Raw genomic sequence first — 250,441 nt, 5'->3', positions numbered from 1 at the left:
AAGGAGGGAGGAACTGAGGGACCGAGGGAACAGGGAGGGGGGAGGAGGGCAGAGAGAGAGCAAAGAAGAGGTGGAGACAGATTTAAAAGCAGACGGATGGGGGGGGGGGGGGGGGGCAAATCCATCAGAGAGATAACATTTAGAAGAATAAGTGTTTCCTCAATAGATGGCTGTTCAGCGGGCCAACAGGGAGCCCTACTTTTGCAGTCTTAACACACACACATATAGTCAAATATGATCTGTGTCTGTAGGATAAGAGCATCAGCCATACCAAGCCTTAATACACCTCCCACTGAGAGCCTGAGCTGACAGGGCAGAGGCAGGAGAGTCTGTCTGTTTGCCATCCTGTCTACCTGCCAGCCTACCTCTGTGTGAGTGTGCATGTGAGTGTGCATGTGAGTGTGCATGTGAGTGTGTGCAAGTGTGTCTGGAGTGTCTGGAGTGTCAGGTATCTGACAGGACTTCACTTGGAAGCAGGCTACGGTCCCAGATGCTCAACAAACCATCAATCCCGCACAGACACACACACACACAAACGTTGATTTACCTAGGTTATCGAGAAGTCGGAGCAAATTTACAAATTAGCCATTTCATCAATAAAATACGCACATTTTCAGCAACTACACTGCCCATTTCTCGTCACATTTGAATTCAGATGCTGATTTACATGTACTGTTTAGCTGAAATATGAATTGTAAAAACTTACAGCAATTGCGGTCAAAGGAGTCTGTTTGTCCTGTTTATCAAAGCAACCCCGCCCCCGCCCCTGACGCAAGCGGTTCTTAATACTGACCAATCACAGCCAAGGGGGTATCCGTAACTATTTGAAAATTCAGGAGGTGCACGTCGAGCTCTCCGGGGCTCTATGAGGGCGTTCCCCGTAGAGGAGGGCGTTCCCATGTGTACGTTTTTTGGAAAACGGAGAAGCATATATCGGCCTTTAGCTGAACAGCCCTGACACCAGTACCTGGGCACAGCCTCCTCTCTCTCCACCTTCACCCCACTTCCATCCTTCTGCCTCTTTCTCTCTGCCTCCCACCCTCTGCTTCCCTTGCTCCACCTCTCTCTCCACTTCTCTTTCTCCAAGCCTCCCTCCCTTTTGCCTCGTTCCATCTCCAGGGTGACCTTTGAGAAAGAGGCCCCCTGCAGCGAGATTAAAAGGTTTCCCCTGTCTGACGGTGCCCACTCACTGAGCAGAGGCAACTTTTTCCTCACACCTATACAAATACACTGTATCTCTCTCACTTACACACATACACACACTATTTCACCCCCCACACACACACACACATACAGACACACACACATACACACAGCTCCTGCTGAGTGGCACTGTGGCGTTAACACAACAGCACAGCGGTCTTCTGTCCACACACAGCCCAGGAACCCCCCCCCGCTCTCCCCCCAGTCTCAACCAGCCTTTGTATTTGTATGTTGTGCGTTGTCATAGCACACAGCCTTCAGAAACAACTCTACTGTACCACAAAGTCTACCTCCATTCTGCCAGCAGGACACCAGGCCTGTCTATATACTGGAGAATATGTGTGTGTGAGCATGAGAGACAAGGATAACAAGCCAGCCAGCCAGCCAGTCAGCCTGCCAGAGAAGTGCCATTCCAGAGCAAAGCAGTGGCAGCTTTGACATGGACTGACATAGATGTCTACAGATCAACTAGTCCACACAGATAAGATTAACTAGTTTACTAAGACCAGCTTCACTAGTCCAGTTTGAGCCGCTTCACTAGACCACTTAGAGCCATGGGCCTCATTAGCTCTAACAACCACACAGACGCAAAGCAGCACTTCGTCAAAATGAGATCTACTGATTGGCAGCTTCAGAAGGTGTACATACTGGCAGCTTGGACCCGAGCTTTTCGGCTGACCACCAGCCCGAAGGAGTTCTGCGCCATGCACTCGTAGTCCCCCTCATCCGACGAGCCGTCCGACTTGGTCTTCTGGAAGTAGCCAATCAGCAGCGAGCCATTGGCAAAGGTGGTGTGACGCTGGTCCTCTTGGGCCAATAAAAGGCCGCTCCGCCTCCACTGCGTGGTGATTGGTGGGAAGCCGTCCACCTGACAGTGCAGCATGAGGGGCTGACGCTGCACGGCGATGATGTCACTGGGCTCCAGGGTGAAGGAGAGCTCCGCCTCACACGTCACACCTGGAAACACACACAACTTGTTAGATCTGTACAGTCATTCCAAACAGGGGAAACAAACACCTGTGTTGGAAAGGATGCTAGCAGGCACAACACGTGAAATGATGACCTCAGTGTAGCTCTGATGCAGTAGTGTCTATTTTTAAACTCTCCCGACATCCCTCTTTCCGTGCTACTCTTTCTCCCCATTTCCCTCTCTTTTCCTCTTCCTCCCTCTCTTTTTCTCCCTGCCACTCTACCTCACCCTCTCCTTACCTCTCGTCCCGACACTATGGGATCTGGCTAGAGCGTTGGGTAGGTGGTGTGGGTATGTGGATGTGCTACTGTATGTATACAGTATGTATTAGTATATTCATGTGTGGATGTCTATGTGTTAGTATATGTATGTGGAAGTGTGGAAGTGTGCATGTGTGTGTGGGGGGAACTTGAAAGAGTACCAGGGTTCAGGCCTGAGGACCTCCAGCATCAGGAGTCCTCCTTTTTAGGTGCCCACAAGGAATGCAATGACATGCTGCTCATCCCAGAAGATCACATAACAAACACGAGGGGAAATAGCCTGTCTCTCTCTCTCCCCCCACTCTTTCTTGCTCTCCCTCCCTCGCATGTTCCCTGTTTCTCAATATCTTGCCGCCCATCCCCCTTTCCCCTCTTTCGTTTTCTCTGAGGTAGGGAGAGCTGCCACAGAATCAGAGAGACATCAGTGCTGCCGCCTGTGAAAAACAAGGGGCAGGAGGAGGTGGGGACTGAACTATTTAACCCTTCCACTACAGCACTGGTGCCTCTCCCAGACTTGTGGTGCTAGAGTGTTGTGGGGCATGGCTCTATCTTCTTCTTCTATCTTTTCTCCTTTATCCATTTTCCTCTGTCTCTCCTCTCCTTAAGATGGCCTGGACCCTCAGAGGGGAGAGGAGTGTGTGTCTGTTGGGGGGGGGGGGTTATCATGCCTCATATCTCCAGGCAGTCACTGGCCTGTGATTGATGCTACCAGGCCTCAGAGACAGATAACAGTTGAGTTGTGAGCAAGCCTCCTGGCCTGGGGCTCAATCAAAAAGCTGAAGCATCGGAATCAAGTCAATAATTATTGAGAAAATAAATGTCCTATTGATAGGGTTTAGCTAGATTGAGTCATTCATAGAAACATTAAGTATGATGGGTCTTTGGAGTTTAAAGAGTAAAGCATGTGGTGAGATCTGAATGATGTCTGATTGGTTAATTAGGGTTGTCAAAGGGAGCCTGATAGGCCGGAAGGCATAAAGTTGCCCTTTAACGCCCACCTGCAGGTCTGGTGACAGGTAGGAACCTCCTGGTCTCAATCAGCAGAGAGGGAGACAAAGAAAGAGACATAGAGAGAGAGAGAGCGAGCGAGAAAGAGTGCGAGCAAGCGAGCGAGAGAGAGAGAGAGAGCGAGAGAGAGAGAGAGAGAGAGAGAGAGAGAGAGAGAGAGAGAGAGAGAGAGACTATTCTCTCCTGCCCTTGCCTAAACCCCTGCCTCATTTCCCCATTTTCTACACTACAGCACACATGTTTATGTTTCTATATAGCAGCTTCAAGTACATTTTTAATCCATGTTCTTCCAAAGGAACCATATGAGCACACACACACAATTTTGCTATATTGGTTTCATTAAGGTTACTTGTTCCTACCACCCCCTTCCACCTGACCAACACAATCATCCAACACCCTGGGATAAACAATCTGGACACCACCTCCATTGACGTCACATGGCAAAAGGCAGCCTGGTGGTAGGGGTGGGGAGCTTACATTGTCAACACATTGTCATCTCCCCTTCTAGTGATATCTTAGTAGAAGTAGTAGTATTTGTTTGTACTGTTTAGTTTTTGTCTTCAATATGTGACCTACTTGAAATGGCAGATAAATCATGCCAGATCTCAATCAAATGCCATTATGATAACTGCTGTTATCAAATTAAGGTGTTAGATAATTCCCCAAACACAGATCAAACAAAAATAAGTGCATCGTTTTATATTAAATTGTTTCTTTCTCAAATCAAATCCATACGAGTATAGACAATCTATATTGTGACGTTGCCCTGAACTACCCTCGGAGCATCCTCCGTGCCCGCCTGTCCCCCGCGGTTTGGCCGTGGGGCCTCGCATTCAGGAACCAGAGCTGTCCATCACATTGAACAAAGGACCGCGGAACATTTGAAAGGGAGGAGAAAGACAGCCTTGACATTTAATATGGACAAATATGCTCCTTAGAAGGCAATAACCGTTGTCTTTTTATCCATTTTGCGAGTCGTAACCCCTGTCATTCCAACCATTCACAGAGCTCAAGACAACGCCGATCTCAGCTTCAATCTGGGACTGATGACAGATCCCATTTAAAGCATCACAAACCAACATTTCACATTGATATATAAAGCCCTTATTACTTGCAGCATCTTCTGAATGGCTTTCAGTAATAGCCTACATTCCTAGATCACATTTCAATTTGGACTGCAAAGTGTAGGCTAAAACAATAAACAGAAGAGGCTTATGAAATGCCAAGCTGGTCAGGTATTCACATGTAGGTATACCACCTACATGTGAATACACCTAATATTTGGGCCTGCAGGAATGTGTTCATCGTTGATATAGTAACCTAGTGTAAGTGTAGTGCAATAATCTGTTGTTTCACCATATCCCCATTCGGTCACATACAACTACACGGCAAACAAGGCCGGCGTAACCATTGACCGTAATGATATAGAAAATACGTGAGCACGTGGCTACTGTAAAATGTTAAATTGGTAGGATACTATGGGCACACACAGGGTCCGCATTGTATCAATCTCTGCTCTCAACAAACGCCGTGAGAGGTAGGCAATCAAAGCGGACCTCAAACCGAATGAACACTTTCACACCTTGATCGGTACAATTTATTTTTTACGATTTATAAAATATTATCTGGAAATAGTAGCCTAACCTACAATTCAACAGACCCGCCACCAGAGAGACATGCGAGTTTGCTAAACTGGGACATAGGTTATAGGCTGTAGCAATTTTTGGGGACAGGAGAATGTGAGTCAAGTAGCTGTCCGAGGTTGACTGTGCGTCTATTTCAGCTATTTCTGCAGCAGCAATAGGGAACGGCAAAATGCGAGTCCGGTTCTCTACTCCACTAACACGGTGTTTCCAATATCAGCAAAATACAAAGGGGTAATATTAAACACTTACCGATAAAAGCGTTAAGAAGTATCCCCAAAAAGCATTGAACAAGGCAACGCCTTCTGGTCGCCATTGAATCACTTTGTTTATATTCCGATAGGCTACTTGAAGAATGCAGCTTGGGGCAAAAAGAGAGGAAAAGGGCAGACATCCAACTAACTCCAGATCCTCATCGTAGTTAGGCTACAATTGGTGGCTCTCTGAGGTCGAACATGCTTGCGCCATTTTGCACATCTATCAGGAATCTGTCAGCATCTCGCGCTCTCCTCTACTCCGCTGTATCCCAAAGCCGCTGCCTCTCTCTCCTTTAACTCACCCTCCCTCACACAGCTATTCACCGTTCTATCGTTTGACGTAAACTCCCTCCCCTCCTCCCCCATCGACACTGGCTGCTGCGGAGACAAAAGACACAGGACCACTGCGCTCAAAGATGCGAGGTATGATGGAGACTGGAGTCAAAGAGAAAATTACACGTTCTATTTCAGTGTCAGTGCGTCCATGTTTATATGATTACATTCAATTTGACAGGTCTGTATCATTTAACTTTGGAATGTATTAAAACCCCAAATAGATTAAGAAGTTTACAAAGGGAAAACAGTGTGACAATTAAATAAAAAATAAATAGGCCCTATTTGTCAACTAGTCGCAATTCCAGGTCTCATAAGGTCGGCCCTATACATCCATAGTCTGCCTGGCCTCATGGCCCACATAACCCGGCCTCACCAGGCACAAATCCCTATACTTTCCTGGACTTTGGTCTACATTCAGACACACGCTGCTATACTGCTGGTCCTTTCCTCGGCCTGCCTGGCAGAGTGGCACAACACGGAGGACATCTGACGGTGGACTGGGAACACTGCATTGTTATACTACAGTAGGGCCTATATGGCATGCAGAAGACCCTACACGTAAAACATGTTGTATAGGCTATTTGAGGCTAAAAAAATAACTATAGCCTATTAGCCTACTATTACTAAAGAAAGATGAAGAACTAAACAAAGCAGAGCATGTACAGATAGCGGAGTGGGGGTGTGATGTGCAGCTTTGTACCAATGTTTGGTTTGGTTTGACCTCCCCCTGGCGGTGATGTGTTTGAACAACTCGGATGCACCTGACCTTAATATAGGCCATAGGGTATGTAAGGCGAGTGTTTAAACTGGATTGTGCAATGGCACTAGTTTTAGAGTAAAATGCCCAATATCTCAGTGGCACATACTGTATGGACGTTTTTTCCTGCCTTAATACAAATGATAAATTACATGCTCATTTCAACATTTCATGTTTGATTTGAGCACTTAATTATCATTTGAATTATGGCAGGAAAAAACTTCCCTACAGTAGCCTATGTGCCACTGAGATATTAGGGCATTTTACTCTAAAACTCCTTATTACTGGACTAGGAAATTGCCATAAAACACTACACTTTTTTAGCCTTTTGATGTGTAGGATTGCTTTGAGTGTATGTGGTAGTGAATGCGTGGCGTAATGAAGATTTTGTGATTGGTGATTAAGCGGACTGAACTAGTTAGTGCATGCGTGGCGTAACGAAGATTTTGTGATTGGTGATTAAGCGGACTGAACTAATTTCTATGGCTATGCAGATCAATACTACTTGCTCTCATGTGCTCTCGCAACCCAGTATATCTTACCTCTCATGTTATCACCCTTTCTACCTCACCTGATGAACGGAAGGAGGCGACATACTAGTAACCAATTAGATTCGACTTTAGGATTAGGCGCGGCGTAACCAAGACTACAATAAGAAAAACAAATGGAGAAGCATACGAAGTTGGTGATAGCTAGCTAACGTTATCCAAATAAATGCATAATTCCACACGCCGTACCTAGGAACACATTACGTGATCAATAAGGATTTTGACAACGCAGATAATATGGTAGGCTAAACCCGCGAAGATAATGTTTGTCTCGATAAATGTTAGTCTACCAATGTTAGCTCGCCGTCTCAAACACAATACCTACCTAGTCTAGCCAGTTAGGCTACTGTAGCTAGCACCACGGTACTCGTACGGTTAGAGTTAGTGGCAGGCTGTGCACTCACGCAGTAGCTAGCTAATGAAACACCAGCGCGGCTACTGTACCAATACTCAATTCAAAAACTGGATTATATGATAAAGGATGAATCACTTTAGTATATAATAAAAATCATCATGTTTTTTTGCAACATTTGCTTTTACTAGGCTTCAATGAGCCAGCGTCGCAATATGACGCACAGCCAGCAGCAAAGGATGCTGACAGAGCTTCGACGGCAGGAGGATCAACGAGAACAGCAGACCAAACTCATTACTAAAGAAAGACAGATTCAAGCCAACCTTATGACTGAGGATAGACTTGAGAAGAAGAGGTACCTGCGCAAGGTGCAAGATGAGCTCCATGAAACACAAATTGAAGATGCTCTTCTTAAGGTATGAATGCAACTTGCAAATGTGACCTTAGTCCAACAAGTGTGGACACCTGTTACAGCTCCAAACGTGATCTCTGCCTCACTCTCACAGGCCGAGGAAGATAGAATATACAAGCAAAAGCAACTCGAACAAGAAGAGAGACTGGCACAGGAGCTGAGTCGCATCAATCATGAAAAGTGTAGAGATGAGAAGATGAGGCAGTACATCAAAGAGAACAGGTAGTTGCTACTGTCAGTATTTTAGACAATTCTCATGTAAGTCAAGACAATGTCCTCACCAAGTAAGGCTGGGTTTTCTTCTCTACATTTCCAGTGTTGAGCTCCGTGAGCTGGAGGTAAAGCTCAAGTCTGCCTACCTGAACAGGGAGAGGGCAGCACAGATAGCTGAGAAGGAGGCTATGAGATATGAGACAATGGTGAGTGGAGTCGGGTCGAGTCGGGATGGGGTGTAGCCTAACTTTGTTTGTGTGTTGTCATCTATTGTTTCTCTTTCTGACACCAGCGCCAGGAAGCAGACACAGCCCATAAGATGAAGAGTGAGCACGAGCGAGCGTCTGTAGAGCAGGACAAGCAGGATCAGCAGCGGTACAATGAGTTGGTCCGCTACCAGCAGGAGCTGGAGCAGCAGCTGGAGGAAAAGGAGCGTCAGAGACAGCAGTCCTATCAAGAGTTCCTCAAGGAGAAGCTCATGGTGGATGAAATCGTCAGGAAGATCTACGAGGAGGATAGAATGTGAGTAGGCTCCCTGTCCCTCATCCTCCCTCTTCCTCCCCTCCCTCTCCCTCATCCTCCCCCTCCCTCATCCTCCCTCTTCCTCCCCCTCCCTCATCCTCCCTCTCCCTCTTCCTCCCTCATCCTCCCCCTCCCTCATCCTCCCTCTCCCTGTCTCTCATGCACACGCCTCTCGCCGAAGCAGACTCATGCTGGTTTATCCTTGATCTTGCAGGGAGATGCAGCTAAGGCTGGAGAAGATGACGGCCACCCAGAGGTACATAGAGGAGTTCAAGAAACAGCAGGCTGAATGGAAACGCATGGAGCGGGAGAAGATGGAGGCAGAGAACAGACGCATCATGGAGTTTGCAAGTTATCAGCAGAGGAAGGAAGAGAACAGGATGGCCAATGTGCAAGAACGAGAGATGGCCAAACAGCACCTACACCAGATGGTAGCTAAGCAACTCCTCTATGTCCGTCCTGTCAGCAGGAGCTGTGTTTTTGTTTGAACTGCAAGATTGATGCGTCTTTCCTCTCTGCAGCTCACTGAGAAGATAGAGAGGGAGAGGCTGCAGCGCGAGGAGATGGAGCGTGTCCGGGAAGAGCTCTGCATGGAGGAGCAGGCTGAGGCTGCAAGACAGAAAGAGATTGTAAGCTAGTGTATCTTCTGTCTATCCTCTGTCATCGGTTCACCATATGTCTACAACACTGGCCAACTGGAGTTTGTGGAACCTGTTTTCTGAAGTAAGACCATATTACTGCTTGATCGTGGTTAAACAGGAGGAGATGGAGAAGAGGATCAGACAGAGGCTGGAGATTCAGCAGACCTGCCAGCAGCAGATGGCTTTCAAGGAGCTGCGTAGGCAGGCGGAGAAGGAGGAGGAGGAGGCCTTCCGACAGATGATGATGGCCAAGTTTGCTGAAGATGACCGCATAGAGCAGATGAACGCCCAGAAACGGCGCATGAAACAGTTGGAGCACAAGCGTGCTGTAGAGAAGCTCATGGAGGACAGGAGGAAACAGTACCTGGCTGACAAGGTACATGTTCAAGGGCCTTATTATACAGTGCTCTGCTGAGCAGCAAAATACTAAGTTAAATGTGAATGCAATTCACAGGAACGCGAGGCTGAGGAGAGAGCCATCGACCAGCAGAGGGAAGACTTTCGCAGGCAGATCATTGAGGAGGAGAGACAGAAGCTGCTCAAACTCCATGCAACTAAACTGCTGGGTTATCTTCCTAAGGTAAGTACTGGAATACTTCTTAGTTTACAGTATTTTATTTGTTTTACCTTTAAACTTGACACAGCACAACTTTTGTGAACAACAGTATTGTCATCAATTCTAGGGGATATTCCGTGAAGATGACTTGGAACACTTCGATGAAGACTTCAAGAGCAACTTCAAAAAACGTCAGGTTGACATCTTCTCTGAAGAAGGCTGGGGAGAAGATGAATGAAGTCTTTATTTACCACTAGATGGCAGTGTTAAGTCTTGCTGAGTTTTTAGTAGAAAGGGGGTAGAGGTATTGAATTAATGGAGTGATTAGCTGCTTACCACAACATCCTAGTCTTATTTCACAGACACACAATACCCATTGAATACAGGTCTTCTGTCAATAAAAATGATTAGTTTATTTCTGTAACAAAATTATTTTTATTACATTAATAATGCAACTACTTTGGAAAATATGAACATTTTAAAGGCATAATTAAAATAAAATGAAAAACTTTTAAAACAGTATACAAATTCTGTTTTTCAATGGTGACCCTCCATGTGAAGCCCTGCATTGACAGATGGGCAGGCCACAGTATGCCAGTGGTTTAGCTGGAGATGAGACCCAATGTAGACATAGGTCTGGGTTTTCAGAATCTTTTAGGAGTCATTATTTCCCCCAGTCCAGAGCTTTCATAAACTCCTCTTCTGTAAACGACAACATCTTGGCAGCTTCAAAATGCATCTGATTAGAGGGATGTGAATAGGAGGGATGAGGAAAACGTTAATAGGGCAACTGGTATTAGCAGGACAATTACCCACTACTGAATGTGGTACCGTATCTTACCTTCTGCCTTTTAAGGATATCTATCAGTTTGAGTTGTTTCTTAAAACCCACAATTAATTCAGCTTTTTGCTTTTCCAGCCTCTTGTTCTCTGATTGTAGGACTTCCATCTTTTGATGCTCCTGGGTTACATTATCCTAATGTGTTAGGATTACATAAATATAGCAGATGCGTTTGTTACTGACAACCTGTAGAATGTGGAATCTGAATGCGTACACTCTTTAAGCTGGTCTTGGCTGTGGATCTATGTGGCGATGGTCGATATACCTTGCTCTGTTGCTTGATCTTATTCAGCTGGGTCTTGGACCTCTCCAGCTCCTCCAAGGCCCTGTTCAGACGCACCTCCACAGCACTGTGGTTGCTCGCTGCCTGTGTCTGGGCTCTCTTCAAGCCCTCCGTTTCCTAAGATACACAATAACAACGCAAGCAAAGAGATTTGGACTGCTTTAGATGTTCAGTGATTTACTGGAGCACCATCATTGTTATTAGCCCTGGGGGATTAACAATGGTGCTTGTATAGAATAAGACAACACCATGTGTACTGACCAACCCGTCACCAGTCCTGCCTGTTGGACAGCCATGTGTTGGTGTTATGATCGCTAACACAGTGAGTCATGTTATACAACCATGGTTCACCCTTGCCTGGTCACAGCAAGGGCAGCGTTGCCGGGGGATTTCTCTGAATTCCAAAGATATCTGTCACCGGATCTGTGTGCTATTGGCAGCCCGAGGAGAGGGTCACTTTCCATAGCCAGGCTAAAGCTTTTAATGAGCCTATGCCTGGCATTCCCCTTCGAAGGCTTGGTTTCAACCTTTATTAACCACCATGTCTGTGCTATAAACCCCACTCAGAAATGAGACATCAACACATTATCTCTGTATATGCTGTATGTGTACTCAATGAGTACTACTCATCAGTGACTAGTGATCTGAGGAGCCATGGTGATCACTCACCTTCTGCAGAACTGCAAGCTGCTGCTTTAGTCCTTCACACTTCCTGCCAGACTCCTCAGCTACAGCTCTGTGCTTTTCTATCTGGCTCTGCTGAATGTTAGTGGTCTTCTGTAATCTCATTCGATCCTCCTCCAGCTCCTTGACTTTGGAGCTCAGACTGCTATTTTCATCATCCTTTATAAACCGATAAATAGATTTAATTATTATTTTTTTTTTACTTCAGACTTTTTTAATTTAAATAATTGGTCAATGTGCAACAGGAAAGACATATCTCCTTACCTTCTTGTTACATTCATTTGATAATTGATTTAGCTCTTCCTGCATCACCCGAAGTTTTGCCTTCAGAAACCGTATTTGAGAATCTAGAATACCAAATGTAGTCATGTTTATTGCCATTATTGCCAAGCAACAAATAAGCATTGGCTTACTAATGACCAATTAGTTAATTAAATTGAATTAATTATCCATTGACCTGATCCCATCTCTTCTCCAACACTTGGCATGACATCATCTGCGACATTATCATGAGTGTCACCATCATCCAGCTTCCCCTCAATATTCTGGATGGTTTTAGCCAAGGAGAAATCCACAAAATCCTCTAGAACGGCTACATCATCAGCCACATATGCCTTTGTAGTTCTGACACATAACAAGGAAACAAAGTCAAGCTATATAACAGGAGCAACCTGTCCTTGTTCTTAAACATCTTCTATTACCTTATATCGTATTAGTGTAAATACAGTGGCAGGATTACAGCTGTAATCCACATTGATTCTTACTGTGTCTTTCTTTGGTTTCCGGGGGAGTGTCTTTTTGGAACCAAAGTTTTGGAACCAATCTTTCTTTTTGTCACCACCTATGCAAAGTGAATGTTTAATGGATGATAACAGCACAGAATACGGTTCATATGCTCTTGGAATTGGGTGGCAGACCAGCACTGTGTTTAGAATATAAACTTGGATGGATGAAATTGGCTGCTGCATATGACGATACCTTTGCACTGGGCTGCTTCAGAGCTGGTTCCAGCAGGTTCATACTCCTTAACACAAATCAATAAAAGTTGTATATTGTTCTTACTCCAGACAGTTTATTAATATTAAATATGTAGTCCTCACCTGATATCCTCATTTTCATTCTCAAGGTCAACATCCAGGTGGGAAAACGGAGGTTTGGACAGGACTTCATGTTGCTCCCTCTAAATGTGATAAGGCCCAGAAGTTTAAAGACCAACAATGTGTGAGAGGAAATGTTTAGTTTAATAATGTGAGTAAATTGTGCAGGAAAACGTACCATAACCTGTTCCGCTTGTCTCACAAGATCAGCCGTTTTCGCCTCCAGCTCAGCGTTCAAACGCCTACGATTGGTAGAAACAATTACCATTGAATGTTTACATCTACCTGGTAACTTTATATATGTAACTTGACAATCAAATGGACAAATTGCCTTACTTGTATTCCTCCTCTTTAGCTAGAAGGTCCATAGCAGGTGGTTTCCTGGATGAAAGTTCAGTGGCAGGACGTCTTATAGTCGTAGACATTTGGGAGTGGGACTTTTCTGCACCACTTGACAGCGGTCTTTTGACATTCTTGGTCTAGAAAAACCCAGACAGACAGCATCTATAAATATATGTATCGGACAAGGTAACGACCTTTTAAACCAGTAGCGATATTGAAAGAAGACAGTCAAATTGCACTGGATGTTATCTAACGTTTAGTTTGTAATCTAAACCAATCAGCTAAGCATGCAGCTAAGAAAGCAGCTAAGCTAAGCAGCTACAGTACTGTTGCGTAGCTAGTTTGAGTGGAGCTGATCCACTTTAAAGGTTAGTTATCAGTGCGTGGTTCGTTTCTGCCGCTACAAATTGAATTTTAGCTCCACAGCGTCAGCTACAATGGCCAGGCAGTATGAAAGGAAAGTAATTACAGCTAGTTCCGTACCTGCATTGCCATCGCTGCTAAAGGAAGTTAGCGTCCAATGTTGCATAGCAACGACTGTGTGTGAGAGGGGGGGTTGGTGTTTTTCTGCACTCTGGTCATGCTGCCAGGGACGGAAGTGGCACTCCTACTAATAATTTAAGACCATGCAAACTTGGCAAAGGTGTGAATTCACCATATTATATTCCGAATAATTTCTAGATACATTGTTAATGTTTGACTGTGACTCGACCCCCGTAAAAACTGTGGTTGACGTCTACGCTACTACTACTACTGCACACATTGCGCTTGCGCAGTACCGTCCTTGCCTGTCAGCAGCAGAGCAACAACAGTGTGCAGCATCACCACCAGTACTAGGGCTCGCGCACGCACAGACGGATCTCGAGGCTGCGACGGAATCCTGCTTGAAGCGTACATTTTCTACTCATCTGTTTTATATTTACATGCATTTGATTTTCTCTATGCATATGCTCGGAATTTAACCGTTGGACCATGTTTTGTTGTCGCCGTTACTCTTATCGGAACTGAGGCTAATTATCTAGCGAGCACATCGAACGGAGTGACTCCGTAATGCTCCACAGTAAGGACAGAACTGGTTTCCTGAGGTCTATGTTGGGGCCTGCTTGTTGAGATCCTCCTCCTCCACCCATCCTGAACCTCACCGTGATGGCAGAGGATCAACAACAACCTGGTCCTTACCGAATAGGCACCTTACCACCACTGGTCCCTGGTCTGCAGGGCACTGAGGCGAGTGCACTGCAGCTCAAAATAAAGAACTCCATCTGGTAAGCAGCTAATGGTGGCTAGTTACCATCTTCATTTCATTAGCTAGCCGGCTAGCTAGCTACTTTACTTGCAACTGCAACGCCTCCTGCATTGATGTAGCTAGCTGGATAGACATTTAATAAGCCAGCTCTCAGCTCGCCTCCCCCAACCCCTTATCATATCCAGCGATGTTGAACTTGTCAACAATTTGCGTCAGCGACAAGTTCTCATTCTAAGAATCGTGGTTACATTTAAATTATTAGAAATATTTTCATTTGCAGTACAGTACCCTAGCTAACTGTCGATATTGTGGGCCCATTCGGTGTATTTCGATAACTTGTAGACCCCAAATAAATGTCCATGTGGCTAACTAGTTTGCCGTGTCCCAAATATTCTCATTACATCTGACCGGCGGGTGGGCAGCATAAGGTTACTTCAACTGTGCCTAAGCTCGAGTGATAGGCGATACTAGTGATGTACATTTGAGAGTTGCAAGCACAGTAAGTAAACGCTGCCATGAAACGATCTGTCCTTGGCTAGCAGTTTTGGACAACCCCTCTGGAAAGTTAGGATTAGGCTACTATGTAGTAGAGGCTGAGACTGAGTAACTGGTATCAGTTCAACTGTCACATTTAGCACCATAATTGAGTGCTAAATGTATTGTTTGTGTATTCTTATCTTAAATAGCCACAGAAATTCACACAATAAAGATATAGCTATTTTTATTGTATTAGTATAACACCAGAAAATATCGTCTGAACCTATTATTTGTGTTGAATAATGTCGAGTAAAGCTTCAAGTGTATTTTGGACTGTGAAGCTGGGATACACTTGTCGAACACTTGGCCTTCAAGCGCCCTATAGATATAAAGTTTTCTTCATTCATCCTCAGATGTTCTCTCTGTAGACCAGTAGAGGGGGTTATCAGAGTAAAACACAGATGAACAGGATGCCAAGACAAGAACCATGTCACACACTTGTCAGTGGAAATTTTTTAATTGACTTCTATCCTAAAGAATGACACCTGGAATAAAATGTTTAATCGTTTCTTAGATTGTGTTATACCAAGTGAATATGGTTGTTCCCTCTTCATTGATGTGGGGTTACGTGTTTAACATACATTATTGTGTTTGCGTAGTTTTGTTCCAAAGCAGTGTAATACAAAAGAATAGAGCTTTAGAATGCAGCCTTGTCAGTGATCCACTATGGTCCAGTATGCTTTAGTGAAACATGGTAAGTGAAGGAGGCAGGCTGTAGAGATACAGTGTAATTAAAACAGTAGGGGAAGTGGAACAAAATAGGAAGCCGGGGGTAAAATCACAACACAATGAGAAGGATAGTCTTCAAAGAGAATAGGAAAGGAGCTTCACCACTGGCAAACATCACATAGGATTCAGGGGGACCAAACATCACATAGGATTCAGGGGAACCAAATGCAAAAAACGACTTTCTGCTTTCTTTGCCACCATCGGCTAAGAATTTAGGCAGCAGATTCTAGGTTTGTTTGTAGTAGGAGGTTTACACAGCTCTCCATGCAGTGTGAACTGTCAGCATAGTAGAGCTGGGTGTCTACTGGCGCCGGGATGAGGCGGGCTGGGGTCAACCCACTCCCCTGATGAATTCTTCAGAATAGCTCCACTGTGTCGCCCCAGAGTCCAACTACTGTCTGTCCTCGCTGGGGTGTAGAGGCTAATTGCAGGCAATCCTCTTTCTGCCTGAGGCAGCCATGTTGAGGGAGGCGGGCAGACAGCAGCCAGGCTTGTCGTCCCTGGCAGCCACGAGGGTTGTTTACGTTCTGGAGGAGGGGATGGGGAGGGGTGGAGGGGGAGGGGGAGTAGGCGGGGTCTGGCTCATCTGCTGTCTTTGGGATTGAGGGCTTCTTCAGAAAATGGTACAGTAAGTTTATTTAAATGAAAAGAAGTATAATTGTTCCCCCTATTCTTATTATTCTTTAAATTATATATTATGTAAGCTTTTTAAAAAGATCTTGGTAATATGTAAAATGTTTGTTGAGATTTGGGCATTTTTTGAATGAGAATGATAATAAGAAAGAAATAGGTGTAGAATGTGCTGTTAGTAAATAAAGATAGGAATATGAGACCTGAGGATGTTATCTTCCATGAACTGATTGTTTAGGCTGAATGAGGTCAGGCCAGGCAGGGTGAGTGGGTTCATTCTGGAGCTGATCTCCTGCTGCCACAGGCCAGCCTCACACACACACACAAGCTCTCCCTCAGCAGGTCCTGGGCTCCAGACCTACAGGCCTGGATGCCTCAGGGCCACAGAGGCTCATATCTTGCTGTCATACACCAGTTATCAAATCTCAGCGAGGCAGCTGTTGGTGTTACTAGCAGTGTGGTATGTCGCTCCATGTGAAAGGTCTGGAGTCTTGTTTTGCCAAGAAGGGAGTCATGTCTGCGCTCACTGAATCAAAGTGTGGCCATTCTGAATGTGGAGCAGTGAGCACTTGGAAGGTAGAGATCTATGTTAAGCATCTTCTCTTCATACAACAGTGGCTTAGCTAGCAGAACTCTCTCTGTCCAACCTTACCTAGTAACAGCTTAATAAGCTCTCATCAGCACAGAAAATCTTTACGTCACCTGGTAACAGTCAATTACAGCTATCTCCCCCTGGTACCTACTAATAACAGACCTGATTCTGACTTAGCCAGAGTCACCTAGCTACAGTCTAACCTGCCCTGTCTCCTAACACTCAAGGCCTTCCTGAGGCCTTGAGTGTTCAGGAGGTAAACAACCGTGCCTTCACCCGGTGCTCAAGTCCTTATGTCTCTCCCTATGATTCATTGTAGTTTGCGATGCTCTCTCCCCATCCCTCCCTCCCTCCCTTTCTGTTGTCACACACATGTACAGACACACGCATATAAAATTGCAGGCCTGTAGAATCACACCATGAGCCTGCCCTCTTCTCGCATGACATTTCTGAAGGCTATGGAGTTGTGGAAATAGGTGTGAAGGAGAAGTTACGTGTTGTTTTAGTGTGGGGGAAGGGGGGTAAGGTGGTGGTGTGGAGGCTGGGTGTGAGGAGGAAGAGGAGTGTGAATTATTACCCAAGTATCTCTGACAGGGATCTGGGTAATATGTGTACAATATGTCAAGTGTAGGGCTGTGCCGTGGGACACAACGTGCTTCACCGCTCTTTCTTTGACGAAAGGTCAAGTGAGATCTTAGTGTTCCCCTTTTTGGGGTTATATACTGGTTCATACATTTACATTTAGTCATTTAGCAGACGCTCTTATCCAGAGCGACTTACACTAAGTACAGGGACATTCCCCCGAGGCAAGTAGGGTGAAGTGCCTTGCCCAAGGACACAATGTCAGTTGGCATGACCAGGAATCGAACTGGCAACCTTCAGATTACTAGCCCGACTCCCTCACCGCTCAGCCATTTGACTCCCATACTGGATCCTTCAGCTCCCTCTCTGGCCCCTAGCCCTGCTGGGGGGCTGATATTAATAGTTCTGTCAGACAGGACGTGTGTGTGTTTGTGCCTGACAGCATGTGTTCCTGGGATATATTGGTGAAGCGGATGGGAGCTCGTCGCGTGCTCAGAATTCCTCACATGTATTAATATGTATGTTCCATGCATGTGGCTCTCCCATTGCTCTTGATCGTCATTCTAATATTGTGTCTGTTTTCCTTTATTTTCAGTAAATCTGTACAATCAAAGGTGGATAACATTTTGGTGAGTATTCTGTGGATGAAATGGTGCTCCCAGTTCTTGTTTGGTGTTCCTGTGTTCTGCAGTGTTCTAGCAAGTGTTCTATGTTTAGGTGGTAGGCCTAGCCCATGTCCACTGTCACAGTAGAAAGTATGTTCTATAGCTTATCTACTAGAGTCAGACTGTCAACCAGTCAGTCAGCCCATTAGTTTGCCAGCCATTGAATTAGTCCAGCCAATCAGTCAGTCATTCAACCAGCCAATCAGTCAGTCATTCAACTAGTCAATCAGTCAGTCAGCCAGTCAGATGCTAACCCATGCTTTCCAGACAGCAGTGCTGTGTTGCAATCCCATTTGCCACCTTGCATCAGATACTGCAATTAAACTTTAATGTCTTCAGTTGTATTCCATAACGATCCCTTATATTCATTTAGATTCAAGAAAACGTTCGTTTTTATTTGCCTCTGAAGGATGTCTAGGGGAGAAACAGGAGCCTGAGTGGTGTCTCCTGGTAGGCAGTGCTTCCAGCTCTGTGTTCCTCCCAGTCCCCTGTTGTCTCAGTGCCTCCAGCTCTGTGTTCCTCCCAGTCCCCTGTTGTCTCAGTGCTCTCTGGATCACATCAATAATAAATGCTGTGTTGATATTCTGCTTTAGTTTCCTGCCTCAACACAGTGTCCTACAGTGATGACAGAATGTTCTCTTGGGAAGCCCCGCTTCTTCATTTCTGGTGTGAATTCTGCCTGGAGTAATGTGTGTGTGTGTATAGTTGTGAGTAGTACGTGTGTGTAATCGTAAGTAGGGTTTGTGTCTGTGTGTGCGCAGTATAGAGTTGAGGGAGGCGCAGGCAGGTTAGGTTGGGCGGGGACTATGTTAAGTGTCCCTGCCTGAGGTCAAGCTGCAGGTATCTGGAGGAGGTCAGGCTGCAGGTATCTGGAGGTCAGGCTGCAGGTATCTGGAGGAGGTCAGGCTGCAGGTATCTGGAGGAGGTCAGGCTGCAGGTATCTGGAGGAGGTCAGGCTGCAGGTATCTGGAGGAGGTCAGGCTGCAGGTATCTGGAGGAGGTCAGGCTGCAGGTATCTGGAGGAGGTCAGGCTGCAGGTATCTGGAGGAGGTCAGGCTGCAGGTATCTGGAGGAGGTCAGGCTGCAGGTATCTGGAGGTCAGGCTGCAGGAACTGTATCTGGAAGAACTCCAGGGAGGATGAGGTCATACACATTGAACAGCTCTGCTGGTGTTTTCCCAGTTAATACTCTGTTATGATGCTCTTGGTGCCCAGACACACACAGACAGGAACATCTCCTCCCCTATATGTGTTCGCTGGCTGTATAAAGAACAGGCACCACCATGGCTGGGGCACATTCTAATTTACCTTCTCCCCCCCCCCCCCCCCCCCTCCTTGCTGATGCTGCTCAGTGGCTGATAACTTTAGCCATTGGTGAGCTGCTGTTCCCCTAGCAACAAAGAGGCGAATAGAAAAGATGGAGGGGACGTGTCTATTCTTAGAAACCAATAGCTGGTGGGTGGGGAGCTGGTGTGTGTGTGTGTGTGTATGTATGTGGGCGTGCGTGTGTGTACTCCTTGGTGCATGGTCCTGAGTCCCCCTGCCTGTCCACTCTGAGGGGCGTGTGTTGGCAGCGGGAGGCGGGGCTTCACCATGCTGGGTGTCGAACACGCTGGGCGGGAAGACGGAAGAGCTCACCCAGTCCAGCAGCACCTCAGTCAGAACCCCCCTGCCTCAGGAAGGGCGACCATACCTGGTCTGTATGGCCAGGACACCCTCTTTAACACATCCCAGGTGACCAGGTTCTCTCAGGCCTGGTACAGGCTAGTGACCGAGGCCTCTCTGGTCTGATACAACAGACATGGTGAAAACAAGAGCTTGTTTACGCTCTGCTGAGCCAGACCCGGATTAGTGCTCCCTGGGATTACTGCTACCTCAGAGGACCTCCTCTCTGGGGGGCGGGGGTAGTATACCTCCCCATGATCACGCTGGCTATCCTTACTACTATCACTGTTTTCACTGTCACTGGATAGTATTACTACTGCTCTCACTGCTGGTTTCATTATCGCTGGATAGTAGTGTCACAGCTGGGTAGTATCCCTGCTGGTGTCATAGCTGATATCACTCAGTGGTGTTGCAGTGCCCTCCAAATGCAGCACTGCATTCTGGGATGTGTGTGTGGATGCTGGATGTCTTCTAGGATCAGCTTAACTGGACCTGGGAGGTAGCTGGGTGGTAGCTGGCTCAGGTGTCAGTGAGAAGCTGGCTCAGGACCTCAGCGGCCTGTGGATCTGATACAGCCATCAGCCCTACACACACCCTCTTTTTTTCTCTCACACACACATTCTCTCTTACTTACACACAAGTTTTCCCCCCACGCCACCCTCACAATAGAAACATTGTGATCTCATTAAGAGATTTCCTCGCTGGGTTTGTTACTGCTGCAGGGATGAGGACCCCCTGTGGGGCTCTATGCACACACACACGCGAGCACATACACACATTTTAAAAGCTTTTTACACGCCCAGTGAACCAAGGGGGTTATGACTGCGGTTTTAATTTGACAACTAGCCCAGTGTATCGGTGACCTGGGACGGTGGGACTTGATGGTGGCCTGTCTTTGCAGCCTGTAGTCGAATGTGTTCTGTGTGTTCGTCTGCAGGTTCCTCTCTGCAGAAGGCAAAGGTAGGGGCATAGGAGGGGTCTGGAATCTCCAGGTCTCTTAGTGTGGACATGAGTCAGTTGGTGTGGCTTCTTTAACTCTTGTTTGTCTTTTACCTACAGCAAGATGTGGAAAAGTTTACAGACATCGAGAAACTCTACCTCTACCTTAAGTTGCCTTCTGGGCCCAGCAGTTGCACTGAGAAGAGGTGAGGAGTGTTTCAGTTCAATACCTGAGTTTGTGTACATAATTGGAATTGTTGGTCACATGACTGTAAACACACAAAATGTCTCAAGTTACACCCTATGTTTTCACAGCAAGAAGTCACAAACACACACACACACTCCCTATCTCTCTTACTTTCTCTCGCCTCTCTTACATTCACTGATAGTAGATCATGACAATATCATACCTTGTTAATAACGTAATTATCCATAATTCCTACTTGTTCTCCACCACCTCTACTCCCACCACCTCAACACCCCAACCCACCACCTCTACACGTGGCTGCAGGACTGAGAGAGGGTCTACCAGTCCTGGAGCTCTACCATGGTACATGAATTCTGCCTTCAGACACACACAAAGGGGGCTGGGGTGGGGTGGCTTAATAAAAAGGCACAGAACGTAGAAAGAAGGAAAAATCAGATATTCTACCCAGGACCCTTGGTGCCAGGGTTCCCGCTTGGTGCCAGGGTTCCCCCTTGGTGCCAGGGTTCCCCCTTGGTGCCAGGGTTCCCCCTTGGTGCCAGGGTTCCCCCTTGGTGCCAGGGTTCCCCCTTGGTGCCAGGGTTCCCCCTTGGTGCCAGGGTTCCCCCTTGGTGCCAGGGTTCCCCCTTGGTGCCAGGGTTCCCCCTTGGTGCCAGGGTTACCCCTTGGTGCCAGGGTTCCCCCTTGGTGCCAGGGTTCCCCCTTGGTGCCAGGGTTCCCCCTCAGTGCCAGGGTTCCCCCTTGGTGCCTGGTATCCAGGCTGGTTCTGAGCAGGCCTTCCCTCTACGCTCAGTGGGCAGTTGAACTCTAGTTTGAACTCTCAAACTAGAGTTACTAGTCAGTGATCTCCTCTGTTCTCCTCCGCTCAGCGACCAGAGCTCCATGTCCTCAAGCCGCACACAGCAGACGCACGCCTTCAACTGGATCAAGGGCCAGCTGGAGGAACACCCGGAGACCTCGCTGCCCAAACAGGAAGTCTACGACGAATACAAGTGGGTGTCTCACTGTGTGTGTGTGTGTGTGTGTGTGTGAGAGAGAGAGAGAGAGAGAGAGAGAGAGAGAGAGAGAGAGTGAGAGAGAGAGAGAGTGATGTGTACAGTATGTATGCATGTCCAAGCAGGACGTGTATGTTAGGTGTCACTGGGAGGATGGGGAGGTTACACTCTACACACATGGGTCATCATTACTTCTGAATGTGTAAAGCTGCATTGTATGTGGTTCACATTGAGCGATTAAGGAACTCGTTCTGATCCCTTGTACTGGATAACTGTACTGGGGGAGTGTTTTACTGCAGGTGTCCAATGTACTACTGACTGGAAGTAGTGTCTGTTGCCCCAGACTAGAACCCCGGGGGTACTGATGAACTGATGATGCGGCTGGGTCCTATTTTAGAGTCCTAGAATACCAGGCGGTTGGGTTTCATGGAGAGAGGAAATAGAACTGTTTGGTATTTCAACTGTGCTCTGCTTCAGGGCGATCACCTGGAGTCCTTTCAGATGTCGTTTTGTTACACATAAATGTGCTTTGGACATTTCTTGATGTGAAATAAATGCTGCAAATGTAGTTCATGTAATTTAATGTAAATTGTCAATACAATTTTACCTTATGTCTTCAGCCAACAACAAAGAGGTTATGTATGTATATGTTGTATTTAAGTAACTGTGAGCCAGACCATGGTTATTAATAGTGGTCTAAAGCTTGGGAAAAGTTGTCCCCCATGTGTTGGTAAGATTGGAATGGAAAGTGTGTGTGTGTCATTGAGCTGCTATGTGTTCTGTTGTATAAGAGTTAAGACACTCTGTTCTGAGACCTTCTCTGAGGTGACATTTACGTTAGAGTTTGGTTTGAAACTAATTCTGTTTCTTCTGACGGATATTTCAAATGTCTTCTATTAACAACAAGTGTATGTATGTCTTTTCAGGAGCTATTGTGACAATCTCAACTACCATCCACTGAGTGCGGCAGACTTTGGAAAGATCATGAAAAACGTCTTTCCAAACATGAAAGCTCGGCGACTGGGCATGAGAGGCAAATCTAAATATCCTTTAATCATTGGCTGTTACTGTCAGTCCTGTCTGGATCATGGCCCTGTCTGCTACACCAACATCTGTTGTCTCTGTTCACGAAGCTGCTAAATATAGAGCTAAACTTAAATCAAATAAAGTCTCCTCTCTCAGAGTGCTGGAGAGGAGGACTCAGTTACCATGTACCACCATGACCTTCAAGAAATATCTCTGACTCTCCTTTTCCATGAGGTCAAACCTCCAAATGGACCACAGAAATCTGACATTACTGGGCCACGGTGAAGGGTGAGGTCAGGGTTGTCCACATAGGCTGGCTGCTAGAGTAGTTTCAAACATTACTTTCCATGCAAATCAATCTCTGTTCTTAACTTGTGGTCTTGCTGAAATACATTGTTTGTTTGTGATGGTTGTGAGGGCAACTGATACCCAATATCTAGCCCCCAAGTAAATAAACCCCCCTCAAGTTGTTCACACCACCAGCCCCTTTCGCGGTCCAGTTGGTGAAGTGGCTGCACGCTAGCGCGTGTGTAGAGGGACTGGCTGGGTCATCGACTGCTTTGGCGGGACCTCCGGGGGTCAAGCTCTTGGCTGTTCGATAGTGTGACCCTCCTGAGTGTGTGGGAGAGCACCTGCTGCTCCCCTCACACGCAGCCCTCTCTGCATTCACTTTCATACACACCTCTAGTAGGCCGCCGTTAAGGCCGGGTGGGGAGGGGTCAGAGGGAGAGGGAATGTCCCTCGGGTTGGGGGTGTGTGTGAGTGATAGCTGATCCCTGACTCCAGTATGATGTCCAAGTATACATGCTAGTTTGACCTTAACCCCGCCCCCCTTCTACGTACTGCTATAGTGGACTGAGAAAGAAGGCCTTCGTACACATGCCATCTCTCCCTAACCTGGAGATCCACCAGACAGGAGATGGGGTAAGTTCTCTCACAACATCCTCATCTCTGTCTCTCTCAAGATAACACCATGAAAGTAGGATACCCACTGAAACTCAGTTCACTGCACTGTATATATTTCAATAGTACTAGTTTAGGCCCTAACTATGTGTTTGTGTGTGCGTACGTGTACGTGTGTGTGTGTGTGGCACCACAGTGTGAGGTGCTGGAGGCGTCAGGCCAACTGTGCGGGCCGGAGGAGGAGGTGAGGTCAGCAGCCTGTGGCCTGGTGTGTGAGTGGGCCCAGAAGGTTCTGAGTCGCCAGTTTGATGCTGTGGAAGACTTGGCACGCTTCCTGCTCAACAGCCACTACATTGGAACCAAGTCTGTGGCGGCACTCACCGTCATGACTAGCACGCCCACAGGTATGAGAGGAGCCCATTGTCCCACAGTTAGACATGCCCACAGGTGTGGGAGAAACCTATTGGCTGGTAATTCTGCACGCCCATTGGGTACGGCAGGAGCTTATTGGCTCACAATTACCCTTACAGTACAAGAGGATCTACTTGTTCCAGAGTGTTGTTTGTACTTCTCACAGAGGTCAGCATGCCTGTTCAGACTGGGGAGCCTGGTAGTGATGTACTCTGACATAACAGTAACAAACTGTTAATGTTCAGTAGCTCGACCATGTGATAGTAGCCTTTTTTCTACTCTAATTTTCACTGTGGTAGCCAGTGGAATGGCTCCATCTGGTGTCCATATTCAGTAAATCCTCCAACTCTGGAGTTTCCTTCGTTAATGTGTTCTCTGTGCGTTTTGTTTTTGTGTGTTCAGGGGTGAAGACGCCCCTGCCGACCTCAGCCTTCGTCCCCATGGCGGAGGCCCACCCCTTCCAGCCACAGGTGAAGACGCTGCCCTCGCCTTCCCCCTCCATCCACGCCAAGCAGCAGCTGCAGCGCAAGCTCCAGAAGAAGCAGCAGGAGCAGAAGCTCACCTCCCCCCTGCTTGTGGACACGCACGGGGGCACAGCGGCCTCCACCTCCCTCCCCTGCGGAAGCCCCGCCCTCCTCTCCCCCCAACCCACCATAGGGATTGTGGTCGCCGCAGTCCCCAGCCCCATCACGGTTAGCATGCGGAATTGGCCCATTATAGAATAATACAGTTTGTAACTTTCCTCATGCATCATGCGTTATAGCTGTGTGTGTGTCTGTGTGTGTGCAGGTACAGAGGAGCCGGCAGCTGATGTCTCCCAGTCCAGTGGGCTCCACAGAAGGGAAGGTTCTACCAGTCAACTTCCAGGTGGTGACCCAGCCGGTGCAGTCTATCCGGCAGAGCCCCAAGCCTAGCCAGAACTTCTCTGCCAGCCCTGTGGGCGACCGTTCCGCACGCCAACGCTACGCCCAGATTCTGCCCAAGCCTTGCTCCACCAGCGCCCTGGCCCTGCGCTCCCCCCCCACCCTGGTCTTCACCAACAGCCCCATCCAGACCGTGGTGCCCACAACCCACGTCAGCTCTGTCAATGTGGTAAAGATCTCCCTGGCGCCCAGCAGCAGCACCCCCACCCTCAGCAGCTCCACCCTGCGGCCAGCCTCTGCCGGCCTGGCTAGCCCCGGGGGCTCTGCTGGCCCCCTCCTGGCCCCTGTAGCCAGGCAAGGCAGGGCCCCCACCACCCCCACCATGGAGGTTAAGATGGAGGCTGAGGCCTGTGACACTCAGGAAACAGTGCCAGTCCAGAGGATGGTGCCCCGGGCTGCCAGTCTGCCTGCCCTCCAGACTAGAGGCTGCCTGGGCTTAGAGGCCGGGGCTGGACTGGGGCTGGGGTGCACGCCCCCCTCAGGCTCCCACAGCACTGTGGCAGCTCCAGCTGGCAGCAATAACAACACTAGTAACAACAGCACTTTGTATCTGACAACCTCCAACCAGACCAGTAGTTATGCTGGGTCACCAGTGGGTGACTCATTGTCCTCCAGAGAAGGCTTCCAGGCCCTAAGGAGTCCCAGAAAACGCCCCGGCATGGGCCCAGAGCCCTACCCCTCGCCCGTCAAGAGGGTGTTCGTCTCCCAGCAGGCACTAGGAGGCGGCAACGGTCCGAGGCAGGGGATTGGTGCTGCAGTGAAGAAGCTCCCCAGGTCTGGCGCCCCTCTCCGGCCAGAGAGTGCTCCAGCCACCGCCATCAGCAAGGTGACTGTGAAGCTCAACTCCAGCACCCCCACCAGGATCCTGGCTCTCTCTGACCCTCCCATCCGACGCTGCGGCTTCCAGACCGTCCGTCCACAGCGCGCCCTGCTGGGAGGAGCCACCCCCATTACCATGGACACCAGCAACATGGGGGCCAGTGGCGCCCAACAGCAGCAGCCCCTGCCTGCCCCCCCCGCCTGTAACCAGCTCCAGAAGATCTCCTCCATGGGAGGGATGGGGAACTCCCTGTGGTCCGGGGGAACTCAGCTGGAGGTGGGGCAGCAGCAGCAGGCCTTTCCCCAGCAGATGGAACCAGCAGACCAGACGGAGACCCCGGTCCTGGAGCCTCTGCTGGTTCAGAAACAGGACTGCGGGCCGACGCCCATGCAGACGGACATGGACTACTTTTTCACCGACGACGACATGACGCAGGACAGCATTGTGGAGGAGCTGGTTCAGATGGAGGAGCAGATGAAGCTCAACGGCAGCCTGGCTTACTGTGCTGATGTCGATCTGCCAGGCCAACAGGGGGCAATGCAGGGAGGAACCATGTCCTCCAACCAGACCGTGACTCCATACTACCACTCTACACACAGCAGCACCACACCTATACACACCCCGACCCCTAACCCCACCCCCACCTCTGAGATGCTGGGGGGGCAAGGCCTGACCAGGGAGAGCCCCTGCTCCCGTGTAGCCCCCAGTACCCCCGTGGACAGCGCCTTGGGCAGCAGCCGGCACACCCCTATCGGCACTCCCCACTCCAGCTGCAGCAGCGTGCCTCCCAGCCCCGTGGAGTGCAGAAATCCCTTTGCCTTCACGCCCATCAGCTCCAGCATCACAGGTTACCATGATGGCAGCATGGTGTCCAGTAGCCCGGTCAAGCCCATGCAGCGGCCCACAGCCACCCATCCTGACAAGGCCCGGCTGGAGTGGATGAGCAACGGCTACAACACGAGCGGAGCGGCGTCTGGAAGTGGCATCAGCATCCTGCCCAGCTACCAGGACCTGGTAGACGACCATTTCCGGAAGCCCCACGCTTTCGCTATCCCAGGACAGAGCTACCAGCCCCAGAGCAGGCACCATGATGGGCACATGGGCCGGCTCACGCCCATCTCTCCGCTGCAGCAGACCTCCATTCCCGCCAAGCAGGAGGGCTTTGCGGTACCCGCTCCTCTGGACAACAAGGCCGCCCCGTCCGCCGTGGGTGCCGCCTTCCGCTGCCGCAGTGTGAGCCCTGCCGTCCGCCAGCGCAACCTCAGCGGGAGCACGGCGGCGCTCCAGAACATCCCCCGGACGCTGGCGTCCCCCTTCAGCTCCCCCATCACCCCCGAGGTGCTGAGCGTCCTGGCGGGCAGCCAGGCGGAAGCGTGCTCCAGCAGCGTGGCTCAGAGGAGCCAATCAGTGCCATTGAATGTGATGATGCAGACTGAGGTGCTGCCCATGCAGGCCAACAGCCAGAAGATCACCAGCGTTCTCCTGAGCAAGATGGACGGGGATGGGGACGACGCAGTGCGAGGGCTCGGCATCAACAACATGCCCTCCAACTACACTGCCCGCATGAACCTCAGCCAGATCCTGGAGACCACGCCCAGCTTTCCCAGTAATGCCAACCATCACACACTGGCCACACCTGGCAGCAATGCATACGAGTTCCAGAAGCCAGGCTACCTCATGAGGAAGGAGCAGATGATTCTGTCTACCGTTGACAGCCACTCACAATCAGCTCCTGGAGAGCAACGGCTACACCAGCACCAGCCACAACAGCAACTTCAACAACAGAACCAGCCACAACAGCAACTTCAACAACAGAACCAGCCACAACACCAACTTCAACAACAGAACCAGCCACAACAGCAACTTCAACAACAGAACCAGCCACAACAGCAACTTCAACAACAGAACCAGCAACAAAAGCAACTTCAACAACAGAACCAGCCACAAAATCAGCTTCAACAACAACACCTTCAGCAACAGCTCCAGCCACAACAGCAACTTCAACAACTTCAACAACAGCACCAGCAACAACAGCTTCAACAACTACAACAACAGCTTCAACAACAACTACAACATCAACAGCAAAATAGTCAGCCCATGCTACCAGCAAACAACACACTGCAAAACCAGCAACAACAACAGCAGCAGCTGCAACAACAACTCCAACATCAACGGCAGCAGCTGGACTTTAGTACCACAGTCAAAGAGCTACTGGCCTCTGACAGCCTTCCTACTGGTTCTGATCTGGCGGGCCAGGCCTCAGAACCTTCCACAGGGTCACCAGGTTTCCCTGGCGACATGCGTCTGACCTCGGAGCTGTCCAGCAGCATCAATGACTTGAACGCCCTGGACACCAATTTGCTGTTTGACCCCTCCGGCCAGCAGGGGGCGTACGGAGACTCCACCCCTGAGGAGCTGCTGAACGATCCTCTGTTCCAGCAGATCTGCAACGAGACTGCAAACTCCAGTGGATTTGATTGGTTGGAAAGCAAAGACCAGCCCACTGTAGGATTGATGGGTTAGGTGAGGTCAGGGTTCTCTTGTATTTTTAGTGGGCTGGGTTTTTATTGTTTATAACGTTTTTTTTTTTACCTGTCTTTGTAATTTTTTACGTTGTACAGCAGGTGCAACGCTCTGGGTACGGTGACTGTCCAATTGAAGTGCCCAGCTTTAGCAGAGATGGTCTGTCTTTAATGATGCAGGTTATGTACCCCCTCCCACATCGCCACCCATTACTGTACAGAGCCTTTAAATCAAAGGGGGGAAGGGTTTACTTTTAATAAGATGGACGGATGATATCACTGCAAGATATATCTGTTTAGATGGCTCTGTAGCAGCTAACCCAATCCTTTCATTCCATGATTCTATTAGCGGAATGATGTCATAATAATGTAATAAGCATATAATAGTAGCCTATAGCTTGTTTTTCCCCCCTCCCCTTTAGATCTTTTATTTTCAGCAATGCACTGACTGCATTGATTTGGATAATGAAAGGTTGTAATTTTACCGTTGGAAAGAATGCATCAACTCGTTGAGAACGGGTGATTGATTACAGGTGCACTAGTGAAGATCAGAGTGTGAATAAGGCATAAAACCCAGGGAGAACGACAGGTAATCCCAGCAGGTGCTTCTAGAACATCCTAATGTTCTGGAATTCTAACCTTCAGAGCCTTATATTCATACCAAAGAAAAACAAGTCAATCATTGAGATGTAGAAATCCAACCAATAGAATCTTTAAATTACAATCACTGTCTCAAGGTTGAGTTACTTTCTGTAAGATGTGAGCTGAAACCTTGTTGGCTGTATATAATTTTCCTTCAATAAGAAAAAATATGAAGAAATAGTTAACTGACTGACAGTTAACTGATAACTTTGTAGCACTGGAAGATATGCTGAGAATCCCACTACTGGTCTGGTTAATGTAACCTGTGTAGCAGGACAATGTCTGGGCTTATTTGGTTCACTGTTACATGAGTGTTCCTCTCCTTACAAAGCCCCCATTTGTAAATATGAAAGCTCAACATTAAGAACTAAAATACACTGTATGGACCTTTTATAAACTGATACTGTGCACCCTCACTAACACTATATATATATATATATATATATATATATATAGGTGACTTTGAGTCAGGAGCCAGCAGACGTATGTGTTGCAGCTGGCACCACAACTTGTATAGATAAGGCTGTGTGTGTGTTTTCATTTGTTTCTCTGATCTTTTTTGTTTGTTTGCTTCCTGAGATTTATAGGGCCCTCCTAATTCAGAGGAGACATACCTTGAGTGAGAACATAGCATGGTATTTGAAAATGACATACATAACCAGGTTGCATATCTTCCTCTGACAGGTGTAAACAGGAAGTCTCAGAGGACACAATGATTTCATGGTTCATATTACAGTCCACTCAAAAGGTTCATCTTATTGCACTAAACTCCCCGTGAACCTGAGCACCTCTGATGGGACAGAGGTATTGATGGAGACCCACAAAATATTTTAAGATCTGAAATAGAAAAGATAAATAATTTAAAGTCAATCAGAAATATGACAAAGTAAATTGTCTTCTTATGTAGCAATGTACATGAATCTCAATGAGATGACTTATCTACTGTATTCTCCTATATGAGAATATAAAACTATCTAGTTATCTAAAGGAGTAAAAAGGACAAATATTATCAAAAGAATCATTCAGTGTTGATCAATGTGTGCATGCATGTTTAATTCTATTGTATAGAGTATTGTAACCACTGTAAACAAGGACTGGTCCTGTCATACAGAAAGTTTGAACTTTTTACATGAGTTTCTTGCATTGTTTGATGTTTACTAACTCATAAATCATTTTTTTTTCTTTATGTTCAGTTTATGGGTCCGTTCAGTTTTAAACTTTTGGTGTTTTTACTTTATCTGTGATTTAGAAAAAGAAAAAAAAAACTCTTGCATTTGTATTTTTAAGAAACCCTTAAAAATAAGCACTGATGTTTGTACCTAAAAGGAAACGGCATTAAGCAGTGACCCCCTGACCCGGTAGAGACACCCTTCATCCTACACTTCATCTGTTACAACTATCCTCCGTCGTGTTGTTGTCCAAGTACAGTGCTCAGCAAACCGTACAGTCGTTTGATAACGTTGCCATAGCATTTCAGCCAATGTTATCCTCTTTCTTTTTTTATTGGGGGTGCTCAATGATGTTGAGATTTTTTAAGTGGTTTAAAAAACCAATAAACTTTTTTTAAAGTACATAAAGAACCTTGATTTCAGTCTGTTTATTACCAGGGAATGTATGATTTTGGGTGCGGTGATCAGTCAGTAATTTGATAACAGGCTGACTGGTGGAGCTCAGAGAAACGATGCGCATGTGGCCTCGCTCACACCATCTGTTCCTCGGTAAGACTGTTTTGAAGCCTATGCTGATTTTAGTTGGTCAGATGAGGAATGATAAGAACCTGAACCTTGAGATTAAGAAAACTGAATAGCAAAATGTTTTTTGCAGGATTTCGCACCCTCCGCCGGTCCACCAAAAACAAGACCGGATTTCATTGACTAATTGCACATTTCCCAAATGGTCATAAATTGTAGTGACATAAACACATGGTTTTAGAGAATAATATAAGGGCATCGTGTATGGAGGTCTCTTAAAGTAAATAACTTTACATGATAAATTGATTTCTGTACCTTTTCAAATTACACATCTATGTGTCATTTGCAAATGACACATAGCAAATCTATCCCTGTAGAACCAGCTCTACTCGGCTTTAGTCAGGGGACTTCCTGCGACCGTCTCCTGTCAATGCTATGTCAAACTACGTGAGTAGGAGGCGTGGCAGGGTGGCAAGGGAGGAGGAGGAGATGGGTGATAATAACAAGACGTATCTCGACCAGTGTTCTGACAGTAGTTACTGTATCTAACAAACGGAGAGACATCTCTCAATATCTGCAGTGCTGTCACCTGGACCTTTTCCTAAACATTCACTGGGTGGCTGGAATACATCCATCCGCGAGAGAAGAGGACACTGCTCGCTAGTTAGCCAGCTCGCTAAGCATGGCCGCACTCACTCCCGAGGTCCGAGGACTTGAGACAGATGAGGTAAATGTAGATTTATGTGTCTGGATTCTTTGATATCAAAGTTGTTTGATAAGAAATCAAACCAAGTAATAGGTAAAACTGTGTTCTGGTAGTCAAATGAGTGCCCTAATAGCTTGATGGCACATTAGCCAGCTACCAATTTTTGAAATTATAGCTAAAAGTGGTACATCGTTTTGAATGCCTGGCCAACTATGTTCCGCCGATGCACTTTTGGCATTCACGCACTGGTAAGTCGACATGTTGAAAATGGACGTTACGAATATTGCTAGTACACTCATAAATACGTTATCTGGATTTACATCGAAAGGGGCTGAATGAACTTGACTTTAAGAACATTTTAGTTACTGGTTTACCCGTACACGTGACGTTCCTTCACTAAGTGAAATTCAAATGAAACAAGGAGTTTTTTAGAGATGTATGTGAAGGGTTTGGGCATTTTCCCAATCATCTCCAGGAGTTGGATACATGCAACAGACAACATCACACACATGTAGATAAAATGAATAAGATATAGTCAAATAACTGTAAAATTAATTAATACTGCCGGGTTTCCAATAAAACAAGTGTACTCATAAGGGGTGTATGCGACTGTGGCGTAATGGAGTTGGGGTACGTGTTGGCGTGTAGTCGAGGGCAGCAAGAAGGGGCACGTGCTGCACAAAGCTTTAGAACCCCCTCTCTGATAAAGTCCGTCCGAGGTCTCAAGGACTCAGGAGGAGCTACCATTGGCAGTAGACTAATGATAAGGCAATTCTTCATCTGGCTCTATTGTGAGTTATTGCGAAATAGTATAGAGCACTGTGTATGACTAATATTTTCTGTAAAGCATGAGCAAGCACGTGGTACCTGAGATGTCAAACACCAGGATGATACAATGTAGTTTCCTGGCAGTGATTCGCTGTGTTTATGTGCTGTCTGAAAGATCAGTGAGTGAGTTACAAACGAGATGTGAACGTCTTGGAGTTACCGAGTTGGGACGTTAGAAACGAATAAACACTGTACGCACAATTACATTAGTTGTTTCAGTTCAGTAAAATAAAAAAGTTAATTGTTTTACTCAGTACTAAAAGTATAATACATTTTCATGCTACGAACGATCAAATCTAATTCGTTATTGATAAATCTGGATACATCGAGTTCCACATTCCGGTGCACATGATACACCAAACGACTTCTCAAACTCTGGACGGGGCGGTCCGACTGTGCAGTATAATTTACAGTAATGGCAATTCGATAGATGTTAACCCACTGCCAATGAATCGTTACATCAACAGTTACTTGAATCTGTCAGTTGGAGTAACTGATGTTCCCATGAGACTTTAAATTATTATGATGTCATTACAGGTGGAATCAAGGATTCTCAGAGTTAAAGTCATCGCTGGAATCGGGCTAGCTAAGAAGGATATCCTTGGGGCCAGGTCAGTCATAGAAATAAAGTGTAACCTAACTGCCCTCATACAAGCAAACTTGTCATGATTTTTTTAATAACATTTTAACTTTTAAATTTGAATGTGAAGATTCAATTAAGCCTTGTATCTCAAGGTGCTGTTTCCTCTCAAAACACAGTCAAGAGTTCAATAGGCTGTCAGTGGGTCCAAAGTGTTTGTTTAAACAGGACACTTTACATCCAGCTCAGGCCGTGATTTGTTGCTGGTTGGTAAGTCTGATGTGTAAACACAGTGGGCCTGCCGGTGTGCATCCAAGCTGCGTACCAACCTGCAGGTAGAAACATGAGCTGCTTTGTGTAACTATGCTTCCTTATCAGCGAGGCTCACTCTAGAGGAAGTCTAAAATGTCTTTCAACTGAGACCTACACAACATTACTCTCATGTTAGCTTCAGAGATAGGGTTAAGGAAACTCATGGCACAAACCCAGCTTACTGCCAGTACTAACAGGCTGTCAGGAAACTGATTTGCCTGCACAAATGGAGAGCTGTCAATCTTCAAAAGATATCCATAAGTGACACCTGTAGATGGTGCTAGAGGTAGTGGTTGGTCTCTCTGTCCCTGCTACACGGGAAGAACCTTGGGGCTCCTTCCTGAATCCGCCTGCACTATATCCTGTCCAGATCAGCTCTCAGTAATGGGTGCTACCCAGCCCCTGGCCCACAGAGCTTGTTTGTTGTTTATTGACACAACTAGACTACTTTAGGGTGTGGCGGCTGGCCCTCGTCTTCACCGTAAGGTACAGTGCCGTCTAGGATGTCTTGGGTACATAGGAATTTAGTGTCCACAGAGGACCCTAACCCGAGTCACATTATATTGTTTTTATATTTTATATTATTTTATAGAAAATTGTATTTATTTAGTGAATTAAAGATGCTGTAAAGTGGCAACTTATGTTTTATTTTATTGTATATTTTATTTAATTGTAATTCCACTTAGTACTGCTAGTTTATGTACCCTTAGTATAGATAGTCCACATATAAAAAATTTTAGGTCCCTATATGTTTATTGTATGCACCTTCCTGCCAAAGCAAATTCCTTGTCTGTGCAAACTTTCATGGCGAATAAATCCCATTCTGATTCTGATTCTGAAAAATTGAAAATGAGTTTTAAGTTCATCACACCACAGAAGAATGTGTTGTTAACTACCCATCCAATTTTGAACACTGACAAGTATGTTTAATTAGGCTTTGAAATCGTGAGAAAATCAGCAGTCTTCTCTGCTTGAGACTGGGGGGGCGTGTCGCTCCGCCCCCTCAAATTTATTGATTTTAGCAACAGCAGCAACAACTAGCTAAATCAATTGCAGATATCAGAACAGACCTACCTGCAGTCTCTGAGTGTTTTATGTGTTAATTACTTTGTCTTTGCATTGTACCAGCTGAGTAACAGAATGCAACCATCTGTGATCTGACGTAGATAGGTCGGATTTTGGCTCCGCCTATACAAAACCTGAGCTGAAAACGGAAGAGACGGTCTAACTCCACATTTCAGTGCAACACCGTTTTCGCACATGCTTTCAGGAACTAATTTCACACGTATATAATGTACTGAAAAGCAAATCATGGAATTTGCTTTACAGCATCTTTAAATTATTTTTCCTATTCATTCATGTTTATATTAGGCTGACAATGTGAAGCTTGTTGGTGATTATTTAACATGACATTCTTTTTAACAATTGAATATCTACTGCATTTTCTTTTACCACAGTGATCCATATACAAGAATATCTTTGTATGACCCTGTCAATGGAGAACTAACCAGCCTCCAGACAAAAACTATCAAGAAGGTAAGTAGCCAAGTTGCTGAGTATGTGTTGGTAGAGGATCTAATGTTCTCTGAAATTGCAGAGTTATGTATTTTTGTTAGCCTGTAAGGCAGCAACCCTGCTCCATCTAACACCTGTTATTCTGCACCTGTTCCTCCTCCTTCCATGAAGACACTGGACCCAAAGTGGAATGAGGAATTCTACTTCAGAGTAAGTGAATTATGCTACCAGGCAAACATATTGATGTGTATATGTGTGTGTTAAACAGGCAAGGGCAGCACATGGAAACCTAGTCTTTAGCATCTGGTCACCTGTCTCTCTCCCCTCTGGAGTTGTCCCCTCACCCCTCCACATTTCTGAATGGACTTTTAGTGGCAGGTTCCTCTTCGGTAGTGAGATCTCTTTGACAGGTGGAAGCTGAGATCCAGACCAACAACATTCCAACTGTTTTTCTTACAAAGCATTACAGAGTAAGCACACCTAGCTCACAGTGTAAACTGTGTGGCGTCTTGGTTCAGTGTGTTTGCTTGCCTGTTCAGGATTGGTCTTGCCTGTTCAGGATTGGTCTTGCCTGTTCAGGGCTGGTCTTGGTTCGGCGTGTCTGCTTGCTTGTGCAGGGCTGGTCTTTCCTGTGCAGGGCTGGTCTTTCCTGTGCAGGGCTGGTCTTGGTTCGGTGTGTCTGCTTGCCTGTGCAGAGCTGGTCTTTCCTGTGCAGGGCTGGTCTTTCCTGTGCAGGGCTGGTCTTTCCTGTGCAGGGCTGGTCTTGGTTCGGTGTGTCTGCTTGTTTGTGCAGGGCTGGTCTTTCCTGTGCAGGGCTGGTCTTTCCTGTGCAGGGCTGGTCTTGGTTCGGTGTGTCTGCTTGCCTGTGCAGAGCTGGTCTTTCCTGTGCAGGGCTGGTCTTTCCTGTGCAGGGCTGGTCTTTCCTGTGCAGGGCTGGTCTTTCCTGTGCAGGGCTGGTCTTGGTTTGGCGTGTCTGCTTGCCTGTGCAGGGCTGGTCTTTCCTGTGCAGGGCTGGTCTTTCCTGTGCAGGGCTGGTCTTTCCTGTGCAGGGCTAGCTTGAGGTGAACAGGATCAGAGGGGCTGAGACCAGATTGTGTTTGCTACTTCATTGTCAACAGAAATGCAGGCTTAATATGTAGGGTCAGGTAATTTTGTTGATGAAGGACACATTAGTACTATATAATGGGGCTATCCTTGCTTTTCACTGTCGCTGGATTTCTGGTGTAAGGATAGTGAGTCACAGTCTATTTGTACCCCTGAAGCCTGTGGGCTATAGGACTCCCTCCAGGTTGACTCCTGGCGCTGGAGGCAGGCTTCACCCCCACTCAGAAGCGTCTCATGTTTTACACCTCATGGGCGCTACCTTCTAGCATGGCTAAAATCTGGTTGTGACTCAACGCTCAGACACCACCCTTATGTACTGTAGGGGCTGCTTGAAATGTTCTGCCAATGCAAATATATATATATCTAGGAGCATGTATTCACTGTTCTATAAAAGAGTGAAAGAGCTGTCTGTAACTGACAGAATGTCTAATGATTCACCTAACCTTTGTCTCTTCTAACCTTGGTGGAGACTTAGTGAGTCATTGTTAGCCACACTGTTAACATGGTTAGAAAGAGCAGGGTTGTTGTATAAACACATACAAAGATAACTACTGTATTACTAAAATGGAATTATCAGGTCATTCAATGTGGCCTACTTTCCAAGGACATGGACACAAAGCCAACAGCCTTTGTAACTACAAAAGTGTCCAACAGAAGTGCACATTTTCTCAGGTGTGCTGTATGGATGGCATGTTATGCAGATGTTTTGATCAGTTTGATGTTGTATTCTTTGTTCCAGGTTCATCCCAGGAAGCATCGTCTGCTGCTGGAAGTGTTTGATGAGAACCGCCTGGTAGGTAGATTCTGGTGGAGGTGAAACTGCTTCCACAAGGACATATTCGCATATATTCTCTTCAATATTTGTGTATTAGCAGTAGACTGATATTGACAGTGGCCCAGGTGTGTGAAGGAAACTGAACCAATTTCCAATGGGCTTTTGTCACTGCAGGGATGGTTGTATGTGAAGTGGTTATAGAGTATATAATAAGAAAGCCAACAGTGATTAGGTGTAGCTGGGTTGTTTGTACTGGGCTAAACCTTTGGGGTTTAGCCCAGCACTGCCCCAAATAAACCTGGCCTGCTTGAATTGAAGGTTGCCTCTTTAAAAAATATCTAGGAAATGTAATACACTCTTCTCTAAAGAGTTAAACTGTCTTGATCTCATAAAAAATCTGTAGTGTTACCGGGTCAGCTATTTAATTTTGTTAAGTGCTTATGTGCCCGGGGACACCTGACTAATGGGGGTAATGGTTAACCAGAAGTCCACATAATAGACTCTAACAGGAGATTAGTTAGTGGTTTAAGATATTGAGATAAGGTAGCATAACACCAGGCCTGAGTGTGGATGTTAGCAGATGGCAGCATGCATTATGTAGTCTACATACACTGACATGGGGTAGTGTGTGAAGGGGTGGCATACCCCTGCCAGTGTTCCTATAGAATATCCTCCCTTTCTCCCGCGGTGATGGTGGACATGTTGGAGCAGGCCCAGACCCATCAGGCCAGGGTCTCCAGATGGTGTGGGTCTAACGAGACAGAGCTCAGGCCTGCTGCTGACTGGAGCGATGTCGCTGTCTCTGACACCAGACACCGTGGAAGGGCTCGCTTTGAATTCCCAACACCAAGATTAGGCCTAATCCTTGACGGGGAGGGACTCTACATGCTAGGGAAAATCAAACAACTTTGGAATGGTCTGAGATTCACTTAATGGCAGAATGCCACCAGACCACATATAGACTAATGTGTTTGTGTCTAGTGCAGACCTGTGTCTAGGTGCAGTTTAAGGGTTGCGGTGCGGGCGGGAGGGAGGGATTCATACTATATGGTGAGGTGGGAATAGTGTCACGCGGTGCCAGGGGTTGTGACGTGGGAGGGGTCCCTGCGTCACACGCTCTCTGCTGGTGAGTCATCTCCTCATCTGGACTCCCTTAATACCATCACACTATGTCATTGACCTGCCGGCCAGCATGGCTACAACCCCCCAGAATAGCTCTGAACTCACATAATAGTCCTGTGACGGGTGTGTGGCAGATCTACTCAGCTTTTGGTTGTTACATTGAGAGTCCGATTACAGGTGATGTAGCTGACCAATGTGTGTGTTCCCTGAGCAGAGTCTCGACTTGAGCCTCACGTAGCTACTGTATGTTGAGGTGTGTTACCAAGGCTGGATGAACAGGAATGATTTTAATATGTCGAGTGGGGGATCTTCACCACAGTAGTACGTCTCCTTTTCTTCCTCTGTTCATTATGAAACAGGGCCGTCATCCTAAAGCCCTTGTGGCTTTATCTGGGGTTCAGAGGGATGCTGCAGAGCTCAGGCACACCGTTTTATGAGCTAGCTGACTTCTGCAGTTATCATAACCAGCAGAAGTAGCTTCCCTGTAAATTGGACCAGGCCGTGGTGTTTTCCCAAAATGGCTACTACAAGGATACCCTATCCTTTAAGGTTGATGTAGAATTATGTTAAAACTCATTCCTCTTGATTTCCTGTAACTCTATACCGGTGGGTAAAAATATTTGAGGGACGCGGTACAGGCAAGGAAACACTATCCGCCCGGCAGCATCGAGAAGGCAGAGTCTTGAGTGAGTGGTCTGAGAGGCAGTCCCTCTACTGAGCTGGTACATTGCTGGGCTCTTTAATCCTGTCAGAGGGTGACCAGGAGCTGGGCCAGGGCTGTGGTAGACTCTGTGAGGATAGACGGCAGAAGACACAGATTCCGTGAGGCTGGGGCCGAGCCTGGGGTTGAGGCTTGGCTGAATTGTTTCAGTGAGTTCTACCCCTTAAAGTGCCAGTGCTGCTCTGTGTGGATCAAGTGTGGATCTAACTCCTTAAAGAAGTGGACCACAGTGGTTGTTTCAGGCTGAGGCTGAGAAGAGTTCTTTTGACCTGCCTTGACTAATAGCCTTCCAGCAGCAGAGGAATGCAGCTTGTCACAAGAGCTATTTTGGCTATGTGCTGCCGCTAATGCTGGTAATCACGGAACAGGACTGAGCAGTTGCTTCACTGTACTTTCTCAGCCGTGAGGCCCTGCCATGCAGTGCCCCTCGGCTCGGGTGGGATTAGAGAGCTAAACGGATGGCACGCCAGCTCCGTTTGCATTTTGCGTCGAGGAGAAGTAACACAGACCCTCTGTCAGAGAGCCTGAGCAGCCATGGTGAGGAGAGTGGCGAGACTGGCCGCGGCCACACTGAAAGCCCAGCCCACAGCTCCCTCCACATGAAGGTGACTCCTGGACAGTTGGCTCTGCCCCCGCTGTCGCCAGAGGACGCTAATCTGCAGCGCTACTCCTCCGTGTTCATACCCAAGGTTAACCCTGCCGGAGGCAGCAGGAAGAGCACCCTGCAGATCTCTCTGCAGCCCTGCGCCAAGCTCCACGGCGAGCAGGAGGGGGGAGTGGAGGATGGGGAGGCTGGGGGCAGTGAGGGGGGGGCAGGGAGCGGGTCTGACGGGGGCTCCAGTAGTAGCAGCAGCACGGCCAGCGACGCCGGGTACTGCAGCAGCAGCAGTATTTTTGAGCCGGAGCTCCCAGAGACGCGGCGGGTGGCCCAGGACAGGAGCCTCCCGCGTAGGAAGGCCCGGGTGCCACTGAGGCGTTGCTCCTCGCTGGTCATCTTCCCCCGGAGCCCCTGCAGCACGCCACCAGCCTCCCCCGTCAGCCCGGTGGCTCTCCCTGCCCTCCCACTGGCCAGGGGCTGCTTCCAGACCTCCCACCAACTCCAGCTGTCCGCCAGCGAATCCTCCACAGACGACGACACGGTCACCTCCAAGGGATCCATCGCTACGGCACTCAACGGCCTGCGACTGTCCAAGAACAGTTGTCCATCATCCGAGTTCAGGGATGCTAGGCCCGTGGTGCATTTCAATGTTCCTTTTTTGGATGAACTGAGATACAATATGGAGGACGGCAGAACTCCTGACAGGTCAGCTACTTTAGACAGGCCGCCAGGTCGCCACTCCAGTGTGCTGTTGCACTTTGCCCACCAGAGGCCTGTAGTGTTGTCTGGGAAGGGTGTGCTTGCTAGGGCTGCGGTCAGTGTGGAGCATCCTGAGAGTCCACAGCAGGAGGGGGAGAACTCTCACAGGCACATCAGGCTGTTCCGCAGCACGTCCGCTAGCCTGCCCCCCTCTGCTAAACTGTCTGAAAGGAGCCACCACCCTGCCTGCCAGACCGGCAATGGACAGGAAATGCCAGGGCAAGTCGCTGGTCATCGTGCTTTACAGAGGAGCTTTTCCCTGGAAGTCCCCTACCCCAATACCGGAATCTCATGTCACGTTTCCAACCCCAAGCTGGCCAGCTCACAGGCTGGCTCTCCACATGTTCACATACGAGTGTCTCACGGCTCTGGGGCCAGGGTCTCTGGCTCTGTTACTGATGTAAACACTAATCAGAGAAGGGATCATGTTCATATGAATCCTGGACTCAACACCAGGGTGAGTCTTTTTTTGGTTGTTTTGTGTTTTCAATTTAGCAAGGTGGTTGTCAAGTGATAATAATGACATGATAGATAATACTTAGTAGAATGGGAGTATACATTAGAACTTGGCATGTTGTTTATGGTGTTACCTGTGACAGTGCAAGACTGTGACTGTTTTGTTGTGACATCAAAACACATCAAATGTGACATTACTCAGAAACGCTTTGAAGTGTCAGGTGAAAGTGAATGCAGTGAAGGGGTGTAATGAGTGGTTCTTAGAAAAAAAAGAACGTGTATTGTTTGTTTATTGTACATAGAAACTGCCAAGTTTCCATGTAGCAGTTTTACCTTTGACAACGTCCCCTCCTTGATATGGGTCTTAAGAGGATCCCATAGCTAGCTGTGTAGGCTAGTGCTAGCCAACATGTTAGTCTATATGTAGCTAGCTATGTTAGCATACATGCAGCTAGCTGTGTTAGCTTAGCATAGCGTACGTGTTTATGTCTCTAAATCTGTTAACTTTTAGGACTACTTGTTGTACAAGCAAGCAGAGGTTAAACTTAGCTGCTGAGCATCTACAGCAGTCTTACAAATAACATGCTCTATGTGAAAAAACATTGTGAGGCATTTGGTTGCATCATAGTAAGCCAGGCTAGATCCTGGAACAGTAGAGAGAAAACAGGATTCATTGGATAGCCTACCTAGTGTATTTGTGTGTGTGGGTGCGTGTGTGTGTGTGCGCGTCTACATGCATGCTTTGGTTTAGTGGGGTTCTCCATTTTTATTATTCTGTTAACGCTTTGAGTAATCAGTTTAAGTATTTACCCCAGGCTAATTTTAGTTTTGGAAAGGCAGCCGGAGCCCCCCACCCCCACACCCCTCTCTATAAATAAAGCACTTCCAAAATATTCCCCCTGACTCCAGATAGTCTGGTGGCTGAAGCACTGCTGTGGGCAGGGGACTCAGATTTACCAACGTGACACCAGAGCACAGCCCAGTCATCTCAACCATCTTGGGTGGCTGTAGGGAGGGGAGGGGGGGGGCATGTTATGCAGGCTTTGGACAGGCTGAGCCTTTTGCAGTAAAAGAGTGCTGTGTTCCCTTCACTGTGGGTGCCCCTGCTAGGCCATGTTTGCAAAGCATCAGGTGTCAGGTCCTCTCTCTTCCACCCTCCTCCCCCTCTTCCTCTCTGCATTTAGCAGCTTGTCAGGAAAGACCTGCGCTAGCAATTAGCCAAAGCCGTACCAGCTAAACTCTATATGCTCATTAAGGACAGAAGACCTCCCAGCTGCATAGCTCCTGCTCCAGTCTAGCAGCTCATATAAACCCCTACTAGATAATCTACAGTGCTGATTCATCATGTCTTTTTTGAGAGAAACAATTGACCTAGAGGTCAGGTGAAAATAATATTTGGATATTTAAATTGGACCCGTGTGTGGAACCCGTCAAGCTGTGATTGTGACACTTTGTTATCTGACCTTCTCTATGTAGTGTTGTTGCAGGCTCGACAGTAAGACAAGTTGAGAGCAGTGCAGTGGTGTTTGGCTGGCCCTGTTGGGTTTAATGCTGTGGAGGTGGTCTGTTGGCAAACACAAAGACACACACACGGAGACATAAACACAAACACACACCACTAGAGAAAAACAACGCTTATCTTTCCCTGCACAGGTCATTAAATCCTGGCTGTTGAACTAGCAGGCCAAGGCCGTGGTCTCTCTCCCCTCACTCTCTTTATTGGCTGCTAGTTGTTGAGAGTCTCTGCTGGGTTACTGCTACCTACTAGATGTGTTATTTGCTGACCATCAGCAGGACCTTGGCTTGCAGCCTGTGTTTTAAGGAGACAGGCCTGACTGGACGCTCTAAGGAGAACGGACCATGGACCCACAGCTCTACTTTAGTACATTTGTTTGGAGTTTTTATTTTATTTTTTGCCTGTTTTTCCTGACCATGTGATGTGTTGAACAATAATGGCATCACAGAGACCTCAGTGACGTAGGATGACCTTCATTTGGGGTTGTTCCTTAGTAACGGGAGTCAGGTGGCTGAGCGGTGAGGGAATCAGGCTAGTAATCCCAAGGTTGCCAGTTCGATTCCGGGTCATGCCAACTGACGTTGTGTCCTTGGGCAAGGCACTTCACCCTACTTGCCTCGGGGGAATGTCCCTGTACTTACTGTAAGTCGCTCTGGATAAGAGCGTCTGCTAAATGACTAAATGTAAAATGTAATGTAAATGTAACACAGTGCAGAGGAGCCCCAGACTGTGCATGTGTGGTCAGAGAGAGACTGGCCTGCCTGGTTTAGCCCAGGGATCTACGGGCTAAATGATCTGTTGCATTGTTACGACCTGTTGAGATTACAATAGTTTAGAATGTTGAGGTTTATGGTTTGACAAGTCGTTTTTAAGTAGGGCTTTAAAGGTGAGGTCATGGCTTGTATTATCTGTGAGATATTAAGTATAGGGTTCTGTGAGGCAAGTCAGTACCACAGTACCACAGTAGAGGTGACCATTCATGGAGCAAAGGTATATCTAGACCAGTCATGTGATGTAGCCTCTTGACATGAGTCATCCTTTAAGCTCTGTGTGGGTGTGTGTGTGCGCATGTGTGTGGGTGTGTACCTGTGTGTGAGCCTATACCGTACATAACAACCACACCCTTTCAAAAGAGATTGCCTGTAAATGTCTGTGTCCCTTTCTCTGGCAGACACGCGATGACTTTCTGGGTCAGGTGGACGTCCCGTTACAACACATCTCGGTGAGAGCAGGACTCCGTCTCCTCCAGAACACCTTCACCGTCCACTGTGTTTACGTCCCTGAGTCTCGGCTAACTCACATTCCATCACCTCATTAGTGTTGATGTACTGTCGTTTATAACCGTTGCGTTTTACCTTGACCCAACCATGACCTCATGTAAACATTGAAACCCTCATTACTAAGTGTCTCTGTTTCCCTTATGGAAAAAGAGCCGTCTTGTTTGTGCTACTCATTCCACACGGTACACAGACCCCTCCACCACAAGTCAAAGTGCTATGGTACATGTAGTATAGTGCTACTCCACATGGAAACAGACTATGTAGAGTAAAGCCTGCATAGTAATTCTACTCTTACCATTTTTAAAGTGCTAAGCTTTTTTGTTTTGTTTTGTTTCAGACAGAAAATCCTAACATTGAAAGGCCATTCACATTCAAGGATTTTCTACTTCACCCAAGAAGGTTAGCATCCTCTCATCGTTCTCCCTTCTGTTTTCAGCTCCACATACTCATATTAGCATTTGAAAAAAATGTATAATTTAGTTTGTTTTTATTACATTTTGTTTGATTTAAACTGAGATATGTTTAAAGCATATATAAAGATCTCACTGTTTGAGTTCATTGTTGACTTTGTGTTCGTTGTGCAGCCACAAGTCCAGGGTCAAAGGTCAGCTGCGTCTGAAAATGACCTACCTGCCTAAAACTCCTGCCTCAGAGGAGGAAGCTGCAGACCAGACAGATGACACTGATGTAAGACCCCATGGATAAACAAATCATCTAATTCATGTATTATGAATGCATTAATGAATTAAACATTGTAGCTAAATGGATAAAGCCACCGGCAGCTTGAGAAGTTTTAAAAACACAATAACCACAGCTCCAGGGTGTGACAGCTGAGCCTCTCAGCCCCAGTGTGTCACTGCCCTCAGCCCAGAGGGCCTGATGTCACCAGCCCTGGAGACTGACTGGCTGACTGCTTGCTCCCCTGGTATTCATAGAACCAGTCATCATTCTTCAAATGGATGCTAGTGTTGGCTAGTTTGATAAAAAAACTGTCTATATTAGTCCCTCCACGAGCCTGGCAAGGTGAGAGTCCAGACCACTTTGGGAGATCGGAGGGCAGGGAGCACCCGGGGGACACCCTGCTCTCACCCGGGGGACACCCGGCTCTCACCCGGGGGACACCCTGCTCTCACCCGGGGGACACCCGGCTCTCACCCGGGGGACACCCTGCTCTCACCCGGGGGACACCCGGCTCTCAGAGAAACTGCAAATCTTTTCGACTTGAGAAGACATTGGCTGCTGGAGAAGGATCGAGTGACATCAGTTTTTGTGTTTCAGCCCGGGTGGGAGTTCCTGGAGGGGCAAGACATGTCGGGTCCCAGACACAACCACCTGCTGCCTGCACTGCCCCCTGGCTGGGAGGAGAGGCAGGACAACCTGGGCAGAACCTACTACGTCAACCATGACACCAGGACCACGCAGTGGCACAGGCCAATCATACAGTAAGGCTGATCACTAGAAACTCTTCACTGTCCAAATGGATTGTAAACTTGTGGTCTCTTGTGGTAGTACTCTCAAGACTAACTGTGTGTGTGTGTGTGTGTATTCCCGCTGTGCAGAGACAGTGAGGAGGAAGCGGAGCAGAGACAGACCATCCACATGGAGGCCCAGCATGCCTTCACAGCACGCAGGCAGATCTCCGACCACGAGGAAGCCATGGAAAGACACGAGTCTCCTGAGGTAACACTTCCTGTCCTTGACCACTTTCTCTTAATGACATCTTCCTCTCCACGACTACTTCCTGTCCATGATCACATCCTGTCCACAACCCTTTCCTGTCAAAAATCACTGTCTGTAAAAGGCAACTTCATGTTAGTAGCCGCCATCTGTACACAGCAACTGCTCTGTAGTTGTACGAAGCTGTAGGTCAGTATGTGTTTTATTGATCCCGGCTGCATGCTGGTCAAAAACGTGGCTTTTGCGTGTCCAGTCTCTGAGTATAGCTAGCTGTCACCATCAAATCACTCTATAACTCATCATCTTTATTCAGGCTACCAAGAGATGCCTATAGTTATGACTGTACAATGTTTGTCTGTTTGATAGAGATCATACCTGAATTTGATTCTTATTTGTAAATTGAATCCTGACCCAAGCCAGAGGTTTACTGAGGCCTCGGTGTGATTGGATGGAGAAACGCTTACTGAATGTGTTGTTCAGAACCGCGTGTTGTATTCCTGAGGCGCGTGTTTTGGTGTTTTTGAACGCTGTGTTTTTGAACGCTGTGTTGTGGTGTTTTTGAGCAATTTGTTGTTGTGCCTGTGCTCTCCTCCAGAGCTGGGAGATTATAACAGATGATGACTCCACGCTGTACAGTAGCAGTGGTCTCAGCCAGCGCTCCCCCCCACCACCCCACTCCCCCATGGGGTTCCACTTCCCCCCCCCACCTCACTCCCCCATGGGGTTCCACTCCCCCCCACCACCCCACTCTCCCCTGGAGTTCCACTCTTTCTGCGAGGAGCTGAGTCACCTGCAGGCCACTGGAGCCACGCCCGGAGACAGACGCACCTCCCTCACGGTGAATAATACACTTTCTTTACGTCCTCCCGTTACCGCGGCCCCTGTTGCCACGTCTCCCGTTACCACGTCTCCCGTTACCACGACTCTCGTTACCACGACTCTCGTCAAAATCTCGTACCATAGCTCCTGTTACCATGACTCCCATTACCAGTCTGACTGGCTTGAGCAGGTTTCTTGACCAGACAGGGACACAACACTGTAGTAGAGACGCCCTCTGGCTGTGGTAATGTGTGACCACTGTGCTCTCACTTCAGCACTATATGTTCCTGACTAGACATGGAGAGACTGCGACTGTGTTGGGAGGATACAATGTTAACTTGGGTTAGCTCAGACAAGGTTCTCATGGCTGTGTTGGTGTTTTCCTCCCCAGGCTGGTCACTCTAGCCACTCAGGCCCCTCCAGCCGCAGAGGAAGTGTCCAAACCCTGACTGTGGAAGAGCATCCTGTCCAGCCTGTGGTGTGTACTACACAGCCTGCCCACCACTGCTCTGTGTGTGTGTGTGTGTGTGTGTGTGTGTGCACTCCAAGCTTCTTTGCTGTTATTGGCTCTGTTGCTGACTGAGTTGTGTTCCAGATGCTGCCCACCTCCCAGGGCCTGCCGCCAGGCTGGGAGGAGAAGCAGGACAGTAAGGGACGCCTCTACTACGTCAACCACAACAGCAGAATCACCTCCTGGACACGACCACTCATACAGGTTGGCTGTAGATTATATCCATCTCTCTCTCTCCCCCTATGTCGCTCGCTCGCTCTTTTTTCACCTCCCTCTCTCTCAACTCCTCTCCCTCTGTTGTGTAGATCACTTCGGAAGGAGCAGGGGGCCACAATACCCTGTCCGTGAGCCCCACGGTATACCAGCCCCCGATGCTGTCTCCAGAGGCCTCCCCCCAGCACTCCCCCAACCCACAGCCCAAGCAGGAGTACGGTTTGATGCCCGCAGGCTGGGAGGTCCGCAGCGCCCCCAACGGACGACCCTTCTTCATCGACCACAACACCAAGACCACCTCCTGGGTGAGTCTCGTACCTGACCCTCTACTCTGGTCTGGAGAGCCAACCCTTGGAATTCAAACTGGTTTGTGTGACTCACTTCCTGTATTTTGCCCTGAGCAGGAAGAACCCAGGTTGAAGATTCCTGTGCACATGAGGAAGAGACCGTCGCTCGATCCCACTGACCTTGGGCCCATGCCGGTGAGTCCTCCAATGACATCATGCCTGTCTCTATGTTGTGAGTTAACAGGAAGTGATGTTTGTGCTGGTGTGGGGAGGAAACAGGAAGTAATCTTTGTGTTGTGTGTCCGCTGTCCAAGCCTGGGTGGGAGGAGAGGGTCCACAGTGATGGCAGGATATTCTACATCGATCATAGTAAGTAGAAATCCAAGTAGAAAGTAGAGATCGACAAAACCACCACCAGTTTCCCAACCCCTCTTCAACAGTGACAGAACCTCTCTCTGCCCTCCTCCTTACTGTGCTTGTCCAGACACTAAGAACACCCAGTGGGACGATCCTCGTCTGCAGAACTCTGCCATCACCGGGCCAGTGAGTACAGATCGTATCCAGCTGGAGTCAGGTTCTCCAGGACGTCTATATCGATGCATAATTTAGCAAATGATCAAATATCCATCATTGATTTCTGGTCTTGTGACCATGTCTGTGTATTCTAGGCTGTGCCGTACTCCAGAGACTACAAACAGAAGTATGATTACTTCCGAAAGAAGCTGAAGAAACCGGTAAGTACCCCCCCCCCCCCCCCCCCCCCCAGATTCATATAGGGTTGCTGAGCAAGAGCAGGAGGGGGTAGTATTTCTCTATCAGATCTCTGTGCTCGAGGCTGTTCCCCTGGTTGTGTGAGTGGGTCAGTGTCTCCTGACCCAGCCTCTCTCTCCTTCAGGCCGACATCCCCAACCGCTTTGAGATGAAGCTCCGCCGCAGCGCTGTGCTGGAGGACTCGTACCGACGCATCCTGTCTGTCAAGAGGGCGGACTTCCTGAAGGCGCGGCTGTGGGTGGAGTTTGAAGGGGAGAAGGGCCTGGACTACGGGGGCGTGGCCAGAGAGTGGTTCTTCCTCATCTCCAAGGAGATGTTCAACCCTTATTATGGGCTTTTTGAGTATTCTGCCACGTGAGTCTCTCTTATGCCAGTGTTTGTTTGAATAGTACTGTTTGACAGGGTCACCATGGCGATGACCAGTGGTGATTTCGATTAGAGAGATCTAAGACCAGAGCTGGTGGATAATGTTCTGTCCTCCTCTCCTCCTCCCCCCATCTCCCTGCAGGGATAACTATACTCTGCAGATAAACCCCAACTCAGGCCTGTGTAATGAGGATCACCTGTCTTACTTCAAGTTTATAGGCCGAGTGGCCGGCATGGCAGTCTACCACGGGAAGCTGCTGGACGGTAAGGCTTCTCGACCCCCCCCTGACCAGTAACCAAACCTGACTTGTGGGACTTCCATCCCAATGCTTTTCCTGTGTGTATTCTTTCTCCTCCAGCCTTTTTCATCAGGCCCTTCTACAAGATGACACTGCAGAAACCTATCACCCTGCACGACATGGAGTCTGTGGTGAGATGCCGGCACGCTGCAACATCGTACACATGAAGCTGTAACGGGTTGCCATGCGACAGGTCACGATGTGTTTGGGGGGGGGGGGGTCACCATGGTGATAGTATGTGCTGTGTTGCGTTTCAGGACAGTGAGTACTTCAACTCCCTGAAGTGGATCCTGGAGAACGACCCGTCAGACCTGGACCTGAGATTCGCCATCGACGAAGAGCTGTTCGGCCAGGTGACACATTCCTCTCCTCCTGTTCTTCTCTGCTTCCTTTAGCCAAGGTGGAGGTGATGTTCTCTGAAGTGCTAATGTCCTCGTTTCGCATTTCCTCTCACCTGTCATCTCTCCTTTCCTCCCTTCCTGCAGACACATCAGCACGAGCTGAAACCGGGCGGGGCAGAGATCATTGTCACCGACGACAACAAAAAGGAGTACATCCAGTAAGCACCGTCGCCCTCTGGTGACAGAGAGGGGAATAGGATGTCAAAGTGTTCCACTAGTGTCCTGTTGGGGGCGCTGTGGGTGGTGTCTGCCGTTGACCTGTAGGTGACATGGTGTTTTGTGCTCTCCAGTCTCGTTATGCAGTGGAGGTTTGTGAACCGAATTCTGAGACAGATGACAGCCTTCAAGGAGGTAAACACCATCATGGTTAATGATGTGTTGTTTTTTGTAGTTTGGTCATAACTGTGATTCAACACATCGTTCGCTCTCTCTGTCTCCAGGGATTCTATGAGCTGATACCTCAGGATCTCATCAAGATATTTGATGAGAATGAGCTTGAGGTGGGTGTCACTCCTCAACATCACTTACTGCATAGTGGTCCACCAACCTCTATCCAGTAGGGGGACAGATTGTCTAACTTTCTGCTCTCTCTGTCTCTCTCCTCCCCTCCTCTCTTTTGTCTGTCCCTCTCTTGTAGTTGTTGATGTGTGGACTAGGGGATGTGGACGTGAACGACTGGCGAGAGAACACCAAATACAAGAATGGCTACTGCCCTAACCAGCCAGTCATCCAGTGGTTCTGGAAGGTGAGCTTCTTGCTCTTGCTCTTCTAGATACATTTTTTTGGTATGTTCGGATGTTCAAGAATGTGGTGCTCTGCTGTTCCTCAGACGGTCCTGCTGATGGATGCTGAGAAGAGAATACGCCTGTTGCAGTTTGTGACTGGGACCTCCAGGGTCCCGATGAACGGCTTTGCAGAGCTCTACGGTGAGGTGTTCGTGCTGGGTGACGTTGTGCGTTCTTATCAGTGTTGTGCATGAACGCGTTCATTGAACACGTTCATTTTTAGGAGAACGATGAACTGAACGCAACTTAATAATAAATAATGATTTTGAACGGTGAACACATTCATATTATTTGAGGTCTAGCTAAAACGTTACGGAATGTTTTCCTTCTCCAGAGGAGAGACGCTGTCTAAATCGAATGCTTGCACCGTGTCGTTGCTCAGTGCCCGTAAAATGTTCGCCATTTAGCCTAACCTAAACCAACTAATTCAACTTTGCACTACGTTACCCATGATTCATCGCACACACGTAGACCAAACAAGCAACGTATTCCAAGACAACAGCTCTCCGTCTCATAAAAATGGCAAGTGAAAGCAGAGACGCAGACTCAGCGATTACAGCTGATCTGATGCACCTTATTATTTTTTGTGGGAATTTTACACACAGTAAACACACACCTTAAAACTATGAAATGAACTGAACTATGAACGTGAACGATTCATATTTACTTGTATGAACTGAACTTTGAACTAGTTCATGAGAGGTATGAACATGCACAACACTGGTTCTCATCTTGTGCCGACTTTGTGTTTTCAGGGTCCAATGGACCACAGCACTTTACCATTGAGCAGTGGGGAACCAGAGACAAGCTGCCTCGAGCCCACACATGGTGAGTCCCCCCCCCTCACACTGTCAGAAGGATTCTTCACCTTAAACTCAACAGTCGGGTGGTGTTTCTCTGTCTCAACAGTAGACTTGTCTCCTGACCCCTCTGTTCTTCTTCAGCTTCAACCGCCTTGACCTGCCTCCCTATGAGTCGTTTGAGGAGTTGAGAGAGAAGCTGCACATCGCCATAGAGAACGCCCAGGGCTTTGATGGAGTGGACTAAGATAGGGCCCCTAGTGAGGCCCAGGAGTGGGCGAGGACAGACAAGTGGCGGCGCAGCAGAGACTGACACTGACGGCAGAAAGTCCATGATGGATCTCTCTGGCTTAGGACCAGACTCCACTAGCCTATACTAGACTAGACCTGGGCCCAGACCTGGCCAAGACCAGACCTATCGAGCCTTAGAAAGGGAGAATATCACAGAGCCATGTCACCATGGAGACCAGAGGAAGACGAGGGAAAATCACTTCCTGCTGTTTGACTAACTATCACAGTTTAAATATGTATTTATGTACAGTATACTTAACCAGTTAATCAAACTCATTATAGCTATATATACCCTTGACTCCATCCATGATCAATATGTTGTCCAAAGTATTGTAAGGTTAAGTATACGGGGGGTGTTGGTTAGTGTATGAGCCATTGAAGGAACCTCCTGGGAATGTTACTGGACACGTTGCTCGGCGCTCTTCCCCTAAGCACGTCTACATATCACACTGTTCTCTATCCTGATAAACACAAGAAATGATTGCTTCTGCTGTTCTACTAAAGAGCTCTGTTTGTAAGAGCTCTTCAACTTTATAATTGTTCTATTAAACATTATATATAAAGAACTGTCATATATACGTACTGACAGTTCTCCACTGAGGGCTGTACATTTGTTGCCTGAGATGATTTCTTGAAAGGGACTGACGTGATTGCTTGCTCTATCCCATAATCTCATTTTATGAAAGCAAAAGCATACGTTTACACTATCTGGTATGTTTACAGATTATTGATAAAGGAATATGTTTTAGTCTGTTTCTTTTTTTCTTGAACTACATTTTATACCTTTGCTTTAATAAAATAAAGCACCTTGTTGAAATAGCTATACAAGTCTTACAGTGTATTGGTCTTTGCCAAAATATCACCTATCTGCTTCAATAAGCATCATTTTATGGTTATCCTATGCTTTTAAGTGCACATTTTACTTGAGTATGTTTACATGTAAACATTGCTGAAAATAAGCACATTATTTTGCTGGTGATTTATACTGTTGAATTATGATGCCTTCATTTGTAATGTGTTTCTGCTCATCTTTTACAATGCTCTTATCCTTGAATGGAAATATTGGTAATTGTATAATTTTATGTCATTCTGAATAGTTTCAACATAGATACTTAATTTATTGTTTAATATCAAATATGTCAGATGTAATTCTGACAGATGTAAGTGCATTTTATATCAATAATGGAAATTATTCAATAAAGGTTCAGAACTTTGTTTAAAAGAGCTGTATGTTTTGATGCCTTGCTGAAGTAAATGGCAGAATATTTCGAAAAATAAATTCACTGCAATTCAAGCTGTAACCTGTTGTGATTGATTTTTTAACTGTCACATTTTTTCTTCTTGGCAACTTCATGCTCAGCTCTGCTGTAATACAGTGTCTCCACAGGGGTGTGCTGATGCCCGTGTTGGGTCATCACATTGATTAGTTTGCAAAAGTGCAGATATCATATAGACATAGTGTTTCCTCATAGCAGTCACCCAGCAGCTCCTTGCTGCACAGTCTATTATCATTGGTTGGTACCAGCTAAAGCCCAGCTCTGTAGCTGAAGCTGTGTTGATGTGATTGATTACTGAGATACTTTCTCACCAGTCATGGTGGTGAGGGAGGCCAGGAGTATTGGCTCTGCACTGCTATATATCTGCAACCTTCTAATCTGTTGTTGGGTATCAACAAAAGTCTGTGAAAGGAAGACCATCTATTGTGGCAGGGTCCATTCACATGATTCAGCTAAACAGCCTTAGTCCTGCAGAGCACTGACTGAGAGGTCAGAGGTCAAAGTTCACCTCCCTTTTAGGCCTGTGCACTCGACTCAACGAAGGTCAGAGTGGGAGGGGTTTGTCATGAGCAGGATGGCAAAGGCTTCGTCCAGTATCGATCTGGCCCCCTGCCTGACCTCTCAAACACCCCCACACCGTCACTCTGGTTCCAAACACGGCCATATTGGCAGATGCCCAAACCCAATTCCTAATCAAAAACCCTCAAGACACCCCACCCCTGCTTGTGTGAGGGGTCAGCAAAGAAGAATCTAGATGTTAACTTTCCCATGTTATGTAAGAGCATTGCTTGTGACAACAGCAATAAGGACCATACTAAATGACTGCTATCAAATAGTTATTAATGCATTAAGTATTTAGCAGGTTTGTATACAATCACCAAGCATACTGCAGGTCAATAGACCAGATTAACATTAACATTGACTTGTGTGGAAGAGTTGGGGTTATGACTTAATATTTCAGAGTTGTGTGAAGGAGGATGTCATTGTGTTTTGGTGTCTGTGAGGGTCAGGCTTATGACTCACAAACCTCACCAAATGTATGTTTCAGTGTGTGTGATAGTGTGAGGTTCAGGGTTGTGATTGTGTGTTTCAGCATGTGTGAAAGTGAGGTCTACAGCTGGCCGAGGCGCTGGTGTGGAGAAGGAGGGGTCTGGGAGGGGGGAGATGGTAACACTCAGCACAATAAGAGATGAACGCTGGATCAATATCTGCCTCCACCCGGCAGCTGTCCGCTCCCATCAATGAGGCCTTTCTACAGGAGAATGTGTTTCATTTCCATGAAGCTTCTCCATCTGCAGTGACCACTTTCCCAGCAGCAGGCCTGTGTGATGTGGACTCACTGTCACAGCTTCAAATATATTGCAATGTATTCCCTGTTTGATCAATACACCCACAGTCAAACATTGGAAACTGTCATCAGCACGGGTTTCTCCTCGCCATGGGGACAGCATGTGGGTGACTGTTCTCAGACGAGGTCACACCGCCCTGCCTGCATTCTAGAGACTGAGAACACTCTCTTCTCCTTGAGGGACATTAAAAATAAATGTGAGGTTTAAATACTGAATGGCCACTGATAGGCTGACAGTCCAAAACACTTTTAAAATGTTTATTCAGCCTCTGTGTGCATTATGGTGTGTTGTTTCCATTCCCTCTCTGCCAGACCCCAGATCTCCACAGGGCTGTGTTGAGCATGAGCGCTGACTGGATAAACTTACAACTAAACTCTTTCTATGAGACAATTCTAAATAGCTGACTAAGGGGGGGGGGGGGGGGGGGGGGGGGTCCATGTCAGACAGTTTAGTGCAGTTCTTCTCAACTCTGTTCTGTTCTTTAGTCCCCCTGCGCTACTCTTCTCAGCATCTTATCAGAGCTGGCAAACAGCCATGTCATTGAGAGCCATTAAAGATGCATGGTGGAAAGACAATACAGCCACACAGCTGGTCAGGCGAACTTCTACTGACTGGACCTCTGCCTGAATGTGTCACAACTACAGCACAGGTTTGATGTCTATACAATGAAGAGCATAAGTCTGTTTTGATCATACATGTTTCAGTGGGCTGATAGAGGAAGAGTCCATTCAAGCACACCTAACAACAAGAGGTTCTCCCTGGATGGATGGATCTGTAAATGGATGAGAATGATGGTACAAATCTGTATGATATCTGTCGTTTCATCCATAGTTTGATATTCACAATGTTATTGTTTTTTTGGTTTTGCTTTCAGTAGTGGCATTAAACCATAGAACTATGAAATGTGATGCCCTCTGTGACACTGCTTGTAAAAAAAAGTGCTAAATACAAATTTATTATTTGATTTAATTTAAAGTAACTAGTACATGTTTAACTATCAATAACTGACACTAACATCAGTGGGGGTAGGCTTACAATGGATGTGAATGTTTTATGTCTTCTGAAATCCACTGTACACCATAACCAATTGCAGAGTCACATAAAAGTAATGGGATGAGTAAGGCTTCATTGATTATGTCCAGTTGGCGGATGAACTCTCTCTAGATTGTCCCTTACTCAACCGGAGCACGCACCAATGGGTGGGGGCATGTCCATCTACGCAGGGGGAAAGTAATCCCTACCCCGATCAGGAGCGCAGTCAGTCGTAACCAGCATTAGCACGTAGTTAAACTGGAGGAAGGAACTAAAAGAGTTAGTATGCGAGAACGATTTGAATAAATGGAGTCTTTAAAAGGAAATTATATCAGCGTTTGCTGTTTTTTGCTATTTTTCTTCCAATCTCAGGTAAGGGGAAAAAGCGCTGAATGAATGTGTGTAATATAGAGTTGGTTTAAAAGCAAATTGGGGGGAAAGCACTGACATCACTGCCCATGCTGCCCAACCCCACACTGGGGTTAAAAACACACTGAACAGCTAAATGAAGATCTAGAGTAGTCGAAAATAAGTCAATTGTGTAGTCCAACTATTGTGTAGTCAACTATTTTCTAGTTTGGAGTTGTGATTAATGGCAAGAAGATGCTGTTGATGGAATTGCATGTTATGTTTGTGAGGAAGCCTTTTTAGGTAGTCTATTGACAAGGTAGTCTATTGACCTGTGATAAGGTGTCATTTATCACCTGAACTACACCAACAGACTACACAAAAACAACTTTATTTGCCTGTCGTGGATTTAATAGAAAACATTTAAGTGCGTCTGTTTCAGTATCATATTAACAAAATTGTTCACTGCAACCGATTGACTGGTCCTCTGAGCGCAACACACACACAAACACGTGGATTGCGAAATAATGTGTAGCCTATGGTGATCAGTGAAGTGATCGTTTTAATTCAAACGTAATTTCTAACGTTTTTTATGTCCATAAGTATCCATTTTTCTGAATAGATCATGGAGTGACAGTAATGTATCTTTTTAGTAGACTTACTTTTTCTAATTGTACGCTGCCTAATTGTATCTATTTTAGGAGCATAGAATGTGTCGTCCGAAGTGATAGATCTTAATGTGTTATTGCACATCATTTGCACATTGTTTGCTCTATAAACGCAGTATAGTGTTCCTCTTGTGTTTAACATCCATTTAGTGCTGCATCACAGAATTCCGAGAACATGTGCAACAACAGTGTTGCAATGCAAGATGCTAATGTTATATTTGCATGACAAAGGCAAGATCAAAGAGTCTTTGCTTGCAGTGTGAATCTCAGCAGGTCTCAGAATTACAGGATTTAGTTTAACATGAAACCATTAGCTGCCGTCAGTGTCACCAATACATGCACTTAACAGTGAGAAAGCCTGAGGGAACGAGTGCATAGATGAAAACATAGAGACCATGTGCTGGTTGGTTCTTGTGCTTGGTCTCTGGCTCTAGTCCCACCAGTTAGTCTTATAAATACACATCACATCTTCCTCTGCATGGAGCTGCATGTATTGATATATGGCACCTTTAGTGAAGATCCTGTCACTGTAAGGGAAGCAACTAGAAGCTAAAAACTGTATGGATGTCATGCTGGGAGCTATAAACCCCCTTCTGACAGGATGGACACATGGGGTGTCCTCAGACAGACAGGCTGTGTTAACGAAAAAGGCGCAGAGTTGAAGGGGCACCGCAGATATGATACAAAACCTAGACCCTCAACTGTAGGGAAAGGCACAGTTACGAATTACACCTAGTTAAACCTAGACTTAGTTAAACCTAGTTGGACCTAGTTAGGGTTATGTACATGGGTACACCTAGTTAGGACTAGGCAGGCCTATTTGGAATTAGTTAGACCGAGTTAGGCTGAATCAGGACTAGTTAGGCTGACATCTATCTGCTCGATCTCTCCTGCTTCACACACTGACTCCCTTCCCTCCCTGGTTGCAGGTGTTTTGTGCTTTAGTGAGCTGTTTTTTATCAAGGAGCCCCATGATGCCACGGTGATGAGGAAGGACGCCGTGGTGCTGGACTGTCAGGCTCACGGAGAAGCGCCCATCGGCGTCCGGTGGCTCAAAAACGGAGGAAAGGTTCCAGAGAGCGAGCGTGTCTACTTCCTCTCCAATGGCTCTCTCTACATATCAGAGGTGGAGAGCAGGCGAGGGGACCGGTCAGATGAGGGGCTGTATCAGTGTCTCGCTCAGAACAAGTATGGAGCCATCCTGAGCCAGAAGGCTCGACTGACAATCGCAAGTAAGTACAACAGCAGGGTGGCAGGATGGGCCCTGAGGAGAGGAGAGGGGAACTGATTGGGGAACTCCTCTTGTTTGTCTGGTGTGAGAATGCAATGCCAATAACTGACATGGACAAATGTCACCTTTAGAGTAAACATGTGTACACACACCCATGATGACTGATGACAGATCAGTCTGGTATTAATGGAATAGACAGTCCCAGTCAAGAAATATCCAACTACATTACAGCATTTCCTGACTGACTCTCAGATCTCAGACCGACTATGGGTCCAGGTTCCCGGTTAGTTGTTTGAGGCTGCCGTCAGGGAGGGATAGAGACCTCCCACTCTCACAGCTGCAGAGACCTTCCAGTCAGACACAGGTTCTACCCTGCTCTCTGGAGTCTAATCTTGGGGCGCTCCAGTGGCTCACCAAGTTAAGTGCATGTACCATGTAGGCTAAGGGTGCAGTGGGCCGGGTTAAAATCCAGCCTGGGTTATGTGTTTCATGCCCTCCCCCCCTCTCTCTCCCTTGGTGCCCCCAAAGACACCACCCTGGCCAGGCCAGCCAACAGCAGAGGAGTGAAAGCCACTGGAGTGGTGCTAGGAGTTGGGGAAAGGGGAGGTCAGGGAAAGCAGAGTAATCTTTTTCTGAGGAGAATATGTGTATTGGTGTGCAAATGAGGGAGCTGCAGGTCTGAAAGGTCAGGATGCATCCAGGACCTGGCTGCCCCCTCAACTGAGGAGCAGATGACTGCTATTCTCTGGCCCGGCCTTTCATGTCGTTTGCTCCGTGATCACTGGGAATTGTTCTTTTGGAATGCTTTCTTTTCCAGCGGTGTGTGTATGAGCGGGGCAGGGGGAGTGCTGTGAAGCAGGGGGGTGGGGAATTATACTGGGTGTCATAACCCCCCCAGGCCATGTTTCTTGCTGTGCTACTTTCTACACAAAGAATCCCCCCCCCCCCCCCCCCCCCCCCCCCCCCAAGGAAACCTGAGCCTTTACGTCCGCTGTCCTCCACTCATCCAGGAATATTGTTATTATTGAACTGTTGGTGGAGAGGTTAGGTCCTGGAGTAGCATAGTTGGGATAATGGGTAAGAATGGTGGGAGCTGTTTGGGTCGAAGGAGATGATTTCCCATGTGACGTGATCATGACAATGTTATTACTGAGCACCGACACATGTTGAGAAACAAAAATGTGTGTTTTCTGGTCGAGTTCCAAGAGATGAAGACCTCCAAGTAAACACTTTAGAATGTGTTGACAGAAGTGTTTCTGGCCAGAAACATTGATCTAAAAAGTAAAAAATAAATAAATAATAGTAGTTACCATCAGAACAACTGAGAACAATCCAGTACAACTGCACATTGTATGGAGATATACCACACTGACTTGTAATGGCAATAAAACACAGTTAATGAGCCTTGAGTTGCATAGTGGCACACTGAGGTCCATGAAAACACCAATTGGCTTAAAGACACTAAAACCAGGCTGCCACTAAAACCAGGCTGTCTGCAGTCAAAAAGCTCCTACCAGCCTGTTTTTGCACTTAGACTGTACTGCTTTTTTTGTACACGCGTACATTTTTACTGGCTGCTGTGTGAGTCCAGATTTCTTAATGGAGTGGGTTTGTGGTTTTCTGTTATGAAGCAAGGTGGAGGGAAAGACTGCCAGAGTTTACAGGCTTGTTTTAAAGAGACACTTAGACCTGCTTAACACTCTATCTGGAAGCTAATAAAGTTAGCACATATCTGAGAAATGCTCTGTGGAAGAAACAAAGGGGGTAGCGGGGGTTGTGGAGAATCACGAACACACACACACACAAATGTGAATTGCCATTCCCTCATACTTCTGCCTCCTCCCTGCTCTACTACTCCAGAGAATTAATGAAAGGCTTTTCACTCTGTCCCTCTTTGTCCACTTGCCCCCAACTGCCCCCCTAAAGAAAAGGGCTTCATTCTGGGGCATTTGTTTGTCCAGAGATCAGTGGGCTGGACAGCTGGGCCTATTCACTGAAGGAAGGCTAATTATGAGGATGGTAGAAGTCAGTGAAGGAGTTTTGTTACTGAAGCCTTACTGAGTTTAGTTTCGTTACTGTTTTGATTAGTTAGTTTAGTCTGTTAGTTGGTTGAGTTCCAGAGAGGCAGTTGTGAGTGTGAGCCCTCGCTCTAACGTTCATCCTGCAGAATCTGCTAAGCCGTTTCAGAGGCTGTGTTTGTGTTAGTGTTCCCTGGTGAGTTTTATCACACCCCAGATCCCATAGAGGAAGCCCTCCTGGTAGAGAGCGTGGATTCATCTGAGAGAGCCACAGACTGAGAGACAGCTCTTCTGTGGCCCAGGCAGAGATCCATGTACTGGATCCTTCAGGGGGAGATTGAAGATGCAGCATGTGGAGGACCTTTTGTCCCATGTGCCCCTTTCAACACCAGATACACTAGACTGGTTTGTTATTTTGTGTTAGATATGTGGCTGTCCCTTCATGTCCTCCATGGCCTTGTTAGTTAGGATCCCTTCAGGAGTTCCTGTTAGCCGGTCGATACAGTTTAACATTGTGTATGCAGGTACTGTGTCCTTAGTTTATTCCTGCTGGTATACTTGCCAGAGCTATGATGAATAGCTTATAGAGGCTGGCTCCTTATCTGTAGAAGTTACCATGGTGATGATGGGACTTTTTAATTGATATGAGAAGGCTGTGATGTTGTTCAACACCAGTCTGACTGGCCGACAGATATGAGACTAGTTTTCCTGACATGCCAAGAGATACTTTCAAACCATGATGGGATGAAGACTGAATCACAGTAGAGCAGCTAAACGACCATTTCCCAGCACACATAGCGGCTGTTTGACCTCCAGCTCTCCCATTATATGGCCATAGACACAGTGTTTATTTTGGTTGCTAAGGAATGTCTGTGGTGGCAGAGGCTTTGCGGAGCTCTGGTGAGGGACAGACTCCTGGGGCTCTGACAGGATTCACTCTTATTTCCTCCTGCTCCCCACATTAAGGGTTGCCATGGCATCCTAGGTCAGTGGCTCTATAGGTCAAAGGTTACTCTAGATTGCTCAGTAGATGGACGGCACTCAGGACCTAAATCTTCTCTGCAATCACGCTGGACATTCCTCTCTGTTGCTGTCCCCATCTCTGAGGGGCACTACCACTGTCCAGTCTTCTCACAGCACACAGGACGTGTGTATTTGTGTGTGTGTGTGTGTCTGTATGTTTTTCCCAGAGTGTTCAGGCTGTATAGTGCTTCAACTGATCCAATGAGGAGCTGCTCCTAAAGGGGGCATTTAACAGGAGATTGTTGCTCTCCAGTAACTGACCTGTTCAACTCTGCTGCTCTGATGAGATTAGAGACAATGAGAGTCCTGTATCTGGAGGGGAGGCGATGTTGAACGATTGGTGAACTTTGCAGCTAGATAAGAGATGGAAGGAGGGGAGGGAAGACTGTCCCCCACTAACCTTAACCCCCCCACACACACCAACATCCCCACCCCCCCACCAACACCCTGAACTAAGAGGCCATGCTGTTCATGAAAAATTCTTTTTTAGGCCTGGTACAAAGTATGTACCCTCCTTGGGTCTGGTTAGTGACTACTGGGCTGTCCTGATCTGTCCTGGTCCTGTGTTGAACCTGCCCCTCACCCACTCTCCCATCCCCCCAGCCCTTCCTTCTAGCCAGTGATTGATTTGTGGGTCTTTTCAACAGTGCATTCTTCCCTGGGGTTGTCAGGAAGAGCTTTCTTTTTTTCCTCAGTATTTATGAAAAGGGACAAACTAACATTGTGGGGTCAACACACATTGTGAATAGCTCATCACTCAACAGTATCTCAATTTCTATTATGTTCCAAGAATTCAGTTACAAATAGACACCTACAAATAGCACAATACAACAGCAATAGATGGATTTGATTTGTCACCAAACTTCTATTGTTGCTGCTAGTGAGTGAGGCTTTCAGGAGAGAGGGACTAAGCAGAGATATTCCTGTGACATGGTGAGAAATACCAAGACCTCGTCCCACTGTCACACATTCCAGCTACAGAGTACAGTCCTCTGGGAAGGACCACATCTGGTTGCTCAACTTATCCTAGAAAGTTGTTCCTGGTTTTTCTAAACCTCTCTCTCTTCCTCTCTCTCTTCCCAGCTAGAGGTGGAGATATAGGTTGAGTCAGAGCTGTTTGGAGGCAGCCTCCACAGGGGGGAACTACCCCTCCCCCATTTTGACCACTTCCTGTTGCTACAAAATTCTAGAATTATCTCCTGGGTTGTCAGTAACCCTCAGTGAATATAAATTCAGCCCAAAACACATTGAATCCACCAAATACAAACATGCATTGTAAGTTTATTTTCTTTATTGTTATTATTTACAGTGTTATTATTGCTTGTGTTGCTGAATTACTCATGCTTGGCCATGCTCAGTAGCTTTGCTCTCTATTACCATAACAATACCCCCACACCCAACAAGCATGAAATATCTCTTCTAAGGAATGACCACGGTGGGATGGCCGAGTGACCAGGGTGTAGGGACTGGGAGGTACCAGGGTGTGTGGGGGCCAGTAGGGACCAGGGTGTGGGGGGCAGTAGGGACCAGGGGAGGGGGGTGCAGGGTGGGATTAAGCTGGCCCCTGAGGTTTCTAAGGGAACCTTTGTCCAGGCTTGACCTGTCAGCTGACCTGCTGCTTACAGAGCTGCTGGAGAGAGAGATCGGGGTTTGGGGGTTATGCTGTGGAGTTGGGGGTTGGTAGCAGCAGGACTTACGATGGTCAGTCTCTGCTGTACCTTTTAGGGTGGATTTAATGAAACCTCAAGTTTCATATCAGTCACCGTATCATCAGGCAGTGACTGCCTTTCTGCATTAGTGGGAGAGTGTGATGTGTTGTGTTGTGTGTGTGTGTGTGTGAGAGAGAGAGAGAGAGAGAGAGAGAGAGAGAGAGAGAGAGAGAGAGAGAGAGAGAGAGAGAGAGAGAGAGAGAGAGAGAGAGAGAGAGAGAGAGAGAGAGAGAGAGGAGAAATAAATGTATAAGACTTAGATATTTTGTGGCTGTAAAAAGTCTGACAGGCTCCTCCCTGTGTTGGGGATGTGAGGCTCAGATTGGTTGTTATCTGCGAGCCAGGCAGTCAGCGCAGGGGGGGCCTTGCTGGACATTGGCTAGAGGAGCCGTATGTTGACCAGAATCTGTGGGGTCAAGGGCCAGAGGTTAGGGTCGGAGGTGGGGTCGCTGGTGTGGGCAGATGGTCAGATAGTCTCTGGGATCAGGAAGTATCCCCCCTACAAGAACCAAGCTGGCCCAACAGCCTGGATAACAATACCATCAACTACCAATGATACTCCAACACTGCCACTGAGATGGGGGGTGAGAGCAGTGACCTCCCCAGTGAAGGGACATGTCAGAGGGATACTTCGGCTGGTAACTGGACACTCAGAACCCTGGGGGTGGTTAGAGCGGTGAGGGGGAGAGGGGGGTCACTGCTGGCCTTGCAGAGAACACATTAGTGGTGTTAGCAGTCACCTGGGGGGAGATGGAAGGCAGATAGAGGGACAGGGGAGATAGAGAGGGAGAGACAGAAAGATGGAGGTGAAGATCAGAAAGAGAGAGCTTTTTCCGCAAAGATCTCATCTGCTTGAACATTTCATTGAGAAGTATTAGAGTGGCATCATCATTACTTAAGTCACATGTTCTCAGACATGGAGACTGGTAGAGTTGCTGATCCTGGTCAGAAAACCCTTGCAGGTATATCCCGTACACTGACATTTCTCTATAATCAATAAACTGCCTCCATTTGTCAATCTAGAATCATTTACACAGGAAGGTAGAGACACAGGGAGGAAGGGAGAGGGAGCGAGGCAGGAGGAGAGGCTGGAGGCTCGTCTTGTGGCCTGGCCCGCCGGGTGTCAGTAGTGTTGTGCAACACTGAGGAATGTGTTTGATGTTGATTGGAGGTTCCACATTTTCAGCATGGAAGCATGTTGGTGATTCTGAGCACTGCTGAAGACACCAGAATTACAGTGAGGGAAGGGTAGTATGTTTGTGATTGTGTGTGTGTGCGCTCTCTGCACTGCGCCTATCACACAAAAGGCATGGCAGCTCACTAAAGAAAGTAATTGAATTAAATACATCTTACATCAAAGTGATTTTGGGTTGTGTAGGATAACCTCGTGAGAACCCGACTCACAGATTTGAATGTAGCTAGCAGTGAGAGGGTAGTAGAAACGTCTGGAAGATGCTCAGCTGAATGTTACGACAGGTTTCCCAGGGAGCGAAATCAGTTGAAGACATCAGGTGAGAGTGCAGCAATAGAGTACAGTGTTACAGGCTGATGGTTCAGGCTGGTTGTTCTGGCCTGAGAGAGACCAGGCTACTCTGGTAACTCTGGAACAGCTGCCCAATCAGAAACCATGAACCTTGACCCCAGCCTGAATCCCCTGGCTTTATATCTCAGCTCTGTAATCTGTCCTCCTTCCCCCTTTCCTTCCTTCTCTCTCCTCTCCTCTCCCCTGACGACGCCCCCCCCCCCCCCCTTTACTGCGTGACCTGTTTCTCTCAGTAAGGAATGCAGAGAGTTTGTTCCTGAGATAAGGCTTGAGGGGGGGTGAAGCCTAGGGTGGGTGGCAGTCTCTCTGGGTAAACACTGAGTTGGGGATCCCATTGTTGGACTGGCTCAGGCAAGCCAACCTGAAGAGATGGAGTGAGGGAGAGAGGGAGGAGAATAGGTCGAAAGACAGATAGAGGGAGTCCAAGAGAACCTCTCTCTGTTTGCACCTCTCTCTGTTTGGGGTGGGGGGGGGTCACCTTTCTCTGTTTGTTTACTGACGGTTTAAGTGCTCCTCTGCATAGCTGTAGGAGCATTACTGAGGTGGACAGAGTTGTTGTAGCAGTGCAGTATGTTTTCCCCTGATCCATACTGATGTCTGAGGGTTCAGGGTAGGAGCAGCGCTGGGCTCTGGGAGGGGGGTGGTCATGTTGGGTTCTCAGGCCTGGGGGGTGTCTCAGGGGATATGTAAAGATTTGGTTCATCTCAGTCCTTCCTGAAGTGTGATTTATACCGAACTTTATGAAGAGCAGCATTGATCACTTAGAACAAACACATGACCTGAGGCGATGTGTCGGATGAGAGGTGGGGGCTTAGTGACCTTCCGGTATGCTACTCTCTTGAGTTGAAAAGATTCAAAACATTTAAGAGAACATTTCTTTAAGATATCTAGCCTTTGAGTTATTTGCTGTTTGATTGTTAATGCTGGGTGCGTTTAGAGAGGGCAGACATGTAATATTGAACTGGTTTAGCTGTGGACCTGGGGGTGGCAGACACCCAATCATCCTCAGGGAAACCCACAAGCTGCTAGACCAACCGAGTTTTCATTCAGGATGAGATTTGTTCTGGAGAGGCAGCAGTGAATATTGATAAGATATCTTTGGCTGCTCGACACCATGGCTTATTTCCATAAATGCCATTGATTGGAGCTTGAACTGGATAGCCTCAGATACAGGGGATCAGAATGAGTGATAGAAATACATTCAACCTCAACCTTTCCTGATCTGAGATCATGTGGACATTAGTGCCTGTGATAGACACTGTATACTCAGTGTTAATGTAGGATACAAGTGAAACAGGATTTCACATTGTTGTGATTGCGATTATCTACGATCTCTGTTATACATGAACTGCATGTTCAAAGAGATGTGCCGTCGCCCAGCATGTTTATTACCTGTCCTAATACTATTGTATTCATTTAGCCGACGCTGTTAACCAAAGCAACATAGAGTACAGGGGGGTTTGCACCTTTAGATCCACAGTCAAGTGCTCTAACCACTGAGCCATACCTTGCAGCTTGTAAATGACAGTGTGTTGTTTTGTCCTCCAGGTATCTCCCCCTTCAGCATCCAGCCCTCCCCCATTCTGGTGACAGAGGGCTCTGTTGCCCGCTTCACCTGCCTGGTGTCTGGAAGCCCCCCCCCAATCATCACCTGGGAGTTTAACCGGGTCACATTACCTCTGGCAACGGAAAGGTATGCTTCCTGGTGGTGTGGCACGCTGTGCCAGGTTCAGCTCAGGACTGTTTAGAAGACTGATCAGGAAGTGCATCACAGTCTGCGTTGATGACCGATGACCTCCATGTCTTCTTCTCCAGAATCACAGCGTTGCCGGGGGGCGTGCTGCAGATCCACAGCGTTCAGAGGGCGGACGCTGGGAGCTACCGCTGCGTGGCCACTAACATTGCCAACCGGAGGCGGAGCTCCGAGGCGACGTTGACTGTCACTCCTGGTGAGTGGGGGGAGGAGCCTCAGAGTCAGACCGAGATGTGGGATTAGAACTATCAGGTGTGACACAGTCCAGGAGGGTTGGTGAGTGACAGACCTCTTTTGCCCCCAGCTCCTGGCCCCCGCCTGCCCCAGCGCCCTCGCATCATCGCGGGCCCCCAGAACGCCAGTGTGGCCCTGCACCAGAGTGCAGTCCTGGAGTGCCTGGCCACGGGACACCCCCGGCCCCTGGTGTCGTGGAGCCGGGCCGATGGCAGGCCCATGGACGTGTTCAACACCAAGGTCCTGGGTAACGGAAACCTGATCATCTCTGACATGAAGCCGCAGCATGGAGGCGTGTACATCTGCCGGGCCACCACGCCAAGAACCCGCAACTACACCGTCGCCGCCGCCAACATCACTGTGCTAGGTACACACACACACTGGCTAGTGTCTCTGAAATATGGAAATTACCTCCATTGAAGGTTTACACCAGACAGGCTCTTTATTATAGAGTCTAACCTCCTATATGCTGTTCTCTCTCTCTTTCTCTCTCCCCCTCTCTCCCTTCCTCCCTCCCCAGCCCCCCCCTCTCTGGTGGAGTGGCCTGAGAGCCTGACCCGGCCTCGTGCTGGCACCGCCCGCTTCGTGTGCCAGGCTCACGGCATTCCCGTGCCCCAGATCACCTGGCTGAAGAATGGAGAGATGGTCCATTCCAACGGACGCATCAAGATGTATAACAGGTCCGAGCTCACCAAACACACACACACAAACACACAGCAGACCACACAACACATCTCTCTCTTTCTCATTACCTCTCAAGTTCCACCCAGACTCTTGTTTAATAGGTTATATTTGTTGACTGGAAACTCTCTTTCCATGAAACATTAATTAGCTTGTCCCTGCAGTAGAAAGGAAGTTGAATAATTTAGCAGTGAGGCTAATGGTGTTTTAGTTGATTTCCCTCTAATTTCCTTTGTCTGCTCGTTCAGCAGGGCAGGGTAACAGTTTCACTTAAAAAAGAATAATAAAGTCAAACGACAGGCTGAGCATCGGTGAGTGTCTAACGAAGCATGTGTGTGTACGTGTGTGTGTGTGCTTATGTGTGTGTATGGTGTGTGTGCGTCCCACAGCAAACTGGTGATTAACCAGATCATCCCAGAGGATGATGCCATCTACCAGTGCCAGGCAGAAAGTGAACAGGGTTCAGTTCTGACCATGGCCCGGCTCATTGTGGTGATGTCAGAGGACCGGCCCAGCGCGCCACGTGCCATACAGGCCGACACCGTGTCTAGCTCAGCCATCCTGCTGGCCTGGGAGAGGCCGCTCTACAACGCTGACAAAGTCATCGCCTACTCTGTCCACTACATGAAGGCAGAGGGTGAGACTCACTGGCAGACATACCATCATAACCTACCTAGGCTTATCTCTCTCTCTCTCTCTTTCTCTCTCTCTCTCTCTCTTTCTCTCTCTCTCTCTCTCTCTCTCTCTCTCTCTCACTCTCTCTCTCAGTTCAGTTCAAAGGGCTTTATTGGCATGAAACCAACAATTGTTCATATTGCCAAAGCAACGGTAGAATTACAGAAATATTTAGAAATATCTCTCTCTCTCTCTCTCGGCCTCTGTTTGCCTCTCTCTCTTCCACCCTCTCTTTCTCTCTGCCACCCCAAGATGCTTCCACTTCCTGATGGCCCCCTACTCAGAGATTGGCCATCTGTTGTTGGGCAAAGGTCAAGGAACTCCTGGCATTTTACAACAGCAGCTTTCACTGTACAGACAGGCCAGGGTCTTCCCCAGAGTAGCAAGGTCCTTCTCCTGGCCAGATCCAGGACAGACAGCAGACATCCTGGCTAATGGTCCTGCAGTGCTGCTTCACTCTCTTCAGCCTCTATGGGAACATTGAAATTAAAGTCAACAAGAGTCACATTCAAGCAATGAAACAATTCAGCCAAACATTTCAAAGACAGTCTATTCAGAATCAGTTGTTTGTGTCAGACCGGGGAATTCCATTGTGGAGGTAGAATATTCCAGCCCAGGCACCAATGGAAACACCTGCCTAACTGTGTATGGATGAAGAAGTAAAAGAAAACTTGCATTCAGTTTTCCTTGAATAACTGGTGTCTGCTTGGGATTCAGTTCACTTGATGTAGTGACACATTGTGTCTGAGAGAATGGCAATGAGACTGACAGGAGTGGTGGAGTCTGGCTTTCTGCAGCGGAGATGTGAGGAGCTGCTAATGAATGGATGTTGGAGTGGGATAAGGCCTCAGAGCAGCCTCCAGGAGGCCGGAGGGCCGGGGAGCGGGGCTGGGAGGAAGGCTTTGTGTTTCAGGGAGGTTTCCAGGCCCATTGAGCCACAGGGACAAGGCCACGTCTGTTTACTCTCAAGGATCTTGTTTACTAGGTCAGGAATCAGTCAGACCATTCTGTACTGTATTCTGCGCTACAAGTGAGGCTTTTGTGTGACCTTCCTAATCTGAGTTCATTAAACAGCTCTGAAGACCAGTCAGAGATGTGGGAAAGTCTAATGGAGGAATTTGTCCCAGCCGTGAGGATGAAATTGTGAACTAGAGGAGGGGGTCATACTTTTGATTGAGTGGACACCTCTAGTGTGTGTAGAGTTCCTCATGCTGAGCTGTAAGGGCCGGAGGTGTGCAGGTGCTCTAGGGCGCTGGGAGGAACAGGAAGTGCTTCTGCAGCAAAACAGTGAATCTATCTTAAGCCTTTGGTGTCGGTAGCATTGAAATCCTATTATCTATAGCTATTTAATCCATCATCTTCTTCTTCATCATCCTGTTTTCCAACCAGGCTTGAACAACGAGGAATATCAGATCGTCATTGGGAACGACACGACCCGCTACATTATTGATGACCTGGAGCCGGCGAGGAACTACACGTTCTACATTGTGGCGTACATGCCCATGGGAGCCAGCCGCATGTCGGACCATGTGTTCCAGCACACCCTGGAAGATGGTGAGTCAGCATGCTACCTATTCTTTCTGCCCGCCTGCCTGTCTGTCTGTCTGTCTACATGCGATGTGATCTACACAAGCACAAAAAAAAGATTGTGTGTACGTGTATGCTATGTGTTTGTTGGTGTTATGTGTGTTGTCATATGCAACCCTGGATTGATTTTAAATTCCAGTCGAGCCTCAATTGCCCTTGGTCTTGGCCTCTGGGTTGCAGGCTGCCATGCTGGTTCAGTTATGGATGATATTAGGCTGCTGTTCATGCTGGGCCAGTCGGGGGTTAGGGGTCAACCCTGAGACGTTGTTCCTCGTGGCTCGGAGGGAGTCTAATAAGGCAGGATTAGTAGAGAGGCCTCAGCAGGTTAGACATTAGTCTGGCCCTTCCTAACCTGTTGCCCTTCCTAACCTAGCCCCACCTGTGGACATTAAACAGCCTCATTAAAAATTAATGTAGTGTTCATCCATGGCCAATGACTGTTCTCAGCACTCCACAAAGCATTAGTTTAAATAGCAGTGTACTGTTTAAACCAAGAGTACAAGGCAGCACAGTGTCATGCCGGACCTTCAATGTGACTGCTGTGGTTAACTGGTCCTGTCTTTTCCCAGTACCTCTAACTGGTTCAGTTTCTTCTCAGTACCTCTAACTTGTTCTGTTTCTTCTCAGTACCTCTAACTGGTTCAGTTTCTTCTCAGTACCTCTAAATTGTTCTGTTTCTTCTCAGTACCTCTAACTGGTTCAGTTTCTTCTCAGTACCTCTAACTTGTTCTGTTTCTTCTCAGTACCTCTAAATTGTTCTGTTTCTTCTCAGTACCTCTAACTTGTTCTGTTTCTTCTCAGTACCTCTAACTGGTTCAGTTTCTTCTCAGTACCTCTAACTGGTTCTGTTTCTTCTCAGTACCTCTACGCGCCCCAGAGCTCAGCTTGAAAAGCCAAAGCCCCTCAGACATCCAGGTGTCATGGCAACCCCTCTCAGCCAAGCTGAGTCGCGGTCATGTGTCCGCCTACCGCCTGTCCTACCGGACTAGCAGCGAGCAGGTGGTGACGGCGCTGGAGCTGAACGGGCAGCAGACCCAGCATCTCCTGGAGGGGCTGCAGCCGGACACCATCTACCTTCTCCGCATCGCCTCCGCCACCGCCGTGGGCTGGGGGGAGGAGTCCGCCTGGACGTCACACCGCACACCCAAGGCCTCCGGCGCTAAAGGTGAGGAGAGACAGAGAAGAGGGGTGGAGCTGGAGATCTCCTTTCCAGAGGGAGAGACCCATGAGAAGAGCTGGCTCTCATAATCTTGTGAAGGCTTAGGGTTTGTTACTCTGTGACCTTTAACCTGCACTGTCAGTAACATTGGAATGGCTTCAGTCATGGGTCATAAAGAGGGGGAGGCGGGCCTCGGTGGGGGGGGGGGGGGTGGGCAGGCCTCAGAGGGAAAGGAAGACTCTTCTATAGGTCCGAATATTTTCCTCCTTTATAATCCTGCTGTGCCCAGCATGGCCCCTCATTCCATGAGGTGGGTAGGTGGGGGGGTTTATGGGCTATGGTTAATCATTTGGTTAATTTACAGTTGGACAATTTAGGTTTCAATTACTATAAGATGGTGGTTTAATTTGACATATTTATAGATAGTGGGGGTTAGAATTATGAGAACAGATTAGCCTTTTGAACATGCTGTGTGGCCTGTTTCTAGGCCAGGATCAGCCCATCATGAGAGCATTTAAGCATGGGTAATGTGTGTTATTTTTTATTTTTTATCATGAAGGGATCTGAATAAAATAAAATCATATTTAACCCCAACCACCCCCTCCCCCCAGTCCCCCTGGCCCCAGAGCTGCGGTTGGAGCCGGTTAACTGCACCACCATCATAGTGCGCTGGCAACTGGCACCAGGTAACGCTGCCAGCGTCCAGGGCTACCGGCTGTTCTACCACGAGGAGAGCCAGGCAGAGAGCGCCCCGACCCTGCTGCCCGCCCTGATGACCAGGCACACCATCGGAGGACTGGGTGAGTCTCACCCGCCTAAGTCAGCCCTGGCTCTTCTGTGGTCTGTCTACTCCCCCCCCCCCCCCCCACTGTGGTAGAGAAAGGAGAGGAGGGGAGAGAGGAGGGCAAATAAGGGGAGTCCTGACCCCCTACTGACCATCTGTGGCCATAGAAGGTCAGCCAGGTGGTCAGCAGCTGACTTTCAAATCAGGGAGTTCAGGATGAGAGGGGGGTTGGGGGGATTTGAAGTACAGTATGTGACCCCTACGCTTGTTGTTTCAAGGGTAGTAAAAGTCATATCTTCGAAGCTCCACGTCTTCGACACCAGTTCTCATGTAGTTTGTGAACAAAAGTGTGAGAGAGTAAACACACATACTTTGTCTTTGGATGGGGAAAAGGCTTAGTAGCTAAATGTAGGAGCTTGATAGAATGACTTGGCGGAGATAAGAAGATTAATGTGAATATGTGTCAGTCAGACTCAATCTGTGATCTCGTCCTTCATAGAGTAGAGGGCTACAAACCTCCCGGGCACACAGACTGGGGATGGTTTCTCCTGAGATGAGTGGCCTCCACGGACCCTACTAGCACAGAGGAGGGACAGCCTGTAAGCCAGGAGATGATTTACAACCTGGTTTATGACTGCTATGAGCAGAGCTGTTGGAGGAGCAGAGACATCAAAGCCTCTCATTGTGTTAGGCTCTAGGGCCACAAAGACTCTTTATAAGCCAAGAGTCAGAATCAGCCCCCACCTTGGTGACTATTCCCCCTGCCTCTCCAATGAGCTCTCTGGGAGGGGACGGGGGTTGGGGGACCATAAACACAGGAGATCAGCATGATTTGAATGTCTATTTAGTGAATTATTATAATGTGTAGGGCTGTAATTTAAAGTTTCTATGGCAGCCTGGCCTTAGGTCAGATGAGGGGTGGAGGAGAGGAGCTCGACTTCCTCCCTCCTGTTCTATGTGGAGAGGATGGTTAGAACATGTCTGAGAGAGCTGCTTTCAGACTAGCAGGGTTTAGGAGAACCATGTGTGTCCCAGCTCCCTGGGCTGCCCATGCCGTATGCCAGCTCTAACTAAACAGCCCATTCTTTAAAAGGTACAAATTCACAATCCTGTCAAGAAAACCCCATTACAGTAGGTTGGACATTGAGTTGGTGTGACTTTCTTGAGTTATAAACCTGTGAAGACAGACATGTTCTGATTTGTCTATTGAACGATGTCTTAAGACCATTGGCCTGATTGACAGTGTTGCAGAGTGGGGAATGTGAGTGTCTGCAGCACTCTGTGAATGACACACTGTTGAAACACCGGGCTCTTACCAGCTGTGTTGATATTTCTCATGGCAGAGGAGGGTAACATACCTGTCATACCTGTTGGCACACAGTACAGTATATCCTGGCTGGGGCCCCTTATGACATGGAAGACCTTTGCTAGGGGCACTGAGGGCCCTGTAGACCCTGGCTTAGGGCGCAGGAGACCTGCCTATCTGCAGGTCACTGGTGTGAAAGTTAACAGATAAGTTGTGTCTGCCTCTTTTGTGTGTATATGTGTGTGTGTAAGAGATATACGCTAAGTCTACCCCTGTGATATATACTGCGGTGAGGGTCAGAGTGGGACTTGACATTTATGGCCCTGCCCAAGCTGGGCCAGTGGTGGGGGGGCCTGAGCTGGGGGGGAATTCTCAGGGCAGAACAAAGCCTGAGGCTTGTAGGATCTGCACACTGGCTGTAAAAATCAGGTGACCACAAACAGCTCAAGAATGTCTCCCTTAAATACAAACTGGCATGATAATTTATGGGGGTGAAGGTAGGGTGGTGGGGGGTATGGTCTTGCTAGACTCATCCAATGAGAAAGACGGGAAAATAAACCTGCTTCATTTTGGTTTATGTTAAGATATGTCAGGCTGATAGACTGAGTGAATGGTGTTTATTATATCCTCAAAGCAGTGGAGAAAATAGCTGCAGTCATATTCAGCTGAACAGTAGTAACTATTCAGTTCCCTGCTACCAACCGATCACAAGCCTTGAATCCACACAAGGTGATTCTAGTCCATTACTAAGTGGCAGCTGAATCATATTTGATCTCAGGGTATAGTTCAATGGCGGGCTAATACACATATGAGAAAGGTAGCCTTTGTAAAGGGTGTTACTGTGCAGGATTGTGTGACTCAGCACCTAGGTCCCTGGTACACACACCTTATATCTTTCCACAGATCTCTGCCAGGATAAATCCTAGATTCATCAGACACTGCTAACATTGGAAGGCTGGTTTAGTCAAAACTGCATGGTTTTATATGTTAATACATTTATATGTATATTATTATTTACATATCTTTTTTACAGAAATTATCAAATGCCACAATTCTTGTTACATGAAGGTAGAGTTCCATGATGGGGAGAGTCTCCTAGTGAGGAAGTGAATGAAAGCTCACATGAGGAACTGCCCTGTGTCCTCAGGGCTCCTTCCTGTTTGTCCTCTCCTATTAACAAGCTTTTTATTTTTGGCTCGGGTGTTTTCCCTTTTTCTCAGCTTCTCACTGCGGCTCTCCCTCCCCCGACCCTCTCGCTCTCCCTCCCCCGACCCTCTCGCTCTCCCTCCCCCGACCCTCTCGCTCTCCCTCCCCCGACCCTCTCGCTCTCCCTCCCCCGACCCTCTCGCTCTACCTCCCCCGACCCTCTCGCTCTACCTCCCCTGACCCTCCCCCTCATAGCCCCTCCCCTGGCAGGATTTCGCTTGCCCAGATTTGAGGTCAGAGGTTGTGGCCCAGATGTCACCCCCCTCTGCAATGGTTACGGCAGGTCTATTGTGCTTTTGGGCTGGGGGTGGGGGTGACCTGACCACTGTTTTGTAGATATGGACTTTGTGATGGACAAAGGCCTGGACACTGACCTGAACTGGACCTGCCAGTCTGTCTGTGGACTCTATATGGCAGCTGGAGGATGGGGTGCTTGAGGGGGGGAGGTAGAAGGGAGACTGGATAAGGGTTTCTCACTGTAGGACACGAATCATGAAGGAGCTACTCTAATGTCAACCATCACTGGTCTGTTGGTGTTGACATCATGTTACTAAAAAAAAGACAATTACAAGAAACAGACAGTTGTTGAGTTGAGCGTTCGTCAGTGTTCCTTGCCTATTTGAGAATGTCCCTGAGAGGCCTCCATCTCTCCTCCACTACCAGCATAGTTTGTATTTATTTGTGATCTTATCTTGGATAGATCACACATGCAGTTGATCGTCAGTCAGTTCTCTGTCAGCCTCTTTTGAGGTGGAGGGCCAGAGGGGGGAGGGAGGAGCCTGGGGGAAGAAAGAGGCTGATCTTGTATTGCAGAGCTGTGACACGGATTTCTTTCAAAGTGTTATCTCTGCCTGACCTATCCCACCCACCCCCCATTCCCCCAGACTGGTGTGACCGCCCGCTCCATGATTACATTCAGCCCCATAGTCAGGAAGAACAAGTCCACACAGTCGATACTATGACATGCTCTTCCTTAGTGAAAGAAGTCATGCAACTTCTTCTGCAATCCACTCTATATTAGTGTGTTTGAGCACTACCTAGTGGAGTGGTTGGATACTACACTCTGACCCCTGAAGTGGTTGTGTGGATGAAGCACTCTCATGTTACCTGGAATTTTAGGTTGAATAGGACTGACCACAGATAGTCCTGTGTGGGAGGCTCCCCTCATACTGCTGGTGCCAGGCTGATGAATGTGGGAGGTTCTGTATTGAGGCCTCGCTGCTCTGAGTGGCACCAGGACAAGGCTCCAGCATTCAGCATCTGTCCTCCTCTCCCAGCTCACCCCCACATACACAGCAGCCCTCTCTGACCTCCCCCCTCCCAGCCCCAGGGTCAAGCTACTCCCCCCCCCCCCTAGTGGCCAGAGAGTCTGGTGGACAGTTGAATCCCCCCAGGTGGACAGACAGAGTCTTAGAGAGAGGGAATGAGTGGCTGCTCATGGTAATGTGAGGTTAAACATGACAAAATCTTCTTTGTGCTGTTCTTCTGTCTGATGTAGACCCAAGGAAGAAGTACCACGTGAAGCTCCTGGCATACAGCTTCATGGGAGACGGTTACCAGGCCGACCAGACTATCAGCACACCCGGATGCGTCTGTAAGATCATCCGCCTGTAGCACAACCCCTATACCACAACCTGTGCCAGCCACCTCTGACTGTAACACTGTTGTCCCTGTGTCCCCCAGCTGTGCGTGATCGCCTGGTGCCCCCCCCACCCCCACCCCACCACGTGTACGCCCGGGCCAACAGCTCCTCGGCGGTGCTGCTCCACTGGGGACGCCCCGCCTTTACCTCGGGCCAGACCGTCAACTACACGGTCCGCTGCAACCCCGTGGGTCTGCAGAACGCCTCCCTGGTGCTCTACCTGCTGACGTATGTGGCCCTCACACCCAGAAACATTCACACACTCATACACAAACACATGTACACACTCTCATATTCACACTTCTAAATAAAATGATCTTTACAACAAATGTAAAAAAATGATCATTAACTCATGTTCCACCCTCCCACACGTACACACACACCACAGTGGTGAGCAGAGCCTGCTGGTGGTGGACCTGGAGCCCAACACCAAGTACGAGTTTGCTGTGCGTCTGCACCTGGAGCAGCTGGCCAGCCCCTGGAGCCCAGTGGTCTACCAGAGCACCCTGCCTGATGGTGAGCATCACACACCACACCTAGTACTCCTAAGAAACGGGAGTAAATAACCCTAACCTGGAAGAAACAGGCCCAGACACACTGACTCACATTAAAATAAGCTGCTTTTGTGTTGTGTGCTTTTGTCCAGGATCCTGATTCGGTAGTTTCACTTTCTGTTCCCTAAAGCTCACCAGACATTTATCTTTACTGTCTCTGGTTTTTGTCATTGTGTTTTTCAATCCAGCTGAAAAGTATATTCTTACCAGTAGCAATACTCTCCCTCTCTTCCCACTCCTCTCCTCTCCTGTCCTCTATCTCCACAGCTCCCACACTGCCCCCCTCCAGTGTTAAAGTGACTCTAATAGAGGAAGACACAGCCCTGGTGTCATGGAAGCTTCCAGATGAGCGCAACGTAGCCGTGACACGCTACACCATCCTGTATGCCTCCAGACAGGCTTGGCTGGCAGGGGAGTGGCAGGTGCTGCAAAGAGAAGGTGAGAAATAGAGTGAGAGGAGTGTCTTTGCAAAGGCGAGAGAAAGAGAGTGTGTGTTTTTGTGTGTGTGATAGAGAGAGGGTGAGAAATAGAGAGAGAAGGAGTGGACTGGAGGAGATGCATGGGCCCCACAACACCAGACCCTGCTCCCACACCCTACAGCCCATTGGAAATCAATACCCCATTTCATCCTCCAATCCATTTGGCTTAATGTCGTTTATTCATTATGACCCCTGGTTAGAGCTACTGCTGATGTCTGGTCAAAACCTTTAATGAAGAACTTCATAGTTTTAAAGAAGGTGTTTAATCTCTTTATATACATTTATGTCCTGTCTGTTATACTGGTCATGAACATGACTTTAGAGGCATGAAAACACACTGGGGTCTCTTATGTTCACCACCACGATTGAGACCATTGAGCCCTTAAAAGGCCTTGGACCTCCTAGATAGCAGGCAGGAGTATGTTGCTCTACCCAGTTCCTGGTGTAGAGCTCTGCTTCTGGGAAGCATGGCTGTAATGGAAACCAGATGACTTCAGGAAATGTGAGGCATCTGATCTTTCCTGCAGACCCACTGCTGGGTGAGGAGGTCAGAAGCTACCCCACCCTCTGCTCCGTAGATTAGCCTGCTGGTCCAGACGGTGACTGCTAGGTGACGAGCTAGAGGCTGGGGGTCTGCAGCTAGGAGCTGGGGGTCTGCAGCTAGGAGCTGGGGGTCTGGAGCTAGAGGCTGGGGGTCTGCAGCTAGGAGCTGGGGGTCTGGAGCTAGGGGCTGTGGGGGTGCTGGAGCTAGGAGCTGGGGGTCTGGAGCTAGGGGCTGTGGGGGTGCTGGAGCTAGGGGCTGTGGGGATGGGGGATTTTGGAGCAGAGAGCCATTGATCTTTGACCCTCCCCCCACTCTCCCCTGACAGGATGATCACAAATAGCCCCTCATGTCCCAGGTTGTTGTGTATTTTTCCAGTGGGTTGTAAACCCCAGGCCTCCGAGGGTCAGTTGCATCATGTGGCGCCAAGGCGAAAAAAAAGAGAAAGAGTCAGGGGTGACTTAGTTCCTAGAGTACCACACATGATTTATGAAGGGCCAAATGTGAATATCTATTTTTAGAATGTATGAGAGTACTGACAGTGCAGCTCTACAACATGCTGTCACCCAAGCTTCAAATGGGTTTATTTACCCTGTGAGATATGTGGTTGCCAGGGAGCATCACCATGGCACTGCTGGAGAAACTGCAGCCTGGCAACGTGTACTTGGTGAAGGTGTCTGCGTCTAATGACATGGGGGATGGGCCCTTCTCCCATGCTGTGGAGCTGGCGGTGCAGCCAGAAGGCTCCGCCCGTGGACACGGCCCACACCACTCGCATGGCTCCTCTCACGCTACAGGTCAGTACCGAGCGCCCCGCTACAGTCCACAGCACACAGGCGTTGGTATGGATACACTGAGGAAGGTTGATCCGTATATAGGAGGCAGAATCGACATGTATCATGAGTATTGACTGAGCTGCGACACTAGCATGCTGACAGAGGATGTGTCTCCCTCAGTGTTCTCTGATGGCTTCTACCACCTGGACCAGACCTCCATGACAGGCATCATCGTGGGCGTCTGCATTGCTCTCACCTGCATCATCATCTGTGCCTTCATCATCCTCTGTAGAGGACAAACCAGGTAGCCATTTTGTTCAGATCGGCAATGTCATTGATGACTCACCTGCAGACTCTCCTCTGCTGTATATGACATTCTAGTTGTTTCACATGTATATGAGTATGGCACAATAGTTGATTTATTATGGCAGTTAACTACTATTATCATAGTAGTTCAATAGATGACATCAGAGTTGTTCTTTCTCAGTAAATCCTCAGGTTCTAAGACCATCAGGGAGGCCTCCGGCTCCACCCCCTCTGTGGCCGCTCCCACTTGCTCTGCCCCCTCCGAAATACAGGCTGAGAGTGATATCGCCGTGTCCATAATGACAACAGAGCACTTTATTGATGCCAAGGTGATAAAAACATGCTCCTTCATGCACAAGTCTGTACGACCGGATCAATCTGGTTTTACTTGTATGGCAGCAACTGGGTGGAGCAGCACACAGTCTCTGACTCAAACCCTCTGTCTGCAGGGAGGAACCAACCTCATCATCAACAGCCTGGGCCCCGTCCTGCCCAGCCTGGAGAAGAAGAAGACATGGTTCTCCTTCACCAAGGAGAAAAACACCAAAGTCCAGGTAAGATTGGTTGACTCATGACTCCCAATGAGCTGCCCCCCTCAGAGATTCAAGACTGAGTGAGATTTCCGAAACAACCAATCGTAACATTTACTTAGTTGGGAAGAAGCGGTGCTGATATGTTGTCTTCCTCAGGGTCCGAGGTTGAGCAATGTGTCCTACCAGCCAGGAAGCATGGTGCTTTGCTACGAGGATGAGTCCCCCTCCTGCTCCCATCAACCCACCTCCCTGCAGGGCTTGTTCGGGCCCCGGGGGGACACTGAAGGTTCCTCCAACAGTGAAGGCAGCCACGAGACTGGCGACTCTGGGCGCTACTCACACGATGAGACAGAGATGACCCTGCTATCGTCTGGACACAACAGCCGCCCGGCTTCTCTGAGAGAAGAGGACCAAGGAGGGTTGGACTGCAGCCCTGCCCAGGAGAGTGAGGGTGAGCTGGGTGAGCAGGAGAGCAAAGACACCCTGGAGAAGAGAAGACACCACTACCAGGCCACAGACAGCTATGCCCAGCCTGCACTTCCTCTCCAGCTGTGTGTGTGATCTTTTAAACCTTCCTTCTCCCCTCCCCTCCCACCCCACAGCTCTGTTCTAAAGGACTATGAGCTGGAATCCAGAGCTCCATAAGATCAGTGGTAGAACCGGGTCAAGACTGGGCCACGGGAAACTTCATCCACTGCCTTCTTCTAATGAATGTGTTGCTATTTTACTCTTGTCTGTTTGTGTATTAGAAAGAAAACTCTCACCACCATGAATGTTTAAAAAGATTGTAAAAAATTAGAAATGTGACTGTCACATTTCTGGCATTATTTAATAGAGTTTATCACTGGAGCAGAGAAGAGAGTGAGCCCTTCCTCTGCTGAATATCTACCTCAGTTTACCACTTGGTAAACTCCAACTTTATATTTAATAGCAGCTTATTCCTCAGTTATGTATTGGATATATTCTCTTACGTAACAACCCTGATACTTCTTGATAGCAATAATTGTTATTGTTTTTGCTCAGTAAGATTCGTCCCATTTCCGTCTCCTTGTTTGTCCTGATGTAGGGATTGTAAGGGTACCAATCCAGGTTCAGCGCTCTCAGGAAGCTCTGGTCTTAATTATCACAGGTGAAGCTCTGGTCTTTCTCAGGTTCCTCTGCCTGATCAGAGACACTTACACAATTATACCTCAGAAACTTAATGACGAGCCAGTATTCTGATGCGGTGTCAGTTATTCCTAGTAATAATGGTTTAACAAGGATAGTGAATGTTTGCTTTGTGTTTTACACGTTGATGTACAGTTGCCCTTGCAATTCCTGTTTTATACTACCTCATTATTTTGTTGTCATTTTTTTCCTAAACTCAGGGAACAAGGTTTGGTACATTTGAAAAGCCATGTATTGTTTGATGTTACATGGCTGACAAGACAGGGTATCTTTTTCAGGCTGACCTGCTCACTGTAGAGTCTGGTTGCTATGGATGTAGTGAATGTTTCTCTAGAGTGTTGTGTCAGTTACGGTCCAAAGCCTGGTGATGCCCTCCTCACAAGTGGATACATTTGTATTAATTTGGAATGATGTGTCTGTGCTATGGCAGGCTGTCTGCTGTTGGTTGATTTAATCCTGTAGTTACTTTGGGACAGAGCATACCAAACTTGCTTGTATTGGCTTTATCATTACAGCAAACCTTTATCAATGGCCTTAGTGTGGACGGAGCCCCTTCCATTTCAGAGGCTAGTCTGGCCAATCAGTGGGAGAGCTCCTTGGCGCATGAGAGGAGTGTGATGAATGAGTGTTTAGCATCATAAGCGTGAAGTCAGTGAGATGGAAGTGAAGAATGGAATGAACACCAGAAAAACCTTTTTACCTCCTGAGAATTCTATATTTTTGTGGACTGATATGTACCACTGATTACACATTCTAGTTACTTTTCTTCTTGAAGTAGATGATGCTTTACCGTAGAGTAGCAAAATAAGTTTAGCACTTGTCTGTCAGATTAGTTTTGTTATGTCGATCCCAGCCATTATGCAGCGGTGACTCGTGCTATCATCCAAAGAGTTGTTTTGCTTCCTCAGTTTTTCTTAGATCTCTCAGTTGGTGTCTGGGACGAGGGACAGTGAGGTCCTGTCCTAGCAGACCAGCTGAGGAGCTGCTTCCTAAACAAAGCCTTGCACATTTGTGCCACTTTCTGTGACTACACTAGAGATGCAGGTTGTCTCAGAAATGGCCCCCTGGATTTGGGGGGCTTCATGATTTAAGTGACAATTAATATTAATCAATTCCATGCTCACAAATCAGTTCAGTCCTGTGGGTGGTTTTCTTCCAAGATCTTTACTGATGCATTCAGGTGTATGTACATTGTAGGTGAAAATGATATGCAGAGATATATAAATATTTAATCCTGATTCTCACCAAACGTTGCATCAGTATTTTCAATCAGAGGACTACAAGCCTATAGGACAAGACGACACGGCATGATGAGCGACACAATCAGTTTCACTTTGTTTTGAAAAGCAAACAATATAAACCAAAGAATATGAGGTCATCGTTGCATATTGGAGATCAGTCTAAATGCTAAATCTTTGCATGATATTTTGTCAATTTTCAAAGGTTCGAAAAAGCTTTATCTCATTTTGTGTTGTATTACTGCCTAATAATTGTGTGTCTGATAGACTGCTAAACAAGATGAGTGGTGCATTGTTAGTGCTCGTAAATATTCATTTGTTATCGAATCAAAACCTGACAGATTTTTCTACATAATTTTGTACCTTCTCTCACTGGAGGAGAGATATATATTATTATCATTATTGAATTCCAGTCACATGAGAAAGTACTAACTGAATTTTGATTTTACCTAGATGCCTAAACTGTAAATGTCGGATAAGAATGTGAAATACACTTTGAATTGTTGTAGATGAACATAAACCTGAAAAACTGTGTTAAAATTGTCAAAGTTCATATTGTATATGGAATAATTTAGTTGTTTTTGCTTTCTTATTTGCAAGTATTATTGCCCTGCATTGTGACTACACCCGGGAACTGCAACACAAGTCTCCTATGACAACAAGCTGGAATATACCTCATTGTGATAGCTGACTGTTGTTTTATATAGGCTCAGTAATGTTGGCCTTGGCTGAATGTTTAAGAAAGGAGGGATATGTTCTACAGGCCCATCTGTCTGGTGATTGGTACTCCAGCCTGTTGTAGCTGAGATGGAGGCAGTCCCCTGGGTTGTAGGGAGTCAGAATTCCACATGACAGGTTCTGGATGCAGAACCTGCAGAACCCTACTGTGTTTCTTTACGTTTCAAGAGTTGTTTTCTCCTGTGTTGTGTTCCTTGATGAACATATGTATTCAAAGGGACGGGCTCAGTGTTGACATGTGCACTGAGTCCAGCCCTCTAGCCCACCTGGGTTCTCTAAGGCAGCCTGACTTCAGCTGCAGTAGGGTGGGGTGCGGAGGGTCATTTACAATTAACTCAGGGAACCCAACGCTGCTCCAACCTTTATCTGAAGACAGGCATATGCCTGGAAGATTGAATGTACCTTATGTAATTATTTTTCCTGTAATGTTTTGTTATTTTTTTTCTCAGTTTGCTCTTTGTCTTTTATCACAATGATCTACAGCTACAACAATATTCATGCCAAAAAATGTTATACTTGTCCAATTGAAGTTTAAAATAATTCTAAAATAGTGAATAATCATTAAAGTGGTTGATTACAAGTTTAAATAAAAATGAAAATGTCCTGCAGGATGATGATTAATGTGTCTGTTAAGTCATCAACATTGGTCCATAAATGTCTGCATGTTCATCAGGGTATGTTCAACATGCAGGACATGTTCTTCACTAACAATGATTCCTTTGAGGCCTTATCCTGTCCAACTCAGCCCAGCTGTATCGCCCATTATTACAGTTAATCCATCTGGCGATTCTGCACTAGCAGAGGTGAATACATGTTCATGAGTGGGAAAGGTCATTATATTGATTTCACACTCAGAGCATGGGACAACAGGTTTTATGATGATCAATCGTCACTACATAAAGGCTTGCTGTGTGGAAAAAATATTCCCATAAAGAACCAGTTATAGCCTATACACACATTAATTTTACGTGACACGTGACCAACCTGTAGTTATTATCATCAAAAGTAAATTAGTGCATATTAAAACACAGTAAATATGACCACCTCTGTGACCCTACACGTGAACAATGAAAAAAGATTAGTTTAGCGTAAGCGTGACATCACACACTGACTTCCTCTTCAAGCTGGAGTTATTAGCTTCTGCCCCCTACAGTCGCTGTGTTATATCAGCGTTTCATCATCACACCGTCTCCACGGCACATCTGACACCGCCGTGGCGCAGACACACTCACATGCCAACATGGAGGGGTATCTTTCCTGCCACATTAAGGTTACGTTTGGGGGGAAATAAGAACAACCAAGTATACCGCTTCGGCACTCACAACTCGTGATCAAATGATTCGCATATAGCCGCTGTTTTCACTATTCACCGCGTGACACACCGCATCTCAAAGTTGAATTTATCCGCTCCTCCCAAACTTTGCCAGCTATTGCAGCTTTCCTCGTCACACGGATAGCCGTGATTGCTGTTGGGGGGAAAGAGCGGTGGACTACTGTCACCTTTTAGAGTATTAAAGCGACATCATATCTTGACATTTTTGCTCGTTTAAGTCATGTATGGATTTCGGTAATGTCAACAGAACAGGATAAAGATACATTCTCAATCAAAAGGCACCGAGGTAACGTCCGATTTCAGCATTTTCACTGCCCGTGCGTGGTGTGTTGCAGCCTGTCTGTAGGGGCATGATACGCCACTCTTAAGTCTCGACCATAATTACGAATATGAAGGAGCAGGTCGGCCTCAAGGCCTTTGAAGTACTGAATGAAACAAATGTGTTGTCAATTTTAGCGTTCTAAACGCGATCGACAGTGTTCTGTGGTTTTTTGTTTTCCTTAGAGAAGTGTCTTTCGACAAACTTTCTCTCTGTCAGAATCTGTTTGCATTAGAACTGCCACGAACTTTTACAGTCAGCTGACATTTTTATTGATCGATTGTTGTCAGCTAATAGAAGTCAGTGATGCCAATGTGCTTGCAATCAAACAGGCTATGTTTGATTGTTACATGAACAACTCTTTATTAGACAAGACGTACATATCTTGTATTGAAGAAGCACAATATGATACCCAGTAGCAATATCATTATTTTGTATAAGCCTGAACACACCTCAACAGCCGCCTTCATACTGATTGTCTGATTATATAGTAGGCTATACCACTGCCACTACACTGAGCGTTATGAAACACATTATAGGCTACTTTTGCAAACTTTATTCATTTAACTGACGCTTGTATCCAAAGTTTAAGGATTTGGACTATTTGTACAAATGGTGTGTACAGAAATTACAGCTGATGAATGATCAGAAGTGCATAGGCTAGTTCTACAGAATTTTGGTGGTCAGAGTCAAGATATGGTCAGTTTTTACTAGCCACAGTGCAAACTAACCATAGCTCAGCTGTCTGCCACCATAAAAACAAAAACAAATAATGAATAGGCTTGGCCTCCAGTGCTCAATCTCAGTTGCTAAAATATAATACAACAATGGCATCTGGATTACACCTTGTATGGTGAACAAAAAGGATAATATTACACATGATCTGCAATTATCATAATTGTAGTTTTACGATAAGATTTGCATATTCGGATGTTAAACTTGATTGCACATGTTCTTCCAGGTGGAGATGGTGGACTTGAAGGGTTAGGAGGGCCAAGTGTGCTGCTCGGGAGTCCAGACAAGAAAAAATGCAAGTCTCAGGTACAGTGAGAATACACACATGCAGAACAACAATCTGGGGTCTTGGCTAAGTGAAGAATGAACCACATCATACCAGAGGAAAAATTTATTTATCTTATTATCTGTATTGCATCAGTGCACCTAGCTAATACATTCTCTGTATATCAGCAGACTCCCTCCTTCTCCACTCTGACTGAGTATGCTCCGCCCCCAAACCCCAGCACAGACCACTTAGTGGCAGCCAATCCTTTTGATGACAGCTACTCTCCTTCCTTCAAGCCTCTGTCAGTGGGGAACCCATATTTCAGCCCCTCACAGTACCCTGGCCTGGGGAGCTATGGCCCCCCCAGGACGGCCCCTGTCATGTCTGGAAGGATGGTGTCTCCTTACAACGGGCCGTACCCAGTGCGGAGCCAGCTGCACCCGTTCCTCCAGAACCAAGCAGGCTTCAGTCGTCCTCCAGGATTCACTTATGGGCACCAGGAAAATCCTACTTTCAGAAACCAGTCTCTGTTCAGCATCAAGTACAACAACATGTCTCTTCCACCCAATCATCTTGCGCGACCAGGCCTGGGAGACACCATAAACCAAGTGCCTCTGCATTATGTGGTCCACACTCCTCCTCCAGAACATATGGGTCCCAGTTCGGGCCCTGAGACCCATCCCAGTAGGAATCCTCCACCCAGAACCAACGCAGATTCCTGTCAGGGCCTCACACACCAGGAGAACAGCTTCTCTCTGTCCAACACCACCAAACCTAAATCAGAAATGGGGGATGCGTCCAGCAGAAAGACATCCCAGAACACATCTCCACGGAAACCCATCCAAGTCTCAGAGGAGGTAAGTTGCAGGGACAGCGAACTCAGGTCCAGGAACAGAGGCTCTGCAGCTGGTCAGGAAGTCAAAGGTCAGAAGCTCAATGGCATCGCCCAGGCAGGTAACCCTGGAAACCCCAGTGACCTTGGTAACAATGCCCTGAAGAAGTCTCCTCAGACAGGCCAGACCATGGAGCAATCCCAGCTAGAGAAGAACATAGCTGGCTGTGGTGGTGGTGGAAGAGGAATGAGAGGTGATGGAGGCGAGGGAGCAGGTAGTGGGAATGGAAGTGGAGGAAGAGCCAAACATAAGACTGGAATGCATCCCAACAGATCTAGCCTCTCATCAGCAGAACCTGTGTATCCGTGTGGAATCTGCTTGATTGAAGTAAATGATGACCAGGAAGCAATCATGTGTGAAGCCTTATGCCAGAAATGGTTCCACAGGGTTTGCACTGGGATGACTGAGACAGCCTACAACCTGCTGACAGCTGAAGCCTGGGCTGTGTGGGGCTGCGACTCCTGCATGAAGGACAAGGGCGCTCTGCTCCTCAGAACCAAGGAGCACACAGTGCCAGTCAGTACTGAGGGGTAGTGCTGCAGGTTTCTGACAGTACTGGGGGGTGGGGCTGTAGATGGACTAGGATTTTTACTCTTTGACTTGGCTTCTGTTATACATATGTTGTTGGAGATATTGAATATCTACTTCGTTTTTCTTTCGGCATTTTATATTATTTTGGAAGACGTAGCAATATTGTCCCATGCTTCGGCAAATGCGCAAGCTTGATATTTTTCGCTACTGTAATCTTTATTCCCTTTAATTAGGGGGGTTTATGTCATGCTTCTATGTCATTGTTTTACTCTTCTTTTAAGTATTGCAAACTGAAGTATTACAAACTTGTGATCCCTTACAATATTTTAGTCTTCCCCAGTAATGAAAAGGTCCATCTAAGCTCGCTGAAAATGTCATTTCAGAATAACAACTGTAAACTGTATTAAACCTGACATTGTCTTTAAAATGTATATCTGAGGTACTTTTATCCTTGCACCTGTAACTTTATTCGTTGACTAGAAATGTTGGATTACGGCATAACTGCTGTTATTGAATGTATTTGGGGCCTTGATGAAGTTATTATCCAGATACAGTTTATTCAAATGAATATGCATAAAGAGTATATTTTTAACAAAGGTTTTTACATGATGTGCACTTTGCTTCATATTTCATTCTTTATTGTGTGAACAAGTTTATTTTTCAATTATTTCAGATTGTTGGACCTATATTCCCTTATTGGAAATACATGATTGATGCTGAAATGACAAGTGTTTTGTATGCAAGTCAATTAATTTAGAAATTGTTTTAAAATCAAGTTTATTTTTTGTTAGTCCTACCCACTTTTTGAGGTCAATGGAAATATTGGTAGGCCTATTTGTCAAGTACAGCTCATGGTTATTTTTTTCTGTGTCTAACTACTGTTAGTATACCACAAATTGTAATTTGGTGAATTGTTGATCAAATAAATGTTCCTAAATTGGAATTGGGGTATAAACATAAATTGCATCAATGAGCTACATGTTTCTAATTATTTCAAGTTATTTCAGATTGAGTCAGTTTGTATCGAGGCCATCCTAGAATGTCCCATTGTGAAATTAACTTCTCAATACGTTTTCAAATATGTATATTATATTATATATATAAAAAATGTAACGACTCGTGCTCTAAGTAGAGCATATTAGATTTCATTACTTTAGTTGTACATAAACATAGTTAAGTCAACTTTAGCGCCAAAACTATCCCATAGCAACCGACTTTGTGTTGTAGTTACTAAACACACCGTTCTGTCTGCCTGCCAGTGGTCCTGTAATCAGAGCTATATTGCTACCAAGCTAATGTTTACTTATTAAAAATGCCTTTAGTCGTCAAAGACCACACATGGACACAGACAGAATCGATGGTTTACATAAATGTACCACTAAAAGGAGTGAAGGCTGGGAAAGTAGACATATTTTCCACTGACGAATACCTAAAGGTAAGGTTGGTAAGTCATAGCCAGCTAGCTGTAGTGCTAACTTCTGGAAGTAACTGGCTGATAAATAAATTACCTGTATTTGCAGGTGCATTTCCCCCCGTTTCTGTTCGAAGCCTTCCTCTTTGAGCCTATAAATGACGACAAAAGCTCAGCAAAAATTGGAAATGGAGTTGCAGTTTTCACATTGCAGAAGAAAACTGAGAGATTGTGGGAGAACCTCATCAGGGAAAATAGTAAGCAATTCGAAAAAAAAAATAGCAAAAAAAAAAAATGACTAAATGTACATTCAGCAAAATCCAAACATTTACTGGCAATTATTATGATTATAGGCTACTATTTCTCCACATAGCACACAATGTCTGAGCATGTATGTTTTTTCTGTGTGTGTGTCTTTGTGCCAGATGACAAACATAAATTAAAGGAGATCAGGGAAAGGGCACAGTTGAAAGTTCAAGAAAAACTGGCTTCTGATTCCAAAGCGAGGGCGATAAAAACACAAGAGGAAAGAAAGTATGCTTTGGAGACCATGATGAGGGTGGGTCATTTACATCGCTTCTTCTATCAATTATTCTGTTATAGCATTTAGTGACTTTATCCAGAAGAGCATGTTGTTTGATACTTTTTTATTCAGCTTGAGGAAGAGGAAAGGGCTGGGATCCAGAAGATGAAAGATGATGAACGTGAGAAGGCCACAGCAGAGCTAGAAGCATGGAAACAGAAACACAAGCAAAAAGCTGTGGAGGACACCAGTTTAAAACTTTTAAGAGCAAACAAAACAGAAATCAAAGAAATTAACAGACAGACCACTGCAGGAAAGGTACAGGTCAAGAAAGGTAAATTAAACTTTCCAATGGTATCATCACATCATACCATCAGCAGACAATGTTTTTGTGAGATCATGTTCACATGTTCTCTCATATAGATCGGAAAGACACTTATCAAACAAACAAGAAATTTGAAATGGATCTACCTGCCCCAAGAACCACAGGCAACATCAAAATCACCTTCACCCCTCGAGTATTCCCTACCGCTCTGAGGGAATCAAGAGTTCCAGAAGAGGAACAGGTACAATAAATTTTACAATAGATTCTATTTTCAAATGTGTTTCATTGGAATTTGGCCAACAGGACAGTTTTTCCCATGTTGTTGTATCTATTGAAATGTGTGTTTTGAGAGTAGTGGCTACAGAAGCAGGCTGAGGCCAGGCGGGCGCTCAGCGCCGACCTGGCAGAGATGAGGGATCTGACGGACGAGGAGAAGAAGCCTGACTGGCTTAAGGAGAAAGGAGAGTAAGTAGTGTACTCTGCTAACAAAGCACATTTTTAAATCTTCAACACCTTTTTCTTAACATAGAAAAATGCTCTTTGTTTTCTAGCAAATTATTTGCTACTGGAAACTACCAGGCTGCGGTCAACGCCTACAACCTCGCCATCCAGCTAAACCCCCGGATCCCTGCCTTGTTCTCCAATCGTGCTGCTTGTCACCTGAAGATAAGAAACCTGCACAAAGCAATTGAGGATTCATCTCGGGTCAATACTTATATATTGTACATCTTCCAAATTGAGTGTACTAAATATAATTTAAAAAACATTTCATACTGTAAATTATTATTTGTATTATTTAGTACATATTCTGGTTATATTAAGACACATTTTCCTAGAAACATTGTGTGATGCATCCCCTCCACACTCACTCTGCAGGCTCTTGATCTGCTGACACCCCCAGTGGAGGACAACGCAGCCGCCAGGCTGAAGGCCCACGTCAGAAGGGGCACAGCCTTCTGTGAACTGGAGCTGTATGCAGAAGGTCTGTTCCATAATATCCTGTCTCCTGAATACTGCATTCTCCTTTTAAACTCATAGCATTGGCTTTAGACATCACTGAACACAAACACATGATGGCAAAATAGACTGAATTCATAAATAGCCTAACACTTTACTGACCTCTATTGGTGAAAGTAAAAAGAAAGATGTCAGAAAATGTAGCAGCCCATTTGAACTGCTTCCCATCTTATTTTCTCTTCAACTCCTCATGCAGGTCTTCTGGATTACCAGGCTGCTTTGAAGATCCACCCTAACAATGAAGCTCTTTTAGCAGATACACATAAGATCAGACAGGTTATTCAAGGTACTGCCCTCCACACTGAGTAGAGAAATCCACATATCTGCATTTTTGTAAATCCACAGACATGTGCGTATTGTTGGAAATGTTAATTGTATTTTTATCTAGATACAATTTGAAATATGTATTGTGGTGTAATAAACTTATAATACAATGCAATTATTATTATTATTTTCAGTTATATAGTATTAAGAGAAAATACAGCACAAATAAGATGGTCTGCTTTTACTTTTTAATACTATGCCACCAAGTATTATTCATGGGTGAAAAGTCACACGTCTTAATAACATCACTACAACAGTAACATATCAGATAGTGTTCTGCAAATGAAGGCAGTCACACTCGGCTTCTGTCCAAACTTGTATTGAAGGAGTTGTCCCGGTAGGTGCCACATTTACCAAGTTCCCTTGAGAATCTCTGAGACATAGGATGGTAGGTGCAGGGTGATGTTTCAAACGTCGGAGGAATTACACCATAATCATTCGAAGTGGTCTTGTAAAGGGGGCTTTGAGGTTTTGCCCATGGCACGCTAGGCGTTTCTGTTTTCCCTGGGGTCATCATACACGAGAAGACGGGGTTTCCTGGATTTGCGGGTGCCAGGTTTGGTTGCTGTTGTCCATTGGAGGCTGACATCTCTCCGGCTGATGCAGTTCCCCTGAAATACAAAGTCGTCGTCAATACTTCCTAATTAATATTAAAGTGAATTAATTCCCCACACATTATTTGTAATATTGCTGACAGACAATATGTTTAATATCTACCTTGCTAGATGTTACACTGGGATATGAGAACCTAGGAAAGAAGTTACACTAGACAGACTTGATCTTTGTTTTGGTTACCTTAGCGACCGTCATAGTAACGAATTTGGTGCCCTAAAAGCCAGTTGTTCAGAGCCATTGAAAAAGCGTTGCTCTGGTGTTGTTGTGTTATGTTATGTTGTGTTTTACATGATGTACATGTATTGCAATACCTAGAATAAATGTAATCGATCGTCATCGATTTCAAGACATGTTCTACTTTTCTATAAGTAACTAGTCTACTTGCCCTTTTAGTTTTCCATTAGGCACCCCTGGTACCTGTAGCAGAAAACTTTTTTTTTTGTATAACCTCCGTCGATGGTCCAAGAAAGAGCCAGAGATTAAAAAAAATAATCTTTATTTCAGTTTAAACGTCATGATTTCGCGTACGCGTAAGGAAGGGGGAACAGGGCAGGGAAACTGAATTCTTCGGAACACCGGAAGTCAAAACTCGCGCCTCCCGTAGTGGTGTGGTTTGTTGTTGTTGTTACTAGCTAGTTACAAGCCACGGAAGGAGGGCGGCTCTTTAACTACAGTATCAAACAGTAGCTTACTTTAGTGATTCATAATTTCTGACTTGGAAATCGAAGAGCATATCTGGTAATTATATTAACGAACAGAAGATGCCGTTAGTTTCGAAGTGAATAATTATTTAGACTTGCCAGGCAGGAGTCTATTTAACAATCGTGTGGAGCCATCTTTTGCTATATATTAGCATGTCCTTTTTTGATCGAGTGTAGAGTATTTTATCTTGGCTAACTGGCTGGCTGACATCATGTCACAATCGTTTTTCTATTACAGTATGGTAGATGCATGACAACAGCCGGGCAAAGACGGTCTGTTTAGTAACGCTGTGATCGAGAACATCATCGTTCTGTCTCTGCATCCAGGGAGAGAGTGTATGTCGGTCGTAACGGTACACAGCCTTCAAGATTTTAAGCGAGGGTGTAGGCCTGTTTTTGCGATATTGCAAACTGTCAAGTGGAATCTTGAGAGATGTCTCCAGCTTAGAACATATGGTGGTCTCAATTTTAACCAGAACACATACACAGTACGGTCCATGTAAATTATCCCGACATAGAATGGGTCAGCATTACATTTCCAAGTGAACACTTGAGATGGGTCTACTGAAAAGTACTGTTGACTGTCTTATCTCAGATCTTATAAAACATTAACAGATCCATTTGGTAATGATAAATTGTGAATTCAAATGTTAGTGTCATGCTCATTTGTAAACTGTTTCAGAAAAACAAAGCTCCTTTGCACCCTGCTGGCAGGAGGATGTCGGAGAGCTCCAGTGATACCGAGTCCTCCTGTGGTTGGACTATCATTAGTAATGAGGTGAGACGTTGTTTGGTACCTACCAGTCTTTTATTGAGTCTCCATCACCCTGTGTGGCACTATTAGGATCCTATACCCAGACCTATGAATGTTCAAAATTGACTCACAGACATAATAACAATACAGACATCTAAAGTAGTTAGAAACTGTCCAGATACAGAGTTAAAGGCTGTGTTTTGTTTACAAGGGTTCAGATATAGAGACCCTGGGAACAGAGAATGGTCTGGAATGCGTGGCGGATCTCCCAGAATGCATTGCAGTGCAACAGGACCAGCATGCTTCTTTCTCTGGTAGGAGGGAGGACCACAAGCCCCATTATAGCTGTAGGGTGCTGTCCACAGAATAAGTTATATAAATGTTGAAATAACAACATTTTGTGTGTGTTTTCTTACTCAAATAACAACAATGCAATATTATGGTGTTTTGCATTGGGCCTTCATATTAAAATTTCAAATCTTTCAGAATTACAATGTTAAAAAGTTTTCCATGTTTTTCAGCCGAAGGATCTGACAATAGACCTGAGTCATCACATGATGCCACCCTGAAGGAAGAAATCTTAGATGAGACTCTGAGTGCCTCTGAGGTTAGAGGAGAAAACAACAAATACATTTCACTTGTTGCTTGTGTCTGAATCCCCATGCTGCCATTTTACCACTGTCCCTATGCCAACCATCTGGACCATATCTCCGGCAGGTTGCGGGTGAGGTGGCGGGGGATGAGCATGTGACCCTGTGCTCCTCCAGCGACCACTCAGACATCGTGACTCTTGGGGACATGAGGGAGGCAGAACTGGGCCCCTGGGAGGAGCAGGCTGAGTTGGAGGAGGAAAAGGAGGCCACTGGCGGGGAAGACTCTTACCTGGGGACCTCCTCCAGCAGCCAGTACACCTTCAGCACAGCAGAGACTGGTAAGGCAGCCCTACACAGCCCAGCACGTACACCACCTCAGCACAAAGAATAAAACAAACATCAACCACTTCCTCTTTCCCCTCCCTGCTCCTAAAGCAGTCCTGGTGCTCAGCTCCTGGAAGCTTCCACAAACTCTCTGGGACTTTGGCTGCCATCTGAAAGGCCAGCTGTCTGGCAGCCGCTCCCTCTCAGGTCGTCTCATCCAGAGTGATAGTGTGAATATGATAGCGTGCTTGCCTTGCTCGATACAGCGCAGGCCGAACCCAGATAAGCTGCTTTCAGTTGAGGATGTAAACAAGTTTGGCCTCTTTTGCAAGCGTCTGTTAATATGTAGAACAAAATGCTTGTGTGGTATTTCAGCTTGCTGCGTGTGGTGTGTGTGTGTCTTTAACAGCTTGTAATCCTCTAGAAGCTAGTCTCTGGTTTGTCCTGCTAGTGGAGGAACAACCAGAGGCCTCCTTACTGTAGATGACAGAGGCAGCTAGTTTAGAGATCCCTTTCTCCTGGATGTACCCTGTTTATTAGCTTTGTTTGGGTGTCTGTCAGGCTGTGGATGTTGTGGGCCCAGCCCTGGGGTCTTGGTGTGTCCCTGTAGCCCAAACTAAACCTGATACTCAGGACTTGTTTACTTCTCTCAATTTGTTGCTTCTATTACAAAACAGATTTCTTAATCAGATTTTTCAATCAGTCTCATTTGATTTAAGATAATGAGCAGATTGAAATAGATTTAAAAACTGACGAGGAAAAAGGAGCTTGGAACCCCCTATGTTTGTGTTCAAGTTTAACACTTTTGGCAAAGTGTAAGCACAATTTAAACTGTTAGCATCACTGAACATGATAAACCTTTTAACAACAGATATTTAATTCTAAGGGTTTTGTTTGCAAACCAGGAAAACATGTTGAACCTGCTTTGGCAATGTTTTTTGCACATAGACTGATTGTTTACACACACACACACACAGTTTTACTACTTATAAAGAACTAATAAATCTGGGTATTTGTGTGCAGTGTTTCCAGTAGAGCAGCCTACAGCAGGAGCCTCCAGCAGCAGTGAGGACGAGGCTGTGGATCAGGTGACCCCCCTGGTGAGGAGGCGCAGGGTGAGGAGGAGCACCACCAGCTCCACAGCTGAGCCAGAGGAGGAGCAGGAGTCGGGCCACAGTGAGAGAGAGGAGGTTCCTGAGGTGCACCAAGAGGAGCTGCAGGAGCCACTGGTTACTCCTCCTGCTCCGGGTCATGTCAGCGGCACCCTCAACAAGTGCATCCTGTTGGCTCTGGTCATCGCCATCAGTATGGGCTTCGGACACTTCTATGGTGAGGTGCTGGTGGGGGAAATAAAATGTCAATCAGGATATTTTATTATTGTTTTGACCTCTTTCTGTTGATCTAATCTGCTGATTGTGTTCCCCAGGCCAGTTTGAAGGTACTGTATGCACAGACAGACGGTATTTGTCAACCTGTTTGGCCAGTTTACTTCTGTGTTTTGAATAGCATGACCTGTGTGGTGATAGAAATTTGGGCATGTGCTACCGCTGCCATGGTGTTGAATGTTTAGTACATACTCTAGGTATAGAGGGATGAAAGAAAATGTGAATTGACCCCACCCCTATTAGAGTGTATATGAGTGGACAAACACCATACTGTGTCCAGACTGTGGTTTTCGTATCTTTGTGGTTTGTGTTTGCGTGTCACTACTTTCACACCACAATATCGGGAGTTCCAAACATGTATCCCTAAAATTCTGGAAACTTATCCCGGGAATTCTGGAATCAGAGGGGCCTTTCCCCAATCTCCCAAAGTATGCTCAGTTATACCATGTTGGTGAGTCATACAAGGTTGATGAGTCATACCAGGTTGTGTTGAAATGTGTAAAGTGAAGGTGAAACTAATTGGGTCTGCATGGGCAGTCATATGGGAACCCACACGACATACATACTCATCCCACTACTGCACATGTGTCCTGTACTGTATATGTGCTATAATGATGGACAGATCTTAGATCCATCCTAACTGAAAGTTTTGAATGTCCCAACTAGGCACGGTGCAGACTCAGGAGAGGCAGAAGATAGTGGAGAAGATCAGGGGGGGGGATCTTGGCGATCCCAGAGATCTGCCTCCTCAGTGTTCCAGAGGACAGCCAACTGTCATCAAGGTCTGTGAGGAGCTCTTTCATGACTCAACAACACTGACTAACACTCTCTACTCTCTGGGGATATAACTTCTATTATTTATTTTGCCTATTTTCCTTTCTTGGTTTTGGTGAACTTTGTTTCAGCTGTAGCATGGTCCTCCTGTGTTTTGACTGAACTCTGAATACTGACATCAGTCCTCCATGAAATGCCATTATAAATTATGGAGCTTCTGTTTGATCTGTGTCTGTATATCAAACATGCAGCAAAGATGAAAAACGTCTTTCACTCTTCCTTTTTTCCGTAAAAATTAAATCATGATTTGATCAAGAATATGCTGGTGCAGGTAATGAGGTGCACTGTTGTTCAACCTAGGAGTCAGCTTGAAACTAAACCACAACCACCGGGTCAGGTTTACTTTAATGACAACCAGGAAATGGTGAGGTGTTTTGTGGCCGCGTGTCAGCTGACGTCTGCAGGCCTGGCAGGTCAAAGCTTCATGCTAAGGTGTCAGGGATTGTCTCACGTTGGTGCTGCTGTTTCCACACGTTTAGGAAGTGGTTGAGAATCTGAGAGGACACCTACAGAAGGACACGGTGCAGAGCCTCACACACATTATGGATGAAATTACTAAAGAGAACCAGGAGCTAAGATTGAAACAGGCCCAGCTACAGGTAACATGCACACCCATCCCTGCCGCTCTCCTTAAGGTGATCAGATGAGGCTGGACTAAACATTTAAATAGTCAGACGCTGCAACAAAATTCACCATCAGATGATTTGTGTTTGTTTGTATTTATTTAATAGATCTTGTGTGTCATCTAAGGTCTTGACCGATGACTGATAGAAACACTTTTGTTTTTGTTGCATCTCACCTTATCTCAAGGTGCGTCAGCCACTCGAGGAATCTGTTCAAAGCCACCCAGTCGATAATGCTTGCCCCGACCATCTCTTTCCCCTCCCACCACCCCTTCTAGGCCCAGAAAGATGAGCTGGCATTGCAGCTGAAGCAGACTGCAATGGAAAGGACTAAGACTGAGTCCCAGCAGAAGCACCTGGCGGTGGAGAACCAGCTGCTGAAAAGCTCTCTGGAGCGAGAAGAGGAGTCCCTGTCCGCCCTGCAGGAGGAGCTGAGGAGCCTGCGCTCACAGATCCGGGGCCTGGAGGAGCGGGGTGCTGGGGCCGACTCCATCCTGTCTGAGAACCAGCGCCTGAAAGAGCACCTGGAGGAAGAGAGGCAGCGTGTGCTTAGCGTGCTGGGCCAGAGGGAGACCCTGATGGCCGAAGCTCACACCCTGAGGAAAGAGCTAGACAAGGAGCGGCGTGTGACGGAGCAGCTGAGGGCGGAGCTGGACCTGCTGAGCAGTGCTGCGGCAGGGGTGGGGGGGGACCCGGAGACAGAGGAGCTGCAGGCCCGTCTGGCAGAACTGGAGAAGAAGCTGAGCTTTGAGCAGCAGCGCTCAGACCTGTGGGAGAGGCTGTATGTAGAGACCAAAGATGACAAGGCCACAGGGGACAAGCAGGCCAAGGTGAAGAAGCCCAAAGAAGGCGTGATTGGGAAGGTGAAGGAGACGTTTGATGCGGTGAAGAACTCCACCAAGGAGTTTGTGCACCATCACAAAGAGCAGATAAAGAAAGCCAAAGAGGCCGTGAAGGAGAACCTGAGGAAGTTTTCTGATTCTGTCAAATCGACCTTCCGCCACTTCAAGGACTCGGCCACGCGCATCATGGACAAAACCCAGCGGCCTCATGACAGGAGGTTTCACGAGAGGAAGGATGCGAGGACAGAGAAGCAGCAGCAGGATCAGCAGCAGGAGCAGCACAAGCGCTCAGAGGGAGATTCCTGGCAGCACCGGGCCCACAAGCCTCTGCATAGTCACCCTCGTAAATCTACAGAGGACTCCTTCCAGGCCAACCGTAACACCCGCAAGTTTGGGGGCAAGGTCCAGGAGGAGCCTGACCAGGAGAACCAGAGAAGTGGGCCCAAAGGCTGTTCTGGAGTTTTTGACTGTGCCTACCAGGAGTCCATGAGCCTCTTCAACAAAGCCATGGACCCCATCAGAGCAGACGAGTTCAACCAGCTCCTCCACAGCTACCTCCAGCAGGAGGTTGACCACTTCCACCACTGGACGGAGCTGGAGAGCTTCATCAATAACTACTTTCACAACGGTGTGTTCATCCACGACCAGATGTTGTTCACTGACTTTGTGAGTGGTGTGGAGGACTACCTGGAAGACATGCAGGAGTACCACGGCCATGACGATGACACCTTCGAAGATCTGGATGAGTACATCTACAAGCACTTCTTTGGAGATACCTACTCACAGCGCTATGGGCCCAGGTGAGCTGCTGTTCTGACCCCAGGTCATGTGTGTTATATGTGCTGTGTTTGTAGTAGTGCAGTGAGGTGAAAAAAGTTTCTGTTTCTGAGCAGCAGGCCCTTTGAGGGGCCGGACCCACCCACGAAGGAGCAGCACAGGTCCAATCAGCAGCAGCGTAAGCAGCAGAGGTCCCGCCCCCGGCCACAGAGAGACAGGAAGTGGAGCAGAAGTGGACAGAACACAGACAGACACATGACTGATGTCAAAATTGAGCTGGGTCCCATGCCTTTTGATCCAAAATATTGAGAAGAACCTTAATTAGCTATTGATTAGTTTTTTAAATAATGGCTTAACCTGATACTGTTGTTGCAAATTCTACTCTGGATGCATTTGATGAAAAGCCTTTCTTTTTCTTTTATTGTGATTTTGCACAATGTTACTGCAGCTGGCTGTCCCTAGCTTCCTGTGCTGTGTAAAGCTATACTTACTAGGCTAGAAGCAGTAGTGATGTATCTGAACGCACAAAGAATTGCTGCATTGATTTCTAATTAAATTATTGTCTAAATATTTATAACTAGAGCAATTACATGGGAATACAGACAAATCTGTAGAGGGAAAAAACAAAAAACCTACTGTTGAGAATCTTCTTGAGAGATCTCTTTTAACAGTGAATAGCCTCTAAGAATGTGTTTAATGGTTTAACATTTTCATTGTCTAAATGATCTGCTGGAACAACATACATTGATTTAAAGCCTTTAAAAAATGACTCGCATTGCTGAGAAATCTTATGTCCTTGATAATAGTAATGATATTTGAAGCAGTAAAGCTTGTAAGGCAGTGAAACTACTGAGAGTTCTGCTTTGTTCGTGGTGTTTTGAATGATACAACATTCTAGTCCACCATAGCTAATGTTTGTCATGTTACCCTCGGTTATCTGCCTCTGATTTGTGGTGAGACGAAGTGCAGGTGTGTTATTGTTGGCTTTCCACGTAAAACGTTTGGTAGTTGAATTGTTCTGTAACATTCCAACTGTGTTTGAATGCAACGTATTACCTTTCATTTATAGATGTGCCGTTGAAAGAAATGCAGCTCCCAAATAAAATAAAAAATAAGAAGTTGACAAAGTTGACTCGTATTTTTATGGTCATGGAAAAATGGAGGTTGGATCAGGACTAGTCTGAACTGACCAATTCTAGGCTAGCCAGAGCACCAGTACCTAACAGTGCATTTTCTCATAATACTAGGGTTAGCATTAGCATGGTAACATGCTACACCAGTAGACTAATGACAAAAGCGCCATTCATTCATTATCATTTAAAAAAAATAATTTATTAACGATTTAGTACAGTGTTCACTACAATGTTAGATGGAGAGAAGGCAACATTAAAGCATTTTATGAGTCATTATTTCAGCACATTTAGCACCATCATGTGACTTTACATCTCAGTGCCTCTCATACACGAGGATGCCTCCTCCAACACGGCCCTCAGGCATGTGAGTGTGGAAGATCTCAGCGCTTCTGATGTATTTATTTCCTTTGAGGAATACAGAAATCTCCTGAAACACAAGCGGGAGAGAGTGAATAGAAGAATGTCTCTGTCGAAATACAAGACAGTGATGAGAGTTAGAGTTGGATAGGGTTTGATGAATCATTTGGCATGCAAGTTAAGCAAATGTAAGGGACTTTTTGTGGCTCGGAATTGTGTCCACAAATAAGTCTTATCTAACCTTCTCCAAAACATCAAAGAGCACCAGGTGGGTAGGCAGCGAGGACTTGTATGGAAAAGAGTCTCTCAGCCAAAGGAGAGGGTCGTCAAAGAAGTGCTCTGCCTCATCTACATAGCTGCTATTTCCATGCAGGTCTGGAGGACACTCCAGAAAACGCATCCTCATTGGACAGTGAACATGACTACAAACAGAGAGCATGTTCATCAGTGCAGGTTCTTATTAGTAGAGTCTGGATGTCACTCATGTTGTGGCCAATCCGATAGGGCCAATAGTACTGACAGAAACGTAAGCTGCATATGGTAGCTACCTGTAGAAAGGAGTTGAGTGGCAGGGCATGAGGAAGTAGATATCCGGTTGAATGGAGCCTGCAGACTGGCTGTTGTGACACAGGGTCTGAAGATGGCCCATTACATCCAGGGTTCCTCTCTGGTGAACCAGACCAGTGTACAGAGCAGGAACCAGGTTTGACACCAGTAGGACACAAGCTACCTTTTTCCTCCAGGCTTTCAGACTGGCCAATGAAATACCTGCAACAGAAATGGACTATAACACACTTTAAGTTTCTGGATCTGAGTGTGAAAATGACTGAATCTCTGACTGAAGCACTCACCACAGAACACCATGCACAGTGGTACAACAGGATAGATGAATCTGAATTCCTTGTGAGCGAGCAAACTGGAAAGTAAGACAAATATATTATATATCACACATTTATATATATATGTTTTTATATAAACTCTTTATTATATTAATATAATTTTCAACATCACTGCAGAAAAACACCAACCTGTAAACCGCTACTGTCCAGATCACAGTTACCAACAGTATCCTGTACTTCTTTGGGGCCAGCATACATCCATGGAGGAAGAGAGGCAGATGGGGTCCGATGACAGCCACAAAGCCCTGGCTGAGATACCAGTGCCAGGGGTGGGAGCCATAGAACTCTGCCACATTGTGCAAGATGTTAAACTTCAAGAAGTTGTACTGCACCAGGGTAGTCTGTGGGAAGAAGGTGTTGAAGGCAGCAGTAAGGAATGAAATGCATTGTGGAAGGAGTGAATAACACCAAACAGGATATTACACAGATCCATACCTTTCCATAGAACATACAGTCAATCAAGGTTGATACACCAAGAGTCAAAGCCCTGTAAACAAGGAAGAGAATCCTCTAGTAACTGAGGCATGACATCGATGCAGCTGACGGCACAGAGAGAGAGAAAGAGCACTGACCCTATGGGCAGGCAGTGGTGAGTGACAAGTCTTAGCTTGTTGTTCTCTCTCCAGAAGTGCTGCAGGAGAAGAGGAAGCCACACAATCAAGGCTGTCGGACGAACAATGACTGCCATGGCAACCAGAGTCAAATATTTGGTGCTGAAAAAACAAAAACACCATAAGCAGAAATACAGAGCACGTCGTCTTTCAGTCATCCGGGTCTATGTGAGATATGTGTATAGGTTCTCTAGTATGTGGTACCTGCTGTGTGTTTTAGTGCCTGGCAGAGGGTAGTAGCACAGTGCCAGAGCAGTGAGGGTGGTCTCCATGGTGTTGGTCAAGGTCCTGGTGCAGCAATACCACGTGAACCAGGATGACAGTTGGCAGAACAGCTGTGGAGTGTGGACAGAGCAAGAGACACAAACACCATCTGTAGTCTCAGTTCTTAGAATGAGATTACAGAAAAAAAGATACATCACACACTGAGATGTTCTTCTTTACCGTCCATCTAGCAGTGTCTGAAGGCTCAAGTGTTCGAATGAGAGAGTAGAGCTTGATGTCACCCAGGGCAGCCAGGAGGGCTTGGAGAACTCTTGGTGCCCATACCTACACAGTCCACAACACACATTTTAGTGCATTCCAACACATTTTGTCTCACCTGTAGATTCTGAGGTATTTCCATGAACCATGACTAACCAAGAGTTGAACTGAGTCACAGTTTGTGAAGTGAAGGATCTTGTAAATTACTGCAAAGATCAGAGGGTAAGAGAATCCTCGTAATCCTTCCTTCCATTCCCAGGTTAAGTAGCCATAAGTGAGTCTATTAAGGACAGTTTCATGTACTAGAGAGGTTTTGGAAAAGATTCATGTTATGGTACACATTGTGTTCTGTGATAAAAGGATATTTGTAAACCATGCGATGGGAGACTTCAAGGGACTGCCAGTATTCGTCAGGTACGAAGCTGGTCTGGACCAGGAAGCAGTTTATCAGACGGAAAGTCACAGAGAACACAGAGACACTGACCCCAAACACACCTGTAGAGTTCAACAACTGGTTTATAGCAGAGGAGATTCTATCAGATCACTACCTTTGTAATACATTTGTGATGCTTTATTGACACTCTTGTTTCTAATTGCTTATCTCTTACTACTGACACATAATAACGATAACGCATTTTATAGTGTGCTACCTTGCTAGCTCAGCTACTCAGTAATAAAAGGCTCAACTGTCCATGCTGGCATGCACAAAATAGCATAGCTAGTCTACCTTTGTCAAAAGGACATGTATCTTCTTTACTGTAAAGCTGAGATTTTCTTTTCCGTAGTTTAATGGGCTCCGAAAATGTCTTGTTCCCTGTGTTTAGGCGCGCACGAATCATGTCCATTACTTCCATGCACCTTGTGATCGAAAGTTACGTTGTAATGGCATGATATTACAATGTAATCTGAGGAACAGCCTCGGAACAGCACCTCTGAACACGAGTTCCGTGTTTAGGTCTGTGGGTGACGTAGATTGTGCGTGGTCAAATAAATGCAGTCAGTTTGAAAAATACGTTAACTCTATAATTTGTATAAGTCTATTGTCTGTCATAAAAATCTGAGTTGTATATATGGATTTTAGAATCCATTTTTTTTGCTCAATAGTAAATATGGGCACCTATTTTGATGTTAGAGGTTTCAGAAGAAAACTCTGTTTGTCCCTTGCCGCTCGTTGTAGTTGGCCCATGTTTGCCCTTTAAGCTAGCTACTAGCATCTAGTCAAGTTGTTGCTTTCAGAGCCAGAGGCATGAGATTGAGGTGAGTTTACCGAGGTAGGTTATGTAGTAATGCTTACTAACATGCAAAAAGTATTAACGCAGACGTGTGTAGATGTCACTAAGAAATGCAAGCTCCTCGGGATACTGTACATCTTGGTTCTAATCTATCTTCAAGAAATACTGCTGGGGTCTTCAACCCCTCGTCAGGGCCCACTGTCCGGATATTTTCCTGCTCCAACACACTTGATTCAAATGAATTGGTTGTTTAGTTGGAGCAGTGAAACATCTAAAACATATTAGGACTGTGGGCCCTGAGGACCATGGGTTGAAGACCACTGAACTAGATTGCTAGTACTTTCCTGTGGTAATTTGTGGTGACAAAAAAATTTAGCTGTTTGGTTATTTATTCTGTTTTTGATATGATATTGTGTGTAAATTGTGATATTGTGTTTCTATTGCTTTTGCTGTTGTAGGCCTACAAACAGTTGGCACTCTGGGGACAAATAAAGATCTACACCTTCAACTTTAGTTGCATTAGCTGGTAGGTTAGAAAAACAAAATATGTTTAACATTGTAATGAAAGTCCTTTGTTGACACCTCTCACCCTCCAGATTAAGCGTCCATGTACCTAGGGTTGGACCTGATGTGGACTCAACATTTATAATTCCTTTTTTTTAATCCTCTACAGGGTCAACAAAGCTATACTAGGTGCTGTGTCTTGCTCCAGCGAAGCCATGATAGGGCACAGGGTACCCTTCACATCAATTGCCTTCGCTACAGTGCTAGGAGTTGGTGGTGGTGTCTACATATACAAGCCATATTTTGAGTCGCAGATGAAGAACCAGGGACCTGGAAAACACAAGCAGGAGGTACCAAATACTCTGAATCAACCAGAAGCCAGTATGAGCATCCCAGAGAATCACACCCCTGTAAAAATGCCTGAGAGTCCCAGCTCGGCAATGACCACAGGAACTGTGTCCGAGAGCCTGGCACAACCTGTTTCAAAAGAATAAAATGTGTTGATTAATCGTTTTGTCATTTGCAACATGATTGTGTCGTCATATATAAATGTTAAATAAAATGCCTTATTTCATTTTATGCTCAATACCAATGTCTGGGTCTGATTGTCGAAGATCTGTCTTTGCTAAGTAGCCTATATGCAAAGTTAGGATTTAGGGTAAAATAATGGGTTTTATGGGACTGTCAGTAGATATCATTCTAAATATAATACTATGAGTCCATAGGGGACGCTGTTGCTCCGTTGGCATGATAGCTTATGGAGGATTTGTGGTTAAGATTCGGCAGGTGCCCCGCACTGTAGGTTATGAAGGCTGTAAAGTGCTATAAACTTATGAGTTTATACCATGTCTGCACTTAATATAAGATAGTTGACCTGTGGCATCAGTTGATCATAAATAGCCTACGTTTGTTTTATGCGTTTTAGGCCTTTCTATATAGCCTATAACACCTAACCTCCCTTGACAATGCCAAAAGGCAGATTTTCCTTTATGAACTCCGACTGACTAGTTTAAGTTGGTGCTGGGCTGGTACGAGAAGGAGGGGCTCTCTAGTTTAGTAGTAGTAGCTAACGGAAGTGATGGTGCACTGTAGAGAGTGTATGTGCAACAAATGGAGCAACAGCAAAGTACTGTAAAGTTTAACTCAGTTTAATTCGAACATTAGAGAAATCAGACTGATTCAACGCGCTTTTACAAGCGCTTTTGTCAAGAAAGTAACGCACAAGAGCTGGTAAGTGAATTGAAAATACGTTGACTTGTCTGTAGAAGTGCTAATTTGGGGCAATTGTTCAAGCGGGAGACAAATCCGAAACTTTTACTACTAAACAAAACGGCTAAGTTTATTGTTAAGTTACTGAAAAGTTTCACAGGTCTGCTCCGCATGGATTTTGAGACACGTGTCTTATCCACGTAGCATTTTCCTACTCAGTAATTTTGCATTTGTGTGTAACCTTATCATAACCGCCTCTACTAACAGCGTTGACAGAATCCTATTTAAGATGAAAAAAGTATCATCAACATCTTCCAACTATCGCAAAGGATTTGTTTACTTTGTAAGACTAGTCGGGAACTTTGGTAAACTGCTTTGAATAGCCAACGTTAAGACGTCTGCTGTGCTGGCTTGGCACTGCCTAAATGGTTTACATTTTACAATTCAAGAAGTTGTTGTGACGTCAGTAGGTCAGAATGCAGCACCTCCTTGGGCCCAACCTGAAGGGTTGGTTGCCTCACGAATCGTATTGACCCTTTCTTGTCCTTTTTTGAAAAATTACGGCACGTCAGTATGTACCCTCCACCGTCATTTTTCCCCCTCACTTGGGTGGTTTGAAAAATGACAGCCTAACATTTTTTAAGCCAGCATGGGGGATAAAATGGTCTAATGATAAATAACTTGGTGTCTGTTAATCCCACCACTTTTAGAACCCACTATCCGAGAGCAGAGCCAACCAACAGGGAGATGCTCAGTATAAAGATTTAGTATTCTATATTTGGTCACATGACCATCCAGGTGACTACATGAGGACCAGCTGAAGGGTGTTACATGAGGATGTTTGAAATCAGGGTTGTCTCTCCAGGGTAAAGGGGGGGGGGGGGGGGGGGGCTGGCTCAGTCTGAGAGAGTAATCAAGATTACCTCAAAAAGGGTCTGTGCTTAACTGAAACACTTTTCTTTATAGTTTGGGTCTGAAACACTACTGTTACAGATTCCCTAAAGGGAGATGGAGGATGTCTCCAGACGATGCTGACAGTTCTGCAGACAAGTTTGGATCTGGTTCTGTACCTATGTGAATGACGAAAGAGTTGGGTTGGTCTCATGATGTTTTGGTGACGTTTTCCTATGAAATCAATGTTTGTCAGTTTAACTTGGGACTTCTGGACTATTTTGGCTGCAGTCTGTTTTGTGAACTTATGCTTACAACTTCAGCGGTCTTCTGCTACGCTGACTGACTGACTGCACCATGTTGCTTAATCTGTTACCATCATTGCTGTGTAGGCTTCCTCTCAAAGCTGTGATAAGACTTGAGTCTGAACATGTGACTCAATTCAACTGGTTAGAAAAACAGTTCATTATTAAAATTCCTATGTCTTAGAGGACCATGTCACACCTACCAAGACCACTAGTGAAATCAGTCCCTCATCTGATCATTAAGTCTCATAGTAGAACATGTAATTCATGTTGTTTTCTATTTATACACCCTACAGAGTGTAGCCTAGATGTTGAGATGGGCAGCTTGATGGTCAGCCAATAGCCTGTGTCTCAACACGATTAGCATCTTCTACAATGTGCTTCTGCATGAACTGGCTAAATTAATCTGCCTCATACTGGAGCGACCTGTGCCGCCTCAGTGATCCCAGCCTATCCTGAGAGCGGGGCCGGCAGGAGCAGCTAGCCCCAGGGCCCTCTTCTCTGGGGAAGGCCTCCATGAACATGGCCCTGTTTGCCAGATGGTGTACACACTTAAAGCACTTGGGAGCAACCTCATTGTGCACAGAGACTGAGGGATTTGAGAGGGACCATCGCGTTTGCTGTCATTGTCTGTCACGTGTGAATCAGTGACTCTCACAGTCTACTGTCTTTTTAGCTTAATAAAATAAATAGAATAGTGTGTGCAGACGCATCAGGCATGGGTGAGTCACCAGGTCTGAACTCTTTGTCCCACCAATGAACCACAGGACTAGGATGGTCCCTGGGAGGACTGAGAGGGAGCTGCTTCGGTCGATGCTGCTTCAGTGTGGCTCCAGAGCTGCTTCAGTGTGGCTCCAGAGCTGCTTCAGTGTGGCTCCAGAGCTGCTTCAGTGTGGCTCCAGAGCTGCTTCAGTGTGGCTCCAGAGCTGCTTCAGTGTGGCTCCAGAGCTGCTTCAGTGTGGCTCCAGAGCTGCTTCAGTGTGGCTCCAGAGCTGCTTCAGTGTGGCTCCAGAGCTGCTTCAGTGTGGCTCCAGAGCTGCTTCAGTGTGGCTCCAGAGCTGCTTCAGTGTGGCTCCAGAGCTGCTTCAGTGTGGCTCCAGAGCTGCTTCAGTGTGGCTCCAGAGCTGCTTCAGTGTGGCTCCAGAGCTGCTTCAGTGTGGCTCCAGAGCTGCTTCAGTGTGGCTCCAGAGCTGCTTCAGTGTGGCTCCAGAGCTGCTTCAGTGTGGCTCCAGAGCTGCTTCAGTGTGGCTCCAGAGCTGCTACAGATCATAAGCAGCTTATGGGCCAGGATGAGGGGTTTAGAGCTGGTGAGGGTGTAGGAATGTGTAGTGTGTCTGAAGGCCTTTTCACGCCAGTCATATGATGTATTCAATGTTCTAACAGCAGGAGCCACTCAAAAAAACATTAGCTCTCAAATATATTTGAGCTTTTTTGCTTCAAGGGGTGTTTCAAGGGGTGTTTCAGTAGGATTTTATTGTAACGTTTATTGATTAGGTTAATGCAACACCAGATTATAAAGTATTACTGAAGTATAGATTTCTTTTATTCACCTAATTATGTCTGCTCATTAAGTGCTTTAGTGTGTTCACCCAAACCAACCAGGAAGCAGGTGAGAGTTCACCCCAGACCAGATTACAGATTCCTGGGACCTCCCTTTAGTTCCAGTACTACTATAGTGAATACATGTAGTTGGGTAGCTGTGTTTTGTAGTTGTGGTATGTGTGTACTTATTTTTTTCAGTTTCCTGTTTCTGTGTCAGCATAGTTGATGGGGTACCATGACAACAGACCAGTTCTCACACCATCCTCTGCTAGGTCTGCTACAATCAGCAGTTCTGAGTTTTGACTAACTAAATCTCTATCTGCCATAATATTATACCTGCTACAGGTCAGGACCAGACGCTCACCATGTCTGATGGGGACTACGATTACCTCATCAAATTCCTGGCACTTGGGGACTCTGGTGTGGGGAAAACCAGTTTCCTATACCAATACACAGATGGAAAGTTCAATTCCAAATTCATCACTACAGTGGGCATTGATTTCAGAGAAAAAAGAGTGGTGAGTAGATTGACAGCTCATGCCTACAGCCGACAAAGTCCTTTACCAGCCAAAGATGGACATCCCAGATATGTTTTTCAGAAACACTCATTCACTTTTATTTTCTGGGTGTAGACAGGAGGTGTCTTATTCTGGCTTAGTGTCTGCTGTCAGGACTGATCCTGTGAGAGCTGTGTTAGTATATGCCTCCCTCTGAAGCAGCCGTCACCTGAATTATTTACAGGATCTTTTATCTGCTTGCTGTTAGCGTGCTGCTCTGTTAGTGTGCAGCTGTTAGTGTGCTGCTCAGTTAATGTGCTGCTTTGTTAGCATGCTGCTCTGTGAGACCAAGAGTTGTCAAAGGGAACTAAATCCAGTTGATGAAACATGTGGGATGTGGGCTTTTTAAAGTATTGGAAACCCGGTTTGAATGTTGGTTAATTTTGAGCATAGGTCAAATTTCAAAATAATCCTAACAAATAATACAACTGAAGTGACCAAGTCTGCAAAGTGAAGCTATGGTTAGGGGTGTGGCAGCTCTGTTCTGCAGAGGAATCTGAGAGGAAGGTGATTCATGTTCCTGAACTGTAGCTCCCTCCTGTAGAGTAAACACTTCACACCATATAGACAAACATCAGGGTGGTTTGTGGAATTGACTCATGTCCTGCATATCATAAGAATGATCATACAACATTAACCATGAAAGTATTTAATAAGTTTAATATTTGATTTGCAAATTGTGTTGTAGGTTTGTGGAACACTAGAGCCACTTTAACTTAAGACATCTACCTGAGTTGTGTTTAACCAGTGTGGTCTGTCTGTCTCCCAAGATGTACAAGTCTAGCGGTCCTGACGGCACGTCAGCTAGGGGACAGAGGATCCATGTGCAGCTGTGGGATACGGCAGGGCAGGAGAGGTGGGATGAACAGTCTGGTCTAGCTTTCACACTAACTACTTAACAGAGGGTCTTGCTCCTTTGTCTCCTTCAACTCCTCATCCAGCTCATCCTTTTCTGTGCTAATTACTCCTGTCTGTCTTCCTCTCATTTCAGCCTGACAAAATTAAAGCTTTGAAAAATAAATAACAAAATGTTAAGTACATGAAATGACAAGTTGGGAGCTGAGAGAATGTCCATTCTACTACTCAATGTCCAGGCCTTGGAGTATTGCTTGGGTTGGCAGCTTTCAAAGGTCTGTTTCACTAACACTGAAAGCAGCTTCTCACAAGGTGTTCTGTGTGGTGTCAGGTTTCGGAGTTTAACCACGGCTTTCTTCAGAGATGCCATGGGCTTCCTCCTCCTGTTTGACCTCACCAGCGAACAGAGTTTCCTAAATGTCAGAAACTGGATGAGTAAGTTCTCTGTTTTCATAGGAATCTGCTTTCAGAATCACCCTTTCACAGCAGGGCGATCTGCCTGTCTACAAACTAGCCAAGCTCTGTTGTGGTTGAGGAAAAAGTTATCTTGAGATCAGGCTACTCTTATCATGACTGGTGTATTGTGTTTTGTAGGCCAGCTGCAGATGCATGCATACTGCGAGAGCCCAGACATCGTCCTGTGTGGCAACAAGAGTGATCTTGGAGAGCAGAGGGCTGTGAGGGAGGACGAGGCCCGCGAACTGGCAGAGAAGTATGGGTAAGGGTCAGTCTTCCAGCACTCGGCCCACTCTGGAACATTTGTCAAGAAGGCAGTGGCTGCTGCATGTTGACTCTTCAGGGAATCTTATACAATACTGAAAGGTTGGGCTAGGTCACTCCTCCTTGAAAGGCAAATATTTGCGCAGTCATGTAAAGTATCCTGCTCCACACAATCAGGAAATCCTAAGGATTAGAGATGAACCTGGGGACTGTCCCTGATGCCTTGACTGAAGACTACATGTCACATGTCGACTTGAGCCCATACTCTGGCTTAGCAGCCTCATCCTCAGCATCAGTCGTGTTGTTCTTCTTAAAAGTAATTGTCTTGCTATTTGGTCTGTTGTATTACAGTAATGGAATACTTCCTCTGTCTCTGGAATGTTTCTCGCTCACGTACTGGATGGATCATACCTGTCAGATTAAATTACAGATCTTATTTTATTTATTTTAAACTCCTGACACCAGGAAGCATTTAAGAAGGTCATATGCTCTTTCTCCTGCAGGATCCCGTACTTTGAGACCAGTGCAGCCAACGGACAGAATGTCGGCCAGGCTGTAGACGTTCTGCTGGACCTGATCATGAAGAGAATGGAGCGCTGTGTGGACAAGTCGTGGATCCCTGACGGTACCGTGAGGACCAACGGAACCAGCAACCCAGACCTGGCAGAGAGCGCAGAGAAGGGCAAATGTGCATGTTAGGGTCTAGACTAAGGTCTAGACTAGGGTCTATACACATATGAGGTCTTTGTCCATAAGTTATAAAAAGTATGACTTTAAAAGGCATGATGTACTAAGAGATGATGTCATACGAATGTTGATGGGCCACTGACCATGCCCCAAACCACTGGTCACACCCCCTGAACCACTGCATTATCACTGTCGGTTCAGTCAGTTATGTGCCTTTTGAATGTTTTAATTTGAAATTGTTACTATTCATATTATTATAATGTGCATTTTTAGATTATTAAACATTTAGTGTACTTGCAAATCATTCTTTTCTTAGCTCCAGTAAGAAGCTACTCAAAAATTTTTTCTATAAAACACTGGCCTGTTTGGGGGAAAAGCTACCACCATTGCTATATTTTACTTGTCACAGTGCACTTCCTTTTATTCTAGTTTATACTGTGTGTGAATGAGTTGGTGGATTCACTGCATGTATGGCCTGCTCCACAGTAACATCTAATTAGCTGAGTAGTTTGGTCTCTCTTACTATATGTGTCACAGTATTGGAATCTAGGGGTATATTAGAATCTTTAAAATTCCAGTCTGCTGGTTGAAGTTTGCTTTCTGTTATATCTGATCATACAATGTGCCTCTAATCTTCTGTATTAACTCATACACTGTATACTTACCAAACACTCTTTATGCCAAATATGCAAATAATATTCAGAAATTAAATGTATTTTTATTTATTAAAAGTAAGTTTTGCACAAAGCTTTCTAGTACTTTTACCACAGAATTTGTTTTCTTTCAATCGGTTACACAACACTCCGAAATGAATTTCGTTTTAGAATTGTTTCCTTTATTTACAGTAGGGGGCAGGATATAGCAAGATTTACAAACGGGTGGATTTACAACAGAAGAAAATAACACGTTTACGGAAATGCACTTACGTAATTTCCTTTTGTTGATCCACACCCTCGTGCTCTCAGAAATTGTATTTCTTTACTGATGGGCATGAACTAACCTAACTATTCAACAATGCGAATTGAAAAATGTTATTTTTGTTCGGGACCGGTGTATCCCGGACACGGAACAATGTTTGTACGGAACGACTGCAAGGTATGTATGGAGATTGTACGTCATGTTTGGCTAGCAAGCTAGCCATCTACTAGCTTTTAAATAGCGAGCTAGCAGTAGTACACGTTAACGATAACGTTGGGACGGAGCTCTTAAATTAAGACCCGAAAGATTACTTTTAATATCTTGTGCTTACGAGTGAATCAATTTAACTCAAATATGTTATATGCTACTCTAACGACTTCAAATAACGGAGAAAACTCAACGAATAAAGTGTTATATTCTAATGTCTGAGCAAGGTGAAATTGTTTATATCCTTGTACACAATCCTAATTATGTTGTTCGGGACTTTAGGGGCTGCTTACGTTTGGGTTGTCAACTGACCCAGAGTTTTTAGATCTTGCAGATCTGTCACGTTGTATAGTTAGAGACGTCAGTGTTGTCAGAGACAACAGTACTGTAGCTAACTACACCCAACATGAGATGGGCCGGGTCCGCCATAACTTACCCCAAGTTAATGTTCTGCTACCAAGTAATCTGAATATCAATCTTGGTTCCTCTTAACGGGTCCTCTCCTTTTTGACTAGAATTTCAGATTTTGTAAATCAAAGTGCCTCAAAAACTTCAAGAAGAAGCGCAACCCCAGAAAGACCAGATGGACCAAGGCTTTCAGAAAAGCGTCTGGCAAAGAGTTAACTGTGGTAAGTAAGATACAATAAAGTTGATTGAAATAGTTTCAGGAAAAACATTGCGTAAATCATTAGTCTGTACTGTGTCTCTCTTCATCTTAGGATAACTGTCTGGAATTCGAGAAGCGCAGAAATGTGGCAGTCAAATACCAGAGGGCTTTGTGGAGCAAGACTGGTAACTGTTTTCCCAGGCTCTTAACACTGAACTTATGTCACAGTGAAACATGTCTGTGAGGCCATGTCCTCATGATAGCCATGGCGTCCTACTTCTGCCGAGTGTATCAGTTCCATATGGTTCAATATGGGCCAATTGATGGCAAATGCACCTATTAATGTCTTGAATCACTTAAACCAATAACATTCTTGTTTCCTGCGTTTCAGTGGAGGCCATGAAGGTGGTTGAGGGAATCAAGCAGAAACGACAGGCGCGGTTCATCTTAAACAGGTGAGCTTCGCTCTCCTCTTAATCCAACACTGGTGTTCAGGGGGAGGGTGACATGTTCTCATCTTCCTCTCTCTTTCTCATTCCCGTCTTCTTTGTTTCTCATCCCCCTCTCACTCTCAGATTGCGGAAGGGCAAGCAGCTGGAAAAGGAGGAGGCAATACAAGAAGTAAAGAAGAACATTCACTTGATCAAAGCTCCTCATGCAGGTAAATTGTTAATGTGGAAGAGATGTCCATGAATCATCAATTTACTACATAAATGATACGACATATGATGTGCATATATGGGCTATTTGCAAATGTGTATTCTTTTTTTGTAGGAAAAGCCAAGATTATGGAGGAAAAGATGGTGCAGAAGTTACAAGAAGATGTGGAAATGGATGATTGATTGGACACGGGTAAAATTGGTTCTCTTAACAGTTCTCTGCTGAATCGTTGAGACTCGGATGACTCTTTTGGAGACTAACTTCAGAAAACACTCTAAACATGTTAAGATCCCCAGACTTCTTGTCAAACAGTGCCCAATCCTGTAGGAATATGGAAGACTCCAGGAATGACTATAACGTGACCCACGGAAGCCATGGTATTAAGTACTTTCCAAACCATGCAACTAAATAAAATGATGTATGTTGTCAAATGCTGTATTTGATTAAATCTTGTCCTACAAAATCAGTGGTCCTGGTCCAGTTGTTATTCACTAACTTAAAATGTCATGAGAAATGCTGTGATAAGGATAGTGTTGTAGTCTGTTTTGACTGTTGATGGGTATACAACTGTTGTAGAGCACTTGACTGCCAAACAAATGGTGTTAGATTTAAATCCTTCACAGTATTTTGCTTTGGATAAAAGTGAAACTTATGAAATGCTCATTTTAACTAATTTCAAAATGTGAAATTACATTGTTCTCTTTTGACCTTGGTTGAGACGGTTTTACGTTGACGGTACCCGAAGCCATTTATGCGCACAATCGCGCAACCTAACGTTCGTTGAAACATCCGTTCAAACACGGAAGTGACACGTTTCTATTGATTTGGGATCTAAAAATGGCTGAGAACAGTCCCATAGCGTTGAAAAGATGTGATTCGGCCTGTGTATCCACAGTAAACATGGATGCTATCTCAGCTCTGACAGAACTAGAGGACCTAGAAAGGGTCTACCAACAGCTCTGCGCGCAGGAGGTGAGACTTTGCGTCGCCTCCATTTTGTATGGACAGAAGATGTGTGAAGTCCATAGCTAGCATTGCTAACTGTTCAGAGCATCCATTTACTGCAATGCCTTACATAAGTGCTTAATATTTAGTTTGAACTACGAAACAAAACTTAAAAAATACTGCAAAGTTAACAGGATGAAACAGATGTGCCTGAATGTGTGTTCTAACAGAACGAGGTGGCGACGGAGCTAGATAAACTGGTGGAGCAGGAAGGCAGCATTAACAATAAGATGTTGGGGCTGCAGAGGATGGGGTGAGTGTGTGTGAATGAGTGTGACCTGCTGTCATGATAGTACACCCGGTGCTGTGTTTGACCCGCCTCTCTGGATCCCTCAGACCGAACTTGCAGCTGATTGGAGGAGATGCCAGCCAACTGGCTGGGATGATCACCTTCACCTGCAGCCTGGCGGAAAACGTCAGCAGTAAAGTTAGACAGCTTGACCTGGCAAAGGTATCTATCCACACGAACACACGCAGGGTACACAGGGTACTCGCACATTGTTCACGACTGCATTTGTGCTTTATGTGCAGACACGGCTGTACAAGGTTATCCAGCGGGCCGACGACATTCTGGACCTGAAGTTCTGCACCGATGGCGTGCAGACAGCACTTCGCAACGAGGATTATGAACAGGCTGCTGCCCACATCCACCGTTACCTTTCTCTTGATCAATCAGTCATTGAGCTCAGTCGGCAGGGACAAGAGAGTAAGGCAGCTCACACACCACACAGGTCCTTATAAGGATACACTTCCTGTTAATAGCGGGAAACCAAGTTTTGCAACAATTTGCATCTATGAACAACACTGCCAACACAACACACTACTCCCAGTCATAGCTGATGGTGTGTTTGTGCTCAGGCAGTGCCGTGGACGCCAGCCTGGCCATGTTGCAGGAGGCTGAACAGCGCCTCAAAGTCCTGGTTGCCGAGCGACTTGATGAGGCTGTTGCCGCAGGTGACCTGGCACAGGTGGAAAGGTTCTTCAAGATCTTCCCTTTACTGGGGCTCCATGAACAGGGTCTGGCTCGCTTTGGACAGTACCTTTGCAGCCAGGTGGGCATGTGTGTGTGGGCATGTGTGTGTGTGCACGTCTCCATTTTACACGTCTCTTTGTCATTCACACACGCTCATGTGAACCTTTGGGACCATCCACAGCTGGCGTCTAAGGCAGAAGAGAACCTGCTGCTGGCCCTGGGCGGAGACCTGGGGCAGAGGAGAGCTGCTCTGGTGTTTGCTGACACTCTGACTCTGCTGCTGGAGGGTGAGACTGCATGCCTACCTGTCTGTCTGCCTTCTTGCCTGTCTGCCTGTTTGTATGGGGAACAGGAAATGAGCTGTCTGTTAACCGGGTGTTGGTGTGTTTAGGCATCGCCCGTGTTGTGGAAACCCACCAGCCCATAGTGGAGACGTACTATGGTCCCGGCCACCTGTACACCCTTATCACACATCTGCAGGATGAGTGTGACCGGCAGGCTAAGAACATTGTGGACAAGTTCATTCAGCAAAGGAACTACCACAATAAGGTACTGGAGATGAGTGGTGATCTCAGTGAGGTATTGGTGCTTCTATCATGCAGAGGTTGCTGATGTTACTGCTCTGTGCTCATGCTCAGTGGAATGTTTCTTGTCCAGTTTCAGATTGTCCAGAGCAGCATGATGAAGGGTGGTGCCACGGAGAAGATAGAACCCAGGTCTGTTTGCCTGCCTGTCTGTTTGCCTGACTGCCTGTCTGTCTGCTTGTCTGCCTGCCTGTCTGCTTCTCTGTTTGCCTGCATGCCTGTCTGCTTGTCTGTTTGCCTGCCTGTCTGTTTGCCTACTTGTTTGTCTGCCTATTTGTTAATATGTGTGTGTGTGTGTGCAGGGAGCTGGACCCAGTGCTGATGGAGGTGACTTTGATGAATGCCAGAGCAGAGCTGTACTTGCGTTTCCTGCGTCGTCGTATGATGGCGGACTTTGAGGTCGGGGACGCCACATCAACCCCAACCATCACACAGGGTAAAGTCAAATAATACCATTATACCCACATGTAATACACTATCTCCACAGTGTTGACTGTGCTGTGTGTGTTTGTTCAGAGCACCAGCAGAGTGTGGAGAAGCTGCTGAAACACTGTGTCCTGAGTCGCACCATGCAGGAGCTGATAGGCTACTACATCCCCATGGAGGAATATTACATGAGAGAGACGGTCAATAAGGTACCACCACACCTTTGCATCTTAAACCCAACCAGATACCACCCTGCCCTCATGATGAGTCACAATCCGCCATCGTTTCATCGTGAATTACACTTCTCAGGGGTCACAGGACACCTGACATGTCACAGGATTGTCAAGCAGGGTATCATATTGTCCCCCCCATTCCGCCCAGGCCGTTGCTATGGATACATATGAGAAGGGTCAGCTGACATCCAGCATGGTGGATGACTGTTTCTACATTGTGAAAAAGTGCATCAGCAGAGCTCTGTCCAGCTCCAGCATCGACTGTCTTTGTGCCATGATCAACCATGCCACGTCCACACTGGAGGGGGACTTCAGGTACGTCCATGCTCATCTCACCTGAGTGCTGGAGTCCTAATAAAGGAGTCAAATAACAGCCCCTCTCCCCTGTATCCCCCCCCACCAGGGAGGTGCTGTATACCAAGCTGCGCCAGGGCTTCCCTGCCACCACCCTGCAGGACATCCAGCGTGGGGTGAGCAGTGCGGTCAGCCTGGTGCACAGCAGCCTACAGCAGGGCAAGTTCAACACCATGAGCATAGAGAGCGCAGAGGTCGCTAAGGCCGCCTTCCTGGTAAGACTCTCACGTACACAGAACACGCACGCGCCAACACACACTTACTTTCTATTGAGATACCCCTTTCCAGATAGAATGAGTCTTTCTCTACGTCTCTCTCAGGTCACTCTGAATAACGTGGAGGTGTGCAGTGAGAACATCAGTACCCTGAAGAGGAACCTTGAGGTGAGCTCACGTCCTCCCTGCTCTCAGGGAACGAGAAGCTGCTTGTCTCGTACTAGATGTTAATTTCAGTAGTGTTGTTTTGGATGGCTGACGGCTCATTTCTGTCTTCCTCTGTCCCTCTCATCCTGTCTGACTGGCAGAGTGACTGTTCGAAGCTGTTCACCCAGGGGGCGGGGTCAGGGGAGCAGGCCAAGATTGACAGCTGCCTGTCGGACCTTGTCAATACTTCCAGCAAGTTCAAGGATCTTTTACAGGTTGGAGAAAGACACACACATGTGCATAAACACCCACAGTAACTTTAAGTGTTGTAACTGTGCTGTATCCTTAGGAGGGTCTGACCGAGCTCAACTCCACGGCCATCAAGCCCCAGGTCAAACCCTGGATCAGCAGCTTCCTGTCAATCTCCCACAACATAGAGGAGGTACGAACAGAAGACTCACACACACACACACACACAGACACAGCCCTGCTGAGCACATTGTGACTGGTGTTTGTGTGCAGGAGGAGTTCAGTGAGTATGAGGCCAATGACCCCTGGGTGCAGCAGCTCATCATTAACCTGGAGACACTCATGGCTGAGTTCAAGGTAACCATAGTAACAGACCAAACAGCACCAGCACCACTCAGGACCAGGTGTGGATGAACCGAAGTTTACCCCCCAGTCCCTCTCCCCCCCAGGTCGGTCTGTCTTCAGTCATCTACGATACTCTGACCAGCCTGATGACCAGCCTGGTCTCCATGGAAATGGAGAAGACCCTCCTCAAGTGCACCTTCAGCAGGGTGAGTTTCAGCTCGCGGCCACCAGGTGGCGCCCTGCACAGCCCGCTCCGCTGACGTCAGCCGCACACGTGACGTACAGAGCAGGCTCCCATGCTTTATTTATCAGGCCAGCCGAGTGGAGGAGCTGCTGGAGATGGAGAGTGTTTTTCCTCTCTAGCCGCATCTGTCTCCTGTGAGCAGAGCGTTCACCAGGACTCCGAGCTGCTCACCACTCTCAACAACATCCACACCCTTATCCTCTTTAAGGGTTTTATGTGGGCAAGGGTGCACATTTTTTAGCAGTTTAAAAATAACACGATATAAATAATCAATCATCTCTTCCCCTCCCCCGCATCCTCTCCCATCACATTCCCCCAAATCCTCTCCACCCCTCCCCCATCCTAAACCCCACCCTTCGTTCTCCTCTCTCCTTTTTCCTCGTCCACCCCGGGGTTTTCTGAAGCCATGTCTCCATCTTGTGTCTGTGCAGCTGGGCGGTCTGCAGTTTGACAGGGAGCTGCGTTCTCTGGTGGCCTACCTCACCACCATCACCACCTGGACCATCAGAGACAAGTTTGCTCGCCTCACACAAATGGCTACAATCCTGAACTTGGAGAGGGTATATACACACACACATGCAAACATACATACATACATACATACATACTTGCATACAAAGATGTGCATGCCTCGCCCCAGATGTAGATGTATATGACACACAATGCACCATGTCTGCAGGCATGTTACTAGGATGTGTTTGTGTGTAAATAACAGATCCAAGAGTACAATCATTTAATATCGGGTATCATGTTGTGTGTGTGTGTGGGGGGGGTTGTAGGTAACAGAGATTCTGGACTACTGGGGTCCTAACTCGGGTCCTCTGACGTGGCGTCTGACACCGGCCGAGGTGCGGCAGGTTCTGGCACTCCGTATTGACTTCCGCAGCGAGGACATCAAGAGGCTTCGTCTGTAACACCGCCTTGGAGATGTGTTTGTGAGCTGGTTCCCAGGGAGGGGACTCTCCCTGCTACCATAGCAACCCTGCTCTCCCTCCTGGTGTCCCATCTGTAGAAGGGACCAACACCTGGGTCTGTGCTCTTCTTTGCCTCCTGTATGGGGCCTGGTGCAGGCCCGGGCCAGGGGCCTCTTGGTGTTGCTATAGCAACTGTGGGTATTGGTTATCAAGGAGGGTGAGGAATTTCCAGATGGAGGAGGAAGTGTCTGCTGTGACCCCTAGCCCCCGCTGTGACCCCTGACCCCCGCTGTGACCCCCAGCTGACTGCATGGCCTATTCAGGAGGCAGTCTGATATTAAAGGTTGTGGGGTTGTGCTGTTAGCGTACAAGCTAAGATCCTTTATAAGAGTGTGAAGATCATAGTAATAAATGTTGACTATTTAATAAAGATCCAGCTGTTGTTTCATATTGAGCTGTGATGTGGTGATGCTGCAGTACTGTCTGTGACACCATCCCACAATGAACATCATATCCATTAAAGTAACAGAAGCAGGTCAGAGAGCTGATCCAGTTCCGGGCTGGGAGATGAGACAGCTTTAACCTAATAGAGAGCTGCTGAACAGTGATGATCGGTCCTGTATACCTACTGACCCAGACTGGAGGTGACAGACATCCTTGTCTACTAATGGATGAAGGCTGAATCAGTTAACATGATGAACTTTTAACTCCTTCGTAGTTGTAGTTGTGCCTGGGTAAAAGGCGCGGTGCTTCTATTAAATCAATGTTCCTTTTATGATGCGACTTTGTCTACCTGTTTGGTCTTGGTTGGCGTCCAGGGAGTTCCATCATCTGTGTGGCAGCAGGTGTGGCGCTCCGTAAACACGGCTCCAGAAATGCTCTGGAGGGACGCTCTGGAGAGCATCAGGTGGGACAGGGAGGCCAGGACTCCCTGTGTGGAAACTGTCTAGTCAGCCCGGAGCTGGAAGAAGCCAAACCACGACTCCAAAACTGGAGTCCTTCAAAACCTACAAGATCACTTTGATCACAGTGAAATAAAGTCAGCCTGGAGACAAGGAATAGTTAGGAAAAGTGTGGCTTTAATGTAAACACAACATTCGATTGGCTCAGCACAAACATTCCACATGAGAGCAACCAATAAACTACGGAGGAGATAAGGGGTGCAGCACAAAAACATTCACAGTAAAAAACAGAAATGTGGTATAATCATAATCATATATATATACAGTACGGTGTTTAAGGTGAACATGGAACAAGTCAGAAATGAGGGGTGATATGTGATAGAGGAATGAAGTAGGTAAAGAGGGAGTAGAGAACTAGAGGGGAATGGAGGGAGTAAAGAGTGATAGAGGGAGGAAGGATGCTTCTAGGTGCACAGGTGAATAAATGGATAGCTGTACTTTTCCTCTGTGAAGAGAGAATGTGACCGTGTCAGTGGTCAGGAGGGGGGGGGGGGGGGTGTTCCATTTCTAATGCCACTCTTCTCTCCACACCGCGCTCAGCATCTGGTAAGAGCCAGACAGGGGGAGCGTATGAGGGGAGCAGGATTTGGGTTAGGAAGCAAGGTAGCAGGGTGGGGAAACAGGGTAGCATGGTTAGAGATAGGTAGCAGAGTTTGGGGAGAGCGGCTTGTGGCCCTGACTGACACAGGAAGTGGTTGGGGAGAGCGGCTTGTGGCCCTGACTGACACAGGAAGTGGTTGTCCCCCAGTCCGACAGGACAGGAAATAAATATGTGGCACGGGACTCTGGGAAGGACGGAGAAGCATGGAGCGCATGAGGCTGAAATCAATCAATAAAAATTTGATGATAATAAAATGTATCATGTGTTTCTTCTATTACATTATTGTAAAAGGTTGTCAGATAGATAGTGATAGCCATCTATTGTTTATGTGCCCGCCCCCTTAGCTGTCAGTCTCAGAAGGTTGGCGCTGATATGACACTATTCACACTTCCTATTGGCTGACGGGCATTTCATTACACCAATGGAGGCCAATGGAGAGAGCTGGCCATACAAGAACCCCTCCCCCTAGAGTGGTGAAGTAGAGGGGAGAGACGAACAAAGCTGACAGGAAGTGCCCAGCACTGAGCACCCCTGGGGGAGTCCAGGGAAGGGGGGGGAGTTCTATCTAGGACAGCCTAACCACCAGCCCCTACCAGCTTTACACCCCCCCACCCCCACCCCCACCCCACAACATCACCACCACCTACGTTACAACATCACCTCGGCAACCGGAGCAGGGTGAGCTGTGTTTCCCATGCTGCAGCCAGAAGTGTTGCAGAGACTGTCCCAGTGTCGTGTCAGGTGTTAGGAGAGCACACGTACTGGACTCCAGACACAACACATCTGGCTGAGTTGGGCCAGAGCAACACAGCCCTCCATGCTGATAGCTTAATACAATCAACAACAGAACAGGAAACACATTCAGCAGGAAACACATGTTGAAAACAAAGAAACAGAAGAAGAATGGTGTCTAGAATGGGAACAGAAACAGAGGGTCATGGTAGTGTGGTGTCAGGCGGCAGCTCTTTGGGTCCGTCTGGACGTGTAGATTTACATATTTATGCCTTTTTAATATCATCAAAATTATCATCAAACACCTCATACTCTCCATTGCAACCCCTGTCTGGGCCAGGCCTCAGTATAAGCCACACCCCCTCAGGTTGTTGGCGATGATGATGTCGGTGACGGCGTCAAACACTACTTGAATATTCCCCGTGTCTGTGGCGCAGGTCAGGTGACAGTAGATCTCCTTATTGGGTGAGCGATTCTTACTCTCAAACTGGACCTGGATGTAAGCAGTCGCGTCATCATACGAGTTAGCACCTGCAGAGGAGGGGAGGGGGAGGGGAGGGGAGGGAGAGGAAGGGAGGGTGTGAAAGGTTTGCTTCCATCACGCACGTTGTGTGAGCAGTGTGTGACGGAGGTGTGGGAGGTTCCGTCACCTGTGTATTCAGGGAAACAGATACTCAAGGGGGACTTCTTGATCTTCTCAGCAAATAAATCCTTCTTGTTGAGGAAGAGGATGATGGAGGTGTCGATGAAGAACTTGTTGTTACAGATGGAGTCAAAGAGCATCAGAGACTCATGCATGCGGTTCTGTCGAAAGAGGGCACGTGCAAAATAATGAGTCTGTGGATTTGAGATTCTTTGAATTGCGTGTGAGTGTGTATGTGTGTGTGTGAAAGGGTGTGTGTGTATTTGTAGAGTGTGTCATTGCTACTCACAGTGGTCTCATCCTCGTGCAGCACCTGGTCATACCCACTGAGCGCCACACAGAAGATGATGGCCGTCACATCCTCAAAACAGTGGATCCACTTCTTACGCTCAGACCTCTGGCCTCCCACGTCAAACAGCCTGTCCCAGCAAGGAGAGCAGGTCACACATGCAACACGCGTCACATGCTAACGGTTCACACTACGCCTGTATGACTTTCCTCAGTTGCATTTTCTGAACATATATGTGTGGCTTTCTTCAAAGCGTGTGCAGTAGCTGACCTGAAGTGGAGGTTCTTGAAGGTGAAGTGGGTCTCTACAATGCCGGTGGTCTTGACTCGAGTTCTGAGGATATCCTGCTCTGTGGGCTGATAGTCTGGCGCACCAATACGATCTAGACTGTCCAGGTAGCTGAGCAGGAGCGGGGAGGGGGAAGAGGAGGACACAAAGGGGGAGGGGAGGAAGGAAAGAAGGGAGGAGAGGAAAGGAGATTAAAGAACAGAGATTCTGATTTCTTCGCATTGTAGGAATGTGTTACAGACTGTGTAATAGTTGTGGTCTATGACTGCTGGCATATACCTATTTATAAACAAAATGGGAACTCAGGTTTAGCGATGTATCTATTTAGGTATTCCAGTTGCTAGTGGTAACTCACTACTGGGCGGAGTCATTGAGCTGGTACTCGCGGGCACGGTTGAAGCACTCCTGGGTCCCGGCGTCGCTCCACACACGCTTCATAGCCGTCAGCAGCTCTGCGGAGTAGGGCTCTGTGTCCTCCATACGACTCACCACATCACACACCAGCTTAGCATCCGCCTGGAGACACACACACACACACACAAGCCCGCACGCATGCATGCACACACACATACAAACACACAATACAGTATGTGGAGCGTGAATGACAAGGGGGAGTGAATGGTTACGTTCCTGGATAAAGCTCGGGTAGCTGGAGGCGCACAGTGAAGTCACAGTCCTCTTTAAAGTGCACTTGGATGAGGGGGGGGGGTGGTAATAACCACCCCTCCACTGCCACACACACACACAGAATCTGCACCCACCTTCCTGTCCTTGTCTCCAAACTCGATACCCAAGGAATCCATGGCTCTCAGGATGGCAGCCAAGCTCTGGATGGTGTTGCTATACACAACAGGCTTATACTGCTTCACATCATCCCCAGAGAAACCATCCTCATGGATAATCCTGCAAACACACACACATCAGAACAGGCACACAGATATGACGATGTGCACTCACACACACAGGCACAGTTGCATTCACACCTCAGTGGAAACAGTGAATATTCAAGCAGATGCTTCAGCATGTCTGTCTCAACTCACCCTGAGAGCCAAACAGCGATTCTCATCCCTCCCAAAACATACCACAGTGGCTGCCCCCATCTCCCTCTCTCTCTCTCTCTCTCTCTCTCCCTCTCTCTCTCTCTCTCTCTCTCTCTCTCTCTCTCTCTCTCTCACAAACACACACACACGGTTGCGCAAACACACCACGCAGGCAGAGCAGCAACCATCGATAGCCACTCTAGTCCACATCTGTAATAACAGAGTGAGGTGCCTTTCTTAATGACATTGATGTGGAATGCTTTGGAATCAGATTACAAATCCATTATAATGGCTACCAGCACCATGAGATACAGGCGCACTTCTGGACCCGTCAGCAACACGGAGGCCTTCCACACGTCCACTCTGATTAATAATACAGAGTTCTACCATCGTCTACTAAAATGTAAAATACATAAACTAAACACACATCCTGACAGAACCTTCCAATATGCAACAAGACAATCCAGAGACTGGATATTAACATTTCAAACAGCTGAACCCACGCACACACACACACACACACACACAGACACACAAGCTGTGTGGAAAGTCACTAAGTGCAGCTTCAGGTCGAGTCTTCCTGCTCGTCCCTATCCAAGCATTACATAAGCAACATAACCATATGGGTCTGGCAACACAACAAGCCACTGAGCAGCTCACTGGCGACCACCTAGAGAAACATCCCTAGAGAATCTGACCAGAATACCGAAATGGAGGGAGGATGGAGGAAGAGAGGGAGGATGGAAGGAGGGAGAGAGGAGCAGCAGGATATGTGTACTGTGTTAAAGGAAAGAGGAGCAGGATGCGTGAAGAGGGAGAAGAGGAAAAGTGTGGATTGCCAAAAGGATGCTTGAATGCATATCTATTTCGGTTTGAAATATAGAATATCCCGTCGGCGGAAGGGACGCGGATTGTGGTGATATTTAAGAAAAAAAAATCTATTAATGTAGCTGTGTATAAAATAGAACAGTGATTTAGATGAGTGATTTAGATTAGAAATAGAAAGGTTTAAATGAGGTTTTAGATTCCATATTTTCTGCGTAAATCCGCTTTTGTAGGCAAAGTACTCAGAGCGATATCAGGCACTTAAAGCCATTAAGATTAAAGCAGAGGTATTCGCTAATGGAGCTGTAGTGACCTCACAAATACACACATACACATACGCATAAACAGACACACACATACACACAACACCCACGTATCCCAGATATCCTTGGGGGGAAAAAACTGACTGCATTTCAGCACCGTCTGAGTGAACAGCACCCCTGCGGCCCAAGTACTGACGGCCTGCACCGCCTTGATTACCGTCTACAGGAGGTGCTCGAGTCACACCGGCAGAGGTAGGCTACGGCCTCTGGAAACATGGCGGAGCTTTAGCGGCTCAGACTCAATATGGACACAGGAGGCGCAATCTCAGGCCTCGCCGCAAACGAATACGCTTAAATCAAAGAGAAGGACACTTACTTCATCTGTTTGACGATCGTGCTTTTGCCCGATTCTCCTCCTCCTGTAAGGAACAGAGTGCAGAGTGAGAGGCTGCTATCAGCACCACGGAGAGCACCACCGCCCCGGCCCGGCGCTTTCAGATCCATCCATTACCACCGAACCGTTCAGAACGGCCATTCCCGTTATAAAACGGTGTCTTACCCAGCAGCAGCAGTTTGACGTCCTTGGCAGCCGTGACTCCATCCTCTTTCAGATTTTTCTCGATGGCTTTGCTCCTGTCAAGGGCTGCGCGCTCCTCGGCGCTAAGTGTACATCCCATGGCTCGAGCCGAATGAACAATCCCTTCTTCTCCTGTTCCGCCCTGTCCCTCGCGACTCAATCACGGTGTATCTCTCTCGCTCGCTTGCACGGTCGGCTACTGCATGAGGCCCAGATTGAGGGCAAATAGAACCGGGGTCCGAAAAGGTTTTTTTTTCTCCGTGTCTCTGTAGCTCTCGCTCCGTCCCTCTAGGAGCGGGGGGTGGGGTCGTTGTGCTCGAGCCTCGGGGCTGGGGGTCTCTATAGGGCGGCGCTGATGACAGCGAGCGCGAGCGATCTCATCGTTCAATCTCTTCACAATAGCTGAGCGAGGAAGGCGGAGGGTGCGCGAGACTCACCTAGCGCAGACAGATCTCGCTGACGTCAGAGTCCAGGCAGAAGCAGTAAAATCACGTCCACGAGAGAGCGCGTTCAGTCTTAGACATTAACGTTGCTCTCGTGGAATGATCTATTTCGTATAATTCATAGTCTGGAACGAGGCAAAGAATTCTCGCCTCGTCAGTGTTCTTATTAATAGGTGACCTGTAATTCTGTTTTACCAAAACCAACAAAAAAATGGACGTTATGTATGATTTAATATTGTACAAAATGCGTGTATTGCTACAATAAAATCCCTAATTTTATAATCCAGCAATGTGTAAATGTGTGTCTTAGGTGTATTGTATGTAGTGTGTGCTTCTATGTAAAAGTACATACTATAGGTTACTGTGTGTGTGCATAGTGTGTGTGTATACAAATGTGTGCATTCGCCTGTGTGTGTGTGCATTAAAAGCTTCTAATCCGTGCATCACATCTGGATTGACAGGCAAGTGTGGAGGGGGAGGACTCCCCTCTAAAGCAGCTCTGACACTACCAAGGGACAGATAAACCTACAATCAGTAGAGGCCTCCACAACCTTGGCCTGCTCAGGCTGCAGCCTTGATCACATGAACCTTGAACCCTCACACTTATGCAATGGGACATATGCCAGTCTACATGCAGAAAGGGCCCTATATGAGCAGCACTGAATGACTCAGTTTGTGTGTTCATGTATGAGACAGAAAGTGAGTACTAGAAAGAGATTACTACCTCGTCAGTATGCTGGACCTTGTGTGGATATGAATTAGGTAATGCGTTCATTTCCCAAAATGGACTTTTACCTTCACTTCAATTACGGTAATGCATTCACAACGACACAAATATTAATCTGATTGCCGTTTTACAAATCCAACCCTTTATTTTGATTTGTTTGAACATGTCCCACATCCTGCACATAGCATTACTAAATGTACAATGGCAATGACATTGTGGTGACTGGTTCCTGATAGAGGGATTACATTCTGATCAGAGCAGAACTGGGCTGAGGTGTGTGTGTGTGTGGGGGGGGGGTCAGAAAACTGCTCCACAGGTACTTTATGAACAACCTCCCACACTCAGGACTAGTTTAGTCAAAAGAAGGATTGTTAAAAAAAAGAAAACAAAGTCAGAATGACATAGAAATATGCACAATTATAAAAGAAAAAAACGGTCTCACAAGCAAATACATGTCTGCACACATACACCAACACATACCACTTCATGTACAGTTAACACCTACAATATACGGACAGTAACCTATGTACCAGAGACCATGGAGATATACTGTATGAGTCAACTGTTCATCCTAGCCTCCTACACACACACACACACACACATACCCACAATAAGACAGCGTGTCAGAGAGTTCCATCTCATGGCTGGTTTTCCAGCATGTTTTCTGCCAGGCTGGTGAGTTTGCAGTCCTCCAGAGCTCTGACCAGCCTGCCCAGCCTGGCAGCCCGCCCCTCCGCCTGCATGAAGCGGCTAAGCAGCTGGTAGGCCTGCTCGTAGAGCCCCTCTCTCTCGTACTCGTACGCCAGGTTGTCTATGGCCGGACCCTTCAGTGCACGGCAGGTTTTCCCCAGGGCCCGGCCCACATGCTTCCACTGGCGGCCCACCCCGCTGGAGAAACACTGCAGGTCCGCGGGCGTCAGCATGCGGTCCTCTGATAGGCCGAGACATAGGGGGAGGGACTATTAGAGACATTTGGGGCCAGTGTGGGGTAAATAGGGTCTATGTCAGGTATTCAAGCCCTGTAAGAGGGTAGGTGGGGTATGTGTGAGCTAGGGAAGGACATCACAATCTACCCTGAAATCTTCCTAACTGGGTTTGGGCCGCATGGAATGTACTCACCAAAGGCCCTCTTCTGAAACAGAAAGCAATTGCTGGGCACTGGAGACACTTCCTGTGTGACAGGTCGCTGAGGGTTGTGGCCTAGGGCCTGGTTCTGCAACTGCTGCTCCAATGCTGTGACCTCATCATCCCGCAGCCGCTCTGGCTGAGGAGACATGGCATTGTCATTCAGTAACCAGTGGTGTAGTCAGTGGGTGTACAGGCTATCCATGGAAACAAAGTACAGAGTAGCTAGTCTCTGGGCCAGGGGAGGCATTGGAACAGTGAGGCGTACCTGTGCTTGGTGGATGTGCTGCAGACAGAGCTCCAGGGAGGGGCAGTTGTCCAGGGTGTGCGTGCCGGCCCTCAGCTCTGTCTCTGCCTCGAGCTCCAAGGGGCTGGTAAGCAGACGGCAGGAGTGCTGGGCGAGGGACTGCCGCACAGCGCCTGAGCTGTAGCTCTCCAGGAATCGCCGGCACACGGTGGCGTCCACAAACTTCACCTCCACGCCCAGCCGGGGGTCGGCATCGTGCAGCTTCAGGATCTCGTACCCCACCAGACCCCCCACCGAGTCTGGTCACAGGCCAGCACAGGAAGGCCAATCAGACCACAGAAACAGTATTACAGTATTACATGAACAGGACTACCACACATACCAATCTTGATGAACAACACAGGTACACAGGTCGCCATGTCAACACTCCCTTGGCTCAGAGATCGGGGGCCTTACCTGTCAGGGTGAGCTTGATGACCTTGAAGACGCTGAATTTGCCATGTGGGTCTTTGTAGAGGGAGAGCAGGTTCACAGAGGGACACAGCGACTGCAGGAACAGGACAGCACAGCCTGTCCATGGGACATCTTTCACACTGTGCATATCCATACTCTGGAACACGCACACAATAAGGGGGTCAGATGGCTGCCGGTTCGATTCCTGGCCGTGCAAAAATTACGTTGTGTCCGTGGGCAAGGCACTTCACCCTACTTGCCTCGGGGGAATGTCTCTGTACTTACTGTAAGTCGCTCTGGATAAGAACTTCTGCTAAATGACTAAATGTAAATGTTAACAATAACAACAACAACAAACACTATATTTAAGGTCTAATGCTCCTTGATGTGCATGTCTCTTCCTCCATCTCCTCGTCCTGACTCCCTGTCCACCTCTCCCTCTGACTTGTTTATTCTCTACATTCATGATCGGGAATTATTTTGTCTGAACTCAGTGTCCCTGTCATAAGCTCCTGTCTGAACGTTCAGTCTATACAACAAGTGACACATGAGGAGACTTCCAGGGTTATGAATCAATCCAAGCAGAAAGCAAAACAGCTGAGTCTGTGTGTTGGTGACCAGTGAAGACAGGAGATTATCTATCCTCAAACTCACAACTAACAATTTACACTGGCTTTCCATGGATCAGAGATCCATCTCTCCTACCTTGAAATTACGTAAATATGGAGTCAGGTGGCTGAGCGGTGAGGGAGTCGGACTAGTAATCCGAAGGTTGCCAGTTCGATTCCCATGCCAACTGACGTTGTGTCCTTGGGCAAGGCACTTCACCCTACTTGCCTCGGAGGAATGTCCCTGTACTTACTGTAAGTCGCTCTGGATAAGAGCGTCTGCTAAATGACTAAATGTAAATATGACTTTAATCCCCCAATCTGTACAGTACCACTCTAACCTCAACTTCATCCACATGCTCTGGGGATTCTAGTGCACATGCACACCAAACAAAGAGAGGTTGTGTTGAGGGTAAACCAAGTGTGGCACCATGTGCTAGATTTACGGACAAATCTTAAAAGACCATCTCATCTGGATTACACCTATATCCTCGTTTTAGGATTCCAACTCACAAGTCAGCCTATGACCATCTACCATAATTCATACTCCAGGTCTTATAGTGTGTGATGGGAAGCTTAGTTCAACCAACAGATGCACCATAGATGCACAGATTAGTGTAACAACTGTAGATTAAAAACGACATGTTGTCTATCATTGACTACGTATGTGTATTGAGCTATACCAGTCTGTCTGTATATCAGGCTGTCAAGGGTTAACTACGTAATATCTTCCTAGAAAGTCAAGTCTGGGCCAATTGTAGATAGGCCTATAGACCTTGATGTAAAAAATGAATAAAATAAAAACTGTAAAATAATACTGACACTTCCAGTTGTTACAGTTAATAACTGCATACAAGTGTAAATCTGACCCTATATATTTTTAAATCTGAAATATGGTCTACAGTTCAAGATACTCGGAAAAGAAATCGCATCATAGCGCGCCGCCAGTGGGTCACATGACGAGTGAAATTCCATAAGATTCTCGTAGAGGCATGTGTTGTTTATGCCATTACAGATAAAACGATACACTTTATGTCCACAACACACAACACAAATTTCCTTCGTTATTTGTCAGTAGGTGTTGGGCACATTTAAATAGGCGTAATTAAAAAAAGCATTCATTGTCGAGTCAAACTACTAAAGCCATTAACGTTAGCTGTTTAAAATTCGACAAAGTATGAAGAGTCAAGGGAAATGAAACGGAACCTAACTTCTTTCATTATTGACAACAAACGTTACGATTTACTTCGTTATTTGCTTCTTTACAAGCTGTGAGTCGTTATTTCAGTTTTGCTGTCTCTGCTTACACACTTCAACATTGTTTCATTGTCATAATCTTACCTTAAACATGGAACAAGTTAGTTCTGGGCGGCTAAGCGTCCTACCCAGCAGAGCACACCCATAGATACAATAATTTCTTAGAAGGCTATTGGCCAAAGGGAAACTTTTGAGTACTGTGATTGGTGAATTCAGATACAGCTTTACAATTGGCTGAAGTAAGGATCTTTACGGGAAGGAAGTAGTTCAGTTATTGTTAAACGCCCGTGGTTTGTCTTGTGAAGCGCTATGGTGTTTAGCGGAATACTACTTAAAAGGATAGTGTTACGACACTGGTAGCTTACTAAAAAGAAAAACGACTGAATATCATGGGACTTTTCGATGTTGACAGAAAAATTCTGAACCTAATATTCAACAGTCAAATCATCATATTCCCACCCCCGCTTCACCAACTCTTAAACTCAAAATTGAAACACCGTACATGACAACAATTCTAGATGTGAACTGCCTCACAATCGACCACAGGAAAAGGAAATGGCCTAATTACTGAACAGAATCTTCCTGAAAAGATTAAGGCCTGTGAAGTAAAAGTGTCCCTTGAAAAGGGTAGAAGGTCTGTGTGTCAAAAGTATTACATCAGGATTATAACATGAACATAAATATTAGTTGCTGTGGCTCTTACAAATATTCACTCTTTCACACAAATAATCAACAAAAATGGACACCAGACATTTCTCTGCTGTAGCCCTAAGCAGACCAAAACCAAGTTACCATGGTAACAGGGTATCCCTGCCTGTTCTTTGTAATGTAGAACTATCTGACATCATAGGGGCCCACAGACTGACCGTTTACACACTGATTTATTAGAAACAATACTTGAGACATACTCATTCATAATAGACAAAGGCAAAGTCGTAGAAGCCTTTTGAGCTTTCATGGGCAGCTAGCCGGCTGGAGCTGCTCTCATTAATATGTTTGACAAATTTGAGTGTTTCCTTGTCTCTGTAGACGAGCGCCAGGGAGTTGTCTTCTGGATACACTGTCAGGAGCTGAGGAGCGGAGGACACCATGTGACAAGTCACAACCATGACAACCATGAACATCTTAATAATCAGCTGCCATCTGCACATAGCCCCCCACTCTCCAGGGATCGCTGGAGGCCTGCTACTTTACAGAGAAGCCACTAACACACGTAGGATCAGTAATTTTACAAGATAAGAAAGAAGTAAGGAGGGGTTGCATTTTTTAGGCCTCAGCTGAATCTCACCTCCTCATCCTCCTCGTTGGCCACATAGGAGGTAAAGCCTCCACACTGGGCCTGCCAGTCTGGGAGAGAGAAACATGTCAAGGTCACGTTGGCTTGGTATCAACTGTTTTTGAGGAAAGTTTGTATGTGCATGTGTCCCTGACCTGAACATCCCAGAGGCAGCAGCAGGTCCAGTGCGTATTCTGCTGATGCAGCATCAGCATCGTTCAGTAGAGTGAAGTCTCCATGAGACCAGCGACGCAGCTCCCCAGAACACACAGGCACGCTCTGCACTGGGGGGCGGTGGATACAGGGGTGATCATGCTGCTCACAGACATACAACCATGATGGTCCACACACATACAAACACAAACCTTTGACTTTTATATTCTCGTCTGCTGTTGGTCTATCTCCAGATGAGCCTGTGGCACCTCTATTCCTCATGGCCGCCTCATCTTCTTGGTTCTCCTCCTCCTCCTCTTCCTCCTCCTTCTCCTCCTCACTGTCTTCATCACTGGGGCTCAGGTAGTGCAGTCTCAGGCCAGTGAAGTTGGACAGCAGTAGGAAGAAGGCCTCAGAGCAGAAGAGCTCCCAGCATGCACTCACACACGGAGGCAGGGAGTCTAACAAGGCCACTTCATAGCACCTGTACACATATAAATGCCTCACTGTCATTTAAAACCAGCACTACCATTTGGTTATTACAATATTTGTCTCTCAGTCTCACCTTTTATTGGGTGGACCCCGCTTGCTCCACTGGACCTGGGCCAACTGTAATGCTTCACTCACCTCCCTAAACTTCTCCTCCTGCAGAGAAAATTAGTGTCAGGCCTCTCTGGTCTCACCTAACAGGAGCTAGACACAGGTGTGAGGTTTGGGCAGGGAATATAAAGGCTGTACCTTGAGGAAGTTTTTGAGCTGGATCTCTGAGCTGTCCTCAAATTCTTCCTGAACTTGAGACTGATAAACACAGTCTAGATAGAGAGGGTTCAACCACTCCAGCAAAAGAGTCTCCTACAAATACACACACACACATGCATACACGCACACACACACAGTTAAATAACTAAGAGAATAACATTAATTTGCACAAAAAATGTAATAATAATAGTAATAATTACAACATAACCGACTACAGTCACAATAACAACCATTCTTCTCGTGCACACACTCCTACATACACACACTCACACATTCCTACATACACACACTCACACACTTCTACATACACACTCTTACATCTCTGGGGAGATGGGGGCTCCTGGGGATTGGTGGCTCCATGTAACGAGGTGGGCGCTCCAGAGATGGGCCATGGAACCAGCCACTCAGAGACAGGCGACACTTATCCTCCGACAACACCTCTGAAACCTGCACACACACACACACACATGCCATTACTGTCTAGGACGCACACTGTTCCAGTCAAGAACACAGCAGAAAACCGAGAAAAGAAGGATAGAGGCTGTGGTGAGCTTGTTACCTGGTGGAAGGAGACGGGCGAAACCTCAAACAGAACTAGAGTGTTCCAGCAAGGCACCAGAGACTTCACTATACTCTGGGGCTGAAACATACCTAACAATAAAACACACCATGTAACCTTTCAGACGCACATACACATATCAGGAAATTCCACATTCTGGCACTCTTACTGCAGCTCTCTCTGTCAGGAAATTGATGCTCACTATCAGTGCTGTACAGATCCAGCGTGCCTCCATCACTGCTCTCCCAGGGGGGCACCAGGTACAGGATAAAGGCCACACGTCTGCCCTCCAACTCATCATCATGACACAGTAGAACATCTACAGACAAAGGAACCAGCACACAGAGAATAAAGGATTGAGAGACAGCAGGTGTTACAGACATCCTTTTTAAGACTTTCCAGAGCTATGCCCGTGAACACTATGGTAACCCTAACACTGGCAGACATCATTCTAATACTTCCTGACCAAGGTGAGAGGAACAGGAAGTAGTGGACCTGTATACTGGTACTTGGCACAAGAGATATCCACTGTCGTCTCCAGCTCCACCTCCAACACCTCTCCAAGCCAGGCTCGGAACCGTCCAAATAGTGCTGCCCTGTCAAAACAAACAGTATATGTAATACACATATCCAAACATTTGAATATTAACAGATAATATGATATCATATGGGGTTATTAAAGGCACTCTCTCCGCTGTTACAGATTTACCTGAGGCCAGTGATGTGAGGCTCTTTTCTCTTTTTCAGGTCATCTGACTGTAAAGGGAATTGGGAAAACCAACTTGTTACCACTCTGGAGAAAATGGCCTGCTAAAAGCTACGTGTGATCCTATACCTGTCTGAATTTGTACAGGTCGTTGGACTTCTCGTGAAAATTGAGGTCTAGTAGTTCTCTATGCAGGTTCTCTGTGAAGGCCTCGCTTTGAAGGAAGTTGCGTATGGTGCAGTGAGGGAAAGGCTCGCAGGTCAGCTCCAGCCCGCCTGCGCGAAGACACGGCGGAGAAGACAGTTGATTTATTTACAACCACTTTATTCACTGTTCATAAGGACCATTAAGCACACTGGCAGTATAATACATTTATTAAGAAGAAAGGTGTGAATGAGACGAGTATGCCGAGACGACACTACACTGTCTCACTGAGATGTAGTTCAATAGAATAGGCTATTTCAACAACAACTAATCTACAACAGATACCTAGTTTGGGGGATAATTAATAATTGGCTGTATAGCCAGCAAGCGTTTCATTGTGTGCGCAAGATAGCTATGGAAACCATGTGATTGATGCTGTATAACACATGTACCTAGCCAGCTAAAAAGCTTGGCGATCTAGCAAGCTAACTGCAGACTAACCATGGCTGTACTGTGCTCGCTGTGCCCAAGCTTCCTTCACCGCCTTCTTCACTTCCTCGTTGTCAATAATGGAGGAAAGTTCTGCTGTCTCCTCTCTTTTCTTTTTCTTCTTTCTTTCCTCTGAGTTGTTGCTGTCATTTTGGTGTCGCTTAGAATTCATCTTAGCCTAACAGTGTAGGTCGCAGACATATTGCGTCATAAATACGCAGCTGACTTCAGCGCTCACTTCTGTAGCACTGTTGTAATGTAAAAATTGAAGTTGTTATACATCAAGTCGGCGTTTTATTTAATGCGTCTTTTGACAAAGAAAAATTTGTTCCAGAAGGTTGTTCGGTTCCACATTTTTTCATGTGGGGATGTTTTACAATTACCTGTTCCATTGCCGAAGACTGAATATAAATAAGTCTTCACTGTAAAATACCTTTTTCAAATGCATTTGATACTGCAGTGTTGAGCCATCAGTGAGTAAGCCTACTGTCAACGCACCACCATTCAACAAACCCCACACTTGTGACATTTATTTTAAAAATGAACTTTTCCTTGAAAGGACCGCTTTATTAAAAATGCAAGACATCATCACAGGTTAAAACATAACATGAAACTCAATGCTGACGTTTTTTTATGTATTTAATCAAATATTTCTCTTCTGAGAGAGTGTAAAATCAGACCCTCTGGGATAAACATTAATCAGACAAAATTTGCTGGAATTTTCAGCTCTACACAAAACAAAAGGTCATCAAATAGTACTTTCATCCATCCACCATTAACTACCCCTGCAGGTTGTTCAGGAACGGCGAGAATTCAGAGGTCAGCTGCAGTAAATCCCGACCAGTTCTGCTTCCCATCAACCCATCCCCCGTGCCCAGATACGGCTGCACTCACAGAGACAGCCCAGACCCTCCTCTTCTAGTTGTAAATAAAGTTGAACCTAAGAAAGTACAAAACTCATCAGTTATTTGTAAGATAGGACAATTTATCTGAATTAACGCAATCTCTAGTGTGCTTGCACACACACACACACATGTGACGGGTATGTAACAGCTGTAGCCACGCTCCGTCACGACAAGGCTCGTTCGCCACTCACTGGGCTCGAACGCACAACCTCCGACTTGCCAAGCGTGACCACTACTAACTACGCCAAAGAAAAGCTAGCTCTTTGTTGGCGCGGGTGGCCTGTTACATACCCGAGGAGCGAGTTTCACGGTTCTAGAACATACCTGCTCAGTAGCTGTGGTAGGCTGGATATGATTGGTCCATAGCCAGGGGCGTTGTCATAGAGCTCAAACAGGGGAGCAGCCACTAGCTTGTAATTCTTGGGGACAGCAAACAGGGCTAAAGAACAGAATAAAAGCAGCAAGTCAACTCAAGACCTTCCAGTCATGAGCAACAGCAGTCTACTAGACTCAAGACAAGAACATTGCTCTATGGTATATAACAATGAATACATTATTATTATTAGGTATGCCTCCACATATGAATGTGGATAACCTTGCTGTAGCCTACACAATGTGTTACAGCTTTCTGTGAAGTGGCCCTTACCTTTTTCCTGCAGCTGCACCAGAAACAGTTTCTTATGCTCCTTCGGTTTGGTAATGTGGGCTGGAATGTAGGGATACTGTAGTACAGAGTAAAATACATCAGTAACACAAAACATAACCAATAACAGAGACAAACCCTAATCATCATCATTAACACGTAACTAGAATGCACCAGAAACAGCAGTATAGTTCTCCTTCCTGACATGGCTCAGAGTGGGGGTCTGCATACCTGAGGTGGCTCAAAGTTGGGACGCCACCAGTTGCCGATACAGTCATCGATCACCCAATCCTGCTTCACTCCATCCTGGCGGCCCAGGATCTGACACACACACACAGAGAAAACAATAACCATGATAAACCATAACCTTACCAGATCCTTAAAACAAGGAGAAAGGGCCCCTAGACATATGGGTACCTCTGTCATGAGGCGTTTCAGCCCCTCTACTTCATCCTCCCCTGGGCTTAACTCTCCACCAGGCCTGTAGATAGAGAAACGTGTAGCTAAGCAACAGAGAAGCACATCATGCAACAACAGAGTTCATTTAGCCAGTACTGCGTAATTGTGGACATTACTCACAGTTTGAAGAACGTTGTTCCCAGCTGCAGGAGCAGCACATGCGGTAGCCGGTGTTCGTGGACAATAAGCACACCCTCCACCGTCCTTCGCATCCCCATCTTGTCGAACTCCTCCCGCATCCTCTGGAAGCGTGCGGCCACCGAGCTATCCTTCTCATACAGAGGCTCCTTGGTACCAAATGTGTAGTTGGTGAGGGGGTATCTACGAGAACCCAGGAGTAAGCACATTATACAAGGTTTCCAATTGGTGCTAGCTTGCTAGCTTACAAGCTAATGCTGTTACAAACAAACATAACTTTGGAAAAACAAAAACCACAACAGGACTTTGCCTTCCTACTTACAGATTTATAGTTCGTTCCAGAGTGAGTGGTTTTGCAGGCGCGCTCATGTATTTGTTACCAAATTGAACTGACCCACCACGGGGCCAACCGGTGGACGAACGGTTGGGAGGCACGACAGACATGACTCCAAAGCAACTAAGCACAATTCACCTGTAGATTACCCTCTGGTAACAATGAAAACGGAATAATTATTAGATATAATAACAAAGAAAATGGAAGGGAACATGCACAAATCGCCTCCTCGCTCCCTTTTTTCCCTTTTCCGTGCAATTGAAATGTCAATCATTATTGCATTAGCGCCACCTACCGTTCTGGAGAGTAACGTATGTACTGCACCCTCGAATAGGTGGTTTCATTGCATATATCGTAAAACTTTTCATGCCTCGCATACAAATGACCGAGAAGTCGATAGCAGTTAGGGTTATTTGGTTAATAATCTCCATTTCATAGGAACAGCAAGCAGTAACCACACTGTATATTCAAAGCAGCATAGCTCACAATCACAGAAGGTCTTTGTTTTTGGCCTACAGTGTATATACTCATCATCTCCAACAATAAACACAACCAGGATATGAATCGTGCTCAGTGTATCTCACACAGCCCAGCGTGTCAGAGCTGGTATATCTTGGCTGTTGTGTCGCTCAGTTATTCCGATTAGAGTAATCCTGAGGATGGAGCCAGACTTGCTAATGGAAACGCAGTATCCGTACTGGCACATCTCCCGCATTGCGCCAAGCGTCATCATGGCCTTCTGCTTCCTACTGGGCATCCCTGGAAACCTGGCAGTGGTGGTGGTGGTGGTAAGAAATCTGGAGCGTGGGAACTTTACTCTGCGTCTGATGCTGAACTTGGCTTTGTGTGACCTGCTGGTCTTGCTCTGCCTGCCTCTTGTCATCTATAACCTGCAGAAGAACTGGGACCTGGGCCCCGAACTCTGCAAGACACTCTTCCTCCTACTACATGGTGGTCTGAACGCCAGCGTGCTGACCATCACCCTACTGAGCGTGCAGCGCTACATCCATGTACTTTACCCTCAGAACTGGGCACGGCTGGGTCGCCTTGGGGAGGAGGCCCTGCTGTTATTCTTGTGGGGGCTTGCAGGACTCATAGCCTTCCCCTCCATCTTTGTGCGAGAAATCAAATCCCCCAGCCACCTCGGTTCCTGCTCCTCAGAATACCCAAGCAAGGCTGTGGAGATGAGCGTGCTGCTGCTCCAGACCGTGGTGGGCTTCCTGATGCCCTGCTGCATCCTGGGAACCTCCTACTTCTTCCTCCATCGCAGGGTGAGTCTGGCCTCCCAGTTTCGACAGCAGCGCCTCACCAAGCTAGTCAGCAGCATCATGGTGTCCTTCTTCTCCTGCTGGGCTCCTCTGCACCTGTTCAACTTGCTGGCGGCGGTCAATGTGGTCTTGAAGAACAAGGAGTTGGAACGGGTGTGTGGGATTGCCTGGGACTTCCTCATCGCCTGCTCCACATTCAACAGCTGCCTGAATCCTTTCCTCTATGCCTTTGCTTCCTCTGGCTTCCGCAGGGACCATCCTCAGCCCACCAGCACATAGCAGCTGTCTGACTGTCATTGATTTTGTTCACAGGGGCAGCTACAAACATAGTGTCTGATGCTGAATTGACCTTTCGCTCAAAATAAAAATATTTCAATAGAAATTATGGTATGGAGGGAATTATGTCCACATATGAGTTGTTTGAAATTAAAATAAAAAATAACTGTCATATTAAAACTTTAATGTGCATAAACTGCTTTTTTCATAGAAACAAAAGGTTGAGTAAACACAACATAGAATGTAGCAGCCTGAGAGTAGGAGAACTGTAACTAGCTGATGAAGGCTCAGTTCACTGCTGTGTAGCCTTGGCAACGTCTGTCTGCTTGGCAGGAAGAAGGTACTTGACCGCCCAGTCTAACAAGCTGTCTGGAACTCTAGAAAACAAACCAACACACATACAGATCTTAGCAACAATTATATACATATTCACTCTTTTTCTTTAGCAAGCACACAGATACTCACAAAAATGTTCCCACTTACTTAAGTTGGTAGAGATCCTGGCGGAGCTTATCTGATGGCTGGTAGGAGTACAAGAACAAAGTGCCATCACTGTGAACCTGAGATGGGATAAAGGGATATTATTTTGGTCATTCCATCAACTGGACTATGAATGTACATTCCTGCCGCCCATCAGCCTTACGTTAGTGTGTCTATCCTCTGGTCCTGCTGATGGCTTACAGCCAGGCCCCTCCCCCCTGCTTCTGGGAACCAATAGAGACTCAAACAGCCAGGAGGGTGGGCTGAGGACCTGCTGCTCCGCCTCTTCCTCCAGAAGAGCAGCTGAGAGGAGCTCATTCGTGTTCTTCCTGTGCCTCCTTTTTACCCACCCCACTCCTTCCTGCTCAAATGGATGGGGCTGGAGTGGAGGGTCGGGGGCTTGGATGCAGGGAGAGTGGCAAGAGGGGGCTAGGTTGTATGAGGGGCAAGGTCTCTGGTATGGAGGAAGTGAACGATCCTCTGATTTCTGGCTGACCCCTGACTTCTGGGAGGGCACCTGGGTGCTGGTTGCCATGGGGACGGGTGCTGGCGGGGCCAAAGGGGGTTCAAGCAGAGACAGACTCTCCTCTAGGGGCTCTGAGGTCATAGATACTGAGAAAGAACCAATGAGAGTTAGGTTACATATCAAGCTTTCTGCATCACAACTACATTTTTCTATTCTACTTTGGTTGTGTGTGTGTGTTTTGAAGAGGTTTAGGAACATACAATCAGATGAGGAGGAGGTTCTGAGCATCTCTTCAGCAGGAGCAAACATGTCCCACGGGTTGTCCCTGATGTCTTTCCGTACGGCTTGAGCCCCCTCCCCTCCAAGACACTCACTAGAATGAGTGGTCCCATGGACAGGAAGTGTAATCTCAGGACCAGGAAGTATGATCTCATAACCTGGAAGTGTGACCTCATGGCCAGAGTCTATTCTCTCAAGAAGGGCTGGCATGTCTGCCAGCCTGTTACACTGATTTGTGATTGGTTGAACAGTCTCTCCATGCCGGGAAGCATTCAAGTCAACGTCTTCAGAAGGCGGGACTAGTCCACTCTGGGTACAACTGCCGTCATCTGAGAACAACACACATAGGCACAAAAAACAAGCAGGTGCAGGTGTGAGTGTGTATAGTGTACATTTGTTCTAGTGTGTGTTCTAAATTGGGAGTGAGCAGGTGTTACCTGAGTGATGCAGCTCCTGTGGGATGAGAAGATGTGAAACTGGGACACAGAACACTTCTTCCCCCTGCAACACACACTTGCTCAGCACACACATATATACATGCAAATATATAATATATGCAAACATACGTTTTTTTATAGTTTAGTAACAACCACAAAGGTATGGGCATACAAGGTACCACCTAAGTAAGGGCAGTAATACAGAAATATGTCAATATGTCCCCTGAGTCCTCTACTCCTGTTTGGTCAGCTCAGGTGTATTTTATAATAGCTCCCCCAGCCACGTGAATGAGCTAAGAGAGTAATCCCAGGCTGTTACTCTAGCACACTAGTGGTGTAGCTCCAGACCCACCTGGTATGTCAGCCTGTCTGCAGCCCAGCCAGAGGGGCTGGACCGCGCCTTCAGCAGCTGCCCCACCTCCTGTAGGAGCTGCTCCCTACGCTCGTCCTTCCACTCCCCCAGCAGCTCCGACAGGCTGAACACTGGACACATGACAGACATGTTACTGGACACGGGACAGACATGTTACTGGACATGGGACAGACATGGTACTGGACACGGGACAGACATGTTACTGGACACGGGACAGACATGTTATTGGACATGGGACAGACATGTTACTGGACATGGGACAGACATGGTACTGGACATGGGACAGACATGTTACTAGACACGGGACAGACATGTTACTGGACACGGGACAGACATGTTACTGGACACGGGACAGACATGTTACTGGACACGGGACAGACATGTTACTGGACACGGGACAGACATGTTACTGGACATGGGACAGACATGTTACTGGACACGGGACAGACATGTTACTGGACATGGGACAGACATGGTACTGGACACGGGACAGACATGTTACTGGACATGGGACAGACATGTTACTGGACACGGGACAGACATCAACACATATATATTGAATCTCTGAAGAGTCTTGTACCATTCTGGGTGTGGACAGAATCCTGGTTAGAGAGGGACCTAAGGAGGAAGGAAATACAGCATCATTACAATCTATCAATGCTCTGACACATCAGCAAGCGTAGCGAGAAAGCCCCAGACACCCCCGTCATAGCAGGGGAGGGGGGCACTTACCTCCAGGTGTCATAAATCTGCTGTTGGACCGAGGGGAGTGTTGTGCTGAAACCAGAGTCAAGAGAGCTTCTGTGTTAGCTGGGTATAAATAATGCATCAGTGTGGTGTGTTTGTGTCCAACATTCCCTCACCAACAGGGGGGACTGTCTTTAGGAGCTCCATACGCTGTAGTGATCAGTTCATCAATCCACAGGAAGAATCTGCACTTTGTCTGAGTTAAGGAAACATAACAATAACATGTTATTATTGACTCCTATTTTACAATTCTTTCTCTATACGTTAAAATATTAGCATACCTTTACATGGGCCATATGGAACTGCAGACTGTATGACACTACACAAACCGTGCAGTTAGAGAGACTGGATAAACACTCCCTCTCCTCCTGCCTGCCAAGGAACATGGAGAGAAACTCACTGCACACATAATGTCACACTGTATTGATGGCAGTACTGTCTCAAATCTGGATGGGAACGGTTAAAGAAAGCTGATGCACTCAGGAAGGCTGTGTCCACATTTCACTCATGCTCCTCCATGTTGCCCTCTGCAGGGGGACTCACTCCTGCAGCGTGTCCCATGCCTGCTGCCTGAGCAGGGCAGGAATCTGCACAACGCCATCAGAGAGGAACAGCACCATGGTCGGCCCGGCAACATCCTGGGCCTGGGACTCGGTCATCTGGCCCACCTTCCCACAGGATTAGACATGAGGCTCTTCTTATTAGACTGTATAACAACAGCACAGGCAACCAATATGAGTAAATATTTGTTGATGATTGTCGATTGTTAACATTACCCCAACAACATGTGCCCACAGTCGTCCATTCTCCTTGGTGCCATAGTTTAGGATGGTCTGCTCTATCCAGGGTGCAAGCTGCGCTCTCCTGCCACGCGACATGGCCACACCTCTGCACCTGCAAAAACAGTGGGTAAATGTATTCAGTTAATCTCTAGATTACACAAGATCAGGGACATTGGTTTGTTTTCATATGTGGGTGGGACAGATTTTTTGGGAGAGGATGCGTCCGTTAAATATCTGTGTTTGTATGTGTGTCTGGGGGATTTTATGGGGACTGATTTGCCGTTTTCAAAAAGTGTGTGAGACTTGATCAGATTAACAAAACATTACAGGTATTTTCATCGGATTGCTTTGAAAGCAGAATAACCCCAGAGAGCAATATAATACACAGAGTCGCTACAACTCTATATTTGGACAGGACAGCAATTGTTGTATGTAATCATAGTATATTATCAAATGACTCAAAGTATCTGTTTCGAAAATTGCCGTTTAGTAAGATAGCTAGTAAAACAGCTAGTAAGACAGGAGACCGCTAGCTAGATCTCTAATCAAAATATGAGACTGACTGATACTTTAAAAACTTACCACCTGTAGATAATTATTATAATGTGTAGAAACGGTGAGATAGTAGCCTATGTGGGGTTTGGAGAACTGTACAAACACACAGTATTTAAGGAATAGTAAAGACAGCGTAATGTTTGGTTTATACTTCCGCGGGTTTATCGGGGAGGTGTTCCTTTGTTTTCATTCCGTTGGGCAACCCTTATATATATGGTTCCCACTGCAGTCACATTGCAGAGATAATACATATCGTCACTAGACTGTTATTGTGTTATTTTCAGTGAAGTCTAGACTTCAATAGATCGGCATACATATATTCAAAATTAGCAAAATCAGCAAGTATGCTGAGACCATGTTCTACATCGTTTTTTGACATCGATACAAGTACACTCACAGTCCGCTTGAACAGACTGACAATAGACAGCCGCCAGAGGTCGTCTTTTCATTTGAGTGAAACGCAAAGGTAGGATGATATTGAGAACTCAATCTCCTGTGCAATGTTACTGTCTTCCCTAATTAACTTTGGCTTAGGTCCTTCCCCAGACATTAGGCGCAGCAGAGACAGGAAGCAGACAACAAATGACAGATTCAGTATTCCATTTAATAATCATAAGTAAACTTGTATATGTCTCATAACCATCTATTGTAAACATATTTCACCACAGTAGTTGTCTTACATAATCATACGTGCAATGCAAAGATAGAACATACGTACAAAAAAGACACTGTGCTGGGTCAGTCCATTAATGTTACTTAGAGGGGGTCTCAGTTCTTTGGTCCGCTGATCCACCCTCTGATGTGCTGCTGTGATGTGGTCCCTGTACTCAATTCCATAGACTCCCCCTCCCTCCTTGTACTGTGGTATCTCCTGCCCCTGTCACAGTAGTTGGTCCCATCATTTTCTGCTGCTCATTGAATTCGGTTACCTCTAAAGTCTTTCCTACCTGTTTATCTCTATTCTCCTCCTGGGTTTTTACTCCCACTTTTAGCTGGTTCTCTTCTATTTCCTGCCCCTGCCTAATGGTACCATCTACTCTTTTCAGGTCCTCCTCTTTCCTTACTTCTATCCTTCCAATGCTGTCATCCACTGACTTATTCACTTTTACTTTCTCTGTGTCCTTCTTGTCATCTTCATCCATCTGGCTTCCATCGCTTCGGTTCTTTTCAGGCTTCTCTTCTGTTGGAGAGGAGTGGAAAGATGTATTCCATGTCCTTGTTGTCACACACACACACACACACACACCAAGAAGATTTTTGTTGGTGTTATCGCATGGACTCGCCTAAGCCCTCACTCATGGATATCTTCATGGCAGGCTGTGAACCTGGTTCCTCCTCACATAGAGGGCTGGCTGAGGAGAGGCTGGTTGGGGAGGGGTCGGCTGGGGAGGGGTCGGCTGCCACAAGAGGGTCTGGGCTGCTGGAGACACTGGTAGGAGTGGGCGGAGGGGTTGTTGAGACAGGCAAAGTGGCGGTAGTGATAACAGCAGAGTTGGTGGTGGTTTTGAAGGAGTTAGTAGTGTGAATAGCATCAGAGAGGGTTGGAGTAGTCAGATTAGTTAGGGTGGAAGTAGAAAGATGACTTGAGAAGTTGCTAGAAGCTGAGATGAAGGAGTTTAGGACATTAGTGGCAGAATCAGAAACAACAGCTGATTGTGTAGAGGTGGAGGGGAGTATTATGTTGGGGGTGTTGGAGGGGAGAGGGACAACAGAGCCAGGGAGACTGGGTGTGGGGCTGGAAGCACCATCAGTGTTAATGGTAGGGCTGGTAGTGTTGGTTATTGATGTGTCAGGAACAGGGTCAGGTTTAGTGGGTACAGGAACTGCATTAGTAGAGGAGAGTTTAGGGGAGGAGTTTGTGGGGTCTGAAGTTGTTTCGGTGAGAGAGGCACTGATACTGCCAGTAGGAGCAATATCAGTAAGGTCAGGGGAGTAGGAGAGACATGTTACTGCAAAAGAAAAAGTGGATCTGCTTGTGTCAGGGAAAGAGTGGGCAGTGGGGGTCATGGATGTGGACCCACGTGTGGTGGTGGGGCCCGGATTAGGTAGGTCAGGGGTGGGGGTGACAGAGTCAGTCTGGTCTGGGGAGGAGTAATAAATCTGATCTGGGGTGGAGGAGTTTGGCTGGTCGGGGGTGAAGGTGATAGAGTTAGTCTTGTCTGAGGAGGAGCAGTTAGTCTGGTTGGGAGTGGGGGTGGTGGAGTTAGTCTCATCAGGGGTGGGGGTGATGGTGTTAGTTTCATCTGGGGAGGAAGAGTTAGGCTGGTCGGGGGTGGGGGTGATGGAGTTAGTCTGGTCAGGGGAGGAGGAGTTAGTCTGGTTGGGGGTGGGGGTGATGGAGTTAGTCTGGTCAGGGCTTGGGGTGATGGAGTTAGTCTGGTCTGGGGAGGAGGAGTTAGTTTGGTTGGGGGTGGGGGTGATGGAGTTAGTCTGGTCAGGGCTTGGGGTGATGGAGTTAGTCTGGTCTGGGGAGGAGGAGTTAGTCTGGTTGGGGGTGGGGGGGATGGAGTTAGTCTGGTCTGGGGAGGAGGAGTTAGTCTGGTTGGGGGTGGGGGTGATAGAGGTAGTCTGGTCAGGGGTGGGGGTGATGGAGTTAGTCTCATCAGGGGTGGGGGAGATGGTGTTAGTTTCATCTGGGGAAGAAGAATTAGGCTGGTCAAGGGTGGGGGTGACGGAGTTAGTCTGGTCGAGAATGGGGGTGAAAGAGTTAGTCTGGTCAGAGGTCGGGCAGGGGGTGGGAGATCCAGTAGTGATGGGAGCAGCAGTGCTGTTAGAGATGGAAGGGTCACATGACGATGTGGGAGAGATGGTTTCAAAGTGGGTGGCAGTAGCTGCGTGGGGGCTGGGTGCAGGGGGAGACGTCTCTCCCTCCTGTATCTGAGTCAGCTCATTCTCAGGGGTGTTGCGCCCGCTGGTGTGGGCAGGGCCTGAGCCAGACTTAATGAGGGGCTTTGGAGGCAGAGCTGGTTTTCCTGCAGCCTCGTGGGCTGATGCACTGAGTCTGATCGGCCGTCTTGTGTCTGGAAAGAGAGTGAGAAAGTTCAAGTAACTAACATGAAAAGATGTGTGTGTGCGTGTTTATGCACGCACGTATGTGTGTGTGGCCTTGTTACCTGAGGAGGTGGACATGGTCCGAGGTTTCATGAAAGCTGATGTTGGATCAGGTTTGTTGTCGATGATGGTGCCCTCAGATTCTGCCTTCTTCATCTCCCCCTCCTGACTCTGTTTAACCATCCCATAGATTTAGTCCTCTTCTCCTCCCCCACAAGCATGTCAATTCACCAGCACTCATACATGTGTACACGCCCACAACCACATACCTGCGTCTCTTCTGGTGGGCCTTTGGACACACCAATGCGTTGCAGCATGAGATGCAGCTTCTGTTCAAAGCTGTGCTGGCCCTCGCTGGAGTGTTTCTGAAACAGACAATGAGAAACAGTCCCGGTGGTCAGAGGTAAAAGGTGAACAGACAGCAGGGGTCACCCTCACCTTCCCATGTGTGGTGTTCTTGGCTCCCCCAGCACTGGTTGCTGTGGAGCCGGACAGCAGAATGAGAGACTGGGTCTTCCCCTCCCTCATCACCCGGCGGGGTTGAGCCTCCCCCCGCAGAGGGGTGGGGCCAGAGGACTCCGTCGCCACGGCAACTGTTTCTCCAATGACAGCGACATCACTTTCCTTCTCTTTCTCCCGCTCCTTGTCTTTGTCGTGTTCCTTCAGTTTGTCCTTCTCAGCCCTTGCAGCATCCCTGAGGGGCCGAATAAGATCTGCGATGGATGTTTTTTTTGTCCGCCCCTCATGACTCGTTTCTGACTTTAAGCCGCGCCTTTTTCTCAGGGTAAAGAACTCGCCCAGCTTCTTCCTGAGGGTCCTGGAGGGGGCGGGGCAGGGGGCAGCACTGGCTGGAGCCACCTCTGGCTCAACCACTTCTTCATCCTGCTGTTTTCTGAGGAGCAGAGCAGCACACAGGTGGCGTCTGGTTAAACAGACAAAGCCCTGAGCTACGTACTCATTAGCAGTCAGCATCTATACCAAGCTTTATCGCGAGGACGTTAGTGAGGTGCATTGAGTGTCAACATGTCTATGTTGTGATTAGATACTCACAGGGTGTCGGCAGGGAGGAGTCTCTTTGTGAAAAACTCCTCAACTCCCTCGTCCACCCTACCATTCAGCTCTGGAGCCTCATTCTCACTGTCTACAACTGGGTCCTGTAAACACACGCGCACACACACACACATTGGATGTTTGTTAACAGGTGCTACTGCTCCAGTGGAAAGCTGATTGGTCATGATGTGTGGCTGATAGGAGCTGCTAGTACTAGCAGCTTCCTCCTCAGCACCAGCCTCTATTACATCATGTTCTCACCTCACCGAGGCAAACGCCCCTCACACCACTCTCTTGTATTTACTCCCACATGAGAAATGTTCAGGTTATTTGATCCTTGTATTTAAATCAACAGTGTGTTTCAAACAGTCATATCCAAGAGCAATTGATTGACTCAGAACATCATTATGGTGTGATGATGTCATGTGCTGTCGCTGGGCGGGATAGAGGAGAGCAGATGGAGTTTCAGTCTCCACCTGAGACAGCCGCTTGGTCCAGCTCAGCGGAGCTCACAATGGATATGCTCAGGGCTGATACAATAGCTGTGTTCACACACACACACACACACACACACACACACACACACACACACACACACACACACACACACACACACACACACAGGCACTCTCAGTCACGCACACACACACCCCCGATGGAGAAAAAGCCACCAGCACGTTTGAGCAACATAAAGCACTGGCACACACACACACACTCAATCCACCTACACATAAAAAAACATTAATCCAGCCATTTTACACACTAGCAGCTGTTTGCTGTTGTGATAGGATTGGGTTATTCATGCATATCTTCTCCTTCCATCCCTCCCTTCCCCCTGCCTCTCCCCCTCTTTCATAATGCCTCCTCACACACCACCCCCTCTTCTCTCCCCCTCCCCCCATACCTGTGTCCTGCTGGGCCGGTGGTGCTGGTTCTGTCGGTGTGGTCGTGGTCGACTGCGGGTGTAATGCCTCAGCACCGGCCCGCCCAATGGCAGCTCCATAAGGGGAGACACGGCACTCCGTTGCCGTGGCTCTGTTGCCGAGGCACCGTTGCTAAGAGCACCAGCAGCAGTATCTAATGCCGCTGCTGAGGTGGGCGGGGCCAGGGTGGCTAGACTGACAGATGCAATAGGGGGCCTTGCCCACCCCTCCTCTCTGAGCCAGTGAGAAGGAGACATTGAGTGGAAGGAGAAGGACAGTGAAGCACAGACCTGGAGATGTCCACAGCCATGTCAGATTTGAGGCACTCTAAATTGCACAAAAACCATGCCTGATAAACATAAATAATTAATTTTGTATGCGGATGAGATTTTTTTAAATGCAGACATTTTTCTTCTTTGTCTCCATGTAGGAATGAACCAGGCTAGATTTGGCTTTAACCCCCATTGTTACTGACATTCCCCTCCACTAGTAGGCTCCTCTGTGTTACATGTCTAGATGCATTTCAACATAACAAACCCAAGGTAAAACTCTGGCATGACATTAAAAATCAAGAGAAAAATAGGTTGATCTTTTTATTGGCTGTACAGTCATACATTCTCCTGCCCCTCCCAAAACCCATCAACTCATGACCCCGACCCGACCCCCCCCCCCATATCATGGTATAAAACAATAATAAAAGCATCAACCCAAAAAAAACAAATTAATTCTAAAAGCAATAACAAGAGAAGAATATTTTGTTTCATTTTAAAACAGCATAATATTTTGTAAAAGCAGGATATTCCAGAGTGATCCCACCCACCCCTCTAACATAGCGAGAGCACATGATTACATACTGAGATGGGAGTGGGGGGAGAAGCAGAGAGAAGATAAAACATGTTCAACAGCGGAATGAGCCCTGGTCTTCTATGACATCATCAGTATCTCGGCGGTCCCCACCCCTCAGCGCGCACAAGTTAAGAAACAGACATCTAAAATCTTTAAAAAAATAGAACGGACTGAAAATGTATTTCATTTCCCAGGCATGATCATCAACATCAGGGGGCTTTCAGCTTACAACATGGTTGAGTGTGTGGTGTTGGGTTTCAGGGTGTGTGTGTGTGTGGGGGGGCTGCCTGTCTGTAAGTTCTGAGCATGGTTCTACATGTATGCAAGAAGACAGAAGAGAGAAGTGGTCAGTGTGAGCGCTAGCCTGGACAGGCCTCCTGACCAGCCTGTCCATCACCGGTCCATCATACTCAGGATCATCTCAGGAGTGAGATCCCCGTTGGGCGGAGCATCTGTAACAGACAGCTGGACTTCCTGAGCTGGCTCCTCCCCCTGGACCTCCTCTACCTGGATAGCCACTACCCCTTCAGTAGACTCCGCCTCCTCCGTCCCAGTCTCCTCCTGCAGCTTGTCCGACTGCTCCGCTCCCAGCTCCTTTTTCACTATGATGTCCTCCGCCGGGTCTGCCACGTTCTCCTCCACACAGATGACGGCTGCTGCGAGCCACAAAATGGCACACAGTCTGTGAGCGTGCCAATAGAACACTTCTATGGCCTAACTGACACAAGCCACCCCCCCTCCCCGCTCAAAGTAACATATCTAACCAATTGGTCTACATAAACCAACCATGGCCTCCCCGCACGTGTGAACTTACGTGGGGCAGGTTTGGCTTTGGGAGGGCGTCCCCGTTTCCTCTTGGCTGGGGGCCCCACGGGGGCCGGGACGGGGACCACAGGTGGGGCCTGCTCCACCTCCATCTCAGCCAGAAGCTCCTCCTCATCCATGTCATCCAGCTCAGGCTCTACAGGTTGATGGGATCACAGATCTAAACTCGGAGCACCACTCACAGATGCACGTGTGCCAAGTCATCAGCTGATTGGTTCTCACCAGTGTCGTCATCGTCATCCCTCCTGCTGCGCATCTTCCTCTTCCTCCCCCGCCGGCCCCTCTTGGGAGGAGTCCCGTTCTCGTCAGACACATCCTGGCCATTACAGGTCTCAGCGTGACGCAGCATCGTGTTCTGTGGGGTGGAGCACGGACATCAGAGCACTGAGGCCAGGACTTCGCCCATCTCCACCATGGTCAGGTCAAGTAGAAATACAAGGGAGTCATCCACGTACCCTGCGAGTGAATGTCTTGGCACACTTGCTGCAGACGAAGGCGGTGGGGATGAAGTTGGGGTCGTGGTAGCGTTTGAAGTGCATGTCCAGCAGCTGCTTCTGTCTGAAGGTCTTCTCACACTGGCTGCAGGCGTACGGCTTCTCACCCGTGTGGGTGCGTCTGTGCATGATCATGTGACGCTCCTGCAGGGTCAAACAGATCAAATACTCAGTGAACATGTCCCACAACCAGATGGGCAGCCATGCCCCTCACACCCCCTCCACACACACACACACACACACACCTGTCTGCAGCAGTAGTCACACTGTTCACACTTGAAGCGTTTCTCATTTTTGTGAGACTTCTGGTGCTGGATGAGGGCGTAGCGCTCGTGGAACGTAGCGTCACAGTAGCGACACTTCCTGCCTTGTTCAATGAACGAATGCTGCTTCCTCAGATGCACACCTGCAGCATACACACACAAAACCAAACTGATTAACCGATGCTCACAGACACATTCTTCCCACCGCATCTGGATGGGTGGGGTGGAAAAGCCTGCATGTCTCACCCAGGTCACTCTTGCGGGCGATGACAGTGTCACAGTGTGGGCAGTGAAACTTGGCCACGTTCTCTGTGTGTTTCTGCAGGATGTGCATCTTCATGGTGCCACTCTGGGTGAAGCGGGCATGGCAGATGTAGCACTCATAGGGCTTCTCACCTGGAGGGAGGGGGTTAGTGTGTAAAATAAGAAAATGTCCATCTCTGGGGGGCATTTGTGTGCTCATGCTACTCTGCGTGTGTGTATGTGCGTGTGAGACCAACCCGAGTGTGTCCTCATGTGCCGTTTGAGCTTGTACGTGTCTCTGCTAGCATAGCTGCACAGGCTGCACTGGAAGGGTCTCTCTCCTGTGTGAGAACGGATGTGCCTCTTCAGCTTACTGACCTGGACAACACACACCGTTAGAACTTCCGGCAGGTTCCAGGAACACAAATGGGACAATCTGTCAGGTCTCCTCAGAGACCCAGGTGTGTGTACCCACCTCCACACTGGCGTAGTCACACATGGAGCACTTGAAAGGCTTCTCATGGGTGTGTTTGTAGCGGCGATGACGCACCAGCTCTCCGCTGGTCACAAACGCCATGTCACAGTCTTGGCATTTATGAGGACGGGTGCCTGAGAAGGACAGTTAGTTAGTGCTGAGTTTTCACGTGTCATAGCTTCAATCAGGACCAGCATTGGAAAGAAAGCTCTTCTGCAAGGGGTGACCAGACAAGATGGCTGGCGAGCCACAATCATGGGTGCTTGTGTACCTGTGTGTGTGTTGAGGTGGTTCCTGAGCAGCGTCACTGTCCTGAACGCACGCCCACACAGGTGACACTTGTGTGGCCTCTCGTCCGTGTGGCTCTTCATGTGGCGGTCCAGGTTGGAGCGACGAGGGCAGGTGTAGCTGCACAGCTCGCACTGGAACGTCTTCTTCACCCCTGGAGAAACATGCACCGAGGGGTTAGCACAGCAGCAAGCTTCAACTATCACAGGGCGACTAGGCCAACAGTAGGATGTATCTAAGCACATGTAAACACACCCTTCTTCTTGATCTTGGTGGGTTTGGGGGGCTTCATGTTGCCCACCACCTTCTCAGCATTGACCTCCGACAGCAGGCCCTCCTGCTGCTCCTCTTCAAAGTCGTACACAGATACGTCCATGTCACGTTCACCCTCTCCGTAGCGCAGACGGCTCTTCTTGCCCTTCTTCCCTTTCCGGAGGCCGCCAGTAGGGGGCTGGTAGTCTGGGTCTTTGGCCCAGGCAGAGTCCTCCTGCTGGGGCTCGGCTGGCTCCTCCCCCTCCCCCTCCCCCTGGAGCTCCTCAGCAGCCTGGAGCTCCTCCTGCTCCACTGTCTCCACCTCCCCATTGGCTCCAACCTTCACCACCTAGAACACACGGAGGGTCATGCTTGAGGGGGCTCACATTCACCTAACAGAAACAGAGCTACCCCGTTACTGCGTGATGTACTGCGTGTGGCACAGCATCTCTGACCTGGAAGCCCTCGGGGAGGGGGAGAGTGTGGCAGATCATAGGCTCTGCCTCCTTGCTGCTAGCCTGGGCGTCCACAAAGCTAGCTTGAAGCTCCTCCACGGTTGCCGAGGTGACGGGCACCTGCACCAGCTGCAGCTGTCCGAGGCCCAGCGCCGCACCCGCCTGCTCCTCCATGTTTACCACCTGCAGCCATGGCAATAACATTGTTCAACAGCCCCGTTCAACCCTGCTTAAGCCATGGTTCAGCCCAACCCCTGACCCACACGTGATACTGACCTGTAGTGTGATGATCTGGCCATCCTCACCCCCGGTGACTGTCACCGTACCACCCCCCTCCAGGACCTCTGTCTTCATCTGCAGCAGGGTGGGGTCAAGAGCATCCATCACCATCATCTCCATGTTACCCCCCACCTCCTCCTGGGCAACCCCCTCTATCAGCTCTGCCCCGCCTGCCTCAGAAAGATCCTTATCGGCCTCCCCAAGTAGGGCCTGGGTGGTTTCCATGGAAACAACCTCACCCTCCATGGATGCCACCTGTGAGAAACAGAATAGTTAATCCCCACATCTAGAGGAGGTGTGTAGTTGTAGAGGGATGACCCAGCAGGTCAGCAAAACTCATCCAGCCCCCTACCCACATCATTAGTGTGGAACAGCATCTACTGCCACCCCAACTCTAACCCTGCACGAAACCCAGTTTTGTGTTTGTAACGTTACCTTGTGGTTTATAGAGGGAGCTCTTACCCACAACACAAGTTCTATTATGAGCAGTGTGTGTGTGTGGGCGCTAGGGTGTCAGCAACGAAGCTACGACTTGCATTTGCCACAAGACTCAATATTTTGTGAAAGCTGCGGCTCGGAATGAACTAGCATTTTAACGCAAGATTCGCTGGGGCTCCACTTCAACATGACTCCGAAACCTCCTTCCGTGTTTAGCCTACTCTTGGGAGCCATTGTGAAACGTTAGTTACCAAGCCAACTTAGACACTGAGTAGGTAGAGTTTATTATGTTTTCAGATAATTTTGCCACATTGAATATAGATAGCCTACATGTACGGATTGTTCAAACTGAAAGTACGTCTGTAGAAACTAAATTAGGTAGCATAACAATTTAACACTTAGAAATGCAATTTTAGACGAGGGTTTACATTATTTCTTGTCTTTTCAAATCACGCCTTTTAACATCTGGAAAAGTTATAGTTGCAGTTGATATAATGTATCGAGTGAGATTGTACAATGTATCGAGACTGAACTCGAAATGTTGCGCTTTCTTTCTAGAACCCGGAGACGCGGTTTCTCATCTCAAAAGAGGAAACAAAGGGCACGAGAAGATGGACGCCTGGCCTAAACAATTCCCCGAAACATTCGGCCATTATTATTGCCATCCATAGCGAAATAACTAGTAATATCCGTCCTAAAATACTATAAAATTGTAAATAATCTCCAACTTCTGGGTTATACGTTTTAGTGAATTTTCAATAACGATAGAGGGAGACAAACACCCCCCGCCAGTCGCCTGGACGCGAGCCCCACCGTGACACCTAGAGGCCGACGATAGCTCCTACAAAAATGCCCCCCTTCTCAAGGGAAATTCGTCATTTTACCTGCTTTGCAGTTCTTGTTTTCCCGTTAAATTAGGGGGAGAGCTCGGTGCTTGAATGGTCTTCTTCTGCCGACGGTATGGAAGCGTGCCCTTGCGCAGCGTCGCTAATAATCCTCTCCCGCTTTGGGAGAGTTGGCCTTTCACAAAATGGTGGCCCAGAGTAGACAACCGTGCATGCGCATGCAGGGGCCTGACGGGAGCAGAGGGAGGGGGATCACGGCAGTTGTGAGGTTTGGCTGTCTGCGCGCCACTTTTGAATTTAAGCGCTTGTGGGCGTGGTGTCTCTACTGAACAGCTGTTCTGTAGCCTACGACAAATGTCTTTCTGCACATATCTTGCGTCACCATTTTAAAAATATTAAATACGGGAACATTTTTGTGTATAGAACATATACTATATTCACGATGGTAATATTTCCGATTATAATGATTTAATATTCATTAAACTGGAACCTCCCTTCCCAACTATACGAGCGCACGCACGCACGCACGCACTTCCTGTTGTTCCGTGACAAAAGTTGTCTGCTGTGAGTGCTGTCGGCCATGGTCTCATGTCAGCCTTAAATTGTGTTAATAATGTGCAAGGTGCAATCATGTTATGCTACATATTCCCCACAGATACACATTGCATCTTGTGTGAATTTTTGCAGCAAACGTGTTGTATCGTTTCTATTACTGAATGGTAGACTACGCTACACTTATTCTATCTCTTCGTGTTCGGTTATTTTATCCAGTATGTTCTTGTCTTGTTTTTAATAGAAATGATATACATAACAAGTTAATCAATATGGTTTTATAATCAAAACTGAACATATGAGAACAGGAAGCATGACATAGGCCAACATTTCGTAATATGAAACAGTATATAGCTATTTTATGATTGATAATCTGTTAGTCAATCCGAAAATAAACACTGTATGAAAACTCTTGAGAGCTCACAATTCTCTCTGGTTGTCTTAAAAAGTTCATTTCATTCATGTATTTAATGATATACTGTACAATCTTTCTATATCATCAGTCCAGGCACTTTCTGAAGAGTTTCTGTAGATAGACTTAAGTCTGGTTCCACTGTTGGGTTTGTGTGTAAATGTTTGTGTACATAAATGCATGTGTGTGTGCGCATGTGTATGTTTTAACTTTGGATCAGGATTGTCAGCCGCAGGTGGGGGATGAAAGGCCATGTATCAGATTTAGCACGATCTCCACCTGCATGATAGATATCGCTTGTCTGAGCTGGTAGTGGAATGACCTGGATGTGACCAGTGGTGTGAACCGCTTGAGGGTGGGTGGATGGGCTCTGAAATCTCTATGGTTGCAGGACAGTGGTGGCAAGATGGGTGGAAGTAGACGGTTGTGTCTCTTCGTCACAGGACGCCTCCTCACCTGCTAGGGGCACAAACAGATGTTAGCTAACCGTTTGTTGTAAGTGATTATAACCTCACTGTCTGCGTAGTGCTCCAGCCCGCTCACCAAGCTTTGTCAGGTGCTCCTCCTCATTTTCTTCCTGCATTTTCTCCTCCTGCTCCTTCTCCTCTTCCTGTGCCCTCTCCTCTTTCTCTTCCTCCTCCACCACCTCTCCAGTCTTTTGTTGACATTCCTCCCCTGGTTCTTGCTCCAGCTCCTCCTCAACCTCCTTTTCATCATCTCTGTCCTTATGGTTCACCTCCTTCCCCTCCTCCTCCTCGTGACCCTTCTCTTCCCTCTGGTCTTCTTCCTTTTGCTCCTCCTGGATGGAGGCCTTCAGGTGCTCTGTGTAGTCTACCTGTAGTGAAGGTACCAAACAGCTGTTATCGTCACCTTAAAAGGCAGGCCTGTCAGAGCTCAATGACCTCACTTCCATGGCGATGGTCGTTACCTGTGTTGGGGAACTACAGTCATCCTCTATAGGTGAACAGTCACAGTTCCGAAATCCCTCAGGGGCCTCCATGAAGATCTCCAGCTCCTCCACACCATCACAGTCTGATATTCTAGGTGGATGGGGGGTAAACAGTGGTATTTAACACGCCTCAGCATGACACTATCAGAACAACAGCGATGCTGCTGTAATGCAGCAGAGATATATATAATTATGTGATACAAACAAAGGGGGATTTCAGGAAGTCATCATACTACTTTATTCCTTGTTACTCACACTTACTCTTACATTTGTTGGTCTGCATACACATGCCTTTTCACCTCCCCAACACTGGGTGGCAGTATAAGTTCACACTAGAGAAACAAGCCCTAATTACCTATTCTTTTATCTGAATTTATATGATCCCCTACCCCCAACTAGTCGGGAGTCAGATGGCTGAGCGGTGAGGGAGTCGGGATAGTAATCTGAAGGTTACCGGTTCGATTCCTGGCTGTGCCAAATGACGTTGTGTCCTTGGGCAAGGCACTTCACCCTACTTGCCTCGGGGGAATGTCCCTGTACTTACTGTAAGTCGCTCTGGATAAGAGCGTCTGCTAAATGGCTAAATGTAAATGTAAACTAAACTGTGCACAGGGGGGTGACGTCTTGCGATGAAAGGATGAGAAGGAAAATGACCTCTCAGAATAGTCTTCTCTCTGCTCTGCTTCCTGGTCCTGGCCCCTTTCCTCCTCCTCTTCATCATCCATGTCAGAGCAGTTGAGGAAGTCAAAACTTTCCAGGGCTGTCTCAACCTCCTGACTGAAACTGGAGGAGCGACTGTGAGAACGACCCTGAGGAGAAAACAGCAGTGAATACATCCTGAATACAGAACTATCACTGTAAACAACAGAACACACACACAAGCACACTTACTGTCAGTATCTCTTCTGGTTGCCTTAATTCCTTTCCCAGTTCTTGTGACTGAATTGATTGGTGGTCCTCTTTGGAAGATAGCCCTTCCCTTAGCTCCACTGTCACTGCACTGTTGCTGGTCCCAGCTTTAACATCAACTTCGACTTTGGCTGCAGCCTCTAATCCAGCTGCAGCATCTATTGCAATCTGTATTGCTGAGGCAGGGACCAGATCACCTAGGGCCCCGCACTCAGACAAGTTCAAGGCTTCAGGCTTCTGGACAAAACAGGATACCTCAGGATGTGTTTGACCTGCTGTTTCTCTGGTTATGGATGAGCTAGATGTTTGAGCTAATGCCCTTTCAGTCAACGTAGAGTGTTTTCCAGTCTCATTGATGTTGCAGAGAGACCGAGAACACTGTAAAATTCCGTTTGGCACTGCCCACTTCCCTGAGTCCACCTCTCCAGACCCTTCCGCGCTGTCACACTCCTCGTCCTCCTGATTGGAGGAGAGTGAAGGGTTGGAGGAGCTTGATTGGCGAGGGGTGAAGGAGATTTGTATGGTTGGTGTGGTCTGAAGAGTGTGGGAAGCCATCATCCTGTGGGCTTGATGACCCATGGCGGGGCTGGACGAGTCGTCCGAGGATTCTGAGGAGTTGGACCAGACGGTTCCGTTCTCCAGCTCTCCCTGTCTCTTCAGCAATGACTACAGAGGAGAACACAGTAACCATGGAGACAGGAAGAGGAGGGAAGAAAGGGGGCAGTGCGCATGTGAAACTAGGTGTTTGGAAGTGTAATAATCAACATCCAGTAAATATTGAATCAAAAATTTAAAGTGACAGGTATAAGGATCTTATTCTGCTTCGCTGCTTGGACATGAGACCATCCGACTGAAATGAAGGAGCTATTCCTGCTAGAGGTATTCATTTCATCAGCGTCTGTAACTAAGGAGGACAAAACCTTGTTTACTAGACTCCAGCTTCACCGTCATAAAACTACAAACTAAACAGAACTCCATCTCTCCTACTGACACAACAACCCATCTCTAATACAGACACAACCCTCTATAAATACCCAAACCAGTTTATTGTACCAGACAGCCACACTTGTACTCCTACACACCAACTGTTTGTGTCTGAATTTGAGGGTGGTTCTGGTGAGGTCACAGAGAGGTGGCGAGAGACGGTCAGTCCACTTGTTCCGACGGAACATTTCCATCAGTGAAGAGTGCTGCCCCGCCCTGCTCTGCGGACAGCTCTTCAACGCGTTGTGGAAGAGGAGGGTGAAATTGGAAAACTACTCAACCACTAACAAACAGCTACACGGGCCACAGCTATGCTCATACACACTGTTGTTCACACTGCCACTCACCCTCTCACATGCATCCTCACACACACCTCTCTGATCGCCGCACACATCTCTCCTACCGTTAAATGCTCCACACACACCTCTTCCCACACGGTCACACACATCACTGCTAGCTCTACAGAAACAGCAGCCGGGGAGCAGCTGAAACAGAACAAGCCAGTCAAATCACACCAATCACAGTGGGAAGTAGTAATCGACAACAAACAGTTCAACCAGATCATTTGATTCAGTATCCAACTGCTTCTGAAGCCAGTAGGAACCCCCTAAAATAAACCTGAGGGGAGGAGGGGCGGGCAAGATTGGTCAGCAACAGAGCAGGCATTGGATAATCTACCGACATATGACTCACATAAAACACCTGCTCCCGCATTGATGGTGTGTCTGGAGGGCTCTGATTGGATAGGAAGCGCTTGGAGACAGTGCTAGCGGAGGAGGTCTGGTCATCTTTGTCGAAAGGGCTGAGCGAGTGAGAGAGAAACAGAGAGAGAGTCTTCAAATCAACTGTTTGTGCTTTATCAACCAAAGAGGGTATAGAGAGAGTCGAGGAATGATGGAGGGAGAACAGGGAGACGAGCAGGACAAAGGGATTATAGAAGGAGGACAGGTTAGTTACCTCCAGGTGACCTCCAAGTTCAACTTGACTGTTCCCAGGTTGTTGATATCCACGGCAACTGTCTGTGGCAAAGGACAGAACAGCTCCAGGGTCTCGCAGGACACGCTTCCCACCACCACGTGGTTAGCTAAGCTCTTCAGCTCGGTCACCTTAACAACCACAACAGGTCAATCACAGTCAGACTGATTGACATGGGAGGAGATGCACAGATTCTTACCGGCACTGTTGTTGTCTGGTGTGTGTCTATATCAGTTTCTTGATGCCCCAGCAGTGCCTGCTGTCTGTGTTAGGTTGTTTAGAGTGGGCTTTCACCTTGATTGACAACATCTCCGTGACGAGGGGCAGGAAAACATATTCCTCACTGTCCCACACCTGTCGGCTGCCGACTTCCACACGGCCCCGCAGACGCCATCGTTGGCGGCCAAAACGCATCAGAACCTGTAAAGATGCACACCATCAAAACTTGCAAGAGAAAGCTGTGTGTGTGTGTGTGTGTGGTGTTCTCACCTCATACTGGTCTCCCGCACACAAACGTGCAAAACCAGCCAAACCTGCAACACAAGAGGACAGTTACACACAGAATCGCAACACAGGGACTAACCATAACCCTGTGTTAGAGACTGAAGGACTCCAATCCCAGTCCTCCAGACTGGACTAGAAGCAGATGACTTACCCTTCATCTTGATATTAAATTCTCCCATCTGGCCTTCCAGCTCACACTCCAAAGAACACATGTGCTGCAGATAGAAAGAGAGAGTGAGAGATGAGAAAGTTTATGAATTTATCTCTCTTCCCACCCCTACCTCAGTGTACACGCCCCCCATGTCCCTCCACCTCAGTGTACTCCCGGTAGCCTCTAGTAGCTTCACTCAGACTCTCGCGGGCCTCCTTGCTATTGCTGGCAGAGTTGAAGGCAGCCACCATCTTACTGGCTCCGTCACGGAGCCTTCGCTGCAGGCAGTACGCATCGTACAGCTCCTCCACCTGAAACACAGCAACGATTACTGGGACTGACCAGTTCATATGGACAATACTGTGTCCAGACTGGGACTGCCAGACTAGGAGGAGCCAGGCATGGACTTTCAGAATGGGAGGAGTCAGACTGGGGCTGTCAGAATGGGAGGAGTCAGACTGGCGCTGTCAGAATGGGAGGAGTCAGACTGGGGCTGTCAGAATGGGAGGAGTCAGACTGGAAGGAGTAGAGGGGACATGACTTCGTACCTTGCTGAGATGGAACTCCAAGCGGCGCATGAATCTCTCTATGGCTTTAACTTGCTGCAACACAAACACAGAACTATTAATACTGCGTTCAGCATGATGTTTAAAACTGGGTTCTTCAATATGTTTGATAATAGGTTTTTCATTTTTAAGAGTCAAACATGACCTTGGTGTGAGACTCACCTTGTCTAGCTCATACAGGAAGCCCTGAAAGAATAGAGGGGAGAGGAAAGGTAACTGATAACATCACATGGAAGTTGTGTCCCATTGAAATGCATTCACAATATGGAGGTGTGTAGATGTGTATGTGTGTGTATGATGTGTATATGATGTGTATGTGGGGGTGTATGATATGTATGTGTGTGTGTGTGTGTGATGTGTATGTGTATGATGTGTATGTGGGGGTGTGTGATGTGTGCTCTCACCAGCCGTCCGTTCCGCTTGCTTTCTCTGATCTGCTGACCTAGACTGTCCAGTTCCAGCTGGTGCACCTGCAAGTAAGACCTGCAACAGAGCACCAACACATCACTTCCTGTTTTCATGACGATGGACATTTCCTGTTGGTTTTGCTACAGCTGACCCTTCAACCACAACAACTCTGAAGAGAACGCTGCAGTTTTAACATGAGAGGGTATATGTGAGCCTGGGTATGTGTGTATGCGTATCATGTGTTTGTGTGTGATTGTGCCTGTGTGTTTGTGTGTGTGTGTGCTTGTGCCTGTGTGTTTGTGTGTGCTTGTGACTGTGTGTGTGTGTGTGCGTGTGTGTGCTTGTGCCTGTGTGTGTGTGTGTGTTTGTTCTTACTGCAGGCCTCTCCGTAAGGCTGCATACACCTCGTCCAGCCTCTCAGGCTGAGGTGATTTTGGAGGCGGGTTCTTGGTGGACCCTGTAAACATCCTGCTTCCTGTGGAGGCTTGTCTTCTCAGACCATAGAGTGCTGCACAGAGGAGGGAAACCCATAGCACAATGAGTCACTACTACACTAGAATCACTACTTTCCACCCTGCACCTGAGTGTCCTGGTCCACTAGCACGGCATGAGGGCTGGTCAGTGAGTTGTTGGTGAGAAAGGGAAGAGGAGGAGGAGGGCTGGTGATGTCACATCTCACAGGAACATGTGTGTGTACTCACCTGTAGTGCTGAATAATGGCTTTGACTTAGGGGGAGAGGGGGGGGGGGGGCCGCAGAGGTAGTTCAACACATTTCAACCTCCTAGAACCAGAGTAGAAGAGGAGGTCATTAGACGGGACACATCTCTTTCACTTCCTCCACACTCCTCCCCCTCTTGTACTCCCCGGCTTACTTCCCTCTTCTCAGATCAGAGTACAGTTGGATGAGCCCTAACCAAAGAGATATGGAGGGAGAGCAGACAATTGCTTGAGACTGAGGACAAAGACAGTGGCGCCTACCCCTCCACCTTTGTAAGGCTGATGTGTTGTGATCAGAGTAGCAAGTCAAATGTGTGAGCAAGCCACAACAATCGGACGAGAGTAAATGAACACAGCCTTCCACACTAAACCCCACCCACACCCCAACCATGAATGCAGGAAGTCTCATGGCAGACTACACAGGAAATTCTACTGTGGAGTTTGGTCCAGGAATATAAAACCATCTGTGCGTGTGTGTGTGTGTGTGTGTGTGTGTGTATAAATGTGTGTGTGTGTGTGTGGGGAATGCATATGTGTGCACATGTAAAAGGGTAATTCTTTCCCCAATACAGACTTGTCCATGCCTTATAAAGCCTGTGTGTTTTCAGTGTTTTCAAAACGAAGCCAGAGAATCCAGCGAGACAAACACAACCAGAAAAGCTTCCTGAAGGAGGACTCCACCCAGGAGGCCATGCAGGAGCACTGTGTTCTCCATGGCCAGGGTCCTACTAATATAAGATGAGGACCTGGATCAGAGGTTAAACCAAAACACAGGCCAGACAGGGTTTTACCCATATTCTGTGTATGGGTTGAAGGCTTCACTGACCAAATAACAACACAGCAGGGAGACCAGTCCTTTCAAACTATGCGGCTGGGAGCCTGAAAGACTGTGTGGCTGAGAGGCTGGGAAACTGGTCACCATATAGTCCAGGCGTCCAGTTAACGATGTAATCCTGAAGGACCCTGAAGATTATTCTGAGGTCGTCAAGGTGAAATGATGATAGGGTGAGAGTTGTGTTTATGGTGCTAGCACGCAAGTCGACCAACTGTATCCTGTGTAAGCCTATGTATCCTGGACTCTGTATGTACCCTATGTGTGTATCCTGTGCATGTACCCAGTGTACATTGTGTATGTACCCTGTCCCTTTCATCCTGAGGTGCTGTGTGGCTAATGGGATCATTAGCTATATTAATCCTCTCAGCAGGCCGCTACAACACAAAGAGCAGATTGTGAGCATTACCATAGCGCAGTTCCCACACACTCAGCAGGCTAGCGCGTGAGGAGCAGGACATACACAGACATGTACACACACAACTCATAGTGTCAGATTCCCAATATAATGTCATAACCATCAAATTAAACATCATAGCTATGGACATGTCTTGCCTAAAAGCAACTATCTTGGCAACCGGACAAGATGTACGATATGTATTAATTAAATGAAATCATGTGCAATATCTCATCTGGATAAGAAGGGTCCTGAGACTGCCTCTGTGTCTCTCCTGTCTTCTTGTAAAGCCCATTCAATGCACTTTCCTGCAGAAGGCATTGGTAAAGAAAAACCTTAGAACAGATTGACAGACACCCACTGGTGTGAATCTGTGAAAGCATATTGGATTAGAGATTATGGGATTTGCCAGCAGTCAAAGACGGACAACTACGTAGAACAACTCAATCTGAGACTGGCCCAAACAGCACAAACTGTACTAACTGTCAAAACCAAACAGACTCTTCTATCATTCTAAAATGTATGTTTAAGAGTGTGGTCGTTTTAAAATTGACTGGAAAGACTGGTGGGCCTAGTTGGATAGAATGGGAGACCACTGCATGACAGTGCGCCCAAACTAGGATCAAAACACTCCTCCCGTAGTCTACATGACTACAGACTGTAATCTCAGGGGAGGGGGGGCACAATTGCACACAAAAACAACTATACCTTAAAGTTTATATAAGGGACTTCTTCTATAGGCTACTAGATACAAATAGCCTATACATTCTGAAGTAGCCTCCAAAAACGATGTGAACTATTAAAGAGCAACACAGAAACGATTAACTAGTTGCAGTCATTGGGTGTCATGGATTACATAGCAGACATTGATGCTTGTATAATTCAATCACTCAAGTAGTTAAACAACGTAGCCTATCCAACAACTAAAAAGGAAACGATTTTTACCGTTATGCGGGCTTCATGGCTAAAATCCGATGATTCCTTCGCCACTACTCTTCTCGAAACCTCAAATCTAATGTCCCGACGCTTTAGAGATTAAAAAGTATACTATTTCACCCTGGGCGATGTTCTTTTATCTTGACACGGATTCCAAACTCTTTTTTTCTAATGTCACACTGTCGCTCTTTCTCCTTCTCTTCCTCGGCTCCAGCTGCCTCTCCTCGCGACGCCAATGGACAAAAACCCTCCCCAAGAAAAGGGAAAAGGGGAGTGCCAGTCGGGTTAAAACGGAAAAGATTGTCTCCTGTTGCATTTATCCCGTTATTTGCAAGAGGGGACGTGAACAGGCGTTTTTCATAAACATCGATGACGTCTCAGAAGCCATCCACAATGTTATGTTCTGGATATAAACAAGAGTACCTTGCGGCCCTTAATAACTCCAGTGTTAAACTCTAGAATCAAGAAAGTAATCTCTCTCTCTTCGGGGTTGGCTTGAGGGTGGAGCGGTGGGTGAAACTGTGTAATAATGTTGGAACATGTACACATGGATGAGCCATATTGTTAGTCCCTTGTCCGCCTCACGTCGGCATTGGGGGAGTTATGTAAGTGTTGTGAGTGGTGTTGGCGAGGGGTCTCTATGTGTGAGCGGTTATAGTTCTCTCCACTAAAATATTCATCATGATTCTGATTAATACGTCCCCCAGAGCATAAAGCAGGATGGCAAAGTTTCTTTGCTGTGCTGTTTCCATGACAACCCAGCATGAGGCCTCTTAGTTCTAAATATAGAACTGTTTCACTGTTTTCTATCCCTTCTCAAGCAATCTCGGCTTCAACGTGCTCCTGTTTCAAGACCACAAACTGTGATCTCATTCTAACTTTTTAAAGATCACAAGCAAGAGAGGGAACCTCCAGTGAACAAGGACATACAGTACACCACTGAATGGAGAAAGAGCTACACAATAACTTTCCAAATGCAGGGCTGCCAGTGGACACAATGCTGCACTACTCCAACTCATCTAACTCAAATCCAGTGGTTCTGATAGTCTAGGTGTGGGTCTGTCTAATCAGTAAAACCACACACACAAAGTTGTGTTAATGAATAAGTCTACTCCCATAAACCACTCTGGCAGGGAGGGACCCAGCCCACGAGAGAGGGGTGTGTGGTGGGGAGCTCAGTGACCCTCCCAGGATCCCACAGCTGGGCCTCGGCGCTCCTCTGGAGGGTAGGGGGGACCTGCCAGCTCCATCCCTCCCAAGCAGCATACGTCAGGCCAGGGGTGTTTATTGTATTGAAACTTCTGGTTCAGTGACAACTAGCAGGTAGAAGATGCTCCACCAGGGCCTTAAGAATGAATCAGTACTGCTGTTAAGATCCTCTATAAGTAATCAGTAACAGTTCAGAGCCTCTATCCATCCCAAACGTAATCAGTTTCCCCAAGAAAACCACAGAAACAAACCATCTTTTCATTAAAACCTTTTTAATGGCATGGAATAAAATGTCCATTATTTCAAGCAACCAAGCTGATTGATACAGAACAGTGTTTTGGGAACATTCGGGCCACCACAGCACCCTCTATTGCATTAAAACATTACTTTCCACACACATTTCCAAAAATCACATTAATGGTTAAAAACAGATGATAAAAAATCCATAGTGTGTCTTCTAAAGAAGTATCAGGTTGTTATGGTGGCGTTCATCTAGAAAACGAACACACAAAAACATTATGGCCGTGGGCACAGTCGCGTCACAGTACAGTGTGATCCAGTGTTTTGTTCTCACCTGTAAGTGGAGAGGCTGCTGCATCCCCCCACCATGCAGCTGCAGGGCTGCTGTGAGCCCCCCCTTTAGAGCCTGGTAGTCTGGCTGGGCTTCATACTGAAGACCCATTACCTCTGACAGGTAGGCCTCCACAGCTCCTGTTCACACATACAGCATGTATACATTCTGACTTCACAATGAAAGCACAATCATCAAGTTTTATGAGCTGGAATAGTGAACTGACTGGAGGCAGTCTTCTTTCCGTAGCAGTGTCTGATCAGGCCTGGGATGTCCTCTGTCCACCTAATGGCCCCAGGGTCACACAGAGGGTTAGGGTCCCAGCGTCAATATGATAAACCTGTATAAATGAAGGTTCCACTGAGCATATCACTAATAATGTGTCACCTCTGCTTCTCTGTGGCCACACTGGAGGGTGTGTTTAGGAGGGAGCTCCAGGGCAGCGCCCCGGTGAGCCAGTGCAGCATGCAGTAGCCCAGAGCCTGGAGGTCACTGCGGCGGGACGGGCCTTCACATGGAATAACACACTTTAAAAAAAGACTCAAAATAAGGGTTTGCTCTCTGAGTATGTTATTGTGTTAGCTTAGCTCCTAACCTGCTCCTTTGTGGGAGTCAAGGCTTATAAACTCCAGGGCGCCCTCATGTGGTGTTCTACTGCCTTCCCGGTACTCCACATGTCGACCACCTGGACAGTACCTGAAAGCATGGCCGTACCCTGCGAGATACACCTAAACACACAAACACGTCTCAAGCATATCATCCTTTCAGATAATAAACATACCTGCAGTACTATACCTCTAATACTCCACCTCACTAACCTGTGTGTGTCCTGCTGGCTGGATGAAGATGTTTTCTGCCTGAACGTCTCCGTGGACATACTCGTTCTCATGGATGAACTCCAACACGTCCAGCTGGCAGACGAAGCAGACCGGGGTTAGAACATGGCTTCTGATACCAGAATAGAGAGGTAAGGACTAACATTTTCATTAACACTAACATAATCATTAAGCACTGGCATTTTCAATGCCAGTGCTTCTACATTTGATAAATGTCTACAGTGCCCACTTGGTTTGACAATTATTTATGTTAATTGACTCGACTCTGTATGTGTATGGATGCTATGCTGTAATGTCTTACGCTGCCCACAGCAAGGGGCTAATGCTAACCAGAGCCACAGCAGACTATCCAAAGTGAAAACGTCTTTCTTCGTCTCCACTACCAGGCAGGCACACTCATGCTGAAGTGTCCTTTCAGAGCTCCTCTCCAATGAGAGGGCTCCAGTACTCACTATTCTACAGGCCAGCTGCAGCACTGCTGTCTCAGACAGGAGCCCCCCCTGTTCCTTCAGGACAACCTGGAGCGTCTGGCCCATGCTGGGGACAATCAGAAACCTACGAGGAAACACAGCACCATCAAACACACATGCATACAGACCCTTTGGATATACACAGGTCCCCTACATTAGACAAACTCATACACACACCTGTAGATTTCTGCATGTAGCCCAAAACCCACACAGGACGGAATCCCAAGGAAGTCCATCTTAGTGCGCTTCATCCATTTGTCCACTGGGGGGAGACATAACATCATTAGTGAAGTAACCTCAGGAAAACAGACCTAACCTCTTCAAAGCACATGTCCTGAGCCTCACCAGATGTGGGTTTTGCAGCCCTCTGAAGGAAGTTCTGCTCATTAAAGATCCTCCCATCTTTAGGCCCCTGTGTAGTAAAGACATAAGTGAAGCAACAATGCTGACACACACAGACCAAGCTGCACCTTGCACTCACCAGACCTGGCTGCACTCTATAGTCAGCTCTGTACTCACCAGTTTGAGGACATGTCTGCAGTCACCACGGTTGATCCCTGGCCCAGTCTGCTGGACTGGAGACATGGAGAACACATGGAGAAGAGACGAGTCATCAGCAGATCTACAAACCCATGTACACAAACACCCTGACCCTTGAACTTCCAAGAACCATAACCCCTGCTATTACCAGAACTTTCCTAATACTAGTACTATTTGACCTCTGACCTGCGTAGATCAGCTCTGGCTCATTCTGACCCAACAGCTTCGCCAGCCGCCACTTCCTGCCTGTTGTGTCACTCAGTTCCTCCCCTTCCTGCAGAGGCTCCACAACACACGTCCGCTTGGCCTTCTTCGTTTTCCCCTTGACTGTGATCACACACACACGTCAGGTCATACACGTATGGGTCAGGTGGGGCTTTGAGCCATGTGGTGGTTGGTGGTAGCTGGGCTCACCAGCAGCAGGGGACCTGAGCGTGGGGGAGGAGACAGTTGGAGGATCCTCTCTGGTGGGGTTCAGTGGCGGGGTGACCGCTCGCCGCTTCCTTAGGGTCAACACAGGCTTGGGGCTCTGATCTGTCAATAGGACACACAACACTTTCTGTTTACTAGAATGAACTTAAGAAGCCAGTTAGAGAAGGCAGCTTAAGCTGGTTGTCATCCTGTTGAGACCACTATAGTGTGTGGTTGCTGTGCTGCTTTAACCCAAGCCCAGCACTCTAGCATAGGTTAATGGTATTAGGTTCGAAGCACTGGATTAGATGGGTGAACATCCCTCTTCCTTTACCTGTTTGCCTGGGAGATGCTATGCGAGGGGGCGTGTCCACAACACTGGCGGCATCTTCTACTTGGCCTGGGGGAGTGGACTTACGGGTGCGACGTAGGGCTTGGCGTGTGGACACTGGGCTAGGAGCAGAGTAAACCAGACCTGCGGACATTCCAGAAAAAAACGATAACACTCAAAAACCCAGATCCTGTGTAACCTCACTCTGAACCCATCAACCAATAGTCCAATGAACCCAGCTTGATGTGACCCCCTCCTGCCTGCAGCAAATAGCCCTACCTTCTCCAAACGTACAGTATTGCTCTGAGGTAGCAGGTGGGTTGATGCTGGCTGTAGCCGTGAAACCGCTGACGGTGATTTGAGAAACCCCAGAGGTGGCAGCTTCCACGGGGGGGTCCACAAGAGCTGGGAGCTTCTCCCCGCACGAAGGGCAGAATCTGAAGCCAGGCTGCAGCTTAGAGCCACACTGAGGACAGAAATGAAGGAGCATTCTACAAACAAAAAAAACATTGAGGTTATTCAATCGAATTTCAAGTCCAGTGCCTCTATGGAAGGATAGTTAGCAACTAAAGGTTATTTCCAAGTGGAATTAAAGGCTATGGGCTAAAGCTAGTTTCAATATAGGTAATATTGGTATCTCCGTACTGATAAATCTGAGAAAGACAGCTAGCTAACATTTGCTCTACCATGGCATGAATAAGCGAGCTAGTTACTACTTTGCTAGTTCAATTGCAGTCTTCTATTCAGTTTAAGGCAACAAGGTCATGGAGACATAAGTTCTTCATAATTTTATAATATTTCTACCGGAAAGCAGACCTGGAGATGTCGGAATAAAGGAAAGTTTCTGAACCCCAGGACAAAATGAGATTTAGTCACGTGACAAAAACATTTTCTAAGGGGAGCCAAAAGGCTGAAACTTAACGTAACACGCCAACGCATTAATAGTTTGGAGTTGAGGGATGTCAGACATACATGATAGGTCACATTTAATGAACTATTAATGAACATGTTTCGTAATACTTTTCTTCTCATAGTCTTCTCACACAGAAATAGATGGTACACATGTAAAACATATTTATTTGGATTTTTTATTGTCTGTATTTGCATTTTATCTTACTGTGTGTTTGCATTTTATTTGCTCTCATACTCATCTTCTAAACCACAGAAGTCACGTATTGTACTATCCACAGACCCACGAGCAGTGAAACCAACAGCATAACAGAACCCTCAGCAGCATTCTGGACCACATAATTTTGAGATCATGGGGATATGTTGGATTCTAGTTTTTCTCCTCGATTTATGTTTCATTATCAAGCGCTCAGGTAGGACACTTAAGGAAATCAAACAATTAACATTTGCAACAAAACCTTCCTCCATACACAAAGCAGGTTCAAATGTTGACTACATTCCATAACTTGTTAAACAAACACCCGGGGCCTGTTCCATTAAGAAAGATTATAATTCTGCTTCATGGAACAGGCTCTGATCACTCCCGAACCCCGACATGTATGGAGTTATGCACATGTAACAACAGAACTTCTGAAGTGTATAATGTGCTAATGTGTGGAGTAATGACTTGGATCTAGTATAATGATGGAATTGTTCAACTTCCATTTTTTATGTTGTATCCCTATTGATGCATGTTATGTTCAGCTAATGATAATCACTAATCCGTTTCAGCAACCGACTCTGGAGCAGGGAATCACTCTGATAATTGGATCCAAGGTTTTAAAAAAAAATTCTCTATGACATTTCCTGGGGGTTTGCCTTAATGGTTTAGGTTGGTTTAGGTGCACTTCAATGGGTGTATGTGAAGCTCTCTCTGACATTGCTGGGCTATACAAATACATTTGATTTGTTTTGATTAACTGCTCTAAAAATACAGGTGCTTTCTGTTTATTCTAAGGTTTAGCATCTATCCCATCTGTCTCTCTGCTATACTCAGACTCAAAAGTGTCAATGCAATCTTCCCCCTGACCTTAACAAAAACTGTTCCAAATGATTGTGTGTAGGATATTTCTGATTCCCTAGTATAATCTTTTGTTTATTTTCTAGTGAAGGAACGTGACTACTGTTTGTGGTCTGAAAATAATAATACGATTATGCAAGAATCATGCATCAATAACCATTCCCAGAAATGGAAGAAGACAAACAAAGATTTCTCAAATTTGTATATGGAGTTATGCAAATGTTACAATATACAAAAAGAACCTTCTCCATGCTATAACTGCATTAAAGAAACAGGTGAGGTTCAGTATTCTGCTTTCTGTTTATTCTAACTTTTAGATTGAATTAATAGCATCTATCCTATTGGTTTCTGCAGATGAGTGTGGATGCTGCCACAAACAGGCCATGATCACATGTGAAAGAGAATGTCCCGAAAAGCGGAGTGAGCTGTGTGGATATTTGAATTTCACAAGTTTTGACATTTACAATTCTGAATGTGTTCACGATATTGGTACGTCTATGACCATTTGAGTAGAATCATTCTAGTATTGTTCATAATGTTAATAGAAAACCTTAAATCCTTAAAACCTTTTACCCTAATAACATTTGTGTTCATTTCAGCGAATGAGAAATGCGAGTGGTATGATGGAATAACATGCAACTGGATGATTAAGAATAACAACTGGATCAAGACAGGCCCATATTGTGGAACTCCCTACCGTCCCTGTAAATGTAAAGAGATTAACGATACAACTACAATTGCATATGAGTGCAGTACAGAAGGTACTAGTCAGATGTAGTTTTATTATTCAGTAAATACATTTGTAATTTGTAAAACCATAGTGTTATTGGCCCAAGTTCCCTCTAAAACAGCAACATAGAAACTATAAAGAATTTTTTTTCACAGATGGTTTTAAAAACGTCTTTAACATCTAATTTCCAGGGATCCCAGAATCTTGTCCAGATACTTCTACTAAAGCCCCACTAACATCTTCCTCCACCCTCCTTCCTACCTCCACCATTACTTCCTCCACCCCTTTCACCTCCACATATACCTTCACCACCCCTACCACCGTCACCACCCCAACGACCGTCACCACCCCTACCACCGTCACCACCCCAACGACCGTCACCACCCCTACCACCGTCAGCACCCCAACGACCGTCACCACCCCAACGACCGTCACCACCCCAACCACCGTCACCACCCCAATGACCGTCACCACCCCAACCACCGTCATCACCCCTACCACCCCTATCACCCTAACCAACCTGACCACCCCTACCACCCCTACCACCCCTACCACCCCTACCACCCTCACCAACCTGACCACCCCTACCACCCTCACCACCCCTACCACCCTCACCAACCTGACCACCCCTACCACCCTCACCACCCCTACCACCCTCACCAAACTCACCTTCTCTACCACCCTCACCACCCCTACCACTACCATCTCTGCTACCACCTCTTCTGGGATCCCATCCTCATCCTCTGCCACAGAGGAGTATGGTGCCACCCTCACTGTGGAGCGCACAATAAAAAATTTCACCGGAATTCAACTCTATGCTTCTGCAACCAAGGTAAAAATACAACATGGCTATGACCAATGTCGGCATATTGCTGACTTACCACCACTCAACCACCATTCAAAAACAACATGGCCGAAGAACAAACAAGCACCACTGCTGCAGAATAACACCAGCTCTCAGCTCCTGTCTTACTGCCATATTAAATCACTAAACTGTTGTACACCTCTTCCTAAACCCATAATCAATATTTAATCATAGTACTTATAGTATGTGTTATCAACTGTCCACAGATATCATTCTTCAGATTAGAGCCGGAAGCTGACCTGCAGGTGAACCTGCCTACTGACCTCTTCTCAAGGCTGGACCCAACACTGGCCCACAACAATGTGACCTTCACCTTCACTGTGAACAACACTCCACCTGCCAGTCAGGTGAGTTCACACACACCCACAAACTAAACACATATACTTAAACACACATGAAGCATGTACAGACATACTAAAACATTTTCACTCATATTAAACACACCCTGTTTCTATCTCTTTCTCTAGACTACAGAGGGACGTTTCTACAATATCATCTTTGGTGTTGAGGTTGTGAACATTACCATGTCTAACCTGTCCACATCATTCAACATCAGCTTCAAACAGACCAATGACCAAATGGTACCTATTGGCCAAATCGGCAGTCAGCATCAACTTGTTGACATTCATTTACATTTAGTCATTTAGCAGACGCTCTTATCCAGAGCGACTTACAGTAAGTACAGGGACATTCCCCCGAGGCAAGTAGGGTGAAGTGCCTTGCCCAAGGACACAACGTCATTTTGCACAGCCAGGAATCGAACCGGTAACCTTCAGATTACTAGCCCGACACCCTAACCATTCAGCCACCTGACTCCCCTGAATCTTCATAAGATTTATAAATTTACTAATCTTTATGCTGTGGTGATCTTCCTCAGGGGAATGCAACATGTGTTTACCTGAACCAGACAGGTAAAAATATCTACATACATGACAATCTGTGAATGTACATTATGTTTAAATACATATATTAAAGTGTCTGAGTCCCTCATATAGGGAGCTGGGTTCCTGATGGCTGCCAGACCCTGACCCTCCCAGAACACGTTGTCTGTAGCTGTAACCACTTCTCCCTTTTCACCCTCATGGTATGTTGTCCTTTTCCTCTATTCCTGTGAACTATATTTACATGTTTAGGACTGGATATGTTTAGGACATTTGCATGGGAGGCATATGAAAGTCCTTTATGACAGACATATTTTTCATCTTGGTGCCATGACATTTTATTGCACTTTTATATTTCCATTTTAACATGTTCAAACACTTGACTAAAGGTGATGTCTAGATGGTAACACATTGTGAATGACGGCTGATGTTCCTGGCTCAGATCCCTGGTCTTGGCCCGAGTAAAGAGCACGCTCAGATCCTCAGAACGCTCAGCATAGTGGGAGGAGCCATCTCTGCCTTCTTCTGTGCCCTTACATTACTGACACACTGTCTGCAGCATGCGTGAGTCACCTGTGAATGAAAACCCCATTTATCTTTCCTAGACCACTTCAGATTTGCCCTAGTGGTTGGTTGTGTGGGTTCATAAACAGAAGGTTCAAGCCCCTCATTTAGAGTTTCTCTCCTTGGCTCTCAGGAGCCAGGTGACTGACAAAGCCATGGTGATCCACCTCCAGCTGGTGGGCTCTCTGCTGCTGCTCAACCTGCTGCTGCTGGCCAGCATGTCCCTTGCCTGGGAGGACTCACTGCTGTGCAAAGTGCTGGGTGGCCTGCTGCACTACGCCCTGCTCACCTGCTTCTCCTGGATGGGCCTGGAGGCCCTGCACCTGTACCGCCTCCTGGTGCAGGTCTACAACATCTACACCGAGCACTACCTGCTGAAGATCAGCCTGCTGGGCTGGGGTACCCCTGCTTTTTATTCATTTATCCTGCTGTTAATTCATTCAGTGAAGCACCTTGACATTCGTTGACAATTCAAAGTATGCTGTATAAGTTAAATCCATGAACATCATAATGATTCAATACTAAAAGTTATGCAATGTTGTCAAAGCCCCTCCCATCCCCTCTCCCAGGGCTGTCAGGAGTGGTGGTGACGGTTGTAGCAGGGATCTGGACCCCATATGGCCTGAAAGACGGCATGTGAGTTTACTGAAGACGTGGAGTATCACGCACATGAATGTCAGAAGTCAAGACACTATTTGGATTCAATGTATGTCTGTCTCTCCCTCACAGGTGCTGGATGACAGCTGATGTTGTGCAGTACTGCTCAGTCCTGGCCTATCTCATTGTGGTCTTACTTTTCAACGGAGGAATGTTCATCTTCATCATGAGCACCATGTGTAGGATGCGATCTGGGATATCCCCCTTGCAGAGGACGAGGAACAACAGGGCCGTCTGCAGCGTCCTGGGCCTCACCTGCATCCTGGGCCTCACCTGGGGCCTGGGCTTCTTCTCCATTGGCTACACCAACTATGTCATCCTCTATACCTTCACCATCCTCAACTCACTGCAAGGTAACGATCCCATCCCTCAAACAGTATCACACCACTTAGCAGTTAAATCTTTTGAATTTGAGAAATTAAATGATAAAAGAGCAGTTTATGGAGTATCGATCCAATGAACTTAAATACTAAGTGATTTCATATACAAAACCAACATGTTAAGCCTGGAATATTATTGGTGCTACTTACATTGAATTGCACTATAAAGATGCACAATCACAAGGTGATGGAACAGCCCTGTGTAAGTGTGAGAAATTGCCACTGGTTCTAAACAAGATCAGGTCATGTGATGTTCTTTCAGAAGAAACCTTGTTTCATAATGAAAACTGTTATTTTCCGTGTAATTTTCTGTTGCCTGCAGGCTTCTTTCTGTTTCTGTGGATTTGCATCAAAAGACGGAGAGAGGGAAAGGACCACAGAAAGTCTGTTGTAACAAGCCAGAGAACGCTCACAACATCAGAGCCTCAAGTAAATAACTGAGTCCTCCTACAGGTTGTGTTGTCACCTAAATATGTTTAAGCCAGTTAGGTGCTCTGAGAGTTCTTTAGTAACAGACAGCTCAGTGCCACTTGTGTTCTAATTTTGGCAATGGCTGGAACAAGATAGCTTGAACATAATTGGCTGGAAAATTTGGGGCGCTCCAAATATATTTTATTGACGTCACTTATTGTACTTTGTTTTGTTTTCGAACTGATTTAGCAGTTAAATGATCAATCAACGGATTGTGTAAAGCAATCAAATACTTTCTCTCCTACAGAGTCCTTTGAATCAGCATTTTGTAGTAAATGTTTTATGTCATTATGATCTCTTGATTGTTGCACTGTCCTATCATTTGAATTATATGTAATGTAATTGTAGTTGGGATTGTTGTTGCACTGTGCCTGATAAAATTACAGTTCCATGGCCCTTACCACTGAAATACTGTTCACTTCTAATCCTTGATTATCTACAGTACTATTGGTTATTTGTATGTCACTTTGTATAAAAGCATCTGCTAAATGAATATAATGCAATATAAAAATGTGAATCTACAATGGTAAGAAAGCTAAAACAGGACTTCTGTAAAAACTGATGATAGCCATAGTATGCATTATAAGTACGACAATCGAATGAGCTGAAACAAATGAAAATAAAATATATCAGGTGCCATTGTTTAAAACAGATGAGCATTGGTGGAACTTCAAATGTTAAACAGTGACAGATTTGACTGAATAAGTAATAAAGTCCCATTTTCACAGCCATTTGTTTATTGTAAAGGGGAATGAATGGGCAAAACTCACAGGTACAGACCCTCCTTAACTGTAAAAAAGTAAAAAAATCTTTTTACATCTTGAGAACTGCGACATAGGCTTACACCCCCTCTTCCTCCCTTTGAAATAAAGGGATGAGGGGTTCTAAATCCAGACTTCATAACATGGGAGAATGTGGACATGGCAGCCAGGGTTCAGGTCACTGTTGACAATCTGAGGGTTCACATCCCCCTAACCATGAGTCTCCTTGGCCATCACCGCTCCCTGTTCCTGGAACAGCCCTGTGGGTTGCTCCTCCAGCTGGCCCCGTCCCACCCCAACCTCCCTCCGTAGACGCTCCAGGTCCTCCCTCTCCTCTCGTAGCCTCTCCCGTTCCACCCGCACCTCTGCTCTCTCCCTCTGCGCCTCCTCCCTCTCTCTCCTCAGGGCGCGGGCCTCCTGCTCCTGAGCTCGTCTCAGAGCCTCCAGCTCCTCCTTCTCGGAGGCGGCCTCCCTGGTGTTGGCTCGTCTCAGAGCGTCCAGGAGTTCCCTCTGCTGCTCCAGTGCCCGCGCCTCCTGCTGCTGCGCCTTCCTCAGAGCTTCCGTCAGCTCGCGCTCACGCTCCAACACACGCACCTCGCCATCAAACATGTCTGGTGGTTGTTTCAATGTGTTAACACTGAGTCATAACTATTCAACAATACAGTCATCACCTGACAGACACCAAACTCACCTTGATATTTCTCTGACACTCTCATCTTCCCGAAGGGCCTGGCTTGGCCCTCTTTGACAGGGGTGCTGAAGGCACCTTTAGAGAGGCGTTTCTTGCTGTGACTTTCCATGCGCGCATGGGCGTCTGGGTGCTTCTTGGACAAGTGGCGATGCAGATTGCTGGTGCTGCTATGGTGCTGAATCTTCTCCAAGCATATTAAACACAGAGCTCGCTTCTGGTCCTCCAGGCGCTCATAGTGAGTCCATATTGAACTCCACTTCCGTGTCGATGGACTGGGACCACTCCCCACATGGCTCTGGGTGTCTGCAGTTACAGCCTCACTTTGGCCCTCCACTGCTTGGTGCTCCGCCGCCTTCAGGATTCCATTGATGGCGTTCGTTATGTCAGCTTCATTCACCGTGGTGATCTGTACTGGGTGGTCCTCCTCCAGTGCTACCTCCACTACAAGAAACATTGACAAATCGTTTAGAATCCGTTTAGAACCCACTACAGTTCTAGTAACATACTACTGGGGATGGTCTTCTCAAACCCAAACATATCACTGCAACAGCCTGGGCCTAGGCTTAATATTACATGGATTTTAATGGCATGGAATAAAATGTTATTTCAAGCAACCAAGCTGATTGATACAGAACAGTGTTTTGGGAACATTCGGGCCACCACAGCACCCTCTATTAAATTAAAACATTACTTTCCACAAACATTTTCAAAAAGCACATTAATGGTTAAAAACAGATGATCAAAAATCCATAGTGTGTCTTCTTAAGAAGTATCAGGTTGTTATGGTGGCGTTCTTCTAGAAAACGAACACACACAAAAACATTATGGCCGTGGGCACAGTCGCATCACAGTAAAGTGTGATCCAGTGTTTTGTTCTCACCTGTAAGTGGAGAGGCTGCTGCATCCCCCCACCATGCAGCTGCAGGGCTGCTGTGAGCCCCCCCTTTAGAGCCTGGTAGTCTGGCTGGGCTTCATACTGAAGACCCATTACCTCTGACAGGTAGGCCTCCACAGCTCTTGTTCACACATACAGCATGTATACATTCTGACTTCACAATGAAAGCACAATCATCAAGTTTTATGAGCTGGAATAGTGAACTGACTGGAGGCAGTCTTCTTTCCGTAGCAGTGTCTGATCAGGCCTGGGATGTCCTCTGTCCACCTAATGGCCCCAGGGTCACACAGAGGGTTAGGGTCCCAGCGTCAATATGATAAACCTGTATAAATGAAGGCGGGACGGGCCTTCACATGGAATAACACACTTTAAAAAAAGACTCAGAATAAGGAATTGTGTTAGCTTAGCTCCTAACCTGCTCCTTTGTGGGAGTCCAGGCTTATAAACTCCAGGGCGCCCTCATGTGGTGTTCTACTGCCTTCCCGGTACTCCACATGTCGACCACCTGGACAGTACCTGAAAGCATGGCCGTACCCTGCGAGATACACCTAAACACACAAACACGTCTCAAGCATATCATCCTTTCAGATAATAAACATACCTGCAGTACTATACCTCTAATACTCCACCTCACTAACCTGTGTGTGTCCTGCTGGCTGGATGAAGATGTTTTCTGCCTGAACGTCTCCGTGGACATACTCGTTCTCATGGATGAACTCCAACACGTCCAGCTGGCAGACGAGGCAGACCGGGGTTAGAACATGGCTTCTGATACCAGAATAGAGAGCTAAGCACTAACATTTTCATTGACACTTGGTTTCAACACTGCCGGTGCTTCTACATTTTATGAATGTCTACAGTGCCCACTTGGTTTGACAAGTATTTATGTTAATTTATTAGACTCTGTATGTGTATGGATGCTATACTGTAATGTCCTACGCTGTCCACAGCTAGGGGCTAATGCTAACCAGAGCCACAGCAGACTATCCAAAGTGAAAACGTCTTTCTTCGTCTCCACTACCAGGCAGGCACACTCATGCTGAAGTGTCCTTTCAGAGCTCCTCTCCAATGAGAGGGCTCCAGTACTCACTATTCTACAGGCCAGCTGCAGCACTGCTGTCTCAGACAGGAGCCCCCCCTGTTCCTTCAGGACAACCTGGAGCGTCTGGCCCATGCTGGGGACAATCAGAAACCTACGAGGAAACACAGCACCATCAAACACACATGCATACCCTTTGGATATACACAGGTCCCCTACATTAGACAAACTCATACACACACCTGTAGATTTCTGCATGTAGCCCAAAACCCACACAGGACAGAATCCCAGGAAGTCCATCTTAGTGCGCTTCATCCATTTGTCCACTGGGGGAGACATAACATCATTAGTGAAGTAACCTCAGGAAAACAGACCTAACCTCTTCAAAGCACATGTCCTGAGCCTCACCAGATGTGGGTTTTGCAGCCCTCTGAAGGAAGTTCTGCCCATCTTTAGGCCCCTGTGTAGTAAAGACATAGGTGAAGCAACAATGCTGACACACACAGACCAAGCTGCACCTTGCACTCACCAGACCTGGCTGCACTCTATAGTCAGCTCTGCACTCACCAGTTTGAGGACATGTCTGCAGTCACCACAGTCGATCCCTGGCCCAGTCTGCTGGACTGGAGACATGGAGAACACATGGAGAAGAGACTAGTCATCAGCAGATCTACAAACCCATGAACACAAACACCCTGACCCTTGAACTTCCAAGTACCATAACCCCTGCTATTACCAGAACTTTCCTAATACTAGTACTATTTGACCTCTGACCTGCGTAGATCAGCTCTGGCTCATTCTGACCCAACAGCTTCGCCAGCCGCCACTTCCTGCCTGTTGTGTCACTCAGTTCCTCCCCTTCCTGCAGAGGCTCCACAACACACGTCCGCTTGGCCTTCTTAGTTTTCCCCTTGACTGTGATCACACACACACACACACGTCAGGTCATACACATATGGGTAAGGTGGGGCTTTGAGCCATGTGGTGGTTGGTGGTAGCTGGGCTCACCAGCAGCAGGGGACCTGAGCGTGGGGGAGGAGACAGTTGGAGGATCCTCTCTGGTGGGGTTCAGTGGCGGGGTGACCGCTCGCCGCTTCCTTAGGGTCAACACAGGCTTGGGGCTCTGATCTGTCAATAGGACACACAACACTTTCTGTTCACTAGAATGAACTTAAGAAGCCAGTTGGAGAAGGCAGCTTAAGCTGGTTGTCATCCTGTTGAGACCACTATAGTGTGTGGTTGCTGTGCTGCTTAAACCCAAGCCCAGCACTCTAGCATAGGTTAATGCTATTATGTTAGGAGCACTGGATTAGACAGGTGAACATCCCTCTTCCCCCCTTTACCTGTTTGCCTGGGAGATGCTATGCGAGGGGGCGTGTCCACAACACTGGCGGCATCTTCTACTTGGCCTGGGGGAGTGGACTTACGGGTGCGACATAGGGCTTGGCATGTGGACACTGGGCTAGGAGCAGAGTAAACCAGACCTGCGGACATTCCAGAAAAAAACGATAACACTCAAAAACCCAGATCCTGTGTAACCTCACTCTGAACCCATCAACCAATAGTCCAATGAACCCAGCTTAATGTGACCCCCTCCTGCCTGCAGAAAATAGCCCTACCTTCTCCAAACGCACGAAGGATGGTTAGCAACTAAAGGTTATTTCCAAGTGGAGTTAAAGGCTATTGGCTAAAGCTAGTGGGGGGGGCGGGGCAAAACTCGAGACTATTATCATCTCAATGATAGTAGCTCACGAGCCTGCGCCTCATTCATAATTGTAAATAGCGGGACAAGTTATCCCTTACTTCGCAGCGTGAGAAATGGTTGAAATGCGTGAGAAATACAAGGTCTTGCGTGAGAGTGGGAGAAATGCCCTGCACATAGATGTTACATATGTAAAACATATTTATTTTGATTTTTTCTTGTCTGTATTTGCATTTTGATGTTTGCATCTTATTTGCTCTCATACTCATTTTCTGAACCACAGAAGTCATTTATTGTACTATCCACAGACCTACGAGCAGTGAAACCAACAGCATAACAGAACCCTCAGCAGCATTCTGGACCACAGCAGTTTGAGATCATGGGGATATGTTGGATTCTAGTTTTTCTCCTGAATTTATGTTTGATTATCAAGCGCACAGGTAGGACACTTAAGGAAATCAAGCAATTAACATTTGCACCAAAACCTTCTTCATTCAAATTCCTCGTTCAAATGTTCACTACATTCCATAACTTGTTATACAAACACCCGGGGCCTGTTCTGTAAAGCAAGATTATAATTTTGCTTTATTGAACAGGCTCCCGACATGTATGGGGTTATGCACATGTAACAACAGAGTTTCTGAAGTGTACAATGGGCTCACTCGGAGTAATGACTTGGATGTCTAGTATAATGATGGAATTTTCCAACTTTAATTTGCTGTTTTTTATGTTGTATCCCTATTGATGCATGGTTATGTTCAGCTAATGATAATCACTACTCTGTTTCAGCGACCAACTCTGTAGCAGGTAATCCCTCAACGCTTTGCATCTCTCAAGATTTCTTCTATTTTTTCTCTATGAGATTTCCTGGGGGTTTAGGGTGGTTTAGGTGCACTTCAATGGGTGTATGTGAAGCTCTCTGTGACATTGCTGGGCTATACACATAAATTTGATTTGTTTTGATTAACTGCTCTAAAAAATACAAGTGAAGCTCAGTATTCTGCTTTCTGTTTATTCTAAGGTTTAGCATCTATCCCATCTGTCTCTTCAGGATGCTGCTATACAGTTGTGGCCATAAGTTTTGGCAATGACAAATGTTGTGTTTTGCAAAGTTTGCTGGTCCAGTATTTGAGGAAAATGTTTTCACATGTTTCTATGGAATACTGGAATCACAATCAGGCACATTTCATATTTTTTAACGCTTTTTTGGGGCAAAAATGTTATGCAAATAGTCCCCTCTTTTACAACAGTCAATCTGCTCTTAAATCAGTCCAATCAGAATGATAGAGTGATTTCACCTGGCTAGAACTAGTTCACACTTTCCCCTGTGCTGATGATATGACTTACTGAAATTATGTTAGCAGTAATTTTATGCCAAGCCTGAGTAAGCTTTGCAAACACAAAATGTATGTCGCTCCCAATACTTCTGTACTCAGACTCAGATAAAGTGTCAATGCAATCTTCCCCCTGACCTTAACAAAAACTGTTCCAAATTATTGTGTGTAGGATAATCCTTATTCCCTCGTAAAATATTTAGTTTATTTTCTAGCCAATACAAGCGACTACTGTTTGTGGTATGTACATGGTTCGCACCAAATTGTGGAAACCCCCCCCACACAGGAATGGAAGATGACACCGAAAAAATGCTTGAATTGTTATATGGAGTTATGCAAATGTAACATGATGAAAGGTCATTCTCCATGGTATAACTGCACTAAAGAAACAAGTGAGGTTCAGTATTGTGCTTTCTGATTATTCTAACATTTAGATTTAATAGCATCTATCCTATTGGTTTCTGCAGATGAGTGTGGATGCTGCCATAAACAGACCATGATCACATGTGAAAGAGAATGTCCCAAAAAGCTGAGTGAGCTGTGTGGATATTTGAATTTCACAAGTTTTGACATTTACAGTTCTGAATGTGTTCACAATATTGGTACGTCTATGACCATTTGAGTAGAATCATTTTAGTATTGTTCCAAATGTTCACCCCTACCACCTTCACCACCCCTAATACCTCTACCACACCTACCACTACCATCTCTGCTACCACCTCTTCTGGGATCCCATCCTCATCCTCTGCCACAGAAAAGTATGGCCCCACCCTCACTGTGGAGCACAAGATAAAAGATTACACCGGAATGAAACTCCATGTTTCTGCAACCACGGTAACAGTACAACATGGCTATGAACAATGTCGGCATATTGCTGAGTAAGCACCACTCAACCACCATTCAAAAACAACATGGCTGAACAACAAACAAGCAACACTGCTGCAGAATAACACCAGCTCTCAGCTCCTGTCTCACTGCCATATTAAATCACTAGACTGTTATACACCTCTTCCTAAACCCATAATCAATATTGAATCATAGTACTTGTCTTTACACAATACATGAGGCTGTTTATGTGTTTTTGTGTTATCTTACTGTCCAACTGTCCGTGGCGTCAGATGGCTGAGCGGTTAGAGAATCGGGCTATTAATCAGAAGGCCGTGCCAAATGACGTTGTGTCCTTGGGCAAGGCACTTCACCCTACTTGCCTCGGGGGGAATGTCGCTGTACTTACTGTAAGTCGATAAGAGTATCTGCTAAATGAATAAATCTGTAAATGCCCACAGATATCAGGGAGCAGCTTAGAGCAGGAAGCTGACCTGCAGGTGGACCTGCCTGCTGACCTCTTCTCAAAGCTGGACCCAACACTGACCAACAACACTGTGACCTTCACCTTCACTGTGAACAACACTCCACCTGCCAGTCAGGTGAGTTCACACACACACAAACTAAACACATACACTTTCACACACATGAAGCACGTACAGACATACTAAAACATTTTCACTCATATTAAACCCATATAAAAACACACACTGTCCCTATCTCTTTCTGTAGACTACAAAGGGACGTCTCTACAAAATCATCTTTGGTGTTGAGGTTGTGAACATTACCATGTCTAACCTGTCCACACCATTCAACATCAGCTTCAAATACACCTATGACCAAAAGGTACCTATTGGCCACATCGGCAGTTGGCATCATAAGATTTCTGAGTTTACTAACCTTTATGCTGTGGTGATCTTAGGGGAATGCAACATGTGTTTACCTGAACCAAACAGGTAAACATATCTACATACATGACAATGTGTGAATGTACATTATGTTTAAATACATATATTAAAGTGTCTGAGTCCCTCATATAGGGAGCTGGGTTCCTGATGGCTGCCAGACCCTGACCCTCCCAGAACACGTTGTCTGTAGCTGTAACCACTTCTCCCTCTTCACCCTCATGGTATGTTGTCCTTTTCATCTATTCCTGGGAACTATATTTGCATGTTTAGGACTGGATCTGTTTAGGACATTTGCATGGGAATCATCTGAAAGTCCTTTATGACAGACATGTTATTCATCTTGGTGCCATGACATTTTATTGCAAATTTGTGTTTTCATTTTGATGTGTTCAAACACTTGACTAAAGGTGATGTCTAGATGGTAACACATTGTCAATGACAGCTGATGTTCCAGGCTCAGATCCCTGGTCTTGTCCCGAGTAAAGAGCACGATCAGATCCTCAGAATGCTCAGCATAGTGGGAGGAGCCATCTCTGCCTTCTTCTGTGCCCTTACATTAGTGACACACTGTCTGCAGCATGCGTGAGTCACCTGTGAATGAAGACCCCATTTATCTTTCCTAGACCACAAAGACACACGGTTCATAAACAGAAGGTTCAAACCCCTCATCTAGAGTTTCTCTCCTTGGCTCTCAGGAGCCAGGCGACTGACAAAGCCATGGTGATCCACCTCCAGCTGGTGGGCTCTCTGCTGCTGCTCAACCTGCTGCTGCTGGCCAGCATGTCCCTTGCCTGGGAGGACTCACTGCTGTGCAAAGTGCTGGGTGGCCTGCTGCACTACGCCCTGCTCACCTGCTTCTCCTGGATGGGCCTGGAGGCCCTGCACCTGTACCGCCTCCAGGTGCGGGTCTTCAACATCTACACCGAGCACTACCTGCTGAAGATCAGCCTGCTGGGCTGGGGTACCCCTGCTTTTTATTCATTTATCCTGCTGTTAATTCATTCAGATTAGCACCTTGACATTCAGTGACAATTCAAAGTATACTGTATAAGTTAAATCCATGAACATCCTAATGATTCAACTATAGAAGTTATGCAATAATAGCAAAGCCCCTCCCATCCCCTCTCCCAGGGCTGTCAGGAGTGGTGGTGACCGTTGTAGCAGGGATCTGGACCCCATATGGCCTGAAAGACGGCATGTGAGTTTACTGAAGATGTGGAGTATCACATACATGAATGTCAGAAGTCAAGACACTATTTGGATTCAATGTATGTCTGTCTCTCCCTCACAGGTGCTGGATGACAGCTGATGTTGTGCAGTACTGCTCAGTCCTGGCCTATCTCATTGTGGTCTTACTTTTCAACGGAGGAATGTTCATCTTCACCATGACCACCATGTGTAGGATGCGATCTGGAATATCCCCCTTGCAGAGGACGAGGAACAACGGGGCCTTCTGCAGCGTCCTGGGCCTCACCTGCATCCTGGGCCTCACCTGGGGCCTGGGCTTCTTCTCTATTGGCTACATCAACTATGTCATCCTCTATACCTTCACCATCCTCAACTCACTGCAAGGTAACAATCCCATCACTCAAACAGTATTACACCACTTATCAGATAAATCTTTTGAATTTGAAAAATCTAATTATAAAAGAGCAGTTTATGGAGTATCGATCCAATGAACCTAATAATAATAATAATAAGACTTTATTTATGTAGCACATTTCATACAAGGATTGCAGCTCAAGGTGCTTTACATAAAATCAATAAAAACAATAATACAAGTGATAAAAGTAATAAAAATAAAAATAAATATAAATACAAGCCGCAGTCTTTGCGGGAATCCAAAACACACAAGCCGCAGTCTTTGCGATATCTCGAGCCACAGTCTTTGCGGTATCTCGAGCCACAGTCTTTGCGGTATCTCAAGCCACAGTCTTTGTGGTTTCCCAATATAAATAAAAATGTAACTCAACAAAATAGAAGCCGCAGTATATGAAATACTAAGTGATTTCATATACAAAACCAACATGTTAAGCCTGGAATATTATTGGTGCTAGTTACATTGAATTACACTATAAAGATGCAAAATGACAAGGTGATGTAACAGCCCTGTGTACTTGTGAGAAATTGCCACTGGTTCTAAACAAGATCAGGTTGTTTGATGATGTCACTTGTTCTTTTAGAAGAAACCTTGTTTCATAATGAAAACTGTTATCTTCCGTGTCATTTCCTGTTGCCTGTAGGCTTCTTTCTGTTTCTGTGGATTTGCATCAAAAGACAGAGAGAGGCAAAGGACCACAGAAAGTCTGTTGTAACAAGCCAGGGAACGCTCACAACATCAGAGCCTCAAGTAAATAACTGAGGCCTCCTACAGGTTGTGTTGAAAACTACAATTCAAAGCACAATTAAAGGTACAATAGGTAAGATTTATTTCAGTGTTGTCACCTAAACATGTATAAGCCAGTTATGCGCTCTGAGAGTTATTTAGCAACAGACAGCTCAGTGCCACTTATGTAATTTCTCATTTTGGCGCAACAACATAGCTTGAACATAATTGGCTGGAAAATATGGGGCGCTCTCCTACAGAGTCCTTCTTTTAATCAGCATTTTTTTGTAAATGTTTTATGTCAGTATGATCTCTTGATTGTCGCACTGTCCTATCATTTGAATTATATGTAATGTAATTGTAGTTGGGATTGTTGTTGCACGGTGCCTGATAAAAATAGACCGTTCCATGGCCCTTTGAAATACTGTTCACTTTGAATCCTTGATTATCTACAGTACTATTTGCTACTATTTGTTATTTGTATGTCACTTTGTATAAAAGCATCTGCTAAATGAATACAATGCAATATAAAAATGTGAATCTACAATGGTAGAAAGCTAAAACAGGACTCCTGTTGAAACTGATGATAGCCATAGTATGCATTATAAGTATGACAATCGAAGAAGCTGAAACAAATGAAAATAAAATATATCATGTGCCATTGTTTAAAACAGATGAGCATTGGTGGAACTTCCAATGTTAAACAGTGACAGATTTGACTGAATAAGTAATAAAGTCTCATTTTCACAGCCATTTTTTTTATTGTCAGGGGGAATGAATGGGCAAAACTCACAGGTACAGACCCTCCTTAACTTAAAAAAGTTAATATTTTTACATCTGCGACATAGGCTTCCACCCCCTGTTCCTCCCTTTGAAATAAAGGGATGAGGGGTTCTAAATCCAGACATCATAACATGGGAGAATGTGGACATGGCAGCCAGGGTTCAGGTCACTGTTGACAATCTGAGGGTTCACATCCCCCTAACCATGAGTCTCCTTGGCCATCACCGCTCCCTGTTCCACTGCTTGGTGCTCCGCCGCCTTCAGGATTCCGTTGATGGCGTTCGTTATGTCAGCTTCATTCACCGTGGTGATCTGTACTGGGTGGTCCTCCTCCAGCGCTACCTCCACTACAATAAACATTGACAAGTCGTTTAGAATCTGTTTAGAACCCACTACAGTTCTAGTAACATACTACTGGGGATGGTCTTCTCAACCCTAAACATATCACTGCAACACTCTGGGCCTAGTTTTAATATTACATGGATTTTAATGGCATGGAATAAAATGTCTATTATTTCAAGCAACCAAGCTGATTGATACAGAACAGTGTTTTGGGAACATTCGGGCCACCACAGCACCCTCTATTGCATTAAAACATTACTTTCCACACACATTTCCAAAAAGCACATTAATGGTTAAAAACAGATGATCAAAAATCCATAGTGTGTCTTCTTAAGAAGTATCAGGTTGTTATGGTGGCGTTCTTCTAGAAAACTAACACACACAAAAACATTATGGCCGTGGGCACAGTCGCATCACAGTAAAGTGTGATCCAGTGTTTTGTTCTCACCTGTAAGTGGAGAGGCTGCTGCATCCCCCCACCATGCAGCTGCAGGGCTGCTGTGAGCCCCCCCTTTAGAGCCTGGTAGTCTGGCTGGGCTTCATACTGAAGACCCATTACCTCTGACAGGTAGGCCTCCACAGCTCCTGTTCACACATACAGCATGTATACATTCTGACATTTATGAGCTGGAATAGTGAACTGACTGGAGGCAGTCTTCTTTCCGTAGCAGTGTCTGATCAGGCCTGGGATGTCCTCTGTCCACCTAATGGCCCCAGGGTCACACAGAGGGTTAGGGTCCCAGCGTCAATATGATAAACCTGTATAAATGAAGGCGGGACGGGCCTTCACATGGAATAACACACTTTACAAAAAGACTCAGAATAAGGGTTTGCTCTCTGAGTATGTTATTGTGTTAGCTTAGCTACTAACCTGCTCCTTTGTGGGAGTCCAGGCTTATAAACTCCAGGGCGCCCTCATGTGGTGTTCTACTGCCTTCCCGGTACTCCACATGTCGACCACCTGGACAGTACCTGAAAGCATGGCCGTACCCTGCGAGATACACCTAAACACACAAACACGTCTCAAGCATATCATCCTTTCAGATAATAAACATACCTGCAGTACTATACCTCTAATACTCCACCTCACTAACATGTGTTTGTCCTGCTGGCTGGATGAAGATGTTTTCTGCCTGAACGTCTCCGTGGACATACTCGTTCTCATGGATGAACTCCAACACGTCCAGCTGGCAGACGAGGCAGACCGGGGTTAGAACATGGCTTCTGATACCAGAGTAGAGAGGTAAGGACTAACATTTTCATTAACTTTTGGTTTCAACACTGCCGGTGCTTCTACATTTTATGAATGTCAACAGTGCCCACTTGGTTTGACAAGTATTTATGTTAATTGACTCGACTCTGTATGTGTTTGGATGCTATGCTGTAATGTCCTACGCTGTCCACAGCAAGGGGCTAATGCTAACCAGAGCCACAGCAGACTATCCAAAGTGAAAACATCTTTCTTCGTCTCCACTACCAGGCAGGCACACTCATGCTGAAGTGTCCTTTCAGAGCTCCTCTCCAATGAGAGGGCTCCAATACTCACTATTCTACAGGCCAGCTGCAGCACTGCTGTCTCAGACAGGAGCTCCCCCCTGTTCCTTCAGGACAACCTGGAGCGTCTGGCCCATGCTGGGGACAATCAGAAACCTACGAGGAAACACAGCACCATCAAACACACATGCATACAGACCCTTTGGATATACACAGGTCCCCTACATTAGACAAACTCGTACACACACACCTGTAGATTTCTGCATGTAGCCCAAAACCCACACAGGACGGAATCCCAGGAAGTCCATCTTAGTGCGCTTCATCCATTTGTCCACTGGGGGAGACATAACATCATTAGTGAAGTAACCTCAGGAAAACAGACCTAACCTCTTCAAAGCACATGTCCTGAGCCTCACCAGATGTGGGCTTTACAGCTCTCTGAAGGAAGTTCTGCCCATCTTTAGGCCCCTGTGTAGTAAAGACATAGATGAAGCAACAAAGCTGACACACACAGACCAAGCTGCACCTTGCACTCACCAGACCTGGCTGCACTCTATAGTCAGCTCTGTACTCACCAGTTTGAGGACATGTCTGCAGTCACCACAGTCGATCCCTGGCCCAGTCTGCTGGACTGGAGACATGGAGAACACATGGAGAAGAGACTAGTCATCAGCAGATCTTCAAACCCATGAACACAAACACCCTGACCCTTGAACTTCCAAGTACCATAACCCCTGCTATTACCAGAACTTTCCTAATACTAGTACTATTTGACCTCTGACCTGCGTAGATCAGCTCTGGCTCATTCTGACCCAACAGCTTTGCCAGCCGCCACTTCCTGCCTGTTGTGTCACTCAGTTCCTCCCCTTCCTGCAAAGGCTCCACAACACACGTCCGCTTGGCCTTCTTCGTTTTCCCCTTGACTGTGATCACACACACACGTCAGGTCATACACATATGGGTAAGGTGGGGCTTTGAGCCATGTGGTGGTTGGTGGTAGCTGGGCTCACCAGCAGCAGGGGACCTGAGCGTGGGGGAGGAGACAGTTGGAGGATCCTCTCTGGTGGGGTTCAGTGGCGGGGTGACAGCTCGCCGCTTCCTTAGGGTCAACACAGGCTTGGGGCTCTGATCTGTCAATAGGACACACAACACTTTCTGTTCACTAGAATGAACTTAAGAAGCCAGTTGGAGAAGGCAGCTTAAGCTGGTTGTCATCCTGTTGAGACCACTATAGTGTGTGGTTGCTGTGCTGCTTAAACCCAAGCCCAGCACTCTAGCATAGGTTAATGCTATTATGTTAGGAGCACTGGATTAGACAGGTGAACATCCCTCTTCCCCCCTTTACCTGTTTGCCTGGGAGATGCTATGCGAGGGGGCGTGTCCACAACACTGGCGGCATCTTCTACTTGGCCTGGGGGAGTGGACTTACCGGTGCGACGTAGGGCTTGGCGTGTGGACACTGGGCTAGGAGCAGAGTAAACCAGACCTGCGGACATTCCAGAGAAAAACGATAACACTCAAAAACCCAGATCCTGTGTAACCTCACTCTGAACCCATCAACCAATAGTCCAATGAACCCAGCTTAATGTGACCCCCTCCTGCCTGCAGCAAATAGCCCTACCTTCTCCAAACGTACAGTATTGCTCTGAGGTAGCAGGTGGGTTGATGCTGGCTGTAGCCGTGAAACCGCTGACGGTGATTTGAGAAACCCCAGAGGTGGCAGCTTCCACGGGGGGGTCCACAAGAGCTGGGAGCTTCTCCCCGCACGAAGGGCAGAATCTGAAGCCAGGCTGCAGCTTAGAGCCACACTGAGGACAGAAATGAAGGAGCATTCTACAAACAAAAAAAACATTGAGGTTATTCAATCGAATTTCAAGTCCAGTGCCTCTATGGAAGGATAGTTAGCAACTAAAGGTTATTTCCGAGTGGAGTTAAAGGCTATGGGCTAAAGCTAGTGGGGGGGGGGGGGGGGGCATAACTCTTTATAACTCGAGACTACTATCATCTCAATGATAATAGCTCACGAGCCTGCGCCTCATCCATAATTGTAAATAGCGGGACAAGTTATCCCTTATTTCGCAGCGTGAGAAATGCCCTGCACACAGATGTTACATATGTAAAACATATTTATTTATATTTTTTCTTGTCTGTATTTGCATTTTTATGTTTGCATCTCATTTGCTCTCATACTCATCTTCTAAACTACAGAAGTCATGTATTGTACTATCCACAGACCCACGAGCAGTGAAACCAACAGCATGACAGAACCCTCAGCAGCATTCTGGACCACAGCAGTTTGAGATCATGGGGACATTTTGGATTCTAGTTTTTCTACTCAATTTTTTAATGTTTAATTTATGTTTGATTATCAAGTGCTCAGGTAGGACACTTAAGGAAATCAAACTATTAACATTTGCAACAAAACCTTATTAAACAAAGCATGTTCAAATGTTCACTACATTGCATAACTTGTTATACAAACACCCGGGGCCTGTTCCATAAAGCAAGATTATAATTTTGCTTCATGGAACAGGCTCTGATCACTCCCGAGCCCCGACATGTATGGAGTTATGCACATGTAACAACAGAACTTCTGAAGTGTATAATGTGATAACTCTGAGTAATGACTTGGATCTCTGGTATGATTATGGAATTTTTCAACTTCCATTTGCTATTTTTTATTTTGTATCCCTATTGATGCATGTTATGTTCAGCTAATGATAATCACTACTCTATGTCAGCAACCAACTCTAGAGCAGGGAATCACTCAGATAATTGCATCCAAGGTTTTTTAAATTTTTTCTCTATGAAATTTCCTGGGGGTTTTCCTTGGTGGTTTAGGTTGGTTTAGGTGCGCTTCAATGGGTGTATGTGAAGCTGTCTGTGACATTGCTGGGCTATACAAATACATTTGATTTGATTAACTGCTCTAAAAATACAAGTAAAGCTCAGTATTCTGCTTTCTGTTTATTCTGAGGTTTAGCATCTAGCCCATCTTTCTATCGAGGATGCTGCTACATTCAAACTCAGATAACGTGTCAATGGAATCTTGCCCCTAACCTTAATCAGTGTGGATGCTTAGTTTACAGACGGGTAAACGGAGACTGTTATGATTGTACAAATAATTGTATGTTTATTATTATTTGAAGTAGTATCATTTTATTATTATTCGTCATGTTTATAGAAAACCTTTTATCCTTAAATCTTTTACCTTAACATTTATGTTCATTTCAGGTAAAGATAAATGCGAGTGGTATGATGGGCAGACAACCAACTGCATGATCAAGCGAACAGACTGTTCAAAATGGATTAAGGCAGGCCAATGTTGTGCAGATGAATACAAGCCCTGTAAATGTCAAAAATCCAACAATCCTGCATGTAACTGCAATCAAACCTGCAGAATACAAGGTACAGTCAGTTGTAGTTTTATTATTTAACCAATACAATAATCAAAACATCACAACACATTCAGTATCAAGTTCCAAAATCCCTTTAAACCAACCAAATAGAATGTTGTAAACAGGATTCATAAAAAAAAAATAGAGAAATGTTATTTCACAGATGGATGGTGTTGAAAGCTTCATAACATGTCGTTTTCAGATACCACCGGATGTCCACCTACTGCTCTCGCTCACCTATTTCCCATCACCTGCAACCTTTACACTTGTACCCTCTGTACCACCCCTACCACTTTCACCCCCTCTACCAGGCCTACCATCCCTACCACTTTCACCCCCTCTACCAGGCCTACCACCCCTACCACTTTCACCCCCTCTACCAGGCCTACCATCCCTACCACTTTCACCCCCTCTACCAGGCCTACCATCCCTACCACTTTCACGCCCCTTACCACTACCATCTCAGCCACCATCTCCTCTAGAATCCCGTACTCATTCTCTGCCACAGGGAAGTATGGCGCCACCCTCACTGTGGAGCGCAAGATAAAAGATTACACCGGAATGAAACTCCATGTTTCTGCAACCATGGTAACACTACAAGATGGCTATGAATAATGAAGGCATATTGCTGAGTTAGCACCACTTAACCACCATTCAAAAACAACATGACTGAACAAAAAAAAAGCACCACTGCTGCAGTATAACACCAGCTCTCAGCTCCTGTCTTACTGCCATATTAAATCACTAAACTGTTGTACACCTCTTCCTAAACCCATAATCAACATTGAATCATAGTACTTGTATTTACACGATACATGATGCTGTTTAATATATGTGTTATCAACTGTCCACAGATATCATTGAACAGCTTAGAGCAGGAAGCTTACCTGCAGGTGGACCTGCCTGCTGACCTCTTCTCAAGGCTGGACCCAATACTGGCCCACAACAATGTGACCTTCACCTTCACTGTGAACAACACTCCACCTGCCAGTCAGGTGAGTTCACACACACACAAACTGAACACATATACTTTCACACACATGAAGCACAAACAGACATACTAAAACATTTTCACTCATATTAAACACATAAAAACACACACTGTCCCTATCTCTTTCTCTAGACTACAGAGGGACGTCTCTACAATATCATCTTTGGTGTTGAGGTTGAGAACATTACCATGTCTAACCTGTCCACACCATTCAACATGAGCTTCAAACACACCTATGAGCAAAAGGTACCTATTGGCCACATCGGCAGTCGGCATCAGTTGTTGGCATTCATAAGATTTCTGAGCTTACTAATCTTTATGCCGTGGTGATCTTCCTCAGGGGAATGCAACATGTGTTTACCTGAACCAGACAGGTAAACATATCTACATACATGACAATGTGTGAATGTACATTATGTTTAAATACATATATTAAAGTGTCTGAGTCCCTCATATAGGGAGCTGGGTTCCTGATGGCTGCCAGACCCTGACCCTCCCAGAACACGTTGTCTGTAGCTGTAACCACTTCTCCCTTTTTACCCTCATGGTATGTTGTCCTTTTCCTCTGTTCCTGGGAACTACATTTGCATGTTTAGGACTGGATCTGTTAAGGACATTTGCATGGGAAACATCTGAAAGTCCTTTATGACAGACATATTATTAGTCTATAGCTATTATTAGTTATAGTACACATTTTATTTTAATGTGTTCAAACACTTGACTAAAGGTGATGTCTAGATGGTAACACATTGTGAATGACGGCTGATGTTCCTGGCTCAGATCCCTGGTCTTGTCCCGAGTAAAGAGCACGCTCAGATCCTCAGAACGCTCAGCATAGTGGGAGGAGCCATCTCTGCCTTCTTCTGTGCCCTTACATTACTGACACACTGTCTGCAGCATGCGTGAGTCACCTGTGAATGAAGACTCCATTTATCTTTCCTAGACCACAAAGGATTTCAATGTTGCCCTAGTGGTTGGATGTGTGGGTTCATTTACAGAAAGTTCAGACCCCTCATCTAGAGTTTCTCTCCTTGGCTCTCAGGAGCCAGGCGACTGACAAAGCCATGGTGATCCACCTCCAGCTGGTGGGCTCTCTGCTGCTGCTCAACCTGCTGCTGCTGGCCAGCATGTCCCTTGCCTGGGAGGACTCACTGCTGTGCAAAGTGCTGGGTGGCCTGCTGCACTACGCCCTGCTCACCTGCTTCTCCTGGATGGGCCTGGAGGCCCTGCACCTGTACCGCCTCCTGGTGCAGGTCTACAACACCTACACCGAGCACTACCTGCTGAAGATCAGCCTGCTGGGCTGGGGTACCCCTGCTTTTTATTCATTTATCCTGCTGTTAATTCATTCAGTGAAGCACCTTGACATTCAGTGACAATTCAAAGTATACTGTATAAGTTAAATCCATGAACATCATAATGATTAAACTATAAAAGTTATGCAATGTTGTCAAACCCCCTCCCATCCCCTCTCCCAGGGCTGTCAGGAGTGGTGGTGACCGTTGTAGCAGGGATCTGGACCCCATATGGCCTGAAAGACGGCATGTGAGTTTACTGAAGATGTGGAGTATCACATACATGAATGTCAGAAGTCAAGACACTATTTGGATTCAATGTATGTCTGTCTCTCCCTCACAGGTGCTGGATGACAGCTGATGTTGTGCAGTACTGCTCAGTCCTGGCCTATCTCATTGTGGTCTTACTTTTCAACGGAGGAATGTTCATCTTCATCTTGAGCACCATGTGTAGGATGCGATCTGGGATATCCCCCTTGCAGAGGATGAGGAACAACAGGGCCGTCTGCAGCGTCCTGGGCCTCACCTGCATCCTGGGCCTCACCTGGGGCCTGGGCTTCTTCTCCATTGGTTACACCAACTATGTCATCCTCTATACCTTCACCATCCTCAACTCACTGCAAGGTAACGATCCCATCCCTCAAACAGTAATACACCACTTATCAGTTAAATCTTTTGAATTTGAGAAATTGAATTATAAAAGAGCAGTTTAGGGAGTATCAATCCGATGAACTCAAATACTAAGTTATTAGTAGTAATTACTAGTTACATTGAATTGCACTTTAAATCACAAGGTGACGGAACACCCCTGTGTAAGTGTGAGAAATTGCCTGGTTGCCTGGTGCTTGGTTCTAAACAAGATCAGGTTGTGTGATGATGGCACTTGTCATTTCAGAAGAAACCTTGTTTCATAATGCACTTTTGTAAAGCTCTCTCTTGGAAGTCGCTTTGGATAAAAGCGTCTACTAAATGAAAAAATGTAAATATATAATGCAAAACTGTTATTTTCCGTGTAATTTTCTGTTGCCTGCAGGCTTCTTTCTGTTTCTGTGGATTTGCATCAAAAGACGGAGAGAGGGAAAGGAGCACAGAAAGTCTGTTGTAACAAGCCAGAAAACGCTCACAACATCAGAGCCTCAAGTAAATAACTGAGGCCTCCTACAACCAGTTAGGTGCTCTGAGAGTTCTTTAGCAACAGACAGCTCAGTGCCTCTTGTGGAATTTCTAATGTTGGCAATGGCTGGAACAAGATAGCTTGAACATAATTGGCTGGAAAATATGGGGCGCTCCAAATATTTTTTTACGTTATTTATTGTACCTTTAAAGAAACTAGTTTTGTTTTTGAACTGATTTAGCAGTTAAATGAGCAATCAACGGATTGTGTAAAGAGTCCTTCTTTTAATCAGCATTTGGTAGTTTTATGTCAGTATGATGTTCTTGATTGTCGCACTGTCCTATCATTTGAATTCTATGTAATGTAATTGTAGTTGGGATTGTTGTTGCACTGTGCCTGATAAAAATAGACCGTTCCATGGCCCTTACCACTGAAATACTGTTCACTTCGAATCCTTGATTATCTACAGTACTATTGGTTATTTGTATGTCACTTTGTATAAAAGCATCTGTTAAATGAATACAATGCAATATAAAAATGTGAATCTACAATGGTAAGAAAGCTAAAACAGGAATTCTGTAGAAACTGATAGCCATAGTATGCATTATAAGTATGACAATTGAAGAAGCTGAAACAAATGAAAATAAAATATATCAGGTGCCATTGTTTAAAACAGATTAGCATCGGTGGAACGTCAAATGTTAAAGTGACAGATTTGACTGAATAAGTAATTAAGTCCCATTTTCACAGCCATTTGTTTATTGTAAGGGGGAATGAATGGGCAAAACTCACAGGTACAGACCCTCCTTAACTTAAACAAGAACATACTACCGGCTTATATATACTGTAAAAAAGTTACAAAATATTTTTACATCTTGAGAACTGCGACATAGGCTTACACCCCCTCTTCCTTCCTTTGAAATAAAGGGATGAGGGGTTCTAAATCCAGACTTCATAACATGGGAGAATGTGGACATGGCAGCCAGGGTTCAGGTCACTGTTGACAATCTGAGGGTTCACATCCCCCTAACCATGAGTCTCCTTGGCCATCACCGCTCCCTGTTCCTGGAACAGCCCTGTGGGTTGCTCCTCCAGCTGGCCCCGTCCCACCCCAACCTCCCTCCGTAGACGCTCCAGCTCCTCCCTCTCCTCTTGTAGCCTCTCCCGTTCCACCAGCACCTCTGCTCTCTCCCTCTGCGCCTCCTCCCTCTCTCTCCTCAGGGCGCGGGCCTCCTGCTCCTGAGCTCGTCTCAGAGCCTCCAGCTCCTCCTTCTCGGAGGCGGCCTCCCTGGTGTTGGCTCGTCTCAGAGCGTCCAGGAGTTCCCTCTGCTGCTCCAGTGCCCGCGCCTCCTGCTGCTGCGCCTTCCTCAGAGCTTCCGTCAGCTCGCGCTCACGCTCCAACACACGCACCTCGCCATCAAACATGTCTGGTGGTTGTTTCAATGTGTTAACACTGAGTCATAACTATTCAACAATACAGTCATCACCTGACAGACACCAAACTCACCTTGATATTTCTCTGACACTCTCATCTTCCCGAAGGGCCTGGCTTGGCCCTCTTTGACAGGGGTGCTGAAGGCACCTTTAGAGAGTCGTTTCTTGCTGTGACTTTCCATGCGCGCATGGGCGTCTGGGTGCTTCTTGGACAAGTGGCGATGCAGATTGCTGGTGCTGCTATGGTGCTGAATCTTCTCCAAGCATATTAAACACAGAGCTCGCTTCTGGTCCTCCAGGCGCTCATAGTGAGTCCATATTGAACTCCACTTCCATGTCGATGGACTGGGACCACTCCCCACATGGCTCTGGGTGTCTGCAGTTACAGCCTCACTTTGGCCCTCCACTGCTTGGTGCTCCGCCGCCTTCAGGATTCCATTGATGGCGTTCGTTATGTCAGCTTCATTCACCGTGGTGATCTGTACTGGGTGGTCCTCCTCCAGCGCTACCTCCACTACAAGAAACATTGACATGTCGTTTAGAATCCGTTTAGAACCCACTTCAGTTCTAGTAACATACTACTGGGGATGGTCTTCTCAAACCCAAACATATCACTGCAACACCCTGGGCCTAGGTTTAATATTACATGGATTTTAATGGCATGGAATAAAATGTTATTTCAAGCAACCAAGCTGATTGATACAGAACAGTGTTTTGGGAACATTCGGGCCACCCCAGCACCCTCTATTAAATTAAAACATTACTTTCCACAAACATTTTCAAAAAGCACATTAATGGTTAAAAACAGATGATCAAAAATCCATAGTGTGTCTTCTAAAGAAGTATCAGGTTGTTATGGTGGCGTTCTTCTAGAAAACGAACACACACAAAAACATTATGGCCGTGGGCACAGTCGCGTCACAGTACAGTGTGATCCAGTGTTTTGTTCTCACCTGTAAGTGGAGAGGCTGCTGCATCCCCCCACCATGCAGCTGCAGGGCTGCTGTGAGCCCCCCCTTTAGAGCCTGGTAGTCTGGCTGGGCTTCATACTGAAGACCCATTACCTCTGACAGGTAGGCCTCCACAGCTCCTGTTCACACATACAGCATGTATACATTCTGACATTTATGAGCTGGAATAGTGAACTGACTGGAGGCAGTCTTCTTTCCGTAGCAGTGTCTGATCAGGCCTGGGATGTCCTCTGTCCACCTAATGTCCCCAGGGTCACACAGAGGGTTAGGGTCCCAGCGTCAATATGATAAACCTGTATAAATGAAGGCGGGACGGGCCTTCACATGGAATAACACACTTTACAAAAAGACTCAGAATAAGGGTTTGCTCTCTGAGTATGTTATTGTGTTAGCTTAGCTACTAACCTGCTCCTTTGTGGGAGTCCAGGCTTATAAACTCCAGGGCGCCCTCATGTGGTGTTCTACTGCCTTCCCGGTACTCCACATGTCGACCACCTGGACAGTACCTGAAAGCATGGGGAGTCAGGTGGCTGAGCGGTGAGGGAGTCGGACTAGTAATCCGAAGGTTGCCAGTTCGATTCCTGGTCATGCCAACTGACGTTGTGTCCTTGGGCAAGGCACTTCACCCTGCTTGCCTCGGGGGAATGTCCCTGTACTTACTGTAAGTCGCTCTGGATAAGAGCGTCTGCTAAATGACTAAATGTAAATGTAAATGTACCCTGCGAGATACACCTAAACACACAAACACGTCTCAAGCATATCATCCTTTCAGATAATAAACATACCTGCAGTACTAAACCTCTAATACTCCACCTCACTAACCTGTGTGTGTCCTGCTGGCTGGATGAAGATGTTTTCTGCCTGAACGTCTCCGTGGACATACTCGTTCTCATGGATGAACTCCAACACGTCCAGCTGGCAGACGAAGCAGACCGGGGTTAGAACATGGCTTCTGATACCAGAATAGAGAGGTAAGGACTAACATTTTCATTCACTTTTGGTTTCAACGCTGGTGCTTCTACATTTTATGAATGTCAACAGTGCCCACTTGGTTTGACAAGTATTTATGTTAATTGACTCGACTCTGTATGTGTATGGATGCTATACTGTAATGTCCTACGCTGTCCACAGCAAGGGGCTAATGCTAACCAGAGCCACAGCAGACTATCCAAAGTGAGTAGAAAAAAAGTATTTCTTCATCTACTGTACACTACCAGGCAGGCACACTCATGCTGAAGTGTCCTTTCAGAGCTCCTCTCCAATGAGAGGGCTCCAGTACTCACTATTCTACAGGCCAGCTGCAGCACTGCTGTCTCAGACAGGAGCCCCCCCTGTTCCTTCAGGACAACCTGGAGCGTCTGGCCCATGCTGGGGACAATCAGAAACCTACGAGGAAACACAGCACAATCAAACACATATGCATACAGACCCTTTGGATATACACAGGTCCCCTACATTAGACAAACTCATACACACACCTGTAGATTTCTGCATGTAGCCCAAAACCCACACAGGACGGAATCCCAAGGAAGTCCATCTTAGTGCGCTTCATCCATTTGTCCACTGTGGGGAGACATAACATCATTAGTGAAGTAACCTCAGGAAAACAGACCTAACCTCTTCAAAGCACATGTCCTGAGCCTCACCAGATGTGGGTTTTGCAGCCCTCTGAAGGAAGTTCTGCTCATTAAAGATCCTCCCATCTTTAAGCCCCTGTGTAGTAAAGACATAAGTGAAGCAACAATGCTGACACACACAGACCAAGCTGCACCTTGCACTCACCAGACCTGGCTGCACTCTATAGTCAGCTCTGTACTCACCAGTTTGAGGACATGTCTGCAGTCACCACAGTCGATCCCTGGCCCGGTCTGCTGGACTGGAGACATGGAGAACACATGGAGAAGAGACTAGTCATCAGCAGATCTACAAACACATGTACACAAACACCCTGACCCTTGAACTTCCAAGAACCATAACCCCTGCTATTACCAGAACTTTCCTAATACTAGTACTATTTGACCTCTGACCTGCGTAGATCAGCTCTGGCTCATTCTGACCCAACAGCTTCACCAGCCGCCACTTCCTGCCTGTTGTGTCACTCAGTTCCTCCCCTTTCTGCAAAGGCTCCACAACACACGTCCACTTGGCCTTCTTCGTTTTCCCCTTGACTGTGATCACACACACACGTCAGGTCATACACGTATGGGTAAGGTGGGGCTTTGAGCCATGTGGTGGTTGGTGGTAGCTGGGCTCACCAGCAGCAGGGGACCTGAGCGTGGGGGAGGAGACAGTTGGAGGATCCTCTCTGGTGGGGTTCAGTGGCGGGGTGACCGCTCGCCGCTTCCTTAGGGTCAACACAGGCTTGGGGCTCTGATCTGTCAATAGGACACACAACACTTTCTGTTCACTAGAATGAACTTAAGAAGCCGGTTGGAGAAGGCAGCTTAAGCTGGTTGTCATCCTGTTGAGACCACTATAGTGTGTGGTTGCTGTGCTGCTTAAACCCAAGCCCAGCACTCTAGCATAGGTTAATGCTATTAGGTTAGAAGCACTGGATTAGATGGGTGAACATCCCTCTTCCTTTACCTGTTTGCCTGGGAGATGCTATGCGAGGGGGCGTGTCCACAACACTGGCGGCATCTTCTACTTGGCCTGGGGTAGTGGACTTACGGGTGCGACGTAGGGCTTGGCGTGTGGACACTGGGCTAGGAGCAGAGTAAACCAGACCTGCGGACATTCCAGAAAAAAACGATAACACTCAAAAACCCAGATCCTGTGTAACCTCACTCTGAACCCATCAACCAATAGTCCAATGAACCCAGCTTAATGTGAACCCCTCCTGCCTGCAGCAATGAACTATTAATTAACATGTTTCCTACTATCTTTCTTCTCATATTCTTCTCACACAGAAATAGATGTACACATGTAAAACATATTTGTATAGCATCTTTCTTGTCAGTATTTGCATTTTTACCTAACTGTGTGTTTGCATCTTATTTGCTCTCATACTCATCTTCTAAACCACAGAAGTCATGTATTTTGCTATCCACAGACCTACGAGTAGTGAAACCAACAGCATGACAGAACCCTCAGCAGCATTCTGGACCACAGAAGTTTGAGATCATGGGGAGATTTTGGATTCTAGTTTTTCTCCTGAACTTTTGTTTGATTATTAAGCTCTCAGGTAGGACACTAAATACTAGAGAGGGTACAATTTCTGGGGAAATTGTAGGGCGTGCTTGCTTGCGTCGGTTGCACAGGGGTCCGTTTTTGAATGACATTTTTACAACTGATATTTCTGTATATTTTATATAAAGATGCATAGGGCCTACTTATTATTTATAGAGATTACATAGATTTTGCTGCTCAGTTACAACTCAAAACACGAGTAAAGTGTAGAATGAAATATGATGTCTTGTCATTTCCCCTGCAAGAGGCAGCCTCATAGCTGAATCAAAACGAATACATTTGGCAGACCGGTCTAAAAATTGACCTAATTTTTGATTTAAACGTCCTTTTAAGTTTTCTCTTCTCGTGATTTTTTTCCGGCATTTAGCCTACTCATATTGCATTCATTCCTTAATAAAGAACCCCCTTTGAAGATTATTCTACGACGTTACTGTACCGGCAGTAGAAGATGGAATCGCGATTCAAACAGTGCCATCTGCTAACTGAAAATATGCCCCCAAAAACATAAATAAGCTTGACATTTATTTAGTGGAAAATCGCTAATTCATAAAAAGCTCACTGGTAGCGATCATTGTCAGTAACAACGCAAAATGCGATATAGCCCTGTGTGGAGAAGCTGCCCCGGTAAATTGTACTACTACGGTACAGTACTAGACTACTGCTGTGTTCGTCTTAGTAGCGATTGCGTTGGTTGAATTGGATTTAACGTTCCGTTGTACGGTTTAGGCTCAAATTAATTATTTTCATGAACAGATTGACAAAGATTAGGCTGTGGCAATGAAGTTCAGGTTAGTAGTTAGATAGACTTTTGATTTAAGTAAGGGGAGTGCCGAACATGTTCTGTTGCCGTTTGACTTCCTACAGCTGTGTAGATGTTTTTGTACTGTAGTGTCTCGGGTAGGCTACAGCGTTGCAGTGAGCAACACTGGTTTGAAACCACAGGTAATGATAATTTCACCCACAAATCGTTTACTTGTAATGTAATGTCATAATAAATCCTACAACGAAAATGTATTTGTGAGGAATGTTTATTTTAACGATTGAAAACAGATGCATCATAGACCACTGTAGTATGTGTTGCCCGGGCAACAGAGGCTAATGTCATGATGCTAATACTTCAGTGAAATAGTAGACTACCGTTTCCGAAAGTAGATGTGGGCCTACTTCCTTAATAATATAAGCTAATATTGTACATTACATTTCACAATTGTGTTTCACATCACAAAGTAAAATGAGTAAATAGTTATCATCACCCTGGCCTCTTTGCTTGTGGCGCTTCTGCAGCTGCCTTGCAGTAAAGCTATAGTTAGCCTAGCTATCACCCAAGTTAATAGATGCGAAACGAATGTTCTGCTACAGGTAGTCACGCGTGTTTTCGTGACGTTAGTGACGTAGGGACGTTAGTAACGTCAGTGACTGTGGCTAGCAAATTAGCCACCGTTAGCTTCACTTTTCGCCACAAAAACTTAACTTGAGCCTAAACCATGCAACGGAACGTAAATAATAATACAAGCAACTCAATCGCTACCAAGACGAAACTTTTGACACCTAGGTTGTCTATGTAGGCCAAATATTGACGAAGATTTAGGGGGGCAAAAATAAATAATAATAATAAATATATATGTGAGAGAACAAAGGTTGTGCCCTTGCCGAAGGCAAAGCACACCCAAATATCATACAGTTAACATATGCACCAAACCTTCCTCCATGCACAAAGCATATTCAGATGTTAACTACATTCCTTAAACTTGTTATACAACGAGTTAAGCTAAACCTCTCAACTCATATTTTTTAATATATGAAGTTGTACAGTGTGAAGAACAATTCGTTTTCCTTCAACCATAATTAAGGGTTATTTGAATGGAATAAATGAAATATATGTTAAGTGTTAAACATATTGGAAATATAAAGTAAACGGTTCCAAATTATTATGTGTACGATATTCCTTATTCCCTAATAAAATATTTTGTTTATTTTCTAGGGGAAAGTAGTGACTACTGTTTGTGGTCTGGAAATATTATGAAAGGACAAACAAACGGATGGATAAAACACAAAAAATGCTCAAATTGTTATATGAAATTATGCACATGTAACAAGACAGATAAAGATAAACGGCATACCTGCACTCAATTAACAGGTGAGGTTCAGTGTTCTGCTTTCTGTTCATTTTATGGTTTAGATTTAATAGCATCTGGTATCGGTTTCTGCAGATACGTGTGGATGCTGCCACGAACAGACTCGGATCACATGTAAAAGAGAATGTCCCGAGAAGGTGAAAGAGCTTTGTGGGTATTTGAATTTCCCAAGTTTTCAACAGTTAAACATTTTCTGTCCACATGTGAATAAAGGTATGTCTATGTCAATTTGAGTAGAATCATTTTAGTATTGTTCATTATGTTCATACAAAACCTTAAAACCTTTTACCCTAATAACATTTGCGTTAATTTCAATAAAAGAAAAATGCGAGTGGTTTGATGGGACAACATGCAACTGGATGATAAAGCATACAAACTGGATCAAGACAGGCCCATATTGTGGAACTCAATACCTGCCCTGCGGATGTAAAGAGATGGAGAATACAACTACTGCTGCACTCACTATTGCATATGAGTGCAGCAGTATAAACGGTACTAGTCAGATGTAGTTGTTATTCAGTAAAAACATTTGTAATTTTTAAAACCATAGTGTTAATGGCCCAAGTTCCCTTTAAAACAGCAACATAGGATGTTGTAAATCAGGATGAAAAATAAACAATAGAGAAATGTTATTCCAGAGGTAGATGGTTTTTAAAACTTCTTTAACATTTCATTTCCAGGGACCCCATGTCCAGAATCTTCTACTAAAGCCCCACTAACATCTTCCACCACCCCTTTCACCTCCACATGTACCTTCACCACCCCTACCACCGTCACCACCCCTACCACCTTCACTACCCCTAACACCCCTAACACCCCTACCACCTTCACTACCCCTAACACCCCTAACACCCCTACCACCTTCACTACCCCTAACACCCCTACCACCTTCACTACCCCTAACACCCCTACCACCTTCACCACCCCTACCACCGTCACCACCCCTACCACCTTCACTACCCCTAACACCCCTAACACCCCTACCACCTTCACCACCCCTACCACCTTCACCACCCCTAGCACTGTCACCACCCCTACCACCTTCACTACCCCTAACACCCCTACCACCTTCACCACCCCTACCACCTTCACCACCCCTAACACCCCTACCACCTTCACTACCCCTAACACCCCTAACACCCCTACCACCTTCACCACCCCTACCACCTTCACCACCCCTAGCACCGTCACCACCCCTACCACCTTCACTACCCCTAACACCCCTACCACCTTCACCACCCCTACCACCTTCACCACCCCTAACACCCCTACCACCTTCACTACCCCTAACACCCCTAACACCCCTACCACCTTCACCACCCCTACCACCGTCACCACCCCTACCACCTTCACTACCCCTAACACCCCTAACACCCCTACCACCTTCACTACCCCTAACACCCCTACCACCTTCACTACCCCTAACACCCCTAACACCCCTACCACCGTCACCACCCCTACCACCTTCACTACCCCTAACACCCCTAACACCCCTACCACCTTCACTACCCCTAACACCCCTACCACCTTCACTACCCCTAACACCCCCAACACCCCTACCACCTTCACCACCCCTACCACCTTCACTACCCCTAACACCCCTAACACCCCTACCACCTTCACCACCCCTACCACCTTCACCACCCCTACCACCTTCACTACCCCTAACACCCCCAACACCCCTACCACCTTCACCACCCCTACCACCTTCACTACCCCTAACACCCCTAACACCCCTAACACCCCCAACACCCCTACCACCTTCACCACCCCTACCACCTTCACCACCCCTACCACTGTCACCACCCCTACCACCTTCACTACCCCTAACACCCCTACCACCTTCACTACCCCTAACACCCCTACCACCTTCACCACCCCTACCACCTTCACCACCCCTACCACCTTCACCACCCCTACCACCGTCACCACCCCTACCACCTTCACTACCCCTACCACCTTCACTACCCCTACCACCTTCACCACCCCTAACACCCCTACCACCTTCACTACCCCTAACACCCCCAACACCCCTACCACCTTCACCACCCCTACCACCTTCACTACCCCTAACACCCCTAACACCCCTACCACCTTCACTACCCCTAACACCCCTACCACCTTCACCACCCCTACCACCTTCACCACCCCTACCACCTTCACTACCCCTAACACCCCTAACACCCCTACCACCTTCACCACCCCTACCACCTTCACCACCCCTACCACTGTCACCACCCCTACCACCTTCACTACCCCTAACACCCCTACCACCTTCACTACCCCTAACACCCCTACCACCTTCACCACCCCTACCACCTTCACTACCCCTACCACCTTCACTACCCCTACCACCTTCACTACCCCTACCACCTTCACTACCCCTAACACCCCTAACACCCCTAACACCCCTACCACCTTCACTACCCCTAACACTCCTACCACCTTCACCACCCCTACCACCTTCACTACCCCTAACACCCCTAACACCCCTACCACCTTCACCACCCCTAACACCCCTACCACCTTCACCACCCCTAACACCCCTACCACCTTCACCACCCCTACCACCTTCACTACCCCTAACACCCCTAACACCCCTACCACCTTCACTATCCCTAACACCCCTAACACCCCTACCACCTTCACCACCCCTACCACCTTCACTACCCCTAACACCCCTACCACCTTCACTACCCCTAACACCCCTAACAGCCCTACCACCTTCACTACCCCTAACACCCCTAACACCCCTACCACCGTCACCACCCCTACCACCGTCACCACCCCTACCACCTTCACTACCCCTAACACCCCTAACACCCCTACCACCTTCACCACCCCTACCACCGTCACCACCCCTACCACCTTCACTACCCCTAACACCCCTAACACCCCTACCACCTTCACCACCCCTACCACCTTCACTACCCATAACACCCCTACCACCTTCACTACCCCTAACACCCCTAACACCCCTAACACCCCTACCACCTTCACCACCCCTACCACCTTCACTACCTCTAACACCCCTACCACCTTCACCACCCCTACCACCTTCACTACCCCTACCACCTTCACCACCCCTACCACCTTCACTACCTCTAACACCCCTAACACCCCTACCACCTTCACCACCCCTACCACCTTCACCACCCCTACCACCTTCACCACCCCTACCACCTTCACTACCCCTAACACCCCTAACACCCCTACCACCTTCACTACCCCTAACACCCCTACCACCTTCACTACCCCTACCACCTTCACCACCCCTACCACCTTCACTACCCCTACCACCTTCACTACCCCTAACACCCCTAACACCCCTACCACCGTCACCACCCCTACCACCGTCACCACCCCTACCACCTTCACTACCCCTAACACCCCTACCACCTTCACTACCCCTAACACCCCTAACACCCCTACCACCGTCACCACCCCTACCACCTTCACCACCCCTACCACCGTCACCACCCCTACCACCGTCACCACCCCTACCACCGTCACCACCCCTACCACCTTCACCACCCCTAACACCCCTACCACCTTCACCACCCCTACCACCTTCACCACCCCTACCACCTTCACTACCCCTAACACCCCTACCACCTTCACCACCCCTACCACCTTCACCACCCCTACCACCTTCACCACCCCTACCACCTTCACTACCCCTAACACCCCTACCACCTTCACCACCCCTACCACCTTCACCACCCCTACCACCGTCACCACCCCTACCACCTTCACCACCCCTACCACCGTCACCACCCCTACCACCGTCACCACCCCTACCACCGTCACCACCCCTACCACCTTCACCACCCCTAACACCCCTACCACCTTCACCACCCCTACCACCTTCACCACCCCTACCACCTTCACCACCCCTAACACCCCTACCACCGTCACCACCCCTACCACCTTCACCACCCCTAACACCCCTACCACCTTCACCACCCCTACCACCTTCACCACCCCTACCACCTTCACTACCCCTAACACCCCTACCACCTTCACCACCCCTACCACCTTCACCACCCCTAACACCCCTACCACCTTCACTACCCCTAACACCCCTACCACCTTCACCACCCCTAACACCCCTACCACCTTCACCACCCCTACCACTACCATCTCTGCTACCACCTCTTCTGGGATCCCATCCTCATCCTCTGCCACAGAGTATGGTGCCACCCTCACTGTGGAGCACAAGATAAAAGATTACACCAGAATGAAACTCTATGTTTCTGCAACCACGGTAACACTACAACATGGCTATGAACAATGTCGGCATATTGCTGAGTTAGCACCACTCAACCACCATTCAAAAACAACATGGCTGAACAACAAACAAGCATCACTGCTGCAAAATAACACCAGCTCTCCGCTCCTGTCTTACTGCCATATTAAATCACTAGACTGTTAAACACCTCTTCCTAAACCCACTTAGTACTTGTATTTACACGATACATGATGCTGTTTAATATATGTGTTATCAACTGTCCACAGATATCATTGAGCAGCTTAGAGCAGGAAGCTGACCTGCAGGTGGACCTGCCTACTGACCTCTTCTCAAAGCTGGACCCAACACTGGCCCACAACAATGTGACCTTCACCTTCACTGTGAACAACACTCCACCTGCCAGTCAGGTGAGTTCACACACACCCACAAACTAAACACATATACTTTCACACACATGAAGCACGTACAGACATACTAAAACATTTTCACTCATATTAAACACACATAAAAACACACACTGTCCCTATCTCTTTCTCTAGACTACAGAGGGACGTCTCTACAATATCACCTTTGGTGTTGAGGTTGTGAACATTACCATGTCTAACCTGTCCACACCATTCAACATCAGCTTCAAATACACCTATGACCAAAAGGTACCTATTGGCCACATCGGCAGTCGGCATCATAAGATTTCTGAGTTTACTAATCTTTATGCCGTGGTGATCTTCCTCAGGGGAATGCAACATGTGTTTACCTGAACCAGACAGGTAAACATATCTACATACATGACAATGTGTGAATGTACATTATGTTAAAATACATATATTAAAGTGTCTGAGTCCCTCATATAGGGAGCTGGGTTCCTGATGGCTGCCAGACCCTGACCCTCCCAGAACACGTTGTCTGTAGCTGTAACCACTTCTCCCTTTTCACCCTCATGGTATGTTGTCCTTTTCCTCTGTTCCTGTGAACTATATTTGCATGTTTAGGACTGGATATGTTTAGGACATTTGCATAGGAATCATCTGAAAGTCCTTTATGACAGACATGTTATTCATCTTGGTGCCATGACATTTTATTGAACTTTTGTGTTTTAACACTTTAACGTGTTCAAACACTTGACTAAAGGTGATGTCTAGACGGTTACACATTGTGAATGACGGCTGATGTTCCTGGCTCAGATCCCTGGTCTTGTCCCGAGTAAAGAGCACGCTCAGATCCTCAGAGAGCTCAGCATAGTGGGAGGAGCCATCTCTGCCTTCTTCTGTGCCCTTACATTACTGACACACTGTCTGCAGCATGCGTGAGTCACCTGTGAATAAAGACGCTATTTATCTTTCCTAGACCACTTCAATTTTGCCCTAGTGGTTGGTTGTGTGGGTTCATAAACAGAAGGTTCAAACCCCTCATTTAGAGTTTCTCTCCTTGGCTCTCAGGACCCAGGCGACTGACAAAGCCATGGTGATCCACCTCCAGCTGGTGGGCTCTCTGCTGCTGCTCAACCTGCTGCTGCTGGCCAGCATGTCCCTTGCCTGGGAGAACTCACTGCTGTGCAAGGTGCTGGGTGGCCTGCTGCACTACGCCCTGCTCACCTGCTTCTCCTGGATGGGCCTGGAGGCCCTGCACCTGTACCGCCTCCTGGTGCAGGTCTACAACACCTACACCGAGCACTACCTGCTGAAGATCAGCCTGCTGGGCTGGGGTACCCCTGCTTTTTATTCATTTATCCTGCTGTTAATTCATTCAGATTAGCACCTTGACATTCAGTGACAATGCAAAGTATACTGTATAAGTTAAATCCATGAACATCATAATAATTAAACTATAAAAGTTATGCAATGTTGTCAAACCCCCTCCCATCCCCTCTCCCAGGGCTGTCAGGAGTGGTGGTGACTGTTGTAGCAGGGATCTGGACCCCATATGGCCTGAAAGACGGCATGTGAGTTTACTGAAGATGTGGAGTATCACGTACATGAATGTCAGAAGTCAAGACACTATTTGGATTCAATGTATGTCTGTCTCTCCCTCACAGGTGCTGGATGACAGCTGATGTTGTGCAGTACTGCTCAGTCCTGGCCTATCTCATTGTGGTCTTACTTTTCAACGGAGGAATGTTCATTTTCACCATGACCACCATGTGTAGGATGCGATCTGGGATATCCCCCTTGCAGAAGACGAGGAACAACAGGGCCGTCTGCAGCGTCCTGGGCCTCACCTGCATCCTGGGCCTCACCTGGGGCCTGGGCTTCTTCTCCATTGGCTACACCAACTATGTCATCCTCTATACCTTCACCATCCTCAACTCACTGCAAGGTAACGATCCCATCCCTCAAACAGTAATACACCACTTAGCAGTTAAATCTTTTGAATTTGAGAAATTGAATTATAAAAGAGCAGTTTAGGGAGTATCAATCCGATTAACTTAAATACTAAGTTAGTAGTAATTACTAGTTACATTGAATTGCACTTTAAATCACAAGGTGAAGGAACACCCCTGTGTAGGTGTGAGAAATTGCCTGGTCTAAACAAGATCAGGTTGTGTGATGATGTCACTTGTCATTTCAGAAGAAACCTTGTTTCATAATGCACTTTTGTAAAGTTCTCTCTTGGAAGTCGCTTTGGATAAAAGCGTCTACTAAATGAAAAAATGTAAATGTAAATATATAATGCAAAACTGTTATTTTCCGTGTAATTTTCTGTTGCCTGCAGGCTTCTTTCTGTTTCTGTGGATTTGCATCAAAAGACGGAGAGAGGGAAAGGAGCACAGAAAGTCTGTTGTAACAAGCCAGAGAACGCTCACAACATCAGAGCCTCAAGTAAATAACTGAGGCCTCCTACAAGTTGTGTTGAAAACTACAATTCAGAGCACAATTAAAGGTACAATAGGAAAGATTTATTTCAGAAAAAAAAGTGTTGTCACCTAAATATGTTTAAGCCAGTTAGGTGCTCTGAGAGTTCTTTAGCAACAGACAGCTCGGTGCCTCTTGTGGAATTTCTAATTTTGGCAATGGCTGGAACAAGATAGCTTGAACATAATTGGCTGGAAAATATGGGGCGCTCCAAATATTTTTTTACGTTATTTATTGTACCTTTAAAGAAACTAGTTTTGTTTTTTAACTGATTTAGCAGTTAAATGAGCAATCAACGGATTGTGTAAAGCAATCAAATACTTTCTCTCCTACAGAGTCCTTCTTTTAATCAGCATTTGGTAGTTTTATGTCATTATGATCTCTTGTTATTGTTGCACTGTCCTATCATTTGAATTCTATGTAATGTAATTGTAGTTGGGATTGTTGTTGCACGGTGCCTGATAAAAATAGATCGTTCCATGGCCCTTTGAAATACTGTTCACTTTGAATCCTTGATTATCTACAGTAATATTTGCTACTATTTGTTATTTGTATGTCACTTTGTATAAAAGCATCTGCTAAATGAATACAATGCAATATAAAAATGTGAATCTACAATGGTAAGAAAGCTAAAACAGGAATTCTGTAGAAACTGATGATAGCCATAGTATGCATTATAAGTATGACAATCGAAGAAGCTGAAACAAATGAAAATAAAATATATCAGGTGCCATTGTTTAAAACAGATTAGCATTGGTGGAATGTCAAATGTTAAACAGTGACAGATTTGACTGAATAAGTAATAAAGTCCCATTTTCACAGCCATTTGTTTATTGTAAGGGGGAATGAATGGGCAAAACTCACAGGTACAGACCCTCCTTAACTTAAACAAGAACATACTACCGGCTTATATATACACTGTAAAAAAGTTACAAAATATTTTTACATCTTGAGAACTGCGACATAGGCTTCCACCCCCTCTTCCTTCCTTTGAAATAAAGGGATGAGGGGTTCTAAATCCAGACTTCATAACATGGGAGAATGTGGACATGGCAGCCAGGGTTCAGGTCACTGTTGACAATCTGAGGGTTCACATCCCCCTAACCATGAGTCTCCTTGGCCATCACCGCTCCCTGTTCCTGGAACAGCCCTGTGGGTTGCTCCTCCAGCTGGCCCCGTCCCACCCCAACCTCCCTCCGTAGACGCTCCAGCTCCTCCCTCTCCTCTCGTAGCCTCTCCCGTTCCACCAGCACCTCTGCTCTCTCCCTCTGCGCCTCCTCCCTCTCTCTCCTCAGGGCGCGGGCCTCCTGCTCCTGAGCTCGTCTCAGAGCCTCCAGCTCCTCCTTCTCGGAGGCGGCCTCCCTGGTGTTGGCTCGTCTCAGAGCGTCCAGGAGTTCCCTCTGCTGCTCCAGTGCCCGCGCCTCCTGCTGCTGCGCCTTCCTCAGAGCTTCCGTCAGCTCGCGCTCACGCTCCAACACACGCACCTCGCCATCAAACATGTCTGGTGGTTTTTTCAATGGAGTTAACACTATGAGTCATAATTTTTCAACAATACAGTCATCACCTGACAGACATGGACCCACCAAACTCACCTTGATATTTCTCTGACACTCTCATCTTCCCCATGGGCCTGGCTTGGCCTTCTTTGACAGGGGTGCTGTATGCACCTTTAGAGAGGCGTTTCTTGCTGTGACTTTCCATGCGTGCATGGGCGTCTGGGTGCTTCTTGGACAAGTGGCGATGCAGATTGCTGGTGCTGCTATGGTGCTGAATCTTCTCTAAGCATATTAAACACAGAGCTCGCTTCTGGTCCTCCAGGCGCTCATAGTGAGTCCATATTGAACTCCACTTCCGTGTCGATGGACTGGGACCACTCCCCACATGGCTCTGGGTGTCTGCAGTTACAACCTCACTTTGGCCCTCCACTGCTTGGTGCTCCGCCGCCTTCAGGATTCCATTGATGGCGTTCGTTATGTCAGCTTCATTCACCGTGGTGATCTGTACTGGGTGGTCCTCCTCCAGCGCTACCTCCACTACAAGAAACATTGACATGTCGTTTAGAATCCGTTTAGAACCCACTACAGTTCTAGTAACATACTACTGGGGATGGTCTTCTCAAACCCCAAACATATCACTGCAACACCCTGGGCCTAGGTTTAATATTACATGGATAGCCTACTAGTAATGTATAATCATATAATTTAATAAAATACAGTCAGTCTAGGCCCTTTTCCAGGAGGAAATTCATAACGTTATGGAAGACCTTGCGTCCACAATGGATTAATAGATAAAAGGCGCAAAGATGGTACTAATTTCAGCGGCATACACGGGTCGAAGCTGGCTGGGTAGGTAGGTTTCACAGTGTATCGATACTCAGCGAGTGGTAAATGAACACAAAACCGCACTTTTGATACATCAGCGGACACTCACTTAGAAGGACTAGTTAGCCGGCTAGGTTGCTAACCAGAAGTGTCTGGCGGGGTTTGGTGTTTTGCAATGGTAACGTTACCTACAATATGTAACCATACCAGAAGTGTATTCGTCTCCACTGTTTGTAATCATCGGTTCACTTTCGTCTCCTGTCCCAGCGCTTGGCCTGATGTTTGTTGCCGCGCTGCTGAACTCTTTCGGGTGTTTGGTACGCATATGCCGGAGCATGTTAGTGGTGTGCCCGTTGTAAACGACGATCTCCATGCACAACAAACAGTGTACTTTCTTCTCATTTAAAACCCTGAAAAATGTCCATACCACACTTCTTTTTCTCGGAGCCATTTTAGCCAACAGTTTACAAAATGACTGGTTGGCCTGTGTAGGAAATGCTTGGCTGCCCCCTATCGTAATGGTGGTATTAGCAGAACCAAATCTCGCGCTGTCCGACTACGAATGTCCACGAGACTATCCTCTCTTCGAACAAATGTTCCCAGCAAATATTTGGTAATTGAACTAAAACGTTGCATTTGGTCACTACATGCCCCCCAAAAATACAAATATTTTAAAACAAAAGCCAACTTAAACAAAGAAAGGGAAATATTGTTGGCATACTGTCCTGTCACTTTCCTAATTATTAACACAGTATTAACTATGGAATGGATCGATTTAGCTAGTTACAAAGTCATTTTTCTGCATAATTACCTTGTTTGAGGCCTCCCAGTTTATATATATAAAGACCCCCAGATATAGCAATTCATAACACCACAGAAATTCGCACACACACTTAAACACTTGGGATATACTTCAAAAGGAAATGGTGGGGATTTATTAATTAGAATAACAGTATAAGCACCAGTCCTGACAAAAGTCTCATGTTAAACAGTGATATCACCAGGTCAAAGTGAAGTATAATAGCTTACACAAAAAATATAAATATGCGTCTTAAAACTCTGTACATCTTAATGTACTGAACATGTACTCATTAAATACACCAAACTAACTTTACGTCAGTAGAACACAAACTAATTTCTTTAAATAAATACAGCTCAGTACAATCTTTCAGACAAATCCACTCAGGAATCCAGATATACACGGTTTCCAGAGCAGCACACTTGTGTTAATTAGCAGAACTTTAATTACTTGTAAAACTGATCATTAAGGGCATAGTTCAAGTACTTTGAAGTCAAAAACTGCAAAACGGTTAGCTCAAGGACTTATCAGGTGATATATTCAAGTGAGCATGCATATTAACTTTAACCCTAATGCCGTGGTCTTTGAAAGCAAGAAATTATTGGTTTCTGTGTGATAAACACCTGAGTATGTTGCAATCATCATTTGCACCTAATGCAACATGATTTACTAAATAAGCCAGTAACCTTGTATACTAAATCAAGATACTCCCATCTCCCCACCTCTACCTCCAGCCTTAACATATTCACAGAAACAGCTGTTTCAATCCTACCACATCCAGGAGGATGGATCCTATTGGCTGCTGAGCTGATTAGCGACATTGTTGATGTGAAGACCAGTGTGAGACTAAATTTGAATCCTTTAAACTCACTCTCCTAAAGAGACCAGTGGTTAGACAGCGATATGTAAATATGTGGCTATATTCAGCCAAGTCAAAGACACTAATCCAGACAGTGTACATTTGATAAAAGATTAGAAATGTAAACACGCAGTATACACAGTACACAACCCTCAGCCTGAGCCTCTGTGTAGCAGTGAGAAAAGGAGGGTGATCAGTTCTTATTTCTCTGGAGCGCCTCACACAGGTTGTGGTTGGGATCTGGTTCCTGGGTCATGACCTCCACGCTCTCCCACTCGCCACTGCGGCTCGACAGCTTCACAGCCTCCACCACTGTTTGTACATACAACCCATCCTCAAATGTCGCTGCCATAGCAACCGGCCCCCTTGCCCATGACCGCCGCTCCTCGTGTGCTTGGAAGGCGTGTCTCAGCGCTGTTACCATGGAGCCTAGGCCCCGCAGGTGTGGAAGGGGGAGGTCCCGGCCCTCTGGCCCAACATCGCCACTCTCCCCCAGCAAGAGCTCCTCTCCACTGGCCCCGTTAAGCTGGCCAAACAGCTCTGTTCCCCTGGCAACCAGCCTGCCTGCCGAGCCCACCACCATTACCTCATGCACAAAAGCCCCAGGCATGTTGAAGTTCAGTGTCACAGTGCAGCACACACCTCCAGGCTCGGAGCCAGGACCGGAGCCAAGGCCGGAGCCAAGGCCAGAGCTAGCCTCACCCATCAGCATCTGGAAGAAGCAGAAGTCATCACTGGTGACCCGGCGAATGCCATGGATGGAGCTGTTCTGCCTGACGAAGGTGCGTAAAAGGCCGTGCACCCGGCGAGCCCGCGCCCTGGTCAGGTGACTCAGCAGGTCTATGATGGCGGAGCCAACTGTGTGAAGCCCGCCCCCTCCCATTAACTCCTCACAGGTCCAACCGTATGATTGGTCGAGGAGGCTGGGGCCGTAGACGCGCACGTCGCACACCTGCAGCTCGCCCACATATCCCTTGGCCAGGAGCTGGCGCATCGACACAAACGCAGGCAGGAAGCGGAGCGTGTTTCCCACTACACTCAGCAGCTGGGGGTAATAGAGCCCGGCGGTCACCATCTTGAAGGCGTCTACGGCTGTAGCAGCCTTCTCACAGACAACATTCTTACCAATGCCTGCAGCGAGAAAGGGGAGACAAGTGTTAGCAATGCCTACAGAGAGAGGGGGAGCTCTCTGATTTACACTGTGCTTGTGTCCATGTATGGGAGTAGACACATGAACCCAGCCTTGAGCCCCACCACAAGCCAATACAGTAGGAAAAAAGAACATGCAATCTGATTCTGTTCTTTCCCCCCGCTGAGCTCAATCGGGCGGTGTCCGTTGATGGGGACCCACTCAGGAAGCAGGAAGTAAAGCAGGAAGCTGAAGTTAATGCTCAGGAATTCCACAAGATAAGCTGACCTCACCTTCTCTGACATCTCTACCACAGCTAAACAATGACATCTCCACCACAGCTAAACAATGTCAAAACACTTCAGGATGGGAGATAAATGGAAAACAGAGGGCAAGACAGAATCATAAAGAGAAGCTGAACATGGGAGAAAGTGCATTGATAGTGGTGGGCGTATCTTAAGTCAACCCACATCAGACCGTGACTGATTACCTAAGCCTGGGAGTAGGGGGCAGGAAGACTGTACTTCCTGGGTGGGGCCCGACCCCAGCAAAACAGTGTGTTTGGTGTGTATGATAGAATATAGCATGGATGCCCATGTAGAAATATAATGGGGAATACTGGAGAGTTGTGTGTGTCCAGTGCTTGTTGTCCTACCCAGGGCTTTCACAGCGATCTGCCTCGTGAGTGGAGGCGGGATATAGATGCAGACCAGGTCAACATCAGGGTGCAGCAGGACATCGTCTGATTGGCTGGTGTGAAATGGAATTCCCAGCTCCTTGGCGAGAGAGCACGCCTCCTCCTCACTGCGGCCCCAGAGGGCGTGCACCTCGAACCCCTCTGATCGCAGCAGTGGGACCAGCACCCTCGCTGTGCTCCCAGTGCCGAACACACCTACGCCTGGCAACATGGCTGCTGCTTGGCTCTCGGTCCTCTCCACGACCAGCCTCACAACATTCACAGCATCCCAGCTGCCTCTGCTCCAGACCCCTCTTGCTGGCAGGCAAGGTGGGCCTTTTCTGGAAGATAAGAGAATAAACTGAATAATAGAACAGACAAAAGGAACACAGAACACACTGAATGACAGTGTCACGTGCCTGATTAACCAGCTCATGCTATCTGTAGTCTTAGAGGGAAAGCTCCCTGCCACAGCCATAGTTAACATTCCTGCGAGGTTTCACTGACACACCCAACACAAGCTCAAAACCAGCTGCCTGTGAAGAGTCTGGTCTTGAAGGTGTCTGTTCTTTAGTTGTGTGTACCTGTGAGATCTGACATTGATCGATACATATACGGTTCATAAAAATATTCAAACTACCTGGGTAGAATAAACTGAACCAAGAACAAAGTACTCGAGAGATAGTATGGGGCAATGTTTATCTAGAGAGAGATAAGGACAGGTTATTACGGGTGCCTGTGAGGTACAAATGAATGACAATATTCGTGTTCAAAAATGACCCGAATGCACTGCCCATCTGGCGATGGAGTCGTGAGCTCATTAGCATGTCAATAGAAAAGAGGGTGCACCTGCCGAGTGACCACAAAGAACCTCATTAATTCATCACAAGCACGTTGTACTGACGTTACTCACACATTCTCGCTTCCTAGATAAGATTTAAGCTTAATCACATAAGAATAAATATTCATTTTGTATTGCCGAAAGGCTGACAGAATGGCACATAACACATGTCTTGTCTGAAGAATCTCGCTAACTAGCCAACAATAGTGATAGTGATGGTTAACTACAAACCTTATTTGAAATGCAAGATTCAGGACAGGGTGAATGGTTGTATCGAGAATATTTCTGCTATATAAGTCAAAAACGAATATTGGGTTAATTATTTGGTTAATCATTACCTACTTTTAGACTGCAAATACGCTAGCTAACCGGTTAGTTAGCTAGCTGGCGCCTCCCTCCGCGTAGGAATCGCAGTTCTACCGTGCCCGTCTCCCTAGTTGAGATGACTGTCCAACACTGACAAAATGCCTGTACCATTGACTGGCTCGCAACACCCTTTCAGATCGGGAATAAATCTAGTTTAATAAGATATAAATGAAAACCATACATAAAATACAACCAGTCCACGGAACTATTCTGTTGCAAGTCTAACCTCGCTCATCCGTGTTTGATTCTCTGATGATCATTTGGTACAAATGCGGCTGCGCAGTCTCTTCCGACAGACAGAATTCCTGGCACGCCCATTTTCATCCGCTGTCTGACATTATTCTACATTTGACTGTTTATCTGGTTTTAATCTAAAAAAAATCACAAGTCAACCATCGACTATTACAAACATACACGAATACAACAAATAAGAATACGTTATATAAAATGAGACACGTTTTATTATCTGATATCTGTTCCGATATAAAAGACAAACAAATAAACAACTCTAGGATAATATGGTCATTATTGTTAACAACAGCCTTAAGTCTTCAGACAGTTCTTCATCTTTTTTGTTTAGGAATAACCTGGTTCCCACTGGTTGCCACTGGGATAAGGAGCTTGCGATATTCCATTGGCAGGTATTTCTCTATCAGAACATTCACTGGTGTCCCTTCAGTCACAAAGCCTTGCCTAAAGAGAGGGAATTCACATAGGAATGAATCATTTCCGACAGATGAGAATACACAGAACTCAACAATGTATTGCTAATGTGGCTGTTATTACTTTTGCTTATTCTGTAACAGTGCACACAAAGTTACCCAACCACTTTTAGAATTAAACCACCTGACTACCTTCAGGATGAAAAAGTGAAGTGAACTGAACACACATACGCATGCACAGAAATGCGCACACAACTGACACAAAGAAAACACACACACCTGCGCAGCAGCAGCTCCACATCCTCCACCTCGATGGTCTTCCTCTTGGCGTGAGCAGCAAATGTCTCCAAGTCATCAGAGAGGCGGTCAAAGTAGCGCTCCATTCTGAACAATCAATTTCGCATATTAATTGAAATCAAACTTAATGTATCCAATATCCTGAAACCACTTGAAGATCATTTGAAAAAGCCTATAATCTCTGCTAGAAGGAAGGTAGTTTGCTGCTCAGTGTGCTATGAGGGTAGATAGCTGCTTACATCTCTTTGAGGACTGGGTAAACATCAGCAGAAACCTTGGTCTTGGCAAAGTGTTTGAACACACTCATGATGTAGCTTTTGGGGAGCCCAGAGTCTTTTGTTGAGGCAGCCTGCTTCTTCCTTACTGCCTTGGGCTTCACCCCCCCCACTGACACACTGGAGCGACACACACACACACACATATATTAGTCCACACAACTGACTCATAACAATCCTCCCACCACTGATGAAGGAATGGTACGTGATCTGAGGTGAGTTGTGACTTGCCTCGGCTGACTCTCTCTGAAGACAGTGGGTGTGGCTAGGGTGTCCAGGGACGGAGCTTTCCTTCTCTCTCTGACAAACGCAGGAGTCTTCATAGAGAGCTCTGGAACAACAGAGGGAGTCATCTCCACAGAAAACACACACAAACCCATATACATCTATCCATTCTACTGGAAAGCACATTAGGGTTTAAACCTTCACTCTCACTCCCATCCTCTCCCTCTTCTTCTTCCTCCCCCCCCTCCTCCTCCTCCTCCTCCACCTGGCTCTGGGGGTGCAGTGGAGAGGAATCTCTGTTGGTGGTGTGGTACTCTGGTTCTGCAATCATCTCGAGAGGAGGCATGGCGTTCTCTTCCACATGACCAGGACTGTCCTCAGCTCCACTGGAACCCCTCTGTTCTGCTTTGTTTCCCAGGTGGTGCGGTGATGGAGAGACACTGCCCAGGGTAGCTGTGTGGAGGTGTTCACTTTCTGATGCACCAGGCCCACTCTGCAACTCATTAGGCAGGTCTCCCTCAGCCCTCCGTCCAGCACCACCTACAGACATACCACAGTACCATTACTGGCAGTTGAATTAATGAATCAGTCTCCAATGGAAACAGACCAGCAGCACATTATTAAAAACCATGAACACCTCCAAAGCATGTTACAATTAGCTGAGGATCATCTGCCATTGATTGTAGAGGACTCACCTGGATCTGTTGGGTGAAGAGTCCCCCCCATGCTCTTATAGCCCCTCCCTCCTTCCATCATGACAGGCAGCTTGGCCCCACCTTCTGAGCGGAACGCTCTTTGACTGAAGTGCTCTGATACCTGCTTCCCACTGTCCTCCCAGTCGCACTCTGCTGCTTCTTCTCCTGTTCGAGACTCTCCTGCTTCTTCTTCTCCTGTCTGAGACTCTCCTGCTTCTTTTTCTTCTTCTCCTGTCTGAGACTCTGCTGCTTCTTCTTCTCCTGTCGGAGACTCTGCTGCTTCTTTTTCTTCTTCTCCTGTCTGAGACTCTGCTGCTTCTTCTTCTCCTGTCGGAGAATCTGCTGCTTCTTCTTCTCCTGTCTGAGACTCTGCTGCTTCTTCTTCTCCTGTCTGAGACTCTGCTGCTTCTTCTTCTCCTGTCTGAGACTCTCCTGCTTCTTCTTCTCCTGTCTGAGACTCTGCTGCTTCTTCTTCTCCTGTCTGAGACTCGGCTGGGTCTTTTTCTTCACTTGTCTGAGATTTTCCTGCTGCTTCTCTTTCTCCTATTCCTGTCTGAGATCCTACTTCATTTTCTTCCCCTGTCAGAAAGCGTCCAAAATCCACTTCCTCTGTTTGTGATGCAGTTCTTTCTGGTCTCAGTGAGCCTCCTCTTTGCCCAGTTTCTCCAGACATCCCTTCCGTTCTTTCCTCTAGCTCCATCTCCTTAGACTCCAGCTCTCCCTCCTGTTTATCCTCCACTCCCTCCAAGTCTCTCTGCATCTGAGTAGCGGTAACAGTGTCTTTATCCTGTGTGATGGTGAAGGTCTCACTCATGGTGGCAGGTTGGGCATAGAGCTCTGTGCTGCCAATGATATCACTTGTGAGGTCAGGGTCGTTGAGATCAGACAGGTGCAAGGTGAAGCCTTCTTGCTCCACAGTCTCACAGTGAGACTGCAATCCAACAGACAAATCTGGCCGAGAAAGGTGAGACAAGCATTTTAGCAAATGACAGTCAAAAGCTTTCCCATTTTACTGCTACAGATAACGTGGTGCTGCTTGTAGCCCCACAGAACAGACCTAGAGGAGAAGGAGGGTGCTTGTAGAGTGTCTTACCTGGATGTCCACCTCTCTCTCGACTCTGAACGGCTGCATCAAATTCCTCCACATCGATTTTATGACAATGTTCTACCTTCCTCTGAAGACCCCTTATCTCAGGACGTTTGTCAACAAAGGGAGTTTTCAGACTTAGGGTGACAGAGCTAGAGAAGGCGAGGGCAAAATCATCCAGTTACATTCACTGCTGTTAACTTGGGAGAAAACAGTTTAACGTCTTACTGACTCGGCACGGCTCACCAATCACAGCGTGGAAATAGAAAGTCATAAGACACAAGAACGGGTAAGGCTGTGCAGCTTCTTACCTCAAAGAAGTGGAAGACAAAGCTGAGAGGTCCTCTGCAGATTTTGCACCTTCCTGGTCTCCACCTGCTCACAAGTAACCCCCAAACAAGTTACAGCTAATGTAAAGTTTGCTGTTGTAATTGAAAAATATACTACATGTTGACTTTACCATCCTCCAGATGCCCCTCGAACGCTGTAACGTTAAGGCTCCGGCGTGGTCGCTTTCTACTCAGTGCTTTCACAGGGTTACCCACGTCCATCGTGGTCAAATCAGGCAGGTCCAGTCCTGACAGCCCAGTACTACAAGGAAGAAACAACACATCAGACCACACTCACATATAAACCCATGCATTATCGTTAGCATCTGTCAAACACAACTAAAGATACCAATGAGGACGTTGAGAAATGAGTCGTTCAGAAATTCAGCAAATATTGCGTGTGCTCACCTTGGACGGTTGCTGTTAAGACTGGAGTCTGCTGAAGGAAGTACAAGCTCCTTCCTGATAGGCCGGTCCTGTATGAGCAGTGATGTCTCTGGCTCTGATACAAAGAGATGGTGGAAATAGCGCTTTGATCAACAGACAGTGTATGCACTCATATAGTCCTCAATTCACCTAGCAACACTGAATGAGATAAGCTCAGAGGTCATCAACGTACCAGTTTGCAGAATGCCCCTCAGAAGGTGCCTTGGTGTAATGTCCTCGTCGTGGTACAGAAGTGAGACTGCAGTTGGGGTAGGTATGTTTACCTTCCTCACCACAGTAGACACGGTCCGCCTTTTACTGGGAGGCAGCGACAGACTGGAAGTGCTCTGGAAAACATGAGTATGATGAAACGCAAAGCCTGGAAATGCCTGACAGTGGGGGGGATGGGGTGGTAGCGGTGGGTTCATCAGATGATCATGTTGCTCTACATTGCCTTACCTCACGGAGCTTCTGCTTCATACTGTGTCTTAAGGCCTCCTGGGGAGTCAGAGCTCCAGCTTCACTCCTCCTCAGCCTGGCACTATGTCGTGGGCCGGAGACCGGGGGCTGAGCCTTCGACGACCTACTAGTAGTGTGAGTCAAGGGTCAGGACAGAACATCGTGGTTCTGGAGGCCATGTTGAGTGCCTGGTATATATTTTGGATCTAAAATTACCGGGAGGCCGCACGACTTACCTGCGGGTAACGGGAGACCTGGACGGCTCTGCATGAAGGACATTTTTCAGGAGGATCCGAGCAGACAAGTCCTCGTCAACAGAATCCATTTCTTGTCGGACGGAGTCTGATCTGTTGTAGTAATGCGTAATGGTTATACTAGAGCTAGCTGACAAACTGTATAATGCCAACTTACGTATTATGCCAATCAGAAAACAGCTGTACAGGTTTCTATGTATTCATATTACGTAGACTCCTGCATTCGTCATACCCTTTAATGTTATTAGCCTCCAATATTATGAAACAACTGATCGTCCACACTAGTATTAGCTATTCATGTCATAATTAAACTGGCTGGTTGGCTAACACCGTCATTAAACTAATGCTAACTCCTTTTTCATGAAAACGCAAACAGCAATAGCTTAATCGAGGTAACTCAACTGGAATGTACAGTATATTGTAAAAATAAAATAAAATACAGTCTTGACTCAGTGTATTACTAAATTGTTTGTAGTAGCTTACCCTGGCAGTTTTTTTGTGTTTATCCGACTCCCGCCTTTGAATTCAAGTCTCTCTCGCGAGTAAATACAGGGTTTGAACTGAACTCTGGGAATTGTAGTTCTTATTGACAATGTGCTCTGGTTGACATTTCCTTCGAATGCATGAATACTGGGTCAACCAATTTAGATTCCATGATGTCCAAAATAAACAAATATATTTAGAAATGTGTGATGTCTCCATAATTCAATATATGCGGAAGTATTTAAAATAAATTAAATTGTATGCGTCGACAACCTGTTTATGAACCAAAACAGGAAGTTGTAAGCATTGTGGGACGTGTAGTTCCGCTTCAAGGCCGCTGAGCTGGATAACAACTCGAAGGAGAACGAAACAAAAATAAATTTGACCAAACTTCAAAATAATAAGGAACTGGTCTTCATTGCGTCTGAATAAAGATGCCTGGATTCACTTGCTGTGTCCCTGGATGCTATAACAACTCTCACCGGGACAGAGAGCTACGGTTTTATACATTTCCCAAGGATGCCACTCAGAGGGAGGTTTGGCTAAAGAATATCTCTCGGACCGGGGTGAGCGGTTGTTTCAATACCTTCGAACCTACAACTGGCCACCGAGTGTGCAGCGTTCATTTTGCTGGTGGAAGAAAAACGTACACCATTCGAGTTCCAACTCTTTTCCCGCTTAGAGGAGTGAACGAACGTAAGAGCCGCAGAGGAAGGAACAGGAAGGTGACCACAACAACCCCTGCTCCTCTTTCCAGTCCTAAACGTTGTTCCACTCCTGCTGGCAACATTGTCATCACCAACGTTGTTTCAAGTGCCCACATTGCAGCAGAAACAGCCGGGAGCGATACAGGTACCAATTCAAACAGCGACAACCCTGTGGTACAAATAGACCAGAACGGCGAATATATTGGCACAGCCAGTCTACCAGCTCAGGGAGACGGGACCTGCCTCAAAGCGGTTGTTTCTAGCTCTACTGACCTGGCCGGAGAGACCTTATCTCCTATAGAGGCCTTGGCCGCTGCCCACCAACAAACAGTGCAGTACGTCAGCGTGCTCAGCAGCCCTCTGGACCACGCGTACTCGCTCACCACCGGCACCACTTCTGCTGAACTGTTGCGGAAACTGAATGAACAACGGGATATCATCGCGCTCATGGAGGTGAAAATGAAGGAAATGAAGGCGACCATTCGCCAGTTGCGCGTGAGCGAGGCCAAGCTGCAGGAGGAGGTGCGGGAGCGGGACCGGCTACTGTCCGCCGGTGCAGCTGCTGCTATGGCTGTAGTTGGTAGGAAGAAATATGAACAGTAATGAGTTTATATGAATGAGCTGTACGACCTAAGACTCAAACATGAGAAGACACCAAGGAATCCATGGACAGAGCCGCAAACCATCTTTTGTACAAAATGAGCGAAGACAATTTATTTTCAATAGTGCAGATAACTACTTCTTTGTCTACTACCAATGGCACTATGTGTTGGCCAGCTAGTTGATAGTAATAATCCAATAGTTGCCTATAAACCTGACTCAGTATAGTCAAACAGTTATACAACATGCAAGCAGCCTTTCAGAAAATATGTTGAGGCAGATTTGCCTAACTGGTCTTGGAACTATGAATTAGGATTATGTTTGGTTGTATAATGACTTCTCTCCCCTCTAACTCCAGCACCAGTCTGTCACCTCAGAGGCCATCCTCCACAACAAGGTTCTGCAGTGTACTTGACTGGGGAAGATTGGATATGGGCCTAATATGTATAATCTGGAGAGGTTCTGGTTCTGTCTGAGTTCTTTGTTCTTGTGAGGACATTCTGGCACCCAGAGACCCTGCAGCTCTTTCCAGCCCTGCTCAGTTAGACACCTGGTCTCACTGTTCAGCTGACAGCTATGACTACTTGTGATTAACGATTGTTCTGAAACTAAAACCATATCATTTTCAAGTAAATTTCTTTTTGGAAATAGCTTATTTTTGTGAGTATTTTTCTTTCGTTGCAGCATGGAAACCAATAGTCTTTCTACTATGAGCGTGATATGTGTGATACTGTGGAGAACTATTTGGTGATTCAGTACATGTAAAAACATGTATAAACTCAGGCTTATTTTAATTTGAAGATGAAAGAACTAAGGATCAAGATTGGAAAGTGACCAACTCAGGCACAGTAAGAAAGGACATCAGGACATTTACAGTAACAATTTGAATCCTGATTCCTGTAATGCACCTCTGTATCATGACCTGTAGAGGGCAGTGCGACAAAAGGTTTGGGAGCCGTGTTCTATTAAGGGCTCGGACCCTCCTGGTTTCCTGGGGGTTTAGATAGGACTGGCACAAGTCTCTTAGTGACAGGAGTCACACACCCTGCCTGAGGGTTCCTTCTCCTGCAGCCCACTCAGGACCCTCCTCTGTTTTTATTGACCAATGTTTGTTCTAACAGAACTCATATTTTGATACATGAAACAAAAACTATTTGCTGTGTTTACAGTCAAGGTTTGAAAGATAAAATGTGTGTTTTTTAAGTTTTTTTTATTAAGGGTGAAAACAACCTGTCAACGTCTTTATCAGATGTTGGTTATGATAATAATGTGTTTATTTGAGAGATGCATGGATGGAGCGAGGGTAGAGAGTCCTGATCCTAATCTCATCTGGATTTAGTCTCTTCTCTCTGTAGAGTTACGTAAAGAGTTTATCCAGGGCTGTCAATCAAACATGCCCATCTTTCCTCTCCTCCACCCTGTCTCTTCATTCCCATTCCCCCTCCTCCATGTCTCTTCATTCCCATTCCCCCTCCTCCATTTCTCTTCATTCCCATTCCCCCTCCTCCATTTCTCTTCATTCCCATTCCCCCTCCTCCATGTCTCTTCATTCCCCCTCCATGTCTCTTCCCCTATGTCTGCTGTCTGCATCAGCCTCATGTCAGGCCATTGTCTACCCCATTTGCAGCCTAATTATGTAACATGAGTCAAACCAAGTGCGAATTGTGTGCATCATATTCATATCTGCTGCTTATGCTCCGTATGTTATGAGAGGATGATACTAGATTAAAGTCGAACACCATGATGACGTCAGCGTGGATGTGTGTGTGTGTGTGTGTATATATATATATATATATAAGAGCATTATTTATTGACAATCCCTTTCTCCAGTCCTCTTTGGTTATTGCGTGACTATGGTAAGTGACTGCCACGTGTCCCCCCTGATGGGAAGTCTCTGTTAGGAAATAGGGCCAGCTGCAGTACCTCTGTGTCAGCCTTATCCAGCCTACTGCGTTGATGGCTATGGCACTATGAGGCCTGGAATCTGGGAGGCTTCCTCTGTTATCTACGGGTAGAATGTGCCTACTGCTTGTGGTCTTGCAGCATGCAAACCCATTTATTATACATATGCTCTTTCTGTCTATAATGCCCCTCCACTCTTTGAATGCATTGTCTTTTGGTTAGTGGGAGAGGACAGTGTGAGTGAACTGTTAACAGACAGGTGAACGAACAATGTACGCTAAGCAGTATGGGAGGATTGTGTTTGTGAAAGAACAGACACAATTCCATGTCCTAATCCCTCTCACTCTGTGTAGTTGCTGTTGTCTGCCCCCACAAACACATAACCATACCAGGTAAATCCAGAGGCATTCAGATTATTCAGTGGTTAATGGTTGTTTTAAGCTGCAGATTAACACTGAGATACCGTTCCTTCTGTGAGACTGAATCAACCTCTACAGCTGCGGAGCGGGGTTTATCTGCTAATGCATGGAGCTAGCCATCTGGGGTACAGAGACACACACAGAGAAACATTCATTCCAGGTCTAATGTATTCCTGTATCAGTCTCATGCATAGGCAAGGGTCTTGCCCCTAACAAGGCTGCTTCTTTCAGGAAGAAGTGAAGCTCTTCCAGGTGGGCTGGATGCTCTAATCCACTCTGGGCTCTAATCCATTTGTTAGCTTCTCCCACAATATCCCGTAATATAACTCAGCCAAACCATATTTACTCATGTGGGAACAGGGCAGAGTGACTGCCCTGATGCCTTTTTTAGATAGATATGTTTGGGTGTGTGTTTAAAATCTGTGTAAATGCTCATGAATGAATTTGTGAATGAAAAATGTCAATGTTGTCTGCATTCTTTCAGGACCCCTCTCATAGATCAATCAGAATTCAGCAACATTTCCTGATGTGGTGTCTCATTCCCGTGACGATCAGACATCTTCGGAGGTTCTCTCTCTCTAACATCTAATCCATGCTGTTGTTCTACCTCGTCTCTGTGTTCTTAATACTAAAGGCCGGAAATGAGAATGCTGTAATCCAGTGTGCTGTGACGTGACTTTGGCCCCAGTCTCATGAGCTCTCTGTAGTCTGTCTTCCACCACTCCACAACAAACACACATACACACATCCTGCTTTGCCGTCAGTGGTGAGCCTTTCCTCTCTGTGTTAATCCAGAGAGTGAGGCTGTTTGCTGTGCTGTTCTGGAGTTGGCAGGCCGATGATAGGACTCTCCTCCCGGGACACTGCCAGCACCACTCGCCCAGGGATTAGTCAACTGTGGAGGACATCAGTGTGCGTGGCTCTGTGGAGGACATTGGAGTTTGTTGCTCTGTGGAGGACATCAGTGTGCACTGCCCTGTGGAGGACATCAGTGTGTGCTTCTCTGTGGAGGACATCAGTGTGCGCTGCTCTGTGGAGGAAATCAGTGTGCGCGGCTCTGTGTGGGGGTTGTGTCTAGAGTCCCGTGGTCTGGTTGAGTATGAGGTGTCATCCCAGCTCCGTGACCCTGCTGCTTGTTACTCTGTGTCTATGTAAGAACTTTTTCCTTCCTCTGCACAGGTTATGAACGGTTTAAATTGCTTGTGATGGTTGTGACGAATGATTGGTTGGAGGCAGAGTGTGTGTGAGTGCAGCTCAGGAAATTTGTAGCTCAGGGTATTTCTAGTCCATGTTTATGATATTTTTAGTTTATGCTCTTTATTTCATACTGTTTCTATGTTATGTTTGGAGCATTAATGCAGGTGCTCAACACCAAAATCAGACCGGGAACTGTAGAATAATATTAATTTTTAAATGTATTCTGAAATGAGAGTTGCTTAACAAGTTGCACTTATCCTAATGAGCTACTGTGAGAGGCTCTTATCTTCTGAACGGCTGTGTGTGTGTGTGTCCCATCGCTCAGGGAGTTGTGGGACATATGGAGCATGTCCCTACTGGGGGTTGTGGTGAGGGGCCCCTTCTGGCTTGCATTGGAGGGAGCAATCACAGTATTTCATTTTCTTATATCAGACATACATAACCCTTGTGTGCTGAGTAGCGTAGCTGCAACTGCCCCCCTGGTGTAAAACTACCCAGGTACATGTTTGTGTTCTGAGCAACCACCTACCAGAAGGCAGGGCCACATTTGACAGTGACAGATAGGAGCATGACACAACTGTGTTGCAAAATGGAGCTTTGTGTTCTCATCCCAGACTAAACCCTGACCCGCTACTACAGGATTGTTTTTATATAATCTTTATACTCTTTAATAGTGTGCATGCTTATCAGCGCGTGTGCGTACATTTGGATGTTTGCCAATACAGTTGTGCATGTGTGTTGTACAGATTTGACTGTGACTGATAATCCCACACACACTAACATCTCTTATCTGAGAAACATGAATATACAATGACTTCTATCTATTGATGCCTTCCCTGCAGGTCTGACCCAGCAGAGCTCAGCTGCAGCCGTCCCCAAATCCTGTGCGTCCATCTACAAGAGCTTTGCCCAGTGTCTGGTCTCCCTGGGAGACAGCCTCGGGGGCTCACAGGACGACCAGAACACGCAGGACATCGACACAGTGTGCAGGTGAGCCCTCCCCCGCCCTACTCCCTTCACTTTGACACTTTTTTGTAGGTGATTTTGTTTGTCCTGTTACTGTTCGAATTTCCTCACACCTCTTCAAATTGTGCTCCAGGACCCTTTGTCTCATGTGGTAATCTCTGTCTCACTTTGTCATCTAATTTTTTTTTCCTCAGGTCGTGGGATGCGTTCCATGTGTGTGCAAACACAGCCCTGGCTGGTTGCCCCGGAGATGCAGCAGGTGTGTGGGAATCTCTCAGACAGGAGTCCAGGAAGACACAGTTTTCTGGAAACCTCTATGACCTGTGTGCAAGCCGCACAACAGTCGCCCCCAGCACCCTTCCGGCCCAGAGCCCGCCCACGTCAGACCAGACCAATCAGGAAACTCTGAAAGGACACACACAATGCCATGGACCTGCTGTCACTGTGTTTCTACTCCCAGCATGTACCTCTCTGATTCTCCTGCTCTGGACCTAGCCCTCTGTGGGCTCAGGGAGCCCACTCGTCTGACACAAACACATACACACACAAACACACACACACAAACACCCATCCCTCCCATACACAAAGTCTTTTACAGGGATTAATTTAAAAAAAGAACGAGATTTGAGAAGTAATGCCTTTATTTTCATTGCTAGGAAGAGTGCCATCCCCTGTTCACATAAAAAACCATACAGAGGCAGACCAGTTTCTCAGGTTCTCAGTGGGTCTATCAATACAACCTCACATGCTGGTTTAATAATTACTTTAATAATGACTTAAAGGACTGAACATTTTTAGATGGTGGAGTTTGTGCCTGCTTTCTTGTCTATTGAGGCCAGTTAAATGACAGCTGGCTCCTTTTTCTTCATCCTTCCAGTCATTTCAATATCCTAACTGTCGGTGGTAAGAACTCTATGCACACAGTATGTTTTTGGTACTTAGCCCTAATCGCAACCCTAACTCTAACTGTATGCTCCTGGTAGGTATAGCCTTAAACCTGTTAGATAGCTATGCTGCTTGCTGCATCATCAAAGTGATGTTTTTGTGAAGCGGGTATCTCTGATGAAACTTCTGAACTGAGAAGCTTCTCTTCCACTTCATCCTGCTCCTTTGTAGGGAGTAATCACCCACCTGCCTCTAGTGCTCCTCCACCTGCTGAAGAAGCTCTTTCCCAGCTTACTCCTGCTGCTGAAGGAGTTCTCCACCTCCTGCTCCTCCCTCCTTCTGAGGGAGTTCTCTCTTCCTGCTCTTCATGCTACATTTTTTTCAGTCTAAACTGTGTGGGTTGTCGGGGTAGATTTGGACTAGTTTCACTCTCATGGTAAGAGTAATGATGAGGGAAAGGGCAAGATAATTCTTTGGCATAATTCTTTAATTACTTTTTTCATGTCTGCTATATAAGTAATATACTCGTAATTGTCATTGTGAGTAATATGTCATTTACTAATAAAACACAAGTCTGGTAATACTCTATTCCTGTTTAATAATGTGTCTGTTTTTTTCTTCTTTCTGTGTGTGTTTATGTATAAGCCATTTTATAACTGTACGGTAACATGAACAGATGAATCTCATCCGTCTTTGTTCATGATGCTCTGGGCTATCCCAGCCCACACACTGTCCCACAAAGCACCAGGAAATCCACAATCCCTGAATATCCCACACATGCCAAATAAGAAGGGAAATTAAAAATGACAACATTGTCTTTGACTAAATCAGACATAAGAGCACAGCTGTCTATTTTGCTTGAGCATGCAGATGTGTGTAGGTCTCTACAAGGAGACATAAAGACAGATGGATCATTCAAGGATTGTTTATCTGTTGTTTGGTTCCTTGTTACTGTCTAATGACAGTGTGAGTCTGTGTCCTGCATCTGGTCCAATCTCTGGTCAGAAGGCCATATGACATTGTACCTGACCCCTGACCTGTGGTCATTCAATGCTGCTAGATGTTACTATTACATCAAAGCACTTTGACAAAGTCATCATACATCGCATTATCCATCAAAATTATCTTATCTATTTGCATAAGGCTGAGTCAATTCAACATTTCAGGAGTAGAACCATCTAGTGGTAGCAATAGGACAGGACATAAATACATGTTATGTGTGTCCTGTAAACTGTAAACATTAAAACTCATTGACTCAATAGTGATTTGAATATTAAGAAAGTTTATTGGTAGATAACTCAATTCAGTACAAATTATATAATTATAAAATTATATAACATTTTGATACAACATTTTATGATTTGATTTGACAAATTATGGGAGTGATGCTGACGCCTCAGTATAACTATTCATTGGTTAGGCAGATCATAGGAAACTTCATGGATAAACAATAAACCAGTCATAAAATAATCCATTCACAAGCTCTCTTGATGTTTGAGATTCCACAGTATCTGTTATACTTGAGGCCTGATCCTGCAAATAACGTCACCACCAAGTAGTTGAAATGTTAACAATTCTAGGGGTAGGTACAAGGCTTGGCTGGTGCAAATCTTAGGATTAGAGGTCAATCTAATTCCTCTATGAGACAGTGTGGTCTGCAGCTGGGCTCGTGGTTCAGTTGGGATTCTACCTGTGGTTGCTCTGTGGCATTCCCAGCATCTGGATCTAATGCTACCATGGGATTGGTGGAGGGTGTGATTGGTGCATTGTCACAGACCCTGAAGAACAGTTGGTGGGGTTCTGGCTCTGAGGTGGGTGTGGCCGGCAGACACCTTTTTGGATCTTCATCATCCCCTGACAGGATCTCTATCTTTGGTCGGGACTCCCACTGCAAACATGGAGGGTCAGATCAGAAAAAACTACACCTCAGAAACCAGGTCTTTGTTTAGTGAAACTACATGTATGTATACAGTATGTGTTTGTATGTGTGCACAGTGAAAGCCATACGGCTACGACTTAATCAGTTAATCAGCACCCCCCTCAACAAAAGCGGAGCCTGAAGACCTCAGGGGGACAGAGAGCGAGGGTGAGAACTGGATTCTGGCACGAGTACTTTAGTCTGATTACTGAAAATGTGTGATTTGTGACTCATGTACCGGCATGTGCGACCAACCCAGGTGGATCAAAGCTCCCTGAGGAGAAGCACTGTGAAAAGGACTAATTCTGTTTCTCACTTTGAAAACATTTCCTTTGTTCATTAAAATGCACTGCAGTGCAATTCACCATTTTCTGTCTCAGACCTCCTGAATTGTATGTGTCTCAGCGGTCTGACTCTGGCTGTCACAGTGTGTGAGCGAATATGTCATGGTCTGTGTGTGTGTGTGTGTCAGTGTGTGTGTCCAGGGGAGTCAGGTGGCTGAGCGGTTAAGGAATTGCGCCAGTAATCCGAAGGTTGCTGGTTCGATTCCGAGCCGTTTCAAATGACGTTGTGTCCTTGGGCAAGGCACTTCACCCTACTTGCCTCGGGGGGAATGTCCCTGTACTTACTGTAAGTCGCTCTGGATAAATGACTAAATGTAAATGTAATGTATCGGATCGTTGGCAGTGCGGCGAGATGTGTATCGGGGAATCAGGTGGCTGAGTGGTTAGGGAGTCGGGCTAGTAATCTGAAGGTTACAGGTTCGATTACCGGCTGTGCCGAATGACGTTGTGTCCTTGGGCAAGGCACTTCACCCTACTTGCCTCGGGGGAGAATGTCCCTGTACTTACTGTAAGTCGCTCTGGATAAGAGCGTCTGATAAATAACTAAATGTAAATGTGTGTATTTAGGTTGGAGTGGGGGGTAAGATGACATACCTGGGAGAAGAAAGCACAGGTGGTTTCTGGATCTTCTACATCCTCCAGATCTGGAAGGTCCTAAGAGGAGCAGGACAACAGCACCTCAGTGGTCGCCTTACACACTCACAGCAACTACAGCAATACAATCATCCAATGTATAATGTATTAAATCTATTAACCTTTCTAATGACACCTGTTTGTATCTGTATATGAATATGCACTCGTAAATACAATGGACTGTACTGCTCGGTATGCAACTCACATCAATCCTTAATGGGGGACGGGTGTCGAGGTGGATGGTCTCTAGGAGCTCTGCCTCCTCCAGTTCTGTCACCATGGGGCCAGGGCCGTGAGAGAGAGGTTCTGTCATCATGGGACCAGGGTTGGGCTTGGCAGTGTCCTGAGAGGGAGCTCTCCTGCCAAGGAATGGTTGTCTACATTCTGACTGCTCTGCCTTCGCCTCTTCTGTCTCAACCTGGTCTCTGTCTGCTGGGCTTGTCACAGAAAGATCTAACTGTTCTTTTTCCGACTGGTCTTTCTTCTGCTTCTCTCTCACTAACGGGTCTTTGTTCTGCTCCTCTCTCACTAACGGGTCTTTCCTCTGCTCCTCTCTCACTAACGGGTCTTTCCTCTGCTCCTCTCTCACTAACGGGTCTTTGTTCTGCTCCTCTCTCACTAACGGGTCTTTCCTCTGCTCCTCTCTCACTAACGGGTCTTTCCTCTGCTCCTCTCTCACTAACGGGTCTTTATTCTGCTCCTCTCTCTCTGAAAGTCCTCTTTGTGTCTGTAAAAACTCCTCATGGGCTTCCAGACAGTCCTGGACAAAAGCCTGGATCTTCTCCCCCTGGTGCAGGCCCTGGTTCACCTCACTGGGGCCCTGGCTCTCCTCACTGGGGACCTGGTTCACCTCACTGGGGCCTTGGCTCTCCTCACTGGGGACCTGGTTCACCTCACTGGGGCCCTGGTTCTCCTCACTGGGGACCTGGTTCACCTCACTGGGGCCCTGGTTCTCCTCACTGGGGACCTGGTTCACCTCACTGGGGCCCTGGCTCTCCTCACTGGGGACCTGGTTCACCTCACTGGGGCCCTGGCTCTCCTCACTGGGGACCTGGTTCACCTCATTGGGCCCCTGGCTCTCCTCATTGGGGCCCTTGCTCTCCTCACTGGGGACCTGGTTCACCTCACTGGGGCCCTTGCTGTCCTCTTTGGGGCCCTGGCTTTCCTCTGGGTCTGTGACTGAGTCTTCACCATTGTCTGGAAAAAACAAGCAAACACTTATCAAGCTAAGCGTACATTATATATGTATGTGTGTGTCTGTTTTTGTGTGTAAAAAAGGCCCCAAAGTTCACTAGTGTGTGGTGCATGTGAAAAAGTATGTATGCCTACCTCTCTCCTGTAGCTCTCGAAGACGACGCCTCTCCAGTGCTTTTTCTCTAATGGTTGCCATGGCGTCCAGACCATCCTGGATCCTCCTCCTGTCACGTGTCTCCCAGGATTCCCTCTCCCTGCGCTCTGCCTCTAGCCCCCCTGCAGCCCATGCCTCTGCACACGCCCTGTGCACAGCAGCCAATCCTTAAGCCCCAAGAACACCCTCTCACCGTGCTGAGTAACACCAAAAATCCAGGCTAAGCCCAGACAGCTCACCTGTCCTTGGGGAACACGGGCCTGTCATCCAGGTAGGTGAGTTGTTTGAGACGCACAATCACAGTCTTCCTGTAGTTCAAGACCTTCCTGACCACTTCATTTCCCATCAGGCTTAGAACACGCTAGAACATCAAGGAGAAACAAACACACCAGCATATTAACACCATTAAAGGCAAGGTAGAATGATCACACCAATATCTTAGCACTATAAAAGGCAAAGCCAGGATGTGATGTCAGACCAGTTGGGGCATGGCCTCCAGTACGTTGAGTATGTCCGGGTCCTTCAGCTGGTTGTGTGACAGATCCAGCACACTGATAGAAGGGCAACTCTTCAGGTGCTCCAGATCTGCTGATGTCTCCAGCTTATTATGGGATATCTGCAAGGTGTTCAGCTCGGGGAGGCAAGCTGGGGAAACACACCCTCCTTAGATGCTGTACACACACAAAACACACAGTGAAGGCTGACCAACTTACATATGTTCTCCACAGTGTGTATGTAGTTGTTGCAAACATTGAGGCTGCTCAGCTTGCTGAGCATTTCGAGGTTCTCCAGCTTGTGGATGAGGTTCTGGTGCAGGTACAGACAGCGCAGGTCCGTCTGGGCCTCCAGGTTCTGGATGCGCTGCAGTCCATTACACTCCAGCCACAGACACTTCAGCCCAGTATATTCTTCCAGATTCTCTATGACAGAGAAGCCTTTGGGAACAGGAGGAGATTTACACTGCTACCCATAACCCATACACTAACATACATTGTCTGCTACCATCTCAAACCAGATAAGGACGTTTTAAGTTCTATTGGTGTAATAATTTGGCTAGACTACCTTTGTAGTGTAGGTACAATGCGTCATTCAGACGTGGGGTCACATAAAGTTTATTCAGCTTGCAGTGATCCTTCAGAAATTTCTTTGTGATCCTGTGTTAAGACAAGCTCATTCATTAATATTTGGTCAATAGGGCTGGCAATGTGTTCAAAAGGTTTTGCCTTCCACCGGTCTTCACCTTGGCCCTAATTCCTTCTCATTTTTGTCTGGCTGAGAAAGGACTTGCGTCCGTTGATCTTCATGCTTGGTTTGTACTTCAGAGTGCAAGTCTTCTGTGGAGACAAGAATATACACAACTAGCTATGTCAAAGCAGAACAATGGGTAACATTATACTGTACATTACATAAATGTAATGTTTTTCATATCCCATTTCAGTCGCCTAATTTGAACTAACCGTGTTGATCGGAAGTTGACTCCGTCTCCAGAAGCACTGCATCACCGGCTTGCAGCAAATTTGTTATCGCCTCCTTGTTTGGCTTCTCAACGTTGGCCTCGCCGGATTCTTTTAGTTTGGGATGCATTGTGGATATTTCAAATCTAACACCTTTATAACCCTTTAAATAACTTGCTACTTGGATAGTTTTAAATAATATTTTAAACAATAATTAGCTGTAAAGCTTGTTGGTATTTTATTTCAGTAAGTTTATCACTCTCCAAAGCCTCTCGCACTGCACTGTAACGCGTCTCCATGTTTCCATGGCAACAGGGAAACATCATACAAGGACCGCCCTCGATTATTTTGATTGGATTAAAAACGTTGACGTTCCACATTTATTACTCAATTCTGAGTCAGTATGCTAATATATAGACTATAGACTTATAACCTGTGAGTAACGAGAAAATACATAAATAATATGTAAAACTGTCAGGTAGCGATACACTGGTGTTTGTCTGCGCTACTCAATTATTAGAATATCAATTTAGAACAACTTTATCATAAACTTCATATACATTACTCCTTATGACATAATTGAAACGGCAAACAATGACGTAATAGGGTTATTGGCGTAATTCAATCATTTTTAAGGTGCTATCGCATTCCACCTAAAGTTTAAGGAGGAATATTTGAATAATATTCCGTGGTGACATGCAGCACACTGGCACACAGCCGCGCGGCTTCACACAGTTCGAGCTAGACTTGGTGGCCGACTCCACCTACTTCCAGCGCGCACCACCTAAGGTAGGCATGGCAGGTCTTTATGGGGGGGACTGATTATTCACTGAATGAAGGCCTAAGTAATGGTCTCCAACTAAAATGTATGGGCGATTTCCGTTCAAGACAACATGTCACTGTATGCTTGCCAGTGTGAGGACCAGGGAAGGGTGTACGACGCAGTGTTTCATCCCAGACAGGGCTACGACCCCAGGGTGTCTCGGGATGACAAGGCTGTTAACCTGACTCTGAACATCTACAAGGAGGTGAGCTGGAGGCACCAGGGGGCATGTTGGAGGCCTACCTGCGCTGCTCTTTCATCGGTCACTTTATAGGGGAACGAGACACACACAAATAGTAGGCTAATTATGTTTAATTAAGGTGATGGGGGAGGGGAGAAGGAATGTAAGGGGTCAAAAGAGGGGGGTATAAAGACAGTAATGTTAACATTGATAAGGGCGATTATGGTGGGCCATGATGATGATGATACAAACCCTGATATGCTACAGGAAAGGTCTCGCCAGGTGCCCGTCCTCTCGTCCAGTGTGTACGGTTGGCGTGTGAACAAGCCCCTTGAGCCCCCTTACAAAAAGAACGTCCGTGTGCAGTTGATCAAGAAGGGTTTCTTCCGCTCTCGAGGGACCGGCATCCCCCTGCAGACAGAGATGGCAGAGCTGAATTAAAAATGCTGACTTCAATAAAACATGAACTGCATAGTTTTAATCAGACTAATATAGTTTTCCTGCATATATAAACCGAAATAGTCCAATAAACCATGGGGGCATGACCCAATGTGCTGTGTGACTGACAGATGTCTCCACGCTAATGCTGTCAATTGAGACCTGCTCCTGATTCAATACTTTTCAAACGAGCTGCATATCTGTCAAAACGGACAGACCCTTGGCTTATTACCCCCACCCCCCATTACCTCAGAATTAAATACAAAATGAGGGGAAAAACTGCAAAAAGGTCCACTTTGGGGGGGGGGGGGGGGGGGGAAGAACCCCCCTTCCACTAGGCTGGCTACGGGCCTGCACATGGGCCTACATAACTTTTTATGAATCACATCTCAGGGAAACATGTTTCTGAATTTGCACTGACGGTGTAGGCCTACTGTCCCTGCCTGACCTACACTGAATATCTGAAAGCTGTCAACCTCCTTCCAAATTCTTCCGAATACATGTCTGTAGACTCAGATACATATTAAGGAAAATATAAAGCTCGTCACATATTAGGCTACATTGCACACACAGGCCTATAGGCAATAGGGCTACTAGGCCTACATATCTTCACGGTCAAACATACACCCACGGAAGTCCTTTAGAGATCCTACAGAGACATTTTAACAACTTTGTGTGAATTCTTACACCTCGTGGTGAAATGTTTTAATTGAGACTGCCTCGGTTTGGCTTACTAATTAAAGCCATTCCCCGGTATTGGCTGCAATAAGCGCATGCAGAACAACTTCGGGGATATATACTGTACAGCATATATATTGCCGTCATACATTTCAGACAATTTTGCATCTTAAAAGTTAACTCGCAGAGTATAGCTTGGTATCTTCGCTTGGATGACTAGAGAAACTTCGGACAAGCTTCACGTTTATTTCAAAACCATTCCCGCCGGTCATCGCGCGCTCTTTGGCTTGTTGGTGTTCTGACTGCCCGGGGCCGGCATCTGAACTGGAGAAACAGACTATAGTGGGTCTCGTGTAGTCGAAAATGGAAGAACTAGCCCGTGAGAGTATCTGCCTGCTGGCAAGATCTGCGTCGCACGCGGACCCCCCACGCCTTGGTTCGTTCGGTGCCATCTTCATCATGCTGAAGTCTGCCCTGGGTGCGGGGCTGCTCAACTTTCCATGGGCCTTCGAGAAAGCTGGCGGAATAAACACAGCTGTCAGCGTGGAAATGGTGTGGTAACATCCTCCTAAAATCAAAACCAATATGTTTAAGATGTCCATGCTAGTTACACAACATGTCATGTGCTTTGCCTGCAGTGGTGTCCTATTGAATTAGACTCTAGGGAAACTGCATTGCAGTAGCTTTTGCATCAAGAAATTTAAACTGTTTTTGTTTCAAGTAAGCCTCTGTTGTGAATTTTCTCATCTCTACAGTGTTAAAAAAATAATAACTCAAGATAAAATGTGTTCAAACATATCAGCAACATTGTGGGCCTACTTCTCACCCAGTTGTGGTTTGTGATGAGCATGTATAGGTAGAGATCCTCTCCTCTGTGTGAATGAGAGGCATCTTTTCACATGCTTGTTCTAATGAGCCCTCACTCCACACACCCAGGAGCCATCATGTGACAGCTGAGCTAAGAGAAGGGATAAGGCTACTAGACACTGTAGACATTAGAGTTTAATATTGTATGTATGTCATTATGTCTATTATCACCCCCCTCAGGTGTCACTGGTGTTCCTAATTAGTGGACTGGTGATCCTGGGCTATGCCTCCTCAGTTAGTAGACAGAACACCTATCAGGACGTGGTGCGGGAGGTGTGTGGAGGCGCGATTGGCCAGCTGTGTGAGGTCTGCTTCTGTTTCAACCTCTTTATGATCTCTGTGGCCTTCCTGGTGGTGGTGCAGGACCAGCTGGAAAAACGTAGGTCACATAACTACCACAACCACATAACGACCATGCAACTACCACACAACTACCTCTTAATCAGCAATGTCCTCTCAACTACCACACAACAGCGTTATGGTCCTCATGAAGTACTGACCACTCACAAATGGTATTCCTGAATGTACCCACCAACATGTTTATTTTACCTGAGGTAAACCAGTGTCTTTGTGTTTTATGTGTTTTAAGAAGTCGATGTGTGTTTAACCTTTGGTGTGGTACCGTGACATGTGTGTTTCAGTGTGTGTATCCCTGTATGATGCTGTGACTGGGTCCAGCGAGGTGGAGATGCCATATCACTGGTATACAGACCAGCGCTTCGCCCTTTTTCTCATGTGCCTCATCTTCATCCTCCCCCTCTCTATTCCTAAAGAGATTGGCATACAAAAATACACCAGGTATATCAGAAACTGGAACTACACCAGATATAGGAAATATATACCAGATAAGCCAGGAACAGGATATGGAACAGATAATATACCTAGTAAGCCAAGAACAGGAAATACTCCAGGTACATCAGGAACAGAAAACTTAGGCAGCTGGGTCAGGGCTCCACAGAAGAAGGGAATGCCTTTTGTAACTGTATTAACCCCCCCTCCCTCCCTCTCTCTCTCTCTCTCTCTCTCTCTCTCTCTCTCTCTCTCTCTCTCTCTCTCTCTCTCTCTCTCCCACACGCTCTTTATCTCTCTCTGTCTCTCTCTCATTTAGTGTGTTGGGCACCCTAGCAGCTACATACCTCTGTGTGGCTGTTATTGTAAAATATTACTTAATGGAGGACCATACAGCCATCATCACCCCAGAGCACAGCCAAGGGTTGGTAATTGTGTGTGTAGGCTACAATTAAGAATGATGAATTATAGTATAATGGTCATTCATAAATATTCTTTGTGTTGTATATTTTTAGCATAGGCTCATGGGCGTCGATGTTCAGTGTTGTGCCCACCATCTGTTTCGGCTTTCAGGTACAGTTCAAGTTTTAAAATATTTGAAGTACTGTCATTAGGTCTCGTGTTAGGGGTGCTTCATATGTGTCTATGTGTGTTGCAGTGCCATGAAGCCTGTATTGCCATTTATAGCAGCATGGAGAACAAGAAACTCTCCCACTGGGTGGTCATCTCCGTCATATCTATGTTTTTCTGCCTGCTCATCTACACTCTTACAGGTCAGCTCACATGTCAATCAGGAGACAAACTCGGTCACACTGACCACAGCAATAGTTTAGAACAAACATGACTCAGCTCCATCTGTTTGCTACATCTCACCATCTACCCTTCTCTCTCTCCATCTCCCTTTCCCTACATTTGTTATCCCTATCTTCCTTCATAATTTCTCTCTTTTTCCATCCCCCTCTCCATCCATTCCATCATCTCTCTCAGGTGTGTTTGGCTTCCTGACATTTGGACGCGTTGTAGCATCTGACATTCTTATGTCATATCCTGGAAATGATGTTGTCATGATCATTGCCAGACTCCTGTTTGGAATCTCAATCATCACTATCTATCCCATTATTCTACTACTGGGCAGGTACAGTACGCCTTAATTACGTACTGGACAGGTAGGTCTAAGTAACACAACAGGGCAGGTAGGCCTTAATTACACTACTGTAACTCTCTGTCTCCATTTTTCTCTCTCTGTCTTTCTCTCTGTCCCTGTCCTAGGTCAGTGATCCTGGACCTGATGCAGCGTGTTCAGCGCCGGCGTCATGGTGTGGTCACACATTCCTTTGAGAGACGATGCAGAGTGATTCTTACGGTGGTCTGGATCACCATCACGCTCCTCATCGCCATGTTTGTTCCTGACATGAGTGAGGTCATCGGGGTCATCGGAGGGATCAGCGCTTTCTTCATCTTCATCTTCCCCGGTAAGATGGAGGTGTATGTTTGAGTAATGGTCTGTCAACATCCATAAAAAAAATGCAGATCTTTATCAAAAAACTAAACAAATGTATTAAGGCCAAGACTATTACAACCTGTGTCCACTAATGCTCATTTATGTGTGTATGTGTGTGCACAGGTCTGTGTCTCGTGTTCCTCATGCAGTCAGAACCTGTGTCTCACAGAGTTCGGTAAGCCCAGTGTAGTTGAAACACTGAACATTCAGAGCCAAGAGGTAGAAGAGTAACAATGAAACCCCCACCCCATGCTTTTCTCTGTTTCTGTGCAGGGTGGTACTGACAGTGTGGGGTGTGGTCACTATTGTGGTTGGAGCCTTCATCTTTGGACAAAGCACCACAATAGCCATCATGGAGCTCTTCCAGAAGTTCTGATCAGCAGCAGGAGCAGCTTTAGGGGGTGTATAATGTATAGTATATATGATATACAGTATTATTTCATCTAGTGTATGACATAGCACACCATATAGTATGCTATATAGTAGAGTAGAGTTAAATGTGACATCTTATAATTACAGGATTGTTTCTAATGGAAAAGGAGTGCACACACAAGCTGTCAATTGAGCATGTTTAGGTTATTGTTTTACAAATGTATGTATGTTTTAAGTGTGCTTTATTTTATTTTTTGTCTGGGTTGGAAAAAAGTGGCTCAATTAAGTCAATTGTGCATGTGTTCTTTACTCAGCAGGGTCCATTACAGTTTGATTACTGCAGCCAGGGGGCAGTGTTGCACAGGGAGACTCTTCTGGTCTCTGTTCTCAAGAGAACTTATGTTCTCAGAGAACTGATTCTGAATTCTCTTTATTTAGAAACACAATAAAACGCAACTGCACATTGCCATTTATAAACAAACATTTTATTTCATAAATGATATGGTATGGAATAGTATAATGTAGTGTAATGTAATGTACAATAGTGTAAAGTAGTGTTACAGTGCATACTACATTTTACATTTACATTTAGTCATTTAGCAGACGCTCTTATCCAGAGCGACTTACAGTAAGTACAGGGACATTCCCCCGAGGCAAGTAGGGTGAAGTGCCTTGCCCAAGGACACAACGTCAGTTGGCATGACCGGGAATCGAACTTGCAACCTTCGGATTACTAGCCCGACTCCCTCACCGCTCAGCCACCTGACTATACTACACAGTGTAGTGTAATGTGACACACTACACTACACTGACGTATAGTATTTTAAAATGTATTGTCATGTAGTGTATTGTTCTGTGTATAGTAAAATGAAGACTTGTAGTGGTCTACATCATTGAGTTTGTGTTCTGGTGCTGCATTGCCTGACAACTGAGACATGCTGAATATCACTGTTTTATTGTTCAGTGACACCAGGCATTGGAGTTATGGCAGAGATTTTGTGTGTTTGTGTGTGAGGCTGGGTGGGGGGGTGTATGAGTGTGTATGCGTGTGTGGGGGGTGGGGGTGGGGATTGCAGGGGTGTGGGTTGGGGTGTGAGTGAGTTATGTGGCAGAGCGGGATATAAGCAGTATATCTGTGCACAGAAAGACATACCTGGAAACCACATATCAGCCTGCTGACAGCTCCCCCCACATGCACCCCCCACATCCACACATGCACTCACACAGACACACGCATACACACACATGCATACACACACACACAAGGTGACAGAGTCCTCTCCTTCACCTGGGCTCATCACCCACCCACTCAGCCAGGGGTCAAGATCCCCTGTCACCATGGTGATAAGGGCTCATCGCCGTGGAGATAAAGGCTTCTCATCTCCATAATGACAATCATAACCTATCTAACCCTGCCCAAGGAAGCAAGGTTACACATTCACACACACACACACACATAAACACCCATAGGCTACTGTAAGAATGATTCTTGCATGCTCTCTACAGTGATAATACAAAGCATATCTTCCATCACATTTGCCCTTGGAAAATTAAATTCCCTAAATTGAATAAATTGCCACAATTACAAGACCATTTTGTGATGACTATTATTATGCAAATGAGACAGTAGTCAAAGAATGTTTCATCCTGAAGACAGCGGAACTGGCTGTTAATCAATGTGATGTGGGCAGCCTAAGATCACACACACACACCTACACACACACACACACACACTGACAGCTTGCAAGCTGATGAGAGGATATGTTAATTGTGAGGGTAGGCAAAGCAGTAGATTGGAGTTTGTGAAAAATTTAATTAAAATAAAACTCAATGTTCAGCATGTCTGCTAGATTAAGCGAACACCACCCTGAGATTTTCAATCAAACTTTTTGATCAGGCTAATTACTTTGTTATCGCGTTGTGTGCATTTAAAGTGTTTTTTGTTTGTTTGTGCAATTGTATGGTATCTATTTGATTCAAAATGTCTCACGCAAGTATCTAATAGACTGAATGCCTGTCCTTTGACCCAACCTTTGACACAGTGCAGTCCACACTGCTTTACAACATGACACCTAAAACCAGGCTGTGTGCTCTTATCTATCAGGCATCTTTACTCCTCTGGAAATCCTGCCCCTCTCTTCATCCATAACTTGCCATCTTTTCATCTCTCATCTTCCTGTCTGCTGTTCAGTAATGGAGTTGACAGTCAAGGGATGTGCTCATCTCTTGTCCTCCTAATCACATGTAATCGGATGTTCATAACCATCAGGGGGGAAAGAAACTCCCGGGCAGAAATAATGTGTGTGATAGAGAATAAAAAGGGTGTCCTGCATCTAGTCTCCAGAATGTACAAGAAGTGTCAACGTTTTACACACACACACAAACACACACACACACACACAAACACACACACACACACACACACACACACAGGTCATTTTTCTCTCTACTGTCTTGAATGCACCATCCAATCCAAACATATGATAACACCACTTCCAGTCCCAACATGACAACACACATCATCCAATCACAACATACTATAAAAAGTAAACACAGTCACACATTAAATTCAGTTTGGATAGGGAGGACCTGTGTTTTTTCATGTGAATATTGAAAAGGATCTTAAGATAATGTGAATTAAAGGGACAAAGTCCCAATAAAGCCCTAGGAAGAACAACAAGCTGGCAGTGAACATATTATTACATGTTAATACACCACTTAACACAGCATTCTCTTAGTAAACACAAAATGCACTCAACGAAAAGTGTTAAAGAGCTGTCCTGTGAGGATGTCTTGCTCACTTCCACTGCAGCTGATTGGGGACATGGGGAGACAGCACAGATGTACATGCCTGAGGCCAGTTTGGGTAGAATGCTCTTTTTTCTTATGCTTTTCTCTCAGACTAGTAAACGAAGCATTATCATGTCTAATTAAGGCCATCACAAACCCCCTGGCCCATGTAGTCTTCAGCCTGGAACTTTGGGTCTAAAGGTATAGGAAGAGCTGTCTGGTAAAGGGCTGGCCTTGCGGATAGCCCCTATCACTCATCATTTGTCTACACAGCAATGACCAGATCAAAAAAGTGAAATAATGTTTGTCATAATAAAATTAGGACACTACAGCGTGTATTGTAAATGAAAATGTGTATCACATGCCTGCCATTGAATTTACAAATCGCGACCTCTGCTGGTCATGAGGAAAATGACAAGGGGATGTGCCGGTAGCAAGCTAGCAGGATAAACGCAACCATGGAGCCAAGTTATTAGCATCTTATTCCTCCGTAAAGGGTTACATTAAAGGTAACGATTGTCCAAACTTTAGGTATATGTTATCACCATGTCAATGCAAGCTATACAAACCCCAAAATGAAAACATGTAACAATATATTGTTTAGTCGAAAAGTGCACTGCGGAATTGCCAGGCCCAAAATGCACCCTCGTAGTTTCCTGATAATACGACCCCGCCCGAGAAATCGACCGCTACTTAGAAAGAGTTAGCATCTCGAATAGCAAAAAATAAATAAAACGGGTTCGTTTTAGGTTATCTAGTCACATTTAACATAAAATTCATACGTTCTTATGTACATGTATTTATGTGCCATGGATTCATGAGCTAAAGTTATTTACCTTTCACACATAGTAGACTGTAAACAGGTGTGTGGACTTGGTAGTGTAGCCTAGTAACAGTCAAACTAGAGCATAGTCATTGATGCAATTTAAAGGCTCAACATGTTAAAGACTCTTCAGGACTCCAAAGCATCTGGGCTTCTATCTGTCGTCCCCTTTGGCCGCAGGGCTCCAACATCACAGCGAATATATCAGTGATAATTCACCACCATCCATGCATGTTATAAGACAGGACGCATAGCTGGGCTCTGGCATTAATGCATATTTAAAAAAACAGTCAGCAAATATGAGGGTAAAGATAATAGAGTTTCACAAATGTAATATCCATTATGCAGTGTAAGCAGGGCTTACATACATGCCTTGCACAGCATCCAGGGTGTCATCTCAGATGGGGTCTGTATGAACAGCTTCTGTTGTCCTATGTCCTCAGGCGTAAGCTGGGGGAGGATGAGTCGTGGCCGGGGGTCAAGGAGGAGAGCGGGCAGGTGGCCACCAGCCTCAGAGGTCGAAGCCCTGGACCCAGAGCTGCTACTCGAGGTTAGAAAGCTCTTTGGTAAGTTGAAGACCTACACCAAACCAGCCAATATAGAGTGGCGTCTCCCTGACCCCAGTGATGCTCTGAGACACACGGCCCAGGAGCATGGTTGCCTACAAGCGCTGAAGGTCTCCCTGAACTCGGTTAAAAACCAGCTCAGTGACAAAGACCTGGAGGTGTGGCACCAGCACACAAACTCCACCAACCGAGCCGGGAAGGTCATCGCCACGGTGCGGGCAGCCGCCAACGCTGAGATCTGCACGCAGGCCTGGTGTAAGTTCTACGAGATCCTGGGCACTTTCAGTATCCTGCCTGAAGATGCGCTCCAAAGCGGAGAGCTCAACACGGTGCACCTGTGTGAAGCACCAGGGGCCTTCATCGCTGCGCTCAACCACTACCTAAAGACCAGCCAGCACACCCGTTACTGTGACTGGAGCTGGGCGGCCAACACGCTCAACCCCTATCACGAGGCCAACGGAGGGAGCACAACCATCGCAGACGACCGGCTCCTCGCCAACACGCTGCCCTGGTGGTTCTTCGGCTCGGACGACACCGGCGACATCATGAGCCAGAAGCACCTGCTGGAGCTGCAAGGGTTCGTGGGCAACATGCGCCGTGTGGACCTGGTGACGGCGGACGGCAGCTTCGACTGCCAGGGGAACCCTGACGAGCAGGAGGCCCTGGTGGCGTCCCTGCACCTGTGCGAGGCGTCTGCCGCTCTGCTGTTGCTGAGCCCCGGAGGCTCCCTGGTCCTGAAGATGTTCACCCTGTACGAACACTCGTCCCTCTGCCTGCTCTACCTGCTCACCTGCTGCTTCGGCTGCGTCAACGTCTTCAAGCCCGCGACCAGCAAGTCGGGCAACTCCGAGGTGTACGTGGTGTGTCTGCGCTACGAGGGCAAGGAAGCCTCGAGGCCCCTCCTCTCCAAGTTGATTCGTCACTACGGGCCGGACCTGGCGTCCCGGGAGGCTCTGTTCCCCGATTGGCTGATCCCACCCTCCTTCCTGGCACAGCATGAGCAGGTGTGCAGCTACTTCCACAATCTGCAGGTGGACACCATCACAGAGAACCTGCGTCTGTTTGGAGCGCTGAGCGCAGAGCACAGTCTGAAGCTGGAGCATCTCAGGGACCTCACCGCTCAGGAGTACCTCCAACGCTTCCAGGTACGATCCCTGACTAATAACCCTGACCCTGACCAACCCTGCCTCCCTCCGAATAACACCCTAACCAGCCCTCCCCTATGAACGGATGTATTAGTACAAAAAACGTGCGTGAATGTAATTTGTATGGAATAAGTTAGATTTTGGTGTTGTAGGGGTTCAATAAAAGAGATTCGACATACATTTTTGTCCCACATCTAAACACTTCTATGTGTGTAAGCTAGTGTGTCAACTTGCCTGATTGACGTCTCTGCCCCAGGTGAGCCCCCTGGCGCGGGGCCGGTGGCTGTCTCGCAGCACTGTGGCTCCTGCCTGCTGCAGTGTGACAGGGGGGAGGCCCCTGGGCCAGCGCCAGCAGATTGGTTCCTTCAACGAGCGACGGGAGCTGCAGGCCTTGGGCTGGAGGCAGCGTGTGGAGCGAGGCCGCTATGCTGCCTGCGTGCAGGAGCACCTCCCTGAGGGCGCTGGGTCCGGGGGAGCCCTAAGTGGGCCCCTGGCAGACTGCAGCATGGACTCCTGGTATGTGTTAGTGGGTCCCGCTCTCCCTGTGGTCAGGAACTCCCCCTTCTGTGACGGACTTCTGTTGGGCCATCTGAACGAGGCCCTGGAGCAGGTGATTCAGCACGCTGGAGGGGAGGGGGGAGCGGCCTGGGGTCATGTCCCCCCCTGTGGCTCCTGCCCTCAGACTGCGCCCTTGTCCATTCTCACACAAGTGTCAGAACTCTGTGACATCTCCCACGGTGTGGAGGGGGCTGTGGCAAGGAGACGAGTTCTGGTCCTGGGCAGTGCCTCAGTGTGGGGGGGCTATGCTGATCAGCTGGGGGGGCTGGAGGTGAGCTTCTCGGCCGAGCCCAGCCTCCCCACAGCGGAGTGTGCCACCCTGCACGATGGGGAGGTGGGGTACCAGAGGGAGCTGCTAGGCTGCGTGCTGCTCTCTCTACAGAGCTTGCTGCCTGGTGACGCTTTCCTGCTCCCCCTCCTCTCTGCTTTCACTCGCGTCACTGCGGCAACCGTGCTCTGTCTGCACCTGGTGTTCTGCACTGTGACTTTCAGGTGCCCCGCCCCCTGTGGTGCGGCGGGGGCTGTGCTGGTGTGTGGAGGGTTCTGCCCCACGGCTGCCACCAGGCTCCTCCCCTACCTCAGAGACCTCTGTCAGCAGATGAGCCAGCTGGCCAGCGGAGAGATGGGGGACAGGAGGCAGGTCCTGCAGTTTGTCCCCATGGAAGAGCTTCTCAGAGGAGGACTGACTGACTTCCTGTGGACCATGAACTCTGCCATCGCCCAGAAACGACTGCACCGACTCATGCAGACCTAGAAGGACTCTGGGGAGGGCAGGGGACCAGAGGGGGAAGGTCAAGGTCCGGGTAGTCAAGGGGCTTAGGGTGCCTGGGTCTGGGTCTGGGAGGGTCTCGGCATTAAAGCGTGTGTGGTTGTGGGTCTTTGTGCTGTGGCCATCTAATCTAAGAAATGCTTTGAGATTAAAACTGCTGGAAAGCCTTCTTGTCTTAACCTGACCAGTAGCGTGACACCGCATCCCCAAGAGGCAGCAGTAAGGACACGTGCGTTCACTCATCAGCCCTCTGAGCTGCACTTGCCGCTAGCTGGAACATCTGGGATCACGCTGTTGGTGTCCAGTAGACACCAGTGTACCCAACTACATTGGAGTGTTCATTTACATAGAAGGAAGTTGACATAGAAGGACTTTTTGTATTTGCTTTGCTTTTCTACAAATTGTCTCACCTTTCAGTTTTCAGTTTTTACATACTTTAATACTGAATGGCATGGGTTTTTTTATGGATTGGATTTCAATAAAGAATGTGTCAAAGTGTCCTGCTTCAGTCTGCGCTGGTGAGAATGCTTCTGTCTGCTGAACACATAGTTAGTGTTTTCAGTTGTGTGGAAGCGTGTTGACAGCTAAGGGAGGTCTACATTAGCTGGAGCTGTCAGAGAAAAGCACTGGCATCTTTACGCAAAGCCTCCTGTTCCTAACAACAGTTTTCATCTTTTCTCAGGTGTACCAATGCCTGTTAACCAAGCCCTGGGGGGTCCCTTTAATGAACACAAGCTGCTTAGGGATACCGTAGGACGGCTGGTTTTTCTCACTCTTTACTGAACCAGTCAGAGAAGAGCTGTACTGAACCAGTCAGAGCAAAGATGTATTGAACCAGTCAGAGCAGAGATGTATTGAACCAGTCAGAGAAGAGCTATACTGAACCAGTCAGAACGGAACCTCAGTGCTAGCCCCTGTTTGTCCCTCTGCACAATAATCATCAGATCATTTGTTGAGTTTGTTTTATGTTTATCCCTTGTGTTATCTTCGGGTCATTCTGACCCATCAGTCATTGTGACCCACCGTCGTATTGCGACAACTTTACCGCATACAAAAATAAAGTGAGGAATTTTCTTTTAACCGTTGGGCTGTCTCAGACCCCCCACATTGCAAAGGTTAAAAGAAAATTATTTGTATTTGTTTTTGTATTGGGTAAAATTGGGTAAACACAACGATGGTTCGTTATGAACCTTTGGGTCATGTGACCCGAAAGCAGCACAAGGGTTATGTATGTCTGTGATGGAAAGGATGGCGAGAGCATGGGTAAATATTGTGGGAGAAAGAAGGGGGAGATGCATGAGTGCATGTTTCTGGTAAATCATGTCAACTGAAATTGTTCCCTATGTGCTGATTCAGACGTGTGTGTGTGTGCGTGTGTGCGTGCGAACACTAGTGAGGTGGTGTACTGGATATTTGTATTTTCTGGTGTATGCAAGGGAACAACTCCTATTAGAGTATTTGTATAAAACCTCTGAGAGGCAGGTTAGATAGGGATCCTGTCATGTAGAAAGTATTGAATTTTCTGTCTTCCTTTTTCCTGAACTTCATTCATCACCTCTTCTTTTCTACACCTGGACAGTGCTTGTTCTTCCATCTTTATCTGTCTCTTTCTTGTGTCTTCCCCCACTCTTCCTCCCCTCCTCCCCCACTCTTCCTCTCCTCCTCCCCTCCTCCCCCACTCTTCCTCTCCTCCTCACCTCCTCCCCCACTCTTCCTCTCCTCCTCCCCCACTCTTCCTCTCCTCCTCCCCCACTCTTCCCCTCCTCCCCCACTCTTCCTCCCCTCCTCCCCCACTCTTCCTCTCCTCCTCACCTCCTCCCCCACTCTTCCTCTCCTCCTCCCCCACTCTTCCCCTACTTTTCCTTGTCTCCTCCCCCACTCACCCACCACAAACCAATCTTAGCTGATTTCCATATCTGTTGAGCACAGAGCCAGGCTGAGCAGGATCTAATGAATCACTTTAATGGAACCATTGAATGATTCTAGAGTAGAATGCCTGCAGATAGAGCAGCTTTCATAGTTAACCAGATCCACTCTCCATCTGGGAAAAAGGAGAGAGGGAGAGAGAGATTAACGTTGAAGAGGGATAGAGTTGCCAAGTGGATTTATGTAATAACTGACCCCCTAGCGCATCCCACGGCACCATTCACACACCAACACCTACTAATGAAGGACAGAGCAGCTGTCTGGATGAACAGAATGCCAGGAAAGAAGTATTGTGTCTTAGATGAGAATGTGTGCATGTGTATGACTGTACAGTATGTGAGCATGCCGGGTGTGCCTGCTTGTGTACATGTGGGAGATTCGGTATGGAAGTGTGGTCAAACACCTGCTCTCCTTGAATTGTGCCAAGGGTGTGTGTGTTTGTGTGCATGTGTATGCCTGTGTGCTTTGTTCCTCATTGATCAGAGCCTGGGTGTGAGTTGAAGAGATCATGTGATTGACTGCAGGGTCTTCAGAGTCATAAAAGCAGCCCTCCCTCCACACAGGGAAGCTCAGGGCTGGTGTCAGTAACTGTCATGATGTCAGTGTCAGGGTAATGTCCTCTTGAGTTTCCATACTTCTGATGTTATAGATCAGTATTCAGACAGAGACACCCACACTCAGGCATAACTCACTAAGTCAATACTGATGTATTTACTGTACGCACTGAAGCCTGATATAAGGTCATTACCCAGACATTGCGGGGCTCAATACATCAGTTGGAGACACACACATACAAACTGTACACACATACACCCACATCTATAGTGAACAACTTGTGTGTCAGAGATTGTATTGATAAAAAAAGAGAAAGTGAAGAAAGAGAGAGGGGAAATAGAGAAAAGGGGGGAAGATGAAGTGTGGTAAAACTATGGAGGCTGCAGACAGATAAAGCTGATTGGGGGAAGAGGATCAGGTGATGGGGTTGTGTGTAGTGTACTGTAAATGTAATCCTTCTTCAGTTCAATTTCTTCCTGCATCACAGCAATGTACAGTTCACATCTGTCATACACGCACAGACACGCTCACACACACATTTTGCATTGTCACAGTCTTGGAATGTGCTTGTGCACTCTGACCCAATGCTGGATGGAAAGAATGACCAATCAGACCAGGATCCCCTGCTCTAAGTGGAGTTACATCCCAGAGAACGTTTTAGAGAAAATCTGAGATTGATGACAACCATGGTCAGCAGAGGAAAGTGGGTCTGTGTGTGAGGGTTGGCTACCTGAACATCTTTGTCAATAACAACAAATTAGCCACCGACACTCCACTATCTTTGCACATTATTCTTTGTTGTTAAAAAAGCCTAATTCAAATGTGTTGTTTAAGGGATTCATGTCAATTCTGGTGACAGAGCTTTGTGTTTGACACAGGTCTTCATCAGTGCTGCATCTCACTATTTACATGCTGTATTCTGAGAAGGTCTGCATCCTAATGTCCTGATGATTCAGAAATAAATCAAGAAAACTGATTACATTTCAATTTCTTCTCTAATCTTTGCTGACGTGAGGAGTTATGTGTGTGTCCATGAGTGTGTTTAAGCATGTCCTGATTAGTGTGTGTGAGAGAGAGTTTGTCCACTAAAATGTGTATGTGTGTGTGTGGCTGCCTGCATGCTGGTGCACATGACAGCTGGTTTCTTCTGGTATTCTTCTAACAAGTTCTGAACAGAATTGAGATCTCCACACTGTTATGGGTCCACGACAGCAGAACATGCAGCTGGACAGACAGTTAAACAGGCCTGCCGTCAGTCAGGCCGTCAGGCCTATCAGACACTCCTCCTGAAGTCCTGCTCTAGTACTTGGTCTCCATAAGCCATAACTGGCATGTGCGTTACTGCTGTGGGTTCTGGTAAATGATGTCCAGTGGTCCTTGTTTATGCTTTTAGCTCTAATCATGAAGTCTTCATTCATTAGCTCTCATGAGCTCTTTTCTTAGAGCCTTTTAATGACCTCACTCCTCTCGTTACCCTCCTCTACATGACATTGAGCTCTAACCCTCCTGCACGCACAGCAGTGAGAAATCGTTCAGACTGCTGCAGTATAGCCTATTTATAGTGCAGGGATTTTCTGTGCCAAAAAGGCCAATTGGACATGAGCATGAGATCCCCTTTGATGTAGGCTGAGTTGAGCAGTGTCATCAGTGCAAGACTCCTATCTGCCACACTTGCAAGATACTTCTTCACCACCCCTACAATACTGCACTCCACCACCTTTCAAAACTCCACTCCTCTCCACCAACCCTGCAAGACCAAATCAAACCTTGCTCTGTAGCAGTTATTAGAAAGACCAAACAGGTAAACTGTAATACAAGGCTGGTGGAAGACGAGTCACAAGTAGCCAGGTCTGTCCAGTTGAAACTCTCCTCTGACAACCTCCCACCAGGGACAGACAGCCAAAACCACCATTCAGGATAGTGGAAATAACATAGATTGTTGTGGACTTGTGGCTGATTTCAGATGTGTTGGCCCTATCCACAACTGCAACCCCCCCATTCAAAAAACACTCAATATTCTAAACAGAAGTGCCTGTGAATACCCTTGCAGCATTGGAACTTTTTTTGTACTCAGGCTAAAGGCCAGGATAAAGTATTGAAAAGTTGTCAGCCTGGAATTAAATCTTGGGTGAGTCTATTTCAGAATAAGCTTTGTCATGAACATTAGAATTCAGAATACGCCCCTTTCCTCCTCTGCCAGCTCCTGAGAAACTGAAGCGTCGCCAGGCTGCTCCAGAGTCTGTCTGCTGACCCAGAGGAGGAGTTCTCTGGGTCTCTGTTGCTCGGAGGCCTCTGGTTGGCCAGAGTTGTAGTCTCAGCAACCAGGACCATGGACAGCTCTGTGAGGATCTGAGCAAGAGCATCAGAGGGAGAGTAACTCTTGCATTTGCAGCCCCGCCCCCGCTCCCGCTCCGCCTGACTCCAGGATAGAAAGCCCCCTCCTCATTATCCTGTGTGGTAATGGAGGTGAGGGAGAGGTGACTGAAGCTCTGTCACACAGGGGTCATTCAGGGGTCAGAGGTCACACTATCTCTCATCACCAGGATATAAAAGCGAGCCCTCTTCAAAGTTTTACACCCGAGAATCCGTAGTCTCATCTCTCACACAAACATGCATTGATGGCCTTCTGCTCTCTCTTCTGTTTTCCTCTCTCTCCCCATATTTTTTCTCTCCTCCCTTCCCCCTTCTCTATTTGTCTCATGCTCTTCCTTTTTCTCCTTTTGTTTTTCCCGACTCCCTCCCTGTCTCTCTCTTTCTCGCTCTCCTCTCTCCCTCTTAGCCTCCCTCCCTCTCTCTAACTGTCCCTCTTGCTCTTTGTCCTTGCCTTAAGGGCAGGCCCATATTGAATTGATCCAATTGAATACTGCCCCCCCCCTCCCCCCCACCACCACCACCACCAAGGCTATCACAGCCGCTCTCATCCTGGTTGGATGATGGAGCCAGGGGGCTTATTTAAGTGCACTAACCCTCCAATCCGACATTGGTGTAACTTGTTGGAGGCATGCACACACAACCACCAAGAAACCCTCACATCTTCACCCACACGTGTGTGTAGAGGCGTGTGTATTGATGTGAATGTGAGGGGGTGCTTGCTGTGCTCCAGTGGCTATGCTTATGGAGGCTTCATCCACCATGTGATCCATCACTGCCCTGCCAGTCTGGGAGCAAACCCCACTGCAGAAGAAAGTCAGGATTAAATGTGCACTCTGTGTGTGTGTGTGTGTGTATGTGTGTGTGTGTATGTGTATGTGTGTGTGTTTGTGTAGGAGTTACACAAAGTCCAGATGTTAATTTCACAAGACAAATGATTGTTTTTTTGCGCCTGTGTCTTTGCAACAATGAGCAGAACAGAGTATGCATCACAGGCCATGGTGGTGATCATTGGTGATTCTAGGAGAGGCACCCAGCAGGGCAAGGAGGACATACAGGTGTTCCATTAGACACTGTGAATCAGGGGCTTAGCCACGGGTAGGCCTACCCAATTTGTTCTAAGGCCTACCCCAAAAAAACGAAAATATCTCAGAAAAATTATGCACCAGGTGCACATCGCATAGTAAATAAGTTTCAAAAAAATTAAAAGATGCCTATCCATATTTTTCTAGGCCTACCCAAAAAGATTATTCTGGTTATGCCCCTGCTGTGAAGGACGCACCACATGCCCATAAAGCCTTGATTTGACGCATACTGCCTATGACTCCTCGTGCTCACACCCTCCCTGCAGACACACCCTCCCTGCAGACACACCCACATGCAGACACACTCTCCCTGCAGACACACCCACATGCAGACACACTCTCCCTGCAGACACACCCACATGCAGACACACCCTCCCTGCAGACACACCCACATGCAGACACACTCTCCCTGCAGACACACCCACATGCAGACACACTCTCCCTGCAGACACACCCACATGTAGACACACCCTCCCTGCAGACACACCCACATGCAGACACACCCTCCCTGCAGACACACCCACATGTAGACACACCCTCCCTGCAGACACACCCACATGCAGACACACTCTCCCTGCAGACACACCCACATGCAGACACACTCTCCCTGCAGACACACCCACATGCAGACACACTCTCCCTGCAGACACACCCACATGCAGACACACTCTCCCTGCAGACACACCCTCCCTGCAGACACACCCACATGTAGACACACCCTCCCTGCAGACACACCCACATGCAGACACACTCTCCCTGCAGACACACCCACATGCAGACACACTCTCCCTGCAGACACACCCTCCCTGCAGACACACCCTCCATGCAGACACACCCTCCATGCAGACACACCCTTCATGCAGACACACCCTCCCTGCAGACACACCCTCCATGCAGACACACCCTCCCTGCAGACACACCCACATGCAGACACACCCTCCCTGTAGACACACCCACATGCAGACACACCCTCCCTGCAGACACACCCTCCCTGCAGACACACCCTCCCTGCAGACACACTCTCCCTGCAGACACACCCTCCCTGCAGACACACTCTCCCTGCAGACACACCCACATGCAGACACACCCTCCCTGCAGACACACACTCCCTGCAGGGAGAATGAAAAGCATTGCACCATGAAGAGAAAGCAATGTCATCAGTAAGGGTCCCAGGTGACATCATTATCCAACGGGACACGGGGGGGCAGAGGTGGGGTTGTTTTCTTTTCAGATCCATTGTCAAGGGGACAGCCTAATCACCTCTGAGGAGGGAGGAGGGGGCATTGTGCTACTCATAGGGTGTGGGCCTTCTACGGAACCACCAGACTCTTTACACACTCACCACTACCTGGTCTGCATGTGTTTTCTTTGCAACTATCTCCTCTCTGGTGGGTGTGTGTGTGTGTCTATGTGTGTATGAACTCCTCTCCTATACATCAGCCTCAGATTCTATGGAGAGTTCAAGTGTTCTACTGGCCCTCTTGAGGCCCTGGCCAAGCTCTGTAAACCAGGTCTCGGATTGTGCAGAGTCACTGTCTGGCCCAGAGTGGTAGGGTGGCTATCTGGGCAGATAGATGGCATGCTTCTGCTGATGCCTGTATAGACGACTCATTATGGTGATGAAGCTCTCTGTCACTTTAACTCACACTAACACTATTCTCCCAGTCTGCTGCTGCTGCACTGCGTTACTCAAGAAGGAAGGCAGCAGGAGAGATGTTGAGAGAACTAGGAGAGGAAAGAAGGAATAAGGAGAGATGTTTAGAGGACTAGGAGAGGAAAGAAGGAATAAGGAGAGATGTCTAGAGGACTAGGAGAGGAAAGAAGGAAGAAGGAGAGATGTCTAGAGGACTAGGAGAGGAAAGAAGGACATATTTTTAGAGGACTAGCAGAGGAAAGAAGGAAGAAGGAGAGGTGTTTAGAGGTGTAGGAGAGGAAAGAAGGAAGAAGGAGAGATGTTTAGAGGACTAGGAGAGGAAAGAAGGAGATATGTTTAGAGGACTAGGAGAGGAAGAAGGAAACAGGAGAGATGTTTAGAGGACTATGAGAGGAAAGTAAGAGGTTATTTAACATAGAGGGAGAGTTTGAGATGAGATTGAATACACATATGTACACACGCACAAGCACACACAATGACAAGCTTTAAAGAGCCCTGTATGAAATAGAACCAATGGGGTTTTCAATCCATTTCAGAAATTAAATCAGAAACAGTCTGAAAAGCCTGTTAAACACCTGCCCTGCTTCCCTGCCCCCACCCTCCTCTCCCCACACACGTACCCTTACATGTTGAAACATTGTATTAATGTACATCATCATGTTAATGTCATCTCCTTTCCGAATCATATTGCAGCATGTCATATCTAGTATAAGTTGCTTATCATATGGCATTAACCAAATTAAATTCATTTCAGCTTGCGTTGAGAATGGTATCCAAAATAATACCTCAGCAGAGAACCACTACTAAATGGAATGGGTTTTCTATTGACTTGATGACTGTTTGAGTAAAGAGAGTTGATGGGATTGTGTGTGTTTTTGTGTGATTTGGGACTAACTACTGCACACCGTAGTCTCTTTCAATATCCACATCGGTTCCTCTTTCACCCCCCCTCTCTCCCTCTTTCTATCTCTTTGTATTATTCATTCCGTCTCTTCTTCCCACGCTAACGACAGAGAGCTCTCAGAGCAGAAGGGAAATACTTCTATAAATACACTGTCTGTAATTATTATTCATACACTATAGATTCACTATGGGGGTTCCTACAAATATCTGTCCAACACACACTCTCTCTCTCTCTCTCTCTGTCTCTCTCTCTCTCTCTCTCTCTCTCTCTCTCTATCTCTCTCTCTCTGTCTCTCACCCACTCCCCCCACCCTACTTACTGCAGATCTAGTAAAAAATAACTGGCTTGGAAAGACTCCTTTTACATCAGGGAGAGTTGTCCCCACCCCCTTCGCTTCAACACAAACACACATCCCCTCCCTCAGTTCTCAATCTCTTGCTTCCTCTTTTTATTTCGCACTAATCAACCAGAGTAGTTGAGATAAAACAATTTTCTCATGAGCCTGTTTTGTCATTGCATTCTTTCTCACACACAAACACTCATGCACACACACAAACTGACGCACAATGCACATACACAGAAATTCACACATAAACCATACACACACACCATGCACCCCCCAACACACACACACAGACAAATCATGCACACACACCTTCAGGCTTGATAAATGTTACTTGAGCCTCAAATATAGTGAGCTGAGATAGGGAAAGAGAGAAGGAAAAAGAGAGAGAAAGAAAAAGAGAGTGAGGATGAGAGAGAGGGAGATAGGAAAAGGAGGGGGAAGTATAGGGATCCCCTGCTACCACAAAGCCTACAGCAGGATTAGGGTTCAGCTGAATGGAGGCTTGGTACTGTCAGAGGAGATACAACTCTACATGGCTCTGACAGGGGAAGAGAGATGGAGAGAGAGGAAGGAAGTAATGTAGAAAGGGAGGGAAGAGGGAGGAATGGAGAGAAAGGTGGCTTCATCTGACTTAAGGGTATACTTGATACTCATGATCAATAGTGAGAAACTGAATTTCCTAGTGCTGTAGGGACTAGCTTCTCTCTTTAATGGAACACACACATATACACAGTAGGTTTGTGTGTTCCTATCAATCTGAAGAATTGTGTCCTGTTTGATGGAACAGACTGTTGTCTCTGATGTCTTGTTATGCAGGAAGTAAGATAAGACTAACCGCTTTTACCCTAAAGAGCTGCTGATGTCAACCTGCCTGAAGGAAGGCAGGGTAGCTCTGAACCTTCAAAATGTTCAGGT

The 250,441-nt window shown here is 46.6% G+C and overlaps 34 protein-coding genes, 4 long non-coding RNA genes and 2 pseudogenes across 59 annotated transcripts in view; 19 read left to right on the top strand and 21 right to left on the bottom strand.

Moving 5' to 3' along the window:
* Positions 1-5,400, bottom strand: part of igdcc3 (immunoglobulin superfamily, DCC subclass, member 3) — a 16,069-nt gene extending 10,669 nt beyond the window's left edge. Inside the window, 3 exon segments of the mRNA XM_067249435.1 lie at positions 270-305; positions 1,823-2,160; positions 5,337-5,400. Of these exon segments, the coding sequence (XP_067105536.1) occupies positions 270-305; positions 1,823-2,160; positions 5,337-5,400 (438 nt within the window).
* A 1,701-nt stretch (positions 5,401-7,101) lies between these two features.
* Positions 7,102-10,198, top strand: mns1 (meiosis-specific nuclear structural 1). Its single transcript, XM_067248759.1, has 10 exons — positions 7,102-7,222; positions 7,526-7,750; positions 7,841-7,968; positions 8,063-8,165; positions 8,252-8,481; positions 8,696-8,912; positions 9,003-9,110; positions 9,241-9,498; positions 9,577-9,702; positions 9,806-10,198. The coding sequence occupies exons 1-10, from the start codon at positions 7,220-7,222 to the stop codon at positions 9,914-9,916; spliced, it is 1,509 nt and encodes a 502-aa protein (XP_067104860.1). The 5' UTR covers positions 7,102-7,219; the 3' UTR covers positions 9,917-10,198.
* On the bottom strand, positions 10,068-13,470 carry tex9 (testis expressed 9). The gene is made up of 12 exons (XM_067248760.1): positions 13,409-13,470; positions 12,920-13,062; positions 12,762-12,825; positions 12,587-12,666; positions 12,465-12,510; positions 12,251-12,327; positions 11,944-12,110; positions 11,751-11,833; positions 11,472-11,645; positions 10,785-10,919; positions 10,520-10,654; positions 10,068-10,417 (listed from the first exon to the last, which is right to left on the bottom strand). Exons 1-12 carry the CDS (start codon positions 13,418-13,420, stop codon positions 10,343-10,345), a joined length of 1,191 nt encoding a protein of 396 aa, XP_067104861.1. The 5' UTR covers positions 13,421-13,470; the 3' UTR covers positions 10,068-10,342.
* A 333-nt stretch (positions 13,471-13,803) lies between these two features.
* On the top strand, positions 13,804-30,522 carry LOC136955391 (DNA-binding protein RFX7-like). Its single transcript, XM_067249086.1, has 10 exons — positions 13,804-14,190; positions 17,837-17,870; positions 20,630-20,715; positions 21,021-21,059; positions 21,584-21,706; positions 22,636-22,752; positions 23,575-23,659; positions 23,835-24,042; positions 24,452-24,741; positions 24,839-30,522. Exons 1-10 carry the CDS (start codon positions 14,072-14,074, stop codon positions 28,313-28,315), a joined length of 4,578 nt encoding a protein of 1,525 aa, XP_067105187.1. The 5' UTR covers positions 13,804-14,071; the 3' UTR covers positions 28,316-30,522.
* Positions 30,523-31,193: 671 nt separating this feature from the next.
* nedd4a (NEDD4 E3 ubiquitin protein ligase a) lies at positions 31,194-50,959 on the top strand. Of its 4 annotated transcripts, XM_067248574.1 has the most exons (29): positions 31,194-31,374; positions 32,719-32,792; positions 34,531-34,609; positions 34,760-34,798; positions 36,432-36,485; positions 42,811-42,861; positions 43,257-43,318; positions 43,504-43,606; positions 44,198-44,361; positions 44,479-44,599; positions 45,192-45,434; positions 45,807-45,893; positions 46,011-46,130; positions 46,232-46,444; positions 46,544-46,621; positions 46,741-46,795; positions 46,911-46,969; positions 47,095-47,160; positions 47,322-47,551; positions 47,706-47,827; positions 47,923-47,993; positions 48,120-48,215; positions 48,348-48,421; positions 48,554-48,614; positions 48,704-48,763; positions 48,901-49,008; positions 49,093-49,189; positions 49,804-49,876; positions 49,993-50,959. In XM_067248574.1, the coding sequence occupies exons 1-29, from the start codon at positions 31,330-31,332 to the stop codon at positions 50,093-50,095; spliced, it is 2,808 nt and encodes a 935-aa protein (XP_067104675.1). In that variant the 5' UTR covers positions 31,194-31,329; the 3' UTR covers positions 50,096-50,959. The 4 variants fall into 4 exon arrangements, with proteins under 4 accessions (XP_067104675.1, XP_067104676.1, XP_067104673.1 ...); XM_067248575.1 differs by lacking the exon at positions 42,811-42,861; XM_067248572.1 differs by lacking the exons at positions 31,194-31,374; positions 32,719-32,792; positions 34,531-34,609; positions 34,760-34,798; positions 36,432-36,485 and adding an exon at positions 38,568-40,124.
* A 3,001-nt stretch (positions 50,960-53,960) lies between these two features.
* On the top strand, positions 53,961-77,114 carry LOC136955706 (protogenin A-like). Its single transcript, XM_067249434.1, has 20 exons — positions 53,961-53,964; positions 54,110-54,169; positions 55,743-56,045; positions 63,886-64,030; positions 64,153-64,286; positions 64,395-64,691; positions 64,845-65,004; positions 65,395-65,642; positions 67,070-67,234; positions 68,127-68,432; positions 69,038-69,226; positions 73,221-73,316; positions 73,406-73,592; positions 73,753-73,880; positions 74,186-74,356; positions 75,553-75,735; positions 75,895-76,018; positions 76,202-76,349; positions 76,470-76,574; positions 76,710-77,114. Exons 1-20 carry the CDS (start codon positions 53,961-53,963, stop codon positions 77,112-77,114), a joined length of 3,558 nt encoding a protein of 1,185 aa, XP_067105535.1.
* A 4,020-nt stretch (positions 77,115-81,134) lies between these two features.
* Positions 81,135-83,889, top strand: pygo1 (pygopus family PHD finger 1). Its single transcript, XM_067249060.1, has 3 exons — positions 81,135-81,315; positions 82,310-82,389; positions 82,540-83,889. Exons 1-3 carry the CDS (start codon positions 81,267-81,269, stop codon positions 83,776-83,778), a joined length of 1,368 nt encoding a protein of 455 aa, XP_067105161.1. The 5' UTR covers positions 81,135-81,266; the 3' UTR covers positions 83,779-83,889.
* A 1,198-nt stretch (positions 83,890-85,087) lies between these two features.
* Positions 85,088-87,360, top strand: dnaaf4 (dynein axonemal assembly factor 4). The gene is made up of 9 exons (XM_067249531.1): positions 85,088-85,210; positions 85,296-85,443; positions 85,612-85,745; positions 85,842-86,043; positions 86,133-86,275; positions 86,390-86,499; positions 86,586-86,739; positions 86,911-87,016; positions 87,248-87,360. The coding sequence occupies exons 1-9, from the start codon at positions 85,088-85,090 to the stop codon at positions 87,358-87,360; spliced, it is 1,233 nt and encodes a 410-aa protein (XP_067105632.1).
* A 1,260-nt stretch (positions 87,361-88,620) lies between these two features.
* Positions 88,621-95,950, top strand: ccpg1 (cell cycle progression 1). 5 transcript variants are annotated; one of them, XM_067249353.1, is made up of 11 exons: positions 88,621-88,728; positions 89,374-89,469; positions 89,657-89,759; positions 89,967-90,052; positions 90,163-90,376; positions 90,474-90,569; positions 91,386-91,691; positions 92,414-92,529; positions 93,061-93,180; positions 93,483-94,846; positions 94,940-95,950. In XM_067249353.1, the coding sequence occupies exons 2-11, from the start codon at positions 89,410-89,412 to the stop codon at positions 95,130-95,132; spliced, it is 2,658 nt and encodes an 885-aa protein (XP_067105454.1). In that variant the 5' UTR covers positions 88,621-88,728; positions 89,374-89,409; the 3' UTR covers positions 95,133-95,950. The 5 variants fall into 5 exon arrangements, with proteins under 5 accessions (XP_067105454.1, XP_067105456.1, XP_067105457.1 ...); XM_067249354.1 differs by having other exon boundaries at positions 88,648-88,728; positions 89,406-89,469; XM_067249355.1 differs by lacking the exon at positions 90,474-90,569.
* A 189-nt stretch (positions 95,951-96,139) lies between these two features.
* pigb (phosphatidylinositol glycan anchor biosynthesis, class B) lies at positions 96,140-99,220 on the bottom strand. Of its 2 annotated transcripts, none has more exons than XM_067249061.1 (12): positions 99,034-99,220; positions 98,672-98,801; positions 98,463-98,580; positions 98,268-98,372; positions 98,028-98,158; positions 97,785-97,925; positions 97,648-97,699; positions 97,342-97,553; positions 97,165-97,229; positions 96,862-97,081; positions 96,555-96,735; positions 96,140-96,383 (listed from the first exon to the last, which is right to left on the bottom strand). In XM_067249061.1, the coding sequence occupies exons 1-12, from the start codon at positions 99,158-99,160 to the stop codon at positions 96,270-96,272; spliced, it is 1,596 nt and encodes a 531-aa protein (XP_067105162.1). In that variant the 5' UTR covers positions 99,161-99,220; the 3' UTR covers positions 96,140-96,269. The 2 variants fall into 2 exon arrangements, with proteins under 2 accessions (XP_067105162.1, XP_067105163.1); XM_067249062.1 differs by having other exon boundaries at positions 98,672-98,733; positions 99,034-99,171.
* Positions 99,221-101,134: 1,914 nt separating this feature from the next.
* Positions 101,135-107,825, top strand: rab27a (RAB27A, member RAS oncogene family). Its single transcript, XM_067248486.1, has 6 exons — positions 101,135-101,272; positions 104,335-104,507; positions 105,317-105,402; positions 105,733-105,836; positions 105,996-106,119; positions 106,625-107,825. Exons 2-6 carry the CDS (start codon positions 104,355-104,357, stop codon positions 106,818-106,820), a joined length of 663 nt encoding a protein of 220 aa, XP_067104587.1. The 5' UTR covers positions 101,135-101,272; positions 104,335-104,354; the 3' UTR covers positions 106,821-107,825.
* Positions 107,734-109,666, top strand: rsl24d1 (ribosomal L24 domain containing 1). Its single transcript, XM_067248487.1, has 6 exons — positions 107,734-107,903; positions 108,449-108,562; positions 108,653-108,725; positions 108,932-108,995; positions 109,116-109,201; positions 109,315-109,666. Exons 1-6 carry the CDS (start codon positions 107,823-107,825, stop codon positions 109,380-109,382), a joined length of 486 nt encoding a protein of 161 aa, XP_067104588.1. The 5' UTR covers positions 107,734-107,822; the 3' UTR covers positions 109,383-109,666.
* A 371-nt stretch (positions 109,667-110,037) lies between these two features.
* cog4 (component of oligomeric golgi complex 4) lies at positions 110,038-115,664 on the top strand. Its single transcript, XM_067248485.1, has 19 exons — positions 110,038-110,172; positions 110,376-110,458; positions 110,542-110,656; positions 110,737-110,911; positions 111,064-111,257; positions 111,360-111,465; positions 111,570-111,727; positions 111,836-111,894; positions 112,065-112,198; positions 112,279-112,397; positions 112,570-112,736; positions 112,825-112,990; positions 113,096-113,158; positions 113,299-113,412; positions 113,487-113,579; positions 113,660-113,743; positions 113,836-113,937; positions 114,407-114,535; positions 114,755-115,664. The coding sequence occupies exons 1-19, from the start codon at positions 110,038-110,040 to the stop codon at positions 114,887-114,889; spliced, it is 2,331 nt and encodes a 776-aa protein (XP_067104586.1). The 3' UTR covers positions 114,890-115,664.
* Positions 115,665-117,094: 1,430 nt separating this feature from the next.
* Positions 117,095-121,495, bottom strand: gnao1b (guanine nucleotide binding protein (G protein), alpha activating activity polypeptide O, b). The gene is made up of 8 exons (XM_067248626.1): positions 121,092-121,495; positions 120,909-120,951; positions 119,166-119,307; positions 118,760-118,920; positions 118,387-118,515; positions 118,117-118,246; positions 117,835-117,988; positions 117,095-117,715 (listed from the first exon to the last, which is right to left on the bottom strand). Exons 1-8 carry the CDS (start codon positions 121,207-121,209, stop codon positions 117,528-117,530), a joined length of 1,065 nt encoding a protein of 354 aa, XP_067104727.1. The 5' UTR covers positions 121,210-121,495; the 3' UTR covers positions 117,095-117,527.
* Positions 121,496-122,405: 910 nt separating this feature from the next.
* Positions 122,406-126,129, bottom strand: tradd (tnfrsf1a-associated via death domain). Of its 3 annotated transcripts, none has more exons than XM_067249631.1 (5): positions 126,054-126,129; positions 124,108-124,261; positions 123,673-123,950; positions 123,399-123,543; positions 122,406-123,210 (listed from the first exon to the last, which is right to left on the bottom strand). In XM_067249631.1, exons 1-5 carry the CDS (start codon positions 126,060-126,062, stop codon positions 122,918-122,920), a joined length of 879 nt encoding a protein of 292 aa, XP_067105732.1. In that variant the 5' UTR covers positions 126,063-126,129; the 3' UTR covers positions 122,406-122,917. The 3 variants fall into 3 exon arrangements, with proteins under 3 accessions (XP_067105732.1, XP_067105729.1, XP_067105730.1); XM_067249628.1 differs by lacking the exon at positions 126,054-126,129 and adding an exon at positions 125,959-126,040; XM_067249629.1 differs by lacking the exon at positions 126,054-126,129 and adding an exon at positions 124,390-125,922.
* Positions 126,130-126,831: 702 nt separating this feature from the next.
* Positions 126,832-130,243, bottom strand: ogfod1 (2-oxoglutarate and iron-dependent oxygenase domain containing 1). 2 transcript variants are annotated; one of them, XM_067248841.1, is made up of 13 exons: positions 130,068-130,243; positions 129,552-129,697; positions 129,426-129,472; positions 129,212-129,312; positions 128,919-129,035; positions 128,717-128,808; positions 128,476-128,604; positions 128,137-128,250; positions 127,964-128,043; positions 127,611-127,882; positions 127,401-127,529; positions 127,258-127,316; positions 126,832-127,039 (listed from the first exon to the last, which is right to left on the bottom strand). In XM_067248841.1, exons 1-13 carry the CDS (start codon positions 130,225-130,227, stop codon positions 126,878-126,880), a joined length of 1,608 nt encoding a protein of 535 aa, XP_067104942.1. In that variant the 5' UTR covers positions 130,228-130,243; the 3' UTR covers positions 126,832-126,877. The 2 variants fall into 2 exon arrangements, 1 of the variants encoding a protein (XP_067104942.1); XR_010878149.1 differs by having other exon boundaries at positions 126,964-127,039; positions 127,401-127,524.
* Positions 130,244-130,676: 433 nt separating this feature from the next.
* nudt21 (nudix hydrolase 21) lies at positions 130,677-132,773 on the bottom strand. Its single transcript, XM_067248984.1, has 7 exons — positions 132,523-132,773; positions 132,183-132,383; positions 132,021-132,084; positions 131,835-131,924; positions 131,607-131,682; positions 131,285-131,399; positions 130,677-130,995 (listed from the first exon to the last, which is right to left on the bottom strand). The coding sequence occupies exons 1-7, from the start codon at positions 132,642-132,644 to the stop codon at positions 130,974-130,976; spliced, it is 690 nt and encodes a 229-aa protein (XP_067105085.1). The 5' UTR covers positions 132,645-132,773; the 3' UTR covers positions 130,677-130,973.
* A 438-nt stretch (positions 132,774-133,211) lies between these two features.
* LOC136955705 (type-2 angiotensin II receptor-like) lies at positions 133,212-134,081 on the top strand. The gene has a single exon (XM_067249433.1). It carries the CDS (start codon positions 133,212-133,214, stop codon positions 134,079-134,081), a length of 870 nt encoding a protein of 289 aa, XP_067105534.1.
* A 171-nt stretch (positions 134,082-134,252) lies between these two features.
* Positions 134,253-138,327, bottom strand: acd (ACD shelterin complex subunit and telomerase recruitment factor). Its single transcript, XM_067249333.1, has 13 exons — positions 138,225-138,327; positions 137,637-137,754; positions 137,404-137,528; positions 137,142-137,232; positions 136,977-137,056; positions 136,846-136,890; positions 136,694-136,731; positions 136,093-136,223; positions 135,741-135,804; positions 135,285-135,632; positions 134,722-135,170; positions 134,562-134,638; positions 134,253-134,455 (listed from the first exon to the last, which is right to left on the bottom strand). Exons 2-13 carry the CDS (start codon positions 137,736-137,738, stop codon positions 134,371-134,373), a joined length of 1,635 nt encoding a protein of 544 aa, XP_067105434.1. The 5' UTR covers positions 137,739-137,754; positions 138,225-138,327; the 3' UTR covers positions 134,253-134,370.
* Positions 138,328-143,895: 5,568 nt separating this feature from the next.
* On the bottom strand, positions 143,896-149,098 carry LOC136955826 (transcriptional repressor CTCF-like). Its single transcript, XM_067249569.1, has 13 exons — positions 148,964-149,098; positions 147,639-147,896; positions 147,363-147,545; positions 146,911-147,256; positions 146,639-146,809; positions 146,368-146,501; positions 146,150-146,270; positions 145,896-146,045; positions 145,632-145,792; positions 145,348-145,530; positions 145,115-145,247; positions 144,882-145,028; positions 143,896-144,723 (listed from the first exon to the last, which is right to left on the bottom strand). The coding sequence occupies exons 2-13, from the start codon at positions 147,885-147,887 to the stop codon at positions 144,461-144,463; spliced, it is 2,241 nt and encodes a 746-aa protein (XP_067105670.1). The 5' UTR covers positions 147,888-147,896; positions 148,964-149,098; the 3' UTR covers positions 143,896-144,460.
* A 1,104-nt stretch (positions 149,099-150,202) lies between these two features.
* Positions 150,203-158,437, bottom strand: LOC136955828 (rho family-interacting cell polarization regulator 1-like). Of its 6 annotated transcripts, none has more exons than XM_067249574.1 (17): positions 158,227-158,437; positions 156,036-156,244; positions 155,710-155,842; positions 155,331-155,409; positions 155,089-155,112; positions 154,909-154,962; positions 154,522-154,671; positions 154,361-154,424; positions 154,195-154,238; positions 154,000-154,125; positions 153,688-153,836; positions 153,424-153,532; positions 151,729-152,412; positions 151,492-151,646; positions 150,817-150,928; positions 150,432-150,723; positions 150,203-150,344 (listed from the first exon to the last, which is right to left on the bottom strand). In XM_067249574.1, the coding sequence occupies exons 3-17, from the start codon at positions 155,799-155,801 to the stop codon at positions 150,268-150,270; spliced, it is 2,211 nt and encodes a 736-aa protein (XP_067105675.1). In that variant the 5' UTR covers positions 155,802-155,842; positions 156,036-156,244; positions 158,227-158,437; the 3' UTR covers positions 150,203-150,267. The 6 variants fall into 6 exon arrangements, with proteins under 6 accessions (XP_067105675.1, XP_067105671.1, XP_067105676.1 ...); XM_067249570.1 differs by having other exon boundaries at positions 150,224-150,347; XM_067249575.1 differs by having other exon boundaries at positions 150,224-150,347; positions 150,817-150,925.
* A 1,248-nt stretch (positions 158,438-159,685) lies between these two features.
* On the bottom strand, positions 159,686-163,424 carry LOC136955829 (serine/threonine-protein kinase VRK3-like). Of its 3 annotated transcripts, none has more exons than XM_067249577.1 (15): positions 163,402-163,424; positions 162,865-163,076; positions 162,589-162,729; positions 162,258-162,377; positions 162,030-162,170; positions 161,823-161,878; positions 161,649-161,715; positions 161,481-161,565; positions 161,286-161,388; positions 160,816-160,908; positions 160,593-160,725; positions 160,385-160,505; positions 160,224-160,282; positions 160,001-160,137; positions 159,686-159,918 (listed from the first exon to the last, which is right to left on the bottom strand). In XM_067249577.1, the coding sequence occupies exons 2-15, from the start codon at positions 163,073-163,075 to the stop codon at positions 159,895-159,897; spliced, it is 1,491 nt and encodes a 496-aa protein (XP_067105678.1). In that variant the 5' UTR covers position 163,076; positions 163,402-163,424; the 3' UTR covers positions 159,686-159,894. The 3 variants fall into 3 exon arrangements, with proteins under 3 accessions (XP_067105678.1, XP_067105677.1, XP_067105679.1); XM_067249576.1 differs by having other exon boundaries at positions 163,390-163,407; XM_067249578.1 differs by lacking the exon at positions 163,402-163,424 and having other exon boundaries at positions 162,880-163,379.
* A 7,866-nt stretch (positions 163,425-171,290) lies between these two features.
* LOC136955702 (serine/threonine-protein kinase VRK3-like) lies at positions 171,291-174,259 on the bottom strand (annotated as a pseudogene).
* Positions 174,260-177,132: 2,873 nt separating this feature from the next.
* On the top strand, positions 177,133-177,479 carry LOC136954918 (uncharacterized). The gene is made up of 3 exons (XR_010878141.1): positions 177,133-177,195; positions 177,272-177,305; positions 177,390-177,479. It is a non-coding gene; the product is annotated as an uncharacterized lncRNA (long non-coding RNA).
* Positions 177,480-180,882: 3,403 nt separating this feature from the next.
* Positions 180,883-184,078, bottom strand: LOC136955831 (serine/threonine-protein kinase VRK3-like; annotated as a pseudogene).
* A 747-nt stretch (positions 184,079-184,825) lies between these two features.
* Positions 184,826-189,038, top strand: LOC136955701 (adhesion G-protein coupled receptor G5-like). The gene is made up of 11 exons (XM_067249431.1): positions 184,826-184,841; positions 186,109-186,188; positions 186,455-186,595; positions 186,724-186,837; positions 186,932-186,965; positions 187,050-187,138; positions 187,372-187,493; positions 187,634-187,899; positions 188,070-188,136; positions 188,230-188,510; positions 188,920-189,038. Exons 1-11 carry the CDS (start codon positions 184,826-184,828, stop codon positions 189,036-189,038), a joined length of 1,329 nt encoding a protein of 442 aa, XP_067105532.1.
* A 703-nt stretch (positions 189,039-189,741) lies between these two features.
* On the bottom strand, positions 189,742-190,563 carry LOC136955805 (ribonuclease Y-like). Its single transcript, XM_067249541.1, has 2 exons — positions 190,508-190,563; positions 189,742-190,427 (listed from the first exon to the last, which is right to left on the bottom strand). The coding sequence occupies exons 1-2, from the start codon at positions 190,530-190,532 to the stop codon at positions 190,027-190,029; spliced, it is 426 nt and encodes a 141-aa protein (XP_067105642.1). The 5' UTR covers positions 190,533-190,563; the 3' UTR covers positions 189,742-190,026.
* A 719-nt stretch (positions 190,564-191,282) lies between these two features.
* Positions 191,283-191,645, bottom strand: LOC136955618 (uncharacterized). The gene is made up of 3 exons (XR_010878172.1): positions 191,585-191,645; positions 191,388-191,524; positions 191,283-191,303 (listed from the first exon to the last, which is right to left on the bottom strand). It is a non-coding gene; the product is annotated as an uncharacterized lncRNA (long non-coding RNA).
* A 160-nt stretch (positions 191,646-191,805) lies between these two features.
* On the bottom strand, positions 191,806-194,142 carry LOC136955700 (serine/threonine-protein kinase VRK3-like). Its single transcript, XM_067249430.1, has 10 exons — positions 193,992-194,142; positions 193,661-193,780; positions 193,433-193,573; positions 193,226-193,281; positions 193,052-193,118; positions 192,884-192,968; positions 192,689-192,791; positions 192,228-192,320; positions 192,124-192,137; positions 191,806-191,911 (listed from the first exon to the last, which is right to left on the bottom strand). The coding sequence occupies exons 1-10, from the start codon at positions 194,140-194,142 to the stop codon at positions 191,806-191,808; spliced, it is 936 nt and encodes a 311-aa protein (XP_067105531.1).
* Positions 194,143-194,475: 333 nt separating this feature from the next.
* On the top strand, positions 194,476-197,476 carry LOC136955545 (uncharacterized). Its single transcript, XR_010878162.1, has 5 exons — positions 194,476-194,589; positions 196,576-196,731; positions 196,805-196,942; positions 197,051-197,221; positions 197,410-197,476. It is a non-coding gene; the product is annotated as an uncharacterized lncRNA (long non-coding RNA).
* On the bottom strand, positions 197,385-200,914 carry LOC136955546 (uncharacterized). Its single transcript, XR_010878163.1, has 3 exons — positions 200,867-200,914; positions 200,606-200,659; positions 197,385-197,470 (listed from the first exon to the last, which is right to left on the bottom strand). It is a non-coding gene; the product is annotated as an uncharacterized lncRNA (long non-coding RNA).
* LOC136955544 (adhesion G-protein coupled receptor G2-like) lies at positions 200,832-204,302 on the top strand. 2 transcript variants are annotated; one of them, XM_067249259.1, is made up of 9 exons: positions 200,832-200,996; positions 201,248-201,388; positions 201,521-201,634; positions 201,715-201,748; positions 201,833-201,921; positions 202,418-202,683; positions 202,854-202,920; positions 203,014-203,294; positions 203,691-204,302. In XM_067249259.1, exons 6-9 carry the CDS (start codon positions 202,440-202,442, stop codon positions 203,807-203,809), a joined length of 711 nt encoding a protein of 236 aa, XP_067105360.1. In that variant the 5' UTR covers positions 200,832-200,996; positions 201,248-201,388; positions 201,521-201,634; positions 201,715-201,748; positions 201,833-201,921; positions 202,418-202,439; the 3' UTR covers positions 203,810-204,302. The 2 variants fall into 2 exon arrangements, with proteins under 2 accessions (XP_067105360.1, XP_067105361.1); XM_067249260.1 differs by having other exon boundaries at positions 200,832-201,388.
* Positions 204,303-204,643: 341 nt separating this feature from the next.
* Positions 204,644-206,621, bottom strand: LOC136955764 (inner centromere protein A-like). Of its 2 annotated transcripts, none has more exons than XM_067249486.1 (3): positions 206,344-206,621; positions 205,423-205,863; positions 204,644-205,331 (listed from the first exon to the last, which is right to left on the bottom strand). In XM_067249486.1, exons 1-3 carry the CDS (start codon positions 206,600-206,602, stop codon positions 204,931-204,933), a joined length of 1,101 nt encoding a protein of 366 aa, XP_067105587.1. In that variant the 5' UTR covers positions 206,603-206,621; the 3' UTR covers positions 204,644-204,930. The 2 variants fall into 2 exon arrangements, with proteins under 2 accessions (XP_067105587.1, XP_067105588.1); XM_067249487.1 differs by having other exon boundaries at positions 206,359-206,621.
* Positions 206,622-207,063: 442 nt separating this feature from the next.
* Positions 207,064-211,074, bottom strand: gfod2 (glucose-fructose oxidoreductase domain containing 2). Of its 2 annotated transcripts, XM_067249484.1 has the most exons (3): positions 210,798-211,074; positions 209,594-209,955; positions 207,064-208,940 (listed from the first exon to the last, which is right to left on the bottom strand). In XM_067249484.1, the coding sequence occupies exons 2-3, from the start codon at positions 209,844-209,846 to the stop codon at positions 208,003-208,005; spliced, it is 1,191 nt and encodes a 396-aa protein (XP_067105585.1). In that variant the 5' UTR covers positions 209,847-209,955; positions 210,798-211,074; the 3' UTR covers positions 207,064-208,002. The 2 variants fall into 2 exon arrangements, with proteins under 2 accessions (XP_067105585.1, XP_067105586.1); XM_067249485.1 differs by lacking the exons at positions 209,594-209,955; positions 210,798-211,074 and adding an exon at positions 209,429-209,563.
* A 206-nt stretch (positions 211,075-211,280) lies between these two features.
* Positions 211,281-215,620, bottom strand: cenpt (centromere protein T). Its single transcript, XM_067249321.1, has 13 exons — positions 215,513-215,620; positions 215,277-215,403; positions 215,011-215,164; positions 214,800-214,893; positions 214,523-214,653; positions 214,374-214,437; positions 214,069-214,214; positions 212,976-213,926; positions 212,479-212,820; positions 212,287-212,386; positions 212,020-212,175; positions 211,763-211,867; positions 211,281-211,514 (listed from the first exon to the last, which is right to left on the bottom strand). Exons 1-13 carry the CDS (start codon positions 215,599-215,601, stop codon positions 211,385-211,387), a joined length of 2,589 nt encoding a protein of 862 aa, XP_067105422.1. The 5' UTR covers positions 215,602-215,620; the 3' UTR covers positions 211,281-211,384.
* A 728-nt stretch (positions 215,621-216,348) lies between these two features.
* On the top strand, positions 216,349-217,970 carry thap11 (THAP domain containing 11). The gene is made up of 2 exons (XM_067249053.1): positions 216,349-217,300; positions 217,679-217,970. Exons 1-2 carry the CDS (start codon positions 216,448-216,450, stop codon positions 217,759-217,761), a joined length of 936 nt encoding a protein of 311 aa, XP_067105154.1. The 5' UTR covers positions 216,349-216,447; the 3' UTR covers positions 217,762-217,970.
* Positions 217,971-220,687: 2,717 nt separating this feature from the next.
* Positions 220,688-222,764, top strand: nrn1lb (neuritin 1-like b). The gene is made up of 3 exons (XM_067249537.1): positions 220,688-220,792; positions 221,681-221,828; positions 221,999-222,764. Exons 1-3 carry the CDS (start codon positions 220,741-220,743, stop codon positions 222,297-222,299), a joined length of 501 nt encoding a protein of 166 aa, XP_067105638.1. The 5' UTR covers positions 220,688-220,740; the 3' UTR covers positions 222,300-222,764.
* A 1,549-nt stretch (positions 222,765-224,313) lies between these two features.
* Positions 224,314-228,516, bottom strand: dnaaf1 (dynein axonemal assembly factor 1). Its single transcript, XM_067249429.1, has 10 exons — positions 228,390-228,516; positions 228,173-228,266; positions 227,995-228,086; positions 227,646-227,867; positions 227,411-227,577; positions 227,172-227,293; positions 226,914-227,080; positions 225,790-226,445; positions 225,546-225,605; positions 224,314-224,577 (listed from the first exon to the last, which is right to left on the bottom strand). Exons 1-10 carry the CDS (start codon positions 228,514-228,516, stop codon positions 224,314-224,316), a joined length of 1,971 nt encoding a protein of 656 aa, XP_067105530.1.
* Positions 228,517-230,869: 2,353 nt separating this feature from the next.
* On the top strand, positions 230,870-234,039 carry LOC136955597 (putative sodium-coupled neutral amino acid transporter 8). The gene is made up of 10 exons (XM_067249323.1): positions 230,870-231,058; positions 231,554-231,752; positions 232,015-232,171; positions 232,482-232,586; positions 232,678-232,735; positions 232,821-232,935; positions 233,150-233,297; positions 233,432-233,634; positions 233,787-233,838; positions 233,937-234,039. The coding sequence occupies exons 1-10, from the start codon at positions 230,870-230,872 to the stop codon at positions 234,037-234,039; spliced, it is 1,329 nt and encodes a 442-aa protein (XP_067105424.1).
* A 3,212-nt stretch (positions 234,040-237,251) lies between these two features.
* On the top strand, positions 237,252-241,151 carry cmtr2 (cap methyltransferase 2). Its single transcript, XM_067249030.1, has 3 exons — positions 237,252-237,334; positions 238,092-239,359; positions 239,616-241,151. Exons 2-3 carry the CDS (start codon positions 238,109-238,111, stop codon positions 240,669-240,671), a joined length of 2,307 nt encoding a protein of 768 aa, XP_067105131.1. The 5' UTR covers positions 237,252-237,334; positions 238,092-238,108; the 3' UTR covers positions 240,672-241,151.
* The last annotated feature ends 9,290 nt before the right edge of the window (positions 241,152-250,441 follow it).

The sequence above is a fragment of the Osmerus mordax genome, chromosome 13 (assembly GCF_038355195.1).
Source record: "Osmerus mordax isolate fOsmMor3 chromosome 13, fOsmMor3.pri, whole genome shotgun sequence".
Taxonomy (NCBI): domain Eukaryota; kingdom Metazoa; phylum Chordata; class Actinopteri; order Osmeriformes; family Osmeridae; genus Osmerus; species Osmerus mordax.
Note: the sequence above shows the minus strand (reverse complement) of the source record. Positions and strands in the feature narration are given on the sequence as shown.

Bases quoted from the DNA above. Each gene is read 5' to 3' on its own strand.
- LOC136955764 (XM_067249486.1), bottom strand. From the start codon at position 206,602: ATGGCTCCGAGAAAAAGAAGTGTGGTATGGACATTTTTCAGGGTTTTA. The intron at 205,864-206,343 runs GTAGGTAACGTT...TGTTTCTTGTAG, and splicing joins TTCTGGTATGGTTACATATT to TGGAGGTAGCGCTGGAGGAG. The intron at 205,332-205,422 runs GTGAGTTTGGTG...AAAAACCACCAG, and splicing joins AGTGTCAGAGAAATATCAAG to ACATGTTTGATGGCGAGGTG.
- LOC136955701 (XM_067249431.1), top strand. The intron at 186,838-186,931 runs GTACCTATTGGC...GATCTTCCTCAG, and splicing joins AACACACCTATGAGCAAAAG to GGGAATGCAACATGTGTTTA. The intron at 188,137-188,229 runs GTGAGTTTACTG...TCTCCCTCACAG, and splicing joins TATGGCCTGAAAGACGGCAT to GTGCTGGATGACAGCTGATG.
- cenpt (XM_067249321.1), bottom strand. From the start codon at position 215,601: ATGGATTCTGTTGACGAGGACTTGTCTGCTCGGATCCTCCTGAAAAAT. The intron at 213,927-214,068 runs GTAAGACACTCT...TTTCTCGGCCAG, and splicing joins AGAGAGAGGTGGACATCCAG to ATTTGTCTGTTGGATTGCAG. The intron at 212,176-212,286 runs GCAAGTCACAAC...GTGTCGCTCCAG, and splicing joins TTCAGAGAGAGTCAGCCGAG to TGTGTCAGTGGGGGGGGTGA.
- gfod2 (XM_067249484.1), bottom strand. From the start codon at position 209,846: ATGTTGCCAGGCGTAGGTGTGTTCGGCACTGGGAGCACAGCGAGGGTG. The intron at 208,941-209,593 runs GTAGGACAACAA...TTCTCGCTGCAG, and splicing joins GATCGCTGTGAAAGCCCTGG to GCATTGGTAAGAATGTTGTC.
- LOC136955597 (XM_067249323.1), top strand. From the start codon at position 230,870: ATGGAAGAACTAGCCCGTGAGAGTATCTGCCTGCTGGCAAGATCTGCG. The intron at 232,587-232,677 runs GTTGGTAATTGT...GTATATTTTTAG, and splicing joins ACCCCAGAGCACAGCCAAGG to CATAGGCTCATGGGCGTCGA. The intron at 233,298-233,431 runs GTACAGTACGCC...TCCCTGTCCTAG, and splicing joins ATTATTCTACTACTGGGCAG to GTCAGTGATCCTGGACCTGA.
- cmtr2 (XM_067249030.1), top strand. From the start codon at position 238,109: ATGAGTCGTGGCCGGGGGTCAAGGAGGAGAGCGGGCAGGTGGCCACCA. The intron at 239,360-239,615 runs GTACGATCCCTG...TCTCTGCCCCAG, and splicing joins AGTACCTCCAACGCTTCCAG to GTGAGCCCCCTGGCGCGGGG.
- cog4 (XM_067248485.1), top strand. From the start codon at position 110,038: ATGGCTGAGAACAGTCCCATAGCGTTGAAAAGATGTGATTCGGCCTGT. The intron at 112,398-112,569 runs GTACCACCACAC...CATTCCGCCCAG, and splicing joins TGAGAGAGACGGTCAATAAG to GCCGTTGCTATGGATACATA. The intron at 113,580-113,659 runs GTACGAACAGAA...GTTTGTGTGCAG, and splicing joins TCTCCCACAACATAGAGGAG to GAGGAGTTCAGTGAGTATGA.
- ogfod1 (XM_067248841.1), bottom strand. From the start codon at position 130,227: ATGAATTCTAAGCGACACCAAAATGACAGCAACAACTCAGAGGAAAGA. The intron at 127,883-127,963 runs GTGAGACTGAGA...ATATGTGTACAG, and splicing joins CGGGGTCCACCCAATAAAAG to GTGCTATGAAGTGGCCTTGT. The intron at 127,317-127,400 runs GTCAGGGACACA...TCTCTCTCCCAG, and splicing joins GCTGCCTCTGGGATGTTCAG to ACTGGCAGGCCCAGTGTGGA.
- LOC136955826 (XM_067249569.1), bottom strand. From the start codon at position 147,887: ATGGAGGGTGAGGTTGTTTCCATGGAAACCACCCAGGCCCTACTTGGG. The intron at 146,502-146,638 runs GTACACAAGCAC...TGTCCTTCTCAG, and splicing joins CCACCTCAACACACACACAG to GCACCCGTCCTCATAAATGC. The intron at 146,271-146,367 runs GTGGGTACACAC...TGTGTTGTCCAG, and splicing joins GTGACTACGCCAGTGTGGAG to GTCAGTAAGCTGAAGAGGCA.
- ccpg1 (XM_067249353.1), top strand. From the start codon at position 89,410: ATGTCGGAGAGCTCCAGTGATACCGAGTCCTCCTGTGGTTGGACTATC. The intron at 90,570-91,385 runs GTCGTCTCATCC...ATTTGTGTGCAG, and splicing joins TGGCAGCCGCTCCCTCTCAG to TGTTTCCAGTAGAGCAGCCT. The intron at 94,847-94,939 runs GTGAGCTGCTGT...GTTTCTGAGCAG, and splicing joins TCACAGCGCTATGGGCCCAG to CAGGCCCTTTGAGGGGCCGG.
- LOC136955700 (XM_067249430.1), bottom strand. From the start codon at position 194,142: ATGTCCGCAGGTCTGGTTTACTCTGCTCCTAGCCCAGTGTCCACACGC. The intron at 193,282-193,432 runs GTCAGAGGTCAA...CCATGTCTCCAG, and splicing joins GCCAGAGCTGATCTACGCAG to TCCAGCAGACCGGGCCAGGG. The intron at 192,792-192,883 runs GTGTGTGTATGA...GTTTCCTCGTAG, and splicing joins CTACATGCAGAAATCTACAG to GTTTCTGATTGTCCCCAGCA.
- gnao1b (XM_067248626.1), bottom strand. From the start codon at position 121,209: ATGGGATGTACACTTAGCGCCGAGGAGCGCGCAGCCCTTGACAGGAGC. The intron at 120,952-121,091 runs GTAAGACACCGT...TGTTCCTTACAG, and splicing joins CGTCAAACTGCTGCTGCTGG to GAGGAGGAGAATCGGGCAAA. The intron at 118,247-118,386 runs GTCAGCTACTGC...TTGCTGGGACAG, and splicing joins TTCAAGAACCTCCACTTCAG to GCTGTTTGACGTGGGAGGCC.
- nrn1lb (XM_067249537.1), top strand. From the start codon at position 220,741: ATGAGGTGTCATCCCAGCTCCGTGACCCTGCTGCTTGTTACTCTGTGT. The intron at 220,793-221,680 runs GTAAGAACTTTT...CCTTCCCTGCAG, and splicing joins GCTTGTTACTCTGTGTCTAT to GTCTGACCCAGCAGAGCTCA. The intron at 221,829-221,998 runs GTGAGCCCTCCC...TTTTTTCCTCAG, and splicing joins GACATCGACACAGTGTGCAG to GTCGTGGGATGCGTTCCATG.
- pigb (XM_067249061.1), bottom strand. From the start codon at position 99,160: ATGGAAGTAATGGACATGATTCGTGCGCGCCTAAACACAGGGAACAAG. The intron at 98,373-98,462 runs GTTAGTCATGGT...TGGACTGTGTAG, and splicing joins GTGACTCAGTTCAACTCTTG to GTATGGGCACCAAGAGTTCT. The intron at 98,159-98,267 runs GTAAAGAAGAAC...CACACTCCACAG, and splicing joins CAGACACTGCTAGATGGACG to CTGTTCTGCCAACTGTCATC.
- LOC136955391 (XM_067249086.1), top strand. From the start codon at position 14,072: ATGGCAGAGGATCAACAACAACCTGGTCCTTACCGAATAGGCACCTTA. The intron at 20,716-21,020 runs GTGAGGAGTGTT...ACGTGGCTGCAG, and splicing joins AGCAGTTGCACTGAGAAGAG to GACTGAGAGAGGGTCTACCA. The intron at 21,060-21,583 runs GTACATGAATTC...TCCTCCGCTCAG, and splicing joins AGTCCTGGAGCTCTACCATG to CGACCAGAGCTCCATGTCCT.
- mns1 (XM_067248759.1), top strand. The intron at 8,166-8,251 runs GTGAGTGGAGTC...TTCTGACACCAG, and splicing joins CTATGAGATATGAGACAATG to CGCCAGGAAGCAGACACAGC. The intron at 9,111-9,240 runs GTAAGCTAGTGT...GTGGTTAAACAG, and splicing joins CTGCAAGACAGAAAGAGATT to GAGGAGATGGAGAAGAGGAT.
- acd (XM_067249333.1), bottom strand. From the start codon at position 137,738: ATGTCGCGTGGCAGGAGAGCGCAGCTTGCACCCTGGATAGAGCAGACC. The intron at 137,233-137,403 runs GTGAGTCCCCCT...GTTCCTTGGCAG, and splicing joins GCATGGGACACGCTGCAGGA to GCAGGAGGAGAGGGAGTGTT. The intron at 134,456-134,561 runs GTAAGTGGGAAC...TTTGTTTTCTAG, and splicing joins CAGGATCTCTACCAACTTAA to AGTTCCAGACAGCTTGTTAG.
- tex9 (XM_067248760.1), bottom strand. The intron at 10,920-11,471 runs GTGAGTGATCAC...TGTGTATCTTAG, and splicing joins AGCTTGCAGTTCTGCAGAAG to GAAACGGAGGGCTTGAAGAG. The intron at 10,418-10,519 runs GTAAGATACGGT...CCCTCTAATCAG, and splicing joins ATATCCTTAAAAGGCAGAAG to ATGCATTTTGAAGCTGCCAA.
- LOC136955544 (XM_067249259.1), top strand. From the start codon at position 202,440: ATGGTGATCCACCTCCAGCTGGTGGGCTCTCTGCTGCTGCTCAACCTG. The intron at 202,684-202,853 runs GTACCCCTGCTT...CCCCTCTCCCAG, and splicing joins GATCAGCCTGCTGGGCTGGG to GGCTGTCAGGAGTGGTGGTG. The intron at 203,295-203,690 runs GTAACGATCCCA...TGTTGCCTGCAG, and splicing joins CATCCTCAACTCACTGCAAG to GCTTCTTTCTGTTTCTGTGG.
- dnaaf1 (XM_067249429.1), bottom strand. From the start codon at position 228,516: ATGCATCCCAAACTAAAAGAATCCGGCGAGGCCAACGTTGAGAAGCCA. The intron at 227,294-227,410 runs GTCTGACATCAC...TTGATGTTCTAG, and splicing joins TGGAGGCCATGCCCCAACTG to CGTGTTCTAAGCCTGATGGG. The intron at 225,606-225,789 runs GTGAGTTGCATA...TGCTCCTCTTAG, and splicing joins GTCCCCCATTAAGGATTGAT to GACCTTCCAGATCTGGAGGA.
- nudt21 (XM_067248984.1), bottom strand. From the start codon at position 132,644: ATGTCTGTCGTGCCTCCCAACCGTTCGTCCACCGGTTGGCCCCGTGGT. The intron at 132,384-132,522 runs GTAAGTAGGAAG...GGGTTCTCGTAG, and splicing joins CTGGAACGAACTATAAATCT to ATACCCCCTCACCAACTACA. The intron at 132,085-132,182 runs GTGAGTAATGTC...CTCTATCTACAG, and splicing joins GGAACAACGTTCTTCAAACT to GCCTGGTGGAGAGTTAAGCC.
- thap11 (XM_067249053.1), top strand. From the start codon at position 216,448: ATGCCTGGATTCACTTGCTGTGTCCCTGGATGCTATAACAACTCTCAC. The intron at 217,301-217,678 runs GTAGGAAGAAAT...CTCTAACTCCAG, and splicing joins TGCTGCTATGGCTGTAGTTG to CACCAGTCTGTCACCTCAGA.
- nedd4a (XM_067248572.1), top strand. From the start codon at position 38,769: ATGGCACGCCAGCTCCGTTTGCATTTTGCGTCGAGGAGAAGTAACACA. The intron at 47,828-47,922 runs GTAAGGCTTCTC...TTTCTCCTCCAG, and splicing joins CCACGGGAAGCTGCTGGACG to CCTTTTTCATCAGGCCCTTC. The intron at 49,190-49,803 runs GTGAGGTGTTCG...TTGTGTTTTCAG, and splicing joins CGGCTTTGCAGAGCTCTACG to GGTCCAATGGACCACAGCAC.
- rsl24d1 (XM_067248487.1), top strand. From the start codon at position 107,823: ATGCGAATTGAAAAATGTTATTTTTGTTCGGGACCGGTGTATCCCGGA. The intron at 107,904-108,448 runs GTATGTATGGAG...CTTTTTGACTAG, and splicing joins TTGTACGGAACGACTGCAAG to AATTTCAGATTTTGTAAATC. The intron at 108,996-109,115 runs GTGAGCTTCGCT...TCTCACTCTCAG, and splicing joins GCGCGGTTCATCTTAAACAG to ATTGCGGAAGGGCAAGCAGC.
- rab27a (XM_067248486.1), top strand. From the start codon at position 104,355: ATGTCTGATGGGGACTACGATTACCTCATCAAATTCCTGGCACTTGGG. The intron at 105,403-105,732 runs GTGGGATGAACA...GTGTGGTGTCAG, and splicing joins GATACGGCAGGGCAGGAGAG to GTTTCGGAGTTTAACCACGG. The intron at 106,120-106,624 runs GTAAGGGTCAGT...TTTCTCCTGCAG, and splicing joins GAACTGGCAGAGAAGTATGG to GATCCCGTACTTTGAGACCA.
- LOC136955829 (XM_067249577.1), bottom strand. From the start codon at position 163,075: ATGCTCCTTCATTTCTGTCCTCAGTGTGGCTCTAAGCTGCAGCCTGGC. The intron at 161,566-161,648 runs GTGAGGCTCAGG...GTCTCCCCCCAG, and splicing joins GGCTGCAAAACCCACATCTG to TGGACAAATGGATGAAGCGC. The intron at 160,506-160,592 runs GTTAGGAGCTAA...TTCCATGTGAAG, and splicing joins TGACTCCCACAAAGGAGCAG to GCCCGTCCCGCCGCAGTGAC.
- dnaaf4 (XM_067249531.1), top strand. From the start codon at position 85,088: ATGCCTTTAGTCGTCAAAGACCACACATGGACACAGACAGAATCGATG. The intron at 86,276-86,389 runs GTACAATAAATT...TTTTGAGAGTAG, and splicing joins GAGTTCCAGAAGAGGAACAG to TGGCTACAGAAGCAGGCTGA. The intron at 86,740-86,910 runs GTCAATACTTAT...CTCACTCTGCAG, and splicing joins CAATTGAGGATTCATCTCGG to GCTCTTGATCTGCTGACACC.
- LOC136955805 (XM_067249541.1), bottom strand. From the start codon at position 190,532: ATGAGAGTGTCAGAGAAATATCAAG. The intron at 190,428-190,507 runs GTGAGTTTGGTG...AACAACCACCAG, and splicing joins AGTGTCAGAGAAATATCAAG to ACATGTTTGATGGCGAGGTG.
- tradd (XM_067249631.1), bottom strand. The intron at 123,951-124,107 runs GTAAGGCCCCCG...GCCTGTGACCAG, and splicing joins CATCAAGCTCACCCTGACAG to ACTCGGTGGGGGGTCTGGTG. The intron at 123,211-123,398 runs GTGAGTACATTC...TCGGCCTATCAG, and splicing joins GTTTCAGAAGAGGGCCTTTG to AGGACCGCATGCTGACGCCC.
- LOC136955706 (XM_067249434.1), top strand. The intron at 65,643-67,069 runs GTGAGACTCACT...TTTTCCAACCAG, and splicing joins CCACTACATGAAGGCAGAGG to GCTTGAACAACGAGGAATAT. The intron at 67,235-68,126 runs GTGAGTCAGCAT...GTTTCTTCTCAG, and splicing joins CCAGCACACCCTGGAAGATG to TACCTCTACGCGCCCCAGAG.
- pygo1 (XM_067249060.1), top strand. From the start codon at position 81,267: ATGTCAACAGAACAGGATAAAGATACATTCTCAATCAAAAGGCACCGA. The intron at 81,316-82,309 runs GTAACGTCCGAT...ATGTTCTTCCAG, and splicing joins CTCAATCAAAAGGCACCGAG to GTGGAGATGGTGGACTTGAA. The intron at 82,390-82,539 runs GTACAGTGAGAA...GTATATCAGCAG, and splicing joins AGAAAAAATGCAAGTCTCAG to ACTCCCTCCTTCTCCACTCT.
- LOC136955828 (XM_067249570.1), bottom strand. From the start codon at position 155,801: ATGTTTACAGGGTCCACCAAGAACCCGCCTCCAAAATCACCTCAGCCT. The intron at 153,837-153,999 runs GTGAAAGCCCAC...GTGGTTGTTAAG, and splicing joins CGGAGATGTTGTCAATCAAG to GTGACCGAGCTGAAGAGCTT. The intron at 150,929-151,491 runs GTCATTTTCCTT...CCATCCACCTAG, and splicing joins AGAGAAGACTATTCTGAGAG to AATATCAGACTGTGATGGTG.
- LOC136955705 (XM_067249433.1), top strand. From the start codon at position 133,212: ATGGAAACGCAGTATCCGTACTGGCACATCTCCCGCATTGCGCCAAGC.